Below are 216,643 nucleotides of genomic sequence, written 5' to 3'. Positions count from 1 at the left end.
ACTCAACTTAGTTGTGATGTACATGTGATGTATATTTTTTTGTATATTGCTTGTTTCTGTTTATTCTTTGCTTAGGATTTTTATATACATGTTCATGTGTGAAAATGACCTGCAATTTTCCTTTCTTGTACTATCTTCAGGTTTTGCTATTAAGATTATGCAGCTTCATGGGCATCTGGCTGGCTCGGTCAGTGGAGCATGTAACTCTGATGTCAGGGTCATGAGTTTGAGCCCCATGTTAGGCATGCAGCTTACTTAAAAAAAAAAAAAGTTATACTGTTTCATAAAACATGTACGGAAGCAGTCTCCCTTTTGCTATTTCTGTGATGACTTTATGTAAGATTGGTGTTATTTCCTTCTTAACTTTTCCATAGAATTCACTAGTGATACCCCTGGGCCAAGTGTCTTTGTGGTAATGTTTTGTTTCTGGATTTAATTTCTTTAACAGATTTGGGACCGCTGAGACATTTCTTTTTTCTTGCATTAGTTTTATTATGTTTTTCTATAAACCTGTACTTTTACTCTAAATTTTCCAATTTATTGGCATGAAGGTACTCATAACTTGTTAATGTCATTAAGATCTACAAGGCCCTCTTTTCATTTTTCATATTATGTCTTCTCTTTTTTCTTGATTACTCCTGCCAGCCATTTATCAATTTTATTAGCTTTTTTCATGGTATAACTTACAGTTTTCTTTACATTCCCCATTATATATTGTGTATTTCATTGATTTCTGTTCTTTATTATTTTCTTTCTTCTACATTCTTTGGGTTTAATAAGCTGTTTTTTAATGTAACATCTTAAGGTAACGATTCTTAGTCTTTCTCCTTTTGTTTTATATATATACATATATAATGTTTATTTATATTTGAAGGAGTGAGAGAAAAAGAGAGAGAGAGAGAGAGAGTGTGTGTGTGTGTGTGTGTGTGTGTGTGTGTGTGTGCACGCGCACAAGTTGGGGAGGGGCAGAGAGAGACAGAGACAGAATCTGAAGTAGGCTCCAGGCTCTAAACTGCCAGCACAGAGCCTAATCTGACTCTGGCCTCAGGTCATGATCTCCTGGTTCATGAGTTCAAGCCCTGCATCGGGCTCCACACTGGCAGCATAGAGCCTCTTGGGGTTCTTGTTCTCTCTTCTCTCTCAGTCCCTCCCTTCCTTGCACTTTCTCCCAATAAATAAACAAACTTTTAAAAAATACATTTCTTAATTTTCAAACACATGGGTGTTTTCTAATTATGTTACTGATTTCCGCCTTAGTTCTCTGGGGCCAGAGAATATATTTTTATGCTTTTACTTCTTTGAAATTTGTAAAGCTGGCTTGACAGCCACTTTTTTAAGTGTTTGATATTTGCTCAAAATGTATGTGTAGTCTATAGTTCTTAGGCATGGTGTTTTTTGTATTTTGATTTTTTTTAACGTTTATTCATTATTGAGAGACAGAGAGACACAGAGCGTGAGCAGGGGAGGGTAGAGAGAGGGGAGACATAGAATCTGAAGCAGGCTCCAGGCTCCAAGCTGTCATCACAGAGCCCGACGTGGGCTCGAACTCACAAACCGTGAGATCATGACCTGAGCCAAAGTCAGACACCCAACCAACTGAGCCACCCAGGTGCCCCAGGCATGGTGTTTATATGTGCGTATATATTAGACAAAGATTGTATTCCTTGAATATTCTATATTGTTTTTAATTTTTTTATCTGCTTATTTTATCAATTACCAAGAAAACTGTGTTAAAATCTCCAGCTATAATTGTCAGTTTCTCTATTTCTCCTTCAGTGCTATCAATTTTTACTTTATCCTAAATATATGGTTGGTGTTAGGTACAAAGTTAGAATTAAGTATTCCTAGGAAATTAAACCTTTTATCATTACAAGATATCCCTCAATATCTCTTGCTATCCATCTTGACCTGAAGTGTACTTTGTTTTACTATATACTAGCTCTTTTTTTTTTTTTTACATTTATTATTTTTGAGAGACAGAGTGAGACAGAGTGCGAGCAGAGGAGGAGCAGACAGAGAAGCAGACACAGAATCTGAAGCAGGCTCCAGGCTCTGAGCAAGCGGTCAGCACAGAGCCCGATACGGGGCTCGAACCCACAAACTGTGAGATCATGACCTGAGCCAAAGTCAGACACTTAACTGACTGAGCCACCCAGTCACCCCATATACTAGCTCTTTTTGCTTAGTATTTGCATGATATCTTTCTCACCCTTTTACTTTCAATTTTTTTTTTACCTCTTAGTTTAACGTTTATCTCATGTCGCATATAGGTGCAATTTCTTTTTTTTTAAAGTTTATTTATTTATTTTGAGGGAGAGAGAGCATGTGCAAGCAGTAGGATGGGCAGAGAGAGAGAGGCAGAGAAAATAATCCCAAGCAGGCTCCGCGCTCTCAGAGAATATAAGTATTAATGTAGTTATCTTGAAGGCTACTAAAATACTATTTGCTTTCTATTTTCCATGTTGTTATATGTTTCTTTTTCTTTCTTTTTAGTATTCTTTTTTGTTATTACCTTATTATAATAAAGTATTATAATATACATGGTTACATATTTTTATATGGTTCTCTAAGAAAACCCCAGAGATTATGCATTTTGGATCCATCTGTCTAATATAAATTAGAAATTCTACTACTTTCTGAAACAATGAAGGGAAGTTAGAATATTCAACTTCATTTGTCCTACCCAAATTATATATTGTTTTTTCAATATTTTAATACTATTTATAAGCCCCTAGGGACTATTTTATTCAGTTAATTTTTTTTTATCTTACGCATATGTTTACTCTTGATGGTCTTTATTTCTTCCTCCATCTCCAAATTTCCATTTACGATAATTTTCTTCTGCCTAAAGGACATTCTTCAGTATTTCCCTCAGTGAGTGTTTGCTAGTGACTAATCCTTTCTGGTTTTGCATGAAAAAAAAACCCTTAATTTTGCCTTCAATTTTAAAGGTTATTTTCATTAGAAATATATTATCATACCAGCTTTATAGGTATTTTCTTTTAGCATGTTGAAGGTAACATTCCATGTTAGTGTAGAAGTCAGCTGATAGTGTTATTATCTTCTTTTTTGTAATATACCTATGTTTTTCTTTAGATATTTTTAAGGTTTTCTCAGTGTCTTTGGTTTACAGCAGATTTATTGGTTTTTTTCTAAGAGTGAATTTCTTTTATTTATCCTGCTTATTGTTAATAGTTTTTCTTAAATCTGTTGCTTGATTCTTTGGCCAGTTTGAAAATTTCTAAACAAAATATCTTCATATGTTGTTTCTGCCGTTTTTTTTACCTCCTATTATCTGGTACTCTAACTATACATACATTCAGTTTTTTCAACATACCATGTTTTAGATTATTTTTCAGTGTTCTCTTTTTATCTCTCTCTGCTTTGATGTGGAGATTATATATATATACATATACATACATATATATATATATATATATAATTATCTTCTAATTCCCTACTTCTCTCTTCAACTAGGTCTCATTTTCAGTCCAATTTTTGAGCACTTAATCTCAATCAACGTAGTTGTCATTTCTACACTTTCCAATAGGTGCTTCATTAATAGTTCTTGGGGCACCTGGGTGGCTCAGTTAGTTGAGCTTCCAACTTGTTTTGGTTCAGATCATGATCTCATGGTTCATGAGATCAAGCCCCACATTGGGCTCTGTGCTGATAGCATGGAGTCTGCTTGGGATGCTCTCACTAGCTCTCTCTCTCTCTCTTTCTGCCCTTCTCCTGCTCACACACACACTCTCTTTCTCTCTCAAAATAAATAAACTTTTAAAAATTCTAATTTTTGCTTTAAAAACTTGACTTTTATCTTTGGAAACACATACTGTGTGTTCTTTTTCTTGAAGTGACAAATTTTGTTCCTTTTTAGAAATATCTGCCCAAATATCTAACTCTGAATAACCACAGTGTGTCAGTCTCTCTTTAGATATAAATGATGTTCCATGAGAAAGGGGGCTGGGTCAGCTAGCAACTCAGAGATTTACAAAAGTGCTTTTTCTTAGGGCACCGGGGTGGCTCAGTTGTAATGCATCTGAGTTTGTTCGGCTCAGGTCATGATCTCACAGTTGGCAAGTTTGAGCCTCACATTAGGCTCTGTGCTGACAGCTCAGAGCCTGAAGCCTGCTTCAGATTCTGTGTCTCCCTCTCTCTGCCCTGCCCCCACTGACAATTTGTCTCTCTCTCAAAAGTAAATAGACATTAAAAAAAAATTTTAAAGTGCTTTTTCTCAAACTAGCCACCTTGCTTTGAAGGTAGTAGAAGTACCTTATGTGTACTTCCCATTCTGTACATTAAAAATATAACTACTCATGACTCAAGACTTGATAAAATTAGTAATTTATTGCTTCTTCAATGACATTCTTTTTAAAATTTTTGTTAATGTTTATTTATTTTTGAGAGAGAGAAAGAGACGGAGCACGAGTGGTGGAGGGACAGAAAAAGAGGGAGACAAAGATCTAGCAGGCTCCAGGCTCTGAACTGTCAGCACAGAGCCCAACGCGGGGCTTGAATTCATGAACCGTGAGATCATGACCTGAGCCGAAGCTGGACGCCTGACCGACAGGGCCACCCAGGCGCCCCCTTATTCAATGACATTCCTAAATGAAACTGGCATTTTTTCAAATGACTGCTTAGTGGTAAAGAATACAATGTATACTAGTATAGTCTGGTGCTACTGTCTTGATTCATACTAAGGCTCCAGCAATTGTACCCATTTCTTTTGTACTGCAAACGTAAATATTCATACAATGAAAGGATAAATACTGTTCTAAGATGATCACTACAGTTTTCACATCGTAAATCCCTTGAAAGGTTTTTGGGTACTTCCAAAGATCTGTGGACCACAGTTTGAGAAACACTGCTGATGTGGGGCTGCCAAGTGAATGATCAAGAAAGAATTCTTGAGGCATTTTTGGTGCAAAAAGGTGCTTTTATTATACTTCAGGGACAGGACCTGTAGGCAGAAAGAGCTGCACTGGGATTATGAAGAGTGAATGCTTATATTCTGAAGAGTTAGTGGGGGTTGGGGGGGGGGGGGTAACATAAGTCCCTAAGGAATTTGTGCATGCTGAAAGCAAGGTCTTCAGGACCTTGGAGGGTCCTATTGTTAAGATAAGGTTGCTTTTAGTCTGTAATAAAACATCGACATTAAAGCAGCCATGAGTTCCTTGAGGAACGTCACACTCTTCATGTCTCAGGTAATTATCAGTGGGCTCCAAGTCGTTAACACTTAATTTTAGCTACATTTCTCTTTCCTTTGCTCTCCTCATCAACTGCCTTATTCCAATCATTAACTGAGATGATGCAAAACTTAGTGTTAGTCCTTGTGAGAAAAGGTCTATTTTTGGTTCATTCTTACTTCTGAGTCGTGGTCCTTTGGGCCCCAAACAAAAACTTAGGTGTTTACCATGACCCCTATACTTTGACAGGCTTTGAACTCCAATTTTTGTCTACCAAAAGCCTGCTTCACTAATCACCTAAGCTTTAGGAATAGACAAATACCTTAAGGGGAAAATGCTAGGCTTACCCCTGTGAGTTTTCCTTCTCTTCTGAATCTTCGCACCATAACTCTTCATTCCTTGTTAGCTATTTGGAGTCAGATTATATATTTGAAAAAAATGTGTCCATTATTCCTGTTGTTCTCAATAGGAGATCTGGATCAAATCGTCAAGACTGCCATTGTTGGAAGTCTCTAGGCTTTAAACTGCTACTTGATGCCCTTTTTATAAAGTATAAAGGTAGACTATGCTCGCTTTAAACATTTTAAAATACAAACTTTAGAACAGTAACTTCTCTCTTCTCACCATGTCTCAACTCTTTCCAATCCCTGGACTCCTGCAAAGAAAATCACTCTTGTCAACTTGATGTATGTCCTTTCCCTCTTTTCTCTATAGATGTAGAAATATATTGTTGTACATACATTTAAAATATATATAAGTGGGCTCGTGCTACATTTTTACTCTTCCTAATTTCCCTCTTACAGAATAATCTTAACTTTTTAGTTGGCTCAATAATTAATAACAACAGTTAGCATTTTTCAAGTGTTTATCTGTGTTAGGTAATGCCTTCATATACTAATACATTATTTCATCTGCCCTTCCCAACCTTTTGAAGTCTGCATTATTATCCTCCTTTTACAGCTCAGGAAAGTAGGTTCTAGGGAAGTGAAATATGCCTACCCAAAGTCACACTGTTAAGTTGTAGTGTCAGTGTGAGTTCTGAATGTGTAAAGTAATCCTTGTCAAGATTTAAATACTATCTCATTTCTGAAATATATCTATAATACACTATAACACTTTCGAGATGTGTTTCAATGAAAGCTATACACATATTTTCCATTGATGTCAATTTCCTGGTTCTTGTATGTAAGATGTAACAAACTGAGTAAACTAAGTGAAAGGTACAAGGGACTCTTGTTACCATGATTGTAACTTCCTGTGAAGCTATAATTATCTTAAAATTAAGTTACTTAAGGGGCATCTGGGTGGCTCAGTCAGTTAAAGGTGAGACTTCAGCTCAGGTCCTGATCTCAGGGCTGGTGAGTTTAAGCCATGCATCTGGCTCTGTGCTGACAGCTCAGAGCCTGGAGCCTACTTCAGATTCTGTCTCCCTCTGTCTCTGCTCCTCCCCCACTCGTTCTCTCTCTCTCTCTCTCTCTCTCTCTCTCTCAAAAATAAATAATCATTTTTAAAAGTTACTTAGAAATTTACATACTGTATGATTCCATTCATGTAAAAAATTTTTTTAATATTTTTTAATGTTTATATTTATTTTTGAGACAGAGAGAAACAGAGCATAAGCGGGTGGGGGGGGGTGCAGAGAAAGAGGGAGACACAGAATCCAAAGCAGGCTCCAGGCTCTGAGCTGTAAGCACAGAGCCCCACGCGGGGCTTGAACTCATCAACTGCGAGATCATGACCTGAGCTAAAGTCCAACGCTCAACCGACTGAGCCACCCAGGCACCCCTATGTAAAATTTTTAAAATGACAAAAGTATAGAGATTAAGAACAGATTCGTGGTTTCCAAAGGTTGGGAGCATGGAGAGATGGGTATGACTGTTAGTGGGCAACACAAGGAATCTTTATAGTTACGGAACAGTTGTGTATCTTGATTGTGGCAGAGGTTATACCAATCTATACATGATAAATTGCAAATAACTACACACACATACACAAATGAATACATGTAACCTGGCAAGATCTGAATAAACTCTGTGGATATTTACCAATGTCATTTCCTGGTTTTGTTAATGTACTATAGGAATGTATAATATTACCATTGAGGGAAAGTGGGGGAAGGGTACAGGGGACGCTCTGCACATTTTTGAAATTTCCTGTGATCTATATTTCAAAAGAAAAAAAATTACAGTTATGTAACAAAACACTAAACACTTCTTATATAAAAGCTTCTTGTAAATGTTGGTTTAACATAACATTCATTGTAAAACTTCAGAAATTCTTGAAAAGTTAGAGTGAGTTGTTTTGGTTAGAATTACTGGTTTCTTTGTTCGTTTGTTTTTCAGAAGCACCAAGCTTTTCAATAGTTTTTAATATTAAACAAAAAAGATGGGGGCGCTTGGGTGGCTCAATCGGTTAAGTGTCTGACTCTTAGTTTCAATTCAGGTCATGATCTCACGTTTTGTGAGTTCCAGCCCTGCATTGGGCTGGTCCCCTGCTTGGGATTCTCTCTCTCTCTGACCCTTCCCCGCTCATATACTCTCTCTCAAAATAAATTTTTAAAAAGTAAAAAAAAAAAAAAAAAAAAGAAAGAAAGAAGAAAGATGAGGGGTAAATAAAAATTGTTTTTAGTAGTCAACTAAAATTCTGAATTAAGTATTTGGAATTAAGGATATTGAGTTTTCCTCTTTATAGGTAATTATTCTTTTTTCTTATATATTTTTTTAAACATTTCTTTTATTTTTGAGAGAGGGCAAGCAAGTGGGAGGGGGCAGAGGATCCAAAGTAGGCTCTGCGCTGACAGGCTGACAGCAGCGAGCCTGATGTGGGGTCGAACTCAAGAACCGCAAGATCAAAGTTGAAGGCTCAACGGATTGAGCAACCCAGGTGCCCCTCTTTTGTCTTCTTTTAGTTAAGGTTGGTTTCACCAAACTTAAGATATTCCACAGTGGAAAACAACATATATTAAACAATACATGGAAAGTAATAATAATAAATAAGCTTACCTGGCTGTTACTACCTACCAGATACCATTATAAATTATTTCTGCCTACAAACACATTTAAACCTGAGAATAACACTTTACTACTGATTTTAAATATTCTCATTTTATATATTGGCACAACAACAGACACTCAGATCAATGGAACAGAATAGAGGACCCAGAAATAGACCCACAAACATATGGCCAACTAATCTTTGACAAAGCAGGAAAGAATATCCAATGGAATAAAAACAATCTCTTCAGCAGGTGGTGCTGGGAAAACTGGACAGCAACATGCAGAAGAATGAACCTGGACCACTTTCTTACACCATACACAAAAATAAACTCAAAATGGATGAAAGACCTAAATGTAAGACAGGAAGCCACCAGAATCCTTGAGGAGAAATCAGGCAAAAATCTCTTTGATCTTGGCTGCAGCAATTCTTACTCAACAGGCCTCTGAAGGTAAGGGAAACCAAGGCAAAAATGAACGATTGGGACCTCATCAAAATAAAAAGCTCTGCACAGCAAAGGAAACAATCAGCAAAACTGAAAGGCATCCGATGGAATGGGAGAAGATATTTGCAGTATCAGATATCTGATATTTGCATATCAGATAAAAGGTTAGTATCCAAAATCTATAAAGAACTGATCAAACTCAACACCCAAAAAACAAATAATCCAGTGAAGAAATGGGCAAAAGACGTGAATAGACACTTCTCCAAAGAAGACATCCAGAGGGCCAAACGACACATGAAAAAATGCTCAACATCACTCATCATCAGGGAAATACAAACCAAAACCACAATGAGATACCACCTCACATCTGTCAGAATGGCTAACATTAACAACTCAGGCAACAACAGATGTTTGTGAGGATGCTGAGAAAGAGGATCTCTTTTGCACTGCTGGTGAGAATGCAAACTGGTGCAGCTACTCTGGAAAACAGTATGGAGGCTCCTCAAAAAATTAAAAAAAGAACTGCCCTATGACCCAGCAATTGCACTACTAGGTATTTATCCAAGGGATACAGGTATGCTGTTTCAAAGGGGCACATGCACCTTTGTTTATAGCAGCACTATCAACAATAGCCAAAGTATGGAAAGAGCCCAAATGTCTATGGATGGATGCATGGATATAGAAGATGTGATGTATATATATATGTGTGTGTGTATATATATATATATATATATATATATGATGTATATATATGTGTGTGTGTGTATATATATATATATATATATACACATCACATCTTCTGTATCCATTCATCCATCCATTGACACACACACACACACACACACACACACACACACACACACACACACTGGAGTATTACTTGGCAATCAAAAAGAATGAAATCTTGCCATTTGCAACTACGTGGATGGAACTAGAGGGTATTATGCTAAGCAAAATTAGTCAGAGAAAGACAAATATCATATGACTTCACTCAATATGAGGACTTTAAGACACAGAACAGATGAACACAAGGGAAGGGAAGCAAAAATAATATAAAAACAGGGAGAGGGACAAAACATAAGGGACTCTTAAATATGGAGAACAAACAGAGGGTTACTGGAGGGGTTGTGGGAGGGGGGATGGGCTAAATGGGTAAGGGGCAGTAAGGAATCTACTCCTGAAATCATTATGGCACTATATGCTAATTTGGATGTAAATTTAAAAAGATTTTAAAAATATTCCCATCTTATAGATGAGGACAAAAAGACAAGAGCTGTTTCACAGGCAGAAATGTTGTGCCTTTTTACAGACTTTCTACTATAGTTATATTTGCAGAAATGTCTTAAGCAGTGTACTTTGGGCTTTTAAATTTTTTCTTTGATTAAAATAGTATTATCTTAATTGCTGTCATTAGCAATAGTTTGATGTACTATTTGCTCTATTTAGTGGATTATCTGCCCATTTACTGTATTTTGTTCACAAGGCAGAAAATGAAAAGAAACACTATTTCCAGGCACCTGGGTGGCTCACTTGGTTGGGCATGGGACTCTTGATTGTAGTTCAGGTTATGATCCCAGTGTGGTGGTATCCAGTGCTGAGCATGGAACCTGCTTGGGTTTCTCTCTCACTCTCTCTCTCTCCCCTATGCCCATCCCCCATGCCCAACCCCTACATGCTCAATGTCTCTAAAATAGAAAAACAAAAATTAAAAATTTTATTTATTTTTATTTATTTTTAATTTACATCCAAGTTAGTTAGCATATAGTGCAATAATAATTTCAGTAGATTCCAATGATTCATCCCCTATGTATTACACCCAGTGCTCATCCCAACAAGTGTCTTCCTTAATGCCTCTACACATTTAGTCCATCCCCTCACCCACAACCCCTCCAGCAACCCTCAGTTTGTTCTCTGTATTTAAGAGTCTCTTATGTTTTGTCCCCCTCCCTGTGATTATTTTTGCTTCCCTTCCCTTATGGTCATGTGTTTTGTATCTTAAATTCCACATACAAGTGAAGTCATATATTTGCCTCTCTCTGACTGATTTCACTTAGCATAATACCCTCTAGTTCCATGCAAGTTGTTACAAATGACAAGATTTCCTTCTTTTTATTGCCAAGTAATACTCCATTGTATATATATACCACATCATCTTTAGTGCAAAAAAGAAACACTATTTTGAAAATTATCATGTCTTTCCTTGCTTTAAACCGATGTAAAATATGTGAGACAGTAAAATGAAATTTACAATTTGAAGCTAAAATGAAGAGGTTGAGATTTAACTCACCCCTGGTGCTCTGACAGGTTTGCAAAAATAAAAATATCTGACCTTCAAATTTCTCTCAGTTAAGCTCTAGTCTATGCTGTCATCTTTGTAACTGGAGTGATCTGACACCACTGCTGGAGCTACAGCGTGCTGGGAAAACTAGGAAGCCTGCACCAAACACCGAGGGTAGCAGAAGAACTCTGCCAACTCGCAAGCACAGCCGTGCCCAGGCAGGCCAGCAGGAGGACTTCTGAGGGGCACCTGGCCCCCAGACGCCAGGGCTTCCCCATGGCGACAAGAAGTGGGTGCCCAAACACTTCCGGGAGGCACTTTGAGGCCGGGCAAGCACTTCCGGGTGGCACGTGGCAGCGGGGCGGCTCTTTCGCACGTCTCACCTGTAGTAGCGTCGTCCACGCCACAGGAATCGGCGTAGGCTTGTGCCATGGCGTCTCGGTATGACCGGGCAATCACTGTCTTCTCCCCAGACGGACACCTTTTCCAAGTGGAATATGCCCAGGAAGCGGTGAAGAAAGGATCCACAGCGGTGAGCAGCCAACTTCACCACCACCCCCCACCCCGCCCACCGTGCCCGGTGTCATGCCTTCCTTACCCAGCTGCCCCAGCCCAAGGCTCCGGTGTGTGGGGGCGGGGGGGGGGAGGGGGGGGTCAGGAAAGGAGAGCCTCCCACTTGTGAAAATTGCTTTGTTCTTTTAATTGATGGAGATGCCCTTTCTGAAATTTGAGCAAGAGGCAGCAAGAGGTAGATTTCATAGGTGTGCAGCCGCTTTCGAAGGATAGCTCCAGACCCCAAACTAGGGTGTCAGTTGAAGCCTTGATTTTAGAAGCAATATGAATGCCGTGTCTGACAATAAGAGAAGAAAAGACTTTTAGCCAGTAACAGCCATCCTGAATGCACATAAGCCACTTCCGCGGGAATTCACAGATGCGTGGAAAAGTAGCAGTTACTTTGTGTGGGTACTGTTGTTTAGCAGTAATTACATTACAAATAGACCATGCCTGCCCCTGAAATAGGAACGATTAAAGTAAAATTGAATCTCTTGTTGAGAAGTTGGTCAAAAACGCCAAGCCAGTTATCATACATTTCCACCTGTTAAAAGTAATTGTCCTAAAGTTTTCACCTGAATATTTGGCAGCCTTTTAGAGCCTCTAAGCCCCAAGAAACTCCGATCTTTTGCCACTTTTTGGTTGTTGTTCAAATAATGCTGGAATTCCTTGAGAGATTATACCCTACATTATATTTATGTATCCACATTTCTGAAAAACTTTTAAATGCTCAGGGTAGCAGTACTATTCCTGCCAAGTTTTAATTATATCTAATAATATTAGTGATTTATAAAAATTAAAAAGGACAACATTGCCCTGGTAACCAAAGATCTATTACCCCGAATCTTCTAAGTCCTAACCTATGAATTCAGAAGGATCCAATATTTTTTTAAATCTCTCAAATTTCATGAGCATGTTTGTTTTGTATTTTGGAAATTGAGACACTAGCTATGAGACTATGCCATGCATTTCTAAGTGTAGCAGTGTCTGTATTTTCCCTCACTTTCCAAAGCAATTTAGTTATGGAAGGAAATAATTCACTTTTATTATAAATCTATCAAATGTAAAGTGGTAAAAAAAAATAACACTAGAAAGAATCTTATCATTTTTAAGTATTTTTCTATTTAATTGGGCCCTCTAGTTTTGCTTCTGTTTTATAAGTAATTTTTTTAGAATTGTAAATTTAAGAAAAGCCTGATGTAGCTTAAACCAAAAGGGTACCATTTTGATAAAAACAAAAAGTTATATAATCCCCAACAAGGCATGAAGCATATGGTTAGAAAATAATGCCCAAGTTTTAGAGCCTAAAATAAAGGAAGTAATGGTGGAAGACTGGGGTGTAATAAGAAGCCACACTGGCTCATTTAAAATGTTTTAAGAATGCTATAGAACTGATTGATAGTTCCTTTGTAATGAGCTGTAAAAGGGTAAAGATATAAAAATACCTATAGTGGGCATTTTTAAAGATACATTGGAAGGATGAGACAGTTTCGTCTCAGGATTCTGAAATTATAATTTGCATCTTTGCATGGAGTTGTTCATTGCGTTTCCTTGAGGGTGCTATGACCTTTTATGGGGGGTAAAGTTTATAATGGCATTTATTAAAATACGCCACAAAATACTCTGTCTGTAAACAGTAGTTGCTGTGAGGACTTATAAATAAGCCAGGGCTGACCAGTTTTGACCAGCATGTGGATGCAGTATTATTTAGTAATACAGGAAGTTATGGGGACCACAGTGAGAGTCTTGGCCTCCACTTCCTTCTTATTGATTATCTTATAGCATGAAATGAGGCAAGAGGCCTGTTTTCTTTTTGCTTTAGTTCCTTTTTTTATAAATGAAAAACATGTTTGAATAACATCCTGGAGAGGTAATACCTTTCTTCTTAGGAAAAAAAGTCATGAATCCTTTACAATATTCCCATGAAAAAGGTAAGATTTATTACCATTCCTTACACTGTCCTTTCTCTGACCCCGAACTGTTACTGGCTCCACGTTTCCTACTTTTTCAAATCTCAGCTTCACATTCTGGCCATCAAATTCTTCCATAATCCTTATCAACCCTCTTTAATTAAAGGGGCAGCTTCATTGGTTTACCCATATGTGTTTGTGCCCTCGTAGGTGGGTGGAGGAGAAAACACCTTTATTTCTGCCACACTCCCTCTTATTTATCCTTTGGGAATCTCCTCACATTGCTTGTCCTTGATGAAGCCTTCTCTGATGCACTCCAGCCATCATGGCTCTTATTCTTTTCCGGAATTTATAATCTGTACCAACTATTTGGCCTCATATTCACTTTGTTGTTAAATTTTTTAAATGTTTATTTATTTTGAGAGAGAGCACATGCAGGAGAGAAGCAGAGAGAGAGTGAGAGAGAGAGAAACCCAAGCAGGTTTTGCGATGTCAGCTCAGAGCCTGATGCAGGGCTCGATCTCACGAACCCCAAGATCATGACCTGAGCCAAAATCGAGAGTCAGAAGCCCGACCGACTGAGCTACCCAGGTGGCCCGTGGCCTCATATTCACTTTAATTTCAGGTCTATTTAATAGGCTTCTCACACCAACTGGATAGTAGGATCTTTAAGAAGCTAGGTAGCCTAATTCCTCTTGTATTTATATATATACCACATGATATACTACAGTGAGGGGGCTAGGTAAGAAGTAAGCATTTAAGTAATATTTCTTTTGTGCCAAGTATTTTATGCACATTTTGTAATGTTAAGGACGGTATTTAACTCCCTTTTTTTATGTGTGGAAACTGATTCATGGCTGTGATAGTTTCCTGAAGGTACTCAGCTAGAAAATGATGGAGCCCATATTCACACCTAATTTTTTCTACTTCCAAAACCTCTGATCTTTGCATTGTACCATGAAATTTGTTCAATAAATATTTGAATATTAATTGGCTATCACTATCATGAATTTGGAAGGCAAGTATGCATCAGGTAAGGCAACCAACTTCTCTAAACTGCAGTTTCTTTAATAGTAAAACAGGCAGCAAACTAGCGCCTGCTTCATAGAGCTGATGTGAGTTAAATGAGGTAATAATACATGTTAAGCATCTTGCACAGTGTCTGGTTCACAGCAGCTATTTAATAAATGGTTGCTATTATTATTTACTCTCCCTTTGCTTTCTCTTTTCCCTTCACTTTTGTCTGTGGTTCTTCTAGCACATTCATTTTTGTTGAGCACTTAGATATGCCAAACATGGTGCTGGGTTCTGGGGTTTCACAATGAGTAAAATCCCCGTTCTTAGAGAGTTTACTATCTTGCAGGAACATTAGATGATTAAGTGAATGGTCCTAAGTAGGCCTAAATGAGTGTTATAATGGGGAGAATATGGTACAGTATGGGAACTCTAGATGTTAGGGAGATTCTCCTGAGGAGGTGATATTTAAGTAAGCACCTGAAAGATGAACGGTAGCCAGGTTAAAAGGTGGGAAGGGGGAGGGGTATTTTAGACAAAGGAAATAGCATGTGGAAGACCAAGCAGCAAAAGACAACTATGTTCTATGAATTGGAAGGCATTCCAGATCACTGAAGCAATGTAAAAAAAAAAGACAGATGGAGAGAGAGAGAGATAAAACTAGAAAGAAGGGCTGGATATAGAATGACTTTAAGAAAGTAAGAGGCCTTGAAGGATTTTAATGTGGCTATTGTCATTCTCTGGATTATTACTGATCTCTCCTTCTAGTAACAGACTGCATTTGTCCAACCACAGAGGCACTCACACGACTCACATAGATTTATTCATAGTCTCTATCCTCCTGTACACAGTGATAAGCATGTGACTCAAATCTAGCCAATGTAAGTCCATCCTTAGGACTTTTTTAACACTAGAAATAGAGGTAGCTTTTTTACTCTGGGACAACTGTTGGGACGTGTGTCCAAGATTGCCAGTGGCCATCTTTCTTTTTCTGTAACAGAGAAAGTTTCTGTGCATTAAGAGAGCAAAAGGCTGATATGTAAAGAGTAAATATTACAGTCCCTACATCTTATGGTTCCAGGTCCAGTTCTGTGCTGTCTCAGTTTGCTTAGTGAGAAATAGTCCTTACTAGTACAAGTTTTTAAGTAGAGGAATGACACATTCAGATTTTCTTTTTCTTTTTTTCATGTTTTTATTTTTCAAAGATTTCTCAGACATTAATGTGGTCAGTGGATTGGATGATATCAAGACTGGAAGCAGAGAAACCACAAAGGAGTCTATGAAGTAATCCAGATGAAATATGATAGTTTTCACTAGGTTGGGGCAGAAATGGGAATAAGGCAGATTTTAGAGAAACTTTAGTGGCATAGTTGATACAATTTGATTATTATTTGGGTAGTATTGGGGGAGAGGAAGAGGAGAGAACTGAACAGGGAGGAGTCAAAGATGGCACCTCTGTTTTTGGATTTAGCCTCTGGGTAAATGGCCCTGCCATTTTCTTAAGGAAAATTAAACTTGACTGAAGTTTGAACCATTGAGGTTTGGGACTTGTTGAGGTTGAAATGCTTATGGAACTATAGTAGGCAACCTCTAAAATGGCCTCCAGTGATCCCCACTTTCAGATGTTCATGCCCTTGTATAATCTTCTTCCCTTGGGTGTGGGCTGAATCTAGTAACTCTCTTCTAGGGAATAGGATAGGCAAAAGTGATGGGATGTCACTTCAGAGGGTAAGTTACAAAGAGATGGTGACTTATGTCTTGAGCATACTCTTTCACTTTCACTTGCTTGTTCTTCTAGCATGCAGTTGCCATTTTGAGTTGTCCTATGTAGCAAGGAATTGAGAGAAGCTTCTGTTCAAAACACAGTAAGGAACTGAAATCTGTAGCCCTACGATCCCTGGGGAACTGAATCTTGCTAACAACCATGTAAGTGAGTGTGGAAATGGAGCCTCCTGTATGAGCCTTGAGATGAGTACAGCCCTGGAGGACAAACTTGATCACAGGCTTGTGAGAGACCCTAAGTCAGAAGGTAAACTGTGTCCAGATTCCTGACCCACAGAGACTGAGGCATGAGTCTCTGTTAGGAACTCAGGAGATTGATCTGCGCTAGAGATAGTAATTTTGAAGGGCATTATTTCTCTCCCCTACTTAACATGTATGTTGAAGGTCAAGCGATGTTGAAGGTCAAGCGAATGAGTATTCTTGAGTTCTGTCTTCACTCGAGAAGATGAAGTATAGACTGTAGACTAATGCACTATGTAGAGGATAATCTACAACCATGAGGGACCTTAATGATTTGTGTGTAATCCACCCTGGCTAAACTCTGAGAGGAGTTGGGGGTAGAAACCATGTTGCCATCAGCTGAGGGATGATGACACTATTTGGGTTTGAAGGGGTTGAGAGAGAGGTGGGAATGAAATTAATGTGGTCTTTAAGATTTTAAGAGAGACTTTAGCATATGTTTAAATTGCTGGTGAGAATAAAGCCTGTAGAGAAATTCAAGGTTTGTTTGTTTTTATGTTTATTTTATTTATTTTTTTAACTTTTTATTATTGAATATTTGGAACACACAAAGATATAAAGGGAATACCATAATGAACCTCTGTATACCCATTACCCAGCTCCAACAGTTATCAACATTTTACCAGCCTGTTTTATCTTTCCCCAACTTTTCCCTCTTTCCAATGGAGTGATTTTAATTGAATTTTTTATTGAGATAATTGTAGATTCACATGCAGTTGTAAGAAATAATACACAGGGATTTGGGGGCACCTGGCTGACTCAGTTAGTAGAGCATGCAGCTCTTAATCTTGGGGTCATGAGTCTGAGCCACATGTTAGGTGGAGAGATTACTTAAATAAATTAACCTAAAAAGGAAAAAAAGGAAGGAAAGAAAGAAAGAAAGAATACATAGGGATTCCTTGTGTACTTTGCTCATTTTCTGCCAATGGTAGCATTTGCAAAACTATAGCTCAATATCATAACCAGGTTGTTGACATTGATAAAAGCCACCTATTTTATTCAGATTTCTGGTATCACTTGTGTGCATTTGTGTGTATATTAAGTTGTATCAGATTTTATTGCCTGTGAACTTTCTTATATCCACAGTCAAGATTCTTTTTTTTTTTTTTTTTTTTTTTTTCTGAGAGAGAGGCAGGGCGGGGTTGGCGGGGGGAAGAGGGGTAGAGAAAGAGAATCCCAAGCAGGCTCTGCACTGTCAGCACAGAGCCCAATGTGGGGCTCAATCCCATAAACCGTGAGATCATGACCTGAGCTGAAACCAAGGGTTAGATGCTTAACCAACTGAGCCACCCAGCCTCCCCAATACAGTCAAGATTCTGAATAGTGCCAACTCCACAAGGATTCCTCATGATGCTCTTATATAACCACACCCACCTCCTTACCCTGCCTGCCCTACACACCCTTGTATCCATAGCCCTCATCCTTGGCAGCAGTCATCTGCCCTCCGTTTCTAAAATTTTTTCATTTCACTTTTTCATTATGTAAATGCTATTCTATAATATGAAATCTTTTGGGATTTGCTTGTTTCCCCTTTTTCCCCCTTGATCTAAGTTGTCGCATATATCAACATTTTATTGCTCAGTTGTATTCCATGGTATGGATGTACCACAGTGTTTATTCACTTGTTGAAAAATATTTGGGTCGTTTACAGTTTGGAGCTGTTATTTATAGATATGCTATGAACATTTATAGCAGTTTTTTGTGTTAATATAAGTTTTTATGTCTCTGGTATAAATTTCTAACTGTGCAATTACCAGATTATATGGTAATTGCATGTTTGGTTTTATAAGAAACTGCCAAATTGTTTCCCAGAGTAGCTGTATCATTTTACATCCTCACCAACAGTGTAAGAGTAATCCAGCTTCTACACATCCTTGCCAGCATTTGGTGTTATTATTTTTCATTTTGTTCATTCTGATAAGCGTATAATGATCCCTCTTTGTAGTTTTAAATTAGCAGTTAAATGGCTAATGATATCAAACACATTTGTATGTGCTCATTTGCCATTTGTATATCTTCTTCAGTGAAATGTCCTTCATGTCTTTTATCCATTTTCTTTTTCTTCTGTCACATTTTTATTAAATTCCATCCAGTTAACATACATTGTAGTATTAGTTTCAGGTGTAGGATTTATCACTTACCTGCAATACCCAGTGCTCATCACAAGTGCGCTCCTTAATCCCCATTGCCTATTTAACATCCCCCAACCTCCCCTCCAGCAACCCTCAGTTTGTTCTGTATAGGTATGAGTATGTTTTATAGTTTCCCTCTCTTTTTTTTATCCCTATGTTTTTCTGTTTTGTTTCTTAAATTACACATATAAGTGAAATGATACAGTATTTGTCTTTCTCTGACTTACTTTGCTTAGCATAATACTCTCTAGCTCCATCCATATCATTGCAAATGTCAAGATTTCATTCTTTTTTTATGGCTGAGTAACATCCGATTGTGTGTGTGTGTGTGTGTGTGTGTGTGTGTGTGTGTGTGTGTATATGCCACAATTTCTTTATCTGGTCATCAGTCAATGGACACTCAGGCTGTTTCCATATTTTGGCTATTATAGATAATGCTGTTATAAACATTGGGGCACATGTATCTATTTGAATTAGTTTTCTTTTATTCTTTGGGTAAATACCTAGTAGTGCTATTGATAGATCATAGGGTAGTTGTATTTTTAACTTTCTGAGCAATCTCCATACTGTTTACCACAGTGGCTGTACCAGTTTGCATTCCCACCAACAGTGTAGGAGAGTTTCCTTTTCTTTGCATCCTTGCTAACATCTGTTGTTTCTTGTGTTGTTAATTTTAGCCATTTTGACAGGTGTAAGGTGATATCTCATAGTTTTGATTTTATCTTTCCCTGATGATGAGTGATGTTGAGCATCTTTTCATGTGTCTTCTTTGGAAAAATGGCTATTTGTGTCTTCTGCCCATTTTTAATGGGATTATTTATTTTGGGGGTGTTGAGTTTTTTAAGTTCTTTATATATTTTGGATACCAACCCTTTATCACATATGTCATTTGCAAATATCTTCTCCCACTCTGAAGGTTGCCTTTCAGTTTTGTTGATTGTGTCCTTTCCTTTATATCTTGATGAAGTCCCAATAGTTTAGTTTTGCTTGTGTTTCCCATGCCTCAGGAAATGTATCTAGTAAGAAGTTGCTATAGCCTATGTCAAAGAGGTAACTGCCTATTTTCTCCTCTAGGATTTTGATAGTTACCTGTCTCACATTTAGGTCTTCAGTCCATTTTGAACTTATTTTTGTATGCGGCATAAGAAAGGGGTCCAGTTTCGTTCTTTTGCTGTCCAGTTTTTCCAACACCATTTGTTGAAGAGACTTTTTTCCATTGGATAGTCTTTCCTGCTTCATGGAAGATACCATATAGTTGTGGGTCCATTTCTGGTTTTTCTATTCTGTTCCATGGACTAGGTCTCTGTTTTTGTGCCACTGCTATACTGCCTTGATCAGCACAGCTTTGTAATATAACTTGAAGTCGAGAATTGTGATGCCCCCACCTTTGCTTTTCTTTTTCAAGGTTGCTTTGGCTGTTCAGGGTCTTTTGTGATTCCATACAAATTTTAGGATTGTTCTAGCTCTGTGACAAATGCTGTTGGTATTTTGATAGGGATTGCATTAAATGTGTAAATTGGTTTGGGTAGTATAGACATTTCGACAGTATTTCTTCTTCCAATCCATAAACATGGAATGTTTTTCAATTTTATCCATTTTCTAACCAGATTGGCTTTTCCACTGTTGAGTTTTGACAGTTCTTTATGTATTCTAGATCTAGCCCTTCATCAGATGTAGGGTTTGCAAATATTTTCTCCCTGTCTGTAGCTTGTCTTTTCATCCTCTTCATATGGACTTTCATAAAACAAAAGTTTATAATTTTGATGAGGCCCAATTTAACAGTTTTTCCTTTTACGGTTCATATTTCTTGGTGCCAAGTCTAAGAACCCTTTGGCTAGTTCCCAAAATTTTTCTCCTCTGTTTTTTCCTGAAAGTTTATAGTTCTGCATTTTACGTTTAAATCTATGATCTATTTAGAGTTAATTTTTGTATATAGTGTGAGGTATAGGTTGAAAATCATTTTTCAGTGGAGTATTTTGAAATCTCAGATATTTCACAAATAAGTAAATATTTCAGTATACATCTCTAAAAAATAGTTTCTTAAAACCATTATCACTCCTAACGAAATTGACAAAAACTCCTTAATATTTTGTAATCCTCTACACTCTGGTTTTCCTTGTTGCTCACAAAATATCTTTTTGTAATTGTGTTGTTTAGGTCTGAATCTAAAGTCCATGCATTGCTTACCCTTAGGCATCTGTTTTAGTCATGAACAGCATCTCTTCTTTTTTTCCTGGCTTTGACTTCTTGAAGAGACTGGGTTAATTGTTCAATAGAGCATCCCACTTTCTAGATTTATCTGATTGCTTCCTTGCTGTCAGAGATTTTACTATTTGGAGAGAAGAGTCTAATGAATAAATAAATAATTGTAAATGTGTTGACTGAAAGAACAAGTTATTATAAAGGATAATAGAGAAGGACTCCTTGAGGTGAAATTGAAATGGAGACTTGAAATAGGAAAAGAAGCATTCCAGGCAGAGGGACTTGAAAAAGTCTTGAAAAAAGGTAATGTGGCTGGAGCTTGGTGAATAACAATGACATACTGTTGGATAAGTAGGCAGGAGCCAGATCGTGTTCAGCTTTATAGGCAAGACTAAAGAGTTTGAAAAGATTTTCTAAGTACAATGGAGTGCTGTGGAAGGACATTGACCTAGAGAGTAATCTTGACCCTATTAAGGTTTTTAATGCTCACCTTGGCAGCTTTGTGGAGTCTAGATGGGAGTGCAGGGTGGGGGTGGGAAGATGGAGAGCAAAGGTAGAAAGGGGAAAACTATTAGGCTATGTAGTTGTATGTGATCCAGGCAAGAAATGATGGTTGCTTGTACTAGAATGATGATGGGGAATTGGTTAGCTTTTGTAACTGAAATGGACAAAAACAAGGTAATTGATTGGAAATGGATAGTGTGAGAGGAGGAACTATAAAGGATAACAACTGGGGTTTTGGCTTGAACAGTGGAATGGATAGTGACTCATTTCCTCACATGACTCTGGCTGCCAGTTTGTGATGCTTTTTTAACAAGTTATGAAACAGTCTTCACAGATAGTCTTCCTGCTTTTCTAGTGTTGTTTTTAAACTAGGTATGGATATTGAATTTTATCAAATGTTTTGTAGCTTTTATCGTTTATACTATTTAATTGTTTTAGTTAGGACTCTTTCAGTTGCAAGCATGAGAAACCCTACTCGGGGCACCTGGGTGGCTCAGTCCACCTAGCGTCTGACTTTGGTTCAGGTCATGATCTCATCGTTTGTGAGTTGCAGCCCTGCATTGGGCTCTGTGCTGACAGCTCAGAGCCTGGACCCTGCTTTGGATTCTGTCTCCCTTTCTCTTTGCCACCCCCCCTCCCCACTCTCTCTCTCTTTCAAAAATAAATAAATATTTTTTAAAAATTGTTTTTAAATAAAAGAAATCCAACTCAAACTGATTTAAGCAAAAAATTAGGATGGATTTGAACAGCATGGGTCCACTTGAGCTTTTTACACTACTGTAAATGTATATCTCTTACTTACAATTTTTTTAATGTTTATTTATTTTTTGAGAGAGAGAGGGAGCACCAGCGGGGCAGGGGGAGAGAAAAAGAGGGGGGCAGAGGATCCAAAGCAGACTCTGAGCTGACAGCAGCGTGCCTGGTGCAGTGTTCGAACTCACCAACCTCCAGATCATGACCTGAGTTGAAGTAGGACGCTCAACCAGCTGAGCCACTCAGGGGCCCCATTCCTTATGATTTTCTTAATGTTTTCTTTTCTCTGGCTTACTTTATCGTGAGAATAGAGCATATGACACATATAACATGCAAAATGTGTGTTAATCAACTGTTTATATTATCAGTAAGGCTGCCAGTTAACAATAGGCAATTAGTAGTTAAATTTGGGGGGAAGTCAAAAGTTATACATGGATTTTCAACTGCATGAAGTGGTAGGGTTGGCACCCCTAACCCCTGCATTGTTCAAGGGTCAACTGTACTGAATCAAGTACCCAAGGGGAGCAGGGGTAAACCTTCCTTTCAGGCTCAGTTACATGGCTACTACGGTCTTCTTGAATAGCCCTAGAACTGGTGTGTCTCTGTTTCTTTTTCCTTCTTTTCCTCTTCTCTTCCGTCTCTGTGTCCATCTCTTACTTGCTCTTTATATTACTTTCACCCTCAGACATGACCTCCCTAAGAGTAGCTCCTAAATAGTCCTAGGCTCCAGGCTCCTAGCTATAGGTAAAGAATTATCCTGTCTTCCAAACACTTTCAGTAAAACTGTAAGGATTTACTGTTTGACTAGGCTGGGTTGCATTACAGCTGCACCTAAAGACTCCTTATTTTTCCAAGAACAATTGAAGAGCTCTTGTTATCAGAAGGGCAAAAAAACCAGATCTTCATTCTCCCCTGTAACATTTATATTAAAAGATTTGCTTTCATTGAAACTCCTAAAATTCCTGGAATAAACCATAATTGTTTATAGTATGTTACTGTTTTTCTGTGTTTGTAGATTCCATTTGTGAAAATCTTGTTTAGAATTTAAAAAAAAAAATTTTTTTAATGTTTTATTTATTTTTGACAGAGAGAGAGACAGACAGACAGACAGACAGAGCATGAGTGAGGGGAGGGGCAGAGAGAGAGAGGGAGACACAGAATCCGAAGCAGGCTCCAGGCTCTGAGCTGTCAGCACAGAGCCTGATGCGGGGCTCGAACTCAACGACTGTGAGATCATGACCTGAGCCCAAGTAGGATGCTAAACCAACTGAGCCACCCAGGCGCCCCTTGTTTAGAATTTTTAACATCAGCTTTCCTAAATGAAAATCACTGGTACCTTTCTTTATTTAGAAAATGTTATATTTGCCAGATTTTAACATTGTTATGTAGCTTTCCAAAAAAAGAGTCAGGAACATTTTTATTTTGATCTGTGCCATGGAATAATTTAAATAACACAGGAATTACCCATAACAGCAGATTAGGAAAAATTCATCCATGAACCTTCTAGGCATGACACTTGTTTTTGAAATTATCCCATGTTTGTTAGAGACTGTGTTGTCTATTATTTTCTTGAGTCAGTATGGGCAGTTTTTTAATTTTTCTAGTCTGTCATCCTTTTCACTAAGGTTTTCATGTTAATTAACTTAGGGTTATAATTTTTAAATTCTTGCTTTTTCACACTTGTATATATTTTTTATGCTTTGCTCCTCTTGACTAGATTAACTGAGATATCTCTTAATTATTCCTTTAAAAGCTATCTCTTGGTATTACTTGTCAATTATATTGTTTTCTCCCTAATCATTAATTTCTGCTTTTTTTCTTATTTTTCCCATTAAGCTTAGCTTAAATATTTGTATTCCTTTTTTAACTTCTTAAGTAACTTATTATTTTACAATGAGATTAGGAATTTTCTTCTGAGAATAATTTTACCCTCATCCAAAAGACTTTGATATTAGGATTTTCATCGTAAACATTTTCTAGTTTGTGTTGGAAGTTTTAATTGCTTTAAGTCAGAATTGTTTAGGTGAGAATCATAAAAATTATCGTATGTGGTGATCAATTAATTTAATTTATTAAAATTTGGGGGAAATATTGAGATTTTCTTGAGCCATAATTTATGTTACATTGTTAGAAAGTCCCATGGCTTTTCCCTATAAGATATAAAGTTCAACATGAGTCTATTAGATGAGGGTGGGATGTAGAGGGAGGGTTGTCATTTTAGATAGCATGATTAGAGAAAGGCCTGTTAGATAAATTGACAGACTGGAATGAAGTGAGGGAACAATAAGAGCAAAAGCCTTGCTAAATTGTCTTAAGTTTTATTTAATTGAAAGATGTAATCTCAGGTCTAGTTCTGTATTTAACCTATTCTATATTTCTGTTTCAATGATACTAATTGAGAGGACACCTATTTGCATAGTTAGTACTAATATCACCTTTGGCCACAAGGCAATCGTAAACACAAATACCAATTCTCAAAATATTTAGGTTACCATTGTAATACAAAATTAAACTTCTTATAGATTACTCTTGAGCCCCTGAGAATATGGGCATGTTTCCACAGAAGACCCAGTTTGAGAACTACTATCCTTACACATTATTCTTTAGACTTTTTCCCACTTCACTCTCAAGGGAAGAGGTGGAGAGAGGAACAATGGGATTCTTCTTGTTGAATTCATGTTAGAATTGAGGTTTTGTTGATCAGTGAATTAGAGTGAAGGCATTTGGTCTTTCTCTTGGCTGCTTATGTTCCCCAAGCATTATCTCTCCAAATTGTGAGATACATGGGAGAGCTTTCAGAATTTTATCTACTTAATTTTCTAAACTACTTCTACTCCACTACTGGTATTGCCCACTCTACAAGGAATCCACGTGGATTCCCAGCATTTTCTTTCATTTTGGTTAAAATTGTTCTATATCTGCTTAGCACTTCTTCAGGTGTATTGCGTGAGTTTAGGACACCCATGTAGTTATAGCATTGGTGGTATATTCTTCCAATCTCGACCTGTTTGTGTTCTGTACTTTTGGGTTTGGAGAATGGAGTAATCCTGTACCTGTGCAGCTGTTTTCTCAGAAGTCAACTTTTCTCATTTTTTTTCAACGTTTTTTTTTTTTTTATTTTTTTTATTTTTGGGACAGAGACAGAGCATGAACGGGGGAGGGGCAGAGAGAGAGGGAGACACAGAATCGGAAACAGGCTCCAGGCTCCGAGCCATCAGCCCAGAGCCTGACGCGGGGCTCGAACTCACAGACCGTGAGATCGTGACCTGGCTGAAGTCGGACGCTTAACCGACTGCGCCACCCAGGCGCCCCAACTTTTCTCATTTTTATTGAATGGTTAAGAGAAAGCCTTTTCCGGGGCGCCTGAGTGGCTCAGTCAGTTAAGCGTCCATCTTCAACTCAGGTCATAATCCTGCAGTTTGTGGGTTCGAGCCCCCCCACATCTCTGTTACCAATACAGAGCCCTCTTCTGATCCTCTGTCTCCCTGTCTCTCTGCCCCTCCCCTGCTCGCGCACTCTCTCTCAAAAATAAACATTAAAAAAAAAAAAGAAAAAGACTTTTCCTACAAGTCATGTGGTAGGATAACTTCATTTTAATGTCAAAACTAACAACTAATTGTATTTTTTTAATCACTTGATAGGTTGGAATCCGAGGTACTGATATAGTTGTGCTTGGAGTAGAAAAGAAATCTGTTGCCAAGCTTCAAGATGAAAGAACTGTGAGGAAAATTTGTGCCCTTGATGACCACGTTTGCATGGCTTTTGCAGGTACTTATGGACCTACAGTAGCGATAGAGTATCTTAGTGTAGTAGGGTAACACAGTTGGGCCCCCCCTACAGCTGTCATGCTATATTTACACAACATATAGAGATATGCCCCATTTCTTACTTTGACACAAACAGCATACCCTACCTTTTCTGGAAAATTACACTTCTATAAACATGGATTTCTAATAGTTAGCTTTGATCAAACATAAATGTTAAACAATACATATTATAGTATCCTAATTATGACTGTAGGTAACTGTTTTCTTTTCAAACTTTTTATTTTTAAATTATAGATAGGAAGTCGTAAAAGAAACACAAGGAAGTTTCCTTTACTGAGTTTCCCCCAACAGTAACATCTTCAAAAACTGATAATTTGAGATTGTTACAAGCCACAGAGTTTATTTAAACAGTTTTACTTGCACTCATTTGCATGTATATGTGTGTGTGTTTTGTAGTTTTATTAGACGTATCATGTGTGTAAGTTCATGTAACCATCACTGCAATCAAGATACACAACTCTTCATTAACACAAGACCACTTCATGCTAGTCCTCCTCATCTCTAACCTCTGGCAACAATAATCCTCTCTCTTCTCCATCTCTATAATTTTGTCATTTTGAGAATGTTATATGAATAGAATCCTGTGATATATAATCAATTAATCTTGGCTTTTCTCATTCAGCATAATTCCCCTACAGTTCATCCAAGTTGTTGCATATGTCAATAGTCACTTGCTTTTTATTGCTGAATAGTGTCCCATGATATGGATCTACCACACTTTGTTAACAACTCACTGATTGAAGGACATTTGGATTATTTCTAGTTTTTGCCTGTTACAGAGAAAGCTGGTGAACATTTGTGTACAGGTTTTTGTGTGAACATGGGTTTTCCTTTTTTGAGTAAATGGTCAAGAGTACAATTGCTGGGTCATATGGTAATGCATGCTTAGTTTTATAAAAAAAAGACAAATTGTTTTCCAGAGTGGTTGAACTATTTTACATTCCTACTAGCAGTATATGAATGATTCATTTTCTCTGCATACTCAGCAGCCTTTGGTGTTGTTACTTCTTTAAATTTTAGATATTTTTATGAGTGTGTCGTGATATATCATTGTGGGTTTAATGTGCATTTGACTCATGGCTAATGATGTTGAACATAATTTTCCTGTGCTTATTTGCCTCCGTATAGCAAACAAGACGTTTTTCTTGCCATGTGTGCTTGTGCACGCACCCATTTTCTTTTTTACTTTCTTTCTTTTTTTGTTTGAAATAAGACTTTAGGGGCGCCTGGGTGGCGCAGTCGGTTAAGCGTCCGACTTCAGCCAGGTCACGATCTCGCGGTCCGTGAGTTCGAGCCCCGCGTCGGGCTCTGGGCTGATGGCTCAGAGCCTGGAGCCTGTTTCCGATTCTGTGTCTCCCTCTCTCTCTGCCCCTCCCCCGTTCATGCTCTGTCTCTCTCTGTCCCAAAAATAAATTAAAAACGTAGAAAAAAAATTAAAAAAAAAAAAAAAAAGAGCCTAAGTCCCAAAACTTGAAGACTGGACTTTAAAAAAAAAAAAAAAAAAAGAAATAAGACTTTAATGTGCACAAAGAAAGTTCACGTTAATGACAGAGAGAGGAAGGAGGGTGAGGAGGTCCCAGGAAGCCCAAGGAAACTGGAGTGTGGAGACAAAGGCCGTGGGGCAGAGGAAGTGGCTGGGAGGGAAGGAGAGCAGAGGGGTGGGCCAGGCAGGGCCAGGCTGCATCGTTGCCTGGTGGGGGTCAGGGGCAGTGTGGAGGCAGGCTCTTACTTCATCACAGTGGTCTTCCTCTGGCCTCCATTCTTCACTTCCTTCTGTTCTCTGAGCCCTGTTCACTTCCTGCCAGAGCCTAGAGCCTGGGGCCATCCCTGCCCTGCTCCTTTAGTCTTTCCAGGGGCTGAAGTACTGGGCCAGCAGTGGGGCCAGCAGCACCTTCCAGCGGATATCGGTCTGGGCAGCTAGGTCCTTGAGTCTGGTCGGGTGCGTGGCCTGGTTGCTGAGAGGCGGTCCAACTGCATGCATGGCTGCTGCAGCCCTCCCCATTGGTCTGGAGTAATGTCCTGCAGCTGACCACCACCCCAGCGAGTGTCAGAAGAGTGGGACACAGGGAGCAAACATGGTCTTGTTTGGTGCTGGCCTTTTGCTATTGCTCCTGGCACGGTGGCAAGGTCTCAGAGCCCAGGTACTGCCTGAGGGATGATGGCCTCCTGAGGCTCAGGAGCTGGCTGAGCAAAGACAGCCTGGGCCTTCTCTTGCCAGAGAGGGAGTAGTGTCTCTTGCTGGTCCAGCATCTGTGCAACAACCACAAGGCTGAGCTGGCTTTGAAGCTGCCTAGTCTGGGAGGTCAGAAAGAACTATGCAAGTACCAGCAGATTGTGGCGGTACTCTGACACCTTGCTCGGGGTGCAGCACAGCTGCTGGAGCTTCCCTGGCCACCCCTGGAAGTTCTCGACCAGCAGAAGGCAGAGACTGATGGCAATCAGGCTTGGGCAGCAGGTGGAGCCCCACGTCCAGGCTGACTCAGCACAGCGGCTCCATCAGGCCCAAGAGGTCCCTGGCTGGGCGGGGGCACACAGTGTCAGGAACTTATGGATGTAGCTCGGGCTGATGTCCAAGGCAGTCTCTGGGGGAGTGTCCTGCTGCTCACTTCAGCTGAGGCTACTGTTATTGTTTTTTAGTGGTTTTTTAAAAAATTTATTATTTTATTTTGAGAGAGAGAGAGAGCAGGGGAAGGGCAGAGAGTAAGAGAGAAACTCCCAAGCAGGGTCCACGCTGTCAGCACAGAGCCCAACGCAGGGCTTAATCTCACAGTTAATGAGATCATGATCTGAGCCGAGGTCAAGAGTCAGATGTTTGACTGACTGAGCCACCCAGGTGCCCATTGGCCACTGTCATTTTTAAGCACTCTCCCACTGTGCCAACAGGGCCCCTGCAGGCCCAGAGCAGGGTTGCGGGCTCCCAGGATGTGAAATGCCTTCATGACCTCTTGCAGCAAAGGGGCACCACCAGTGCTTGTCTCCATCAGACTGATGGAAGAGCCCGTCCATGTCGAGATCCCATAGGAGGCCAAAGACTCCTGAAGAAGTTTCTGGAGACTGTGTCAGCAGCTGGAAGAGCCCCTGGAGCAGGAGCACCAGGTAGTCAGGGGTGTGCAGGTAGAGGCCGCACAGGAAGGAGAGCTGCTGGGCCGACGGGCAGTGAGGAACAGCCCTTCCAGGTGGCTGTGTGACTTCAGGTGTAAACAATCCAGGATGCAACACAGGGGGGACAGCTGGGTAGAAACAGTCTGTCCAGGATGTGCTGGTGGAATGACCTGCAGTGACGTGAAAAATCTCTCCACCAGCATCCTGTGCCCAAGTGTGGCAGGCACTTCATCTTCATCCAGACCAGGGAGTCAAGGTCGGGACAGTTGTGCAGAAGCAGCTCCTCTTGCCCTTGCTCCAGGGCCTGTTCCTCCTTCTCCTGCACTGAGTGATCTAAGCTATTGACGTAGGTCTGTGAGGCCACAGAGGTAAACTGGAACAAGGTGTGGGTGTCTACCACTGGAGCCAGAGTCTTCGGGCTTGGGACTGCCATGTTCGAGAACAGCTCCTCCAGTGAGGCCAGGCTTCCCTGGAGGTCTGAGTCCTGGGGTCTTGCTCTAACTCTTCAGGCAGCTTGTGGGCCCACATCCTCCAGCTCTGAGGCCCTGCCATGGCCACACACCTTTGGGCTGGAGCCCCCTGCCAGCCTGTGGTACCCTCAGGTCCAGGAACTCTACAGGCAGTGGGTTTCAGTCATTGGGGAACATATCCTCAGCCACCTGCACCTTGGGCTTCCATGACAACGTGGGAGTTGGAGCTGAGGTGGGACTGCAGCAACACCGGGCAGGGTAGAGGAGTCTCTGGTACAGAGGTGCTCGAAGCAGCCGCCCTTCAGGTTGGGAAACAGGATGGACATCAGAGCAGCTGTCTAGCTGTCTGGACCCCTTCTCTCTGAGGAAGGGCTAGTGGTGTCTTCTGGGGCCTGGCCGTCTGCAGACAGCAGGACGTTTTTTCCTCCAGGGCTGCCAGGCCTCCCCATGGCCCCAGTGTTGCATATGGGCAGGTTGCGCCTGGGCAGGCAACAGCCGCCTACCATTCGGACACGGGCACACAGCCACATGCACCCATTTTCTAACGATGCTTTTTCAAACCAGGATTTTATATTGATTATTAAGCAAAAAAATAGCCTTTATCTTTCTGTCTTAAAAAAGTAATCATCTTGGGGCACCTGGTGGCTCAGTCGGTTAAGCATCCAACTCTTGATTTTGGCTCAGGACATGATCTTGAGGTTCATGGGATCCAGCTTCACATGGCAGAACCTGCCTGGGATTCTCTCTCTCCCTCTTTCTACCCCTCCCTCAAGTGTGTGATCATTCTCTTTCTCTCTCTCTCTCTCTCAAAATAAATAAATAAAAATTTAAAAAGAGTAACAAACACCTTTAAAAACAGCCACCTTGCCACAAAACAAATTTTGATAAATTTTTGAAAGATCGAAATCATACAAAGTATCATGTCCAATCAAAATGAAATAAAACTAGAAATCAACAGAAGGAAAGCTGAAAAATTCCACAGATGTGTGGGAATTAAACAATACAGTTGACCCTTGAATGACACAGGTTTGAACTACACAGGTCCACATATATGTAGATTTTTTTACATACAGCATTGTAAATATATTTTCCTTATGATTTTCTTAATAACCTTTTTTCTCTAGCTTACTGTGTTTCAAAAATACAGCATATAATACATATAACATACAAAATATATCTTAATTGACTATGTTATCAATAAGGCTTTCAGGCAACAGTAGGCTATTAATAGTTAAGTTTTTTGAGGAGTCAAAAGTTATGTGCAGATTTCACTTGGGGGGGTCAGTTAGTGCCCCAGTGCTCACATTGTTCAAGGGTCAACTGTACTCCTAAAAAATCCATTGACCAAAGAAGAAATCACAAGAGAAATCAGAAAATATCTTGAGACAAATGAAAATGAAAACACAACATGTCAGACTTATGGAATGCAACAAAAGCAGTGCTAAGAGGAAAATGTGTGGCTATAACCATTTACTTTAAAAAAAAAAAAAAGATTTCAATTCAGTAGCCTATTCTTACACCTTAAGAATAGAAAAAGAAGAACTAACCCTAAGGCTACCACCAGGAAGGAAATAATAAAGGAAGATAGGGAAAATAAAAGATTATAAGAAAAAAAGGTATATAAAACAGAGAATAGGAAAGCAAGAGAGAAAAATCAATAAACCCAATACTTGGTTCTTTGAAAAGATCAATACTATTGACAAACCATTAACTAGGTAGACTAAGAATAAAAGAAGACCTAATTAAAAGTAGAAATGAAAAAGGAAACATTACTAATAATTTTACAGAAATAAAAAGGATTATCAGAGAGTACTATGAGCAATCATATACCAACAAATGAGATAATCTAGAAGAAATTGACGTATTTCTTGAAACATACAAATTACCTGAAGTTACTCAAGATGAAATAGAAAATCTCAACAGATGTATAGTAAGAGTCAACCAGTGATCAAAAACCCAATTAAAAGAAACAAACACAAACAACAAAAAACATGACCTGATGGTTTCCCTGGTGAATTCTACCAAACATTTAAAAAAGAATTAATACCAGTCACTCTCAAACTCTTCCAAAAAATTGAAGAAGAAAGAACACTTCCAAACTCAATATTCTATGAGGCCAGCCTTACCATGATACCAAAACCAGACAAAGACACTATCAGAAAAGAAAACTACACGTATAAATATTGATGTAAAAATCCTCACCAAAATACTAGCAAACCAAATTCAGCAAATTAAAGGATTTATGTGTTGTAGCCAAGCGGCCTTTATTCCTGGAGTGCCAAGATAGTTCAACACTTGAAAATCAATCAACGTACTATACTACATCAACAAAATGAAGAGAAAAACAGCATGATCATCTCAATCGATTCTGAAAAAGCATTTGACAAAATTCCATGATGATGAAAACACTCAACAAACTAGGAATAGAAGGAAAAGACCTCAACATAACAAAACCCATTTATGAAAAACTCACAGCAAACATCATACCCAGTTACGAAAGACTGAAAGTTTTTCCTCTAAGATCAGGAATAAGACAAGGATGTCTGCTTTTGCCACTTCTATTTAACATAATAAGGAAAGTCCTAGTGTGAGCAATTAGGCAAGAAAAGAAAAGGCATCTAAATTGGAAAGGAATAAAATTAGCTTTGTTTATGGATGACGTGATCTTGTATATAGAAAACCCTAAGGATTAAAAAAAAAACAACAACAACACAACATTGTCAGAGGTAATAAATGAAATTGAAATTGAAATAAATGAATTGAAAAAAGTTGCAGGAAGCAATGTCAACACACACAAAAATTAGTTGCTTATCTATATACTGACAATGAACAATCTGAAAAGGAAAATTAAGAGAAATAATTCTATTTACAATGGTATAAAAAATACTAAAATACTTAGAAATTTAACTAAGGAGGCAAAAGACTTGTACGTTGAAAACTATAAAACATTACTGAAAGAAATTTAAGAAGACACAAATAAATGGAAAGACATCCCCTGATCACGGATTAGATTAATATTGTTAAGATATCAGTACTACCCAAAGCAATGATTCGGTATATCCCTGTCAAATTTCCAATGAGTTTTTTTCAGAAACAGAAAAAACTAAAATTCATATGGAACCTTGAAACAGTCTTGGAAAATTACAAATCTGGACAACTCATGCTTCCTGATTTCAAAACTTGTCAAACCACTGCAGTACTAACATAAAGATGGACATATAGGGGCTCCTGGATGACTCAGTGCTTTAAGCGGCTGACTCTTGATTTCAGCTCAGGTCATAATCTCAAGGTTCTCTCTGAGAGCCTCTCTCTCTCTCTCTCTGAGAGCAATCTCTCTCTCTCTCCCCCTCCCCCCCGCAAATAAATAAATAAACCTAAAACAAAAACATATGGACATACAGACCAATAGAATATAATGGGCAGCCCAGAAATAATCCTCATATACATGTCCAAATGATTTTTGACAAGATTGTCAAGAGTATTTAATGGGGAAAAGATAGTCTTTTCAACAAATGGTTCTGGGGAAACTGAATATCTAAATGTTAAAGAATAAAACCTTAGCTAACATTATATGCAAAAATTAACTCAAAATGAATTAACTAATGGGGTACTTGGGTGGCTCAGTCAGTTAAGCATCCAACTTGGCTCAGGTCATGATCTCGTGGTCCATGAGTTCGTGCCCCATGTCTGGCTCTGGTACTGACATCTCAGAGCCTGGAGCCTGCATTGGATTCTGTGTCTCCCTCTCTCTCTGCCCCTTCCCCGCTCATGCTGTGTCTCTCTCTGTCTCAAAAATAAATAAACACTAAAAATAAAAATTTTTTAAATGAATTAACTACGCATAAAACCTAACGCTTTAAAACTCAGAGGAATACATAGGAGAAAAGTTTTGTGAAATTGGATTTGACAGAGATTTTTTGGATTAAAAAAATGTAAATTGGACTACCTCATAATCAAAACTTGTAATGCATCAAAGGACAAAGTCGACAGTGAAAAGGCAGTCTATGAAATGGGAGAAAATATTTGCAAAATTATATGTCTGAAAGGATTGATAACCAGAATATATAAAGAATACTTAGAACACAACAACAAAGAAGTAGACACCCCAATTCAAAAATAAGCAAAGACTTAAAAGATATGTCTCCAAAGAAGAGCTACAAATGGCCAATAAACACATGAAAAAATGCTCAACATAACTAATCATTAGAGAAAATGAAAATCAAAACCACAATGAATCACCACTTCACATCCATTAGGATGGCTATTATAAGAAATAAAGAAATAAATAACAAGAATGTGGAGAATTCCCTTATGCACTGTTGGTGAGAATGTAAAATGGTGTAGTCACTATTGAAAACAATATGGCGAATTCATAAAAAAGTAAATATTGAATTACCATGTGATCCAACCGTTCCACTTCTGGGTATATATCTAAAAGAACTGAGAGCAGTGACTCAAAGAGATATTTGTATACCCATATTCATAACAGTATTAATCACAGTAGCTAAAAGATGGAAACAACCCAGGTGTCCATCAATGGATGAATGGGTAAACATAATGTGCTATATGTATACAGTGGAATATAATTCAGCCCTAAAAAAAGAAAGAAATTCTGAAACATACTACTACGTGGAGGAATCTTGAAGACCTTATAGTAAGTGAAATAAGCAGTCATAATAGGCTAATTACTATATGGTTCCATTTATATGAGAATACTATTTGTCAAATTCATAGACACAGAGAATAGAATGGTGGTTGCCAGGGTCTGTCGGGGAGGGGAAATGGGAGGTTATTTCACGGGCTCAGAGTTTCAGTTTGAGAAGATAAAAATTCCCAGAGATGGGTGGTGATGATTTCCCAAACACTGAAAATATTCTTTTTTTAAAAAAATTTTTTAATTTATTTTTGAGACAGAGACAGAGCATGAGCAGGGGAGGGGCAGAGAGAGGGGGAGACACAGAATCTGAAGTGGGCTCCAGGCTCTGAGCTGTCAGCACAGAGCCCGAGGCGGGGCTCCAACTCACGGAGCATGAGATCATGACCTGAGCTGAAGTTGGACACTCAACCGACTCAGCCACCTAGGTGCCCCCCCCTTTTTTTTTTAATTGTTTTTAATGTTATTTATTTATTTTAGGAGAAAGAGAGACAGCATGAGCGGGGGAGGAGCAGAGAGAGAGAGACAGAATCCGAAGCAGGCTCCAGGCTCTGAGCTGTCAGCACAGAGCCCGATGCGGGGCTCGAACTCATGAACTGTGAGATCATGACCTGAGCCAAAGTCGGATGCTTAACCGACTGAGCCACCCAGGCACCCCAAACACTGCAAATATTCTTAACTCCACTGAACTGTAAGCTTAGAAATGGTTAAAATGGTAAATTTTATGATATATATTTTACTTCAATAAAAGAAAAAAAATTTAAAAAGAAATCATCTTAGTATAAAAGATATGGAATGCTTTAACTTCTGATATGCATAATTTTCTGACTATAATATAAAAATAATTTTAATATGAATTTGACTTTTTAGCAGAGTAAAATAAGCATTTAGTAATATTCTCCCCCACATGTTAATTGACCTTTGTAGTCAGAAAACACCTAAATGTCTGTTACTGGGAAGTAGTATAATTAGCCATTGCATATCCAAGGAGTTGCTTAAAAGTACGGGCTCCGGAACCATACCAACTGGATTCTTAGCCAAACTCCACTGCCCACTACATCTATAATTGTGGGCAAGGTACTTAACTATTGCTGCTTGCCTCAGTTTAGTCTTCTTTAACGTGAGGTTAAGGATAGTGTGTACCTTACTGATTTGTTACAAGAATTAAATGAATTAATACATAAAAAACATTTAGAACAAAGTCTGGCATATATTATTACTATTACACTACAGTTACTACTACTACCATGTTATCATTCTTATTATTTAGTAGCAGTTAAAAAGGGAGGCCACAGGATCTGTCCATATTGACATGAGAAGTATCCACAATATATATTAGTAATAGTGGGTTACTGAATAATATGTATAATTTGTATGGTAGCTTTTATTCCTGCTGTTGGAATATGTTGTGTTGAGTACATATCAGAAAAAAATAGTTCCATCTTGAAACAAAATCACATTCTTTTGTCAGTGTTGTTATTACATTGTACTTTTAATGTTTAGAAAATAGCTTTTAGGAAAAAAATCAAAGACTTTGAAAAAATAATTCATGTACCATGTAGAATTTCATTTAAAAGTAGAAATTTTACAGTGTGATAGTATCTTCAAGATAAAGTTGTGGTGTGAATTTAAAAGCACTAGACAGAGGACTTATTTCTTCTATAGATTGCTTATTTATAGAGACAGTAAAATTGTAATTTTCTTTTTTTTTTTAAGTGTTTATTTAAATTCCAATTAGTAGGGGCACCTGGGTAGCTCAGTCGGTTGAGTGTCCAACTCTTGATTTCGGTTCAGGCCATGATCTCAGAGTCGTGAGATCGAGCCCACCATTGGGCTCCTCACTGAGCATGGGGCCGGCTTAAGAGTCTCTCCCTCTGCCCCTCTCCTCCACTCACATACTCTTTCTCTCTGAAATAAAAGATAAAAATAAAAAATTCTGGTCCGTTAACATACAGTGTAATATTAGTTTCAGGTGCACAGTACAGTGAGTCAACACTTCCTGATCACCCAGTGATCATCACAAGTGCACTCCTTAATTCCTATCACCTATTTAACTTATACCCCTCCACCTCTCCTCTTGTAACCATCAGTTTGATCCCTATAATTAAGAGTCTGTTCCTTGGTTTCCTCTTTTTTTCTCCCTTTGCTCATTTGTTTCGTTTCTTAAATTCCACATATAAGTGAAATCATATGGTATTTGTCTTTCTCTGACTGACTTATTTCACTTAGCAGCTATCTCTAGCTCTATACACGGTGTTGCAAATGGCAAGATTGTGTTCTTTTTATGGCTGAGTTGTATTCTGGTGTGTGTGTGTGTGTGTGTGTGTGTGTGTGTGTGTGTGTGTATGTATATACACCACATCTTTTTAAAAACTTTTTTTACTGTTTCTTTTTGAGAAATAGAAAGTGTGAGTGGGGGAGGGGGAGAGAGAGAGTGAGACACAGAATCCAAAGCAGGCTCCAGGCTCTGAGCTGTCAGCACAGAGCCTGACAAGGGGCTCAAACTCATGAACCATGAGATCATGACCTGAGCCGACGTTGGATGAGTCGACTGAGCCACCGAGGCACTCCCCGCCCCCCACCCCAACATCTTCTTTATACATTCTTCAATCAGTGACACTTGGGCTGTTTCCATAATTTGGCTATTCTAGATAATGCTGCTATAAACATCGAGGTGCATGTATCCCTTTGAATTAGTATTTTTGTATTCTTTGGGTAAATACCTAGTAGTGTGATTGCTGGATTGCAGAGTGGTGGTATTTTTAACTTTTTGAGGAACTGCCGTACTGTTTTCTAGAGTGGTTGCACTAGTTTGCATTTCAGCTAACAGTGCAAGAGAGTTCCTTTTTCTCCACATCCTGGCCAACACCTGTTGTTTCTTCTGGTGTTGATTTTAGCCATTCTGACAGGTGTGAGGTGATACCTCATTATAGTATTTCCCTAATGATGAGTGATGTTGCGCATCCTTTCATGTGTCTGTTGGTTATCTGTATGTTTTTTTTGAAAAGATGTCTGTTTATGTCTTCTGCCCATTTTTAAATTGAATCGTTTGGTTTTAGGGTGTTGTTTTAGAAGTTCTTTACATATTTTAGATACTAACCCTTTATCAGATATGGCATATCTTCTCCCATTCCATAAGGAGAACAAATATTGTTACAATGTCAATTCTACAATCTACACATTTAATGCTATCCCTATCAAAATACCAACAACATTTTTCACAGAATCTAGGACAAACAATTTTAAAATTTGTATGGAACCACAAAAGACCCCGAATAGCCAAAGCAGCCTTGAAAAAGAAAAGCAAAGCCAGAGGCATCACAATTCCAGACTTCAAGTTATATTACAAAGCTGTAGTGATCAAAATAGTATGGTACTGGCACAAACATAGACACATAGGTCAATGGAACAGAATAGAAAACCCAGAAATGAACCCACAAATATATGTTCAATCTTTTACAAAGCAGGAAGGAATATCCAATGAAAAAGACAGTCTCCTCAACAAGTGGTGTTGGAAAAACTAGATAGCAACATGCAAAAGACTGAAACTGGACCACTTTCTTATACCCTACACGAAGGTAAATTCAAAAGGGATTAAAGACCTAACTGTGAGACATGAAATCATAACTCTCCTAGAAGAGAGCATAGTAATTTCTTTGACATCAGCCTTAGCAACTTCTTTTTAGATAAGTCTCCTGAGGCAAGGGAGACAAAAACAAAAATAAACTATTGGGACTTTATCAAAATAAAAAGCTTCTGCACAGTGAAAGAAACAATCAGCAAACTAAAAGGTAACCCATAGAATGTGAAATTGCAATTTTCAGTTGTATCTTTAAGTAAAATGTGTTCTCTTTTTCTTAGCCATTTAGTATTGATTAGTGTAACTTCTGTTTCCTATGTTAAATAACTGTATTACTCATATGGTTTGGCAAATTTATTACTAATTTTTTTTCTTGTGTCAGTTATGTCACTGCTTCCTAAATATACTTCTATGTTTCTATGGTTTTGGATCATATTTACATTGTAAAGGGGAAATAACATAGAAATCTCCTCTCTCATCACATTTTGTGATTGAACAAAGCTTTTAATCCATAGAATAGGCAAGTCAATCTCCTCCCATTTCTTTCTCTTATATAACAAATTTTATAAAACATGTTTTAACTTTTTAAGTGAACTCTACCCCCAACATGGGGCTTGAACTCATGACCCCAAAATCAAGAGTTGCATGCTCTACTGATTGAGCCAGCTAGGTGCCCCTCATCTTTTTTTTTTTTTAATGGAGAACGTTCTATGACATGTATGTGAAAACCCAATAGAGAAGTTCCTTTATAGGTTTTTAACATTTTTAAAAATAAGCTCTATTCCCAATGTGGGGCTTGATCTCACCACCCCAAGATCCAGAGTCACATGCTCTACCGACTAAGCCAACCAGCCACCTCTCTCATATAACATTTACAAGAGAAGAAAATTGGTTTTTTCCTTAACTATCTGATTAAAATTTGCACCCTACCCATGAGGGTTAGGGTGATTCTTAGTGGCATATTGTGACAGGTTCTTCATTGTTGACTACTATTATCTATCTTCAGGGACTGATAATTCATCTAGGTTTGTAGAAACACAATTTGAAATGGCGGGGAAGTGGAACATGAGTTTGTGACTGCAAAAGACTGATGGTTATGTGAGAAATGACAGTTTCAGAGATTTTGTGAATGCATTTTCTGGGCAGTATGGTATTAAGAGAGTGGGAAAGAAACCGGCCATGTGAAGGTCAAATGCCAAAAGTCTTTAATAGAAATGTTTGCAGGGAAGGCGTTTAAGATGGCAGAGAAGAATGAAGACCCTGAACTTGTCTCATCTCTGAAACACAGCTAGATTAGTACCAAACCAATTTGAACACCTAGGAGATTGTTCTGAGGATTAACACAACAATCTGCATAACTTTAGCCACAGAACTCAGTGGCTACTCAGTGCAGAGAGGTGAACTGGGGGAGAGAAAAGCTGCAGAGGCTGGGGAGCTGTTTTTGCGGAGAGAAGACAGAGAAAGAAAGGAGAAGAGTACAGCACATTGGGATCATGCAAGAAAAGCACTCTCCCGAAAGTAGCTGGAGAGGAGAGAGCGTGAAAACACTTGCAGGGGACTGAACCAGAAATTTGTTCCCCAAAACCATTGACAGGAGGAAAGGAGAGGGTTTCAATACCCCCAGAATTCTATAAACAGTGGAGCACAGAATCTTAAGTTTTGGAGGTCAGTGCCTGGCAGTGCTCTGGTGAGGAAGCAAGGCAAATCCCCAGAAACAGGCAGTGTGGCCTGAAGGGTCCATGTGCCGCATGAGGAGAAGCAGTTCTCCTGCTCAGAGTGCATTTGGTAGGGGCCATACGGCCTCCCCACAGGCAAGGGTCCCAGCAGACCCCAGAGAGCAGCCATTTTTGCTGACACTGGAACAAAGATGCCAGGATGAGGTAAAGCCTGGCACCAGCTGCGTGATGTGGTTTGCCATAAACTCTGAACCTGTGCTCCCATGTGATTGTACAGAAGTTTTCTGGGGCAAACTGGCACATGGCCACTGCTCAGTGATACCCTCCCGCAGAGAGTCAGTGCAGGTCCAAGCTGCAGGAGTCTCTGAACTGTGGTGTTTTGAAACACAACCCCATCTGAGTGAAAACTCTGAGGGAGGTGCCACCTGACAGGCAGACAACTTGGACATGGATAAAATAGAAGCAGGGAATGGATGGAGGCCTGAAACAAAGGAGGGGTGTTTGATCCTGAGTCGGTGAGAGCCTGAAGTTTCTGTGCCAGAGACTAGGGAGTTGGGTGAAGCCATCTCTGCCTCTCCCACACACAGGCATGCATGCACCATGGCCACACAACACTGATCCACCCAGTAAGCTATGCAGCACCACCTAGTGGAGCATGGAGCCTTTACACTAAGCCCTGCCCAACTGCACCCTCCAAGCACATCCCCTAGAAGATCCGTACAGGTCATGTCACCTGCTTAGTATACAGACTATAGAAGGCTTCATAGTTTCAGTCGTAGGGGAAACGGGATGTAACTTCATTTGGGTTTCATTCTGTTTGCTGGTTCAATTGTCTTGTTCGTTTTCTTTGCTTCTGTTTTTGCTTAAATATTTTCTTTTTTCTTCTTTTTTCCTCATTCTTGGATACAGAAAGATAAATATTTTTTTTACATTGCTTTTTAAATTTTTTACTCTACTTCATTTTCTTTATTTCGTTCTATTTTATTATAAGTTTTTTAATTTTTAATTTTTTCTTTTTTTCATTTCTTTTCCTTTTTTCTCTATCAAGCTTTTTCAGTAAGCAGACCAAAGCACACCTATGATCTAGCTTCCTTTATTTGATTTTTTTTTGTTTTTAATTTTTTAATTTAATTTTTTTAATTAATTTTTTTTTCCTCTAAAATGGCAAAATGAAGGAATTCACCCCAAAAGAAAGAACAGGAAGAAATGACAGCCAGGGGCTTAACACAGATATAAGCAAGATGTCTGAAGTAGAATTTAGAACCACGATAATAAGAATACTAGCTGGGGTTGACAAAAGCATAGAATTCCTTTCTGTGGAAATAAAAGAAATAAAATCTAGTCAGGATGAAATTAAAAATGCTGTAACCGAGATGCAATCTTAAATGGATGCAACGATGGCAAGAATGGATGAAGCAAAGCAAGGAATCAGTGATTTAGACGATCAGATTTATAGACAATAATGAAGCAGAAAAAAAGGGGGAAACAAAGGCAAAAGATCATGATTGTAAGACTTAGAGAACTCAGTGACTTATTAAAAAGGAATAACACTGAATCATAGGTGTCCCAGAAGACGAAGAGAGAGAAAAAGGGGCAGAATCTGGTTTATGTGTGAGCAAATTATAGCAGAAAACTTTCCTAAGCTGGGAAGGACATAGACCTCAAAGTCCAAGAAGTACAGAGAGCTCCCATTAGATTCAACCAAAACTGACCATCACTAAGGCATCTCATAGTCAAATTCACAAACTACACAGACAAGGAAAGAAAGCAGCAAGGGGAAAAAGTCAACCTATAAGGGAAGACAGATCAGGTTTGCAGCAGACCTATCCACAAAAACTTGGCAGGCCAGAAAGGAGTGGCAGGATATATTCAATGTGCTGAATAGGAAAAATATGCAGCCAAGAATTTTTTATCCAGCCAGGCTGTCATTCAAAAATAGGAGAGATAAAGAGTTTCCCACAAATAAAAACTAAAGTTCATGACTGCTAAACCAGCCTTGCAAGAAATTTTAATGGGGACTCTTTGAGCGGAGAAAAGACAAAAAACAAAAAAGACCAAAAGCAACAAAGACTAGAAAGGACCAGAGAACATCGTCAGAAACCCCAACACTACAGGCAACACAATGGCACTAAATTCATATCTTTCAGTACACACTGTAAATGTCAATGGACTAAACACTCCAATCAAAAGACATAGAGTATCAGAATGGATAAGAAAACAAGACCCATCTATATTCTGCTTACAAGATACTCATTTTAGACCCAAAGACACTGACAGATTGAAAGTAAGGGGGTAGAAAACCATCTATCATGCTAATGGTCATCAAAAGAAAGCTGGAATAGGCATATCTAGGAATAAACCTAACCAAAGAGGTAAAAAATGTATACACTGAAAACTATAGAAAACTTATAAAATAAATTGAAGAAGACACAAAAAAAATGGAAAAACATTCCATGCTCCTGGATTGGAAGAACAAATATTGTTAAAATGTCTATACTACCCAAAGCAATCTACATATTCAATGTAACCCTTATCAAAATAACACCATCATTCTTCACAGAGCTAGAACACACAATACTAAAAATTTGTATGGAACCAGAAAAGAGCCCAAATAGCCAAAGCAATCCTGAAAAAGAAAACCAAACAAAACTGTAGTCATCAAGACAGTATGGTACTGGCACAACAACAGACATATACGTCAATGGAACAGAATAGAGAACCCAGAAATGGACCCACAACCGTATAGCCAACTAATCTTTGACAAAGCAGGAAAGAATATCCAATGGAAAAAAGACAGTCTCTTCAGCAAATGGTATTAGGAAAACTGGGGAGCGACAAGCAGAAGAATGAACCTGGACCACTTTCTTACACCAAACACAAAAATAAACTCAAAATGGATGAAAGACCTAAACATAAGACAGGAAGCCATCAAAATCCTAGAGGAGAGGGGCGCCTGGGTGGCTCAGTTAATCATCTGACTTTGGCTCAGGTCATGATCTCACCATTTGTGGGTTTGAGCCCTGTGTAGGGCTCTATGCTGACAGCTCAGAGCCTGGAGCCTGCTTTGGATTCTATATCTCCCTCTGTGTCTGCTCTCCTTCCCTGCTCACACTCTCTCTCTCAAAAATAAACATTAAAAAAAATTTTTTTTTAATCCTGAGGAGAAAACATGCAACAACCTCTTTGACCTGGGCCACAGCAACTTCTTACTTGACATGTCTCCAAAAGCAAGGGAAACAAAAGCAAAAATGAACTATTGGAACCTCATTAAGATAAAAACTTCCTGCATAGCAAAGGAAACAAATCAACAAAACTAAAAGGCAACCAACAGAATTGGAGAAGATATTTGCAAATGACATATCAGTTAAAGGATCAGTATCCAAAATCTGTGAAGAACTTATCAAACTCAACATCCAAAAAACTTATCAAACTCAGCATCCAAAAAACATTAATCCAGTGAAGAAATGGTCAAAAGACATGAATAGACACTTCAAAGAAGACATCCAGATTGCTAACAGACACATGAAAAGATGCTCAACATCACTCATCATCAAGGAAATACAAATCAAAATCACAATGAGGGGGCGCTATGGTGGCTCAGTTGGTTAAGCATCTGACTTTGGCTCAGGTCATGATCTCCTGGTTCGTGGATTCAAGCCCCGTGTCAGGGTCTGTGCTGACAGCTCAGAGCCTGGCGCCTGCTTTGGAATCTGTGTCTTCCTCTCTCTCTGCCCCTCCCCGCTCATGTGCGCTCGCTCGCTCTCTCTCTCTCTCTCTCTCTCTCTCAAAAATAAACAAACGTTTTTAAAAATTAAATAAATAAAGCCACAATGAGATACCACTCACACTTGTCAGAATGACTAAAATTAACAACTTCAGAAACAACAAATGTTGGCAAGGATGCAGAGAAAGAACCACCCTTTTGCACTGCTGGTGGGAATGCAAACTGATGTAGCCACTCTGGGAAATAGTATGGAGGTTCCTCAAAAAGTTAAAAATAGAACTACCCTATGACCCAGCAATTGCACTACTAGGTGTCTATCCAAAGCATACAAAAATGCTGATTCAAAGGGGCACGTGCACCCCAGTGTTTGTAGCAGCACTATTAACCATAGCCAAAGTATGGAAAGAGCCAAAATGTCCATCAACTGATGAATGGATAAAGAAGAAGTGGTGTATATATATATACACGATGGAATATTACTCGACAATCAAGAAGAATGAAATCTTGCCATTTGCAACAACGTGGATGGAACTAGATTATATTATGCTAAGAGAAATAAGTCAGAGAAAGACAAATATATGATTTCACTCATGTAATTTAAGAAACAAAACAGATGAACATAAGGGAAGGAAGGCAAAACTATTATGAAAACACAGATAAACTATAAGAGACTCTTAAATACAGAGAACAAACTGAGCATTGCTAGCGCAGTGTTGGGTGGGGGGGAAGGGCTACAGGGGTGAGGGGCATTAAGGAGGATATCACATTGTTGGGATGAGCGCTGGGTGTTATATGTAAGTGATGAATCACTAAATTCTACTCCTAAAATTATTACACTATATGTTAACTAATTGGGATTTAAATTTTTAAAAATAATAAATAAACGAATGAATAATAATAAATGAATGAAATGTTTGCAACTGTTGCATTTAAGTTTTAGGTCAGTTTTTTATAGAAACATTTTATTTCCTTATAAAGTATTGAGAATCAATTACATGATGTTTTGGTATGGCAAAAGGAAGACAGTGTTTTCTTTTTCTGTTTTAAAATTCTTGATTTTCAAACCCTTAATTTTAGACAAAAAGCTGAGAAGTGGTATGTCACAGTTATACTGAATGCATTTTGAAGGCAATGGATAGATTTTTGATAATGAAGTAATATTGTTTTCATAAGGAGAAATCCAGCTTACTTCATAATTTAGGTAATAAGTATATTGATTTTGGAACCAGGATAAACCCTCAGCCTTTGATCAGTCTGCCACTGATATCTTCTCCAAAAATAGGTTTTAAAAAACAACTACAGGGGCACCTAGGTGGCTTGGCTGGTTAAGTGTCTGACTCTTGACTTCAGCTCAGGACATGATCTCATGGTTCATGTGATCTAGCCCCAGGTCCGGTTCTGCGCTGACAACGTGGAGCCTGCTTGAATTCTCTCTTTCTAAATAAATAAACATTTTTAAAAACTATAACTACAGAGATTTTTAGAAAATGGTTAGTAAAACCTAATAACCAGCTCAGCTACTGTGAATTAAACCATTTTGATCTTTGAGAAATAGTTTACTTAATGCTAGTGTCTAACTACTATTCTTTAAAACCATTTTCTTGGGGTGCCTGGGTGGCTTAGTCAGTTAAGTGCTTGACACTTGGTTTTGGCTCAGGTCATGATCTCATGATTCGTGAGTTCAAGCCCCACATCAGGCTCCATGCTGATGGTGTGGAGCCTGCTTGGGATTCTCTCTCTCTCCCTCTCTCTCTGCCCCTCCCCTGCTCACTCTCTCATTCTCTCTCAAAATAAATAAATAAATTTTAAAAAATTAAAAATAAACCATTTTCTTTAAAGAGTAAATAAGGGGTGCCTGGGTAACTAAGACAGTTAAGCATCTGATTCCTGATATTGGCTCAGGTCATGATCTCTTGGTCATGGGATGAAGCCCCATGTCGGGCCCATGCTGAATCAAAATCAATAAGATTTTTTTTTGAAAGCAATTAAGAATGAATCAGTTTAAGTGTTGAATGTCAGACAAGTGATACTCTATTTTACAAGAATTACAAATTGTTTATAATGGACATATATTGATAAAAATGGACATCACAAGAAAGATTTCATAGTAGCTTTAAAAAAAACCTTTTGATAAGAAAAAGCCATTTTTTAAATAACGCATTGCCTACTTTTATAGGACTGACTGCTGATGCTAGAGTGGTAATAAACAGAGCCCGTGTGGAGTGTCAGAGTCATAAGCTGACAGTTGAGGATCCAGTAACTGTAGAATATATAACTCGCTTCATAGCAACCTTGAAGCAGGTAAGCCAGTATTCCGACAGATTTCTTCAGGCTTTCTTCTTTTGCATCATTATGGTTCCTGTCATGGGAATACTATAAGCACTCCAGTCATTTAATCCATTAAATCTACTAAACTCCTTATTCCTCCTCACATTTACTTCATTTAATCCATTAAATCTACTAAACTCCTTATTCCTTCTCACATTTACTTCATATTCACACTCTTATTCCAGTGGACTGGATTGATTTGATCGTTAGAAACCTCAGTCACTATCAATTCTGGGAATTCTATTAAAATTTAAAAGAGCAATAAATCTCATATTTTAAGAGGATTTCTGTACTTCTCGTGATACAGTAACGAAAACCTTTTTTTTTTCTTTTAAGTTTACTAAAGAAATACCCATGATTCTTTCACCTGCAAACCTAAACAAAACTGATCATGTTTGAATTTGACTTCTGAATCCATACATAGATACACAGGTTGACATTACATATAATCACGATGTATATAAGTATTCTCTTACTCTCATTTTATGTGCCCTTTATGTATGCCAGCATAGTCCTTATGCATACTTACCATTCTCACTAACTGTGTAATACTGTTTCCAGTTGCTCACTGGAAATTATTTAGATTGTTTCCAGTTTCTTTCCCTTTCTCACTCCCTTTCTCAATTTAGTACTTTAATAGCATTACTCTATCTTTGTCATAGCTTTTAGTTTTCTTTTTTGAATTATATTGTTAAATTAATTTTCAGTATGAGATTACTAGATTAGAGATTGTAATTGGTTTTAAGACTCTTGTTATATGTAGCTAAATTGCTTGGTAAAAAGATTGAACCAATTTTTATTGTGCAACCAGCAATGCATAAATGTATCCCTGAAGGATCATCAGCCTTGGGTTTCCATTTTTCTTTTATTTCGCAAATAAGTATAACATAGTACTGTAATAGTTGTTTTAATTTGTATTTTATAATTAGTAGTGAGGTTGATTTTTTTCCCACATGTTCATTTGCTATTTTCATTTCTTCTAGTGTAAACTATCTTTCCTTTTGACAGGCACTCTTGGTGGTTAAGAATGCGCCTCCAGGAGCACATTGGGGGTTTGAATCCTGGCTTTGCTACTTTCTAGTTAATGCCGTGAGCACACTATTTAGTCTGTTTTTTTGTAATTTTCTTCTTTATGGAATAAACATTACAATAATACCTAGTTCATTGAGCTGCATTGTGAATTAAATGATTAATACATCTAAAGCATTTAGAATATTTTCTGGCATGGATTTTGTCATTGTCCATGTAGAGATTTCTTTATAGACTATATATTCTAGATACTAAACTTTTAGACTATATACTTATAAAAAATTACCCTATTTTGTTTTTTTTTTAATTCATGTCTCAAGGAAGTCCAACATTTTTATATTTTTCTACTTTATTTTGGCTTGATTTTCTCAGTCGTTAAAAAGGTACCCACTAAAAAACAAGATGTAGAGCATTGTATATACAAGGTTCCCAATTGTGGCTTTAGTTTTTCTTCTAGATATATAAAGGCTATACACAGAACATTTAATATACATTGTAAACCTGTAATAGTGGGGTTGCTACTGGGAAGGGGCCTGGGGCTGTGAGACAAAAGAGATCTTTTATGTACTCCTTTTGTACTTTTAAATTATTTTAAACCTGTGCAAGTACTACTTTTTCATTAAAAAAAAAAAAAACATGGGGGGCGCCTGGGTGGCGCAGTCGGTTAAGCGTCTGACTTCAGCCAGGTCACGATCTCACGGTCCGTGAGTTCGAGCCCCGCGTCGGGCTCTGGGCTGATGGCTCAGAGCCTGGAGCCTGTTTCCGATTCTGTGTCTCCCTCTCTCTCTGCCCCTCCCCCGTTCATGCTCTGTCTCTCTCTGTCCCCAAAATAAATAAACATTGAAAAAAACAAAAAAAAAAAAACATGGTTGTTTAAGCAAATAAGAGGGTCTCTCCTCTGAGGTGTATTTACAAAACATTTACTTTATACCTCTGTGTGAACTAGGAATATTAAGAAATACAGGAGAATAAAGACACAAACCCTGCTCATTAAGAGTTGATTTATATTTGTAGCACAACTATTTGCATTCAAAATTTGAAGTGGCTAATAAAAATATATAATAATAAAATGAAAAAAAGGTGTGGACTTGAGCTTTCTGTCAGGGCTGCCCTGTGCACGACTTCTAGGGGCACCAGTCTCAGAATTAGTGGGAATTCCACTCTCAGGAAGTTCCTGGCACTAAAGTAAAAAGAAATACAATTGGTTTCCAGTGCCCTGTTGTCTGGGAGGGAAAAAAAATGCTTTTTCTTCCAGAGAGATAAAGGTTTCCTTGTTTGGGAACTGAAAGAAATCTCTTAGTTGGGTTTTCTGTAGAGATAACTTAGTATAGAGTGAACAGAATATCCTTGATAATAGTATCAAGTAAAAGTACTGATTATAGTAGTGACAACTGTAATATCTCTCAGAGTAAACTCCAAGGACTTCCTTCCAAAGCACAGCTCACTAAAATCAGCTTTACTAGGTGGGAACCAAAATGGTGTGACATATACGGTTCTCTGCTATATTAACAAGATTATAGTCTAGTTATGTTACCAAAAAGCATATAAAGCAATGAGAAAATAGTTTTAAGACCATATATAAGCACTCTTAATTATTTAATTTTACATACTGTATGCATTAATTTCATTAAAATTTCATCATGGATTGAAGTTACTCCAGAAAAAGTCAGAAAGAGGATCTTAAAGAAATACAGAATACTATTAGAATTTCTTAGTTGGTAAGTAATAGTGCTGTTCTTTGTATGGCCTCATAGAAAAAGTAGTTGAAAAACACTTTATTTTTCAGAAATATACACAAAGCAATGGGCGAAGACCTTTTGGCATTTCTGCCTTGATTGTAGGTTTTGATGATGATGGTATCCCAAGATTATATCAGACTGATCCCTCTGGTACTTACCATGCTTGGAAGGTGAGTCATGAATTTGTTAATATAGTTTAGAAGTTAAGTAAATGTATTCACAGTAAAGTTTTAGCGTTTTCAGGGACATGACAAAAATTATGTTGCATTAAAATATTTTTCTTAATTTTTTTAAGGTTTATTCATTTCTCAGAGAGAGAGCATGAGTGGGGGAGGGGCAGAGAGAGAGGGAGACACAGAATCTGAAACAGGCTCCAGGCTCTGAGCTGTCCGCACAGAGCCTGACTCTGGGCCTGAACTCACGGACCGCAAGATCATGACCTGAACCGATGTCGGACGCTTAACCAGGCGCCCCTTGTTGCATTAAAATACTGATGGTGGTACAAACTTTATGTAACCATTTAGCTAGTCAGCAACTATGATGGTTTTTGATGGATAGAGAAACACTTTGTTTTATTAATCATAAGGTCTTTTCCTTTTGAAAAGATGTGACAAACCTAAGTATATATAAATGGCCAAATAAAAGATATATCCAGTTGCTGTTAACACACAATTGAATGAGCATTTAAGCCCCATAGTAAAGTATTTAACGCATCCTTTATTCGAGACTTAGAGTACCCCAAACTATGAATCGGTTTGGGGTACAATTTATATGGCAGTACATTACAATTTTCTCCACATAATTCTTGGAATATAGTTTGTTTTCTGGATAAGTTGTCATTCCTGTTTCAGTACCTAAATACTAACTTTGCTTAATGATACATTCAAATCTAATACAAAAGTCCAGGGCCTAGGGAAACTAGTGACAGTTTCCAGAAATAAGTTTTTGTATATTCTCATATATAAATATAGAAGTACCCCATAAAATCTAAATAGTTTTTTATATTATTAAAGTTTAAACACCCAAGCTTTAAATAATTTCGTGAGGGCGCCTGGGTGGCTCAGTCAGTTAAGCATCTGATTCTTGATTTTGGCTCAGGTCATGATCTCATGGTTCATGAGATAGATTCCCACATCGGGCTCTGCACTGACATCAGGGAGCCTGCTTGGGATTCTTTTTCTCCCTCTCTGCCCCTCCCCTACTCACACACACTTGCACGCTCGCTCTCTCTCAAATAAGCTTAAAAAAATTTTCATGAAGAGTTTATCTTACTGTTATTAAAAGTCAAATAGGGCATCTGGGTGGCTTAGTCGTTAGGTATCTGACTTTGGCTCAGGTCATGATCTCACAGTTCATGAGTTCAAGTCCCATATCAGGTGAGCTCAAGCCCTGCTTCGTGTAAACACGAGCCCTATTTCAGGTGAGCCTCGCTTTTCTCTCTCTCTCTCTCTCTCCCATCCCCTCCCTCTCTCTCTGCCCCTCCTGGGATTCTCTCTCTCTGTTTCTCTGCCCTTTGCTCACTTGTGCACACACTCTCTCTCTAAAAAAAAAAATAATTAAATTAAAATTAAATATAAAAATAAAAGCCAAATAAATTAATGGGGAAATATTACCTTGGTCTTTATGTTTGTATGAACTAAAGGAGTTTTTTGGGCTAATCACACTCATTCTGTTTTATAAACCAATTAACCAGGCCAGTAAAACAGTGGATTATATTCTTGCCACAAAGATCTGAATATTTGTGTAAGCTACACACCTTCTTTTAAGTTACCTGGACAAACTAATTGGTAATCAGAAACTGTGAATTTACCTGCTGCAAATACCAGACTTTTTTCTGCCAATTTAAGAAATCTTTTACATGTACTAGATTTCTTATGTTTCCCAAATCTATACTTTCAACAAGTTATTACAGCCTTTCTCAAAATATTTTGAAGTCTGCCATCTTCTGTTTGTATTAATTATTACATCATTACATTTCATTTCAATATCATAACATAATAATTTCCAAGTTTACATAATTTTTCATTTTAATCTGTTTGCTCCCTAGGGTCATACAGAGAAACACTTTTATTGAAAAGTCAACTAGTTAGGAAAATTATGGAATTTTTTTTAATTTGGGGGATTTCATTTATCATTAGGTCTGAAACTATGCTTTGCCGTGGTGTGTGAAGAACATGTAGTAGAGGTGGAGGGTGTGAACAGGTGTGTGCATACACCTGCACACATGTATACCCCATAACCATTTTACTGATTTCACACATTGTACTTTCTTGTAGGATTTTGGTTGAAATCAAATGCAACTTAAAAAAATGATAACAAAAAAACATTTGGAAACTTTTTCATTTTACGTATTTGGTAAGTGAGACTCAGGAGTCAAGTGATTTTTTTAAAAAAGCCACACCAGGGGCGCCTGGGTGGCGCAGTCGGTTAAGCGTCCGACTTCAGCCAGGTCACGATCTCGCGCTCCGTGAATTCGAGCCCCGCGTCGGGCTCTGGGCTGATGGCTCAGAGCCTGGAGCCTGTTTCCGGTTCTGTGTCTCCCTCTCTCTCTGCCCCTCCCCCGTTCATGCTCTGTCTCTCTCTGTCCCAAAAAAAATAAATAAAACGTTGAAAAAAAAAAAAAAAAAAGCCACACCACTAGTTAATGACAAAACTGTCATTAGAACTTAGGGTCTTCTGCCTTATTAGTACAGTGTTCCTTCCACTACATCATGCTTAGGCCAAATGATTCTTTATGTGTGTTATATAAATTCTGATATCCAGTCTTGAAAGGTAGAATAAAATCTTCTGGCTTTATTTCTGTTTTGGGGAAACTATATATAGCACTTTAGCCATGAGATCAGGTGGGGGTTTTTTGTTTTTTTCATTTCTATGGCTTGTTTTTTACCAAGGAGCCTGATAAAGTGATACAATGGGCTGTTGAGGACATGGCTGTGGTACCATGTGGAGCCAACACTTTCACAGTGCTAGGATGTAGTTTTTTACAAGGCGCAGAGAGAGGACGCATGAAATGAATTATGGAAATGGGAAGTTAAAAATATAAACTCTGGCCACCTGACCTGTTGCAGAAATGAGAACAGAAATAACTGTTACCAGCACTTTGGTCAGTTTGTTGAGGTTCTTTATCTGGCATGTTAACACAGACTTTTTTTAAGATTATGGTCCATTAGTGATCCTGCCTTGATGGATTATAGAGCCTTGAGTTAACTTTTTTCGCTTTATATGGGAATAATAAGAGAGATCTCCAGAAAATCCCTTGAGTACAAGACATCTCCCTGGTCCCATTGTCTAATAGTAACTTTATTTCCCTTGATAATCAGAATAAATCATACCATCCTCACAGTAACCCATTATTTGCCTACTGGTTCAACGGCATGAGGAGTCCAAAATTGCCAAGTGGAAGTCTCAGCTTCTAGTTCAGTGAAATTATTGTTATATCCCCTAGTAGAACATTGCCTCTTCTCCCTCCCCTACCACACTGCCAACTTGGGAACTAGGACCTTTAAACTGAAACAACCTGGGGCGCCTGGGTGGCTCAGTCGGTTAAGTGGCCGACTTTGGCTCAGGTCATGATCTCACAGTCCGTGAGTTCGAATCCCGTGTCGGGCTGTGTGCTGACAGCTCGGAGCCTGGAGCCTGTTTCAGATTCTGTGCCTCCTTCTCTCTCTGACCCTCCCCTGTTCATGCTCTGTCTGTCTCTGCCTCAAAAATAAATAAACATTAAAAAAATTTTTTTTTAAATAAACTGAAACAACCTTAGAAGCAAAAATTTTATTAGTGGGCTATCAGGGGTTTAATGAGACATCTATCCCTTGACTCCTAGATTTGTGGCTATGATCCTGTTTCCAGGCACACAAGACGATCTTGTCAAACGTAAACCTGGCTTCAGAAGATGCTGTTTCCCCGCCCCCCCCCACACACACCCCTGGTGCTATAACTGAGTCTTCAGTTGGCTATTCCCTATTTTTACTAGGCTGGCTTCTTTAGGATTACAGAACATAAGACCAGTGAATCCTATGGGCACAAGTATATTCTCTCAGTTCCTCCTTGGTCACCAGCAGTGTTTTGTAGGATACCATCATGGTGAAGAAAACATTCAGGAAGTTCACAGAAAGTGAGGCATTTGTTACAGGGAAATAAAACTCCTATCTGGAGTAAGTTTCTCTTCCAATAAAGACATATAGCTGCCCCTTCCATGACAGAAGAGTCTTAAGAAATCAGTTAGCTGTGTAGTTCTGGCAGTATCCAGATCAGTGGAAACACCCTTCTTGAAATATTTTTCTTCTTCTTTATGTTTTCATATTGCAGAAAATATTATTTTTACTTGGAGTAATGGGTTCTGGGGTTTGGCACATTACATTAAATTATATTAATCAGAAATCCTCCTGCAACCACATAGAATACTAGAATGGTCATTAACATGTTTTTAATGCATAGCTGAACTTACAAAAAGGACAAAATCCTAAGGGGCCAGAAATAAAGAAGAAATTGAGTACCAGAGCAATAATCCTGTGAGTTGAAGATACCTCTGTGCCAGGGATATTGTAGTGTAGGATTCCCAAAGATAATTCACTATCAAAAGTTACGAAGTAAAATATATAAAGAGTCCATCATTTAACAAATATTCCCTCTAGGGGTGCCTGGGGGGCTCAATCGGTTAAGTGTCTGACTGTTGATTTGGGCTCATATTATGATCTCACAGTTCATGAGCTCAAGCCCCACGTTGGGCTCTACATTAACAGTGCAGAACCTGCTTAGGATTGTCTCTCTCCCTCTCTCTCTGCCCCTCCATCACTCACATGCATGCTCACACTCTCTCAAAAAAAAAAAACTTAAAAAATATTCCATCTATAAATATTTGAATTGCATATCAAATATTGTTCTAGGTTCTGGGGATACAGAGATAACAAAAATATGTACTGATGGTACACATGTAACATAAATCCTTTGGGGAAAAAGAACAGGTTGGGAGGAGAGAATGTGATTGGTAGGTAAGGTAGTCAGGAAAAGTACCTTTGAAAAAGTGATATGTGAACAGAGGCCTGAAGAAAGTAAAGGAGCGAGCCAGGTAGTTATTTCTGTGGTATTCCAAACAGGAACCAATAAGGCAGCAGTATGTTCCATATCTGTGAGACATCAAGCTGTATGCAGAGCATATGACTGTGCTGTGGTGACTGCAGAAAGATAGTGATGAAGGATGAAGTAAGAAGCAGGAGGGGACTGATCTTACAGGGTCAAAAAGGCCATTGTAGGACTTGCATATTAAATAGGGTGATGTATGGGGCACCTGGGTGGCTTGGTCGGTTGGGCGTCCGACTTCGGCTCAGGTCATGATCTCACGGTCCGTGAGTTCGAGCCCCGCGTCGGGCTCTGTGCTGACAGCTCAGAGCCTGGAGCCTGCTTCAGATTCTGTGTCTCCCTCTCTCTCTGCCCCTCCCCTGTTCATGCTCTGTCTCTCTCTGTCTCAAAAATAAATAAACGTTAAAAATCTTTAAAAATAAATAAATAAATAAATAAATAAATAAATAAATAAATAGGGTGATGTAGAGAGCCATTTGATTTTTTTGCATAATAGAATAACATGATCTGACTTTTATATTTTTAAAGTATCTGTGTGGCTGCTGTATTGAAATAGACTGTATAGTAAGGTCGAAGCAGGCAAACAAGTTAGAAGGCTATGTCCAATAATAATCTAGGTTAGGGGCATTGGACCAGTGGAAGATGGGGAAGGAGTCAGCATAGTCTGTAAAGGAAGAGTACCCAGAGAGTGGCATCCTGGATCACAAGTGAAAACACCATTCCAAGAAGAGTTGATCAGCTGAGTCAGTGCCACTGAGTCAGATGAAAAGTGAAATGACTGGATTTGGCAATGGGCAGGTCATTGGTGACCTTGACAGGAACTTCTCATAGTGACGAGGGACTGATTAGAGTGGACTTAAAAGAAAGGGAGAAAGTTCCAAGAGTCATCAAGCTTTCATACATTCCGTATGAGACCACACAAAGGATAACATTGTTATGTTACTCATCAGCTAAGAAATTCTAATAGTAAATAAAGTATTGCTGCCAAAATGACCTTGTTTATCAATTTTTATTCTGTATATCTTTAAGATATACCAAGATACATCTGCAAGGTATTGTTTTGGCTCTTAACAACAGGGATGTGATGATTCTTAACACATAAGGGTTTATTTTTCTCATATACTTAGAAGTTTGAGGATAGATGGTCACTGGTATTTGTCTCTTTTATTATCATAGTCTTTGCCCATGCTCTCAAAGTGGCTGCTAGATCTCCAGCCAACCTGTCTGCATTCCAGGTACCAAAGGTTTCTAGAAATTCCACCCACTTATTTCCACTTATCTATTCCTACTGGTAGCTGGGGCTAGGAAATCCTACTTTTCAGCAGGCACATTGCCTAGAGTTCTGTCACAAAGGAAGAATGGATATTGGCATTGGCTGCTAATGATCTTTGCTATAGAAATCATCGTTAATCATTACAGGCAGGAAAAAATACTGCAAGACTATCAGAGTCTTCTGAAGTGGGCTGGGGGAGGGGTGGGTGATGGGTTGGGAGAAAGGGTGGGGACTTGAGCATGGCAAGAAGATCTTAAGAAACCAGTCAAGTAGATAAGAATTAAAGAATTTTTGGGGCGCCTGGGTGGCTCAGTCGGTTAAGCGTCCGACTTCGGCTCAGGTCATGATCTCACAGTCCGTGAGTTCGAGCCCTCCGTCGGGCTCTGTGCTGACAGCTCAGAGCCTGGAGCCTGTTTCAGATTCTGTGTCTCCCTCTCTCTCTGCCCCTCCCCTATTCATGCTCTGTCTCTCTCTGTCTCAAAAATAAATAAACATTAAAAAAAATTAAAACTAAATAAAATAAAAAAATAAAATAAAGAATTAAAGAATTTTTATATTAGCAATTAGGAGAATTGGACAGGAAAGTCACCAGGAATTTATAAGGTGACCTTTAAGGGCTCAGTGAGATTTTTTGGATAAACCACTACCTTATGTTCTTCCTCTCATAGCCACACCTAGTTACCCCCCAAAAACTAGTAGCTAATAATACTCCAAAGTCATACCAGTCTTTACCTTTTATCTTAGTGAAATTTCAGAGCCACAAGATTCAATTTAAAATTTCGCAACTATTTATTTTAGTCCTCTGAAATATAAAGGCATAGAAAAAGTTCTGTGAAATAAAAATAATCTTCTGCTAACAGGAACAATACACTGTCAGGCAGTACAAAAGGTAGGCTTTCACGCTCACTTCCTAAAATCTCTTTTGAGATCTCTTTCTTATAATCAAAACTAACCATAACCACTTAGAACTAAGACTTTCCCTCATTCACTGCCAGGATCCTTCATTGAAAGGATGGACTTTTCTGCTGGTTCCTCTCACTCTCTAAAATCATCAAAGCGAAGAGTCAGGTGGCAGCACAGTGTATAAAGTTCAGAGCTTGGACTGTCACTTCAAACTACTTGGTTTCAGAGCTCAGCTCTTCTACTTACCCGGTCTTCCGTGATCTTGGGTAAAATTACTTAAGGCACTGGTTCACAAATTGGGGTGATTTTGTACCCACTGAGAGACATTTGGCAATATCTAGAGACCTGTTTGGTTGTCACAACTGGGGTGGGGGATGCTACTGGCACCTAGTGGGTAGAGGCTGCTACACATCCTACAATGCACAGGGCAGCACCCAAGCAAAGAATTATCCAGTTCAAAATGTTAATAGTGCTGAGGATGAGAAAGCTCGTTTTGACACTTCCAACCTCCCATTTCTTCATTTGTGAATTGGGGTTAGTAATTATTTAATTGTTTTTGTGATGGTTGAATGAGATAATCCATGCAAAATGCTCAGCATAGTGCCTGGCACGTAAGTGCTCTGTTAATATGAACTACTGTTATCATCCTCATTATCATCACTAATACTCGTCTAGATATTTTTTTTTATATTTTTTTTTTTACCGTTTATTTATTTTTGAGACAGAGAGAGACAGAGAATGAATGGGGGAGGGTCAGAGAGAGAGGGAGACACAGAATCCGAAACAGGCTCCAGGCTCTGAGCTGTCAGCCTAGAGCCCGACGCGGGGCTCAAACTCACGGACCGCAAGATCATGACCTGAGCCGAAGTGGGACGCTTAACTGACTGAGCCACCCAGGCGCCGCTCGTCTAGATATTTAGACTGAACTAAATATATATATTACGCGTGGCCATGCAGCCAGGGCAATCGTTCACCTCTTTCCTTCATCTGAAGAAAATTTCGAAGGAACAAAGAAAAATGGGGAATGGAACAGAAGAATCTTCTCTCATTTACAGAATCAAAGATAATGAATCAGTAATTAGGTGACCATTCTATAAGTTCTAAGAAAATGGTACGCACGGTCCTATTCATATAAACAGTTTCTTCTTCATGCCAATGTCCTTTTTTCCTTTTTTCTTTCTTCCTTTTGTACTGTATTACAAAGTTATATACCTCCTTTCCTCTATACCTCTTTTGGAATTTCAACTGTTTCAATCTTTTCTGGTTATCAAGGAATTGGAAGCCATTAAAGTAGTAGAAAGCATTGACCAGGACAAGACAGTGGTATGTTTGAAGATAAGTCATACCACCATTACAGATTATTCATGTAGTAACAAAATGAACTGCTGAAATGTTAGCTAATTTTTCAAAACTACAATTTTCACGTAGTAATTACACTAAGAAATGTGGTAGTAAACTCTACACTTCACTGAGTAACCATAAATTCATTCATACTGTAATGATACTAATAATTATCTTATTTTTCAAGGCAAATGCAATAGGCCGAAGTGCTAAAACTGTCCGAGAATTTCTAGAAAAGAATTACACAGAAGATGCTATAGCAAACGACAATGAAGCTATCAAATTAGCAATAAGAGCTTTGCTAGAAGTAAGTGATCTAATAAAGCATATTCAGGAAAACATGTTTTTTTCCCTTATCTATTTGCTTCAAAAAGTAAAATTTGCTGAAGTAATTCTACTATTGTGCTTATTCTACATTAGGTTGTCCAGTCTGGTGGAAAAAACATTGAACTTGCTATAATAAGAAGAAACCAGCCTTTGAAGGTAAGTCATTAACCAAAGAGGAAAAAACATATGTAGTATAAAGTAATTTGACAACAGTTGAATCTTGTCAAAATCTTGACGCCTGTGAATCTTCATTAAATGCCTGAAAACTCCATTAGCATCCACTGGCAACATGATGACTTCTGTTTTGTTTCTGTAGCCTAATGTTCACTAATTCGCATGTGCTTATTGTGAGCACTTACCTTTGCGAAGACTTAGAGGTGCTGAGATCTGTATGTAGTCCTACCCCATTTAGTATGTATTCTTCTAGGCAGGAACCCCTACTGAGCCAGTCATATATGGGGTTGGTATAGAACATAGCCTATGGATATTTATTCCTAGCACCATAAACAAGCACACCTCGGAGATGCTGAGGATTCAGTTCCAACCACCGCCATAAAGCCAGTATTGCAGGGCCACCTGGTTGGCTCAGTTGGTTGAGCATCCGACTGTTGATTTCAGCTCAGGTGGTGATGTCACAGTTGTGAGACTGAGCCTTGAGTCAGGCTCTGTGCCATGGACGTGGAGTCTGCTTGAGATTTTCTCTCTCCCTCGACCCTCCCCGACTCTTGCACGTACACACACATTCTCTAAAAAAAAAAAAAAAAAGAAAAAAAAAGCCAATATTGCCACAAAACAAGTCAAATGAATTTTTTGGTTTCCCAATGCATGTAAAAGTTATATTTACACTATACTGTAGTCTCTTTAAGTGTGCATTTTGTCTAAAAAAACAAAAACAATGTACCTAATTAAAAAATACAGTGCTGCGGTGCCTGGGTGGCTCAGTTGGTTGAGCATCAGACTTTGGCTCAGGTCATGATCTCGCAGTTCATGAGTTCAAGCCCCACATTGGGCTTGCTGCTGTCAGCATGGAGCCCACTTCAGATCGTCTGTTCCCTGCCTCCTGCCCCTCCCCTGCATGCTCTCTCTTTCAAAAATTGAATGTTAAAAAATTACAGTGCTAAAAAATGCGAGCCAATATTTGAGCTTTCAGTGAGTCATAATTTCTGATTACAGATCACCATAACAAATATAATAGTAATGAAAAAATTTGAAACCTGAGAATTACCAAAATGTGACTCAAACACAAAGTGAGCAAATACTGTTGGAGAAGTGGTGCCAATAAACTTGCTTGATGGAGGGTTGCCACACACCTTCAATTTGTAAAAAATGCAGGGGTGTCTGGTTGGCTTGGTTGGTCGAGCATGTGACTCTTGATCTTGGGGTTGTGAATTTAAGCCCCACGTTGGATGTAGAGCTTACTTAAAAGAAATTAAAACCCCAACAATTTATTAAAAATGTAGTATTTGCGGGGCGCCTGGGTGGCGCAGTCGGTTAGGCGTCCGACTTCAGCCAGGTCACGATCTCGTGGTCCGTGAGTTCGAGCCCCGCGTCGGGCTCTGGGCTGATGGCTCAGAGCCTGGAGCCTGTTTCTGATTCTGTGTCTCCCTCTCTCTCTGCCCCTCCCCCGTTCATGCTCTGTCTCTGTCCCAAAAATAAATTAAAAACGTTGAAAAAAAAATAAAAAAAAAATGTAGTATTTGCAATGCACAATAAAACAAGGTATTCTGTAGAAAGCAGTTATTCTTCCCGTCTTTTTAGATCTTCTGAAAATCAAGATATGCTTCCACCTAGTGTCATTCAGCTACCGTTAGTATAGCTGTTGGCCCTCCAGGCTTCTAACGTAATATTATCCTTCATTATGTCAGAAACCCTCTACTCCTCTTAATTGTCTACTGGTTTTTATCTGTTGTCTCTCCTTTTCAGTTAGATGTGCCTTGAGCCTCTGTGAGACATAAATTTTAATACTTGGTGTGACAACCTTCCCGTATTTCTTTGAGGCAAGTCTGTACCTTTTGTTAACCATTATAGTTTAAAACTGCGGAGGCACAAAATAAATTGTCCAGAGTATTGTGATGGAGGACTCACTGGCTAAAGAACATTTGAAATTTGGTTCACCACTGTTCCTTAGGTAGAACTGTACACGGTACAGTTTGCCAGCTCTCTAGCCGAGAGTGTAAAAAGCACGTCAAGCATGGGAAACCATATGAAAAGTATACTAAGAAGGATTATTTTACATATACTTTCTGTTTTGAAGGAAGTATTTCAAGGGGATACTTTAATACTTTAAAGTCAGCATTGGGTGGAGCAGTGGGCCTTTTGTTTTTTGAGTTGTGTTGTTGTCGTTTGTTCCGACACAACATTCGCACCTCGTACCGGTCGTCAGCCAGAAGATGGGGAGGTGAGGATACGGCAGCGGCAAAGCTTCAATGACTAAGAGAAATGGGGAAATAGGTGGAGGTCCTGCCTCTGCACAGCCCCCAAAAATAACCACGGTGCTAAGATGGAGTGTAGAGATGGGAACCGGGCCGTGTTGTCATCCCTGCTGTCGAGGGTCTCAGGACAGATGCACCAACAGCACAAGGACACAAAAGCACTGAGGCCAGACTCGCCTCTCCAGCTCCATCACGTACATGTCTGCCCACACGGATAGACACACCCAGGCGTGCATATATTTTTACTTAGGAGTGCTAGGATGGTGCACTGGCAGCAAAGTTACACCGCCTCTCCACACGCTGTTTCACGATACGCTGTGTAACACACAGGGCATGTGCTTTGGAATTGGATAGACCTGGGTTTAAGTTTAGAGTTACATAGACCTAAGTTCCAGCACACTGATATATTTAGTAGTGTGACCTTGAGCGAGTTGCTCCCCTCTTTACTTTTCAATACAATAAAATTGATTTGTATAAAATAAAAGCTGTTTTTGCTTTATACTGTAGTGAGGGAGCTGTAAACACAGCAGTGTAAGTCACCTTCTCCCTGCCGCTTTGGCTATTCTCGTGGCTGGTAAAACAGGCCAACCCTATTAGAGAGTCAGACAGTGGAGTGGAGAGGAGCGGGGAGTTCAGCAATGAGTTACTTGCCCATAAACAGAATGAGTCTGCATTTAAATGTTTTCAGAGTTATAGTCATATATATGATATGTAATGCAATATAACATTCTGCCCTCCTTTCTTTTTTAACACAATGATAGTGGAAATGTCATGGAGTTAAGTTTTGTCCATATTTGTTATAAATATGTTGCTTACATACATATTATATATTTGAAGATATAAAGTTAAAGTTTAAATAGAAAATATAAATACCCATTTCAGGTGAGCACAAGCCCCATTTTGGGTGAGCTTGAGCTCCACTTTGGTTGACCATGAGCCCTGTTGCGGGTTAAAAAAAAAAAACAAAAAACACAGGCTCCATTTCAGGTGATCCCTGCCTCTCTCTCCCTCTCTGTCTCTCTCCCTCTCTGTCTCCCTCTCTCTCTGCCTCTCTCCCTCTCTCTTGCATCTCTCTCTGTCCCTCACTCACTTGCACTGTCTGTCTAAGAAAGAAAGAAAGAAAGAAAGAAAGAAAGAAAGAAAGAAAGAAGAAACAGAAACAGAAAGAAAGAGTAAATATAAATGTATAGGGGCACCTGCTGGGTGGGTCAAGTCGTTAAGCATCTGACCCTTGATTTTGGCTCAGGTTATGATCTCATGGTTTGTGAGTTTGAGCCCCATATCAGGCTCTGCCTAACAGTTTGGAGCCTGCTTGACATTCTCTTTCTCTCTCTCTCTCTGCACCTCCCTCTCTCTCTCTTTCTCTCTGTCTCTCAAAAATAAATAAACACTTCAAAAAATAAGATATAAATGTATAAAATATAACTTATTTTGGAAATATTTAGAAATTACTGGTGTAATTGAAATTTGCTTTTAAATTTATTTTCTTTTCAGATGTTTAGTGCCAAAGAAATTGAATTACAAGTAGCTGAAATAGAAAAGGAAAAGGAAGAAGCAGAGAAGAAAAAATCCAAGAAGACTACCTAATTCTTAGGATGAACATTAGGAGCCTTTAATGTTTTGTTTTACTCCTTGGAATTACTTAGTGAAGTTTTAAAGGAAATAAGTTGGTTTGCAGCATTCCATTGAATAGTTATATGCTGTTTTGAGAATGCCACATCTGTGGCTGTCTTCAGACTGTTACATAGACAGACTTACCTTAGTATGAAGATATTCTTTGAAAAGAAATTTCGGTAATTGTTGAAAGCAGTCATAATTCCATATAAGCCTGAGCCTTATTTATGCAAACCTAAGAAAAAACTTTAATTTTTAAGAATTAATAATTTGTTGATGTTTGAGTATTGACTATCAGGTAAAGAGATAGCTATTTCAAAATAAACTGAATACTGAGTCATACTTCACGAATGATAAAAACATCTTTGTGTTGGTAAATTGCCAAAATTTTGTCAGAGCCTTCTTCATTTTTAAACATTTTATCATATTTATTTTACCTTTGTCATTTTATAAGTTGCAGTACATTATTTTTTTCCACAGAACAAGTATTAAAGGCCTAATCTAGATAGGCAGTTAAAGTGTGGTAGGAGCTTATAAGAGCATCTGAATGAGGTACTATATATAGGAAAACAAGGAGAGAAATGGATACATATAAAATTCTTAGTTTCAGTTTTTATTTTATCTTAGTGTCCAGTATGTTAGGTTTGTTACATGTTCCATCAGCCATCTGAGTGCTTACTACGTGCTTGGCCTTGAGCTAGGCTTATTAGGAGTAATAAAAAAATAGAAAAAGTGATCCCTGTCCACAGAGGGCCCACAAAAAAAATGTGCTTAATTCCTGTATGAGGTTGTATTTTTGAAGACAAAGGATATTAATAGGCATAAAAACAATAGCCTATATATCTTACTATTTTAGAGCTTTGTCTTCTCTTTCTCTCTCTCTCTCTCTCTCTCTCTCTCTCTCTTAATTTTAGAGAGCATGTGAGCAGGGGAGAGGGTAAGGAGTAGGAAGACAGAGAATCTCCAGCAGGCTCCATTCTCAGTGCAGAACCCAACACAGGGCTGGGATCATAACCTAAGATGATGACCTGAGCCAAACCAAGTGTCAGACACTTAACCGACTGAGCCACCCAGGTACCCCCTTTTTCTTCTTTTTAATGCTCTTTCTGAAAACGGAGAGGAGAGAGGTTGAGTTTTTGCAGAGGAATGAAAAGCTCAGAATAGATGTTAACAGAAAAGAATCTGTTTGGGGGAACAACGGCCATAAGACGATCTAAGCCATTGGTGGTTGTAGTGCTCTGAAGCAAGGGGAAAAGAAAGAGCAGAGTCAGAATTTTCAGAGATATAGGCGTACCTGGGTGGCTTGGTTAGTTAGGCATCTGACTCTTGATCTCAGCTTAGGTCTTGATCTTGAGTTCAAGCCCTATGGGTGTGGAGCCTACTTTAAAAAAATATATACATAAGAGATACAAAGACACTGGGGCATCTGGGTAGCTCGGTCGGTTAAGCATCCAACTCTTGATTTTGGCTCAGGTGATGATCCCAGGGTCGTGGGATCAAGCCCTGTGTCAGGCTCTGCGCTGAAAGTGGAGCCTGCTTAAATAAATAAAACAAAATTTAGATTTTTTTTTTAAAGAAGGGAGCAAGAGATAAAGACCTTAACAAGGCTACCTCACTGGTATTCATCTTGGGCCAAATTCCTGTGGCCTGCTGCTGATGCATTTCACTTCCTCAGAAGCACTGCAGGGCATTTTCTAAGGCAGAATGTACAATTTGTGTTCTACTCTACTTCAGGCCACTCTTATTCTACTCTGACTTATGTCACTCTGACTGCCTTTCTGGTTTCATAGGAACCATGGAATTTTGCAGCTTCTGCTATCTGTCCTCTGTTTTGTTTTGGATACTATGATTCTTTGCTTTGAGTCATACTGTATACCTTTCTTCTTTAGAACTTAGAATCAAAGATAAGTATTTGTTCCCTGTCACTTCTGGCCCCTCTTAGCTTTCCAGAAGCAAAGATGCTTCCCAAGTGGAAGGCCTGCTAAATAAAATATTAGCCTTTTGGAAAAAGAACCTCACCACTTTGAAAATCAGTGATCAGCTCTCTCTGGAGGTATCTCAACACACATGCACACCTAACATACAATGTAAAGGGCAGGATGTTCACATTACCCTACTGTACTGCAGTGAGCCCATTATGAATTCTTAATACTCTTGATACATTATTTGATAATAAAAATTTGACAAATATTGAGTGTTTTCAGTGGCAGACACTATTAGATGCTAGGGATATAGTGGTAAGGAGCAGACTCCCAATTTGTCCCCATTACTGTGTAGTGAAAAGGTGGGTATTAAACCCAAATTGGGATTAACTCTGTGAAGCTCTGTATCTGTTTTCCCTTCTAAACTAGAAGTCCTTCAGGAAGGTGGACTGGGATTTACATCTCTTTCATCTTTGTTTCCACAGGTTGCCTATCATTAAGACTTAATACATGCTTGTTGGGCTGTGTTGACCTATGCAGATTGTTGCAAATATCAGAAATTGAGAGTGGGGAGAGGAATCGTCTAATCTCTCACTTAGTGTAGAAGTCAGTTTCCTGATTTCTTTTGGCCCTTGTTGAACATCACAGTAATGGGAAGATATCACATGGTCAATGAATAGTGCAGGCAGGGCCCCTGAAAGTGGATTCCACCCCTGGTGAAATAAAAATGAGAGGACTTGAGGAAGAGAAGAATATATTGTTATGGCCCTGGAAAGCCTTCTAAGGGTGCAGTAATTTGAAGTCACATTCCCCAATCACTCATGCCTGATTGAACATTACCTTTGTGCTGGGTACCGGAGATGAACAAGATACGGTCCTTGTGTTGAAAAGGTCATAGTGCCGAATAGTTGAGCCCATTCTGACACGTTATTGGAATAACGAAAAGTGTATTTCCCTTATAATCTGAATTTAATATACAGCATTGCTTGCTGATGGTTCTGGAGTGATTTATTTAAATCTTTGCTAGTAAATGTTGCACAAAACACCGGATCTTTTAAAAGGGAAATGAGACCTATTTTGTGTGTTAAAATGAAGAAGGTGGTAATACCTCCCTGTCTCCCAGTTTCAACTTCCGATCTGAGGACAGGACAGTCTATACTGCCAAATCCATCTGGCCATAAATAGATATAATGTTAATGACTCTTCTCTGAACCACTGCTGAGCTGTGTGGCTTCCATGCTTCCTATCTGGGAATAATAGGGATACATTATCCAAATGCTATGGTTATAATTCCACCGCTTGTTTTTATTTTTAAGTTTTATTTATTTGTTTATTTTTAAAAAATTTTTTTAACGTTTATTTATTTTTGAGACAGAGAGAGACGGAGCATGAACGGGGGAGGGGCAGAGAGAGAAGGAGACACAGAATCAGAAGCAAGCTCCAGGCTCTGAGCCATCAGCCCAGAGCCCGACGCGGGGCTCGAACTCACAGACCGTGAGATCATGACCTGAGCTGAAGTCGGACGCTTAACCGACTGAGCCACCCAGCCACCCCTATTTGTTTATTTATTTAGAGAGAGAGAGAGCAAGCACATAGGAACAGGGAAGGGGGAGAGAGAAAATCCCAAGAAGTCTCCACATGGTCAGCGCAGAGCCCAATGTGGGGCTCGAACTCAGGAACCCTGAGATCATGACCCGAGCCAAAACCAAGAGTCAGCCACTTAACCAACTGAGCCACCCAGGCACTCCACCCCTTGTTTTTCCTTAAGGAGTACTCATACAGTACTTGTTACATACCAGACACTTTTGCGTTCTTTACAAACATTAACTCATTTAAGTGTCTTCACAACTCTCATGAGACACATGTAATTGATGTCCATAGTGCTGACCTTATAGTGCTTTGCCACCACAGCTGTCCATCAAAATGGACACCCACATCCCTCCCCCACAAAGCTGTTTCATGACAGGACTTACTCATTTATTTCACGGGCTGAATTCTTACTGTAACAGGCATGAGGGTCTGATTATTTTTGGCTCATTTGCTTTGTTTTACTTTGGAAATCTGTTATTTTGGCCAAGTTTCACTGATATGCACAAAGTAATTTTTTTGTTTAACATAAGGTTTTAACCAAAACATACTCTTAACACGCTTGTTACTTAAAATAATCACTTTTACTTCTTTTACTAAGAGAAAATCCCCGATATGGAAGCGCTTTATGTTTTTTCTGCATCGTATCCTCAAGGTGAGATAATCACAAACATTTGGTTTTAAGAATCAGCTAAACAACTGCGCTTTACATCATTGGGTATGGTTAACTAGACAGTCTGAAAATCCCTCACTACAGGCATAGAAACACTTTCTAACAAACATCCTTTTAAATGCATAGCTTAGCTGACAACAAGGGAAATCCCTAGAGACCAAAAACAAAAGGACTTGAAAATCTGAGAACGCATTTTGATCAGATGCGGGTGCTGCCCTGTTTGTATTGGCACAAGGAATAAACGCTAAGAGTCAGGCAACAGAGCACCTAGGAACATCTCCACCCTTACCGGGGTACTTGGTTTATGGCAGCTAGTATTTCATATCAGTGGATAAAGGATTAAGTTATTCAATAAATGGTGACAGGACAACTGGTTATCCATTTGAATAAATCGGACCTCTACATTCTATTAAAATCAATTCCAGATGAATTAAACACCTAGACATAAACAAAACTTTTAGAAGGAAAATAAAGATCTTTAAGACCTTGGAGATAAGGATAGATTTTCTAAACAAGATGCAAAAACTGCTAACAAGGAAAAGACTGATAATTCAGCTGCCTCTACATAGAAAGATAAAGTGAAAAGACAGGCCCCAAATGAGAGAAGACATTTGCAACACATTCAACTGACGAAAGGCATGCATCCGGAATTTATAAAGAACTGTTGATTCAAAGAAATAAAAAAGTACAGTGCAACAGAAAAATGGGTGGAACATTTAAAAAAATTCTTTAATGTTTTTTATAATTTATTTTTGAGAGAGAGAGACAGAATGCGAGTGGGTTAGGGGCAGAGAGAGAGGGAGACACAGAATCAGAAGCAGGCTCCAGGCTCTGAGCTGTCAGCACAGAGCCTGATATGGGTCTCGAACTCATGAGCTGTGAGATCATGACCTGAGCCAAAATGGGACGCTCAACCGAGTGAGCCACGCAAGCGCCCCAGGTGGAACATTTAAACAGGCAGTTCACTGGCACAAAAAACAGACACATAGACCAATGGAATAGAATAGAAACCCCAGAACCAGACCCACAAACGTATGGCCAACTAATTTTTGACAAAGCAGGAAAGAACATCCAATGGAAAAAAGACAGTCTCTTTAACAAATGGTGCTGGGAGAACTGGACAGCAACATGCAGAAGATTGAAACGAGACCACTTTCTCACACCATTCACAAAAATAAACTCAAAATGATAAAGGACCTGAATGTGAGACAGGAAACCATCAAAACCCTAGAGGAGAAAGCAGGAAAAGACCTCTCTGACCTCAGCCGCAGCAATCTCTTACTTGACACATCCCCAAAGGCAAGGGAATTAAAAGCAAAAATGAACTATTGGGACCTTATAAAGATAAAAAGCTTCTGCACAGCAAAGGAAACAACCAACAAAACTAAAAGGCAACCAACGGAATGGGAAAAGATATTTGCAAATGACATATCGGACAAAGGGCTAGTGTCCAAAATCTATAAAGAGCTCACCAAACTCCACACCCGAAAAACAAATAACCCAGTGAAGAAATGGGCAGAAAACATGAATAGACACTTCTCTAAAGAAGACATCCAGATGGCCGACAGGCACATGAAAAGATGCTCAACGTCACTCCTCATCAGGGAAATACAAATCAAAACCACACTCAGATATCACCTCACGCCAGTCAGAGTGGCCAAAATGAACAAATCAGGAGACTATAGATGCTGGCGAGGATGTGGAGAAACGGGAACCCTCTTGCACTGTTGGTGGGAATGCAAATTGGTGCAGCCACTCTGGAAAACAGTCTGGAGGTTCCTCAAAAAATTAAAAATAGACCTACCCTATGACCCAGCAATAGCACTGCTAGGAATTTACCCAAGGGATACAGGAGTACTGATGCATAGGGGCACTTGTACCCCAATGTTTATAGCAGCACTCTCAACAATAGCCAAATTATGGAAAGTGCCTAAATGTCCATCAACTGATGAATGGATAAAGAAATTGTGGTTTATATACACAATGGAGTACTACGTGGCAATGAGAAAGAATGAAATATGGCCCTTTGTAGCAACGTGGATGGAACTGGAGAGTGTGATGCTAAGTGAAATAAGCCATACAGAGAAAGACAGATACCATATGGTTTCACTCTTATGTGGATCCTGAGAAACTTAACAGAAACCCATGGGGGAGGGGAAGGGAAAAAAAAAAAAAGAAAAAAAGGAGGTTAGAGTGGGAGAGAGCCAAAGCATAAGAGACTCTTAAAAACAGAACAAACTGAGGATTGATGGGGGTGGGAGGGAGGAGAGGGTGGGTGATGGGTATTGAGGAGGGCACCTTTTGGGATGAGCACTGGGTGTTGTATGGAAACCAATTTGACAATAAACTTCATATATTGAAAAAATAAATAAATAAAAAATAAACAGGCAGTTCACAGAACAGGAAAGTTGAATTATTTTCTCTCTTTATGAAAAACTTACTAAATGATGTTCTACCAGACTAATCCAGGAAATGCATGTCAAAATGTTGGGGAGACACTATTTTACAGCCATCAGACTGGCAAAAATTTTAAATATATAAAATGTTGCATATGTATAAAATGTATAACATTTATATAAAATGTATATATGTATATACATAAAATGTATGTATAAAATATATAAAATTTATACAATATGTATAAAAGAGTTGCATAAGAACTCTTATCTACTGCTCTTAGGACTGTAGACTAGGCCAACTGCTTTGGGCAGCAAGTTAGATCTAGTAAAGTCAGAGAGGCATGTGCCCTTTTACCAGCAATGCCACTCCAGGGCATACAGCCTACAGAAACTCTAACATACGTGCATAAAAATAATCACACATTGTTTGTGATAGCAACATATATAGACATATATATGAAGTAACCTAATGTTTGTCCACTGACTGAATTGACTGAATACATTATGGTGTATTCATACAGTAGCATACCATATAGCAGGGGAAAAGAAGTCACTACAGCTACATGCATCAATATAGATATATCTCAAAAATGTCATATTGAGTGGGGCGCCTGGCTGACTCAGTCTGTAGAGCATGGAACTCTTGATATCAGAGCATGGAGCATGGAGCCTGCATGAAGGGAAAGGGGCAGAGAGAGAAGGGAAGAGAGAATCCCAAGCAGGCTTCACACTGTTGCAGAGCCCCACACAGGGCTTGAACCCACAAACCATGAGATCATGACCAGAGCTGAAATCAAGAGTCAGATGCGTAACCCAATGAGCCGCCCAGGCGACCCTAATTTTTTAAATTGTATCGTCAAATATTCCATCTCATTTTTGTCCCCCAGTGACTTAAGTTCCTCTTCTGAGAGGCAACCATATTATCAGGATGTTTCCACTTATGTTTTCAATATCTCCTATTGATATATTATACCTATAGAAACAAACACATGTAAATATATCTTTTAGTGCAAATGGCACCATACTGTATACTGTTCTGTATCTTGCTTTTTTCACTCAACATATATTTGAGGATCTTCTCATGTGAGGATCATTCTTTCCAATGTATAGATGTAACACTAAATTATCAATCTTCTATTGATGAACATGTTGATAGTGTTGCTATTGCAGATGCTGCAGTGAATAACCTTTAGTCATTTCACAAATGTGGAAGTAGATAGGATAAACCACTAGAAGTAGAACTGCAGGCTCAAAGGTATGTTACACACTTTTATGTTTCTCCTAACGGTGAGCGAGAATCTCTCCCTTTCTACACCTTCCCATTGTAGTTGTGCTGGCTTTGTATGGTGTCAGCTCAGCTAACCTGAAACTGTTTTCCAGAAATCTCTTTCCTGTACAGTTCTGAGTTTGAGTTGGGCACAAGAGAAATTCACATAAGATTTGAAAGGCAGAAGGGAAGCAGCTCAGGGTAAGAAGGCAGCTCACAAAAAATGCTGGTTTACTAGCCCAGTTGGTTAGTGTGGGAAGGCCTCCAGAACCATAGCTACACTAGTTCCTCCACATTCTGCTGGATCTTTTCCTTCAGACTCTGGGAACTGGGCCAGGCATGCAAGCAGCTTCATGACAAAGGACACCAACTTTTATGTCAGGTCACAAGCATCCCCAGGTTGCAGGTGGTAAAAGATACATGTGGTTACAATTTGTCCTCATGGGTTACAGTTTATTCTTCACCCTCCCCACTTGTATCCACCTTTCCTTCCTAACTACCACCAGACTCAGGGGATCAGTGTAACAGAGGGACAGCCTTAAAGAGACTTCTCCATCAACTCCCACAATTGGGAGGGATATAATTTATCTAGAAAATTGTCAATTCTGCATCATAGTGATTTCACTTCTTTAATTGAACCCAGACTGATACAATAGTGCTTCAAACATTTTTTGCCACTAAATAGGTGAAATTACAATCGTTTTTGCATTTTTACTTTTCAAAAAAATTCCCAATGTTCAATTTGCACTTTTCTTATTATGAATGATATTGAACATCTTTATGTTTGTTTAAATGTCTTTATGTTTGTTTAAATGCCTAGCTGGCTCTGTTAGTAGAGCAGGCAATTCTTGATCTTGAAGTTGTGAGTTTGAGCCTCATGTTGGGTGTAGAGATTCCTTAAAATATAAAATCTAGAGGGGCATCTGGGTGGCTCAGTTGGTTGAGCAACTCTTAATTTCAGCTCCAGTCATGATCTCACAGTCATGAGATTGAGCCCCCCATTGGGCTCTGTGCTAAGTGCGGAGCCTGCTTGGGATTCTCTCTCACCTCTCCCTCTGCCCCTCCCCCCACCCATGTGTGCTCATCTCTCTCTCCCTCTCTCTCTCTCTCTCTCAAAAATTTTTTTAAAAAAAATTTTAGAGACAGAAAAAGAGAAAGTGGTGGAGGGGCAGAGAGAAGAGAGAATCTTAAGCAGGCTCCATGTGGAGCCCAACACATGGCTCGATCTCACCGCCCTGAGATCAGGACCTGGGCCAAAATCAAGGGTTGGACACTTAACTGATTGCACTACCCAGGCACCCCACTCAAACATTTAAAAAATATATAAATAATAAAATCTTTAAAAAAAATAAATAAAGGCCTTTTGAATTTTCCTTCCATTGATTGCTCATACCTGTTACCTACTTTTTCCAATGGATTTTGTGTGTGTGTGTGTTTTTTCCTCATTGCTTTGTAACAGCTTTGTATATATTTGGGAAATTACCCTTTTGCATATGTGCTAGGGCAATGCCTGCTACTATAATAGATGAATCCACAGTAAACATTTATTTCTCAATAACAAATCCCATTGCTGATAGCAATCCTCCAAGCAAAAATCTAGGACTCCTCCTTCCCCATTTTCTGGCTCTGCCGTCTTCAACATGCCATTTACTTTCTTCTTATTTTTTTAACCTTTATTTAAGTAATTTCTACACCCAACATGGGATTTGAACTCAGCCCCAAGGTCAAGAGTCGCATGCTCTTCCCACTGAGCCAGCCAGGTACCCCAACATTCCATTGTCAAACATTCCCAAGATTTCTGTGTCCATCTGCATGAAGCTACCAAATGGGGAGTTTGGAGCATCGATTGTGATTAAAAAAAAAACAAAACACTCAGTAAACTAGAAATAAAAAGGAACTACCTTAACATGATGAAGAGCATTTTAGACAAACTCAAAGCTAATGTCATACACGGTGGTGAAAGCTTTCACCGTAAGGTCAGGACAAAGACAAGGATGCTCACTTTCACCATTTGCATTCAACACAGTATTGAGTATTGGCAGTCTTAGCCAAAGCAATTGGTAAAAACAAAACAAAACAAAACAAAAACATCCAAATTGGAAAAAATAAAAGAAGTAAAATTATCTGCTTGCAGGTATTTATTTATTCTAACAGTTTTGTTTTTTTTTCTTATATAATATTTAGAGTACCAAAGAAAGTTACAGAATAAAGAAATCAACACACAAATTTAGTTGAGTTTTATATACTAAAACAATCCAGAAAGAAAATTAAGAAATTCGCAATAACATCAAAAAGAACACTTAGGAATAAATGTAACCAAGGCAGCGAAAGGCTTACACACTGAGAACTACAAAACATTGCTGAAAAAAAATCAAAGAAGTCACAAATGTAAAGTCATCTGCATTCATAGACTGGAAGACTTACTACTGCTAAGATACCAATACCACACAATGCTATCTACAGATTCAATGCAACCTGTATCAAAATCCTAATGATGTTTTTGCAGAAATAGAAAAATTCATCCTAATCTGAAAAGTAATGAAAAAGTGCTGGTGCACCTGAGTGGCTCAGTCAGTTAAGTGTCTGACTTCGGCTCAAGACATGCTGTCACAGTTCGTGGGTTTGAGCCCCATGTTGGGCTCTGTGCTGACCGCTCAGAGCCTGGAGCCTGCTTTGGATTCTGCATCTCCCTCTCTCTCTGCCCCTACCCTGCTCACACTGCCTCTCTCTCTGTCTCTCTGTCTATCTCTCAAAAATAAATAAACATTAAGACAATTTTTTTAAAGAAAAAAAAGAAAAAGTGCTCACTGTGGGTTCTTATTTCTTCTATTTCTTCCTATGGAGGAAAGTAAAGTTACATAATCTGAATCAGTGTTTCTTATACTTTTATACTGGAATGTGTGTGTGTGTGTGTGTGTGTGTGTGTGTGTGTGTGCATGCGCATGCGTGTGTACATGCACACATAGGCTCTGATTCAATAGGTTTAGGGTGAAGCCCAAGAGTCTTTTCTGCCAAGCTCCCAGGCGATGTCTAGGATGCACTGGCATCACCCAGGAACTTGTTAGATCTCATCAGCTAAGTACTTAGGAAAAAACTGCATGTAATCTATGTGATCTCCCTCCTCACCGCTCCCCCTCCCCCATTACACACACCTCTCTGCTTCATCCCTTGCCATTCAGACCATTGCTGCCCTGTCTCCTTCAGCTACAGTGATAGTGGCCTCCCTACTGTTCCTCATATACCCTAAGCAGGCTCTTGACCCAGGCCTTGCCACTAAGTGGATCTCCTGCCTGGATCACTCTACCTTTGTGGGCATGCTTCTGTACTTCCTTTCACTTGTTGCACAAATGTCACCTTATCAGAAAGGCTTTCTCTGACCACCATATATAAAACAGAACACCCATCCCCCAACACCCAACACATGAAATACGTATTTCTATGTTTTTTTAAATGTTTATTCATTTTTGAGGTACCTGGGTGGCTCAGTTGGTTAAGCGTCTGACTTCGGCCCAGGTCATGATCTCACAGTTCATGAGTTTGAGCCCACATTGGGCTCTGTGCTGACAGCTCAGAGCCTGGAGCCTGCTTCTGATTCTGTGTCTCCCTCTCTCTCCCGCTCATGCTCTCTCTCTCAAAAATGAATAAACATTAAAATTTTTTTTAATGTTTATTTTTGAGAGACAGAGAGACAGAGCATGAGCAGGGGAGGGGCAGAGAGAGAGGGGGACAGAGGATGCAAAGCAGGCTCTGCGCTGACAGCAGCTAGCCTGATGTGAGGCTTGAAATCACAAACTGTGAGATCATGAACTGAGCCAAAGTCAGACGCTCAACCAACTGAGCCACCCAGGTGCCCCATGTGTTTGTATGTGTTTACTGAAAGCCTCTCCCCATTAGAATTGTTAAGTTCCATGTTTGTTTTATCCATTGGTAAATGGCCAGGACCTAGAACATCTGGGTATATAGTAGATACTTAATAAATGCTTAATAGTCAAGAGCCATCCATTTAGATTAAAACTTTTAAATCCTAAGTCAAATACTAGTTGTTTCAACATTTCCTATTTAAAAGATATATGAAACTACTGGCTAAGATGGTATATTTTTTAATTATCTTATTCTAGCATAATGTTATATTTACTGATAATGGATAAAACAACAGGAAAGAGATTTTGAAAAGTTCTCCAAATGATGTGTTTATTTGTGAATTATAATTCTGTCTTTGAAATGCACATATCATGCGAGTATCATGCACTTTCCACTGGCCCAGCCAGCTACATTGAAATTCAGTGACAATTCAAGGGCACCTTATTCGAACATGTTACCTGTACTTGGATTTTGCTGATTGTGTCATGTTTCCTCTATGCCCATTTCAGTTGAGATATTTTGGTTAAAAGAAGCGAAGATTCACTCCCCAAGGATACAAGGAAATAAGGGCTTTTGAAGGGAAGTACCAAACTCGGAACAATAGCATCACTTTGCCTACTAGGAATGGCAGCGTTAAAAACGTCCACATCAGGAACTTTTGAATCTTAACTCTAATGTTAAAGCAGTAAGTGGACCAGTTCTTTTCCACACATCTGTTTTGTTCTTCTCCCTCTATTGTCTCTCAGCCTTATTTTAGTTATTTAACTCATTGCTTATGTTAACTCATGGTTCCTTTTCCCTTATATAAGCATCTAGCTTTTACATGAGCATTATGGCCTTTCCAGCTTCTGTTTCAATTACAATCATGTAGTTTTAGCTTCCATAGTTAACTTCCCTTCTCCTTCCAAGGTTCCCAAATTCAATTCTGCAAAGAGTAAATGTGTTTGGACCAGCTCACCACCATGAGCTTCAAGACTGGGTTGGGTAGCATACACAGGCTTCTGCTCACTGAAAGACTTTGTCCTCCTCCTTTTCATTGATTGAGCTAACTCTGGAAATTTCTTATGACTCACAACAGACAGTCTTCTCCAAGAAGCCTTTCCTAAGGCTTGAATAGAGACCCAATCTCTGTGTTTCCATAGCTTTTTATTTCAACCTGTCTCATACTGTCTACTAATCATTTCCTACTTATATCTCCTTCTAGAGTGTGAGCATCTCTGGCTAAGAACTGTAACCTTAACATTTGGGGCCTCAATTTAATGTTTACTAATTAAAGGCTTTAAAAAGGCTTTAACTTTATTGAAGTAGTGGGCAAAATCTATTATTCAATTCCTGAAAAAGAAGAGGGACTGAAAGCCTTTTTTTTTAAATTAATTTATTCATTTTGAGAGAGTGAGAGAGCACAAGTTAGGGAGGGGAGAAGAAGAGACAGAATCCCACAAACTGTGAGATCATGACCTGAGCCAAAATCAAGAGTTGGATGCTTAACTGAGACACCCAGACACCCCAGGAGCGATTCTCTTTGATGGAAAAGTTAAGCAGATTATTGGTTAGAGGAGTCACCCTCCTTAAAAACTGGCTCTGGTGGGAAGGCGTGTTCTATTGGGCAGAGGAGCCTCAGCAGTTTCCCAAAACGTATTCCACATAAGCTTCCTTTGTACCATGTTGATGGGTGTCAGGTGATCCAAGTGTTCCTGGTTGGGAAAATTGGTGAAAGGCTGGCTTAACAGAATAAAGCAGTCTTCTTTACTGCAGTGGTTATCAAAATATGTTCTGTCTACTCCTGGGTATCTGAAACCATTTCACAAGGTACATGGGGGTCTTAGTTGTTTTTATATCATACTAATACTAAAATAATTGCTTTTCTCACAGTGTGGACATTTCTGCTGATGGTGCAAAAGTAGTGATGGGTAAACCTGGACCTAGTCATTGTATTCTTCACTGCCAGACGCTCACATTTTGTTTTTATTTTTTTCAAGGCAATTTCCCTTATGAATGTCCTTGATGAAGCAGTAAAAATTGCATGTCTTTTGACTATTCTGTGTAATAAAGTAAGAATTACACATAAAGTACTTTTGCTATTTACCAAAGTAAGATGATTGACTTGAGAAAAAACACTTCTGTGATTATCTGAATTGCCAGCTGAACTAACCACTTTTTTTTCCCCATGGACCATCATGTCTTTCAAGGAGGAAACTATGTTTTACAGTGTTTTCTCTGAAACATACTGACAAACGATTTTTTTTTTTCAGATTGGGTATTTAGCAACCATTTTCTCAAAAATGAGAATAGTAAACCTGTCATTTCAACAAAAACAACTGAAAGCATTTATTGCCAATGACAAAGTTCAACTTTCAAGTAATAATTAGAATTTTGGAAGACCTGTATATACTATTGTGAGATTGACAGTTTCCCAATACATAAAGCTGATGAGATTGGTGGTGTTATTGAGAAATATGACTTTTCGATACGGTATAATGCAATATGTCAACATTTGGAAGATCTGAGTAACTCAGTGAATCAATATTCTCCAAAGGCATGCTCAATACAATGAAATCACGCACAGGTAAAAGATCCGTTCAAAGACATCCAATGCAACCAATGCAATCCAATATTATAAAGTATGAAAAGTTAACTGATATGATTTCAACTTCCACTTTGCAACTAAACTTTAAAAAACTGCTACTTGTTAAGTTTGATGCAGCAGCAAAGAATATCCCCGACAATCTGAAAAGGCTATTAAAATACTCTCCCCTTTTCAAACTCTGCGTGAGGCCAGACTTTCTTCATAGACTTGAACCAAAATAACCAGTTGCAGCAAACTGAATGCAAAGTAAATATAAAATCCAGCTGTTTTCTATTAAGCCACACATTAAAGATATTTGCAAAAATATAAAACATATACTTTCACTGTTTTTAAAAATAGTTGTTTTTTGTTTAAAATGTTTATGGTAATATGGATGCTACTTTCTTATTTCTCAGCTACAAATCCACCTTTCTTTGCCCTCTTTTGTGATAACAGAGCTGGACCCTGAAAGCATTTTTTCCTTTGCCAGCTGATGCCATGCTACACTTCGTCGATAGAGGGCACTGAAGTGATATTGCCGAGCCATAACGGCAGGTAAACGTTTGACTTCTGGATTCTGGTACTCTGTTATTATTCAGTGCAGATGAATTCCAGCTTTACCCTCAGGCCATGATTTTCCCACCTTCAGTGGCTTCATAGATCAGCAATGGCCCAATTCCCTGCAGCAAGTTTCTGCTTCACTGTTGGACTGTGGGCTCCATACTCTCTTTGAGGAAGCCTGAATCTCAGCCATAGAGAAGTCCCTCTCCTAATCCTGGTTCTTTTAATGTTCACTCTCCCTCTAGCTGAAGGGACTAAATGCATTTTTTTTGCACCTTCTACTTCTGTATGCCTTAGAGTCCTCTTCTACCCACTTTGGCAGTTCTTCTACTAGTTAATAATTCTTTCTATTACATTTTCCCTCTTCAAATAACTGGTGTGATATCTGTCCCTTGACTGGACCCTTGGCTAATATAACATATAATGAGGCTTTTATTGCTATTTTTTAAATGGACTCATAAATCAATAATTTAATTTTCTCAGTTTTAATTTCTAATGTGGTAAACATTGATAGATATAATCCATATAAACAAAAGATTTTTGGGGTCCCCAATAAGTTTTAATAGTGTAAAAGTTGCCAAAATGTAAAAGTTTGAAAACAGCTGCTTTATTGCAAGTCTTCTCAGAGCTTTCGATATACTAATGTACTTTGCAAATCTGAATTTAAACCCAGATTAACATATACAAAAGCTGTAGGAGACAGTAAGGCCGACAATTTTTAGGTCTTAAAAACTTGAAAAAAAAAAACCTTAAAATCTTTTTTTCTCATGCAGAAGTTCCTTTAAAAATAAAACAAGAGGAGATCACACCTTATCACCAAACAATGTAACCAAAATGAAATGCATGGACTGGGATTACTTGACAGTGCAGGGAAGATATAAAACAAAACTTGTTGGAACATGAAAGACAGAGAAGAGCTGGGGCACTTGGGTGGCTCAGTCAGTTGAGCATCAGACTTGGGCTCAGGTCACGATCTTGGGGTTCATGAATTCGAGCCCCATATTGGGCTCGCTGCTGTCAGCACAAAGCCTGCTTAGGATCTTCTGTTCCCCCCTCTCTGCCCTTCCCCCTCTCTCTGCCCTTCCCCTGCTTGCACTCTTTCAAAAATAAATAAGCATTAAAAAAAGAAGAAGAAGACAAAGAAGAGTCTCTGGAAGAAATACCTGGAAAGAGAGGTGACAGTAGGTGGGAAGTTTTTCCTGGGACTTTGACCTACCTTCCTACCATTAAACCTCATGGTACTGTGCCCCAAACTGCAGTTTAAACAAGAAAATAACACAGGTTCTTCTTCTTCTTCTTCTTTTTTTTTTTTTTTTGAGTTTATTTTTAAGTAATCTCAACACCCAACATGGGGCTCAAACCCACAATCCCAAGATCAAGAGTCGCATGCTCCACTGACTGAGCCAGCCAGGCGTTCCCACAGGCCCTTCTGAATGGAACTTAGAGTCTACTGGGAGTTAGGAAAGTAAGGGATATATCAAGAGGATCTACCAAGAGGAAGAGAAACACACTGGAGGGTATTTGCTAGGGAGGGTTGAAGAAGACTTCCTTGGGGAAAGCTCATCCCCCACCTCTTTGCCTGGCCAGAGAAGCACAGCATCATAAGAGAGGTTTGGGAAAGGAAGGTCGCTAGAAGGAACGCCAACCAGGAGTCACACCGTGATAGGACTTCTATTCTACATTTGGGTTTTATTCTTGAGGCACTGAGGGAGGAGAGGGTGATGACAGTTGAGGTGGGCCATGGAAAGTTTTTAAGTATGGAAGGACCTCAAATTTTTGCTTTAGAGAGGCAAGCATTAAGACAACTAAACCACCTGAAGAAATAGTATATCAAGAAGACGAGGAAGCATATCATTGTAATTATTCAGTATTTTTCTGGAGATTATGTCTAATCAGTGCAATAGTACCACAAAAATATATAATCTACAATTTCATTCAGTCAGGCAACAAATATTTATGAAACACCTACTTTGGGTCAGCCAGTGTTCCAGGCTATAGGGATAGAGCAGTGAACAACAGTGAAAGATCCCTGTTTTCCTAGAGTAGCATTCCAAAAGAGACAGAGTAAAGTCTTAATGACCTCTCAGCATTTCATCTAGTGAAAACTTTTATCTTGGCTTCCTGACTTAACCATTTTGGGTTCTTTTCCCTACTTCTCCAGTCTTTCCTCTTCTATCCTTCCCCTTATTGGCTTCTTTTTCTAGGCTCCCACTAAATGTTGAGGTCTGAAGTGGAATGATTCTTCTCTCTTTATTGTACCTTCTCTCCCTCGGTGATAACATCCAGTCCCATTACTTCAATAATCTCTACTTTGTCAGGAAGTACAGGCAGAAAGGTAATATAACACCTAGCCTGTGTTTCACTTTCATGTTCCATTTGATCCTTTTTGAACTTGAACTCTCGAGTTTTTCCATCAGAGCTGGTCCATCTCCAATCTTCCCCATCACTGTGAATGAAATCACCATCTATCCAGTTTCTCAAGCTAGAAATGTGAAAGTCCTTAACATTTCTCAGTATTGGCTACTTTATTCAATTTACCACAAAAATCCATAGATTTTTACCTTCAAATCTGTCCACTGCTAACACCCCGTTTCAAGCCACCCTCATCTCTCTTGTGGCCTGCTGCAAAAGCCATCTAACTTGTTTGTTTCTTCTTGTGCCTTCCCCAAGTCCATTCTCCATATAATAACTAGAATGATCTTTGAAGAATGTAAGTTACTCAGAAGTTGATGAGGGGGCACCTGGGTGGCCCAGTTGGTTGAGCATACGACTTTGGCTCAGGTCATCCTCTCATGGATCGTGGGTTTGAGCTCCACATCAGGCTCTGTGCTGAGAGCTCACAGCCTGGAGCCTGCTTCAGATTCTGTGTCTCCCTCTCTCTCTCTCTGTCCCTCCCCAACTGGCACTCTGTCTCTCCCTCTCTCTCAAAAATAAATAGACATTAAAAAAATAAAAATAAAAAAAAGAAATTGATGGAGATTCATCAAAAGGATACAGGAGATACCATAAAGGAGATCCTACTGTCCAAATCTGGGAAAATTTGAGAATCAAGATAATCATGATGGTAACTGGCCATAGCCCACTGACTGAAAAAGACTGCATAAATATCCACACCAATACATACATAAGAGAAATGGGAAAACTACTTCTGCCAGTAGAATGTCAAATGATAATGTAGAAGAAATGAGTTTTAAAACATCACCATTTTGCAGCCATCATAGTAAGAATTGATTCAGTCAAGAGCCAAAAAGTGATGCTAAAATTAACAGGTCAAAGTTTGTGAAGAACTTATTAATTACAAGATGAAAAATAGTAACTTAACAGTGACAAACCTTAAATATACCAACATAAACAAGCGGCCAAATTTAAGGTAAATAATAATAACACCAACTTACATCATCATGTATATCTTAATGTGATATAGAGAATACAGCATCACTCATGCACCATTTCTGTCAAAATGCTAACCTGAATATGATCGTGAGGAAACAATAGACAAGTCCAAGTTGAGGACATTCTATAAAATAAATGGCCTATTCTCTTCAAAAATGGCAATATTGTGAAAAACAAAGAAAGGCAGAGGAACTGCTCTAGATTAAAGGAGACTAAAGAGATACAAAACTGTGTGCAATGAATGATCTGGATTGGACCCTGGACTAGAAAAAAAATGTGATCAAGGACATTATTGAGACACTTGGCAAAACTGAAAAAGAGCTGTTGATTTAAGATCTATTGACTAAATGATTATATTAATGTTAAATTTCCTAATGTTCATTGTATTTTGGTAATGCAAATGCATGTCCTTGGTTTTAAGAAATAGACAATGAAGTATTTGGAAGAAGGGGGCAAGTCTGCAACTTACTTTTAGGTAGTTCAGGGAAAAAAGTGTGTATAGAGTTGATTCTCATGATCCATGGTAGTTATGTTCTATTAAGTTACAGAACCCTACATTAGCCAATACTCAATCATCACTTCAAGGGGAAGCACAGTGTTAGGTTCCTGTAAGCCTTTAGTCATAACATTTTCTTCTACCCATCAGAACACAACCTTGTTTTATGTGTTTCCTTTTTTAAAATTAAAAAAAAAAATATTTGAGAGAGAGAGAGAGAGAACACATAAGTGGGGAGAGAGCCTGGGGGGGGGGGTGCAGAGAGAGAGAGAGAATCCCAAGCAGTCTTCACACTCAGCATGGAGCCCAACACAGCGCTCAATCCCATGACCTGGGAATCATGACCTCAGCCAAAATTGAGTCAGACAGTCAACCAAATGAGCCACCCAGGTGCCCCTTTGTGTATTTCTGTTTAAAGAACCTTATTTGATATATGTTGTTGATTCAGTAACACTGAACTCACAACCAATAGCACTGTAACTCATGCCTGAAAGATGCTTATCTAACATATATATTTTCTCTGTAAAGCACGTCACAGCCTTGCTGCTCTTAGAAACGCAAGGCAACACTTCAGCACTATGCCTGGGGGTTATTTTAAGCAGAGACATCACCAACAAAAAGCACAAAAATATGAAAAGTATGACACTAAATAGTCAGCAAAAAGGACAACTGGTTACAGCATGAGAGCTGAAACAAGAAGGCACAGCATCATCCTGTTTGACCTCACCTGGGAACATGGGCATTTGGCAACTCAAATTTTTGGCTGCTCTGCACATGCCTGCAAAAGACCTCTAGAGTACCATAAGTATTGATTTGGAGAGCACTATTTATTTAAGTTTTAGGAAGTAGGTGAATTTGCAAATGTGGAATCTGTGAGTAATGAGGATTGAATGTATGTGTATGTATGTATGTCTATATACATACATACACTCACACACACACACATACAGAAAGAGAGAGTGGATGCTTTCATTTGCACATCACATGACCCCACTCTCCAATCTCATTTAGGCAACTCTTCCTCTGGTTTGTTCTGCACCAGTCTCTCTGGCATTCTTTTAAGTCCTGGAACACTTCCCTAACTCCCTAGCTAAATTAGATCCTGTCCATTATCTTCTTTCAAAGTACCTTCTTCTTTTCCTTTGTAGCATTCATCATAATTTGTAATTATATATGCAAACATTTATGTGTTCTTGTTTAATAAATATTACGCATAAAATGACAATTACAAAGACATTTAGAAGTATGAAATTATGCACATGACCTGATTTAAATGTTTAGTTTAGGCATGGAAAATTACTTAAGTACAGTTGATTCTAAATGATATAGAAAACCATATGTATACTTCACATAGTGGTAAGACTGTAATGGGCAAGGATTAGAAAGTAATATGCAAAATAAGAATTCAGGTGGAATGATGGAATTATAAATAGTTAAAAATAGTAATAGTTTTCTTTTTAGGCTCCTTTCAGTAAGAAAGAACAATAATCCTAAATCAAAGAATAATGAAAATAATTGCAATGTTAATGCTTAAAGGAACATATTGAATAAAAATCTGATTGCAGAGTAGAGAACAGAACAAAGGAGGGGCAATGCAGGAGTTACTGAGAGCGCCCAGTTAGCATAATTTAAGTGAGTGTACTTGGGCTTGAACTAAGAGTAACAGTGGTAATGAGAGAAGTTGATGGATTCCAGAGATATTACAGATATGATGCCAGGATTGACAGGATTTAATGACTCACTGAAATGAGTGAAAAAGAGGGAAGAGCCAAGGTCAATCACTAATTTTACATCCTAGGCATATGTAAAACCTTTGATTGTTTCACTGAGATAGGGAATCACAGGAGAAGCAGGTTTGAAGGTGGGATAATAAATTTAGTTTGAACTTGTGAAACATCCAGACAGAAGTAGGCAGCTGTCTATATAAGACTGGAGGCCAGCAGAGAAATCTGGGCCAAAGATAGATAGATAGGTCTGAAAATCATAAATATATAGATAGATGGAAATTAAGCCATCAAATTAAATGTTTTCACCCAAGGAAAGTACAGACTAAGAACAGAGAGCTGAAATATGGACTTCCTATTACTGTGTGGAGAATACACACACAAGACAAAACTCCTTTCCCTACTTCTCCGGTCTTTCCTCTTCTATCCTTCCCCTTATTGGCTTCTTTTTCTATGGTCTCTTTCCCCTGGAATGTATACTTCACAGGGACAGGGATTTCTATCTTTTATTTTTTTCATTGATATACTCTTTACTGTCAAGCACAGAGTAAGCATACAATGAACACTGGTTATGTGAATGAATGACTGAAGGGAGCCGGGAGGAGGATCTTCTAAGAAGGTATAATTCAAGAGAATGAGTGCTAAAATAGACAATACGAGTAAAAAGTTCTGTGACTGCAGAATCTTCCAGAAAATAAAAGATCATTTGTGAGATTATGGCTTCTTAGGCCGTCATTACGTTTTCTATACTGAATTATGAAATGAAAGGAAGGGAGTACTCACACTTTTAAAAATGCCCATCTTCCCAGGTTAAGGCAGTGTTTGTAATAAGCTTCTGCCTGGCATAGCTTAAGCAGGCTAATATAGTTGCCCAGTTTCAGTGGTTTCCTGAGTGCTATGGCGGGTGGAGACCAGGGAGGACTTAGCTGTACTTAAAAGATTTCAGTTGTCGCTAAGAACATATATTTTAAGAAAAAGCTTGTATTAACGTCTGATTATGCAAATAAATTAGAAAATAAACAAATATAAAGAGAAAATGATCACTTAGAATGTCTCCAAATAGATGTCCTCTGTTAACAGTTTGGTTGTATAATCTAGATTTTCCTCTGAGCATATATCTACCCGCTTATTAGTTTAAAATTTTTTTAAGTTTATGTATTTATTTTGAGAGAGACAGAGACAGAGACAGACAGACAGAGAGAGAGAGAAAGACAGTGTGCAAATGAGTGGGGGAAGGGCAGAGAGAGAGGGAGAGCCCAACATGGGGCTCCATCCCATACACTGTCAGATCGTGACCTGAACTGAAATCAAGAGTTGGACGCTTAACCGTCTGAACCACCCAGGTGCCCACTCCCCAAATTTTTTTTAACTTACAAAAAATAGAATCCTATTTTATATACTATTGTATAACCTCCTTTTTTCATTTAACAATATACCATGATCCTTTTTCCATAAATGTACAAGTATAAACTGAATGACTGATTCGTATTCCATAGTGTGATACATCTCTTACGATAGAATCTTTCAATCATATCCATTTTTTTTTTTAATTTTTTTTTTCAACGTTTATTTATTTTTGGGACAGAGAGAGACAGAGCATGAACGGGGGAGGGGCAGAGAGAGAGGGAGACACAGAATCGGAAACAGGCTCCAGGCTCTGAGCCATCAGCCCAGAGCCTGACGCGGGGCTCGAACTCACGGACCGCGAGATCATGACCTGGCTGAAGTCGGACGCCCAACCGACTGCGCCACCCAGGCGCCCCTCATATCCATTTTTTGTAGGAGCATTAAAAGTGTCTGAAACTTCATTAAACCTTTAGTGAAGGCATTAAAAATGGAAGTCATTAATGAAGACAAACTTAAGCGTTTAAGGTGCATTCCTTTAAGACGAAAGAAATGACAGAATGGTGTTATAGGAATGTGTTCTACTGCAGAAAAGTATTTAAATGTTTTTTTATGTAAAAGCACAGATACTGGACCTGATTCAAGGTTCAGAACTTGAGGCCATTTGTTTCTGACTCAGTTTGAAGCTGAGGCCATCACCATCTTAGCCAAATAGTTAGGTTTTCTCAGGCAGATTTTTCAGCTGATTTCATTTCACAGATAAAGGCTTCCTGTTTAAAATCTACAGAGTAGTAAGCTTTTTTTTTTTTTTAAGATTTAATTTTAAGTAATCTCTGTACCCAACATGGGGCTCAAACTTACAACCCCAAGATTAAGAGTTGCATTTTCCTTTTTTTTTTTTTTTTTAGCTTTTTAGAAGTTTATTTATTTTTTGAGAGAGAGAGAGACAGAGCAGGAAAGGAGTAGAGAAAGAGGGAGAGAGAGAGGATCCCAAGCAGGCTCCACACTGTCAGCACAGAGCCAATGTGGGGCTTGAACTCACAAACCGTAAGGTCATGACCTGGGCCAAAATCAATAGTCAGACGCCTAACCATCTAACCGACTGAACTGCCCAGGTGCCCCAAGAGTTGCATTTTTGGAAGAGACTGTAGGCATATGGAAAATCAGAAGGATAATAAGAGTAATTTTCATTGTCCACCCAATAATCATACCCTTAGCCTTTGGTTTTGCCCAAATTTAAGTGTGTGTGTATATGTGTGTAAAATAGTGAAATAATGGAAATTTAAATTCTGTATTTGTTCACAGTTTTGTTTCATTACCTGAATTGATGATCAGAGTATCTGGACAATTGACTTAGTCCCTCATTTACAAGGTGGTCTGAATGTTTGTGTCTCCCCAAAATTCATATGTTGAAAGCCCAATTCCCAAATGTGATGGTATTAACTAGGTGGGGCCTTTGGGAGTTGCTTAAATCATGAAGGTGGGACCCTCATGAATGGGATTTGTACCTTATGTAAGAGGCTCCAGAGAGAGTCTTTGTTCCTTCCTGGATGTGAGGATGTAGGGAGAAGTCTGTGATCTGGAAGAGAGCCCTCACCCGACCATCCTGGCACCCTGATCTGAGATTTCCAGCTTCCAAAACAATGAGCAATAAGTTTCTGCCGTTTGTAAGCCACCCATCACCTAATCCCCCTATGTGAAGGAGATTAAGAGGTACAAATATCCAGGGGTGCCTCGTTAGTTCAGTCTGTTAAGTGTTGAACTCTTTCAGCTCAGGTCGTGATCTCACAGTTTGTGAGTTTGAGCCCTTTGTCGGGCTCTGCACTGACAGCATGGAGCCTGCTTGGGATTCTCTCTCTCTCTCTCTCTCTCTCTCTCTCTCTCTCTCTCTCTCAAAATAAATAAATAAAAAGGTACAAACATCCAGTTACAAAATAAATAAATCATAAGTCATAGGGATGTAATATACAGCATAGGGAACAGTCAATAATGTTACAATAACTTTGTATAGTAACAATAACTAGATCTATCTAGGTGATCATTTCATAATGTATAAAGATACTAAATCGCTATGTCATATACCTGAAACTAATATAATATTATGTATCAATTTTAATTCAATTAAAAAAAAAAGCCACCAGTCTGTGATATTTTGTTACAGCAGCCCGAATGGACTAAGACAGAAGGTAAATGAATAAGTATTTTCAACAGCCTTAATTTTACAAATATTTTAACAGATAGACAAAATAAAATCAAGGTATAATCCTCCCCTGCATTTTTTTCTTTTCTTACATAAATAGATAAAATGCATTTTGCTTCCTATGTATGCTGCATTAATAGAAGTTTCTATAGAAAGGAAATGTAGTAAACATAATTATTACTAAACTCCAGATTCAGGACGGTAGTTACCTGTGCTGGGTAAGAAGTATATTCTTTGTAACTAGAATATTAGAGTTCCCATCAATGACACAAATAATGAAGCAAATATAAACAAGTATAACAAAATGTTCAAGGTCACTTAAAGAGAAAGTGTACTTCCTCAGCCAAGCTTCTTTGTAACTTGATTGAGGTTATTTACATATCTAAACAAAGTATGTGAGTTGGGGGTGGGGTCTAATGAAAGTTTGGAAAGGGAGAGTCATTAGAGCAAACTCTGAGTCTTCTGCGAGTATTTACTGAATTATACTGTAAGGAGAAAAAACAAGGCTAAACAATTTGCCCAGCTAGTAAAAAAGCAGATCTAAGATTCGAATCCATGAGACCATTTTGCTTCACTGAAAATGTTGCATAGATCTATTTAATATTTACTAAACACCTTTTATGTGCAAGGCATTTTGCAACGGCAGAGTGCATATATATGATGAATCAGATATTTGTGGAGATATAGAAAGAGATGTACTTTGCTTTCATACAGACTGTTTTGAATCCCAGATTCTTAGAAAATTAGTCTTTTAACTGCAGTTTTTAAGTTAGGACATTGAAGTGGTTGTTTCAAAAAAGAAAAGAAAAAAAAAAAAGAGAAAGAAACAAGAAAATGTATCTATTAGTGACCAGCACACAAGAGGCCCTCGATAAATTTAGTTTTCCTCTCCCCAATTCCACTATAAATTTTCTGGAAGCTATGTGATCAAGTAAGTCTTCATGGAATGGGGAAGTTTGTAAATGATTTGAACCATAAGATGGGTTCTTGATTTGGACTGGTTGAGATGGCAGAAACAGCAAATGTAGTGAAGTGTGAGGGCTGTGAGTAGATCTTGTCCACTGGAGTACACAGGGAGAGAGAAAACCAGAAGCTGTAAAGGTCAAGTTGCCTGCCTACTTGCAAAATCTCCTTCCGTATAGTGTTGGGTCCTACAAACGTAGTATTATGACAAAAGCCTGAAATCAAGGCATCTTCTCTGACTAGATCTCTAAAAAGCAAGTTTCTCTGTATATTGGGCTTTCTTGATTCATTTAACAAACACTCTACACTTTTTCAAATAATATCTAAGATTGCAGTTAAGATCTAATTGCTCGAATCTGAGGATGTGGTAATCATAAGACATTGTCCCAGTTTTCAAGGAGAAAATGTTTACGTGTGTATAACAATTTAAATACGTTTAGAGGTGACAGACATCAATAGCCGCACAAAGGAAGAAAAAGATTTTCCCTTGGGGCAGGCAGTTCAGCTCTAAAGTCATATGAAAATAGACATATTTTACAGACTATAAAATTAGACGCCATTCTTACATATTTAAAAGAAAGAAAAGGACAATTTTTCACAATGTCAACTGTAACTCTCGTTTGGCGACGCTGTAGGGCAAAGCCCGCAGAAAAACAGAGGAAGCGTGATTAAGTCTTACTGAGTTAAACCGCTCTCCGAAACCAGTCCGCCACATTTTTCCTTAAAAAAGTAGAAGCGTGTAGAAATTACACTCCTGGCTTTTAAAGGAACATACAACTGGGAATACCAAGAACAGGAACGCGAATGTCGCAGTTCTCCAAGTGCGGCCCGCCCCTCCCACGCGGTAGATTTTTGGCAACTGACCCACCTTCCTCCTGATTCTGGGGGAAGATTCTAACGCCCTCTGGAGGCGTCCCTAGTGACGTCACGAGCGCGATTCCAGTATGTGGCCAATCACAGAGCCGGATTCCGGGGGAAGCCCGGGGCGGCGGCGGCGGCCTGTGCGCGTGCGCGAGGTCTCCGCGTGGCTATATAAACATGGCTGGCGTGGCCGCGCGGTGGGGCCACGCCGAGTGTGTGTAGGGGGCTTTGGGGCGCTCCGGGTTTGTAGTTTTTAAATTTCTGGCGGGGGATCTGGGGCGCAGAGTTTTTCTGGGTGGTGGGAGCCGAAGTGACGCCCTTCCGGGAACCGCGCAGCCGGGCTCCGCTGTAGCGGGACCCGAGGCTGAGGCGCCGGGCTGAGCCGGCGCACGTGTGAGCTCCGCGGAGGAAGCGGCGAGCGGCCGGGCAGATGTTGCTGCAGCCGGGGCCGCACTAACCGGAGGGAGGTCTGGGACGCGCGGGTCTGTGCCCAGCCGGTGTCCGTCACTGACTTCTGTGTCGCGGCCCCTGCGCCTCTCCCTAGCGATGCTGTGGAGCCGGAACTGCTCTGGAGTCGGCTGCAGCTTGTCAAGCCTCCCTTCGCCTCTGCTCCCGGAACGGCAGCGTCGCAGCTGCCGCTGATCCACCTGGGGGATGCCCGCGGGTCTCACGGAACCGGCCGGCGCCGCTCCTCCCGCCGGTGTGAGCGCCTCCGGGACCGTGACCATGGCCCCCGCTGGGACTCTCCCTGTGCGGGTGGAGAGCACTCCGGTGGCCTTGGGCGCCGTGACTAAGGCTCCTGTCAGTGTCTGTGTGGAGTCCACGGTGTCCCAGCCCCTGCGGCCCCCCGTGGGGACCCTGGTGACCAAAGTGGCTTCTGTCAGCGCTCTTCCTAAACTCAGCAGCGGTGGTCCGCTGCCTGCTCCTCAGATAGTCGCTGTGAAAGCCCCCAACACCACAACAATCCAGTTGCCTGCTAATTTGCAGCTTCCTCCAGGTATGTCGATCACCTTTTCCAGCTTTTCCAGCCAGTGGTGACACGGGAAACGTCGCAGCTCCGGATTGTGCCTTCATGCTGTTAGCTTTAAAAAACTCAGCTAAGAGAACCTTTCATAATCGACTTTGCAGGGCAGTGATTTGGCTTTACAACTGATATAGCCTCTTTGAGTCATTACTGCACAGTTTTTCTTTCCATATTTAAGGAAAGAATCTTTTCACCTAAGTGACACAGTGAAAGCTGGAACAGTATATTCAGGAGGACCTTTGAGGCACTAGCTCCTAGGTGGGGGAAGATAGAATATAACTAAAGTTTATTTTCATATGCAGAAGAGACCAATTTATATATCTACATGCTTAGATAACCATATCTTTTTTTTTTTAAAGTTTAAGTTCTTGTGTGTTAAGACTAAAAGAGGATTTTAAATTTAAGCTAGCTAAAATAAGTTCACTGCTTTTCTGGTACCAGAAATGAATAATGCTGCTTCCCTCACAATCTTTAGATGTGTGATGGTTGTAGTTTTCAGTTAGAAGATTACCACTCATTCCCAGCAAATGCCAGAGTTGACCGATCAGAGGCATGCGATTCTTAAATCTGAAGCAGTGTGTGAATGCTGCAGTTAGCCTGTGACCACTTTTTATGGAAGGGTCTACATGTTTGGGCTGTTTTTCATGATTTACGTAAAGATTTTGCTTTGTGACTCTTCAGCATATTGTAAATTTGAGTGTTCTGCTTTCTTTCCTCAACTGACGGTGTCTTGGAGTTTTCAGTCGGGAAAAAAGGCACATCTCACATTTCTTTGGAGTGAACTCTTCTCGTAATTATATTGTCTTCTGTTTATTTTATTAGTAGTATTTGGATCTCAGACCTGCAAAGATGGTATAGGAGTGAAGCATGTGATTCAAAATTTCAGTATCCCCAGCAAAATGATAGGGGCTCTTTTGTAGCCAATGTTCTATTTGATCAAGAATGTTGTGGAAAGATCATGTTCTTCACTTTTGATGAAGTTCTGTTTCAGTTTTGTATTCTACAAGGTATATATATTTAAGGCTATGCCGTGTATGCCACTGGATACATTTTCTGCCGGTTCTAAATTGTCATCCTGCATATACTTGTAAAGTACTTAATGAATGTGTTTGAATGAAATCACCTCCTAATTTGTTAAAAACTAAATTCTTGTCAGTGAAGATTGTTTAGAAACAGTCAAAAAAGTATTAAAATAGAGGAACTGTCAAGAGTGAAAACTTGCTGGTAAGTGGAAACTAATCAGTAATCACTGGTATACGTGCTATACACACTTTCATATTTATATTCTTTTTGTTGGTCATAATAGGTACCAAATAAGGAAAGGTTTCTAAGCGTAAATAATTTGTCCAATGCCAGACACCTCATGGGTGTCAGAGGGAATTTGAATCCAGGTCTGTTTACTCCTTTTTTTTTTTTTTAATGTTTATTTATTTTTGAGACAGAGAGAGACAGAGCATGAGCGGGGGAGGGTCAGAGAGAGGGAGACACAGAATCCGAAGCAGGCTCCAGGCTCTGAGCCATCAGCACAGAGCCCGATGCGGGTCTCAAACTCACAGACTGTGAGATCATGACCTCAGCCGAAGTCGGCCGCTTAACCGACTGAGCCACCCAGGCGCCCCTGGGTCTGTTTACTCTTTACACACTATGCTTACCACTTGGTGTGTGTGTAGACTATGCCTAATTGAGTATCAGAGCTAAGAGTGACAGAATTTTAGAGCCTAATCTTTTGTACACAAAGAAACCAAAACTGAAACTTACCAGAGCTGCATAGCCATAAACCAAGACCACAACCTAGGTGTGCACTACAGTAAAAACACTTTAGGCTATTGACCTAGGTGTGCACTACAGTAAAAACACTTTAGGCTATTGACCATGGAGAAACTTCCACTACAGAGGACATAAACTGCCTTTAGGAATTGTTATTTACAGAGGAGGTGGCAAGATGCTTTGAAGAGCAGCTTTTGGGAATTTCAGCTGGTGGGTGGCAGAAAAGCATACTAACATTTGTGCTCTCGTTAGTGCACAGTAAGATAACCAATAGTTGAGGAATGAAATGAAAACACAGTAAAAGTTATGAGTCTTGTACTATTTCTTTTATATCCTGAGGATTAGCAATTGATTACTCAGGGATGCTTAAGACATATAGAAGTCCACTCTTCTTTTTCCAAGATAATGAATACTTTAAGTATTTCATTTCTGTTTACTTCAGCATTTTCTCAATGAACAGAACTGGTTTTTAAAAATATATGTATGCACCACAAGTTTTTCTAGGGAGCAGGGGCTGGAAATAAAAAGGGGAGGCATTGTGAGGAAATGAAAGAAGCTGTAGCAAAGCTCTGAAAATTATTCTGTTGAATGTTTTTGGTAATTTCTTTGGTCTTCTTGGTCTTCTCTTTTTTGAACATGTGGGATTTTAGGCCAGACTGTGGCTCTTTCTGTTTTTGGTATTCTGTGTCTCTTCTGTCACTTGTTTGAGAATGATGATCAAGGATTTGGTTGCTTCTGTTAGGTCATAAACTGTGGTAGATTCTGTTTGACGGTCGTACTGTACAGAAGTTAGTGAAAGTAACTTGTAAAATGCTTCAGGTCTTTTTTCATCACCTCCTTCATGCTGAGACATGGCATAGGATTTGGATCTTAGATTCCTGAACCAGTTACTGGAAAAGCTAGTGCTTCTTGTTTCTACCCTGGCTTCATCAAAAGGATATTACATGAGGGTAGGGACTCTTGGCTTTATTATCCAGGGTATTGCATGACGGTAGGGACCCTGACTTTATTATCCAGCACCTAGCTAAGTTCCTTGCTCAGAGGAGGCTGGAGAATTTGAATGCACATATTAGTATATGTGGAGAGATCAGAGGGCAATAGGGCTGCAACCCCTAAGGGGTTCCAAGGGCCATTACACATACCAGTGTATTTTATTCTTGATTGTTTTGCTTATTCTGCTTATAAAAGTGACATATGTTCTTGTAAAAAAAAAAAAAAAAAAAGCAATACTGAAGTGTAATACACCCTTCACCAGAGTATTACTATTAACAATTTGTTATCCTTTTCATGTTAGTACGTATAAATCTCCCTCATTTTTAAAAAAATTCCTTAGTAGTCCATTGTATCAAAGTACCATCATTTTTTGACCACTCTCCTGTTCCTAGACATCGATATTGTTTGCACTACTTTCTGTTATTATAAATGATGCTATAATAAACATTTTTGCGCAGTTCTATAAATGTGTATTTTAAAGAATAAATTGCTAGAAGTGGAATTGCTGGTTCAAAAGGTAATCTTTTAATAGGATTACCAAATTTTTATCCCCAGAAAATTGTTCAAATGCGTAATCAACAATGTTAATACTTAATTTTAAAAGGGTACCTATGGAATCCAATAGTGATTTTCCGGACTTAACTTTAATTAACGTTAATAAAAGATGAGCCCTATAATTGAGTGGAGAGAGATAGACTTTAAATGTAGAAAAATGTGGCTGGATGATAATGTTATAGATTTTTTTACTTACTGAATAACTGTGCCCAAGAGGGCTCTTGTTTGTGTGAAGTAAAGTAAGTATATAGTATACGATAGCTGGCAAGGTGTAGTTCAGGGCCACAGAGTAAGGAATAAGTGTGCTGATCAAATTTGTAGATAACAAGGGGCTTGGAGAGTTAGCCTTTGTGGAAAGTAGTAAAGTGTAGCAATATAGGGCAGAACATTGGCCTTGGAATCAGACCTGGATTTGAATCCCAGCTCTACCACCTATTAGCTTTGTGATCTTGGGCAAGTTTATTAACCTCATCCTCAATATCAGTTTTCTTATGTCTAAAATTGGATCATACCTTCTTCACAGAAGTATCATATGGATTAATAACTAAGATAAGTATATAGGTCTACATGTTGCAGAACTCTAGGGAACACCATTTGTGTGGAATACAGAGTTGCATAGCAGGCATGTCTGGAGTATTTAAGGTACCTGTATAGCAGTTGGCTATAGGTACTCTGGGCACTGTTGATCTAATACGTATGACATCCACCAAATTCACTGTAATTTAAGAGGTTGGATTTCTGGGTGGCTCAGTTGGTTAAGCATCCGACTCTTAATCTCAACTCAGATATTGATCTCAGAGTCATGAGTTCAAGCCCTGCATTGGTCTCCATGCAAAAAGATGGATTTTGAAATAACCTCAATGTCTATGTGTCCCCATTTTTATATGTTTGTTATAGACAATTTGGAAAATACTGAAAAATTATCCTCAGATATTTTAAGTGTATCTTTTAGTCTCTCTCCTTTTTTTATGTAAACTTTATGGAGCTACAGTTTTTTACATGTACATTTATTTTAAAATGGAAACCATTTACAGTAAGTTTTGAAAAATTTGACAAAGGTATAGCCACCATTCCAAGATATAGAACATTTCACTCCCCTAAAGCTTTTAGTTTCTTTGAGAAAAAAATGTATGTGTGCTTCCTCTAATTTTACATAATTGGGATTCTATTGTATAATTTTTATATCCTGCTTTTCACTTATCATTATATAGTGACTATTTGTATTTTATAACCTCAGAAACTTAATTTTAATGGGTGTGTAATCCATTATTTAACATTTTCTCTATTCATTTAGGTTGCTTATGCTTTTTTTTGTTTAAAAAGTTATTTATAGGGGCATCTGGGTAGCTCAGTTGGTTAAGCATCTGACTTCAGCTCAGATCATAATCTTCCAGTCATGGGTTCAAGCACTGCATCGAGCTCTGTGCTGACAGCTCAGAGCCTGGAGCCAACTTCTGATTCTGTGTCTCCCTTTCTGTCTACCCCTCTCCCACTTGTTCGTTCTCTCTCTCTCTCAAAAATAAATAAACATTAAAAAAAACTAAAAAGAAACATTAAAAAAAGAAAATTACTTACAAATAAAAGTATATCAAATGTTCTGTATTTAGATTGTGGTGTGTGTGTTGATTATTTTCTTGGGACAGATAATAAGAACTTTGGAATTTCTGGATCAAGGAAATAAGAGTGCTTTAAAGTTATTCATATATTTTTTTAACTTATATATGTCAGTGTTAAGTATATGCTAGGTTCTATGCTCATTACCATGAATGCAGTGGTAAATAAGGTAGACACAGTTCTTCTCCTGAAAATCAAATAGGTTCTGAGAATTTCCATAGATTATTCCGGGCTTAATTTTTCTCCAACAGTATTATTTTTGTAAACTAATACGTGCACATATAAAAACAAATATGACAAGTTAAAAAAAAGTAAAATCACCTGGAAACATCCTACTTTTAAAAGGTGAAATTTAGTAAAGGTAAATAGAAGTTCTGTTTTGACAAATCAACGGTGTAAATGGAGGATAGAGGAGATGTGCCATAACTGATAGTAGAATCTGGGATAAAAACTTACTGATTGATTTTAATTTTTTCTTTTACTCACTCAAAGAATTATTAGACTGAGAGAGAAATTTAAGTGACTTTAAGCTCAATAAGGGAAACTGATTTGAAAAATTAAAGGAATTGGGGCCATGGTGCCTGAGCAAGAATACAACTTTGGGTATGTTTAGCTGCCTTTAAGTGTTCAAAGTACTGTCCTATGGTAATGAAAGTAAGCTTATTTTGTGAGATTGCACAAGGGAACATCCTATCTCTGAATATTAATGGGAAGAATATTTTGATTCCATATTAAGGAATAACTTTGTATTTCTAATCTACTTGTGAAGCAGGGGCATTTATACCTCTCTACCTTCCTAATTCTGGACTTATTTCAATAGAGACTAGAAGGTCACCAGTCAGGCAGTTATGTATAGATGTGAAGTTATAATAGATGAATTCTAAAGTTTTTCTGATTCTTAGATTTGGATGGGCCTGCTATTCTTTCAGTATTTACTATTTACCATTGCTGGGAATATGGACAAATTAGAACCACCATCTGGATCAACTTGCAACCAAGACAAAATAGGAAAGGCAACTTGGCATATAATAGTTCACTGGGCAGATGAATAGAGTATGTTAAATTATGTACCAGATAGAAGGTGGATACCAGACCACTTTACACTTTTTTTTAATTTTTTTTTTTTTTTTAGCGTTTATTTATTATTGACAGGCAGACACAGAGCGTGAGCAGGGGAGGGGTGGAGAGAGGGGGAGACACAGAATCCGAAGTAGGCTCTAGGCTCTGAGCTGTCAGCACAGAGCCTGATGCAGGGTTCGAACTCACAAACTGCGAGATCATGACCTGAGCTGAAGTTAATCACTTAACCAACTGAGCCACCCAGGCGCCCCTACACTTTAATATCTTAATATTTTTAGAGGAAAGGTGCTCTGTAACCTAATGTGTAATTAAATTTTTTTAACATTTCTGTAGGATAAGTAGGCAAAACTGTGTATCCTTTTATGTTTGGAAAATGAATTATATTTATTAGGATTTGATTCAGAGGCTTGGTAGGTGGTTTTCACAAAAGAGACTAATGTTCAGTTTCCTTTGTATGTTTTTAAGTGCGTTTCACTAGGTTGTTGCTCATTGGAATTGGACTTTTGGGATAAACACTTCAGTCAGAAGAGCGTTGACTTTAGATGAGCTCTTGTTATTTTATTCTCAGTATTGTCTGTCTGCAGCTATTCTAATATTACTTCCTACTGCTGTTTTGAGTACTTACTAGAAGAAAAGTTTGTATTGTAGACCTTTTGACATTAATAACAACTACTACAATTGATAACTTTAAAATTCAAAAGTCTGCTCAAAAGTATTGTCTTATTTAATCCCCTTTAATGATCCTACAAGGTAAGTAGTAAGTCTCTTGATCCACAAATATGAAGTGTCCATTTATTTAGGTCTTTTTTTTTTTTTTAATGTGTATTTATTTGAGAGAGAAAATGAGTGAGGGAGGAGCAGAGAGAGAGGGAGACATAGAATCAGAAGCAGGCTCCAGGCTCGAGCTCTCAGCACAGAGACCAATGAGGGGCTTGAACTCACGAACCGTGATATCATGACCTGAGCCGAAGTGGGACACTTAACTGACTGAGCCACTTGATTTATTTAGGTCTTTAATTTCCTTCAACAGCATTTTGTAGTTTCTAGGGGCACCTGGGTGGCTCAGTTGGTTAAGTGTCCCACTCTTGATTTCACCTCAGATCATGATCTCAGGGTCATAAGATCCAACCCCCCACCCCTGCTCCAGGCTCCACCAATAAGTGTAGGTACTGCTGAAGAGTCTCTCTCCACCCATCCCCTGCTCACGTGTCAACGCCCTCTATTTCTCTCTCAAAAAAAATTTAAATAGCTTTGTGTAGTTTCCATAGTATTGGTGTTATACTTACTTTGTTAAACTTGCCAGTATATTACTCTTTTTGGTGCTATTGTAAATGAAATTGTTTTCTTTGTTCCGTTTAGTCATTCATTGCAACTGTATATAAAAATACAGCTGATTTTTATATATTCTGTATCCTGCTGCCTAGCTGAACTTGTTTATTGGTTTTAATATTTTTTCATGGATTTATAGGATATCTGTATATAAGATTGTATTATCTGTGAATGGATAATTTTACTTCTTTCTTTGGATGCCTTTTATTTCATTTTCTTGCTTAATTGCCCTGGTTAGAACTCTGAATACAAGGTGGAATAGAAGCAGTGATTGCAGGTATCCTTGTCTCATTCCTCATCAGTAATCTTTGTCTTGTTCCTAATCTTAAAGGGAAATCATTTAGTCCTTCACCATGACATATGATGTTAGGTGTGAGTCTTTTATAGATCTCTTTTATCAGTTTGAGGAGGTTTGCTTTTATTCCTATTTTATTGAGTGTTTTCATCATGATAAAAGGGGTGTTAGATTTTGTCAAATGCTTTTTCTGCGTCTGTTGAGATGATCATGTGGTTTTGTCCTATTTTGATAGGTTGTTTTGTAGTAACTTTTTTATATTAGACCAGCCTTATGCAGTGAGATAGATATTACGTGATATTACTTTTTTGTGCTACTGGATTCAGTTTGCTAGCACTTTGTTGGAAATTTTTGTATCTATATTCATAAGACATATTGGTCTCTGTTTTCTTGTGATGTCCTTGTCTAGTTTTGGTATCATGGTAATACTGACCTTGCAGAATGAGTTGAGACATGCTTCGTTCTTTTCTACTTTTTTGGAAGAGTTTGTGAAAGATTTGTATCAAGTTTTCCTTGGATTTTTGATAGACTTCACCAGTGAAGCCATCTGGACCTGGGCGTATCTTGTGGACACTTTTTGATTAATAATTAAATTCATTTGTTGGACCTATTCAGGTTGCCTATTTTCTTAAGTCAGTTATAGTAGTTTTTGTTTTTAGGAGTTTGCCTGTTTCATGTATGTCATCTAATTTATGGATTTACAGTTGCTTACGGTATTCCTTTATCCATCTTTCTATAAGACTAATAGTAATATCCTCTTTTTTTTTTTTTTCCATTCTTGGTTTTAGTAGTTTGAGCAGTCTGGTAAAGGTTTTTCAGTTTTGTTGGTCTTTTCCCAGAACCAACTTTTGCTTTTCTTTTTCTCCTTTGTTTTTATACTCTATTTAATTCTGCTTTAATCTTCATTGTTTTCTTTTCATCTGCTTGCTTTAGTTTTTATTTTGCTGCCCCCCCAACCCTGTATCTTAAGATGGAAGTTTAAGTTATTGATTTGAATCTTTTTTCTTTTTCTTTTTTTTTTTTTAATTTTTTTTTTTCAACGTTTATTATTTTGGGGACAGAGAGAGACAGAGCATGAACGGGGGAGGGGCAGAGAGAGAGGGAGACACAGAATCGGAAACAGGCTCCAGGCTCCGAGCTGTCAGCACAGAGCCCGACGCGGGGCTCGAACTCACAGACCGCGAGATGGTGACCTGGCTGAAGTCGGACGCTTAACCGACTGCGCCACCCAGGCGCCCCAAATCTTTTTTCTTTTTAAATACCATCATTTATAACTATAAATGTCCCACTAAACCCTGCTTTAGCTGCATTCTATAAATTTTGGTATATTATGTCTTTATTTTTACTCCTTTCAAAGTATTTTCCAATTTCCCTTATGATTTCTTCATTGACCAACTGATTACTTAGAAGTAATTAATTTCTAAATATTTGTGAATTCCCTCAATTTCTTTTTGTTACTGATTTCAAATTTCATTCCATTGTAGTTGGAGACTATACATTGTATGATTTTAGTCTTTTTAAATTTATTGGAGCTTATTTTATGTCCTAACATTGAGAATGTTCCATGTGCACTTATGGAGAATGCTGTTGTTGGGTGGAGTATTCTATGGATGTGTTTGGTTGGTTGGTTTATAGTATTGATCAAGTATTTGATTTCCTTGTTGATTTCTATATAGTTGTCTATCCGTTGTGGAAAGTGGGGTATTGAAATCTCTCAACTATTATCATTGAATTTCTGTTTTTCACTTCACTTACGTCAGCTTTTGCTTTGTATATTTTGGGCTTTGTTTTTGGGTACATATTAATATTCCTGACCCATTGGGTGTTACATCAGTTATAAAATGCCCCTCTTTATCTCTAGTAACATACTTAGTCTATTTTGTCTAATATTGGTCTGACCACTCTAGTTTTCTTATGATTGCTGTTGTATATCTTTTTTTTTTTTTAAGTTTATTTATTTTGAGAAAGAGAATATGAGCAGGGGAGGAGGAGAGAGAGAGAGAGAGAGAGAGAGAGAGAGAGAGAGAGAGAGAGAGAGAGAATTCCACGAATTCCACTATCCGTGCAGAGCCTGATATGGGACTCGAACTCACGAACCATGAGGTCATGACTTGAGCCGAAATCATGACAATATAAATGTATGTTAATTCTGCTTTCTTCTCTTAATTTAAAAAATTGTTTAAAAACCAGTTGTATAGAACAGTATGTATATAATTATATTGTTGGGCCTATACCATTAAAATAGTATATTTGTGAATAACAACAGAAAGTGAGTAGGAGTAAAGTTGTATTGCACTAAGGAAATTACCTTAGATGAAATCTCAAATCCATAGGAACAAATGAAGAAAACCAGAAATGGCGAATGCAAAAGTAATGAAACAAATGCTACAAATACATCCTTTGCTCCTTTCTTCTGTCAGTTTCTTTAAAAACCATACAGTTACATTATGTGATAATAACAAGGTATTGTTGGGTTTCTAATATATCTAGATACAATATATAGAACAATAATAGCACAAAAATAAAAGTGAGAGGAAAATGAGCTAAATAGGAGAAATGTTTCTATATCTCACCCAAATAAGTTAATACAGACGTGAAATAAATTCTAATACGATATATATTGCAAACTCTATTGTAGCCTATAGAACCTCTAAATATATGTATTGAAAAATTATAAAGAAATTTAAGTGTTACACTAGAAAATATTCACTTAATGCAGATGAAATCAGGGGGAAAAAAGAGAGAAACAAAAAGGAGAGGAAATATACAGAAACAAAAATAAATGGCACACCTAAACCCAACTATATATCATGCAATGTGAATGGTCTAAATAATTCAATCAAAAGGCAAAAATGTCTTGGGCTCCTGGGTGACTCAGTCAGCCACTATTTCTTTGAATGTTTTTCTGTTTCTTTACCTCTCTCTCTTTATGTTTCTCTTGTTCTCCCTCTCTGGTACTCACATTATGCCCATGTTGTGGTGCCTATCAGTGTTCCACATTTCTCTGAGGCTCTGTTCATTTTTCTTTATTCTTTTTTCCTCTCCTTTCTTTGGATTTAATAATCTGTTGATCTGTCTTCAAGTTCACTGATCTTTCTTCTACTTACTCAGTTTCACTGTCAAACCCCTCTAGTGAATTTTTTGTTATTGTGTTTAACTACAGAAGTTATTTTTTATGGTACCTATCTCTCTAGGGATAGTCTCTATTTGGTGATCTCATCATACCTTCCTTTGCTTTTTTAAGATGGTTTCCTTTTGTCTTTTGAACAAATATATAATGTTTACTTTGAAGTTTCTGTTGTTAGATCTAACATCTAGTCTCTCTTGTGGGTGGTTTCTGTTGCTTTGCCTTTTTTTTTCCTGTGTGTCACACTTTTCTTTTTCTTTGCATGTACTGTAATTTGCTATTCAAAAGTAATATATTGTAGCAACTCTGGGTACTGTCCCCTATTCCCTTGAGTGTATTATTGTTGTTTGGCTAGATTATTTTAGTGAAATCTATTTTCCCTACAATGGGAAGCCTCTGATGTTGCACCTCAGAGGGCACAGCCTTGGTTGTAGCAGGGCTCTCTCTGACTTTCTCTGAATCCTGTTTAGCTGTGCCTCTCTGTTGATAACCATACCTAGCTATTAAGCTCTTTTGGTTGCCAGCCAATTGCCCTATTTTTTTCAACAATGCCCTAGAGCCTAGCTTGCTCCACAGTCTGATCCAATTAAATTTAGGCTCCTTTACTGGTTAATTTTTTAGGTTTATTGTTACACGTTTGTTCTGACATCAGGAAGACCCTTCTTAGTTATCTCTTTATGTGGTTCTCTCTGGTAAACTAGAGCTAGGCCTGTTGTCTATCTTGTATGGGTCATGAAGCTACCATCCTTCTTTTAATTGTTTATTGTATTTGAGAGTGCTCTTACCTTTGAGTTTGCCCATGCTGTGTTGAAATAAAGTCAGCTTCTCTGGGGAGATATTTGGAGTGGGGACCAGGACTGTGGCATACTTCTCTCTGGGCAATATCCCTGCTTTAGGAGTGGGGTACTAGGCATGGGTGGTAGCCTTTGATCTTACCTGCTTACCTCTCCCAGCATGGAATAACTCCTACAAAATAACTAGGGTGAAGGACACTGGGGTCCAGATATTTTTAGTGTTCCATCCCTGAGGTGTAGAGCCTTCCTTTTATGAGTAGAGATGAGTAAAAGAAGAAGCCTGGAAACTTTTGGATACACTTATCTCAAATTTGTCCTCTGTTGTATGCAGCTCATTGTGGGGGAGATCAGAAATGCTGGTGGCCTGCTCCTTCCAGGAAGATACCATAGCCTCAACTGGGAGCTTGGGAGAGGAAGAGGCCCTGTGTTGACCACACTGCCTGATGTGAGAAGGAAAAGGGAGCAGGTCATGGTTCAGATGCCACAGATTCTTGCTGTTCTTACTGAGTTTTAGTAAATCCTCTTTAATAATGGTGTAGTCATTTTCTGTATGCCTTCAGGCAATTTCCAAAGACTCTAAATGATGTTTTTAAAAATAATTTTCACCAGTTATGCATGCTTTGCTAGGAGGCAGGTTTGTTGAGCTCTTGATGCTCCCATTCCAGAAATGGGACATCAGCTGTGAATATTCTCGTTTGTGCCTCCTACTGACATGGACAAGAATTTCTTCAGATTAGAAATACTACTGGGTTAGAGAGTACAAATGGGAATCAGTTTGGCACAATCATGTAAAGTTGAACAAAGCAATTCTACCATGTAATATTACCATCATCAGGATGTTAGAGTTCTTGTTGCTGCACATCTAACACTTAATGTTGTCTTTGGACTTCTTAATTTTTGCCCATCTAGGTAGATATAAAGTGATCTCTCACTGTGGTCTTAATTTACCTTTCCCTGTCATTGGCATCTGTGTTTTGTTCATTTTTGATATTCATTCTTCAAACATAAGTGAACTAAATTTTTTTTTTCCATTTGGTAGTTTGTTTTTTTGCTTGGTAGTGTCTTTTGGTAAACAAAAGTTTTTTTTGGTATAGTAGAATGTGTCAAATTTATTTAAGAAAGTCTCCCTATCCCATGTTCAGAAAGATAATTTTGTATATTATCTAAGAGTTTCAAAGGTTTTACTTTTTGCCTTTGTATTCTTAATGCCCTAGGGGTTTTGTGTGTGGTATGACACTTTTAATCTTTTCCATGTAAATAACTAATTGACCCAACCTTGCTTATTGAGTGGTCTGCTCTTTTCCTCACTAATCTGCAGTGCCTCTTAGGAAAATTTGATATGACATATCTACCTGAGCCTATTTTGGAATTCTCTAATTTATTCCATTGGTCACTTTGTGTAGTCTGGTGCCATTACCATATCATCTTACTTACTGTAGTTTTACAGTTTGAAGTCATGAAGAAAAAGTGTTTTGGCTTCTTCAAGAGTATGGGCCATAGGCTTGGACTTCTAATATTTTTTTAAAAAAAAAAATTTTTTTTTCAACGTTTATTTATTTTTGGGACAGAGAGAGACAGAGCATGAACGGGGGAGGGGCAGAGAGAGAGGGAGACACAGAATCGGAAACAGGCTCCAGGCTCTGAGCCATCAGCCCAGAGCCTGACGCGGGGCTCAAACTCAACGGACCGCGAGATCGTGACCTGGTTGAAGTCGGACACTTAACCGACTGCGCCACCCAGGCACCCCCGGACTTCTAATATTTTAAGTAGCTTTGAGTGAAAACATTTTTCCATATTATTTATGGTAATTAGCGTACATAGAATTTAGTGTGTACTAATCATTTGTTCAGACATTTTACAATATCGAAAGAAATGGTCAGAACACAAAATATATGATGCTTATGTTTTATTTATTAGCTTAGAGGTCATGGTTTTTTTCTTTTAATTCTAGGAACAGTTTTAATCAAAAGTAACAGTGGCCAGTTGATGTTGGTATCTCCTCAGCAAGCTGTGACAAGAGCAGAGACCACTACTAACATAACTTCAAGGCCAGCTATACCAACGAATACTCATACAGTCAAAATCTGTACAGTGCCGGTAATATACCTTAGGGTTTTGGTTTTTTTTTTTTTACTCTTGGTTTTCTAGCTGGTATCTTCATGTAAATATATGTGTATTTGTGAATAAAAATAATAGATGATTCTGCTCAACTTTTTGAATTGAGCCACTTTCTTTGTGTTAATCAAGATGTTTGGTTTTGTCACTTGGTAATTGCTAAAATAATAAAGATTCAGTCTTCATACTCAAAGATTTTTATTTCTCAGGGGAATGTTAAAAGGGCTTTTTGCATGTCTAAATGGAAAGAAAATATGCTTCAATTTTAATTTGTGGTAAGACATTAACAGTACAGTTTTATACTATTCATTTGTATCTGTATCTTATAGGAATGACTTCTTAAGAAGTCCGAAATAGTTCATTAATTTAGCGTTGTTAGAAAATGGTTTATTTTACATACATGGTAATCTTTTTAGGTAACTAACTGAAGCTTATCTTGTGTGGCAGAGGTAAAAAAAAAAAAAAATACATATATATATATGTATATATATATATATATATATACATATATATATGTGTGTGTGTATATCATAGCATCTTTCTCTGGTAAAATAAAAAATGCTGAATGTAGTATAGCATTTTCTTGATGAGTCAGGTTCATCCTAATGAAAGATCGCATAGTGTTCTGTGGTAATATCCTCTGGCAGTCTGTCTGCCACCCTCACCCCCCATTTTGTGCTCTCCTCTAATATTTGATTCTAGGTTCTCATTTTCTATGTTACTGTATCTTTCAATGATAGCTGCTCCTTCCCTCTTTCCTTTTCTTTTCTTTTCTTTTCTTTTCTTTTCTTTTCTTTTTCCTTTCCTTTCCTTTCCTTTCCTTTCCTTTCCTTTCCTTTTTGTTCTTTTTTTTTTTTTTTTTTGAGAAAGAGACAGAGCACAAGTGGGGAAAGGGCAGAGAGAGAGGGAGAAACAGAATCTGAATCAGGCTCCAGGCTCCAGGCTCCAATCTGTCAGCACAGAGCCCAACGTGGGCCTTGAATTCACAAACTGTGAGATCATAACCTGAGCAGAAGTCAGATGCTTAACCTACTGAGCCACCTAGGTGCCCCTGCTCCTTTCTTTTCTAGTTTGCTTTATCTAACTGCTGTGAGTTGAGAAGATAGATTAGCAGACTATTTTAATAATGTTAAATAAGAATCCATATGTTTTTGGGGTGCTTGAGTGGCTCTGCTCTGTTGGTTAAGCATCCAACTCTCAATTCCGGCGCAGGTCAGGAAATTGATCTCAGGGTCATGAAATTGAGCCCAGAGCCCAGTGCTAGGCTCCCCACTGGGCGTGGAGGCTGCTTAAATTCTTTCTTTTGGGGCAGCTGGGTGGCTAAGTCCGTTAAGTGTCCGACTTCGGCTCAGGTCATGATGTCATGGTTTGTGAGTTTGAGTCCCACATCAGGCTCTGTGCTGACAGCTCAGAGCCTGGAGCCTGCTTTAGGTTCTGTTTCTCTCTCTTTGCCCCTCCCTTACTCTCTGTCTGTCTCTCTCAAAAATAAATAAACATTAAAAATTAAAAAAAAAAAAAAAGATTCTTTCTTTCTGCCCCTTCCCAACTTGTGTTCTCTCTTAAAAAAAAAAAAAAAACAAAAAAAACAACTATATGTTTTCTGTATGAGCCAAAGAGTAAAGTTTAAGATTTTAATGCTAAAAAACTGTGATATTGCTAAATCAGTTGCCTCCTTAAGGAGTATGAAGTAGTGTCAGTTGGCCAGTTGACCAGTTAGGTTCGCAGTGGAGAATATGCTTAAAACCTATAAGGCTATATAAAGCCAGTTATAACAACGGAGTTTGCTGTGGTGAAGTGTTTTAATTTTTTTTTTAATATTTATTTATTTGAGAGAGAGACAGCATGTGTGCGCACAAGTGGGGAAGAGCCAGAGAGACAGGGCAGAAGATCCAAAGCAGGCTCTGAGCTGTCAGCACAGAGCCCGACGTGGGGCTCAAACTCCTGAACCGTGAGATCACGACCTGAGCCAAAGTTGGACATTTAACTGACTGAGCCATCCAGGCACTCTGAAGTGGTTTAATGTTTAATGTTCACCATAGTACTGATTGATTTAAAATTACTAATGCTGATGATTCTGTTATCTCTCTCCCCTCCCCCTCTCACCCCCTTAGAATTCTGGTCCACAGTTAGTTAAGAAAGTGGCAGTGGCACCTGTTAAAAAGTTGGCACAAATAGGAACTACTGTGGTAACCACGGTTCCAAAGCCTTCCTTAGTACAGGTAAGTTGTGACTGACTTGTGACTATGTGTGCACTGCTTATTCTCTCATCTTTATTTAGTTGTTTCCTGCTAGATATGTAGGTTGTCACAACAACTGTGTAACCTTGAGCAATTCAGTGATATTTGGTGACACCAAAGTGGGTGGGAACGGTTGGAGGTGTAGAAACACAGGATAAACATGGTGTGTGCTCTTGGAATATTAATTTTACTTGAATATATTAAATTAATACAAATGCACCCAATAGCCATGTGTGATAGTGTTTAGAAGCAGGAGCTAGGACATCCCCTTTGGTGTAGGGGATACTAATTAGTTATTGATACTTGTGGAAGGGAAGGAAAATAAGACTTTGAACTAGATGTAGGCCCAGTAAAGACTCCACCAATCAGGTGGGGAACATTGGAGCAAATATGGCTTGTCAGAGTTGTCCTACCATGTGCCAGCTTTGGTCAGCTGGGCCTTAATTCCCACTCTGTGATCAGTCATTGGATGTCAGTTCCACAGGGAGAGTTGTGCTATTGGGCAAGATAATTCTCTGTAGTTGAGGCAAACCCTGAAAGAACTGACAGCTGTAGCCTATGTAATAGCATTCCCAACAGCTGGGACAACACAGATGTCCTTGTGATGGTATTGCAAAGTTTACTCCTTGTATCACTGGTATCTACTTCCTTATACATTGTTAGAGACCAGATCTTTTGGAATTCCATTGGGTTTCTTCCTTGGGGAAACAAAGAAGAGGGGTTATAGGATGAACTGCAGTCCTCACTGCTATGGCTGATACTCATCTTCTCCCCCCTTTACTATCCTATCCATTCTAGATTCCCTTCATTCTCAACTAATAACTCTACTGGTCTTGGTAGCTTAACTGGTAGTGGGACCAGATTTTCATCCCTGAGGGATCTGAGGTCTTAATCACTATGCTCTTTTGAGGCAAGAGTTGCTGTACTTGTCCATTTATCATTACAATTGGGCAAGGAAATACCAACAGGCACTTAAGTAGATCCCTTGGATTCACCACATATACTCCTCTCAGTCTGCATTGTAAGATAGCAACCCTACCTATTCCAGATGTCAGGTCACTTACCCTTGTCATGATAAGCTCTTTACTGATGTTCCCTGGACGTAAGGAACCTGAGGTGCCCAGGAGGCAGGCATGGTGTCTAGTTTATGGGAACTCTTGTTGTGTCCTCTGGTGAAAGTGTGCCCCCTGTGGGCAAAAATGGGAAGCACATGGTCCCCCAGCATGTCTTTGGGAGTCATAAGTGGTTCCATTCATCCCTTTACTCCTTGATTCCTTGATTTTCATGTATTTGTCCTATTGGAGACATAGTACCATAAAGGATTTCTTGATACAGTTAGTACACTTAGTCTTGGGGGATGGAATTCGATCATCATTGAGTATTGCCTCTGAGTTTGCACTTCACCTGTGCCTTCTGCAGGCTGTTCTAATACTTTACTAGGATGCCAGCTTTTAGGTCATGCCCCCCCCCCCCCCCAGACAATCATAATCAGTGCCAGTGCTTCTTGCAAAGCATGGAAATACCATGGGCTGGTCTAGAATATCAGAAGATATGATTGAGTTTGAGATGGTCCATCCATTACTGCAGTGGGATTGTGTAGATAGAGTAAGACTGGGATTGTGTACCTCTCTATGCCTTTTAAGAGTTAGAATTGGCATGGAAGGTGCAGATATCTGGTAAGGTACAGCTAGTAACTATATTAGAAAGAATTATGAAAGACAGATTTTGTACTAGAGACCATTAAACATTGACAAGGAAAGTGGAAATGCCATAAATCCTTCATCTGTTCACAAAAAATAGTATGCTTTTTCTGAGCTCACATTTCATTGAGCCTTATTTTGCTTCATGAGGGAGAGGAACCCTGAGGTTCCCCAATGAACATTTCCCATTGGTTCTGGAAAGTAATCATAATTACCAGCTAAAGTTTTAGATTATATGTTCTTAAATCAAGTAGTATAAGGAATTAAGGGCAGAGTATAAATCTAGACTCAACTGAATATAGAGTCAGCTGAAGGAAGAGTATTTCATTATTGTATATTGACCTGGAAAAGTTTTTAGACAGTCTCCAAAAAGATTCAGAGAAACTGCACGGTAGTTGTCCTTGAAGAGCAAGACTAAGGCTAGGAATAGGAGGGGGATTCATTTTTATTGTTGCCGTTGAGATCTGCTTATATTTAATAAAATTTTACTAACGTAGCTGCAATTTTTTCCCCCAAATTTTTATTTAAATTCTAGTTAGTTAACACACAGTGTAATACCTGTTTTAGTAGAATTTAGTGATTCATCACTTACATATAACACCCAGTGCTCAATACAACAAGTGCCCTCCTCAATACCCATTACCCATTTAGCTCATCCCCCCAACCCACCTCCCCTCCAACAACTCTCGGTTTGTTCTCTACCATTGAGTCTCTTGTGGTTTGCTTCCTTCTCTCTTTTTTTTTTCCCTTCCCATAAGCTCATCTATTTTGTTTCTTAAATCCACATATGAGTGAAATCTAATGGTATCTGTCTTTCTCTGACTTATTTCACTTAGCATCCATCCTCTCTAGCTGCATCCACATCATTGAGAATGGCAGGATTTCATTCTTCCAGCCTCTGTGTTCTTAAGCATTATTCTTTATTGCTTTGGATGGGGCAATTTGAAATTTTAACCCTTGAGAATTACAATATCAGTAAGAATAATGAACACTCTATCTGTCTAATTTTCAGCAAATGAGATTTTATCTGCACACTTTTTACAAAGGGGTATATAAAAGTTGAAGATTTAGCTGCAATTTTTAATTTAACTTTTTTTAACATTTCATCATTCATTCTAGTCTTCATCGTTAATCAGGGTTTTTAATTTCTTTCCCATTTTTTTACCCTTGTCTTTTCTAATATATGCTTGTCTAATATATGCTCCAGTCTTTCTAAAGTGGGAAATTTTGGTGTACATTTTAATTCACTTACTGGGACTGTTACCAAAGGAATTTTCTTGAAGGAGATTGCAACCTGAACTTTTTGTGTTGTATGCCTTAGTATACAAGTATTTCAACTAAAGTGATGGTGCATTCAGTTTTCTGCATGAATTATAAATACTCTTGTCTTCTGATCCCCCTAAACTTGACTCCTGTTCTGTTACTTTCAGTGTTTGTTTTAAAATAAGATTGTTGCTTTATCTCAATATAGTTGTCTAAGTTTTTAACTGCCTGACTTGTGATTTCTTGTATTAAACTTTTTATCCTGCAGGTGGCGCTAGAATCACACCTCATTTCAATAGAGGGTAGAATAACCAAAATTCTTTTCACTGTGAAAGATATTACAGTTTGTAATATTTATTATGTTTAATAGTCTAATAAAAGTAGCTTATCTGAATACAAGATGATCAATAGATCTCTCTATACTTAAGCAGAAAATTATAGAATAGGAAATCCTATATTTTCATATAAAGACTATTTCATATTCTTTTTAGAGAAGTATTAATAATGTTTTTTGAGGACCATATGCTTGGTACTATTTTTCACAAACAACCCTAGGAGAGTAGGTAGGTGTCTATTTTTTTATAGATAGGAGTCAAGGGATTACTTGCTTGAGGACAATACTCAGTAGATGTCAATGAAAAGTAGGTAGGTAGATGAGAATGAAACCCAGATCTGTTAAAGTCCAGAGCTCTTACAGCAGTGTGCCATTGCCTTACACTAGTAGAACATAACATGAAAGCAAAGATGTCAAGATACATTTGTAGTCTCATAAGTGTGAAATGAGGCACCAGCTGTGATATATATATTATAGTAAATGTATCTAAGTATACACTACTCTTAATTTCAGTCTGTGGCTGTGCCAACAGCCAGTGTTGTCACAGTTACTCCTGGAAAGCCCTTGAATTCTGTAACTACCCTGAAGCCTTCAAATTTGGGAGCATCACCTGCCCTCTCAAATGATCCCAGTCTCAAAGCAGAGAACTCAGCAGCTGCTCAGGCAAATCTTTCTCCGGTAAGCTCTCACTTCCACCTTATGTGAGTACAGCTCTTTACAGATTTTCTTGAATTCTGTTTTTAGCTAACATTTGTGTTTTATGTATATTTCTTTACTTAGGCGATGCTAGAAAATGTGAAGAAGTGTAAGAACTTCCTTGCCATGTTAATAAAACTAGCGTGTAGTGGATCACAGTCCCCAGAAATGGGGCAGAATGTGAAGAAACTGGTGGAACAACTTTTGGTAAGTTAGTATTATGAAAACGTGAAAATTCTGTGAGAATTCTTAGAACATGTTTTAAATGGGATGTATCTTTAAGTGAGGTTTATGTTAGATGGATTTTTTTGACAAGCTATGGTTTGTTTTTTGTTTTTGTTTTTGTTTTTTTTTAAGTTTATTTTGGGAGAAAGAAAGCACGCAGGGGTTAGGGACAGAGAGAGAGAGAGAGAGGGAGAGAATCTCAAGCAGACCACAGAGCTCAAGGTGGGACTCGAACCCATGAACTGTGAGATCATGACCTGAGCCAAAGTCAAGAGCCAGATGTTTAATGAACTGAACCCGCCAGGTGCTTCTGCTTTTGCTTTTTAAGAGCTTTATAATGATAATAAATCTAAGACAAGTAAATCTATTGTATATTATTTTCTGTATGCCTTAACCTAAAAAAAGACCTTGGAGAGAAGGTTGACTATTTGGCCAAGTAAAAAATTGTTACTAGAATTGCAAATGTCAGAAAGCCAGTCTGTAAGTTCAAACAACAAACTTTGTAACCCATGGAAGTAAGTTAATCTTCTTAAGTCTGCCTTTCCTTCTCTTAAAATGAGAAGAGTAATAAATGTGATGACCTTTAGGGCGCCTGGGTGGCTCAGTCAGTTGGGTGTCCAACTCTTGATTTCAGTTCAGGTCATGATCTCACAGTTCGTGAGATTGAGCTCTACGTTGGGCTCTGTGCTAACAGTGGGGAGCCTGCTTGGGATTCTTTGTCTCCTTCTCTCTCTCTCTTGCCCCTCCCCAACTTGTGTGCACTCTCTGTCTCTCTCTCTCAAAATAAATAAGTAAACATTTAAACAAAATGTGATGATCTTTGACTTACAAGTTCCAAGATGCTGTATTTTTTAGCTGTCAAATTATATGTCATTCATTTTTATATCTTTCAGATAAAATGCTTACATACATTAAAGCAGATGAAAGTGGAAATGAGCAAATATTGCATATTATATGCTTAAGAAATATGCTGATGATATAACAAATACAATTTTGAATTTTTTGAACTACTAAAATCTACAGATTTCTGTGACCATACAATGAGAATTTTGTGTATTTTTTGTATAAAAATGGTCACTTTTTCCTAGCAGAAGATGTTTATGTTTCAAATGTTACAGGAAAACAAGTATACTTTATAAATATTAAAATACCTTCTTTACTGCTCTTTTTTATGCTACCTATAATTTGTTAGAAATAGAGCACATTTGAAACGGTTAGTGTTCTGCTTGGGAAAACTATTTTAGATACTTAAAATTGTAAGTCCTACAAACAAATTTTTTTTTTTTAAAAATTTTTTTTTTTTTTTTTTTCAACGTTTATTTATTTTTGGGACAGAGAGAGACAGAGCATGAACGGGGGAGGGGCAGAGAGAGAGGCAGACACAGAATCGGAAACAGGCTCCAGGCTCTGAGCCATCAGCCCAGAGCCCGACGCGGGGCTCGAACTCACGGACCGCGAGATCGTGACCTGGCTGAAGTCGGACGCCTAACCGACTGCGCCACCCAGGCGCCCCCCTACAAACAAATTTTTAACTTAACTTTCAAGCATTTTTAAAAATTAAAATTAACTTAAATTTTTAATTTTTGATTTAAATGTAGTTGACATATTATTTTCAAGTATACAGCATAGAGATTTGACAATTACATACATTACAGAATGTTTACCACAGTAAGTGTGGTTACCATCTGTCACCAGAAAGTTATTGCAGTATTATTCGTTATATTTCCTGTGCTGTACTTTCCATCCCTCTGACTTGCTTATTTTATAACTGGAAGTTTGCCCTTCCTAAGTCCCTTCAGCTATTTTGCCTATTTTCTCCTCCCCAGTTTCTTCTCTGTATTTGAGTTTGTTTCTCTTTGTATTATTTTTTAGATTTCACATATAAGTGAAATCTTACAGTATTTGTCTTTCTCCTGTCTGACTTACTTCAGTTAGCATAATACCCTCTAGGTCCATCCATGTTGTGAATGGCAAGATCTCATTCTGTTTTATGGCTGAGTAATATTCCATTGTATGTATATACCGCATCTTTTTTATCCAATCATCTGTCTAATGATGGACATTTAGGTTGCTTTTATATCTTGGATATTGTAAACAGTGCTGCAGTAAACACAGTGGTGCATATATTTTTCAGAGTAGTGTTTTTGTTTTCTTTGGGTAAATACCCAGAAGTGGATCATGTGTTATTTTAATTTTTAAATTTTTGAGAAATCTTCATACTGTTTTCCATAACAACTGTACCAATTTACATTCCTTCCAATAGTGCATAAGGGTTTCCTTTTCTCCACATCCTTGCCAGCACTTATTACTTCTTGTTTTTTTGATATTAGCCATTTTGATTGGTGTGAGGTAATATCTCATTGTGTTTTTGAATCAGAATTTCCCTGATGATTAGTGATATTGACCATCTATTCATATGTCTGTTTGCCATCCTAAGTCTTCTTTGGAAAAATGTCTATTTAGGTCCTCTTGTCTATTTTTAATCAGATGATTTTTTTTTTTTTTTTGGTATTAAGTTGTATGAATTCTTTATATATTTTGGATATTAACCCCTTATCAGGTATGTCATTTGCACATTATCTTCTCCCCATTCAGGAAGTTGCCTTTTTGTTTTGTTAATGGTTTCCTTTGCTCTGCAAAAGCTTTTTAGTTTGATATAGTCTCAGTAGTTTATTTGTGCTTTTATTTCCTTTGCCTGAGAAGACATATACAGAAAAATATTGCTAAGGCTGATGTCCAAGAGTTTACTGCCTGTGTTTTCTTCTGGAGTTTTATGGTTCTAGGTCTCACATTTAGGTCTTTAATCCATTTTGAATTTATTTTTGTATATGGTTTAACAAAATGGTCCAGTTTCATTCTTTTGTATGTAGCTGTCCAGTTTTCCCAACACTATTGAAGAGACTGTCTTTTCCCCATTGTATATTTTCACCTCATTGTCATAGATTAATTGACCATATACACATAGGTTTATTTCTTGGATGTCTATTCCATTGATCTGTACGTCTGTTTTTGTGTCAATACCATACTGTTTGGATTACTATAGCTTTGTAGTATAGTTTGAAGTTTGGGATTGTGATAACCTCCAGCTTTTTTCTTTCTTAAAATTGGCTGTTCAGGGTCTTTTGTGGTTCCACACAGATTTTAGGATTATTTGTTCTAGTTCTATGAAAAATGCTGTTGGTATTTTGATAGGAATTGTATTCAATCTGTAGATTGCTTTGGGTAGTATAAACATGTTAACAATATTAATTCTTCCAATCCCATGAGCATGGTGTATGGTTCCATTTTTTTGTGTCCTCTTCAATTTCTTTCATTAACATCTTCTAGTTTTCAGAATACAGGTAGGTCTTTTACCTCCTTACATCAATCATGAATTACATACCTTTTCTCTTTTAAAATATTTGTAAACATAAAAGTATTCTTCTTTCTTCTGTTCCTCAGGATGCAAAAATTGAAGCAGAAGAATTTACTAGACAACTGTATGTTGAACTCAAGTCTTCACCTCAGCCTCACCTAGTTCCTTTTCTTAAGGTAAAGTTGTCTGTTACTTTGAAGAAATTATTTGGATTAGATTATTTAAAATAATTTTGAAAAAATAATTGAAAACCTGAATATTTCAATATGAGAGCAGTTTAATGTGAAAATACTAACAATGTAGGAGAGGGCTCTCAAATGTTGTCATCTGTTAACATTCATAGTTAGTCCATATTCTTTGGATTGGAACACTTTGAGAAAACAGAAGTAACACCTCATTCATGAACAAAACTTAATGATTATATTGTTAAAGCTTATATCCTCAAATATCTTGACTTTTCCATTAAAATAGGGCCTTCTGCTTTGTCCTAATAACTCATATTGTCTTAGAAATAAAAAAAATCTCATTGTGACTAATTTAGTGGGAGAGCTGTTATTTTTAAAAACTGTTACTATGCATACTCCTTTTGACGATTTGTTGAATTAAATAGAATTTTGATGTAGAACAGTAACTTTGATAACAAGAGACTATAAAAATTATTTTTTTTGGATATTCAGAAGCTGAAGAGGAATCGAATTGAAATTTATACAGTTATTAAAGACCTGGGATTATAGTGAACCACAGAGTCATCCCATAAATTTTGAAATAATGGAAGACAATTTGACTTAATTGTGTAGGGAGATGAAAGAGGTGCCACAGTGGAAGACTCCTTTTGGTTGCCTCATACAAGAAGAGTTGGAAGGAAAATGGGGCACCTCTTCAGAAGGATATTAAAATAGTGGAAACTGTCACTAGAAGGGTGAGCACATTGATTAGGAGGATGCCAATCATGTGATATGAATTGTGGCTATAGCAACAGAATGTTTTAGCTAAAGGAGACTTGGTCTGGGGAAAGTTGCAGGTTCAGCAAAAATACCTAATAATATCAAATAACTACTGCCCTGCTTTTTGGATGACCTTCTTGATTGAGAAGTTAGAGGCAGTTCTTCCTTGGGTCCCTTTCAATGCCTAAAGTTCTGTGAGCTATAGGTGTCTATATGACACTGACAACTCTTGAATTTATCTGTATTTCATACTCCCTGGAGACACCATGGGGAGAAGGAAAATAATCAGTAGGCTTCTATTATGTATCCTATGCTTTGCTACATACTTTTTATTTTTATTTCTTATTTTATTTTTATTTTTTGATTTTTAATATTTATTTTTGAGACAGAGAGAGACAGAGCATGAACGGGGGAGGGTCAGAGAGAGAGGGAGACACAGAATCCGAAGCAGCCTCCAGGCTCTGAGCTGTCAGCACAGAGCCCGATGCGGGGCTCGAACTCACGGACCGTGAGATCATGACCTGAGCCGAAGTCAGACGCTTAACCGACTGAGCCACCCAGGCGCCCATGCTAGATGCTTTTTAAATTTGCATTGTTTGCGCTTAATTTTCATATCAGTCTTTTGAGAATACTAGGTGCTAGATTTTATAGTAGTTTCCATTTTGGAGACGAAAAAAACTTTAAATTGACTAATTTTTTTATCAAGCTCACAGGTCCAGAATTTATTCTACCTGACTATTTGTTTGATAATACTAACATTAAGTTGCCAAATGTTACACTAGGAAGTATTTGTGCTTTGTATGTATTTTTTTTAAGTTTATTTATTTATTAAAAAAATTTTTTTTTAACACTTATTTTTTATTTTTGATTCAGAGAGAGACAGAGGACAAACGGGGGAGGGTCAGAGAGAGAGGGAGACACAGAATCTGAAACAGGCTCCAGGCTCTGAGCTGTCAGCACACAGCCCGAGGTGGGGCTCGAACTCACGGACCGCGAGATCATGACCTGAGCCAAAGTTGGACGCCCAACTGACTGAGCCACCCAGGCGCCCCAAGTTTATTTATTTTTGAGAGAGAGAGAGTGTGAGCATGTGCATGTGTGTGCATGAGCAGAGGGAAGGGCAGAGAGAGAGAGGGAGACAGAGAACCACAAGAAGGCTCCATGCTGTCAGCACAGAGCCCAGCATGGGGACTCAATCTCACAAACGGTGAGATTGGGACCTGAGCTGAAATCAAGGGCCAGAAGCTTAACCAACTGAATCAACCAGGCATCCCTTTATGTGTTTTTTAAGGATCTATTAAGCTTTGTGATTTTTTTTTTTTTTTGGTGAGAATTTTTTTCTCATTTTTGAAAGCTTTTGTACATTGAATGTGGCGTAGAGATGCCACATGTAAACTTAACTCTGGCCAGCTGATCAAGAGATAATTTAGACATATATTTTTTATTATCTCTTTGAGTCTCATTAATTAATTTATTTATTAAAATTTTTTTTTAATGTTTATTCATTTTTCAGAGACAGAGCATGAGTGGGGGAGGGGCAGAGAGAGGGAGACAGAATCTGAAGCAGGCTCCAGGCTCTGAGCTGTCAGCACAGAGCCCGACGCTGGGCTCCAAGTCACGAACTGTGAGATCGTGACCTGAGCTGAAGTCGGACGCTCAACTGATTGGGCCACCCAGGTGCCCCTGAGTCTCATTATTTTAACATTTTTTTTCAATTGTGTTTTTCTCAGGATCCCCTCATGTTAGAATTCTAGCTTAAATTTAATCAGATCACTTCATCTGTTCACGTGTTTCCGAAGCAGCTTGCTTTTAAAGTTTGGAAAAAGATTATGAGAGATTGTTTCTTACTTTCTTTTGTTACCATTTATATACATATTTGAAAACCTTCAGAGAGCTTTTCAATCCTTTTTAATCAAAAAAAAAAGTAAAGGAAGTAACTATAAGAAAAGGAAGAACAATGGTTCTCATTTGCTTCTTAAATAAAGGCAGTCTGACTGAATCTAAATGTCAAAACAAGGAAACCTTCCAAACAGCCCTTGAATTCACCAAAAGATAACCTACTATCTTGCCTCCTTTTCCATTTTTTTTTTTCTTAAAAACAAAATCCCCAGGGACAAAAAGAATGTTCTACTTTTTAGTTTGAACACCCTTTACTCTTTTAGAAGGGTGTAAGGGACACCAATGTAAAATCCTGTCAAAATATTCTAGCTTGGGGAACCTAAGGGGCTCAGTCAGTTAAGTATCCCACTTTTGATTTTGGCTCAGATCATGAGATTGAGCCCTGAGTTGGGCTCCATGCTGAGTGTGGAGCCTGCTTAAGATCATCTCTCTCCCCCACATCCCCCCAAAAGACTCTCTCCCTCCCTCTCCCTCTGCTTCCCCCCCCCCCCCCCCCCCCCGCATGCATGCACTCGCATTCTATCTCAAATAAATAACACAAATGAATAAACAGACAAATAGTTAAATAAATAAATAAATGAAAATATTCTAGCTCAGTTAAGGAAATTGACCTTGTTTGTATTAGTTTTATTTTTCTTTTTTCTTGTATTACTTTTATTTTGATTTAAGACTGTCTATCCAAAGCTTGAAAGTTGTTTACCAAAACCTTTTTTTTGATAGATTCTATTGTTATAAAACAAACTTATAGATACTGAGATTATTAGTGATCTATTATGGGGTATAGGTAAATATAAACAAGTATACACAGTGTTTTTATTTTACTAAATTGATATTGAGGTATACAAAATAAGTTTAATATTGGGGGATAATTTCCTGTTGAAAAATAAAGCACTTTGGGGCTTTAAATTGACTGTATCCTGGATTTTGACAGGATATGAATATGAAGTGATACCAGATTTCCTCAACTGAAACACCTGATATACTTTTGATTTGTTTTATGTTGTAAAGCTATGAAAAATACAAAGCTATGAAGTACTAAATCCTTTAGTTTTACTAGCAGTTGATTTGTTTAATCAGGTTCTTTTTTCTCCCCTGTTTCTAGAAAAGTGTGATTGCCTTACGACAACTCATGCCCAACTCCCAGAGCTTTATTCAGCAGTGTGTTCAGCAGACCTGTAGTGAGGTTGTCATTGCTACCTGTACCACAACAGCAGCCACTTCTCCCGTGGTGACAACAACAGTTTGCTCCATCCAGCCTGAAAAACCCATCATTGTTTCTGGAACAACAACAGCCAGCACCGTGTCAGTGCCAGCTCTGAATCCACTTGCTGGCCCAGGGGGAGCAAAACCAGGAGTTGTGACACTTCATTCTCTGGGTCCACCTACTGCACCAGGAGGAACAGCAGCTGGAACGGTTTTGCTTCAGACTTCAAAACCACTGGTGACATCTATACAGAACACAGTCACAGCAGTCTCCCTCCCACCTGAGAAGCCAGCTGTCTCTGGGGCAGCAGTCACGCTGGCTCTCCCTGCAGTGACTTTCGGAGAACCTTCGGCAGCAGCTGTCTGTCTTCCGTCTGTGAAACCTGTCATGACCTCTGCTGGGACCACATCTGACAAGCCTGTCATTGCTCCAGTCCAGATAAAACTTGCACCACCAGGCCCCGTCCTTTCTCAGCCGGCTGGTATTCCACAGGCAGTTAAAGTCAAACAACTAGTGAGTAACGTTCATTTCTTCCTCAGTTTCTTCTTTTGAAAATTTCAAACATTCAGAAAACTGGCAAGGCTAGTAAAACAAGCCCCTGAGTATCCTTGACTGAGTTTGAATACTTGGTAACATTTTGCCATATTCGTTTAGTTTCTTCCTCTCTCTGTTCACACACATAAGCACACACACATAACTTTTTCCTGAACCATTTGAGAGCTTATTGCAGAAGTCGTGATGTTGCACCTCTAAGCTAAGTACTGTGTATCTCCTACTGAAAAGGATTTTTTCTCTAACGTAAGGGCCTCACACTTATTACCGTATGTGGAAAGTTAGTATTGGTACAGTTATTTTCCTAGTTGTGCCAACAGTGTCCTTTACAGCTACTTTTTTTCTGATAGAGAACTGCCTGTTACATTCACCTGTCTTTTCTCTTTAATCCAGAACAGCTCCCCAGCCTTTCATGGTTGCTCATTATCTTGTAATAGTTTAAGTGCCCAGGCTAGTTGTTTTGCAGAATGTCCTTTGTTATGTCTAATTGTTTCCTCAAGTTAAGATTCAGACTAAATCTTTTTGACAAGGTTATTACAGAGGTAATGTTATGGTAACAGTTCTCAAGAAAAATATGCTAAGAGGGGAGGGAAACGGTGAGGGGAATAGATGAGTATGAAGCTGTGTTTTTTCCTAAACTTGGTAGGTTAGGAGGTTCTTGGATGAAAGAAACCTTAGCTATTTATCAATTAGTGTTGTTAACACTTAGAAATAAAACTGTCAGTTATTTTACCAGTTTATTTGGGAATAGCAGAGCATTAGATTCAGGACAAGCAAGCTGTGACAAAATCACAGGCACATCTAGAGAACAGAAGAGAACGGCCTTGTATAGAGGAAAGGAGGAAGTTGGAAAAGGCTGTTATAATCAAAAGTCCTTTGGAGTAAACACAGTTCGATGTGTAGTAGCTTCTCCTTGGTGGAGTTGTGACAGTCTCTCTCTCATCGGCTGGGCTGTTGCTGGGCAAGATGAAAATCTTTCTTCCTCCTGCAGTCGTAGTAAAGGATAGGTTTCTTCCTGTTCAGAATGCAAGGTACCTCTCTTTGTGTTGGGGTCTGCAGCTGATGACTAGTTGTAGGGTGTGAGAGGTTCCCCTTTTGGCTTCCTGGCTCATTTTCATGGGGCTTCCCCTTATTTTCAGTGTTTAGAACATTTTAGTTGATTCAAGACAGATGGTGAGAATATTGTTAATAACCTGTGGGAGATAGTACATGGTGAGTTAAGAATCACGTTTCTTGGGGTGCCTGGGTGGCTCAGTCGGTTGAGCGTCTGACTTCGGCTCAGGTCGTGATCTCAAGGCTTGTGAGTTTGAGCCCCACATTGGGCTCTGTGCTGACAGCTCAGAGCCTGGATCCTGTTTCAGATTGTGTGTCTCCTCTCTCTCTGCCCCTCCCCCACTCATGCTCTTTGTGTCTCTCTCTTTCTAAAATAAACATTAAAAAAATAAATAAAATAAAAATTATTTTTCTTTTTGCTTACCTTATACTGTAACACCTGTTACACTAGCTGTTCTAGTATAGTTTTGGTAATTGCCCTTGTTTTCTTTTATAAATCTTTTTGTTAAAGGCTGTGTGTTGAATCTCTTTGTTTTAGTTTTTATTCTGCTTCTGGGAATAATAAAATCCAAGTAAACTTACTAGCCTTGTTTGTGTGATCAGGAGCAGAGGATAGTATCTGTGGATGATTGTCTTTGAGGCAGAAGGTAGCAATGGGTGTAAGATGAAAGAAGGAAGATCAATATGGACAATCAAACTCCTGAGTAGGTAGGAAGTAATAGCCATTTCCTGGGTGCTAATCTTTTTTTCATCCCTTCCTACTCAGGGTCTGATTTTCAAATAAAGAAATGTGCCTGCCTCGCAGGGTTTCTCTTGGGTTGTCTGAATTTAATCTCAGACTTGAAACCTTTTTAGAAGCAGTGATTCTTAAACATCAGTCTGAGCAGCCAGCTTTGGGAACCACTGAAACAGAGTAATTGCCTCAAGGAAAGGCCTGTTTTTGGTAGCACTGAACAGAATTGAAATCCTCTTTACAGGTCATAAGTGATTCTTGAATCAGTGCTAATCTTTATTGAACATTTATACTATTATTAGTTCCTGAAGTGAAATAACACTTTATAGCTATGTAGAATTTTAAAAGCATGTCATGTATTAACTATGGGTTTTAAAATAATTTTGTGATAAAGAAAAGGCAGTGAGAAAACTAAGACTCTGGAAACATTAAGTGACCCATCCACTGGCACTCAACAAGTGTTGGATCTCAGACTAGAACCTAGTGTCTTTCCCATTAGAGTATGGTACTCATGGCAAGAACTTCTAGGTTTCTAGAGTGTCCTGAAACAGAAAAGTTATGTGGTAATAATATCTTGATAGCATTTATGTTTTGTAGGTTTGACTTGTTATACATTAGGAACAATTTCAGTAAAGAAAAAATGTAACAGAAAATCTAGTACTGGCTAACCCAGTACTTCGAGTATGCAGCTCTGGATCTCAGGGTTGTGAGTTGGAGCCCCACGTTGGATACAGAGATTACTTAAAAACAAAATCTAAGAAAGAAAGAGAGAGAAAAAGAATGAATGAATCCAATGGTAAATGTTAGGGATTTTTTGAATTACTACTTTCATTTGTATAATGTGGAGTATTTTAATTTTCCTTGTGAATTCTGCTTTCTTGTTTAGCCTTTGTTTGTTTACATTTTTTTTTTTTTTTTTTTTAAGTAGGCTCCATGCCCAATGGTGGGGCTTAAACTCAGGACCCTGAGATTGAGAGTTGCATGCTCTACCTACTGAGCCAGCCAGGCACCCCGTTTGGCCTTTGTTTTAATTTTACTCAACACATTTGATGTCAGTATTCATACCTTCATATTTAAAAATGACAAACACTAGAGCAACTAGACACTGAAGATGCATTGTAATCTGTTTTGTAACACATTTTTACCTGGGGCACAAAACAAGATAAGCCATTCTGTATGGTAATGCCACAGAGAGGACTGAACTAGGATATTTTTTCAAATTAATGTGGAAAATTAATATTTACTAAAGTGTTTATTAGTATTAGGTGAGCCCATTTTAAACCATTGTCCAATTTAATCCCAGTTAGGTGAGAAGGAAAATAGGATGCTAGAAACATAAGAAAGTATTCAGTGCAGCTTATAAGAAAGATGGCAAATAATAATTTAAGATATGAGAATTGCCATACTGGATCAAATCTGTGGTCTGGGCGACTCAGGATGTAGTCTCTAAAAATGAGCTGAAGAATGGGGCACCTGGGTGGCTCAGTTTGTTAGGCATCAGACTTCACCTTGGGTCATGATCTCACAGTTTGTGAGTTTGAGCCCTCCTTGAGGCTCTGTGCTCACTGTGCAGAGCCTGGAGCCTTCTTCAGATTCTGTGTCTCTCTCTCTCTGCCCCTCCTCTTCTCATATTCATGCTCATGCTCATGCTCATGCTCATGCTCATGCTCTGTCTCTTTCTCTTTCTCTTTCTCTTTCTCTTTCTCTTTCTCTTTCTCTTTCTCTTTCTCTTTCTCTTTCTCTTTCTCTTTCTCTTTCTCTTTCTCTTTCTCTTTCTCTCAAAAATAATAAACATTAGGGGCGCCTGGGTGGCTCAGTCAGTTAAGCGTCCGACACTGGCTCAGGTCATGATCTCATGGTGCGTGAGTTTGAGTCCCATGTCAGGCTCTGTACTAATATCTCAGAGTCTAGAGCCTGCTTCGGAATTTGTGTCTCCCTCTCTGTCTGCTCCTCCCCTGTTTGCACTCTCTCTCTCAAAAATTAATAAAACATCAAAAGAAATTTTAAAAATATATAAATAAACGTTAAAAAAATTAAAAATGAGCTGAATGCAAGTATTACTGTTCAATGTTAGTTTTTAAATTTGTTTATTCCCTTTAATAATTGATTGTGAATTTTAAAATTCCTTCTTTATACTTTATCTGTTTCTAGCATTTCTACTAATTTTTCTGGAAATTGTATAGGTTTCCTGCTTTCTAGATGTTTTCTATATCCATGCTTTTGAGCTATAAGAATCCTCTTAATCTCCCATTGCAGGGTTTAAATTTTATAGAATTATTGCTTTATGAGATTACACATTTTTATCCCAGATTAAAGAGGCCCTTCCCCATTTTTTTTTTAAATTTAGATTTATTACTACATGTTATCTTTTCTATCTCATTGATTATTGTATGTTAACCTCTGGGGATCTGCTTAAAGTTCTCATCAGAAGAATTGACTTGTTCACAGCTTCCGTAGATGAAAGTTTTTCATTTTGTGCCAGTAGTTCATTGCTTTGTATATTTTAGTCCTCAAATGCTTGAATTATTGAAATGTGGACCTAATCAGTAGTTCTTTTGATTTCACCTGAGAATCTAGTTTTTATAAATGTTAATGTTATTATCTATTAATTCTAGCATAGCAGGTGTTATATGATGTTACACACTCTGACTAAATGTTAAGCTTAACGTTTTTACCTTTAAAGTTAGTGAAAGAGAGTGGATGATACGTAGTATAGTCTACTGATGATGGATACGTAATAAGTAGAAGCTTTCAGAAGTTTCAGCACTTAAACAGTTTTCTTAGGATATTTGTGAAAAAACTGTTTTACTCATAATTGAGCAAAAGCCAAATTTAATTTAAAGTATAATTTAAATTAAATTTAAACTTAATTAACAAAAGGTAATTTAATAGAGAACTAAATTTTAATTTCAGTTTGGTCATTTTAAAAATTAAATTTGATATATTTTAATAACTAATTTTACCATATAAAAATTAAACAGTGTCTCTAAAGTCCACAACATGTATGAATAAAATTCACGAATGAGAAAGTTAATTCAAAATTCCTGGTCTGTATTTTTAGGGAAAAGAAAAATGCTGATAATTTTAGAGAGCAAACTGAATGTTGCCACTCTTAGTAGTAATATTGTATTATATGTTGTTAGTTCAACATCTTTAAAAACAGTTTATACTTGGAGATAGGGCAGGAAGCTTTTATATTATCTTGGATATTTTTCTTATTTCAAATATTTATTCCCCCGAGCACCTGGGGTGGCTCAGTCTGTTGAGCGTCTGACTCTGGATTTTGGTTCAGGTCCTGATCGCAGGCTTATGGAATTGAGCCCTGTGTCATGGAACCTACTTAAGGTTCTCTCTCCCTCCCTCATTCCCTCCCTCTCTCCCTCTGCCCCCGCTCCCTTGCTTGCACATGGGCATGTGCATGCGCTTTCTCTCTCTGTAGAAAATATGTATATATGTCTGTGTGTGTGTATATATATATACACATATATATATATACACACACACAAGACATACATATATATGACTCTTTTATCTGCATTTCTTCCTTAACAGAATTGTAGACATTTGATAAATAGTGGCCAAGTATGTCCAACAGTCATTCTCCAAATATTACTGTTTTGTGGATATCAGACGAAAACAAGTACTAGTACATTATTAAATGTGGTAATTTTCCATTTCATTCCATTGAAGTAAAGCTGATTTCTTAAAACAAATTGATCTAGAATATTAGAAAAGATTTATTCTTGTTGCATTGTATTTTCCTCTGGTACCTAATTATTTTGAAGTAAGGGACCCATTAAAGAATTTTAAACAAATATATCTTTATATGAAATACTATATGGATGTAACTCTGCTGACTGACTCTGACCAGTTTTCACTGGACATGGAGAAGTATTTTCAAGGGTATAAATTTTAGTTTCTGAGTATGCTGGTGGCCACTATATTTATTAGAGAAGTTAAAGTAAAAATTGAGTAGGAAAAAAACAAAACAAGGATCATTAATTGTTTTATTGGCTCAGGTAGTTCACTCTCAGTTTCATATTGGACTGACCTAAGGATCCAGATTTAAGCAGTTTGTACTTTTTTCTTTCTTTTTTTGCATTCTGTTAAGTGTGAGAAGAGAGGTAGAATTCCAGTTGATGGTTGTAGTCCCACTTAAATGGGACTGAGGAAAGTTTTGGTGAAGAAAGAGATTGAATTCAAGTAAGGTACCTTTATTTACCATGTGTAATTAGGGTTGCATAGAAGATTCTCCACATGCCATATTTAATCAGAGTTTATATAATAGTATATAGATTGATTAATGCTAGTTCATTTAAATTTACTTGAGTTTTTTTTTTTTTAATTGGCAAGGATACATTAGAATTGATGGACAATAAACTATTTAGAAACAGTGTTTACAGTATTAGGTCATCTTATTTTTGCTTTATCAAAGAAAATGTTTTATTATGGAAATTTTGAAACATAGCAGTGTTGAAGTTTGTAGTGAACACCTGTATAGCAACCACCCAGATTCTGTTTATAATTACTATACTTGATTTATCATGTATTTATCCAGCCTTCAATCATCTTATTTGATGGTTTCAAAGACTTCTTCCTAAATAGTCAAACATGCATCTTATTAACTACAGTTCAATATTTCCTGTTCTTTTTCTTTTTAGCTAAAATCTACATACAGTGACGTACACAAATTTTAAATGTACCATTGGATAAGTTCTGGCAGTTAGCGTATACTTCTGTGTAACTCAGATCCCCTACCAAGTTATAGTATGTTAACATCATCTTGAAGTACCCTTGTGTTCCTTCTCAGTCCCCACCCCAACATCCCCAGAAGCAACAACTCTTTTGATAATTTTCTCCCACAGATTACTTTTGCTTGTTCTAGAATTTCATATGAATCAAATCTTACAATAAGCACATTTAAAATTTAACAAAAATTTTAAATTTTTTTTTAATGTTCATTATCGAGAGACAGAGAGACAGAGCATGAGTGGGTGAGGAGCAGAGAAAAAGGAAAACACAGAATCTGAAGCAGGCTCCAGGCTCTGAGCTCTCAGCACAGAGCCTGGCACAGGGCTCAAACTCACGACCTGCAAGATCATGACATGAGCCGAAGTCGGACGCTCAACTGACTGAGCCACCCAGTCACCCCTATAGGTTCTCAATTTTAAGCAGCATTTACAGATTCCTATAAAAGCTGGTGGCATAATTAAGAATTCATTTGAGCACATTTTTAAAAATGTTTTTTTATTTTAGAGAGAGCAAGCAGGGGAGGGGCAGAGAGAGAGGGAGACAGAGGATGCGAAGCAGGCCCCATGCTGTCATCCCAGAGCCCGATGCGGGGCTCCAACTCATGAACCACGAGATCATGACGGGAGCTGAAGTCTGACACTTAACTGACTGAGCCACCCAGGCGCCCCTGAGCACATTTTTAAGAGTTTAGAAGGCCCATTAAATTAAAGAAACAGCATGTTCTAAGGTTTACCAAGATTGAGTTTTAATTTAGATTGGGCATGGCAAATAAGTTTCAACTTTCATTGTAGGATTTGACTGGAGCTCTGTGTTAAGATTCTGAGGCTGAATGTGGGCATATAGAAGTGTTTAGTGGTGTATGCCATTGTCCCAGAAGGTAAGGAATTGTGGTACAAGAACCATATATTAGCTGTTCCTGAAAAATGGTTGGCAACTAACTAACTGACTTTTATACTGCAGCTTTTGTTTAGTTAGGGTCTTCTATTTTCTGGAACTCAACCTTACTGAGTTCATTCCGGTAATCACATATTGAATAATGTATAGAAATTAGAGGAGATAGTAAGTGATTGAATCCAGTAGCTGTGTGTGCATGCACTACTTGAGTTATTTACAGATAAACATTTGATTGCTGTGTATTTATGAATAGGGGAGTAGGTGAGGGTTGAAATACAGAGAAAGCAATAGTTCCTTGTTACATATCCCAGAGCATAATGTAAAAATCATAATTAAAAAAAAAACCTAAGTAATGTTATGTAGCCCTAGACTTATATTTCTATAAACTATTAGAACATTAATTTATTTTAAGATTCAAATAAAACATCAGAATTTGACATGTCAAGAGAAAAGGCTAAGGTATGTGCTACTTAGTGATTTTTCTTGCTAGTGGTTTTTTGGAGGGAAATTAAATAAAGGACTTAAGTTTGCAAAAATATAATACAGCTTTCTTTTGCTTGCCAAGTAGGAATAAATATCTCTTCAGGTAAATTTCCATCTCTCTGCAATAATTTCTCAATCTCCATAAGATGCCTAATACTGTGGTTTTAAGTGGTACTTTGAAAGAACGCTAATGAATGCTCTTCTTTCTCACTCATTGTATTTTATTTTGTTCAGCAAGCGTGCAGTGTGCTGTACATGCTGCCCCAAGTGTCATAATCATTAAGATGAGGAATAATAGGGATCCAGGGTTATTTAAATCCCAGCTCAGAACTTTGTGATATGTATAAATACCACGTATCATATACATTTATATAAATATTTGTATATTCATAATATATATAATAATTATAAACATTTATAAAGATATATTTATATGTTTTTAACTGGCATATATGTCTCCCCCCACGTGTATGATCTTGATCCCATGTGGGGCTGTAGGCAGGGCCAGGCACACCTGGGATCCTACAGGTGGGCACTGAGGCTTGCTTTCCCCAGCTTGTTCTTGTCAGGGTCACATAATGGTGCCTGGATCCCATGGGTGCTATCCCTGTCTGCCTCACATCCACTCCTTATAGTCCAAGTCGCATACAGCCAGGCTGTGTAGGGCCCGCATCCACCTCAGGGACAGAGCTTCAGGCTATTACGTGAGTACCTATCAGAATGGTATGAAGACTAACTCAAACACATATGTGTGTGTGTGTGTGTATATATATGTATATGTATGTATGTATATATAAACTCAAACACATATGTGTGTGTGTGTGTGTATATATATGTATATGTATGTGTATATATATATATATATATATATATATATATATTTTTTTTTTTTTTTTTTTTTTTCCCCTTAAGAAAGAGAAGGGTGCAAGTGAGCAAGGGACAGAGAGAGAGAGAATCTCACGAGGGACAGAGAGAGAAGCAGAGCTCACCGGAAGCAGGGCTTGTCGTTTTTGTTGTTGTTGTTTGTTTTGTTTTTACATCGGAAGCAGGGCTCATGCTTACCTGATGTGGGACTTGAACTCTCAAAAGGTGAGATCATGACCTGAGCTGAAGTCAGATGCTTAACCACTGAGCCACCCAGGCACCCTCTAATAATATTTTATTACTGTTTTTCAAAATTAAAATACTGAAAAAGAATACTTAGTAAAGGATATTAAGGAAGAAGATGTGAGTGAATGGGGAAAGAGGCCAGAATTGTTAGGACTGTTTCTGTTAAGATTCAGTCTGAATGCATAAATGTAACTGTGAATGCATATTTCATTGTAGAATTTATTATTTTTCTAGTAATATTAGTTTGAAAACTCAACTTCATTTTTCTAATTATAAATGTAGTATATGCTAATCATAAAAAAGCAAATAATGCAGATACCTATAAAGTATATATAAAATATATAATAAAGAAATACACAGCATCCAGGTGGCTCAGTCAGTTAAGTGTCCAACTCTTGATTTTGGCTCAGGTCCTGATCTCATGCACCTGACAGTGCAGCCTGCTTTGGATTCCCTCCCTCTCTCTCTGCCCCTCCCCTGCTCATATGCATACTCTCAAAATAAATGAAATAAATAATTAAAAGGAAAAAAGGGGTACCTGGGTGGCCCAGTCAGTTAGGCCTCTAACTCGTGGTTTCGGCTCAGGGCATGATCTCACAGTTCTGTGGGGTTGGATTCTCTCTTTCTCCCTCTATCTCTGCCCCTCTCCCACTTGCACTCTCTCAAAATAAATAAATAAGCTAAAAAAAAATGAAAATATGATCCAAATGGAGAGTTAAATTGGGCAGTGGATAGTGTAAATTTGAATTACACTCTAAAAATAAAACACAGTAAAACCTTGGATTGCGAGTATCTTGTTCTGCGAGTGTTCTGCAAGACGAGCAAACTTTTTTTTAATTTTTAAAAAAAATTTTTTTTTTTTCCAACGTTTATTTATTTTTGGGACAGAGAGAGACAGAGCATGAACGGGGGAGGGGCAGAGAGAGAGGGAGACACAGAATCGGAAACAGGCTCCAGGCTCTGAGCCATCAGCCCAGAGCCCAACGCGGGGCTCGAACTCCCGGACTGCGAGATCGTGACCTGGCTGAAGTCGGACGCTTAACCGACTGCGCCACCCAGGCGCCCCGCAAACATTTCTAATAAATTTTAACCTGATAAATTTTAACCTGATCAATGAGTGATGCCTTACAATACAAGTAGTATGTGATGCCAAACATCACATGATCACAGCTGAGCCAGTGGTTCTTCTTTGTCTCTCTTCAATGTGGGATTGTGGGTGATCGTGTCCCATACTCAGATACTTGGTCTCAGGCCGCAGCGTTTGGCAGAAATCTGATTTTTCAGAATGTTGGAAGGTGCCCACAACTGGCATCCTACCATTAGATCCGACTGTTGCATTGTGAGCAACAACAAGAGGTTATGGAGGAGATCTCCTATGCAGAGGAGGAGGAAAAAAAGGTGGAGGAATCCCCCACTTCAAATGAGATTAGGGAGATGTGTACAATGTGGGAAACTGCAAAATTTTGTAGAAAAGCACCACCTGAATACGGCTGTAGCAGTGTGAGGGATGAATCTGTTTAATGACAAAGCAACGTCACATTTCCACAAAATCCTCAAAAGGAGGGAAAAGCAAGTGTCATTGGATAGGTTCCTTGTTAAAGTTGCACAAAAAGAAAAAGATTCCATTGAGCCAGTAAATAGCACTGATTCTGTTAGTGATAGTGCAAGTCGTCCTACACAATAACCCTCATTTCTCTTATCTCCCTCACACCAGCCACAAAGGTTTTCAAAGGTAAGTACAGGTTAATTTGTTTATTTTTCTTTTAAAAAATTTTTTTTAAACATTTATTTATTTTTGAGAGACAGAGACAGATTGTGAGTGGGGGAGGGGCAGAGAGAGAGGGAGATACAGAATCCAAAGCAGGCTCCAGGCTCTGAGCTGTCAGCACAGAGCCCCATGTGGGACTTGAACTCACAAACGGTGAGATCAGGACCTGAGCTGAAGTTGGATGCTTAACCTACTGAGCCACTTAGATGCCCCTGTTTATTTTTCTTTATATGCTGTATTTTCTTTATTTTGTATTATAGTATTGTAATCATTTTTATATGAATGTTTTTGGGTTGTGGAACAAATTGAGTCCCCACTATTTCTGATGGGGAAATTCACTTGAATATACACATGCTTTGGATTACAAGCAAAATGTTTCCAGAACGAATTATGCTCACAAACCAAGGTTTTAGTGTACGTTGCGTGAGAAAGTCCTATTTTTCACTTTTGAACAAGATAATTTTGCTACATACAGATATAAATTTTAGGTAGACTTTCTTGTTATGCTAACATAAAGGTATATTTACAGTTAGGTGAGCACAATCATTTGTTCTGTTACAACTGAAAGCTTGTTCTTTCCTAAAGCAGGTTTAGTTGAATGAGTGTATTAATAACTCTCATTGTTTCAGGTAGTCCAGCAGCCTTCAGGAGGTGTTGCAAAACAAGTGACCACACTTCCCCATTCCTCAGCATTGACCATTCAGAAATCTGGACAGAAGAAGATGCCAGTGAGCACTGCAATACCTGCCAGTCAGTTTCCTCCAGGTAGACCCCAACCCCCACTCCCACATCCCTGGCCCCATCATGCTGGGTTTGGAACATGATGGGGTTTTGTGTTCTCTTTTTTATTTGTTATATTAAGAAAAGGTACTCTTTTAAAAGTAGGACCTAGGAGAGAGGACTGAAAAATCACTAGTACATTCTTTGTATATACATAGCTACTTTTTGGGGATATATATTTTAGAGTAGAAGAAGCAACTACTCATGGTATTTTGTAATTAGATAAAACAATGTATTAGTGAATAAAGCACTTTTTTTAATTTACAAAAATTGCTATAGCTTTATTTCTTTTTGAAATGTACTTTTTCTACATTTGGAAATCAGTCTTAACACAAAAGAAGTTTCATGTATTTTTAAAATATGCAAATATAAATGATATATTAACATCACTTGTCACTATTTATGCATATTTTCATAATGCTGGTAATCCTATAGGCTGAAGACTGTATGAAAAGAAATTTTGATTTTTCTAAGATGATTTCATGCAGGGAATAAATTCATTGTCATTTTTGAGTTTAAACATAGTTCTAGGACAGCTTGAAATTTCTTTTGGTTATTCTGGGTATATTAAAAGCTGCTGTCCTGCATTTCTCCTAATATGGCATGACTGATTTTTTTTAAATTCTTTTTTCTTCTTTTGTTTTTATAGCTTCCATTTTAAAGCAAATTACCCTACCAGGAAATAAAATTCTGTCACTCCAAGCATCTCCTATTCAGAAAAATAAAGTAAAAGAGAATGGAATAACATCTTTCAGGTAAAGAAAATAGTTAAAATTTGGTCTGGTTTAAGGAAGTAGTATTAACAAAAAAGATGGCAGAATAGTACTTATAAAATAAATATCTTGATGCCTTTTTAAAAAGCCGACAGTACTTTATTGAGTATAATTTATAAACAAGTGTATAAATCTTAAGTGTATAGTTCAATGAATTTTGATAAATATACATCCCTGTATAATCAAGATGCTGAACATATCCTTTACCTTCATGCTATTTTCAAATCAATTACCTTCTAACCCTTGCCTCCAGCAACCTCTATTCTTTAATTTGTTTTTTAAAATTTAGAGAGAGAGAGAGAGAGAGTGCACGCACACACATGACCAGGGAAGGGGCAGAGAGAGAGGTAAGGGGCAGAGAGAGAGGGAAAGAGAAGCAGGCTCTGCACTGACAGCGCGGAGCCCAACAAAGGGCTTGAACTCACAAACTGCAAGATCACGTACCTGAGCCGAAACCAAGAGTTGGGCACTTAATTGACTGAGCCACCCAGGCGCCCCCAGCAGCTGCTATTCATATGTCCATCCCCACAGATCATTTTTGTTTATTCTTGAACTTTACATAAATGACAAATTGCATTAACCTTTTTGCATCTTTTTCCTCTCGGCATGTTTTTGAGATTCATCCATATCATTTTGAATATTAAAAGATTGTTCTTTTGTATTGGTGAGAAATAACCTTTGTAGTCTCCTGTTGATGGACATTGGGCTGTTTCCAGTTTTTTTACAGTAATATGTAAAGTTGCTATAAACATTTATATACAGGGGCACCTGCATTTAAAAAAAAATCACACTCATATACAGATTTTTATGTGAACATAGGTCTTCATTTCTTTGTAGTAAATATCTAGGAGTTTGATTGCTGGATCACTAGGTGAGTGTGTGTTTATTTAAGAAACTACCGGGGCGCCTGGGTGGCTTGGTTGGTTAAGCCTCCGACTTCGGCTCAGGTCATGATCTCCCGGTCCGTGAGTTCGAGCCCTGCGTCGGGCTCTGTGCTGACAGCTCAGACCCTGGAGCCTGTTTCAGATTCTGTGTCTCCCTCTCTCTCTCTGACCCTCCCCCCATTCATGCTCTGTCTCTCTCTGTCTCAAAAGTAAATAAAACATTAAAAAAAAAAATTAAAAAAAAAAAAAAAAGAAACTATCAAACTGGGGCACCTAGGTGGTTCAGTTGGTTAAGCGACTGACTTCAGATCATGATCTTATGGTTCATGAGTTTGAGCCCCGTGTCGGGCTCTGTGTTGACAGCTTGGAGCCTGGAGCCAGCTTTAGATTTTGTCTCCCTCTCTCTGCCCCTCCCCCTCTTGTGTGCATGCGCACGCACTCTCTCTCCAAAATAAATAAATATTAAAAAAAAAAAAGAAACTGCCAAACTTTACCAAAGGAACTGTACCATTTTGCATTTCCGCTAGCAATAATAAGAGTTGATTTGCCCTTCTACTTTGTCACCTCTTGGTATCATCAGTTCTTTTGATTTTTACCATTCTAATAAGTGTATTATGGTTATTATTGTGTAGTTTTAATTTGCATTTCCCTAATGACTAAAGATATTGAACATCTGTTCTTGTATTTATTTGCTATCCACATACATTCTTTTGATGAAGTGTGTGTTCAAATCCTTTGCCCATTTTTTCTTACTGAGTTGATTTCTTATGGTTGATTTTTTTTTTTTTATGGTTCATTTATTTTGAGAGAGAGACAGAGACAGAGACAGAGAGCATGAGTGGGGGAGAGGGAGAGAGAATCCCAAACAGGCTCCTCACTGTCAGGGTGGAGCCCAACATGGGGCTCGAACCCATGAACTGTGAGATCATGACCTGAGCTGAAACCAAGAGTCAGACGCTTAACTGAGCCACCCAAGAGCCCCTCTAATGGTTGAGTTTTTAGAGTTCTTTGTGTATTCAAGATCTAAGCTTTTTACCACATAAGTAATTTGGAAATATTTTCTTTATGGTAGGTTCTATCATTCGCCAGTGTTTCTCACAGAGCAAACATTTAATTTTGCTGAAGTTCAGTTCATTACATTTTTCCTTGTAAATTGTATTTTTCATGTTTTACCTAAGAAGTATTTGTGTAATCCTAGCTTACGGAGATTATCTTCTATGCTTTGTTCTAGAAGTATTATAATTTTAGGTTTGTTCTTATATTGATATTCTAAAATTCCTGCCTATTTCCTGTATAAAAATTAGTGTGTGGATATTTTATTTTCTTCTTCCTCAACTTTCTTCCATTTTTAGTTGCATTATTTCTTTGTCATAATTTAAAATAATTTCTGCAGTAGTTTTTCTTCCTTGTCTCCATCTGCATTTTAGTTATAGGTCTACTTTTATATTAAAATGATCATCATCAGCCCTTTCTCTGACGTTTTCTTAGTTATCTCTTCGTTGGAATGAACCAATTCTACTTGAGTTCCTCTACTCAAGAAAGGCTGATTAGTGTAGAATTCCCTAAGTTCTTGTGTGTTAAAAAAACCAAAAAACTGCTGCAGTGTCCTTGATACATGAAGGACATCTGGCTGGATATGAAATTAACATTTTTGTAACATTTTTGTATTGCGTTTTAAAAAAATGCTTCTCCACTGTTGCTTGATATTTATGTTGTTTTTATGTATTTGATATTCTCATCTGAAGTCCTTGAATTTATTTCTTCATCTTTGAAATGTAATATTTTTGTATCAGGATATGCTGTGAAACATTGCCCATTCTGACCTTAACTTTCTTAGGTTCCCAATTGGCATGTTTAATATGCAGATTATGCTCTCTTAAGATGCCTATAAAGTTTTCTTAGATTATAATTTGAAATATTAGTTCTAGTCCATTGTTTTATGTTTCACTCTTCAGGGGATACAGTAGTATGGATTTTATTCTGCTTACCTCCCTTAATTTCCACTATTTTGTCTCTGATCTTTTATTTATCTCCTTTTCATTCCTTTGTTTTTTATATCTCTCTTCAATGCTTGTTTTTTTTATTTTTTAATTAAATTTTTTTTTTATTTTTTATTTTTTGGAGAGTATGAGTCAGGGAGAGGGCCGAGGGGCAGAGGGAAAGACAGAGAATCTTAAGCAGACTCCATGCTTACTTAAGATTCTCTTAAGCAGATTCCATGCTCAGCATGGAGCCTGATGTGGGGTTCTGTCCCAGAACCCTAGGATCATAACCTGAGCTGAAATCAAGAGTCATATGCTCAACCAACTGAGTCACCCAGGCACCCCTGAACATCTTTAAAACAGCTGTTTAAAAGTCGCAGTCTAGTACATCTGTCCTGGGTCTTTTTCAGGGATAGTTTTCTGTGGATTTTATTTTTCTTTTAATTGGTCATACTTTCATGTTTCTTTGTATGTGTCATGATTTTTTTGTTGAAAACTGGATGTTTAAATCTAATAATGTGGCATCTCTGGAAATTAGATTCTTCGCATTCCCCAGGGCTTGCTCTTTTTTTGTTTTGTGTGTGTTTTGTTGTTGAAGGATCAACCTGAGGTATACACTTTAGATCTTAGATCATCTTTAGCCTTTGCTTTCCCTTAGGCATGTTTGATGACATTCTAATTGCCCCCATACATTCTGTTGCCTTTGAATGTCCTAGTCTTTCATGTTGGGCTTCCAAAAGAGGAAAATGAGGGCATGAGGAAAAATGGAGACTGGCCCTTTAAATGCCTTGGCTGTCCCTATGGCTAGAGGGTGAGGACCTTGCAACAGAGGGAGGAGTTGCAGCAACAATGGGCCACTCACTTCATTGTCTACATCTCTATGATCAGAAGCAACAATCAGTAATCCTAGCATATACTCCTGATATTTGGAGGACAGTTTTTTTCCTCATCCTAGTTGCAACAAGCTTTGTGCAGACTGCTCCAATACATATGCATAGTTGTCTGCTCCAGGGCTGCAGCCTGGGGAATGGGGAGCTTCTGCCAAACTAACAGCTGAAATTGACCCAAATAACCACAGTTTACCTTACCATCCCCTTGGAAGTTGGAAGCCTTCAAAAGATTCAGAAGATCCAAAATAGTTACATTAGACAGATTCCTGATGCTCTTTTGCCATCTCCCAGAATCCTTCTCAGAGTGCTTTTCATAAAGCTTTTCGCCTGGCTTCTTTGACTTTTATTTTGCAGGTTTTTTTTTAAGTGAATTACATTTTTTAAAAAATGTTTATTTATATTTGAGAGGGAGAGAGAGACAGAATGTGAACGGCAAGAGGGTCAGCGAGAGACAGGCAGAATCCAAAGCAGGCTCCAGGCTCTGAACTGTTAGCACAGAGTCCAATGCAGAGCTCAGCTCACGAGCCTTGAGATCATGATCTCAACTGAAGTTGGATGCTTGACCAACTGAGCTACCCGGGTGCCCCCTTTTGCAGAGTTTTAGTGCTCCATTCCTTAAGTGAAAAATCATCACACAATGTCAGGTCTGTTTCTTTGTGCCTCAATTCTTTTATAGGATCATGGCCTATACTCTGAGTCTTGGCAGCCTTGGCAGCCTTGAACTTTTTCCTGTCTCTCTATCCTCATGAGTTTGCCTAATGCTCTTTTGGCTTTTCTACTTAGTAGCTGCCCTCTCCATGGCTCCTTAGTGTCTTATTCCTTATCAAGAATTTGCACATGCCCAAAGGAAAAAACAACATGAAGAGAATTGTGTTTCCTATCATGAGGAACCTCCTATCATGAGGTTCTCTTCTCTTGGAACTCTGGTTCTTCAAGACCTGGTTTTCCCAGCATTTATCTGCCTTCAAAGAAACTTTAAAAAAAATGGGCTTTGTTAGTTTTGTTTAATCAGAACAATTTGTCTGTTATAAGTGATAGTCTACAGCAGAAGCAGAAGTCCTAGTGTAATTCTTTACACTTTTGTGTATTGCAAATATCTATTGGAGTTAATGTTTTCAGTACACTTTATGGTGTATTTTAAAGTAGTTGAATTTAGCAATTTCTTATATATGAATTACTTATTGATGTCTTACCCTCCTTGGTATCATAAAGATACCTTTATGATATTCTAAAAATTTTAAAGTTTTACTTTTTATATTTAAATCTTGGTCAACAGGGTTTAATTTCGAATTTTTTTAAATGTTTATTTATTTTTGAGAGAGAAGCAGAGAGAGGGAAACAGAGGATCTGAAGCAGGCTCCACGCTGTCAGCACAGAGCCTGATACAGGGCTCAAACTCAAACCATGAGATCATGACCTGAACTGAAGTCAGATGCTTAATCAACCTAGCCACCCAGGCACCCCAAAAGGGTGTAATTTTGGATTTGTTTGTTTCTATGACGTAGGGTAGGGATCCTACCTTCACTCTTTCTCATATGCATAATCATTTGTTCCAACAACATTAATGAAGACTCAATGATCTGCAATGCCTCCTATGTCATATACACATGGATCTTTTCTAGGCTGTCTATGCATTTTAGTTAATCTTTTCATCTCTGCTTCATCTTTTTGGTTAATTTGTTTATTTCCAGTAGGATGCTTCTCAATTTACTGTAACTTCAAAATAAATTTTGAATCTGTTAAGGTACCTCCTCTACCTACCTCTCCTTATTTATTTTCCTTCCTTCACTTTCATATCCCACCTCTCCACTCTTACTGATTTTCATGTCTGTTCTTGGGATTTTGCTGTTCCATATAAATTTAAGTATTTGAATTCCACCAGAAATGTCTGTCTGCTGGAATTTTTAATAGCATGGCCTTGAGTCTATTGTCCTTCAGCTGATTTCTTTATAATTTTTAGTCTTCTGTCTATAAACATGATTTATATCTTCATTTATGCATGTTTTCTTAAACATCTTTCGATAAAGTGTTACAATTTCATCTATAGGTATACACAGTTTGTTGAATTTATTCCTAGGTGCCTCTTTTTTTATTGCTATTATAAATATATTTTTGGTAATTGCCTTTTCTGCTACTACATAGGAATGCACATTGCTTTTTTTTTTTTTTAATCCTATGCCAACTGCCTTGTTAAGTTCTTATTTCTGATAATTTTTAGTTTATTTTGGGTTATTTATGTAGAAAGTGATGTCAGGAGTGATACTAGAATTATGGGTTGACTTTTTGTTTTCAACACTTTAAAAATATTGTTCCCATAGTTTTGTGTGTATCTGTATGTATTCACTTTTCAAAGGTAAAACAGACAGGGAAAAATCACCCTGAGTTAAACTACAGTGAAACAGCAGCACATTTGAAACCCTACTAACATCAAACATTGGACAATCAAATATTCATTGTTAGAAATTATTATAAAATGGTTAAAAACAAAATGTGGAATCATAAACATGAGCAAGTAATAATTTTCTATTAAAAAAATGAATATGGGACACCTGGGTAGCTCAGTCATTTGAGCATCCGACTTCAATTCAGGTCATGATCTCATGGTTCGGGAGTTCGAGACCCACATCCAGCTTGCTGCTGTCAGTGCAGAGCCTGCTTCGGATCTTCTGTCCCCCTCTCTACCCCTCCCCTGCTTGCACCTTCAAAAATAAATAAATATTAAAAAATAAATACAGTGATGAAAAAGGACATTTAGAAGTGAAAAATATAATTGCTGAATTTAAAACCTTGTTGGATGTGTAAATCAGATTAAACCTGAGGACCTAAAATGAATTTGCTTTACTCCAGAGAGGATTTGTGACTTTCTTGTAGGAACCAGGGTGACTGTTGACTTGGGACCACTTTAGCACCTGTTCTAGGGAACCTGACTGAACTGAGCAGTCTCAGATACAATTTCTCCACTTTATAAGGGGTCTGAGAACTAGTGCCAGCCACAGGCATTTGTCCCTGAGGTAGTTTTACCTTTAGAGTGTGGTTATTGCTTATTTTTACTGACAACTTTTTTGACAACTTCTGTGCACCCAACATTAGAATGAAAATGTCTTATGCTGGTCTAGTTAGAATGCAGTGTAATTTCTCCTCAGTAAATCTAGTCCACTTACTGCCTGAAGCAAAAATGTCACCATTAGTATTTTCTCTGGGAAATTTCTAGCTTATTACTTTTGCTCATTTATCTGTTGAGTGCTTATTGCTTTCTAGACTTATATATATATATATATATTGGAGAGTAATTCTTTGTTATATATGTTGTAAATATTTTTCTCCCAGTCTTTTGTTTAACTGGCAACTTTGTTTTTAGTGTCTTTTGTTTTAGAAGATTTTAAATCGCAATATTCGATTTATCACTCATGCTTTATGGCTTTTGAATGTTACCATTTTCTAAGAAATCCTTCTTCATCCCAAGCTCATAATGATGTGCTTCCATATTTTCTTCCAAGATATGTATACACATCTTGTATATGTACATATACCTTTACCTTTTCAATAATTCTTTTTTTTTTCTTTTTTTTTTTTTTTTTTTTTTTAATTTTTTTTTTTTTTTCAACGTTTTATTTATTTTTGGGACAGAGAGAGACAGAGCATGAACGGGGGAGGGGCAGAGAGAGAGAGGGAGACACAGAATCGGAAACAGGCTCCAGGCTCTGAGCCATCAGCCCAGAGCCTGACGCGGGGCTCGAACTCACGGACCGCAAGATCGTGACCTGGCTGAAGTCGGACGCTTAACCGACTGCGCCACCCAGGCGCCCCATCTTTTCAATAATTCTTGATTTTATCTTTGTAAATGTCTGCAGCAGAAATTACCTTTTTCCCAGTTGGAATGCCTGTCTCAACAGTAGTTACTAAAGAATTCATTATCCTTACCTTTCTGATTTGAGATGTCACCTTTACCTGATAATAAATTATCACTTATATAAGGGCACATTTCTAGAATTTCATTTTAGTGCAGTGTTTTTATTTCTGTGTTAACATTTTTGCATTTTCTATTATGATTCTTTCATTATTTGTTTTTATATCTGATCTGACAAGGTAAATCCTCTGTTTATTCCTTTTTTTTTATCAAAGGTATCTTCACTTTATTTTTCTACTGCATGTGAATTTTAGAAATTTAGAATCTATGAACCATTTTTTATTGAGGTCATGTGATTAGATTAGTTTAAGGAGAATTGACTTTTTTTTTTAATTTTTTTTTTTAACGTTTATTTATTTTTGAGACAGAGAGAGACAGAGCATGAATGGGGGAGGGTCAGAGAGAGGGAGACACAGAATCTGAAACAGGCTCCAGGCTCTGAGTTGTCAGCACAGAGCCCAACGCGGGGCTCGAACTCACGGACCGCGAGATCATGACCTGAGCCGAAGTCGGCCGCTTAACCGACTGAGCCACCCAGGCGCCCCAGAATTGACTTTTTAAAAAATGTTTGTTAATTCATTTTTAAGAGAGAGCAAACGCGAACAGGGGAGGGGTAGAGAGAGAAGGGGACAGAGGTTCTGAAGCAGGCCCGTGCTGACAGCAGAGATCCTGATGCTAGGCTCAAACTCAAAAACTGTGAGATCGTAACCTGAGCCAAAGTTGGACGCTTAACAGACTGAGCCACACAGATGCCCCAACAATTGATATTTTTTTTTATGATGTCAGCTATCTTGAACTGTAGTTCTGTTTGTTGGAATTCAGTAAGGCTGTAGATAACAGGCATACTAAAAAACAGTGGCATGAGTCAGACAGAAGATTGTCTTACATTTGGGAAAACTGAAAGTAAGCAGATCATTGCAGATATAATGTTGCATGGTGTAAGGGACCCGGGTTTCTTGTTCACTTCCTTTTTGTTCTTCAGACACAACTACTCATGTTCCCACTGTACGTGGGCATATTGTAGATGTGATATTCCCTGGACTCTCTTTCCTCCAGTCTTCATTTGGCTTGGTCCTCATTTTAGTTTAGAAGTTAACTCTTTAGAGAGTCTTTGCTTAGCCAGCCAACAGAAAGTAGTTTCTTCATTCACACTTGCTGTCTTGTGAAGGACTCATCAGAAAATATCCTGTTTGTTTGTTTACCATTCCTTGTGTTTCCCACTCCTTTTAGACTCTCTGGGTGTTTATAGTCACTTTTATTTACCATTGTATACCTAATGTTTAGAACAAGGCCTGGTCCATAATAAACATTCAAATAGTTGCTGAAGTAATGAATTTTGAAAAGAGAATAGAAGTTTCTATAACCATAGCTATTTTTAAAGATATCTTTTATTTTTGCAGTAAGATACATTTTTTGTTTTGTGTAATGCTTTATAGTAATTTGGGTTATTCATGGTTTATGCATATCTTTTTAAAGTTACATTTTTTTAAACTTATGTTTGGTTTATTTTGGGTACTTAATGTCACTTCAGTTGTTAAAATGAAGCTTAAAAAAGACCCTTGATGTTGACTCTTTTGTAAAATAAGAGGAGATAATAGTGTATGCCATTAGATCTTGTCTTGACTTTAACTGGATGAGGTTTAATAACATAGGATGATATCTGCCTATTTTTTCAAAACTACTTGTTTAACTGAATAAAAAATTTTTTTTGTTCATGACTTTTTCCACTAAGAGAATTATATTTTCTATTCTGCTTGTCATTGTACCTGGGATGAATAAGGGAACTTATTCACCAGGCACTTAACACCAGTACTTAAACACCAGAGGGAGCCAGAGATTCATGTTTTATTCTTATTTCAGCATTAGAAGTGACAAATATGACTGTACCTTTGCATGTTTGTTTAGTTAACCCTACTTAAACTGAGTGGCTATTTAATGATAATAAGGAATTATTATTGATTTTTTTGAAGATATGGTAATGCTTTAAGGTTAAGGTTTTTTTTAAGAGTTCTTATAGGAAAAAATAGTAAAATATTCATGGATGGATAATGCATATACATATTACCTCTGTTAGTAGGGGTTTAATGTGTTATTTTTAAACTTTTGCTTTAAAAGACACTTTTAGGAAAATAACATAGGACACATTACATGCTATTTGCATAGACAGTATTACTTCATTAAATTGGATATCCTTTTCTTATATTGTAAGAATCAGATTCTCTAATATAGATTAAACATATGTTCACCTTGCTCTATATGTAGTTTTTTCATCATGTATTTATTAAAGAGTCTGCTTTTCCTTATAGGTACAGGTATAGCCATAATACATATTGTTATATAACCTATGAAATAATACATATAATTAATCTTTCCAAAGCAGGACTTTGGAGAGCCTCTAGTGACAAAAGAAACCTCTCATCTTGGAAAGATAAAGCATCAATGTGAGCTATGCCCAGATTAGCTCTAAATCTAGAGTTAAAATTCAACAAAACAGTCTTCTTGGAGGAGTTGCCTTATACTAGATCTCTTTTTTTTTTTTTTTTTTAAATGTGTATCCTTTTTAAATTTTTTTTTTCCACATTTTTATTTATTTTTGGGACAGAGAGAGACAGAGCATGAACGGGGGAGGGGCAGAGAGAGAGGGAGACACAGAATCGGAAACAGGCTCCAGGCTCTGAGCCATCAGCCCAGAGCCCGACGCGGGGCTCGAACTCACGGACCGCGAGATCGTGACCTGGCTGAAGTCGGACGCTTAACCGACTGCGCCACCCAGGCGCCCCAAGATCTCAATATAAATTAAGCTCTTAAACATTCTTCGCAGGAAAATTATATGAATAAAGACTTGGGAGAAAAGATATGAAGTCTTTCAAAGTTTTTGGCCAGATTTTGTCATAGTAAAATGCTGTTTAGGAAAAATGTTTGTACTTAGGTGCAGAATGAACTGGAAGAAAAGGTATTAGAGGTAGATGAAGCAAAGGTCGAAGTTACATGGGCAGGAAATAGGACATGTCTCTTTTATATGTCATGGGCATCCTCAAGAAGGATCAAAGCCAAGAGATAGTGACAATTGTATGGTATTATTTATAATAAAAATTTCTTAACAGTATTAATAATGGAAAATATATTAAATATAGGAAGTGGGTGGTAGATACTTTCAGAACAATTTATAAATAAACAATTGCTAGTATAGCATAGGTCAACAATTTCAAAACTACCCATGAACTTACTGAGATTATTGATTTGTGGGCTTACCCAGAATAAAATCTCTGGAGGCTGAACCTTGGCAAGAGTCTGTATTTTAAAAATCCTCATAGTATTTCTGCTGCTCATTATAAGTTTGGGACTGTAAGTATAACCATCAGGTTTCCAAATGTGATCTATAGAAAATAGTTTTGAAAATGAGGACTTTTTCAGGGAATTTGTGGTTAAAACAATTTTAATTTTACTACTACTACTAATAATAATAATGTTATTTGCCCTTTTCAGTATATTATTTGATTAGTGGTTCAAAAACTACAGTGGCAAAACCTCTGGCACCTTAGTATTATTCAAGGCAGGGACACAAAACTATGCTGGTAGCCATTCATTCTTTACCCTCACACACTCACAGAAAATGAAAAGAACCTAGGTGTTTTGTTTGTTTGTTTGTTTTTAATGAGATGTCATGCATTATTATTTTTATTAGGTCTCAACCCTTGAGTACACACCTTTTTAGTATTCTGTGTGACAAAATAGGAGGTTTGCATAAAGCTCTTCTGCATGTTGGGGGTCTCACGGTTGTCTCAAGGACAAGTGCTTGCGCTTGTGTTTCAATTGTGAGCTAAACTAACCACTTTTCATGGAGCACCACTTTTACTTGAAAGAACAAAGAGCAACTGAAAAACAAACGGTGGTTATTTAGACTTGGGAATTTGTCAGATATTTTTGTGAAAATGAAAAAACGGAGCCTGTCACTTCGGGGAAAACAACAGACAGCATTTATTTGCCAGTGATAAAGTTTGAGCTTTTTAAGCAAATATTAAAAATTTGCAAACCTTGTATCCACTACCATGAGCTTAACATCTTCTCAATACTTAGATTTTCTGATAAGATTAGTGCAGATATTAACATGTGATTTTGGATTGCGTATGGTGAATCTAAATTTAGAAGATCTGTATAAACTCAGTGACACAATATTTTTCAGATTACCAACACATGATGTTACAAAACCATGCATTAGTTAAAGGTTCATCCAAAGTGAAGAGGGTCAATGGATTTTTAAAGAGATTGGAAAAATAGAGCACAATGCTATCCTTCTGAGTGATTAGTTTTTAATTTTGGCATTGTTAGCATTAAAATGGTACTTATGTTAATATGTGATGGTTTCATTACTTTTCAATGAATAAATACTCATTTAAAAAAAAAGATTTTATTTATTTATTTTGAGAGAGAGAGAGAGACATAGAGCAGGGGAGGGGCAGAGAGAGGGGGAGAAAGGGAATTCCAAGAAAGCTCCGCGCTGTCAGCACAGATCCTGACATGGGGCTTGAACCCACAAATTGTGAGATCATGACCTGAGCCAAAATCAAGAGTTGGATGCTTAACCAGCTGAGCCACCCAGGTGCCCCCCAAAATATTTTATTTTTAACTAATCTCTGCACCTGACGTGGGGCTCAAACTTACAACCCTGGGATCAAGAGTCATATGTTCCACCAGCTGAGCCAACCAGGTGCTTCTACATACTCATTTTGATTTCTAATATGGTTCTAGTTTCTAATACAGTTTCATTCAAAATCTTATAATAGCTACAGTTTTCACCCAAGCTAGATAAGGGAATTGATGAATAGAGATGTGAACAAATTTGTTCAAGGTCATCCTTTTAATAACTGTCAGAACAGGGACTGAAACCTTGGTCTCTAACTCTAGAATTGGTACAGTTAGTTAATTAATTAATTATCTTGAGAAAGAGCACAAGAGCCAGCAAGAGCAGGGGAGAGATGGGGGGGGGGGGGTAGAGAATCTCAAAGCAGGCTCCATGGAGCCTGGAGGCTGACACTGGGCTCAGTCTCTGAATCTGACTGTCAGATCATGACCTTAACCAAAATCAAGAGTTGGACGCTTTACTGACTGAGCCACCCAGGTGCCCCAGTGCTCTTAATTTTATAACTCCGTAGTTTTCCAAGTGTGGTCCACAGAGTGTGTACCTCACAGACACCTAAGTATGTTTGTTTAAAAACAAACAAACAAACAAACAAACCAAAAAAACCCCTCTATAATAGACCCACTGAACATGAATTGTGGATGCTGAATGGGTGTGTATTTGATTGTGAGACCTGCATTTTGAACATACTCCTGGGTGGTTCTTAAAATCACTAAGGTTTGGGAAATCCTTCAGTATGTTACACTACATTTGAGTCAAAAGAGGAAAGACAAAAGGGATTTTCCATGAGAAAAATAACTTCACAGAGGCATGAAAGAGGAATAAATAGGGTGTTGTGTGAGTTTATGTGCTGGCTATGGTATAGAGGTTATGCTTGAGGGTGGTTAAAAAAAAAAAAGGATTGAAGGCAAAATTATTTTACCAGAGATTAGTAATCTAAGGGAAAAATTTGATCTTAAAGTAAATTTTTTCTTTATACTTTCTAAACAAATTTATTCTACTAAGTAATATATATATTTTGTACAATATTCAAAAGGAAAAAAGGATACACAATGGAAAAATATGGTTCTCCCTTGCTTCTTTTTCACTCTGCTACCCAGGTTCCCATTCTAGAGCCAACCACTGTTAGCAAATTCTTGTGTATTTTTCTGGATGTAATTTTCTCAAAATAGATGGTAGTATACAATACATCATGTTTTACATTTTGTTTTTTTACAACTTGGTAGTAATAAATCTTGGAGATTGTGCTATCCCAGTGTATATTCATTATGATTTGAGATTTTTATCAGTTACATAATGATGGTTACATAATAATGATAGTTAAGCTATTTCCAGTGTTTTGTACTAGGAAAACAAAGGTGCAGTGGCTATCATTTCACATAATTTCTAGAAAGAAGTGCTTATTCATTTTAAATTGTCAGATAATATCAAGTAAATCTCCACAGAGGTTAGCTTTACAAATTACGCTGAGCAGCAAAGCTTACAATAGCATATTTTCACATGTTCTGATGAACTTTATTAACAAGTTTTTGCCAGTCTAACAGGTGAAAGGTTATATCTTATATTTCTCTTATGAGTCGAACATCTTATTTTTGAGTCATTTTAAACTTTCTGTTAACTGAAAATTCTTGTGCTTTGTCCATTTTTCCATTGGATCGTAGGTTCTTTCCTTAGTTATTTGTAGGAGCTCTTTGTATATTAAACTAATTCCTTTTCCCATGATATGAATTACTTCCTTTAATCTTCAGTCTAATATGTAGGGATTGTTATTGTCTCCATTTTACTGACAGTGCAGGTCTAGAAAGATTGATTTGCTTTATTTCATACAGATAATAACTGGCAGTCAGGATTACACTATGGGCAGTTCGACTCCTCATTTTTACCCACTGTTCTTCTCAGTATATTGTAATAGATAAATAGCACACTGTTCTGAATGCATGGAAGTTTCCTCAACTATTTACCATTTACATACTACTCTGCTAAGAATGAGAGAGGTGATAAAAATAGTATATTTATTATACTTAATATATTTGTTGAATATAATCAATACAGTTAGTCTAGTAGGAGTTTAAGAGAAATAGGCTGATTTTTTTTGTATTTACAAAATAACCATATGTTCATTTATTTACCATTTATTGAATATTTACTATATGAAGCATAATCCTGGAAATGAAAGACACTTTCTGCCCTCATTCATAGGTTAATATGGGAGATAAGCAAGTAATCCAGTGCTTAAAATATGGTAGAGTAAGTGCTGTGGTGGAGTATGTAAAGACTACCTTGGAATATCCAAGCCCCCCTCCCAGACAAGTGGGGACGTGCTGTATTGCATTTCAGTAAAGTTATTAGTGTGTGTGTGGGGGGGGGGCTTAATACAGGTTATCCCTTGAAATATGCTGATTTTTAGAATAGGAAGCAGAGTAAAACCTACCATAACAGAGACAAAACATGCTCTCAGAAGTTAAAAAGTTGGAGCAATTGGACACATGCTTTTTTTTAAAGTATCAGTATTAGTATTTTATTAGCATAAAAACAAAGTAAAAACATAAAAACAAAAGTTTAAAACAAATTAAAGTGGCATTTCTAAACTACGCATTTGAAAAGGACTGGGATATAGCTAAGACTTTTGACAACTGAAAGATAATCAAAGAGGAGTTTGAAGACTAGAACTGGAAGTAGGGAATGTTCTGAGCAAGCCCAGAATCAGTATGAGCTGTGTGATAGTAATGGGAGGTAAGAGTGCTAAGTTAAGGTCATTACCTGGAAAACCTTGAATATCAAGTTAAGTTATTGGCAGCGTGAGAGATTTTTAAACAGGAGAGTAATATGATTCTCTCTACTTTAGAAGAATCAGTCTGGTGCTGGTATAGATCTTAAGAGGGTGGAAGAGATTTAAGAAGTCAGGCATAAGCAGTGGATAACTTTATCAAAAGCTGAAGAATTAGATCCGTTTTAGAAGCCAGATTGCAAGACATTAATGATAACTGGGTAATGCTTCTTTAATTTTTACATAGTAACTCATTACAACCCACAGAATCTTGAATTGGAAAGCTTTTTCTATTAAGGCATTATTAAATTTCCTTTTTGCATATCTTGAAAACAGAACAGATTATTTTTCATAGTACCTTCATAAAAAGACACTGCATTAGATCAGAAGACTTGAAGATATAGTTCAGAGAGTCTCATTTTCTTCTTCAGAATTAAAACCAAACCAAAATCACAACTGTGCTTCAACATCAAAGCCTTTAATACTGTCCTGGCCTATCTTAGCTTTATTGATAATGCTGTTACAGCATTGTGTTGTCTTTTCTTTCCATCAGTCTGCCTCCTGTCTTAGAGGAAGTGTTAAATGGCTTGGGTGCTATTTACTGTGGCACCTTTTCCTCTTCCCTCAGTAGGGGTCTTCCTCTCTATTGCTGCCGCCCTCGGTAACCATAGCAACTGACTGCTGTACTAGAGGGAGCTGTGTTCAGCTTGGGGCCAAATAGGAGGAGGAAAGGCAGGCATGAACAAATCTTATTGGGCAGTTAGTTCCTTGCTTATTTCAGAGGAGGGCTGCAAGAAGATTCTTAAAAACATGGGACGGTCTCCTCATTGATGAATTCTGTTCATTTTTAGTACTCTGGTAGTAAGTACTAGTAAGTACTGGTAGTAAGTATGCCTGGTACTGTTCTCTGCAGCCTGTGTGTGAGATTTCAACAGGGAGTATGCAGAAACCCCTTGGAAGCAAATTGCAGTTTATAGGGCCTGTGTACCTGACAAACATCTGAGATTGTAAGCATTCGGTGTTGTGTGCATGTGTGTAAAGACCTTGTTTTATATACCTTAAACAATTCTACTTTTTTAAATGTTATTTTTGAGAGAGACAGAGACAGTGTGAATGGTGTGGGGGGGGGGTGCAGAGAGGGAGAGAGGGAGACACAGAATCCGAAGCAGGCTCCAGACTCTGAGCTGTTAGCACAGAGCCCAAGGTGGGGCTTGAACTCAGGAACTGTGAGATCATGACTTGAGCCGAAGTTGGATGCTTAACAGACTGAGCCACCCAGGCCCCCCCTACCTTAAGCAATTCTGATTTTCTTTTTAAGGGAAGATTGATGTTATATGTCTAAACTTCATGTTTTCTATTTCCAGGTTTCTTTTCCTACATGTTTATTTACTATTTTTAAAATATCACTAATAATTTTTATTGGGTAATTCATGTACATAGTACAGCATTCAAAAGGTAGAAAAGAGTATACTGTGGTATAAAGTAAGTCTTTCCTATCCCTACTTCCCTGTTTTCCTCTCCAGAGAATTTCTCATTTATCTTTCCAGAGATATGTGAGGTTATACCCATATGTGTATGTGTGTGTGTATGTGTGTGTGTCTGCGTGTCTGTCTGTTTCCCAAGGGACAGTTTCTTCTCTACCTCTTTTTTTTTTTTTTTTTCCTGCTCCATAGTACTCCTTGGCAGTTGCTCTGTATCAGGTCAAAGAGGACTGCCTCATTCTTTTAAGTGGCTGAGAGGGACCTTTGAAAACACCTAATCTAAGTTACTCATTTAAAAAAAATTTTTTTTATTAATTTTTATTTTTTCATTTTTATTTATTTTTGAGAGAGGCAGAGACAGAGCATGAGCTGGGGAGGGGCAGAGAGAGAGGGAGACACAGAATCCAAAGCAGGCTCCAGGTTCTGAGCCATCAGCACAGAGCCTGACAAGGGGCTTGAACCCACAAGCTGTGAGATGATGACCTGAGCTGAAGTTGGATGCTCAACCGACTGAGCCACCCAGGCACCCCTAAGTTACTCATTTTTAAAGGAAGTTTGAGTCCTAGAGATGGTAAGTAACTGGTTGGGTTTCAATTTTAGAGTGAACTAGCTCTTCATTAATGTGTAGTTGGCCTTTTTTAAAAAAATAGATATTGTTTATTAAAGCAGGTTTAGGTTCACAGCAAAATTGTTCGGAAGATATAGAGAATTCCCCTAATCCCACACATGCATCACCTCCCTCATTATCAACATCTCCCACCATAGTGATCATTTGTCACAGTTGACAAACCTGCATTGGCCATCAGTATCCCTCAAAGTCCAAAATTTACATTACAGTTTGCTGTTGGTGTAGTACATCCTATGGGTTTTAACAAATGTATAATGATGTGTATCCAACATTATAGTATCATACAGAGTACTTTCACTGCCCTAAAAATTCTGTGTTCTGGCTATTCATCTCTCTCCTCGCTAAATCTCTGGCAACTGCCTGTCTTTTTAGTTTGCCTTTTCCAGAATGTCATATGGTTGGTATCATACGTTATGTACCCTTTTCAGATTGACTTTTTTCACTTAGTAATATGCATTTAAGTTTCCCTGTATGTCTTTTCATGGTGTGACATCTCAATTTTTTTAGCACTTAAAACTCCATTGTCTGGATATGCCACAATTTATTTATACATTTAGTTACTGAAGGACATCATGATTATTTCCAGGTTTTATCTGTTATCTTTGAAGCTGCTCTAAACATCTGTGTACAAGTTTTTGTGTGGACATAAGTTTCCAACTCCTTTGGGTAAATAGAAGTGTGGTTGTTGGACTGTACAATAAAAGTATGTTTAGTTCTGTAATACACTGCCAAATTGTCTTCCAGGGTGACTGTACCATTTGGCATTCCCACCAGCAGTGAATGCGAGTTCCTGTTGCTCCACATCCTCACCAGCATTTGATGTCAGTGTTTAGGATTTTGCCTTTTCAAACAGATGTTTAGTGTTATCTCATTTTAATGTATATTTCTCTGGTGAAAGGATGTGGAGCATCTTTTCATATGCTTCTTTGCTATCCGTACATCTTTGGTGAGGCATCTGTTAGGTCTTTGGCCCATTTTTTAATTGGTTTGTTTTATTATTGCTGAGTTTTAGGAGTTCTTTGTGTATTTTGGATAACAGTCCTTTATCTGATGCCTTTTACAAATATTTTCTCCCAGTTTGTTTAGCTTGTCTTTTCATTCCCTTGATATATCGGGTTTTTTGTTTGTTTTTTGCACTTTAAGGTAATCTTTACCCTCAACGTGAGGCTCAAACTCACAACCCCAAGATCAAGAACCACATGCTCTACTGACTGAGCCAGCCAGGTGCCTCTTGAGACCTGGGGTTTTTAGAAATATTTTTCACTCAGACCTTTTATTTTTTTATTTGGATCTTGGTCCATCTTTGGGTTTATGGTGTCTGCCATTCTTACACTTAAGATGTTTACATGTTTAGATGTTTCTGGAAACACTGTTTATGTAGGTGGCAAAATAATTCTTAGAACCATTTTTGGCATTCATACTTCTGACAATACCTCTGTGACATTTGATAAGGCGGACTGCAAGCATTTTTGTATAGTTTCTTTGTATTGCATGTTTTATTTTTCCCTTTGTAAAGACTCACCTCTGAATGTTAGGATTTTAAATCTGTTCAGATTATGAGACTATTGTTCTATCTCTCACTTTCAACTGCCGTGTCTAGCTTTCTTTTATTTAGTTGTTTTTGTTTTTTTTTTAATCTCTCATATATGTTTGAGCATCGTCTCTTTCCCCCTCACCCCTAAACGCTGCTTTTTAAAGTGGAACACCAGAGGCCTTCATTTCTTGAGTACTTGACAATTATAATTTATTTCCCTTTCCCATGCACAAATGCATTACCACAGGGAGTCTCATAATTTAAATCTATTGACGTGAGACCACATGATATACCATTTGGCCCATGCAATAAAGAGAAGCAACATCTTTTTTATATAATCATGTTTGTGTAAATTATGTTACGCGTTGATAGGTGAGTTATGATCGGTAACCTGCTTGTTATTACATACGGTGATAAGGATGCTGTGAGGGAATTTTCGTATTTCTTTTCTCTCTTCTCTACCCTTAAACAGATACGCTCATCTTAGCACTGTAGCCATGTAGCAATCCTATTAGATAAAAACAACTATTTAATTTTGCTGGTGCAATGCAAGGAGCTCAAACATATTTTGTGTTTTATATATATGTCATGTTAGTATGTGTGTGTGTGTATAATTTTATATCTTGTATGTAGACCTTTGCAGCCATTTGCTCGAGGATGTGGTTTAATGAATTTGGTTGGTACAGATGGAGCACACCAAAAGTCTCAGGCAGAAAATCAAAACTAGTTTTAACCATTTGGTTTCAGAATAGTTAGTCAAGAAAGCTTCTTTTCAAGGGTCTTTATGTGGGTACGGACCTTTGAGGACCAGGGGATTTCTCCTGCTCCTCAGTGGAACAGTAGAGTACACTGGGGAAATCAGAGGGCATTTAATCATCTTGGATGAAAACAAAGAAGTCTGTTTTCATTTCTTTGTCTCTTCATTTCAGGGCATTTGTGGATAACTTAGTTTAACTCCCAAGTCCCTCATTGACTAAACTGAAAGACAGAGAGATGGACACTAGGAGACACAGTTGCTTCTGATTCATCTTTCTGATTAAATATACACTAATGGTTAGACATATCAATTACTTTTAAAAGCTTCCAGGGAAAGATAGCTATTGTTCAGTTCTCTTGCTTGGATGAATTGAGAAATTAATGTCTGTAGTTATAAGGAAAGATCTGTAATTCTTTGCTCTCTTAAATCATTCATGTACAGATCGCCAACCACCACCACCACCAAAAAGCTATCTTTTTTTCCTCTTAGAGATGAAGATGACATCAATGATGTGGCTTCCATGGCAGGGGTCAACCTCAGTGAAGAAAATGCTTGCATCTTAGCAACAAACTCTGACTTGGTTGGCACACTTGTTCAGTCATGTAAAGATGAACCATTTCTTTTCATTGGAGCTCTACAAAAGAGAATTTTAGACATTGGTAAGTGCAGACTTATGATTGTTGACCTGAGAGTACCGTCTGTTCCAGGGAAAGTATTATCAAAAGAGACAGCCTGGGTTGGTGTTCCTGGAACTCTGAGGCTTAAATAAGGCTGTGGAAAGAATCAGGATTTCATGGGTGTTCTAGAAAGAGGCGTTTCATTTTAAGAACTACTAATGTAACTTAAATCATAACCTACTGTTTTGGGTTTAGATAATAGAAATTAATATTTTATTTATATTTCTTAGAAAAAGATGTGTGTATTTTTATGTGAATTTGTACACATGACATACATTTTTTTTTCTGTCCTGTTCCTTTCTTGGTTGGACTTAAGTACATATGTATACATGTGCATGCATACATTACAAGTTCATGTTTATGAAATACAGAAACTGCCAAATATTGTGGAACAGAAATACAGAAGTTGAGAGTAAGTCCCTTTTTTTTTTTTTTTTTTAAATCTCAACCCTGAAATTAAACTTGTTGCCCTAAAAGAACTAAATTAAAATACTAGGTGTCTTTCTGGGTCCAAAAGTAGCTATTAGATGGCTGCAGCGTGTAGAAGGAAATGGAAAAAATGTACCAGTTTTGTTCTGGAGCCACACAGCTTTTTTGTTGTTCTTTAATACCAAACTTGCAGTAATGTGAGAGACTGCACTCTCCCCATATTGACTGAGAAATGAGACAGTTTGGAGAGAGAATATTGCCTGTGAGTTATCTCATTTCTTGTGTCCTAACCCTGGGACTTTTTGGAGTCCCTTCTCCCATATCAAATTTGGGAGGTCAATACTAGTGACCTTTGAGTATACTTTAGTAAGAATCTTTATTATTATTACTTTTATTATTCTTATAATTATTAAATGTTTATACTTGAGAGAGAAAGAGAGAGAGAGAGAGAGAGAGAGAGAGGCAGAGGATCCAAAGCGGGCTCTGTGCTGACAGCAGACAGCCTGATGTGGGTGGGGCTCCATCCCATGAACCGCAGAACCATGACCCCAGCTGAAGTTGGATCCTTAACAGACTGAGCCACTCAGGCACCCCAAGAATCTTTATATTTTATATTGAAGCCCTAACACAAAAATCTGAAGGTTTCTGATTTCTGATTATACCCATAGTATTTTTTTTTTTTTTTTGAGGGAGACAGAACGAGTAGGAAAGAGGGAGAGAGAGAGGGAGAGAATCTTAAGCAGGCTCCATGCTCAGCACGGAGCCCAGTGTGGGACTGCATCCCATGACCCTGGGATCATGACCTGAGCTGAAATCAAAAGATGCTCAACCATCTGAGCCACCATGGTATTTTTAAAGACTACAAAGTACATTACTATTACATATTTTAAATCTGTTTTGCAAAATAATAAATGTTTGAGCTCCTGCACCTTTTTTTTTTAAATCTCTAATGTAACTTGGGTATGTTATCTTTCTTTTATTATGAAAAACTAGAATTTATAAGCAGTCCAAAAGTATAGGAATTCAGAAGAGCTCTTGTTAAAATGTTTGCTGTTTGCTTGCATTTTGTTTACCTTTTCTCCCTGCCCTCTCCTTCTCCTTTTCCTTCTTTCTTCCCTTTCCTTTATTTTTATTTTTATTTTTATTTATTTTTTAACTTTAGAGACAGAGCATGAGACAGGTGGGAAGGGGGCAAGATTCAGAAAGAGAGAGAGAAAGAAAATCTTAAGTATACTCCAAGCTCAGTGCTCAGTGTGAAGCTCAGAGACCTATGCAGGGCTTAATCCCATGTCCCTGGGATCGTGACCTGAGTTGAAATCAAGAGTCCGACACTCAGCTGACTGAGCCACCCAGATGCCGCGTTTTCCTTTCTTACCGTTTCAATTTCTTCTTTGCCTAAGTGTTGTGTACGGTATAGGAGCCAGTTCCTTAATTTTGGAAGACGCATTTTACCGTCCTGTGATGGCTTAGGAAACTTACTGGTATTGACTCCATGTAACTATATAATTATCTAGAGCTTTGGTAGAGTAGAAGTAGATACTTAGTTTTATTCGTTCCCACCCCACCCCCTAACAAATTTTGTTTTTAATTTGACTTAAACTTTGATTATATGATAGGAAAGTCTTTGGCATTGCAAGAACAGTTTGATCATTTAGGACAGGGATGGGCAATTTTTCTCTACAAAGGGTCAGATAGTAAATATTTGCCACTTTGTGGGCCATGTGGTTTGTATCACGGCTGCTCAACTCTGCTATTACATTGCAAGAGCAGCCTTAGAGAATATGTAAACAAATAGGCAAGACTGTATCCCTATCGAACTTCATATACAAAAAGAGATCAAATTTAACTTGCCAGCCTCTGTTTTCAAGAAGAATTCTGGGAACAGCTATTTGTATTTTCAGTCCTTAATAATCACAAATGTGTCACTTACTAGGATAGAAAATTGCAAAACTTCTTACTTCTGAATTACCTAAGCTTTTTAAAAAACAATAAAACTATAGAGTGAGTGGAATTATGTATTTCTAGGAATGTTTTCCATTTATAGTAAAATTCCATCTTTACAGAACAGATCAGAACCAGGACTATTCCTTAATAGTCCAAAGTTCCAGAGAATTTTTTTTGGAAGGTTTTTCTACTTAAATGTTAGGATAGTAAACATGCCAATGTTTTTCCTTTTTTTGTTAATTATCTAAATTAAATTACAGACATTCTATAAAATCACATAACAAGCTTTCAAGTACCAGCTAGATTTTTTTAATCAATTATGTTGATTTAAAGAGAGTGTTATATTTAAAAGTGGGAATTTTGGGGCGCCTGGGTGGCGCAGTCGGTTGAGCGTCCGACTTCAGCCAGGTCACGATCTCGCGGTCCGTGAGTTCGAGCCCCGCGTCAGGCTCTGGGCTGATGGCTCAGAGCCTGGAGCCTGTTTCCGATTCTGTGTCTCCCTCTCTCTCTGCCCCTTCCCCGTTCATGCTCTGTCTCTCTCTGTCCCACAAATAAATAAACGTTGAAAAAAAAATTTTTTTTTAAAAATAAAAAAAAAATAAAAGTGGGATTTTTTTTTTTTTTTTTTTAATTTTAGAGAGTGAGCACAAGTGGGGGAGAGGGGTTGAGGGGGAGAGAGGGAGGGAGGGAGGAAGAGAGGGAATCTTAAGCAAGGCTCCACATGCTCAGTGCAGAGTCTGACACAGGGCTCGGTCCCACAACTCTGGGATCGTGATCTGAGCTGAAATCAAGAGTTGGACGCTCAACCAACTGAGCCACCCAGGTGTTGTAACTTGGTAACTTTGTCATGTTTTATTATCAGTGGAGTAAAGATATTAGAACATTTGAGTGTTCGTTAAACCCTGGAATTGTCTGCAAATCCCCTCACTTGTTTATTTCTGATACTCTAAAACATGAATTTTATTTTTACATAGGATAAACGATTTTATAAATACATATAAAATTATTTTTGAAGTTTCCCTCCAAAACACTACATATTTCTATGTGTTCATTTTCTTTCCCTTAGTCATGAACTGACATGTCATCACCCATCTACCCATGTTTAGTTGCAACTTTAATCATTGGATGATTTTGAAGTTGTGTCCTTTATATAGAGGACCTCTGCTATTTATGTATGCTGACAGTTTTAGTAGAGTAGCTTTGGCTTTGTAGTGTTTTTTTCCCTGCTTGAATCTAAAATTGGCGATGAATTCAGTTTTGCTAGATAGCAACGAACCACATTTTGAAGGTTTGGCTTAGGAGAGGCTAAATAGTTTTATATCTTCTTCCTGTCTGCTTTGCTATAGCCTGCATTTTGGACCTTGAGCGCTTTTTTGGAGGTTCTAGTAAGGGAATGCAGCTACTCACATACCCCTGACCAAAGAATGGCCCTCCTCTATCCAGTTCTGTCAGTTCAAGGAACATGTAGCTTTGGGAGGGATGCACAAGGAACACTGAGAGAGGAAAGGGACTGCACCTTGGCAGCCAGATCAGCCACATCCACCCTGGTGATCAGATGTCACAGCCAGGTCGCCCTCACATCCTATAGCCTATACTTTGAAGTTTAACATTTATTATGAAATAGTGTTAAAGAATGAATATAAGATTTGTTGGCTTTTAATTAAAGCCTATCTTTGCTATTTTGCTGTACTCATTCACACCGGGAGTATTTAAGAGTATGTTTCAGATGAGAGTGCAAAAGCAAACTCTTATGTTTGTTAAAAATAAACACAATAGTACTATTAAAAACTCATTTAAATTAGCCAACCTAATTGGCTATATCTTTAGAATTAGGTCTCTGTTGGTACAGGTGGTTCACTGAGCTGAGGAATTATTATTCAAAAACTGATAAGATTGATTTATAAATGAGCCTTCTGCCTTTGGGTATGTGGTCCAAGTTGTTTTCTTGAATCTTTCTTCCTAGTTAGCAGAAAGAAGAATAGAAGTTTGGTTTATTTATGGAATGAGATAAAGTGAGAGAGAAATTATTCAAATGGAGGAGTGAAATGATGAGGTTTTGAATCTATTTCAACTTATAAATTAATTACCAAGCCAGTTTATCAGAACATGAGTTAAAGCAAAATAAGCATGTTTGGTAATGGACAAAAGGAATGTAGGTATGTCTTGTAGACAAGGCAGTAACAGAGACCCACAATCTGAATTCATTGAAATAAATGTCGTAAATTGTTAACAGTGTCAAACAGGGCAAAATGTAATTTTCTATTTTTTTAATTACTGAAATTAACAGAATACGGCACTAATTTCTGCAGTTACCATTTTCCTCCCTGAACACTAGACTTGATTTGTGTTCTTATTAACTTTGTCCTATAAATGACCTTGCAAGGAGAATGATTCTAGAGGCTAAGTGAAACAATGTCTATATTTTCTGAGGCTTCAGGCTAGGTTTTATTAATGTAATGTCTAAGATCTTTGAAGTTGTGACTTTACCAGGAAAATCATAATCTCCAAACCTTTATTCATAATGGGTATGACTTCCAGGGGGAACAGAATACCTGCTGTGCTAATTATTTCAATTATCAGCCACTACTAAAACACGTAATGGATTTTCTCTGCTTCCACAGGTAAAAAGCATGACATTACAGAACTTAACTCTGATGCTGTGAACTTGATCTCCCATGCAACACAGGAGCGATTACGAGGCCTTCTAGAAAAACTGACTACAATTGCTCAGCATCGAATGACAACATACAAGGTAAAGGAAATCGTTAAAGAAATACAGACTCTCCTCTTTCCTCTTTGTTGTGTTAAAGATAGTTTTTTGGTGTGGATTCATATTCTAAGTATATTTTTATAAAGGAAATGGTCAAGATGTAGTTCATACTGGTAGACAAAGTTTCATTCCTAATTTGCCTGATTTAGATATGCTTACATGACAAATAAAATAGAGTTTAAAATTGTGTCCAAAGCTTTTGTGTCAGTGTAGATTGAGATATGCATCCGTTCTGCCTCAGACTTCTACAGCTTTTGATTAGGAGGGAGAATGTGTTAGAATGGAATATTGGATAGCTGTGTTCTCTTCAGTGATCTGTAATCTGCTAGCATTGTTGTTCCTTTTTAATAAGTTAAATAATTGCATTGAGTGCTAATGCTGGTGCCGCTCATTATCATTATTGGCTGCTTTTTAAACAAATTAAATGCAAGGATAGCCTGTCTTGTCCCTTGTGGTATGAACCAAATCACTTGCCATCATGAAGATGAAAGCACTTGATTTATTTGCATTATGGTTTTGGTGGAGAGCAAATTTATTGGGTGGTGACGGATGAAAAAGAAAAAGATAACCTTTTCCTCCTATATCAAGAAATGTTGGCTAGATTTTGTGCAGCATGTGGGTTACCTTATGAGGTCTTGAGTTTGTGAGAATGGTCATTGTCACAATGTCTTTGCCATGGGTTAAAAGGAGCTCAGGGAAATATCAGTTACCACATCACTGGTAAGTTCCCTGGAGGAATCATTCTATTTTCTCTCCTTTCTGCTTTATTTAGAACTTTGGAAGAACTATTTATAGTTGTATAAATCTTTGTGAGAATTTGCTGGACCGACTTAAAAATATGTGATCATGAGGAGAAAAAGCTGTGGGGAAAAAAAACACTTTCACTATTTTTGTGTGTTTTTAGAATTTGTCCATTTCTTTTGGGCCTAATTTGTTAGCATATAGTTTTTTATAGTGTTCTCTTATAATCCTTTTTACTTCTGTAAGGTCAGCAGTAACGATCCCACTTTCATTTTTTAATTTTATTTCCTTAAAATATGAAATAGGTTATTGGTTTGAGATCTTCCTTTTTTTAATGTAGGCATTTACTGCTATAAATTTCCCTCTGAGCACTGCTTTCACTGCATTCTGTAAGTGTAATGTTCCAATGTTGGAACATTGTGTTTTTGTTTTCATTTATCTCTAAGTATTTTCTGATTTCCTTTGAGATTTCTTTGATCAGATGGTTGTTTGAGAGTATGCTGTTGAGTTGCCACATATTTGTGAAATTTTTAATTTCTGTTTTATTGTTGATTTCTAGCTTCATTCCGTATGGGCAGAGGAGATTGTGTGAGTCAATCATTTAAAATTTATTTAGGCTTATTGTGTGGCCTAACGTAGGATCTGTCTTAGAGAATATTCGATGCACACTTGAGCAGAATGCGTATTCTGTTTTTGGGGGGAGTATTCATAAATGTCTGGTAGATCTAGTTGGTTTATAATGTTAAGTCCTCTATTTCCTTATTGATCTTTGTCTAGGAATTCTACCCATTATTGAAAGGGAGGTATTGAAGACTTCAGTTGTTATTGTAGACCCCTATTTCTGTTTTTAGTTCTGTCATTTGCTTCATAAATTTAGGGACTCTGTTGTCTGGTATGTATATCTTCTTGATGAATTGACTCTTTTGTCAACATATCATGTCCTTGTTTATGTCTTTTAACAATTGTTGACTTAAAGTTTATCTTACCTGGTATCAGTATAGCCACACCTGCTTTCTTTGGTTATTATTTGCATGAAATCTTTTTTCCATCTTTTCGCTTTCAGTCTGTTCATATGCTTTCATCTAAAGTGAATCTCTTGTAAGGCAGCTTGTTGGTTTGGATAATGTTAGTCTCTACCTTTTGATTGGGGAGTTTAATCCATTTACATTTAAAGTGATTACTCATAAGGAGGAACTTATGATATTTGACTATTTTTCTGTATGCATTGTAGCTTTTTTTAAATTCCTTATCTGTTATTACTACCTCTTTGGTTTGATTTTTGTTGTTGTTGTGTACTATTTTGATACCCTTCTCGTTTCCTGTTGTGTATGTATTTTTAGATATTTTATTGACGGCTACCTTGGGTATTACAATTAACATCCTAAATTTGTAATAATCTAATTTGACCTATATCAGTTTACCTTTAATACTGGGATGTGGGGAAAATAGTCTTTCTTTTTGGCTTTTTACTGTCACTTTTAAAAGTCTTCAAAATTTTTCCAGCCTGGATTATCCCCTATTCCCACCTCAGTCACTGAACTGTTTCAGAGATATATGAGTACACTTTTATTTATAGTGGGCAGTTTCTATATAAAACATAATGGTATAATTTAGTATGGAATAGAATATTTCCATGTAATGTTTATTATTCTGTCATCCAAGTCACTGTTCTGTGTTCCAGTCTTCAGATGGAATTCTTCTGTTGTATATTAATAGCATATGTTCTAAGGATTTTGTTGCCCAAGGCAAAATGGATAATATCTACCCCACCTGGAACCTCAGTAACTTAGCTTAAAGCTAACACTTCCTTAACCATAACCTAATTGATTTTCCCCTGCTTGCCTTTCCCCACACTCATTACTTAGTGCAACTAATGCCACTGTCTGAATTTGTACTACATTATCATCCTTCTTTAAACAGAAGTAATAATCATTTAGTTACATTTGGATCTAGTTCAAAATTATATTTGTTTTGTAGACTTTGATCTTATAATAATCATTGTGTCACAGATTTAGCTCTGTCCTTACATTTTAGTTCATCCCTGATAGGATTTATTTTTATCTGTACAGTGTGGGAATTTTTACCCTATGAATTTCACAAAAACAAGCTTACTTTTATTAAAAGCAAAATCCCACCATCTCTTTTCATTTGACATCCATCTACTTTTGGTAATCTTTCACATGTTTAGATATAATTATCTAATTAATCATAGTCCATAAACTGAGATTTAAGTAAAGAAGTAGAAAGTGACACATGTGACACAGAGCTTTTGATGTTGCTGCCAGGTGTTTTCCAGCCGAAGATAGTCTTCTGCACGCCAGTGGTCACGGAGAAGCTTCAGTGTTTTCTAGTTGAAAGGGGCTTTGTGCTTCCTTTAGATGGGATAATAATAATGGTTTTATCATTTGGTCTGAGTCCTTATATTTTCATTGTTAAACCACCCTATTCAACCTAACATAAAGACTTGGGTTAGGCCTGTGTGGTAGACAGGAAGCAACGTGGTAAGATGGGGTTACTGTTGTTTAAATAAGTTTGGGGAATCAATAGGAATAGGGGAGACACTCATTTGCTTAGCATCTGTAAGAATAAAGGAAGGATGCATTAAACCAGAGGCAGTTGTATCTAAATTGGGAGAAGAAGAAGGGGTCTTAGCATGGGGATGAGATTGGGTTAAATTTTAGAAAGTCTGTGTTTCTTTTTAATTTAGTGTTTGTTGTCCTTTTAAAATTAAATTAAGTCAGTAAACTATCCCCAGAGTATCTGAGCACAAAAATGGTAAAGATGAAGTATTTAAGAAACCACTGGTTATTATGTTTATGCCTCATGGTTGGCCTATAATGTATTCCATATTCTATCTTGTGTTATTTAACTTTAAAAGCATTTGAGAATTCATTTTGTATTAAACATGAACTAAAATAAGTAGCACTAATACATCCTTGTTCGTTATACTACGGTAATACTCTTTTGATCTAGTTAAATACCAACAATAAAAATTTAATTTAGAAAGAATCTTGGGCATATGAAATCTCTTGGTCCCAGTTAATTGAATCAACCATAAGCATGGGATAAAACAAAGATGGGCTTGGTGCTATACCTGTGATTTCCAAGCCAGGCACTGACTGTTAGACTAAATGTTTAAAAACTTTAAGTTTTCCTCTTATACAGTCTCCCACAGTCTCTGTCCCATATTTTGGGTGTCTGATTTACTGAGATGACTAGATGGCAGGATATCTTAAATGCTGATTGGGAAGATTGCATCCGCCAATCCCCATCTTAGGTGTATTAGAAAGATAGATGAAGAAAATTTTAAAAATATTTAGATTGGAAAGCACTGTCTTACACTCTAGAATATCAAAATAAATAAAGCAGTGTAAATTTTATCATTTTATGGAGCAAATTAAGACAAGTAATTATACTTCTCTGTTATGGCTCTCATTTATAAATTATCTACTTACTTTCTTTGACTTTAGTTTCTGTCCAAGTTCATAGCTTAAAGAAGTCCTCAAAACAAGGTTTAGGATATTAAATGTTTGCCATTTCATCTTATGTTCTATTTTGATTGAAGTTGTACTCACTTGTCAAGGTTAGACCAATCCAGCAATGGAAATGGGGGTGGTAACTTTCATCTTTGATGTATTTTTTAGTGAAGTGATTGTTTTTTTGTTTGGGATTTTTTTGTTTGGTTTTGATTTTGTCTTTGACAGGCCTGAGATTTCATTAAACATAGTAAGGTCTGCAGAGATGGGACAATAATTTAACTAAACAGATTTTAGATTATAGGTACATGCTTTCTACTTCTTGCTTTCTACTTCCTATTGTTAGGATTTGCTTGGCTTAATTCTCTTTTCTTCCCCCTTGCGGCTTTCTAGGAAAGCTCTGAAATTTGAATGCTTAATAACCTCTCAACTTTCAAGGATGACTAAGGTTTTTTTGTTGTTTGTATTATCAGAAATACAAATATTACATCTTGAAAATTTAGCTCCCTGTGTATGTTGGTATTATTGTCTTTAGCTGATTTATTAAACCTCATGTAGAATGTGTTGCCTAAGGATCATTAGGAATCTTTTTTTTTCTTTTTTTCCAGGCAAGTGAAAATTACATCCTGTCTAGTGATACCAGATCACAGCTCAAATTTCTTGAAAAGCTAGATCAATTGGAGAAGCAGAGAAAGGATTTAGAAGAAAGAGAAATGCTACTTAGGGTAGCCAAGGTAAGAGCCTACATGATTTATGATTGAATGTGGCCTGGCAAGGAGGTCAGAATTGGCTTTATTGTTGGTTGACTGTCTTGTTTTTATTAAGCTTTGAGATTTCTCTGAAGGATTTCTTGAAATGAGATTACTAATAAAGTCTCTCACAGCCAGGATAGTGTCATACAGTGACTGTCAGCTAATTTAGCTTAATGAGATATAATCTTTTATCTCCTCATTCTCAATTCCTGTGTGCCTAGGATCATACCTACTACCCTTAAGTAAAAATGTTTTTTAAAAATGCTCAAGGTCTTTTTAGGGATATAATTTGATATGTGCCAAGTTGAATCTGAGAGAGGAAAATTTGGAAATTTATGGGTAAAATTAGGATTAATTAGGATTATATGGAGCAAAATATAGCATGGGCAGAAATGGGTTAGAGAATGAAAGAACAGGTAAGAAGAAAAGTATTTATCTTATAAATATATATAACTATATTTATTTCCTTTCTTCTTTATTGAAACATTTTCCTGAACTGTTAGTGCCTGATGGCCTGAAAGCCGGTTCTACCGTGGTTTGCATTTTGTTGCTTCACATTTCCTTGTAGTCCTAGGGCCTTTGCATGTAGTCATAAAGGTTGGGCACTAGACTTATTTTTTGTTTTAAACACCTTAGTTTTAATTTTTAGTGTTATTGTCAGTCTCCCATATCAGAGTATTTGTTCCTAATCACATACGAATCACCTTTTTAAAAATTAATTTATTTTGCAGTATTTCATACTTACCAGGAAAGTTGCTGTACTGTACAAAGAATCCTCCTCTCCTTTTCTCAGATGCTCCCCATTTTTAACATTTTACCGCATTTTCTCCATCTCTATCCTTTCTGCACACACACACACACACACACACACACACACACTATCATTATTCTCTTTCATTCCTTTGTCATTCTTTCTTTGAATTCAGAGGTGTTTTTTTTGTTTGTTTTGTTTTTTTTTTTAGTATTTACAAGTAGTGCAATTATCTCTAATTAGCCTTTCTCTGAACCTTTTGAAAGCAGGCTTCAGCCATGATGTCCCATCACTGCTAAACATTCTAGCATGTATTTGTGAAAACAGGACATTCTGCTGTATAACCCTCCAAATCAGGCTGTGAACAATGTAACACTGCCATGTAATCCACAGACCCCATTCAGATTTCACCAGCTGTCTCGGCTCATTCTCCTTTTCCTCCATAGTTTATTCTTCCATTCAGCAATATGTGTTTTATTTGTTGCCCTCTCTTTTTCAGACTCCTTCAGTTAGATTTCTGACTTTCTCCCTCATGTCTTTGACAAGTTTCAGGAGTATAGGCCTTACCATCTATAGGGTGACTAATAATTCCTGGGTTCATCTGATATTTCCTCATGTCTTAGGTCATGAATTCTTGGCAGGAATATATACATTCTTCCCAGCTGATTATCTCAAAAGGCAACCTTGATCACCCAGTTGTGTGGGTGCCTGTCAATTCTCTTCATTTTAAATTTGCCACTTTCCCTTTTCTAATCAGTTTTTCGTAGGAAGACATTCCAGGATTATATCAGTATCCCCTTCCTCATCAAACCTCTGTATATCCACTTTAGCACCCATAGATGGTGTCTACCTGAATCAGTCATTTCTATGATGGGCACAACTTATAAATACGCAAATAGTGATTTTTAAATTCTCATCCTCTTCTACGTTTATTAGCATTGTACTATGTGGAAGAGCTTTCCTTTCTCTTTTATTCATTTGTTCATGCATGCATTCATTGATATCCGTATGGGCTCTTGGATTTCTGTGTGATTCAACAGGTTGTAATCCATTACTATTAATTATTATTTTGATGCTCAAATTCCTCCTGAGTGGGAGACCCTTCCAGCTGGCACTTTTCTCTGTTACTCATGTTTCCCATCATTCCCTGAGCTTGTCCTTACTTTCTGACACAAGATGTTCCAGGCCCAGCTTTTGCTTGTCCTTCCTCAGCCCTGGAATCAGCCATTTCCCCTAAAGAATCTTGTGTCTTTTTAGTTGAGGATGTTGTCCAGAAACCAAGAGTAGAGCTTACAGTGTGCTCATTGCTAATGGGGTGTCATCACATGTAGGCCCTGTCAAGTGGACACATCTAGGAAACATACGTATGACGTATATGTATGTACCCATGTATCTATATATACACAAACATACATTTGTAACTATTTGTGTGTATATGTTCTAAAACCATAATTTATATGGATACCTCCGACTCCAATATCTTAGGACTTTTTCTAGCCTAAACCTTTCCATGTTTATAAATACTTTCTCCTTAGTCAGATACTTGACTCTTGTTATCCTCAATTTATTTTCTTATGTGCTCAATTTACTTACTTGCTCCGTGTAACTAATCTCCAAAACAGCCATGCTGGCTGCCTTCTCTGTCTGCTACCACTGTTTCCCCTGCCTTCATTTCATTGCCTGTGTAATTAGTAGCCATACTCACTGGCCATGCCTTGGTTGGTCTCCCCAGCCCTTCATCACCCCGCATTCTTGGCCACTGGTCTGTAACTTCATGTCCCCAACCCTCACAAGGAAGTGGTGCACCACAACCTTATCACTGTGCTGTTTCTCACTGCCTCAGTCCCCATGCTGACCCCTCTTGAGCTGGGAAGGACAGCTGGGGCAGGAAGATGCTCTTCCTTGAGCTGTCAAGTATTATAAGCAAGCACACAGTCAATGTGATGAGGTGGTTTATTCATATTTTATTTCCAATTACTGTGCTGTAAACAAAGTCATAAACTATTAAATACTTGTTTAGTTATTATTGGATATAATATAGTCTCATTCTCTCTTGGTTTTTCTTCCCTTGCCAGACTTCTAAATATTAGAGTATCCCAGGTTTTATGATTTTCCTCCCCACTCAAAATACCTTTTACTCTTAATAGGTTTTCCTAACATAGTAAACAACACAATTGTTTTCCTTGATGTTCAAACCAGAAAACTTAGGAGTCACCTTTAACTCCTTTTCCTCTCCCTACATCCAGTTTACTTCCTGTTCTGTTTCCCAGATGTAGTCTTCATCGTCTCTTTATCACCAGTGTCACCTCTCTGGTCTAAGTCATCTTTCACTTGGACTTTTGTAATGTCTCCTAACTGATCTTGTTTTCCTTTTACAATCTGTTTTTCATACTCTTGTCAGAATAGTGTTTTCATAACAAATCATGTGTGCCTCTATTACTTGAAAACCTCAGTGACTTCCTCTTGCATTTAAAATAAAATCCAAACTTCTTACCAGATCTTAAAAGGTACCCACCTCCCTCTCTGAGCTCATTCCTATCCCTCCCTTCTTCACTTGTTTTGCTCCGGTCTTGCTGACCTTCTTTGAGGGTGCCAAGTGTGCATCTTAGCTAATTAGGCATCTAAACCTGAAAGTTGAGTTCCTGTGTCCTACATCTGCTCTGGTCTTCATCCTCTCAGAAAGTTGGAATTCTCACCCTTCCAGTTGCTTAGACTAGAATCCTAGGAAATCATCCTTAATTCTCTTTACTTCACACCCTATATCCAGTCCATCAATAAATCTGCCTCAAATATATTTCAACCTGATCATTTATCATCATCTTCTCTGTTATGACACTAGTCCAAGCTGCCCTTCTCTTTTTCTAAAACAATGGTTGCTTTAGGGGCACCTTGGTGGCTCATTTGGTTGAATGTCCAACTCTTGGTTTCGTCTCAGGTCATGATCTCACAGTTTTGTGAGTTCGAGCCCCACATCGGGCTCTGTGCTGATCAGCACAGAGCCTGCTTGGGATATTCTCTCTCTCTCTCTCTCTCTCTCCCTCCCTCCCTCCCTCCCTCCCTCCCCCTCTCCCCGACTCCCTCGGTCTCTGTCTCTCTCAATAAATAAATAAACCTAAAAAAAAAAACAATGGTTGTTTTAGAGTAGTCTCCTCCATTGTTCTGTGTGCCTGTACCTCCAACCTTGGGTCCCTACGGTTCTGCATCCACTGCATAGCAGCCCGAGTGATCTAAGGTGTTGTATCAGTGGCATCTCACTCCTGTGCTCCAAGCCCTATAATGGCTTTTTCTTATAACTAGAATTAAACCCCAACTCCTTTTCATGGCCTGTGTGGTCTCCAATCCATCTCTTTCAACTTTTCTCTATGTTCTAGCTACCTGGGCCTTCTTTCTTTACTTAATTTTTAAAGTTTGTTTATTTATTTTGAGAAAGAGAGCACACAATGCACGAGCTTGTGAGTAGGGGAGGGGCAGAGAGAGGGAGAGAGGGAATCTCAAGCAGGCTCCACACTGTCAGCTCTAAGCCTGACATAGAGCTCATGAGATCATGACCTGAGACAAAATCAAGAGTCGGATGCTCAACTGACTGAGCCACCCAGGCACTCCTCTTTTACCAAGCTTATTCCATTTTAAGTCTTTTGCAATGACTGCGCCTTTTGCTTGGCGTATTCTTCCCCCATATCTTTGCATGGCCGCCTCCTTCTTGTCATTCCGATCTCTACTCAAATATCACTTCTTTCAGATGTGTTTTCTCCCTTCCTAGCTAAAGAAGTACTACCCCCCCACACACTCCTTCCTCTATTACATATTTTATTTTATTTTTATTTTTATTTGAGAGAGAGGGCAGGGTAGAGGAGGTGGGGGAGAGAGAGAATGTTAAGCAGGCTCCATGCTCATCACAGAGCCTGCTTAACAGAACTTGACCCCATGACCCTGGGATCGTGACCTGAGCCAAAATCAAGAGTTGGATGGCCACCTGACTGAGCTGTGCAGGTGCCCCCAATTTTATTTTCTTTAATATAACTTATCACTATCAGTAATTTTTTTTTATTTTCCCCATCATAAATGCTTTACAAATCATAACTGTATTTAATTTTTATAAAATTTATTGTTTTATTATTTTCTTAAATATAAGTCTCTTGAAAGCAGGACTTCATCTTGTTATTTCATTTCTGTATCTCCAGGCTCAAAATAGGCACATAGAGTAGAATTTATACTATGAATAATCATTAAATACTGTTTGACTGACAAAGACTTGCTACTCAAATGTACCCATTTCATACTGGGGCAAAAATTATATACTCACAAATATATAAACACATATATATGTACATACACACGTTTTTATATAAGTGCATATATACACACTGCTTGTCTCTTAATATAAGTGGAATAATAAGGATTTTATCTTAGTTGGGGCTGAAGTGAAGTTGTTTTAACAGATAGGGGACGGGGCGCCTGGGTAGCTCAGTCGGTTGGGTGTCTGACTTCAGATCAGGTCATGATCTCATAGTGCATGGGTTCGGGCTCCTCAATGGGTTCTGTGCTGACAGCTCAGAGCCTGGAGCCTGCTTCAGATTCTGTGTCTCCCTCTCTCTCTCTGCCCTTCTGCTCATATACTGTCTCTGTCTCTCAAAAATATATAATCATTTTTTATTTTTTTTTTTAATTTTTTTTTCAACGTTTTTATTTTATTTTTGGGACAGACAGAGACAGAGCATGAATTGGGGAGGGGCAGAGAGAGAGGGAGACACAGAATCGGAAACAGGCTCCAGGCTCCGAGCCATCAGCCCAGAGCCTGACGCGGGGCTCGAACTCACGGACCGCGAGATCGTGACCTGGCTGAAGTCGGACGCTTAACCGACTGCGCCACCCAGGCGCCCCTATAATCATTTTTTAAAAAGTTTAATAGAAAGGGGACAAAATGAAGAAGAAAATTATTAGCTTTGGTGGAGTCTTATGTGGTATTTAATTAAGGTGTTTAAAATTACAAGGCACTTTTAAATCTAAACGGTTTCTTTCTTTCCTTAACAAAAATACCAATAAATCAGTAAAATGTATCCAGTAAATTTAGTAAATAAGAAAATACCTTTAGCTTTTATTTTGTTAGCTACCTTTAGGTAGCTGATGTTCCATTTCATAGAACAAATATTCAGATTTATAAGGAGTTAGATAACTTTGTTACAGAAAAAAGAATACTCTGCAGCATATTTTTCAGTGGACAAATGTTCATAGTTTCAGAAATGAAGTTCCTTACTGTTGGTTTCATCATAGTATTGCATACAGAAGATAGTTTTCTCCTTACAGCAATCCTGTAAGATTATTCATTTTTGGAATGTTGAACTGAATCAGTATGGAAAGGAATATTTAATAAACATTTAGTGGGCATTTAATTGTGCACAGCATTCAAGTAAGTGCTGTGGAGGACCCAGAGATGACAAGATACTCTAATGAAAACACTGGGGTGTATTTCCTACTTAATTTTTTAAAATTCTACTTTTAAAGAGATAGTGATTTGGTTCAAAGTCCATCAGGTTCCTGATTTTATGTGATTTATTTTTAAGTTTTTATTTTAATTCCAGTTAATTAGCATACAGTGTTAATATTAAATTATATGCCAGTTAATCAGGCATCCGGTATAGTGATTCAACAGTTTTATACATTGATTTTAATAGTCTTGGTTTTAATAGTCCTTGAAATACCATAGGTTTTTCCAAAATGGCTTCACCTGAAGATTAGCCAGTGTTGATTGCTTTCCTTCATTTGAGCCAACAATTATCCTTCTATTCTTTTCCTTCATCTGTACCATCCGTTTTTTAATTTTTAGTGTTCTAACAAGAACAGCGTCATGCCTCAACTGGACCTGACTGACATCGTTAGCATCATTTTCAGTATAAGCTTCCTTGGGGCTAGAGCCGCAGCAGCCGGCCCAGATGATGGGAGGGAGGGGGCGTAACGGAGGGAGTGCACCAGACTGGATTGAGGCATTTTCCCCCGGAGCTAAGGTTTTCAATCACTAGAGAAAATTGTCATTTATTAAATATTTAACGGCAACTATGGTGTTTAGATGCTAGTAATTTCTATTAAAATTTTCTTTTCCTTTGATAGAGTCGTTCCAATAAAGAAGATCCAGAACAGCTGAGATTAAAGCAGAAAGCCAAAGAGGTAGGACTTTCAAGTTACCATGCTTGTCTTTGTGTTGGAGGGAAGGTTGGCAGCTCTCTCCTGGCAATTAGGTCAGGGTTTATTTTGCTGTTGCATACCATTTGCAGAAGCCTTGGGGAAGGACAGGAACTGCTCAAGGCAAGGGCAGTACTTCAAATGAGGTCAATGAGTTATGTGCTCTCTTTTTAAAATTTATTTTCAAGGCTTAGGCCTGTCTAGAAATGGCTCTTTGTAAACTACAGTGGTGTACTTGGAGGAATATAATGTGGGATTAAAAAAAGAAAAAAAAAAGAAACTTCTGAGATTTAGCATCTGGGACTGTACAATAGGCTACATTTTTCCAGGGTAATTGTTCGTTTTGTAAATCTGATACTGCTTATAATTCTTTGGCTGGGAGGTGGTACTGGGATTTAGTTTTAAATGGAAAACGCCTCTGGCTTTTAATTTTCTGGGCCCAGCAGTTTTCTGTTCTGGAATGGAGCCCTTGTTTCACACAGTTCATGTTTAGCTGCAGGGGTTTTAGTTTATAGCTTAGACTGGTTAAGCTTTTACTCCCAGAGGCCTCTGCATAGCAACTGTAGAAATCAACAAATAAGTTCATTTATGTCTGCAGCCTCCTCTCAGTAGCTGACTTTTTACATTTCCCAATATCCATTTCCTGACTTTTCTAGCCCCAGAGAAAAAAGCTCCACTAATTGGAGCTTATTTTAATTGAGCCTTAATATTGGATCTCACTGGAGTTGCCCCCAGAGCTGCTGAGAACAGAAGGAAATGAAAGTACCTAAGGTTGAAGATGTGGTGTGTGTTTGGGTGTGTGTGAAATTTTTCACTTGACCTACAGATTCTTTTCCCTGCTGAATAAATCATCAAGCCTGTTCACATTTCTGATTAAGGATCTGACAGCAGACGATAATAAAGACAATTGAGGTGTGAGACGTGTGATATGGAGCTGAAGAAATTGGTTTCTATAGTTACTTGACTGATTTCATGCAATTTTTAAGGATCTTTGTGCTAAATAAGAGTGATTTCCTGAGCAACCTTTTTCCTTAACTGTGCCTCTTGAACTATGAAATTTGTTGTTGCTTAACATTGCAGCACTCGGCTCCTAGGTGCCAGCAGCAGCAGGTTATTTATGAATGTTTTCAAGGCCCTTATTGTTTGGATTAATGTAGGAGCTGAGGCAAAACAAATGGAAATCTAGTAAGATTCTTACAATCAGTGTGGTATGTTTTCACTAAAATAGAGAAGGAAAATGCATGAACTCTGGATGGAGAGGTTTCTTCTGGATTGAGATGAGGAGAACTGGAAAGGGAGAACATTAGAAAGGATTGAAGTCAGACACATTTCAACAACAGAACACTTCTAATACTCATTTCTGTTCAGCAGAAAATTTATCTAAAGATGTTATCTGAAAAAATTAGTATGAGAACTATACCCATTACCCTCTTTAAGCAAGCCTGGCTTCATAGGTTATTTGGGAATGGACAACCTATTGTTCTGAAACACAAGCATTCCTCTTTGTTTCAATTAAGGACTGATTAGATGCTTATCTTACTTTCTTGTGATTCCACCCCCTTTTGGGAAAACACATATCAGAAAGCTTGCCCTTTTATCTTTAAAAATCTTATCCCATCTTTTCCTTTTTCAAAAACCTTCATTAACATCTGGATTGATTAATTTTTCCTTCAGGTTTGTATGGGATGGTTTTGTTTAGTTGGTTTTTCTTTTAATATTGTGTTTAATTGTTCCCTGAGGGATGAATAGGTGGACAGTATTTTTCAAAGAAAATTGTAAAAGTAAATATGCAAAAAAAAAAAAAGAAAAAAAGGTACCTCTCTTATGAGAGCAGGTGGTAGCAAACCTGTTTTTTCCCCTCTTTTTGCGCCTCCATTTATTTTTTTCCTAGCAAGATTTAAAGGACTGTATAATTTCTTTCCAAAATATTTTGAAAGTTTTCTAGTTGCATACTATCCTAAATCTTTCAATTAAAAAAAAAAAATCAAATACACTGGCCTCATTCCAAGAACAGAGCCACTTTGTATTAGTTGCAAACGTTTGATGAAACTGCAGTATTGTCATTTTTGTGACATTTCCTTTGCCCCCTAGAGCTTTTAATAACTTTAGTATTCTAAGGGCCTCTAATTTAGAATCAAACTCACAGGGATACCATATTGTGTTTCGTTGCAAAAGTCATTGACTCTATCTTAATATAGTTGAACTGTTCTCTTGTGTGGTAATTTGTAAGGTTATCACTTGGGATGTGCTAATTGTTCTCACACTGGTATAAACTATAAAGCTTTCATTTGTGATTTTTTGGTATTTGGTCTGTCTGGGAAGTTTTCTTTGTTCAACTGTGAAAATTAGCATGGATTCCTTTCAGTTGCTCAATTTAAAATTTGTTTGCTTTCTTTTTCTAGGTAACTAGCTACCTACCAATCTAGTCATAGGAAGTAGATTAAGGAGAATACCTTATGAATGCAGAACTCCAGATAACTATTTAGAGAAGTTGTAGGCTTTGTTGATCCTGAGAAATGTTTCAGCAATGTTTCTCACGTAAATATTAAATAACTTGAATCCCCTTCATACATAATTTTATGATCTATGGTGGTTTCAACCGTTAAGGATAGAGTTCTCACGTAAATATTAAATAACTTGAATCCCCTTCATACATAATTTTATGATCTATGGTGGTTTCAACCGTTAAGGATATGATCTTGATCATTTCTCCTGGGTGTTTTCTTCTCTATTAATACCATTTTTGAGTCTGTTCATTTCTTTTTTGCATTCTGGGTATAAGGACAAACTGTGTTAAATCAGGCAGGTTTTTATAAACGTGTCTAATAATTTTTTTTTTCATCCTTCCCATCGACTTCCAATTTTGACATTCTTATTTGGAGCTTAAAAAAAATAGGCTGCCCTTGGGATTTGCCTCCATTCTAGTCTCAGTCCATTGAAGTGGCTCCTTCTGCATACTGTTCTTATTGACCTGACAGGTTATCTGTCTGTTTGAAAACCTTATTGTCGTCTGGCTAAAATGTCTATGGATATCCTTGTAATTCAGACATCTTAGTCTCAACTTTGGGGCTGTTTCCTGCCCCCCTCCTCCCTTTTTCTATTTTTGCCTGAGGAAAAAAGCAACAATATTTTAGAGTGTAAGCACTCTATTGTAACTTTATATTTTAAATATCAGTACTTTTAAATTCTGGTTTAAAAATTTTTTCCTACGTATGTTTCCTAAAATCGAAGTACTGACTTTCTTCCATTTTACCATCTATTTGTGAAAAGTTTTAGATGGATTACTAATTGCCAAATTCTAACTTCAAGCAGGTAGGTACATCTTTGTTTAATGCAGCTGTAGGCTTATCGAAATATGTGCTGTGTGTCCTAGATTATCATCTAGCCTTCGATGTTTTCCGTTCTTACCACATCATCCAGAATTCTGAGGAGCAAGCCACTTGACCTTAGAGTTCATACATCCTGATTCCTTAAACATTTGTTATATATACTGTGACCCTTCTTTCCTTTTGAATATATCCTTTTTCTCCTTTGGGAAATGTGAATTCAGCACATCTGTGCAGAATGAGACAAAGAATTCATTTACTTCCTTTTAACAACTCCTAGCATTCCCACTTTCATTTGTTACCAGACAATAGAGGAAAGAAAAAGGAATGCAAGACCTGTACCTGCTGGCACTTAGCTTCACAGGGCAACCAGTAGAAACTGTTATTTTGGTATGAAAAAGACAAAAGATTTTTTTTTTTTAAATTTTTTCTATGTTTATTTATTGCAAGAAAGTGCCTGCACTTGAGCAGAAAAAGGACAGAGAGAGAGAATCCCAAGCAGGCTCTGTGCTGTCAGCACAGAGCCCGATACGGGGCTCGATCCCACAAACTGACATCATGACCTGAGTGAAAACCAAGGGTCAGACACTTAATCAATTGAGCCACCCAGGAAGCCCCTTAGATGAAACATTTAAAGATACAGCGTCTGTGAGATGTGATAGTTAAGGCTGTTAAATTATAGCAATTTGTATTTAAACTTATGCTAGTTCTGCATGAGTGAAAACTCATGGAACACTGGACAGGACAAAATGAAACTTGTCATTTTAAATATGTGTGTGTGTGTGTGTGTGTGTGTGTGTGTATACACATATACATTTTTTTTGGTCATTAAGAATCTATTTTAGCAATCCAGTTAATTTAGTATGGAGAAGACATTTGTAAAATGACACGTTGTAAAAAGCTTGTGTACATAGAGAAACAGATGCAGACATTTCAAAGCATTGATAGTCTAGGACAGAGGTTCTCAAACTTTGGTGGACATGAGTATTATCTGGAGGGTTTGTTAAAATACAGATTGCTGCCCCCCCCCCCCGCCCCCTTCCTAGTTTATGATGCAGTAGGTCTGGGCGAGGCTTGAGAGTTTACATTTCTAACAGATTTCCAGGTAATTCGCTATTGCTGCTGCTCCTCTGGAAATCACACTTAGAACCATTGGTCTAGGAGGAGAAGGAAGAGGACCTTTAAAATCCACCACTTTTATTTTCCCGTTGACTAAATGGTCATAGAAGGTCAAACAAAATACTGCGGTTTGGGAATCTAAGAGTTGGCATCTTGAACTGGCATTGTTCAGTTACCATTCAGTAAATTCTCTTCTGGGAGCTGAGAAATGGATATTTTCTCAAGAGATGTATATTGGTTGTATCTCTTGATTGGTGTACCTTACATAGGAAAGATAGTATTTTATTTAGAGCTTCATCAGAAGGTTACATAGGTTAATTTGGAAGTATAGGATCTGTGTGGCCTGAGGGACATTCTACCCTTTTGGTAGAAGAGGTATGTATTATAAGAGAAATAGCATTGAGCTAGAAGTCAAGAGTCTTCAATTCTAGATTCAACCTGCCATTGACTACATCTCACTTTGGGGAAGTTACTTTACTTCTTGAACTTAACCCAGTTTCCTTTTTTTCTTTTTTTCAAACATCACAAGTAAGATTTTTTATTTGTCACCATTAAATGTCTGAATTTTAAACAGATTCTTGGACTGATGGCTCATATCCATCAGCTTGTTCAACTTCAGCACCAGTGTCATCCCCAGTAGCTTTTCCAGAACTACTGCCTTCACCATGAAGCTCCATGAGCTTTCCCAGTTCAAACTTGGGCTTCTTGAGCATTTTTACTTTTCTAACAAAGACATCATGGAGTGGATAAATAGACTGACAAGCCTTCTCTGTGTCTTTTCCAATGCTGTCTGGAATCAGTTTATTGACCACTTCTTTCAAGTAATTTGTCTGCACCTCTCGGGTCATGATTTCCATGATCTTTTTCCTAATTTGGCAGACCTATTGGTGCTGAGCATAAGAGGTCTTCCAAATCCAATTGTGGCATTTTTTAGTAAAACCGGCACAAAAGAAGCGAAGAAATTACCCACTGGTAGTCTTGACATCAACATGAGTTTCAATCATGGTCTGCCATTTTTTGACCATGGAGCACATTTTGTCCCGGGTAAGATCCATGCCATGGAAATTAGTCAGGTTTTGCCCTGAACATCTTCAGTAATTAGCTTCAATTTCCCACATGCAACTTCATCATTCTCCAGATCAGCAAGGCTTACTTCAAACACACGACCCTTGAGGCCATCAGATGCGATTTTGGTTCCTTGAGTTCTTGTGACTAGTGTTTTCCCAATATTTCTTATATTAAACATTGCTGGTGCTTTTACATCATACCAATCTTTCTTTGAAAATGGATCAACCACTTTTTTCTTGGCTCCCTTTTTGCCGCCTTTCGTAAGATGCTTATTCTTGCTGACCACCATGTGGCACTGCTCAGGGAGCCAAAAGGGCCCCAGTTTCCTCTTATAGTTGATCCTTGAACAACACAGGAGTTAAGGTCACTATCCCCCTGTGCAGTCAAAAATCTATGTATAACTTTTGACTCTCCCCAAATATATCTACTAATAACCTTCTGTTGATAGAAAACCTTACTGGTAAAATAAACAGTTGATTAAAACATTTTTGTCTGTTCTATATATTATATACTATATTCTTATTCTAAAGTAAGCTAGAGAAAAAATATTAAGAAAATCTTAAAGAAGAGAAAATACATTTCTAGTACTGCACTGTATCCCGAAAAATCATGTATAAGTAGACCCATGCATTAAAACCCTTGTTGTTCAGACCCTATTTAAAATGAACAGAGGGGTGCCTGGATGGCTCAGTCTGTTAAATGTCTGACTCTTGATTTCTGCTCAGGTCATGATCTCATGGGTCATGGGTTTGGGTCCTGCATTGGGCTCTGCTCTGACAGTGTGGAGCCTGCTTGGGATTCTCTGTCTCCCTGCCCCTCCCCAGCTTGCATGCTGCTCCCCCCCTCCTCAAAATAAATTTAAAAAAAATAATAAAATAAAGTGAATATAACAGCACATGTTCTGCTTATGTAACATAGCTGTCATAATTTAGGGAAAGGTGAGGTGTAAAAGGAAAAATAGTTACTTAAAAACATTAGCTATAGAAACATTTAAGATAGATGCCATCAAGCTCTTAAATAAGCTCGATACTGACCCATGGATATGTAATTTTTTTTCCTTTGTTTTTTTTTCTTTCAAGAAGACTGGAAAGAAGGTTGAAAAAAAAGAATGTAAGGGGAAGACATGGAGGGGGAGGGTTCTGTACTCTAATACAAATTATATTTGTTTTAAACAATATAGAAATCAAGTATTGTGTTTAAGTCTAAGGAAGAAAGTGTCTAATTGAGATCAGAGAATGTGCTATTTACTGAAATGTACAGATGGATTAGAAGAGCAGACTAACAAGGCATTGGACTCTACATTCCAGATCCCAAGTATCTCAGGTGTTCTGGACAGTATCTTGACATCATAAGAACTAGCATTAGTGGTTGGGAGAAAAAAAAATACTCAGACCATGTATTGTTAGGTTTGGTGGATTGCCTGCCTAATACTTGTCTTTTAGGGGTTGAAAGTGATACTATGTTTCTATTGTTGTATCCCTGAATTTTAGGTGAGATGGGGGGGTAGTTATTGTTTTTTAACTTGCTTTGTTGGTTCTGTTGGTTTAGAATTCATTTGTTAATGGTGTTTAGTGTGGTATTTTTTGCTTCTTTTGTAGTATAATATTTTAGGATTTAACCTTGTTTTCCCCAGTAAGTTGCAGTAATTTAGAAGTGATTATTAACATTGTTGAGAATTTTAGAGTTTGGCCAATTAATTTTTACAAAGCATATCTAAAATTCTACCTAAATGTTTACTATTTAAAAAACATCTATTGGTGGTAGGGTTTTATTATTTCTATGTACACATAACATTAACTGTGAAATCCAAGCAACACACTATTCGTAATTCTTTGCAGAATTCAAAACTAGATAGTGTACTTTATTTCTCTTATTTTTTCAAATTCTTTCAAATATTCCTATTTAGTGGCAATAGCTATTTTCATTGCTACTAATGTATGTTTTTTGGACAGCATACATAAGCTCTGGGGGAGACATTAACTCATCTCTCAACTCTGTCCTTTATACCTTATTATCACTTTCTAAAAGTTCATAGCAAAATCAGACTGAGGATGATAGCACTTCATATTTCTGGATCATTTGTTTTGAAGGACAGCTCTGCTGTTGTCTCTTGTACTTTCAGCACCTTCCTTTTTTTTTTTTTTTTTTTATTAAATATCTTGCCTGCCTTAAGCATGAAAAAGAAACACAGTTTTGAATTTCCCATAGTGTCAGTGTCATAATTATCTAAATAATTTAGTCCTTCCTGTTAATAATGTCCTTGTGTCCGTGGAGGGACTTGACTATATAATACTTGATTTATTCATTCTTTATGTGTCTCCTCTAATTCTGCTTCAGTTTTGCTTTCCTTTTTCATTAATTTTTTAAAAAATCTTTTGTCTTTCAAAATTATGTGCTTAGCATCAAGAAGTACCTCTGTTGAACTTTACATCTGAGAGTTTGTGTGATCTTTAAGGTAATCTGTTAATGTGTTTTGGACTTGATTAAAGTGACTATATCATAGTTGTACTTAAAAATGAACAGAGACAGATACTAAACATCAGGAATAAGATAATCTTCAACCACCATTGCTCTGTTGCTCTCTAGGGCACTGACTTGGATTTTAGGGGACCTATGCTTGTTATCAGAGAAGACTGTGATAAGGGAAATGAAGGCTTCTGCCTTTTTCATTAGCCATAGGAAGGAGTAAGGGTACTCTTAAAAGAGAACTTGCCAAGCCTGTTAGATCTTTTTGGACCAAAGTGTGTGTTGCTGGTGTAAGTAAGCAAGCAGGCTTTAAGTTTTATGAAACAAAGCTTAGTAGGAATATAATTTAACAGAAACCTGTTGTCAGAATTCTGGTTAAACCAGCTTTTAAAGGTTTCAGTTGGTGAAGTAAAAACACTTCCGACTGTCTCTCCCACTGAATACAGCTATAAAACCTGAACAGAATGCATGGAGAAGCTATGACGGTTTTGAAAATAGTAGGCAAATTGGGGAAAAAGATGAGACTTCAAAATACCACTAATCCAGCAGTGAGTTTGCCATCCCTCCTGCACCTCCCCACCCACATTCTTCCTGCTGCTTACTGTTGACATGGACAGTCACAGATATATATGGCAAAGCAGAGTAACTAAAGCCCCCAGCTTTCTGGCCAGAGGACAGAAAGAGGAGACTAGGGAACCAGAAATTACTGGGAAGATTGTGAAATGGGAAGAGCTCAGGAAAGCAAGCCTGTATTATTATTTTAGACTCCTAGGCCCACTCTTGAGTGACACATTTGTCATATGTGAATCTGATTCTAATCAGCATACATAAAGACTTTAAGAATGGAACTAACAGGGGAGATTAGTAGCTCAGTCGGCTAAGCATCAGACTTTAGTTCATGGTCTCACAGTTCAGGTCATGATCTCACAGTTCATGGGTTCAAGCCCCACATCGGGTTCTGTGCTGACAACTCAGAGCCTGGAGCCTTCTTTGGATTCTGTGTGTGTGTCTCTCTCTGCCCCTCCCTTGCTAGTGCTCTGTGTCTCAAAAATGAATAAACATTAAAAAAAAAAAAAAAAGAAGTGGAACTAACAGAGCATGCTAGGTCCCAGACTGACCACCAAGTGGTACACATTTGGGACATATCCAGTGAGCACTACAAAGGCTTTGAAAACTGAACTCGTGTTGGAGCTTGAGCTAACAGAAGATACATTGGAACTTGCGGCCTAAATCTAACTGACCTGTTCTGCATACTAAAATTAAAATGTCATATTCCAAAGGATTTAAAGAAGACCCAGAGTCTTATAATATTTAAAATATTCAGGGTACTATTCAAAATTACTTGACTTAAAGAATCAGGAATAAATTTCTAAAATAGAAATTTTATTTTATTTTATTTTTTAAATGGAAATTTTAGAACTGAAGATAATAGTAATCAAAATAAAACACTTGGCTGGATAGTTGAAAAGAGACAAAAGAGGAAAGAGTCAGTGAACTTGAAGATGGACAAGTAGAATTTATCTAATCCAAAAACTAAGGAGAAAACTGATCAAAAACAAAAAACAGAAAAACAGAGCCCCAGAGACCTGTGGGACAATGACCAAGGTCTGGCATTAATGTTATTGAAGTCCCAGAAGAGAAAGAGTAAGATACTAAAAATATGTTTGGAAAAATAATGGCTAACAACCTCCCAAATTTAGAAAGACATAAACCTAAAGATTCCAGGTCTGTGAACCCCCAAACAGGTTAATCACAGAGAAAGTCAGATTCAGTTCCATCTAAGAAAACTAAAGACAGAGAAAAAATTCTTGAAACTAGCTAGAGAGGTGTACACTTGTCTAATAAGGAACAGCAATTCAAGTGATTGTAGATTTCTTATCAGAAACCATGGAAACCAAAAGAAAGTAGCAAAATATTTGTAAAGTGCTGTAAGAAAAAAACTGTCAACCAACCCAGAATGCTATATCCTGTGAAAATACCCTGCAGTAATAAAGGTGAAATAAAGACAGTGCAGGAACAAGAATAGAATCTTTTGCCAGTAAACCTACTCTAAAAAAAAAAAAAAAAAAAAATGCTTAAGGAAATTGAAGTTCTTCAGAATGAAGTGAAAATGATACCAAAGGAAAATTTTAAACATTAGGAATTAAGAAAAAGCAACAGAAATGGTATATAGTCTGCTTTTAAGCTTTTTAAAATATTAAAAATAAAAATTCTAACATTGTCAGGGATTTTCAGTGTATACATATGTAATATATAAGAAAATTATAACAAAGTGTGGGGAGTAAAATGATATAAGGTATCTGTATTCCACTTGAATTGGTAAATTATGGATTCTAAGTAGACTGAAATTTAATTTTTTTTTTAAACGTTTATTTACTTTTGAGACAGAGACAGAGCATGAACGGGGGAGGGTCAGAGAGAGAGAGGGAGACACAGAATCTGAAACAGGCTCCAGGCTCTGAGCTGTCAGCACAGAGCCCGACGCGGGGCTCGAACTCACGAGCCGTGAGATCATGACCTGAGCCGAAGTTGGACGCTTAACTGACTGAGCCACCCAGGCGCCCCACTAAGTAGACTGAAATTTTAAGTAAGTATACTGTAATTTCTAAAGCCACCACTTAAAAAAAAAAAATCTATGGATATAGTAAAAAACAATAGGTAAATTAAAGTGAAATATTTAAAGTTCAGATAACCCAAAAGAAGTAGGAAAAGGGAAACAGAAATGAAAAACAGAAGGAACAAACAGAAAAGAAATAATAAAATGGTAGACCTAAATCCAAAAACATCTAAGTTGTTCTATTAAGTGTAAATGGTCTAAATATACGAGTTAAAAGAGATTGTCAGAATGGATTTCAAAACCATGACTAAATTATATGTTTACAAAGAGACTCATTTCAAATGTAATTTGATTCAAATGTAATCCTTCAAAGGATAGGAAGAATGCTTATGTTAGAGAAGAAGAAGAGTCTCAAATTAATAATCTAAGCTTTTAATTTAAGATACTGGTAAAAGGGGAGCAATATACATCCAAAGCAAGCAGAAGAAGGTAAATAATAAAGATAAAAGCAGAAATCAATGACTTTGAGAACAAAAGGAAAAAATAGAGACAATAAAACCAAAAGCTAGTTCTTTTATGATAAAATTGACAAATCTCTAATTAGACTGAGAAAGAAAAAAGATGTAAATCACCAATATCAGGAAAAAAGAGGTGGAAATCACTACAGACCCTGCAGGGTAAGGAAATACAAAAGAACAACTCCATGCAAGTAGTTCAACAACTTAGATGAAATGACCAGTTTTTTCAAAAGCACCATCTGTCAAAACTTAGCCAAGTGAGGTAGCTAACCTCAGTAGTTTTGTAATTATTAAAGTTAATTTATAGTTAAAACCTTTCAATGAAGAAATCTCCAGGCTTAGATCATTTTACTTATTAGTAAATTCTCCCAAAAATTTATAGAAGAATTAATACTGTGTCTCCACAATTTCTTTCAGGAAACAGAAGAGTTAGGAACTCTTCCAGTTCATTTTATGAGACCAGTATTATCCTGATAACTAACCAGAAAAACATTACAAAATAGGAAAACATTTCAGTATCCTTTGTGAACATAGAAGTAAACATCTTCAACAAAATATTAGCAAATCAAATGTAGCAATGTATAAAAATAATATATCATGACCAAGTGGAGTTTACCCCCCCAGGAATGCAAAGCTGTGTTAAAATTAAAAAATCAGTGAATGTAATCTACCATATTAACAATCTAAGAAAGATCATATCAATTAATGCAGAAATACATTAGATGGATTTCAATATGTATTAATAAGAATAACTTTCAAAAATCTAGGAATGAAGAGGACTTCCTTAACCTGATAAAGTGCAACTATTGAAACCCTACTATTAACATTATTCTTAATGATGAAATGACTGAATGCTTTCTTCCAGAGATTAGGAAAAAGGCAAGGATGTCTGTTTTCATCACTATTACTCAGTGTTATATTGCCCAGACAATAAGGCAACAAAAAGAAAAATAGAGAAATTAAATATAAACAGTGTGGTTTTTTTTGTTCTCTTAACCGTGTCTTTTGTAGTGCAAGAATGTTTCTAATTTGTATGAAGTCTAATTTGTCAGGTTCTTTTTTTTTTTTTTTTTTAAAGGACCTGTTTTGGGTGTTCTGTCTTAAGACATGTGAGATTTCAGAAAACCAAAGTATACTTTGCAGAGTGGGAGAAAATGTTTTACTACATAGGTAGGGAATTTTGATGACAGAGGTCAATTTAAAAACTTTTTATTTGTTGTGACTATCTTGCAGATGCTAATTTTCTCCAGGGAAAGACTTAAAAAATATAGCTGATTGTTTGATTTGTGCTGCAGGATAGATTAATTAAAATCGCATTTTGTCACCTGAAGTTCCAGATTATGACAGCATCAGACTCTGAAACTATCTGTACTTTTTAAAAGGCCAATGGTTCTTAGTTAAATTTTTTTTTTATTTTTAGTTATGTTTTCTGCTTTACTAAAGACTCAGTTACCTAGGGATTATTTTTGGTCTTTCCTCTAATACTACAAAATATCCTGAAGTGGTCTTTACTTTGTATCTCCTTGAGACTGCCTATTTCACCACTAAACCTTACTATTTTCATCCTGCTCTTTTTTTAATATGTTCAAAATTTGGTCAATTCTCTTTTAAAAAAAAATATTTTTGATGTTTATTTTTGAGAGAGACAGAGCACAAGCCAGGAAAGGGCAGAGAGAGAAGGAAACAGAATCTGAAGCAGGGTCCAGGCTCTGAGCTGTTAGCACAGAGCCCAATGCTGAGCTCAAACTCACAAACTGTGAGATCATGAGCTGAAGTCTAAAGCTTAACCGACTGAGTCACCCAGGTACCCTGGTCAATGTTCTTTTTAAAGAATGTTCAATGTGTGTGTATAGGGTTCCTCAACAGGTTACTTTCAATTGGCTATCTTAGAGCCTGATATTGTTTGAATATTTGTTTAGCAACCAGTGGCAGGTTCTTTATTCATTTCTCTCCATAGTAATAAGATTTTGATGGTAACTGAACGTTCTTCTTCTTCTGGAGAAGCTTAAGGACCTCGTAGTGATGTTTTATTTTGACTTGGTTATCTTTTCTTTTCTTTTCTTTTCTTTTCTTTTCTTTTCTTTTCTTTTCTTTTCTTTTCTCTTCTCTTCTCTTCTCTTCTCTTCTCTTCTCTTTCCTTTCTCTCTTTCTTTTCTTTTCTTTTCTTTTCTTTTCTTTTCTTTTCTTTTCTTTCTTTTCTTTCTGAAATACCATTTGACACTCACCTGCCCTTGTGAAATGATACTATGGTTTCATGTATTTATTTTACAGTTCTAATGTCTTATTTATCTGTCTTTTAATGGGGCATCTTTCATGAGCACCTTTCATGAGTACCCACATAGTAAATAATTATATCTTGTAGATTTGGATATTCTGGGTTAATTATGATAAAAACTCTACAGCAAAATAGTACTTTCAGTTTTTAGCATGAAGATAAATATAGAGTAAATCCATGTGAAAATGTGACCTATAGAAAGGGCTTGTAATGAGAACACTTGGCTCTGAGTTCTGTTTCTACCACTTATTTATTTATTTATGTAACCTTTATGAAGTTTTTCTAAGCTCTTAGGGCATGTCTTCCTTAGTAAAAAAAAAAAAAAAAGATGGTACATGGTACATATATGTATAACTTTCATATCCTATTATAATTAATATTATACTTTTTAATGTGGTTGTAAGAGTTAAATGAGTAAATTTTTAAGGAAGTAGTTTGTAAACCATACAGCATAGAACTCTTTCCTATAATTTACAAAAACTGTCTTTATTTTCAAGTAACTTTTGTTTTGAAAAAGTTGACTATAGTGTGGCCAGTTTCTCTCCAATTTACTGTTCAATTTATTCTTCAGGTATTTCTTACCTGTGATTAAACTAAGGATAGATTAAGCACTAGATGCCCTTTTTTTTTTCTGGCTTTTCTTCTATTCTATACTTCTTCCTTACCTAAATTCTGCCTCTTATTGTTTAGAGATTCAGGACTAAAGAGTTTGTTGGAGTAAAGGCATTAGGAAATGATGTGCTCTTGACTGTTAGGGGAATTTATCATTTATTTTATACTGTAACTTATTTGGTAAAGAACACAGAAATAGGCTTAATGATCAGTTTCTTCCTCCTTCTGAGCATGACTCTGAAAACATTGACTTTTTTGTTGTTGTTGTTGTTGTTCCATCTTCTAGTTACAACAGTTGGAGCTTGCGCAGATACAGCATAGAGATGCTAACCTCACAGCTCTTGCGGCCATTGGACCAAGAAAGAAGAGACCACTAGAATCTGGGTCTGGAAGTGAGGTATTGAAGTAATGTTTGTTATTTTATTTTTCATGTCAAGAAAGCAAGCCAAAAGGAAGCAAAGACATGTACATAGTTTATCCTACCTTGCATGCCCGTGCTGCCAAATGCTTGTTAAAACTCTCCTTTGCCTATTTTATAAAATATTAACTTTGCCTGTTTTTTTTAGGATATATATTACCTTGAACTTTACTCCTCTTGATTACTTATTTTATACTTCTTCCTTTTCCCTCCACCCACCCCCATCTCTACTCATAATGAGTCACATTATCTCAGTTTTTTATTTCTGTGCATTCTTTCCACTGGTCTTAGATAATCCTCTTCCTACTGTATATCTAAATCGAGTTCATATCTTTTTTTCTTAAGTTTTTTAAAAAAATATTTATTTATTTTTGAGAGAGAGAGAGACCGACCCTGCATGAGTGGGGAAGGGGCAGAGAGAAAGGGAGACAGAGGATCTGTAGCAGGCTCTGCAGTGACAGCAGAGATCCAGATGTGGGGCTCCAACTCATGAACTATGAGATCATGACCTGAGCCGAAGTCAGATGTTCAACCAACTGAGCCATCCAGATGCCCCCAGTTCATATCTTAAGATCAAATCTGCCATCTTTTTTCTTCCATGAACCCCAACTACGCATTCCTTCATTGACTTCTTGTCTCAGTACATAATATGTTTGCATGGCAGATTCTTCTCTGTTCCTTATATGATGCATATTTTTTCTTTGCAAGATTTTAAACTTTTTGAGCAGATATAATCCTATTCATTGGTATTCCTCCACAGAACTTACATACTCAATAAAAATTGTTAATTGTTTGATTAGCACCAAGAAAGGAGCTGACCTACATCTCTAGAACAATTATTTGATGTAATGTTAGATTTGTGGATCGATCATCAGGGTGAGATACAGGTACCACTGAGGTAGGGTCAGCAATAGGAGAGCTATGGCTCATCTGTTTTGCTCTGTAAAATTTAAATATGCTTTGAGACCAGCTCCTCCCTAACATATACCCTGAACATTGGCAGTTCCTAAATAAATGACAATCATCTCAGTAGAGGAAGGATTTAAAAAATCTAGTTGTTTTTCATTATAAATGTAATGAATGCAATATGTTCACAGGTCCCCCAAAAAATCACAGTATAAAAAATGTTTGAAAAATAAGTGTCCCTCCTCACAGATTTCTAGTTCCCTGTCTCCTGCCCAACCAGACGAAACCATTATTAAGATTTTTGACATAGCCTTCTAAAAATTTATTATGAATATGCACATGTATCTTATGGGTGTTCACAGATCCACGTGCTTGATTTTGTTTTTACTTAATTGTGATCAGACTATGCCTATTGTTCTGCCCTTGATGTTTTTTCCCCTTTTCTGTAATCTCCGTCACATAATTGACCTCCATACTTTTTAAAGGTATAGGACATTACTATGTGTAGATAAACATAATTTACTCAACCCATTCTGTAATGGAAATTTAGTTTTCTTCCAGAACATTCTTGTACTTACATTGTATAATGTAACTGTAGGCTAAATTCCTAACAATGGAATTCCTGGTTTAAAGGCTATGTATAACATGAAAAACTTTTTGGAAAAATTCAAACACACAAAAAATAAATGAATCCCCCCCATATACTCACCACTCTGGTACACCTACTATCAATGTATACCCAGTCTTATTTAAATCTGAACCAACTTTCTCTGGTTTTTTATACCTCAGGTTATTTTTTTTTTTAAGTTTATTTATTTATTTAGAGAGTGAGCATGTGTGGGGGATGGGAGGGAAGGGCAGAGAGTGAGAGTGAGAGAGAGAGAATCCCAAGCAGGCTCCTCACTGTTAACATAGAGCCTGACATGGGGCTCAAACTCATGAACCATGAGATCATGACTTGAACTGAAATCAAGAGTCAGACATTTAACCTACGGAGCTACCCAGGTGCCCCTTCCTCAGGTTATTTTAGTCAGTTCTAGACTCATTATCATTTTATCCATAAATATTGTTTGTTGCTTTTGATTTTTGTTACATATTTAAAAATGACCCTCTGAATAAGTTGTATCAGTTTTTAAATCCATTAGTTCCTATTTAACATTAATACTGAGATTATCTTTGCCCTTAGATGGTTGAAAATGTAATTTTTTTTTTAAATTTTTTTTTTTCAACGTTTATTTATTTTTGGGACAGAGAGAGAGACAGAGCATGAACGGGGGAGGGGCAGAGAGAGAGGGAGACACAGAATCGGAAACAGGCTCCAGGCTCTGAGCCATCAGCCCAGAGCCCGACGCGGGGCTCGAACTCCCGGACCGCGAGATCGTGACCTGGCTGAAGTCGGACGCTTAACCGACTGCGCCACCCAGGCACCCCTGAAAATGTAATTTTTAATAGAATATTTAAATTGCAAGTAAAATTGAGCAGTTTTTTCCTATGTATATTGGTACTTTCAGTTTACTTTTTTCAACTGAGTTACGTTTTTCAATTGATTGAGAAAATGGAACACACCACACCCCTCTCCCCCCTTTCTAGTTGTCTAGGCTTTCTTCTTGTAAAGTTTTTTATTTTCCTAAAAAGAAGATCTTCTGAGTGTTTGTGCTCTGGCTTTCCATTCTATTTGGGAAGGCCTTTCTTAATTAGAATTATGTGTTAATACATTTATCATTTCACTTTTTAAGTACAAATCTTTGATTCATCCAGAATTTCTTTTGAGTAGGAGTTAAGATATGGCTTTATCTTTATTCCCTTCTTCTTTGTTCTCCCCCAGGCTCACAAATCGTCCCAATACTATTTACTCAATAATTCTTTCCCCACTGATTTGAAGTGCTACCTTTATCACACAGATTCAGTATTGAATACAAATTCCCATATGAATTTGGGTCTTTTTCTGCATACTGTGATCCAGTGCTATCTAACAGAAATTTTTGTGAGAAAATGTTGTATCCATGCTGTCTTGAATGGCTACATACAGCTGTTGAGCAATTGAACTGTGGCTACTGATTGAGGAAATAAAATTTTAATTTTTAATTCTATTGATATGTATCTATTTATGTATTACTACAAAATCTTTATTTTTCCCCATCCTAACCATTTTAAAGTTACACAGTTCAATAGCGTTAAGTATATTCAATTTGTTGTGCAACATATCTACAGAACTCTTTCGTTTTGTAAAACTGAAACTCTATACCCATTAAGAACTCCCCATTTTCCCCACAGCCCCTAATAACTGCCATTCCATTTTGATTCTGTGAACTTGACTACTTAAATACCTCATGTAAGTGGGATCATATAGTATTTGTATTTTTGTTACTGGTTTATTTCACTTAGCGTAATGTCCTCAAGGTTGCACATCTTAATGTATTGAAAAAATATGGTAGGGATGCCTGGGTGTCTCAGTTGGTTAAGCATCAAACTTTAGGTCATGATCTCATGGTTTGAGTTTGAGCCCCACATCGGTGTCTGTGCGGACAGCTCAGAGCCTGGACCCTGCTTCAGATTCTGTGTCTCTCTCTGTCTCTCTGTCTCTCTCTCTCTGTTCCTCCCTCACTCTCTTCTCTCTCTCAAAAATAAACAAACATTAAAAAAATTAAAAAATAAAAACATGGTGAAACTAGCCCAGTGGAGAGTTTTTATGTTTTTATTATTTCTCTACCACAGGATGACCCACTGCCCTTTATTTTTGGTCTCTTTGTATATGAATGTGTGTAAATATTTTATTAAAACTGGGGCATGCTATTTCATCATGAAGCATATTCCTATATATATGACTTAGCATACTTGTTTCTTTGTTGCAAGAATAGTTATTTATAATTTTTTTCCCATCCACAGAATTATTATTTATACCTCCTTTGCGAAAGAGCTATAGAGATACCTAAATTCCTATCCTTCCTTTCTATTAGTATTATACAATAAATCCTATATTATAGCACATGGGGTGAGTACACTTGCTTTGAACACAGACAAATCTCGGTTTTGTTCTTTACTCTGTTAAGTTTTATAATTTTTGACACCTCCTTTAAACACAGTACCTCAGTTTTCCCCATTTGGAAAAAGGGTATAATACCTGCCTGTAATGTTTTAAAGATTGGATTCTGCAAAGTGTTTAGCTAGTTTCTGGCCTCACGAGTGGACTTAATAAATTATCATTATTGTCATCATAGTAATAGTACCATTATTTTAGCTTTTAATCATATTTTATAAGTAGTCTTCATGGTCCATAGTAAATTTGAAATGTTAACCATTAATCTCTTGAGACCTTTGCTTCTCTATCTCATTTGAGTTTGTCACAAATTTTAAAAACAAAACATTCCCTGGTGTACAATAATCAGAGATTTTTAAGTGTTTTTTTCTTTTACTGTATGTTCAAATCTGAGAAAGGTCATAGGTTAGGGGTCAGAGAGAAATGTATTTTTGGTGTTCAGAGATAAAAAAAAAAACTAGTTTATATGATTTGTCTATTGGCATTAAAATGCAAGATTATTAATTTTTAAATTTCAAAACAGATGTGTCATAACTTGTGTTTAAATGTATTGAAGAGTATGTTTGCTTGGTGCTTCTTTAGTTTTGAGAATTTAGGCGTGTACATTTTCCCCTGTATTTCTTGGGTTTTAAGCTTAGGTAGTTGTCAGATTTTACTGTATTATATAACAGTACTTTTAAGTAATGCTAACCTAAATTGACAATACCATTTCTTTAATGAGCTGGTAACATTTTAGTACAATCCTTATTTTGAAATTAGCTTGAAGACTATTTTCTTATTTGTTGATTTTTATTTATGATATTTTAACTTTAAAGGCCATTTTCTTTTTAAAATGAGAAACTGGAGAAATGATGTTTTAGGTTTATTGCTGATTTATTTGCCCTCCCAGTAACTTAAATTGCATTAAGTCAAATTATTTTTTTTTTTTTTTTTGGGACAGAGAGAGACAGAGCATGAACGGGGGAGGGGCAGAGAGAGAGGGAGACACAGAATCGGAAACAGGCTCCAGGCTCTGAGCCATCAGCCCAGAGCCTGACGCGGGGCTCGAACTCCCGGACCGCGAGATCGTGATCTGGCTGAAGTCAGACGCTTAACCGACTGCGCCACCCAGGCGCCCCAATTCAAATTATTAAAAACATTTTTTTAATGTTTATTTTTGAGAGGGAGAGGCAGAGCACGAGTAGGGGAGGAGCAGAGAGGGAGGGAGACACAGAATCTGAAGCAGGCTCCAGTATCTGAGCAATCAGCACAGAGCCCAGCGTGGGGCTTGAACTCACGAACCACAAGACCATGACCTGAGCCTAGGTTGGATGCTTAACCTACTGAGTCACCCAAGCGCCCCTAACTGGAATTATTTAAAACTCTTTATTCATTTGTCTTATTCCCTCATAAGGAATGCAGAAGTTATGTATAAAACCAGAAACTGAGGCTTTACTTTTTATCTTCTTTGTAGTTGGGAACCTGAAATCTTACCTGTTTGATTTAAATTGGTTAGGATAAGCAGATAATCCCAGAGGGGAGTGAAGTTCTTTGGTTCTTTGAAGAATAACTCCTTAGTTTAAATGCAGTTTTTTTTTGTCTACTAAAAATGCAGAAAATTAAGCTTACTAGTACCTTTCACATTCATAGATTATCATTTTTGTTGATAATAAATCAACAATAATACATTTGGAGAAATTAGTTTTGGACTTTTGTCCTTTAGTATTTTTTTTCTGTTATGTAAAATAAAGCAAAATTATCTCTTATCCTTAAAAAGATTTGTATAACCCATATATTAGACTGGCCCCTTATACAAACCATAAGAGACTCTTAAATACTGAGAACAAACTGAGGGTTGATGGGGGTGGGGGAGAGGGGAAAGTGGGTAATGGGCATTAAGGAGGTCACCTGCTGGGATGAGCACTGGGTGTTGTATGGAAGCCAATTTGACAATAAATTATATTTAATATAAAAAAATAAACTGGTCCCTTATAGATTTACATTTGATATTCTCTTCTATAAGTCCTTTTTTTTCTTTTTTTTTTCCTCTTCTAGAAGTCTTTTAAAAAGTTGAATAGCATCAGCTACTGTCTTCCTTGTGTTAACCCTGGCAAAAAGCAGCAAGTACCAATTACCATTTTGAATCAACTATTTATACCATAAACCTGTCAGCTTTACAAAGGGAAGAAATAGGGGCGCCTGGGTGGCTCAGTTAGTTAAGCATCCAACTTTGGCTCAGGTCATGATCTCGCGGTTAGTGAGTTCAAGCCCCATGTCCAGCTCTGTGCTGACAGCTCAGAGCCTGGAGCCTGCTTCAGATTCTTCTCTCTCTCTCTGCCCCTCCCCTGCTTGTGTTCTCTCTTTCTCTAAGAATAAATAAACATCCAAAAAAATTTTTAAGGAAGGGAAATAGTTAAAATTTACTGCTTGGTAATACTTGAATTTGTCCTTAATTTACTGCTGTGGTTTGAAGTTTTATGTGTGGGTGTGGGTGTATTTTTATATAAATATGTATTTATATATACACATATACATAAATATGAAATTAGTTTTTAAACTAATATAGGCTATACAGATACTTGTAACAGTAAATTAGAACCTACTTTAAGGTTTAGAGTGTTTGCATGTTTGTATTGCTTATGTATATTGCTTAGATCATGTGCGTGGGGTCCTTTGGAATGTTAAGACATTAATAACTATACTTCCTGTATTAATTTTAGATCCTTGGATTAGAAAGGATCTTTATTAACAGTACTTTCAAATAGTTCACATAGCTTATTAATGATCCAACATTCATAAGGATATTTCTTCATTTTTGTTAAATATAAAGATAGGTTTTATTTTTACTTTATAACATATCTTAAAAATCCCATCATTGCACATAAAAGCAATTTTGGAGCTATGAAAGTACAAATTTTGGAATTTCAACATGCAGTTTTACTCTCATTGCTTTTTTACAAACATAAATAAATAAGGCCTCTTGAGAACATTTAATTATTCAATTGGCTTAAAATTGCTGATATTTCTTTTAAAATTAAGTGGTTTCAGTACCAAATCAGCTACATGGTGCTTATAGTATTGATGTGTCTAGTATATGTTGCTTAAAATAGTGTTCATTTGCTAACCAGAATGAAGAAATTATCAAGTGGATAGTATATGTTTGCTCTGTCTTGAAGCAGGCTAGAATGCTACCCTGTAAGATTTTAACTCTTCGGTGGGGGAGGGGGTGTGTGTGCCTGGGTAGCCCAGTCAGTTAAGCCTCCTACTCTTGGTTTCAGCTCAGGTCATGATCCCAAGGTTCCTGGGATCAAGCCCCACGCTGACAGTGCAGAGCCTGCTGGGGATTCTCTCTCACAGGCTCGCTCTCTCTCTCTCTCTCTCTCTCTCTCTCTCTGCCCCTCTGCCCTCCCCAACCCCCATGCATTCTCTTTCAGAATGAATAAATAAACTTAAAAAAAAAAAAAAAGAGGAATAAGAGAAGAAAGGGCTTTTACGAAACTTTGCTTAGCAATAAATTAAAAGTTTGAAATCAAAAATAGGTTTTTTGACATGAAAGGGCACAGCTTTAATCTTTATGTTCTTGAGGGCACAGGTAGTGCCATTTTTTACCACCATTCTTTTGTGCTAGGCTACAGTGGAACCATAACTTCTGAAGTGTGCATTGTTATCTATTATAGCTGACTTGGAGATTTAAACATACTTATTGTCATCTAACACTGGCTATAAATATCACATAGATTGGCTGGAATTTAGAGCATGTTATTACTTTAAATAAAGAAGTAGCTCCTTATTTTTAAAATGTTATTTAATTCACACTTCCATAAACAGATCTGCCTCTTTTAAATTTTCCAGAGATACAGAGGTTGACTCTGTCAGCCATGTTCAGGGACTTCATGCGAAATATGTTAAAGTGCACATTATGGATTTATCTTTCCTTCTTCCCAAATTTCCCTTAAATATTGGTGAAGGAGTGAAAACATAAATACACAAGAATAAGGAAGAGAAGAGAAAACAGCAATAAGAGTATTTAGTAGTATTTGAGTTCAAATTGACTAGAGACTGGAGGCATTGTTTCTAAAAAAATAATAATAATAATAACCAAGAGAAGAGGCCTTAAATATTAATATGAACATGTTGGCAAGGATAAGCAGATATGTAAGGGAAACCTCTTACATGAAAAGTTAAAAGGAGAATGTGGAAGAAAAGGTATGAAGCAGTAGGAAACTAGAAAAAAAATGTAAAAAGCAGAGTGTGTCACAAACATGAAACAAGAATAAAAGCTGTTTTTAACGATGACTAGAGAAAATGGAAGACCCTTGGGAACTGAAAGTGTGAGAGCAGAAATAAGCAATAATAGAAAGGGTTAGAAGTTAAAACATAGGGGGGTGCCTGGGTGGCTCAGTCGGTTAAGCGACCGACTTTAGCTTGGGTCATGATCTTGCGGTTCGTGAGTTTGAGCCCTGCATCCGGCTCAGCTGACAGCTCAGAGCCTGGAGCTTGCTTCGGATTCTGTCTCCCTCCCTCTCTGCCCCTCCCCCCACTCATGCTCTTTCTCTCTCTCGAAAATAAATAAACATTAAATTTTTTTTTAAAAGTTAAAACTTAGGTCAAATCCAAACAAGTATTTTTTTTTTTAAAAAGACAAAGATGGTATGGTGTATTTGTATTATGTCAAATTTGGTAAGGTAGAGCTGCATTTCCCAGAATACCTTTTCTTGCATAGTTCCTGGTTACTGTGGACAATGAGGTGTTCTGATTTTGCAAGGTGGAATTGAGACTGCATCCATATTCTTACTCTCAGAAGATAAGCGTGGGCACCCTGGGAGCTACTGCAGCTCACAAACATTCTTGGTATGGGAGAGCCACAGGGCTCCTCAGCTTCCCCCATTTCCTCTCTATCGGCTTCTCCAAACACTGGGCCAGGCCCAGCCCCAGACAGAATCAACAGCTGAACATAAACTGACCAGGTTCACCATTACTTAAGGCCAAATCTCCATTATAAATGCCATATTCTCTATCATTCCTAGTGTTCTCTGTTCAAATGCTGACTGATAAAGACACCTGTATCATAATTAGTTGTAGAAGAACAGTAACATAGTAATGATGGGCTCCTAAATTAGTTCTAGGTTTTCCAGAATTGGTTCTCAGGTCTAATTACATTTAAAAGCATTAACGACCCTGTTTCAAGTGGCAGAGGGGACACTGGTGATCCATGGCATGCTGTAGCAAAGCAGTTAGTTTATCAGCTTTAGACACTAGTAATCAAGTGCCCATAAAAGGTAAGACTATGGGAGACCAAGTATTTACTGCCACAGAACATTTTATCATGAAAATAATAATAATGGGATAGGTTGATCCCTTCAAACTATATTGGGGAACTTAGGAAAGGAAATGGCGTTAGCTTCTGAGCTCAGAATCCACATAAAGAAGTGAAATCCTCTATGATTGCTGTAAAAGAAACCCCTATCTCTTGTAGCCAAAGGCAGAGATTTCTGAAAACCAAACCCAAAATCTAATCCTGCAGGTGGCTGAGTTACAATATCAATTGAACTTCTAGTTTTGTAGTCTCTTGTGTTAAGGTTATCTAGAGAAAGAATGGAAAACTGAAAATTGGGGTGGGGAATATGGGCAGATTCCAGTGAAGCTAGGTACCTTGGACTCCTTAATTCTTTCTAGCCACCTTTACTTTACCATCCTACCTCTGTCTGAGGGAAGTGAGTCTCCTGAGGAATCTATAATGGCTTGCCTTAAGGTAGTTAAGTTGCTTTTTAAGAGACTGCATCTTCTCTCACCACCTCTCATTGCTTTTATACCTCTGTAACCCCCTTGCAACAGCCCCCAGGGCATGAGGTACTTACCTACTAAGCGTTACCCATGAGGAAGTGTGATACACACTGAAAGAAATAAATGATTTATCTGCAATTACCTGGGGGATGGTGTAGGAATGGAATAGAGCAGAAGGTATATAAAATTGAATCAGGCTGAATTTATTGATAAAGGCTCACTAAGCAGAGATTCCAGATTGAAGGTATTAGGTCAGAGGGCTATGAGTGGTTCTAACAGTTTGCTTGGTTAGTTAACTAAAAACTACACTAAAAGGTGGCCTAAACTAAGTAAAGTTGAGATAGATGCTAGAATTTTATTTATATAGAGGAAGTTATTCAAAGGTTTAAGGAGATTAGAATGCTAGAGTGGGTTTTTCATTAAAAAAACAAAAACAAAAACAAAAAACTTGACCACACGTGTTCCCCAGGTGAGTCTAGAGACCACTCCTTTTCTCAGAGCTCTGAGAAATCCACTCAGGAGGAGAGCCCCAACATCCTTGAAGAGCTCTATTGGCTGTTTTTTAAAAGAATGACAGGATAACTGTTGCCATCAAATTAGGATCCTTGAATTATTCAGGAGTAATGGAATCCCAGGTGACAGCAACAAATACTAGCACTTAATTGCAAAAGACAAAGGGTGAGGGTGTGGTTACTGTAATGGTAAGGAAAGCCAAAGTGGTAATCAGAGAATTCTGAGTTGACGGAGATCTTTTTCATGGGTGAATTTGGTTATAGTATCTGCACAGCTGAGATAGATGGGAAACTTTATGAATTATTCATTGATTTTTATATACAGAAGAGCTCTAGACCTGGGGAACAGAAGTGTGACTTGAATGACCTCAACAGAGTTTATAACCCCTCAATCTGTCCCCAGATGTAAGCCAGGTCCAAGAACCTTTCAATGAAGGGAAAGCTGGGTCCTGCCATATAGCCAAAAATTTATACTGTTGATCTGCTTCTAGGCTTCCCCCAAAGACCTGCAGCCATTTACTAGAATAATGGACATTGGGGAATGAGAAATAGACTCTTTAGGGATTGCTGAATATTGACTCTGAGTGTAATGAATTCTAGAACATTCCAAACACCACTGTTTTCTATCAGTCAATGGAGTTTTGGCTTAGGCCCATCTAACAGTGGGCCAAATGTGGTTGGTTATTTCCATTTTCCTGGAATGCATATTTGGAGTAGACATATTGAACAGCTAACAGAGATCCCACATTGGTTAACTGACCTGTGGAAGCCACTAGAATGTTATCTACTTACCAAGATAAATTATTACATGGAGGGATTGCAGAGCTACCATTAAGAATTTGAAAGATGCAGAAGTGGTGATTCCTATCACATCCCTATTCAACTTAACAGAGGACAGATGGATCTTAGAGAACGATAGTGGCTTATCATAAGCTTAATCAAATGGTGGCTTCAATTAAAGTTGTTCCAAGTGAGGTTTTGTTGCTGGAACAAATCAATGCAACCCCTGGCATTCGGTATGGAAATATTGATCTGATATATGCTTTTTTTTTTTTCTATATACTTATTAGGCAAAACCATCAGAATTAATTTGCTTTCAACTGGTGGTGTCAGCAGTATACCTCCACTAACTTATCTCAGGGCTATATCAAACTTTATGTCATAAGCTAGCCTGCAAGGACTTGGATAGCCTCTCCCTTCCATAGGACATATGCTGATCCATTATATTGGTACCATGATGATTTGATCTGCTGAGTTGGATGTAACAACTCCTATAGACATTTTGGTAAAGTGCATGCATGCCAGAGAGAGGATAATTCTCACAAAAATTCAGGTGCCTGTTACCTTGATGAACTTTCTAGGAGTCCAGTGGTTTGGATTATGTTGAGATACCTTTTCTAAGGCAATAAATAAATAAATAAATAAATAAATAAATAAATAGATAAATAAATAAATAACCTGCTATACCTTGCTGATTTTTCCCATCACAAAGCGGCACATTTGGATTTTAGAGGCAACATGTACCTCATCTGACCTGAAATGGGGACTATCCCCCTTTCCAGAAATCTTGCTCTGCTCTGTTGACCTGACCAGGAGCTCCAAAGCCTACCTCTTTCACTTACGGTCTGGAAATCTATTCTGTTTACTTTCTCTGTTTTATTTCCAGTGCGTCCCTCTCTGTCAACTCTTCCTAAGTCCCTTTCTTGTCCCTGTCACTTATACCTTTCGATTCCTCAGATTGGTGATTTCTTTAGTTTTTTTTTTTTAATGTTTATTTTTGGGAGGCAGAGACAGAGCACAAACGGGGGAGGGGCAGAGGGAGGGAGACACAGAATCCAAAGCAGGCTCCAGGCCCTGAGCTGACATGACAGCAGAGAACCGGACACAGGGCTTGAACCCACTAACCATGAGATCATGATCTGAGCCAAAATCAAGAGTCGGACACTTAACCGACTGAGCCACCCAGACACCCTTGGTGATTTCTTTAAACAGCATTCTTGCCCAGCCTCTTTAAAGTGAAATTTTATATTTAAAATTTTTATTTTCATCAAGACATATGTTTAACTACTTTATAGTTCTACCAGCAGTATATGAAAGTGTGTGTTTATTAGTATCTCAGTACTGGATATTGTTATTCTAAAAGCCTGATGCCATTTGTCATCTGTTAGTTATTTGGTTAATCTCCTTTCTGTTCTCTATTCAGGAGAGATGGCATTTATATTCACTTATTCATTCGGTCGCCCCACTGTGCTAGGTACAGTGGTGAGAAGAATAGAACTAGGCCTCAGCTTGCTTGGAATTTATGGTCTAAAAAGTTAGTTTTCTTTATGGCAGCTGGTCTGGCCTATTCTGCCTTGTAACTGAGCATGATTAGGGAAGTACTTGGAGCTTGTGATACAGGACACCATTAATGAACCTTAGCATGGTGGTCTTTTTAGCAGTTGGCCATGGATATCTGTGGTTAAACTGGAAATTAGTATAATGTATATAAAATACAAGTTATCTGTGAAGAGCTGTCTGTGAACCTTTAAGATTTCCATGTCTTTTCAAGTATTTTTATTGTTACATTCCTCTGCTCCATTAAGTATTTTGGTCACCATTCCTCCCAGGGCAAATAGTGTTTTAGTGCAGTTTTATATGGAATATTTGAGGCTTTATAAATTTTTTTTTCTTCAAAGCACTTTAATTATAGTTAGCATAATAATGGGCTTATGCTGAGAGAGATTATTTTTTTAACTTGTCAGGCTTTAAGATGATTCCTATAAGTTGTCAGGCTTCCAAGAAGCAGTTTTTGAAAGTGTGTCTATAAGCATACTGCTTCTGTAATTTAGACTAGTATGACTGTCTTTAGATTTCTTAAATTGTACTGTTCTCACATGACCAGTTATACTGTTATGCTTGTTCCCTAATGTACTAGTAGCTGTTTGTCTCAGCCTTGTATGGAGCTATTTGGTTCCAACTTCAGTGTCTGTGAAGAGCACGAATTGCCTGTGTTATGTAGGACTGCTTTTGATAAATACCAGGCCTTAGAGGGTTTTCCAACGTGATGATAGATGAGTGTTAATTAACAACAAACTAGTGTTTATGGGAAAAGTGGTTGGTAACTCCTTTGCTAAGCGTATCTTTCCATAGTTTAAATGACACTTAGTTTCTCTGTGAGATTTTCCCAAATTAGATGTTCAGATTGTCAATTAACGTTACCAGTGAAAACCCAAGTTTACTTGGAAAGCAATATATCTGCCTTAGATATTGCAATAGTACTTTACTTTCTAATAACATTTAGAGTATATTGTTGAATTTCTATTTATGCATTTTCCCCAAGAATTCCATAAAGTATTGAAAACAGTAACTACAAGTTGCTTTTGAAATGTTTATTCCAATTTGTTTGACTTACCAGATTGTGCCGATCTTTTGTGGGATTTTTTTGTTCAGATAAAATCCATATACTATAAAATTCACCACTTTAGAGTGTACAGTTGAGTAGTTTTTAGTGTATTCACATGGCTGTGCAACTATCACCATTATTTAATCACAGAACATTTTCATCACTCCAAAAAAGAAATTCCATAGCCATTAACTGTTCCCTCTGAGCACCTTGCAACCACTAATCTGCTTTCTGTCTTTATGGATTTGCTATGCTGAGCATTCATATAAATGGAATTATATAATATGTGATCTTTTGTATCTAACTTCTTTGACTTCACATAATGTTTTCAAGGGCCATCCGTATTGTAGCATTTATCAGTACTTCATTCCTAATTATGGCTGAATACTTAATTTCTTTTGGGTATATTCCTAGGAGTGGAATTACTGGGTCATATAATAATAACTCAGTGATTGACTTTTTGAGGAATGCCAAACTCTTTTCCGTAGCAGCTTCACCATTTTACATTCCTACCCATAATGCATGAGAGTTCCAATTACTCCACATGATGGTCGTTAGTTGTTGTTGTCTGTTTTTGTTTTTGTTTTAATAGCCATTCCAGTGGGCATAAAGGGGTATCTCATTGTGGCTTTTGTTTTGCATTTCTCTAGTGACTACTAACATTGGACAACTTTTCATGTCCCTTTTGGTCATTTGTGTATTTACTTTGTAGAAATGAAGTCCAATCAGTCTTTTTCTTTGCTTGCTTGTAACCCAGTGTCACAGGATTTATATCTAAGAGTATTACAGTTTTAGCTTTTACATTTACATCTTTGATCCTTTTTGAGTTCATTTTTTTGTATACGGTATAAGATGGGTCCAAATTCATTCTTTTGCATGTAGATATCCAGTTGTCCTGGCACAATTTTTTGAAAAGACCATTCTTTCCCATTGAACAGTCTTAACACCCTAGTTGAAAATAAATTAATCACGGGGCGCCTGGGTGGCTCAGTCGGTTGGGCGTCCGACTTTGGCTCAGGTCATGATCTCGTGGTCCGTGAGTTCGAGCCCCGTGTCGGGCTCTGTGCTGACAGCTCGGAGCCTGGAGCCTGTTTTGGATTCTGTGTCTCCCTCTCTCTCTGACCTTCCCCCATTCATGCTCTGTCTCTCTCTGTCTCAAAAATGAATGAACGTTAAAAAAAAAATTTTTTTTAAATAAAAAAAGAAAATAAATTAATCATAGATGTATGGGTCTATTTCTGGGCTCTCAATTCTATTCTGCCAATCTATGTGTCTATCTGCAAGTACCACAATGTCTTGATTACTATAGCTTTGCAGTAAATTTTCCAATCAGAAAGTGATTTTTCTAGACTGGACTCTTTGCTTTCAAGATGTTTTGGCTATTCTGTGTCCCTTACATTTACATATATATTTTGGAATCATTTTGTCAATGTCTGCAAAAAAAGATAGTCGGGAGTTTGATACAGATTACACTGAATATATAGATAGTTTGAATAGTACTTCCATCCCAACAATATTAAGTATTCCAGTCCATGAACATTTGATACCTGTCAGTCTTTTGAAATTTCTTTCAACAATGTTTTGTAGTTTTCAGTGTACAAATTTTGCACTTCCTTTGTTAAGCTTATTCCTAAGTATTTTTATTCTCTTTGATGCTGTCATAAATGTCATTGATTTCTTAATTTCATTTTTCGATTGCTTATTGCTCGCATATAGAAATAGAACTGATTTTTTTGTATATTGATGTTGTATCCAGCAACCTTTCTGAACTCGTTTATTAGCTCTAATAGTTTTTGTGAATTCTTTAAGATTTTCTATATATACAAGATGATGTTATTGGCCTATAGTGGTAGTTTTACTTTTTCCTTTCATTTCTGGATGCCTTGTTCTTTCATGTTCTTGCCTAATTGCCCTGGCTAGAACCTTCAGTACAAGAAGAATAGAAGCAGTAAAAGCAGACACCTTTTTTTGCTCTTAATTTTAGGTGGAAAGGTTTCTTTTTTCTTTTTCTTTTTTTTTTTTTTGCCATTAAGTATGATGTTAGCTATGGGTTTTTCATTGATGCTCTTAAAGTTGAAGAAATTCTGTTTTGTTTCTAGCCTGTTTTGTGTTTGTCATTTTTGTTTTTTTTTTTTAACGATGAAAAGGTGTTCGATTTTGTCTGAAGCCTTTTCTGCCTCTGTTGAGATTATCTTTTTTTCCTTTTACTAATAACATGTACTACATTGATTTTCACATGTTGAGCCAACTGTGCATTCCTAGGGTATATATCCCACTTGGTCATCAGTGTATAAATTCTTTTTACATGCTGCTAGATTTTCTTTACTAGTATTTTGTTGAGGATTTCTGTCTCTGTATTCAGAAATTGTTCTGTTGTGCTCTTGTGATGTCTTTGTCTGGTTTCTGTAGCAGGGTAATAATACTGGTCTTATAAAATGGATTAGGAAGTGTTCCCTCCTTTTTTGTTTTTTGGAAGATTTATCAAATATTCATGTTAATTCTTCTTTAAATGTTTGGTAGACTTTACTAGTGAAGCCATCTAGTTCTGGGCTTTTCTGTAGAAGAAGTTTTTTAATTACTAACTCAGTCTCTTATTATAGGACCATGTGCCAATTAATTTATCTTTCTCTTCTTAGTAACAGGCATGTAGGTGGCCTTATGTCCTTTTCCATTCTTTAGTCTTGTTCTCAGTGTCCATTCTTAAATTTGCATATATCAATAAAATGCTAGTAGCCTAACAAGCCTTTCTTGCCATTAAATGGTTATGTTGTGTTTTGATTGATACATGAAAGGCACGTTTGAATATTGAAACCATAAAGCAAATTAGTTAATGTCTGCCTGACTTAGCTTAGAATGTTTGCTAATTTTCTGCCACAAAGAACACCTTGGAAGTATCCTGATTTTTTTTTTTTTTTTTTTTTCTAAGCCCACCATTGCACATTCATGGACTTGGAGGGTTCTGACCATGATCAGTCATCTTCTGGATTTATCACTCCAGTTAGTAGTTTGGTTTCTAATGTTATTTCTTGTAGTTTGTCTATGTGTTGTATGTAATATATTGTCTTGTAGTTTGGTGTTGTTGATAGTGTTGTCAGTGGTTGTGTTTGGTTTCCCTAATTAGAGTTTTCAACAAAATCAGTTGTTCTTTATCCTCCCAAGTCAGTCTTCAGTAGGGCACATAAAACTATGCACTTTTGTTTTCTTTTGAAGATTAAGTAAGTAAAGGTAGTCATTAGTGAAATTATCAGCATTGGAATTAAAATGGGATGGTAGATTACGTGTATTAATGGGATAATTTTTCATGCTGCTTATATATGCTCATTAGCTTATAGACAAGCAGTTCTCAACTGGGGGGCAGTACCTACTCCTATGAAGTAATTGGAAATGTGTGGGGTATTATTCTGACACAGTAACTCAAGATTTGGGACTATGCTACAAGCATATTGTGACAAGGGGCCAGTGTTACTAAATATTATGTAATATGAAAGACACATCCACCCAGTCAAGCTTACTCAGTATTGTAATAACACCCTCATAGAATTAAATTTTCAAGCACTTCAATAATACTTACAATCTCTGAGTTGAATGTATTCTGGGGTGTTAAAAGATCTTCTAGGTAACTTTATTTACAGACAAGTTTCCACATAATATTGGAATAAACATTTCTTTGTCTACATTCTCTTTACCTGTCATAATATTTGTGAATATGGAATTCTGACATCACAGTGCCTGTCAAACTTTTATACCAGAGCACACCAGATAGTAGAGAAGAGTAACCATGTGCCTTTGGGGGAAGTTTTGAGGAACAAATGACTTTTAAAACTTCAGATGAATTTTGCACTTGGTTTTAAGATCGAGATATAATTTATTTACAATAAAACATGCTGGTTTTGATTATAACCATCATCCCAAATTAAGGTAGAAAACATTTCTGTGGCCACAGAAAGTTCTGTCATGCCTATTCAGTCATTACCACCTCCAGCCTTTTCCTTTTCAGTTACTGATCTAATTTCTGTTACCATAGCATAGTCTTGCCTGTTTTAGAACTTTGTGTAATTGGAAATCATACATAAATATACTCTTTTGTCTTTAAATTTTTTTTTTCAACATTTATTTATTTTTTGGGACAGAGAGAGACAGAGCATGAACGGGGGAGGGGCAGAGAGAGAGGGAGACACAGAATCGGAAACAGGCTCCAGGCTCTGAGCCATCAGCCCAGAGCCCGACGCGGGGCTCGAACTCACGGACTGCGAGATCGTGACCTGGCTGAAGTCGGACGCTTAACCGACTGCGCCACCCAGGTGCCCCTTTTTTTTTTTAAATTTTTTTTTTTCAACATTTATTTATTTTTTGGGACAGAGAGAGACAGAGCATGAACGGGGGAGGGGCAGAGAGAGAGGGAGACACAGAATCGGAAACATACTCTTTTGTCTTTAAATTTTCATTCCACATTTATGTTTTTGAGACTTACTCACATTGCACATATTAGTAGTAACATTCCTTTTTAGTGCTGAGTAGTATTCCATTGTATAAATGCTCCATAATTTCTTTATTCATTGAACACTTGCATTCTTTCTAATTTTTGGCAGGTACAAATAAAGCTGCTATGAACATCCTTGTAAAAGTCATTTTGTGGACATAACATTTTCATTTCTCTTAGTTAACTAGGAATGCAACTGTTGAATCATAAGATAAATGTGTGTTTAACTTTATAAGGAACTCTAAACAGTTTTTCAAATGGTTGTGCCATTTCACATTCCCTTAGCAGTGTACTTTTATTTCCATGATGGTGTCTTTTGGAAGAACAGAAGGTCTTAACTTTGATAAAGTGTAATTTATCATTTTTATCATTTTTCTTTTAGACTTACTGCTTTCTATATCCTAAAAAAAAAATTGTGTACCAATAGCTTCGCAGATTTTTCCCTAGTAGCTTTACATTTTACATTTTAAGTGTTTGATCTTCTTATGTTTTTTAAGTGTTTGATCTTTGTAATTTAATTTCTATGTCTGATCTGAAGTTAGGGGTTGAGGCTAATTTTTTATATATAGATATCTTGTTACTCCATCCCATTTATTGAAAAGACTTTCTCCATTTATCATGACTTATATTTAAAACCAATTAACTGTATGTATATGTAGAAATGCATATTCATACTTTATCCTGTTGATCTGTTTTGCTATACTTATGCCAATACCACAGTCTCTTACTTACTGTAATAATTTTGAAATCAGATAATCAAATCCTCCAACTTTGTCCCTTTTCAAGGTTGTTTTTGGCTGTTCTGTCTGGGTCCTTGACATTTTCATATGAATTTCAGAATCATCCTGTCATTCTTACAAAAATGTATAGATATTTATTAGGATGGCATTGAATCTGTAGATCAGTTTACAGAACTTACATCTTAATGATATTGAGGCCATGTGAGTGTCATATATCCTTCCATTTATTTCTGTAATCTTTAATTTCTCCCTGCAGTGTTTTAGCTTTCTATTTAGAAGTCTTTCATGTCTTTCATTATGTTTATACATAGATATTTTCTCGATGCTATTGAAATGGTATTTTTTTTAGATATTCATTTAAGTAATCTCTGCACCCAGCCTGGGGCTCAAACTTACGACCCCAAGATCAAGAGTTGCACACTCCTCCAACTGTGTCAGCTAGGCACCCCAAAATGTTTTTTTTCCTTTTTTTTTAAGTTTATTTATTTATTTTGAGAGAGACAGACAGACCCAAGCAGTCTCTGTGCTGTCAGTGCAGATCCCACACAGGGCTCAATCTCACAAACCATTAGCTCATGACCTGAGCTGAAATTAAGAGTTAGACCTTATGTGACTGAGCCACCCAGGCACCCCCCAAAGTGGTATTTTTCTTTTATATTTATTTATTGGTGGGGGGAGGGGCAGCAAGAGGGGAGGAAGAGAATCCCAGGCAGGCTCCCAGCCACTGGTGTAGAGCCCAGCACGGGGCTTGAACTCACAAACCATGAGATCATGACATGAGCCAAAATCAAGACTCGGTCATGTAACCAACTGAGCCACCCAGGCACCCCCAAAATAGTATTTTTTTAATTATACTTTCCAGTTTGTTGCTAATATATCAAATCTTGTATCCTCTGACCTGCTAAATTTACTTAATTTTTCTGATAGTTTTTGGTATAAATTTCTTAAGATTTGCTAAACAATCAACGTTGTTTACAAGTCAAAGTAGAGTACTTCTTTCTTTTCTTTTTTTTCTTTAATTTTTTTAAATGTTTATTTATTTTTGAGAGCGGAGAGACAGAGTGCGACAGGGGGAGGGGCAGAGAGAGAGAGAGGGAGACACAGAAACTGAAACAGGCTCCAGACTTTGAGTTGTCAACACCAGAGTCCAATGTGGGGCTTGAACTCACAAACCAGGAGAATCATGACCTAAGCTGAAGTCAGATGCTCAACCAACTGAGCCACCCATGCTCCCTTAGAGTACTTCTTTCTTTTCAGTCTTTATGCTTCTCCCTTATTTTTTCTTGCCTTAGAACACTAGCTAACATCCCCAGTACTGTGTTGAATAGAAATGGTAAGAATGGACATCCTTGCCTTGTTTCTGATCTTGGGCAAAAAACATTCAGTATTTAACCTTTAAGTATAATATTGGCTGTAGGTTTTTCATTGAGGAAATTCTTCTCTTCCTAGTTGACTAAAGAGTTTTTATGATGGTTCGTATTGAATTTTGCCAAGGCATGTGTGAATTTGTCTGATTATCATATGAGTTTTCTCCTTTATTCTTTTAATTTGATAATTTATATTTGTTTTTAAATCCTGAGATAATCTGAGTTGGTCATAATATAAAATCAATTATATATGTTACTAGATTCTGTTTGCTGTTCATTCATTTTGTTTAGTTTTTTTGGATCTATGTTCATAAATGACATCGTTCTAGAATTTCATTTTGTTGTAATGTCCTTATTAGTTTTTGTTTGAGTTATGCCAATGCTCTTCCTCTTTTTTTTTTTTTTTTTTTAAAGTGTTTGCCTAAGATAGGTCGTATTTCTTCCTTAAATGTTTGATAGCTTTTACCAATGAAGCCATCCGGGCCTCAAGTTTTCTATGTAAGGCCATCTCAATACTAGGTTTTTTTCTTTTTATGTGTATTAATATTTGAACATTGTGTTTCTCAAAGAATTTTTGTACTCATCTAGGTTGTTAAAGTCATTCACGTACAATTATCTTGTCATTATCTTTTAATATCTGTGGTGATATTTTTTCTTTCATTCCTGATATTGATAATTTATGTGTTGTCTTTCTTCCTGATCAGTCTAGATAAGGGTCCATACATTTGATCAATCTTTTCCGAAAATTAACTTATGGCTTTTTTTTCCTCCCCAAAAATGTTTGTCCATTTCCTATTTCACTGATTTCCACTCCTATTATTCCCTTTCTTCTACTTCCATGGTGTTTAATATTTTCTTTTTCCAGCTTCTTGAGGTGAAGGTTGGGTATAACTTTTTATTCTAATAAAAACACTAAATGTTATAAATTTCTGTTAGTTTGTGGGAGTAAAGCTAAAGTAGAAAATCTCTGATATGTTGAGTATGTTGTGTTTTTATTATTGTTAAGTTCAAATATATTTACTAATTTCCCTTTTGTCATCTTCTTTGAAATACAGACTGTTTAGAAGTGTGTTGTTTAATTCCAAATATTTGGTGTCTTCATTATTGTTAGAAGACATATTCTGTGATTTCAATCCTGTTAAATTTATTGAGATCTGTCCTAATATATGGTTTATCTTAAGGAATATTCTCTGTGCACTTGAGAAGGATGTGTTTTCTTTAGTGGTGAGTGAAGTGTCTATTAAGTCTTCTATATCCTTACCAGTTTTTTTTTTTTTTTTGACTGCTTGTTCCATTGGTTGCTGAAAGAAGTTTGTAAGTTTTCTCTTTTTTTTAAACTATGGTTGTGCATTTGTCTATTTCTACTTGTCAATTTTTGCTTCTTTTTTTTTGATGGTCTATTATTGGTTGTAAACACATATGTCTGTCTGGTGGGTTTCCCTCTTTTGTCATTGTGAAATTATTCTATTTCTGTTGATATTCATTGTCTTAAAGCCTTACTTTAATATTATTATAGCCATACCAAATACTATTATGCTTAATATTTGCATGGTTTATCTTTTTCTATCCTTCTATTTCCAGCCTATCTGTGTCTTGATTTATTTTTATTTTTTATTTTTTTTTAATGTTTATTCATTTTCGAGAGCAAGAGAGAGAGAATGAGAGTGCAAGCAGCGAAGGGGCAGAGAGAGAGGGAGAGACACAGAACTCGAAGAGGGCTCCAGGCTCCATGCTGTCAGCACAGAGCCCAACGTGGGGCTCGAACCCACGAACCATGAGATCATGACCCGAGCTGAAGTTGGATGCTTAACCAGCTGAGCCACCCAGGCGCCCCTCTGTGTTGATTTAAAGCCGGTCTTTTATGAATAGCATATAATTGAGTTTGAGGTTTGTGTCCAGCCAGTAAATGTATTTGGAGGGGCACCTGTGTGACTCAGTTGGTTAAGCATCTGACTTAGGCTTAGGTCATGATCTCGCAGTTCATGAGTTCAAGCCCCACGTTGGGCTCTGTGAGGACAAGCTCAGAGCCTGGAGCCTACTTCGGATTCTGTGTCTCCCTCTCTCTGCCCTCCCCTGCTCGTGCTCTGTCTCTCTTGCTCTTGAAAATAAAGTAAAAATTAAAGAAAAATTTTTAAGGAAATTTATTTGGAGTGTTTAGTCCATTTACATTTAATATAATTTCACTGTGATTGGATATGGGTCTACCATCTTGTCATTTATTTTCTATTTGTTCCCTCTGTTGTTTTGTTTCTCCTTTCCAGTCATCTTTTGAGTTAATTATGTAGTATTTTAGTGTCATGTTCTGTATCCTCTGTTGGCTTTTTAACTATACTACTCTTTTATTTTTTTAATAGTATAGTATGTATCCTTAACTGTCTGCACTCAACCTTGGATTAATACCACTTCACATAAGATGTGAAAATCTTGGGGCACCTGGGTGGCTCAGTTGGTTAAGTGTCCAACTCTTGATCTCAGCCCAGGTCTTGATCTCAGGGTCATGAGTTCAAGCCCCATGTTGGACTCCATGCTGGGCATGAAGCCTACTTTAAAAAAGGGGGAGGGGGGTGCACCTGGATGGCTTAGTGGGTTGAGCAATTGACTTTGGCTCAGGTCATGGTCTCTCAGTTCATTGGTTCAGACCCGAGTCGGGCTTGCTGCTGTCAGCTCAGAGCCCATTTCAGATCCTCTGTAACCCCCTCTACATCCCTCCCTCACTTGTGCTCTCTCTCTCAAAGATAAACATTTTTTAAATAATTAAAAAAATTATAAAAAGGATGTGAAAACTTTTTAACTACGTGATTCCATTATACAAATTCCCCTGTCCTTTGTGCTTTTTATATTTCTACATATGTTTTAAACTCTAGTACATTGTTATTACTTGGTCATAGGCTTTTAAAGAGTTGATAAATAAAAATAGTTCTTTTATATTTACCATCTGTAGTGCTCTTTTATTTTTCCCGTTTAAATTTGTATTTTGTAATACCATTTTCCATCAGTCCTGTGCAGCTCCCCAGCTCTAGAAGTACTAGAGTTTTAAGTAAAGCTACTGTTAAAACTTAAATATATTGGTAAATTTACTTTAGCTGTGAGGCACAACAGCCTTTTCTGATATTGTAGCTTTTCTTTTCTTCTTTTTTTTTAAATGTTTATTTTTAAGAGAGAGGCAGACAGACAGAGTGTGAGCAGGGGAGGGGCAGAGAGAGAGAGAGAGAGAGAGAGAGGAAGACACAGAATCTGAAGCAGGCTTCAGGCTCTGAGCAGTCAGCACAGAGCCGGATGTGGGGCTTGAACTCACAAATTGTGAGATCACAACCTGAGCCAGAGTGGGACACTTAATGGACCAAGCCACTCAGGTACCCCATTAGCTTTTCTTAACATTTAAATCCTCCAAGAATAAAATCAAAGCTGGTTCTGAAAGAAAAAAAAAAAAAAACAGTTAACTGGCAGTCGTTTGAAGTTTTCATCATAAAATAATAGGTAAAGCTTATCTTTGGACATAGTTTTTGAGAGGACTTTGTAAGTGTCTTAATTAAAGGTTAAAGAAAATTACTAGTATTAAGAGGAAAGTTACTGCTTTTCAGAGTTGACTGTTTATTTGGTTGTCTATACTGTTCCTGTGTATTGTGTTACTTGGTGGGCTGAAGCACTTTTTTGCTGTTTGAAAGAGTGACCAAAAATAACCTTTTAAGCAATTTGATCCAGGAGCAGCTTGGTGGGGATGAGTGGGTGAGATGAATTGTTAGAAGGCTGGGTAATGCTTAGGAATAAGCCATCAAGGGACTTTACATTTGTCTCTCAGATTATTTGGCTTAAAGTTAAGAATGACAGCAGCATCTTGATTTTAAAATCATTGTTAATTCACATAAACAATGTTATTGGGTGACACTTAGACACATGATTGTACTGCAGATGCTGAATGGATATCAGCTAAGTGCCAAACACTGTGTTAAAATATTCACAGCTACAAGATCCTTCCCTTCTAGTGAGTGAGAAAGTTAAAGAGGTAATTGCATTGTGCTGAATGCATGTGATGATAGAATGAAATTCAGAGTACTTCTGAAGTAGGACTTGTACCTGGTCCAGACCTAGGGTAGTTTGGGTTTGGAGCACTTAGGGAAACATGTACCTGAACTGAGTTTTAAAGAACTTAGTGGGGTGATGTGATACAAGGATAGGACAGAGAAATTGGAAATGAGTTAAGGAGGAGAGAATTAACTGTCTGGAGCAAAGAGGCAAATAATATTGTGGCATGCACAGTAGTTTGGGACAGGAAGAAAGGAATGAGAGATGAGACTGGGGAGAGGCTTTGGTATGTTCCTGGATGACTGTATAGGTCATGGTTGGATACTTGGACTGGGTCCTATAGATTTTTAGCCATTGGAGCATTTTGAGCAGGAAAACAGCATTATCTGGTTATTATTTTAGAAAGATCATTCCCACTCCAATATGAGCAATATTAATACTGGAACTAGGAAAGTTAGGAAGGTTGTTGGAAGTAACCTAGGCAAAAGATAATGGGAGTGAAAATGTAGGAAGAAGTAGATGGTTTGGAAATTGTTAGGAGGTAGAACTGATAAGTGACAGATGGAATGTAGAGGGAGAAAGAGTTAAGGATGACACCCAGTTTTTTGGCTTGGCCTTTGGAGGTGAATGGTATTACCATTACTTTAAATAAGAAAGAGGATGGGGCGCCTGGGTGGCCAGTCAGTTGGGCATCTGACTTCAGCTCCAGTCACGATCTCGCACTTTGTGGGTTCAGCTGTGCTGACAGCTCAGAGCCTGGACCCTGCTTCTGATTTCTGTGTGTCTCTCTCTGCCCCTCCTAGCTTGTGCTCTGTGTGTGTCTCTCTCTCTCTCTCTCTCTCTCAAAAATAAACATTTAAAAATAAATAAGAAAGAGGAGGAGAAATAAGAGGACACTGATTTGAAACATGTTGAATATAGGATACATTCAGTCTGAGAGTTCATTAGGAAATTAAACAGTGAAGTCTAGAATTTAGGAAAGCATTCTTTTGGAGATAAAGAAGGGGGATTGTCACTAGCACAGAAGAACCAGAATTGTCTTTGTAACTCTCATAATTACACAACTAGAATTAGAACTCAAAGCTCACAATTACATGTCACAGCACTCTGTTTAAACACATATTATTTCTATATTTTGCAGTGCTTTTGTATTTTTCACAATTTTTCCTTTGTTTAAATGAGCTGGGGTTCAACTAGAAAAAATTCACGAATTAGCCATTTCAATTAGTCTTCAAAATGTTATGTCTGTTAGAGAAGCTAAAATTCACTTACACCACTTGTTCCCAAACTTTACTGAGAAAAATCATCTATGATATTTGTTAAAAATGCAGACTGTTGGATCCAAACCTCAGAGATGAAATCAGTATTGATATGAGAATTTGACTTGGAGATCTGCAGGTTTTGGTTTCAGGTAATTCTCATACACCTGGTGAAATACACTTTGTGAAATAATAACACCATAAAAAATAATGAAATTATCCTTTTCCCTAAACAGCTAAAAATCAAAGGCTGATAATATAAAAGTTTTCTTAATATTGTTGAATCTTTTTTGAAATTTCTGCTAATGAAACTTTAAGAAACATGAAGTCTGTAAAAGACTGTTGAAACACAGACTCTTAGAAGTAACAATTCTAGGGCAGAAGATAACATGTATGTAGAGTTGCTAATATTCTGAAATACCTTGAATAAAATGAAGGTGGTAAAAGCTAGAGATCTGTTGCGTCAAAAGTTCCTCTTGTTGACCAGCAGAGGGCGCTCAATCTCGAAGTTGAGCTTTTTTTTTTTTTCCCCTCTATGCTGCCTTTAAGGCCTAGAAGCTCAGGTCTTTTGAATATAGATTTTTCATGTTCTTGTTACACAAGGCCAGGCATTCTTGTTACCCAAGGCCAGGATACTTTTTTTTTTATTCTTGTTTCTAAGACTTAGAGGATGTTCAATTTCTTTTTCTAGAGCCAGATCTTCATTGTACCCCCTGTGCCCATGTCTATTTCTTGTTTCCTCCCTGAAGTTTAAGACCTGAGTCATCACCTTAAGAGCTGCCATGGTACTTGGGATTAGCATAAAATCGGGCGCAGAGCCTGAGAAATGTAATGAATCTTTGCCTGTATTAAAAATGTCCAATTTTTGTTCCTAGTTAATTATTAAGATTCAGGGATACATTGTGTTTTGTCAGTCTTCTGATCCAGGGAATAGAATGGAAGAAGTTGATGTTAGCTTCTGGAAACAATATTGATAAGCTTGGTTGGGTCTGTAGAACATCAAGCTCCTCCACTATTTGATTGGAGGAGCTTATGGAAAACTTGCTGTCCTGGGATATAGCCTTTGTCCATCCACCGCATGTCTGAAATGTCCATTAATCTACTTGTTAGCTTTAGGCACTGAGAGCTCCACTAAAACCCAAAGATTTCACTGAGAGGACTAAAGTAAATGTGGCAAGAGAAATTGTTTAAGTTAGGTAGGACTTGGCAGGATGTTTATCATAATTACACTTAACTACGGGATGTCAGGAAAGATCTGGAACTAGAATTATACTGTTTCCTGTTTATAAACCTTCAAACCTCTAAACTGACTAATGAATTAATTTATTGTAAGAAGGTTCAGCATTTACAGAATGTATACTGCATGCCAGGCACTGTTCTCATTTAATCCCCAAGACAACCCTATGAGATAATTACTGTTACTCTTCCTGTGTTGCAGATTAGGAAACTGAGGCACAGAGAATTTAAGTAATTTGTCTGAGGTTGCTAATGGAGGAGACAACCAGGGATCACCACTGTTCAATCCTCCTGTATATCTTTAAGTGTCCAGTAACCCAGGGAACTTGTCAGCTGCATCTGTGTGTGAGCTGGCAGGAAGCTCCGTTGCCTTGGATGGCAGCTTTTCGAAACAGAGGCCCACGTGAAGTCACTGAGAACTTCAGCAGGATTCAGGAAGCCCCTGAACTCAGAAAAATGTGATTTCTGCTTTTCATTTAATATAGCAGGAATAGAATTGAGGAAAATATGGAAAAAGAAGTGAGACAAACTTTGAAAGGTTTCACTTCACAGCACCCACTCCAGTAAGTTGAGGGAATAAAAATTTGGATAACTGGTTATTTTTAAGTACTTAGTGTCATTTTTAAAAAATGTTTTGTAATGTTTGTTTTTGAGAGAGAGAGAAAGGCAGAGTGTGAGTAGGGGAGGGGCAGAGAGAGAGAGAGAGAGAGACACACACACACAGAATCCGAAGCAGGCTCCAAGCTCTGAGTTGTCGGCACAGAGCCCAACCTGGGGCTCAAACTCACAAACCATGAGATCATGACCTGAGCCGAAGTTGGACACAACCGACTAAGCCACCGAGGCACCCAAATACTTAGTGTCATTTTAAAAACAGTGTTATTTCTCTGAAATTGGTAACTTATAGTGTTCAGTTTTTTCTTATTAGAGGAGAAGAGTTCCTCAAAAATAAGAAACTTTGTTTAGTGATATAATTGAACAAATTAGTGAAGGCTAATAACTTAATTGACCTAGCAGTGGTAGAGTGTGTGAACATTTAGTTTTGATTATGATTTCAAGAACATCTGTTGTGCACTTGGTAATAAGTGTATTATTTCTTTCATTTTCTTTGATCTTTCTCTTTCATTTCACCTGATTTTCATCCATGTGAAGAATCCAAGTTACGGAATATCCTCATGTAGAAAGTTGGTTGGGAAAACACCCTATCTATATCAGAAATAATTAATACATTATCACAAGGGTCTTCTTTTTCCTTCATACAAATTCTGATCTCGTAACCACCTTAGTGTTCTTTGGCATTAATAATGTAATGTGACCAGAAATCAGTCCTAGACTTGGTGAGGTGGGAGAAGAAACTTAGTGAGGTGAGAGAAAATTAAAGATGTTGGTGAAAAGGCAGGTTTGAGTTTTTTTATAGCTTTAAGTTAGCTGTGCATGATCCGCTTTCTTGACCGTGGATAATTGAGAGCTGATTATTCTGCCCAGGTCATTGTGAAAGTGACAAGTCAGACTGTAGACATCCCCAAAGCATAGGCATAGGAATAAAAATGCTATATTTTTGTATCCATGTTCAAGAAAGATTGACTTTCGAAGTATGTCACTATTTGGGGGAAGAGGATGCTATCACCTTTGTAAAGTTGTGAATTATGAAAGACATTTCTGTTGGGTTACTGAATGTCCCTTGGGGTTTGTTTCATTTATAACATTGCCTCAGGCCTTCTGCTACATCCTGTTGGAATGACCTTCTTTTCAACCCTGTGCTGGCAGCTGTAATATGGCTCTTTCTCCTGAATCCTTTAGGGTTATCACATGACAAGCATGAACTGTGACCCCTTTGTTCTTTACCCAGATGATTCGGTTTTAAAAATTTTTTTCTGTTTAACATTTTTGCCTTATTTCTTTCCTCTTTTTCCCTCTTTGCTCTCTTTTTTATTTCCTACCTGGACAAGGGTTTGTGGGGTGTTTTTTTGAGCATTTTAATTTTTTAATTAAAGTATAACATTGATGCAGAAAAGCACACAAATCAGAGCTCACTGAATTTTCACAGCACAAACACACCCATGTAGACAATACTCCAGTCAAGACAGAGAACGTCACCGGAACCCCAGATAACCCTGCCCTATCTCTTTCTGGCCACTACTCCTCTCCCCTAAGGGGAATCATTGTACTGACTTCTGTAGCTTTGAACTTTATAGAAATGGAATCAGACTATATTTTGTTGTGTTTGGATCCTTTCATTTTTGTGATATTCATCTATGTTACTCAGTTTGTTACTGCTGTGTAGTTTTCCATTTGTGTAAGTATTCCACAATTTATTCTTAATGGGCATTTGGATGGTTTCTTGTTTAGGTCTATTACAAATAATAGTACTGAACATTCTCATACATGTCTTTCAGTGGACATGTGACATATTTCTGGTTATTTACATTTGCCAAGACATTGTGTATCCATCTAGCCATTTACATTTCAAAATCCATATAAAACATTAGATGATTGATTTTAGGCAAACTCTTAATAGGAAACGTTTGTAAACAACTATCGATTCAGCTTTAGCATATTATATCTAATTTTTGGCTAAGAAAATGCCTCTATTTAAATGTACTATAAACAGATAACTCCTATATACAGCAAAATTGCCACTCACTGCCCATGACATGTTTTATTAACTCTCTTCCTAATGTGTGTTTTTTATCCAGTTTTCCAAAGCTCAGTTGGCAGGTCCATTCTGCAAAACCCTTAGGAAAATATTGTGATGGTGATAATTCACAGTAGTTAGGATTATATCTATATTATACCACCTCTAAGTGGTAACGGGAAGAGGAATGTGCTAGTGCTTGACTGCCATGCTTTAGTGAAAGTCACAGAGGCAGACACTTGTATGCGCATTCATTACTGAGAACCTTGCAGAAGTGGTGAAGGACTGGCTGTCCCATAGCTTGGCTCCAGGACAAATAGCCAGGCAATTGTGCAGCCAAGAGTAAAGTTTTCATCCTTTTTAAACGTGTCGACTTTCCAAAATTTGTTCCATGGATCCTTTTGAACATGTTTAACCTTATGAGTATAGAAATGTGATTGTGCTATCATATTCCCTCAAAACTGCAGAGCATCTCTTAAGGAGATTTTGTTTGACCATCAGGTAAAGTGCCCCTCAGTCATTCTGTGAACATGCATAGAATTAAGTTGACTTGTTTTGACCAAAGTGTATTCCTTAAAGAGGATTTCTTTCTCCTCCATCAAAACAAAACAAAAATGTAGAGGGAATAATCAAAATTCGATGGTTATAAAAGGATAGTTACAGAACCAGAAGATTTGCCTCCTATGTTACGGAAATATAAGTCTTTTGGAGGGTGAAAGGAGGGTCGACAACCCTATCAAGATGTTTTTGGGAACAAAGTATGGTTAAAAAAAAAAGAATGAGAGAATAAAGGATTTCACCTTGACAAAATTATCCTTTAAGAATTCTGTTATTTTCGTTTCTTCTTCCAGCCTTTGTTTTTGTAAAGGAACAGTGGGAAGTGAGCCTGCAGGGAAGCCATGTGATGAGTTTGTACCTGATTTGGTAGATAATATAACACAGTAATAACTAAGAGCACTCACTATTTTTTTATTTATTTTATTTATTTTTAAGTTTTTTTTTTTTTTTTTTACATCCAAATTAGTTCGCATATAGTGCAATAGTGATTTCAGGAGTAGATTCCTTAGTGCCCCTTACCCATTTATCCTATCCCCTCCTCCCATAACCCCTCCCATAACCCTCCGTTTGTTCTCCATATTTATGAGTCTCTTCTGTTTTGTCCCCCTCCCTGTTTTATATTATTTTTGTTTCCCTTCCCTTATGTTCATCTGTTTTGTCTCTTAAATCCTCATATGAGTCAAGTCCTGTGATTTTTGTCTTTCTTTGACTAATTTCACTTAGCATAATACCCTCCAGTTCCGTCCACGTAGTTGCAAATGGCAAGATTGCATTCTTTTTGATTGCCGAATAATACTCCATTGTATATATATATACCACATTTTCTTTATCCATTCATCCATCGATAGACATTTGGGCTCTTTCCATACTTTGGCTATTGTTGATAATGCTGCTAGAAACATGGGGGTGCATGTGTCCCTTCAAAACAGCACACCTGTATTCCGTGGATAAATGCCTAGTAGTACAATTGCTAGGTCCTACGGTAGTTCTGTTTTTAGTTTTTTGAGGAAACTCCATACTGTTTTCCAGAGTGCTGCACCAGCTTGCATTCGCATAAGAGCACTCACTTTAGATCAACTTAGAAATTGAGTCCCGGTTCAGTTTTGCTGTGTGACTCTGAACAGGTCGGTTAACCTATCTAAGCTCAGTATTCTCATTTGATAAATGGAGGCAGCACCCATGTAACTTGTTGCAATGTTACATGAAAGAAAAGAGATCATGTGTGGGAAGTGATTAACATAGCTGTCATAACTAGTGCTCAGGTAGCTAGTCTGGACAGGGTGGGGGGAGCCATTGAAGATTTTTGAACCACAGAATGGTAGGACCTGAATCATGTAAGGCTTTTTCTTTTATTTTTATAATCGACATACAAAAAGCAGCACACATTTCAAGTATTCAGTCTGATAGATTTTTATATATACATATACCTATGAAATCATCGCTGCAATTGAAATAATGACCACATCCATCAATCCCGAAACTTTTGTCTAAGACCTTTAAAGAAGAAAGTCTGGCCTTCAATGCACAGCAAAGAATGGAATGAAGTAGAGCCTGGAAGTGGAGAAATCAGTTAAGAGGCTGTGGCCCTGGTCCAGGTGAGAGAGAAAGATTGAATGAGGTGTGGGGGCAGTTGGCCTTCCCCAAGAGATGGGGCTTCTGGGGACAGGGTTGAGCCTGCTGCGTTATTGTATTCTCTCCAGCACCTAACTCAGTGGCCAGAGGCTAGTAGCTCTTCCATGCTGAAGACCGTTTTTCCCTTTATGAAAGATTGGTTACTTTAAACTTTTTTTCTCTATTCTGTTTAGGGCTTAAAAGACAATCTTCTTGCTTCTGGGACATCCAGCCTGACAGCCACCAAACAGTTGCTTCGTCCAAGAATCACAAGAATCTGTCTCAGGGACTTGATATTCTGTATGGAACAGGAAAGAGAGATGAAGTATTCTCGAGCTCTGTACCTTGCCCTTCTGAAGTGACCACTCCAGTCTCCATCCAGATCCTTGCTGTTTACTGCCAAAGAAGACATAAAGAGCATTGTTGCACTCTCCTGAAATTTCAGTTTCTGGAAAATAATAACCAATAGGGAAGATCATTGTTTACAGTTATAAACTTTTATTAAATCTTACTTACACATCCCACGGGGTTCTTAATGACTAGAATTCAACTTTGTCTTCTGGAAATTGGTTATGAAATACAGTTCACACAGACATAGGCTTCTGCCTACCTGTGGATTTAATTACAGCAAGTTAAGGCCCTGTTTGTTACCACCTGCTTCATTTGCTGGACTGTAGGCGAGGTGTCTTTCCCTAACACAGCCTGCATTACGATGCAGGGGAAAGAAAGGAAGAGTCCCGACTTTCCAAGATTATATTTCATCCTCTGCTGAACTTGTTTCAAAGTGTTAGGTTTTCTAGGCTGGGATCAGAAGTTGCTTAGCTAATTGTGATAGTCACCTTCTGTAGTTGCAGGTGACAAACCACAGCGTCTGCAGTGACTTTGGTCAGCCGAGTCCCAGTGTTGTCAAAACGGAGACAGATGGGGATAGTTTGTGCCTGTCCCCACAAAGGTGGCTCCTGTCTGGGTCGTCACCATATGCTGCTTCTGATACCAAGTGAGGGGACATCCTTGTCAGGGAAACTTTAAAATGGAAGCTGCTGATATACCTCACTGAAAAGTGGAAAAGGTGGGAAGTATTGAAAAGAATGATGGGGCACTGCGTTCAAACTGAGGAGGGGAAAATGAGGGTGGAACCTCAGAATAGGAACTGTGCTGCACATGCGTCCTCCGTTCCAGTGGTGGGATTGGAACTCCAGAGCAACCGGTACACGTTTTGTTGACAGGACAAAATCACAGCCCAACCAAAAAAGGAAAATGTATCACACATTTTCAAATGTACAGTATCTCAAAAGGAAGTCGTTATTTTTTGTTTTGTGTATTGTTTTAAATCTCAAGAAGGATAGTTTTCTAAAATCCTTTTCATTACCGCAAGTTTTAAGCATCTTGTTGCATTTAAAAAATCCTAATCGATGATTAGAAATTTTTAACAATAGGACTCCATTTTGGATTCTATACTCAAAAGGTAATGTCAGCATTTCATTGTTGGAGATCTTGGCTCTAAATGTATTATGAGGAGCAATATATATATATATATTTTTTCCCCCACCTGAGGAGGAAGCTGATGTTTTGTAAAGCAAACCCTCTTTTCTTTCTTTTCATTCCGCCTTTGTGGCATGTAGTTGGTGAAAAATAATAGCTGTATTTAGAATCCCATACAGAAAGAACAAGTAGATCCTCCAAGAAGATTTTTTAAAAATGGGAAAGCTGTGCTTCTTAGAAAAAGAATTCAGGGGGAAAAGAACACACCTCTGGTATGTTACTCCTTATCCTGTTCTTCCCATTGGGACTGTTGTGGCCATGTTCTATACTGTAATAAATGTTAAATTGGCCATTTTTGTTTCAGCAAGTTATGTAAAATGCTATAAATTATGTATATGTTAAAAGAGAAACTTTCAGAAGAGATCTATACCTAAAGTTGTTTTTGTATATTTAAATGCTTAGCTTTATTTTTTTGTAAAGTGCAGCATATTCCCATATTTGTGTATAAATGTTTAAAATTATTTCAAATACTTCATTAAAATAATTATTTTATTATACGAATAATTTTGCTCAGTTACTGACTTTGAAAACCAGTATCTTTAGTAGTAAGCCTCCACACCTGGGGGCTGGGCAGTGGGTCTTACCTACTGGGCAATGGATCTTTCTTGGCTAGGATTGTTACTTTGGAGTATCAGCATTTGGGTTCCAGAACCTCACTTCAAATCCCAAGTTACTATTACCACTGTCTTTGGAATAGTTGTAAATTTGCATGCTATTTGATTCACAAAGAAAGCTAAACATATTCATTACAAAAGCTTTTCTTGGCCCATCAGTTTTCTTACTAAAAGTATTCTTTTTCAAACCTTATTTTTAATATACATTTTTAAAATTTGTGTCGTGAAGTATATCTTACAAAAGAACAAGTACAGTGTATCCAAAGTATTCTTCTGCTCAGTTTGCAAAATGGTGGCCTTGGGGTAGATTTGATCTATAAAGGCATTCTCTGTGACTCATACAGTGTTTCCCGTGTTTTAATTTACAAAAATCTATATTTCCACTTCCTTTGAAAAATCAGAAGATCTGGAATCATTAGGTACCTCCTTGTGTATGGTAATCCACTGGAGCCATCCAGTGCCTGTTCACTTTAGATGTGGGGGCATAAATTTACCTTCCCTTGTCTGAACCCTTCAAGTATTGACGTTTGTGACCCTCTGCCTTCAAGTAAATATTTATCTTGGGTGATGAACAGTAAAAGAGTAAAGTACTGGACATTCTCTTACCTGTTTTTTTTTTTTTTTTAAGCAACTTTATTGAGGCATATTTTATATATAAAATTCACCCATATTTCACCCATTTACTTTTAATATGACTGATCTTTTAATTTTTTTTTTTAATGTTTGTTTTTGAGAGAGGGAGAGACAAAGTGCGAGTGGGGGAGGAACAGAGAGAGAGGGAGACAGAATCTGAAGCAGTCTCCAGGCTCTGAGCTAGCCACACAGAGCCTGGCACGGGGCTCGAACTCATGAGCCATGAGATCACAACCTGAGCCAAAGTTGGATGCTTAACTGACAGAGCCACCCAGGCTCGCCAACTGATTGATCTAAATTGTTTCCTCCATGAGTATCTTTAAGACCTTCTCGTAAAAATAAGATCAACATTTAACATTCTTTTAAAGCCTATATTTCTTAAATCCTGCATTTGAGTTAAATTTTGTTTCATTAGAATTTTGGCAACACTTTATTTAGAATTAAGGCCATTTATACCAAGTATGTCATATGTCATAGTTGCAGCAAAGAATGCATGTAATATTAGGGCATATTCTTCAGAAAAGTATGGAACCAAGATCTCAGATTAAGTTGGACTTTCTCTCTATCCCTAGTTGTATAATGAACTAACTTAAGTATTTATAAAAGTCTGAGCTTAGTAAGACTCCATGATTCTGCATGAAATAAAATATAGTATGTCATATGTTAATACATGACATGGTAGCTAGTTTTTGTTTGTTGTTTGCGTTGTTATCTTTTCAGGCACTTTTTGGGCTCCCTGAACTGAAATGACTTTTTTTTTTTTTCATGTAGGCATGATTTACATCTGATATCAGTACCTTTTTCTCTGACTTTTTAACCACTTCTGAGTATTTTCATGTGCATTTCAGTTGTGTTGCATTGGTGCATTTGCTTTTTTTACTGAAGTTGGTTCACAAGTTGAAAATTGGTCCTAAGTAGAATGGTTTTGCCATATTTTTCTTTTGGAAAATGTTGAGAGACCGCTGTGCTGGCAGGCAACCTAGAGTGTCTGCCACCATATTCTTGAACGCTGGCTAGTGGGTGAGCAGAACAGGCACAAGAGTGATAGGGTTAGCATTTATGTCTACTTGGCACATTGAATATTTGTGGGAAGGAAATACTCCCTAGGAACTCATTTTAAGACTTTTGACTTTGTTGGTAAACCGTGAGAGCAATTTTAATGGCAATTCTTCTTTAATAATGCCAGGCCGAGGGGCGCCTGGGTGACTCAGTCGGTTGAGCGTTCCGACCTTGGCTCAGGTCATGATCTCACAGTTCGTGGGTTCGAGCACCGCATCAGGCTCTGTGCTGACCTCTTGCTCAGAGCCTGGAGCCTGCTTCAGATTCTGTGTCTTCTTCTCTCTCTGCCCCTCACCTACTCACACTTTGTCTCACTCTGTTTCTCAAAAATAAATAAATGTAAATAAAAAATTTAATAATGCCAGGTCGACACCTTACTAAGTTTTCTTATTGTAGGTGGTATTGACACAATATTGCCCTGGCTGCGTCTCTAATCTTGCCTCTTACCAGTTGTGTGGCCTTGGGCAAATTATTTAACTTCTCTGTGCCTTCGTCTCCTCATCTGGAAAATAAAAGGCTATGAGGAAAATGAAAACATTTATTTCTGTGCTAAATCTGCAGATGTTATAGGTCATACTGTCGATCTAGCTTTGTGTCCTTTCCTACCACTGGAGATGCTGAAAGAAGGGAAACAACTTAGAATAAAATGTCACTTTTGAGGTTCATCCTTCAAAGTGACATTGAGGCTGTGTTTCTCATTTCCTCTTACTGCATTTGGATTTGTTTAAAACAATTTCAATTTGTCATCTTTAGGGGTGAAATGAAATACCCTTTTAATATCATTCCTTGCACCGGCCCTGTACACGATAAGGTAGGATGGAAGAAGAATTGCCATAATTCTACATAAGCTGCTTAGCACTTTCAACGTTTATTTATTTTTGGGACAGAGAGAGAGACAGAGCATGAACGGGGGAGGGCCAGAGAGAGAGGGAGACACAGAATGGGAAACAGGCTCCAGGCTCTGAGCCATCAGCCCAGAGCCCGACGCGGGGCTCGAACTCCCGGACCGCGAGATCGTGACCTGGCTGAAGTCGGACGCTTAACCGACTGCGCCACCCAGGCGCCCCTGCTTAGCACTTTCAAAGCTAGTATTGAAATGTTACCTGTGAGGTTTAGGCTGTGGGACTGATAACTTTTCCTGTTTGTAATTGTAACTAACAGGCTTTGCCTGAAGATGAGTGGAAGGTTGGCTTCTTGATGAATCTATCTTAGGCCTCCACTTCCCTAAACAGAAGTATAAAGTCATTGTACTGAGTTGGCTTCAAAGAACCTTTAAACTTGCAGATGGAGGGGCATCGGGGTGGCTCCGTCGGTTAAGCATCCGACTTCAGCTCAGGTCATGAGTTTAAGCCCCGCGTTGGGCTCTGTGCTGACAGCTCA

General features: G+C 37.6%; 2 protein-coding genes and 2 pseudogenes across 4 annotated transcripts; 2 read left to right on the top strand and 2 right to left on the bottom strand.

Moving 5' to 3' along the window:
- The first annotated feature begins 11,336 nt into the window (after positions 1-11,336).
- On the top strand, positions 11,337-61,323 carry PSMA8 (proteasome 20S subunit alpha 8). 3 transcript variants are annotated; one of them, XM_047087070.1, is made up of 8 exons: positions 11,337-11,438; positions 25,637-25,763; positions 30,692-30,709; positions 45,205-45,329; positions 48,172-48,294; positions 56,908-57,027; positions 57,141-57,203; positions 60,974-61,323. In XM_047087070.1, exons 1-8 carry the CDS (start codon positions 11,337-11,339, stop codon positions 61,064-61,066), a joined length of 771 nt encoding a protein of 256 aa, XP_046943026.1. In that variant the 3' UTR covers positions 61,067-61,323. The 3 variants fall into 3 exon arrangements, with proteins under 3 accessions (XP_046943026.1, XP_046943027.1, XP_046943025.1); XM_047087071.1 differs by lacking the exon at positions 30,692-30,709 and having other exon boundaries at positions 25,637-25,649; XM_047087069.1 differs by lacking the exon at positions 30,692-30,709.
- LOC124517620 (protein FAM178B-like) lies at positions 27,663-29,357 on the bottom strand (annotated as a pseudogene).
- A 25,900-nt stretch (positions 61,324-87,223) lies between the features above and the next one.
- Positions 87,224-213,387, top strand: TAF4B (TATA-box binding protein associated factor 4b). The gene is made up of 15 exons (XM_047087040.1): positions 87,224-87,907; positions 101,440-101,585; positions 103,715-103,822; positions 107,651-107,815; positions 107,918-108,040; positions 111,500-111,589; positions 115,359-115,973; positions 127,435-127,570; positions 128,235-128,340; positions 148,317-148,486; positions 153,499-153,629; positions 158,473-158,598; positions 165,473-165,529; positions 179,772-179,882; positions 211,610-213,387. Exons 1-15 carry the CDS (start codon positions 87,565-87,567, stop codon positions 211,775-211,777), a joined length of 2,595 nt encoding a protein of 864 aa, XP_046942996.1. The 5' UTR covers positions 87,224-87,564; the 3' UTR covers positions 211,778-213,387.
- Positions 170,507-171,346, bottom strand: LOC124517618 (40S ribosomal protein S3a-like; annotated as a pseudogene).
- Positions 213,388-216,643: the final 3,256 nt, after the last annotated feature.

This window comes from Lynx rufus, unplaced genomic scaffold (genome assembly GCF_022079265.1).
Source record: "Lynx rufus isolate CCGP_SWC_20201006 ecotype Redwood Valley unplaced genomic scaffold, mLynRuf1.p SCAF_22, whole genome shotgun sequence".
Classification (NCBI taxonomy): domain Eukaryota; kingdom Metazoa; phylum Chordata; class Mammalia; order Carnivora; family Felidae; genus Lynx; species Lynx rufus.
This window is presented reverse-complemented; position numbering and strand designations above follow the sequence as displayed.

Excerpts from the sequence above, each read along its gene's own strand:
- PSMA8 (XM_047087070.1), top strand. The coding sequence starts at position 11,337 with ATGGCGTCTCGGTATGACCGGGCAATCACTGTCTTCTCCCCAGACGGA. Across the intron at positions 48,295-56,907 it reads GTACTTACCATGCTTGGAAG|GCAAATGCAATAGGCCGAAG; the intron begins GTGAGTCATGAA and ends TTATTTTTCAAG. Across the intron at positions 57,028-57,140 it reads CAATAAGAGCTTTGCTAGAA|GTTGTCCAGTCTGGTGGAAA; the intron begins GTAAGTGATCTA and ends ATTCTACATTAG.
- TAF4B (XM_047087040.1), top strand. The coding sequence starts at position 87,565 with ATGCCCGCGGGTCTCACGGAACCGGCCGGCGCCGCTCCTCCCGCCGGT. Across the intron at positions 103,823-107,650 it reads CAAAGCCTTCCTTAGTACAG|TCTGTGGCTGTGCCAACAGC; the intron begins GTAAGTTGTGAC and ends TCTTAATTTCAG. Across the intron at positions 108,041-111,499 it reads AACTGGTGGAACAACTTTTG|GATGCAAAAATTGAAGCAGA; the intron begins GTAAGTTAGTAT and ends TCTGTTCCTCAG.